Below are 288,358 nucleotides of genomic sequence, written 5' to 3' on the forward strand. Positions count from 1 at the left end.
ACCCACCTCACAGGGTGATTGTTACGAAGTAGTAACACTTTGTAAACCACTCTGAGTGTGGCATTAAGTTGTCTTGAAGGGTGGTATATAAATCAAATATTATCATTAGAAGTCACATATTCATTTTGTACACATCAGGTTTTTCTAAAGTACTTTAAAAAATCAGCAAATGCCAGCGACTGCAGTTGTCCTCAGAGTGACGCCCCTTCGGTGATATTCGATGTGCTTCTGAACCTCCGTAGAATGGCTGCCAACGAGCTGCATTGCTAATGGAAGGGCAGGATGTTGCCAGGTGTCTGTTCCACACAACTGAGGGAGAGGCTGGCTTTGGAAATGTCCCGTGCCTTTTAGAGCAAAGGAATCCGCTGCCTCAAGAGCTTTGCAGACTAGCCTTGCAGGTGATTTTTTAAAACTTTCATTTTCAGTGGAAGCTTTTTGGTGCCAGAAAAGTAGGTTTCTCTTTCTAACGGCCGGCGAATCAGAGAGAGGCTGGCTCTGCTCAGGCACGTTTACTCGGCAAGTCCCACTTGAGCCAGTGCCTAATGAGATGGAGTCCAGAGTACACAGGGAACGGAGCAGCTCTCTGCAGAGTCACTCTACTCTAAATCCCCTGAAATCGGAGAATTTGGCCTTCAAGAGCGGGCGTGGAGAAATCACTTTCCCACTTACACCTCAGGCAAGCCTACCTCCATGTATCAGCCCTGAACTGACACGGGGTGGGGGGCATTCTGCTGACTTGGTGGGCGAATCAGAAAAACGGCCTGGGAAATGTCTGGAGAAATTGCATCATTTAACTACGTAAACGTTAATGGAACTGATGAACTTGGGAGTTAGCTCTTGTAGTTACCCAGAGTTATACTATACATGTACAACGGGAGACAGAGAGACCCCCTCGCCATCAGAGCTATCGGCAGCAAAAGGACTTGACCTGGATGGAGACAGCAGAGGTTTGGGTTTGGATTCAAGTTCTCCGTGCTGCACCAAGAACAGAAAATTCACAACACAAGTGAGAAGCAAACAAAAAAGTTTTATTATTTTTAGCAAATATATGAAAAAATCCAGTAATGGACTAGGCAAGGTAATACAAAACAGCTTGTGTGAAGGAAGATAAAGTTAGTTGACATGCCAAGACGACATTTCTGACAAGATCTTAAGGCTCTTTTGTCCCCGTGTTACAAACATAAAGCAAAGAGGCGGCTCCCTGGACTTTCCTGATTTTCTTTTTGCTGAAAGAGCAGTTCAATAAGCCAGTTATTAAACCCTAGACTATTTACTCCTCAGAGTGGGATCATACTATATTCCTTATTGCTTTGCTTTTCTTCTTCTAGCCCCGTATTCTGCTAACGCTGGTCGAAAATGCTAGACCTAAGCGAGCAGGCTGGGCCCTGCTTCTTCTGCTCAAGGGCACCACGCAGGACTTCCACACCAGCCCCTCCCTTCCACCCAGGTATGCTTCCGCCCTTCTGCGGCTGATTTCTGGTGCTTCTGCAGGGCCCTGGCCCACCTCAGAGGAGGCCTGTGGCTTGCGCTCACTGACATGGGGATCCTGCCTGAGGACAAAGACTGGATTCTTTAAGGTGGGCGCAGAAGGCCTGGCACCTGGTGCAAGGGGCAGCGTGCCGGGAGGGGAACCGTGAAGCTGGAATCCTTGCCCTCTGGAGAGGGACAGAGGCAGGTCGCAACTTCAGCCTGCACCAGAATTAAGAGGCAGTTTGACCTGTGTTTCAAAAGATACCATCTGGGACTTGAAAGAGATCCCTCAGTTAGATGTCTTGGAGAAAACTGGAGATGGCACAGAAAGGCAAAGCCGACAGACTCGACTTTTACCTCCCAAGGTCTCAGCAAGGGTTCTGGAGCCTCCAAGATGCTCTTGTGGACACAGGCCGTGTTTATATTCATTTTAATGGTGAAGCAGGAAAATGCATCCTGAATGCTGTTTGTGTGCAATTAAAAGAATGAGATTTCAGTGGGGGAAAAAATCTATCTTTCATGAAGGACAACTTAAAAAACAGCGGAAGTCTCATTTAAGTTCAACTTGTAGAGAAACTCTAAGTACCAACTGTGGCAGTTAATAGGCCCACTTGTCCCAAGAACATCCCTTGGGCAGGCCACGCTGGAATGAAAGGCAGCGTCACTGGCGCCCCCCGCCCCCCCGCCCCCCCCGGAGTCTGACCCGGCTGTTCTCCGTTTCAACACAGCTTGAACAAGAGCGCTCCCCAGCTGACACAGTTTGGAAAGAACGGTCATATTATCGACTTGGGAGCAGGAGGCCTTAACTCATATACGTGTATGCATTTTCAAATGGTCAGCGCAATTCCTTGTGGAAAAGTGTGGAAGCCAGCTTTTTTAGAAGTTGACGCCCACTAGTTAATAATTTCCATAAGAAAGGACTAATTTAAATCATTCATGATATCGACTCACCAGCACAAGTTTTTGGAATCATCACTAACATTTAGGAATCCTGTCAGTCTAGGTGGTGGTGCTGAACCCAAACACAACCAAAGGCAGACCCCACCCCACAAGGAACACACACCTGCAAAGCCTTCAAATGTACTCTGTGCTACGCGCTGGGAAGAGGGTGACAGAGGGAGGCAGCCAGGAAAAGACACACTTCAGACGCTTATCTGTAGCAAGGCAGCAATCAACTCTGAATTTGGTTAATGCAATGCAACTACATACAAAAACGTGTATATTTTATAAGTATCTGGACTGGATTTACAAACTCTTTCCAAATTCACTAGATTGCAGACTTCACAAAAAGGCAATACAAAAATTCTACATGACTGACATGCATGTGTAGTGCAGCTATCTTCTACTGTGCCAGCTAGAAAAAACAAAATGCTTCCTGCATAGATGGGCTTTCCACCTGGGTATCGTCAGACACATATGCCATTAGGAAGAAACTCTTTGGTGATGTAACAGCCTGGCTACATTGTGCTTATCCCATGAGCAAAGAATCAGACACACTCCAGCGGCTTTTATGAAGACTGGTTAAGCATAGCAAAACAAAATACCACAGATATCCATCTACAGTATTTTCAGTGCAGCACTAAGAAGACACCAAACTCACACAGACAACCGGCAGCCCTCCGAATGTAGCTTTACACGAATACCCATCAGTCTTGTTTTTCTTTCCTCTTGCTCCTCCTGGTCCAAAGCTCTTCCTTCTCTTTTCTCCCATTTAACACATTCCTTTGCAGCTTATTAGCAACCCATTTTAGTAAGCAAATCTTGCCTCCTTGGCATATCCCAACTTATCTAGGTTGGGAATGCAGGCGTACTGGATCATTGGAGGAGGGCCACACATCAGGATAAGAACATCATCTGCGGGCGAAGGCATGTGGTCCTTGATCATCTCTTGATTCACAAACCCTTGGCTGTAGCTCCAATCTGCAAGAGAGGAAACGGTAATCGCCTGCGGAAAACGGCACTCTGTAAAGCACATCGCAGAAAATGGATGCACTTCTCCTGAACTCTCCCTCGATTTGGGAGGAAGAACCAAACATGATTCAAGTACCTTCTTCCACTGATGATTGCAACTTTGAGTAACTGAGTTTATTTACCCCATGGCCTCGTTTATGGAAATGTCCCTGAAATGGACTGTACTAACCTCACACTGTGTAATCTGCCTTGAATCTCGGTGAGAAAGGCAGACTATAAATAAATGAATGAATGAATGAATGAATGAATGAATGAATGAATGAATGACTAGACCCGTTTCCTCAGTGATGTTCCTGAATCTGCAGTTCCTCAACACCCTGCGGTGCTTCCATCGTAACTGAGCATGAGGGCCTTCCCTAGCTTAGATTTTAAGCTGTGCCTTCCCTTCCGTCTACTCACCTACTGAGGCCTGGAGGGCAGATTCTCTCTCTTAGGGCATTCATTCATTTCAAAGGAAGGGAAAAAATGAAACCCCCCCCCCCAAAGCCTTGATATCCCAGAGGGGGGAAAGCAGGCAGCATCCCAAAGAGGCCGAAGTTATGACTAGCCAGAGTCCTCAAAGGAAGTTCTTACCTTCAGATGCTCTATCCAATGTGTACCACAGTTTAAAGCGTCTTGAATGCTGAGCCTGGATTTCTTCTAATTCTGGGCGCAACAGGATGTCTTGTTCAGTCTGTGCAAGGAAAAAAAATCAGTAGTCCTTTCACACTGGCCTCCATCTAACCCCTTGTGTGTGTTATGAGCTGTCAAGTTGTCTCTGACCTATGGCAACCCTATGAATGAAAGACCTCCAAAACGCTCTCTCTCTAACAGACCTACTCAGACCCTGCAAACTGGAGGACGTGGTTTCTTTTATTGAGTCCAGCCATCTTGTTTTAGGTCTTCCTCTTTTCCTGCCGCCTTCCACTTTTTCTAGCGTTACTGACTTTTCCAGAGAGTCTTGTCTTCTCATGATGTGACCAAAGTATGATAGCTTTAGTCTTGTCATTTTAGCTTCTAAGGGGAATTCGGGCTTGATTTGATCTAGTACCCACTTATTTCTCTTTTTGGCTGTCCATGGTATCTGCAAAACTCTCCTCCAGCACCCCATTTCAAATGAATCGATTTTTTTCCTATCAGCTTTCTTTACCGTCCAACTTTCACATCCATACATGGCAATGGGGAATACCATAGTTTGGATTATCTTGATCTTGGTTCCCAGAGAGACATCTTTATCTTTAAGGATCTTCTTTTTTTTTTTTTAAAGATTTTTATTGGATGGGTTAACATATACAAATCATAATATTTAATATCAATCTCCACCTCATATTATTCCCACCCTTCCCCCCCTTTTTCATTGACTTCCAACAGTTTTCCATTCCCTTCCTACCCATTACATCACATTACACCTCTATCTCCTAAAATAATAATTTCTATATTATTAGTTTCTACATTATACTGTATAATATATAGCATAACATATCCATCTTCATCTACATTCCATAGCTATCTCCTAGCTTAGCAAATTACCCTTTATAATATAAACTAATTGATATATTATATATTATATATAATATAGCATATACTATAACATACCACTATCTACAACATTTAAGCCCGCTTTCTATTATTATTAAATTCTAACTTATAATATGTAATATAATACCTTATTTTAACCTCTAAATTAAGTAAAATAAAGACCTATCTTCCCCTCAACAATTATCCAAAGACCACATCTTCCCTTTCATGTCTCACTTTTTCCCCACAAAGTTCTTAAGTTTCTCCCAACTCATAATGTATTCCTCTGTATCTTGTTCTTTAAGCTTCCTTGTAAGCTTGTCCATTTCTGCCATATTTAATAGCTTAGAATCCAGTCTTCTACCGATGGTATTTCTTGTGTCTTCCACAACTGTGCATATAACATTCTAGCCGCAGTAATCATATAAAAAACCATTACTCTGTCCATTCTATCAAATTCTTCCAGTTTCATACATAATAATAGCAATTCTGGGTTTTTATCGACATTTTTCTGTAAAATCTCTGACATAACTTCCACAATTCCCCCCAGAACTGTTTAGCTTTTTCACAAGTCCACCACATATGATAGAATGAGCCTTCGTGCTTCTTACACTTCCAACATTTATCTGACATTTGATTATTACCATTAGCTAACTTTTTGGGTGTTAAATACCATCTATACATCATTTAATAAACATTTTCTCTTATAGTGGTACATGTTGATATTTTCATAGTATTTTTCCACAACCTCTCCCAAGCTTCCGTTGGTATATCTTTATTACAATTTATTGCCCATTTTACCATTTGTACTTTAACTACCTCATCTTCAGTAAACCATTTCAACAAAATCTTATATACTTTAGATATCATTTTTCCCCTCTTGAAGTAAACACTCTTCTAACTCCGAGTTTTCCGTCCTAAATCCTATTTTTCTTTGGTCTGTATCATACAAATCTTTTATCTGTCTATATTGAAACCAACCATATTGAAATAACAGCTCTTCATTGGTTTTAATAGTTATGTACATTCTGATCCACTCTAAGAATTTCTTTATATGTCAACCACTCCTCCCCTTCATATTCCGTCTTTGGGTTCACAACTTCCGCTGGAATAATCCACATAGGAGTCTTCTAGGTATCTCTTGTATTTTGTCCAAACCGCAAATACGCCGTCTCACAAAGTGGTGTAGAAACATAGCATCAGCTTTAGTCTTTCCATACCACAAGTATGCATGCCATCCAAAAAGTTTATTATATCCTTCCAAAGTCAATAGTTTATGATTTTTCAATAATATCCATTCTTTCAACCATACCAAACATATAGCCTCATGATATAATTTTAAATTTGGTAACTGTAATCCACCTTTTTCCTTGGCATCATATAATACCTTCATCTTCACTCTAGGCTTTTTCCCTGCCCACACAAAATTCAGTATCTTCCTTTGCCATTTTTCAAATTGCTTATTGTCTTTCACAATGGGTATTGTTTGCATTAAAAACATAATCCTCGGCAGCACATTCATCTTGATAACGGCAATACGTCCCAGCCATGACAAATTCATCTTATTCTAATTCAACATGTCCTTATCAATTTGTTGCCATAGCTTCTCATAATTATTCTTAAATAATCAGTATTTTTTACAATACCTAGATATTTTGTTTTGTGGACTACCTCACAGTTCATTATCTCCATTAGTTCTTGTTGTCGTCGTTTAGACATATTTTTACATAGTATTTTAGATTTGTCTTTATTAATATAAAATCCTGCCAAATCACCAAATTCTTTTATTTTCTCCATCAATCTTGGCATATTTTGAATAGGATCTTCAATTATAACCATCACATCATCTGCAAAAGCTCTAAATTTGTAGGAAAGACCCTTAATTTTCAGACCTTTTATCATATCATCTTCCCGTATTTGTCTAAGTAAAATTTCCAACACCATCACAAATAACAATGGAGATAGTGGGCTTCCTTGTCTCGTTCCTTTTCTTATCTCCAATTTTTTTGTTATATCACAATTTACAACTACAGCTGCAGATTGATTCTTATATATAGACTTCACTGCTTGAATAAACGTTTCTCCCATTTGCATCTTTTCCATCGTGGCATTCATAAATTCCCAATTTAAGTTGTCAAACGCTTTTTCTGCATCCACAAAGAAAAATCCAACTTCCTTCCCTGGATTCTTATCACAGTACTCTATAGCATTCAAAACTACTCTTAAATTGTCTTTTATTTGCCTATCCGGCAAAAAGCCCACTTGCTCTTCTGCAATAAATTCCACCAACCAGGCTTTGAGTCTTTCCGCCAAAATTTTGGCAAAAATCTTATAGTCATTGTTGGTTAACGATATTGGTCTATAATTTTTAACATTCATTAAATCCTGTGTTTCTTTTGGTATCAATGTAATGTTGGCTTCATTCCATGTTTCCGGTATCTCTTGTCCTCCCAATATTGCATTCATTACTTTTTGCATCAGCTGCTTTAATTCATCAGCCATTATTTTATAAAATTTAGCTGTAAGTCCATCTGGTCCTGGCACCTTCCCCACTTTCGTGCCTTGTATCACATCCATAATTTCCATTACTGTAATTGGGGCATTCAACTTATCTTTCAGTATCTTCGGCACTATTGGCAAACTCAATTTATGAAAATATTCCTCTATTAATCTTTTATCAACAGATTTTTTCTGATATAATCTCGCATAGTATTTGTAAAATGCTCTCTGAATTAAAAATTGATCCAGTAACTCTTTTCCATCTTCCATTATTTTACTTATTATTTTCTTCTCTCTTTTTTTCTTCAACTGCCAAGCCAAATATTTCCCTGGTTTATTGGCTCCTTCAAATGACTTTTGTTTCAGTTTTTTCAATTCTCATTCCATCTCCTTATTTTCCATCACTTTTATTTGTTCCTGTAGTATTTAAATTTCATGTTGCAATTTCTTTTTGCCTGGTCTTTTCCTTAATTGCTGTTCTTTTTGCACTATTTTTTCTTCAATTTCCTTCATTTTCATTTCTTTATTTTTCTCATCCCTTGCATTTAAATCCATAAGCACTCCTCGAATAACCGCTTTATACGTATCCCAAACTTTATGAATTGACACCCCTTGGTCCACATTATATTGTATAAAGCATTTAGTCTCTTTTTTAAGAACCTCCAAATTCACTTGACTACTCAAGAGGTCTTCATTTATTCTCCATCTTAATTTTTTACTCCTCATTCCAAATCTCCATAACATAGGATTATGATCTGAACTAATTTTGGGCAAAATGTCAGTTTCTTTTGTACAAACTACCAACTCTTTTGATGCCCAGATCATATCTATTCTCGATAATGATTGATGACTTGCCGAAAAAAAACATATATTGCTTGGCCTTAAAATTCTATTTTCTCCAAACATCCTCCAATTCTTCTTGTCTTTGCAACTCAAAAAAAGACTTTGGCAATTTTCCCACTTTGTTTTTACTCAGACATGTTTTTTTTATCTATTTGTAAGTCCACCACTCCATTAAAATCCCCTGCCACCACCACTTGATCATATGTCACTTGTCCCAGCTGAGTCATTATTTCGTTAAAAAATTGTTCTTTTGCTCCATTTGGCGCATAAATTCCCAAAATTAATGCTTTTTTTGCATTACACACAAACTCCACCGCCAAATATCTACCATCTTTATCAGTAACAATCAATTTAGGTTGCAATTCTTCTTTAATATAAATTACAATTCCCCTCTTTTTTTGCTTTGTTGCCGCTACAAATTGCTTTCCCAGTTTTTTATTTTGTAGATACTTAACATCTTGATCTCTTATGTGGGTTTCTTGCAAACAGATCATATTACATCTTTGCTTGGCAAGACAATGAAATATTACTTTTCGTTTTGAGGGTGAATTAAGTCCATTTACATTCCATGATAATAATTTGTACTCCATGATCACAGCCTAGTTGCTTTAGGTAAGTCTTTTTCTTGTTCTACCATAAACACTTCCATTGCATGCCTTGATTTGATCACTTGTCTCACAGATTGGAATTCAAAGCTCAAACCTTCTGGTATTTCCCATCTATATCTTATGTCCATAGTTTTCAGTTTTTGTGTTAAATCCCTGTATTTCTCTTGCAAAACTCTCCTTGGTAACTCCTTCATGATTCTGATCCGTGTCCCCTCAAGTACTAACGGGGATTCAAAATACTTTCTGATAATCTCCTCCTTCATTCTCTTTGTAGTCAACTGGACAATAATATCTCTTGGTAAATCCTTTTGCTGTGCATACTTTGAATTTACTCTGTAGGCTATATCCAGATTAGCTAACACCTTTCTCTTTGTTTAAAAATTCTGCAATTATTTCTGTGATTTGTTTCAAGGTTGATTCAGCCATTTTCTCTGGAACGCCTCTAAAACGAAGTTGTTTTTCTGTTGCTTTACATTCCATCACAACCAACTTATCACTCAACACTGATGTTTCTGTTTTTAAACTTTCCGTCTTCATTTCCACCTCTTGTACCTTCTGTTGTGCAACTTGAAGCTCCATTCTTATCTCATCAATACTTTTCGCCAACTCAGCAACTTCTGACCTTATAGCCTCTTTAATATCCTTCAATAGGTTTTGCTGTGACTCTTGAATTTGCTATTGTGATTCCTGCACCATTTCTTGCGTTTTTGTATGTTTTTTGTATAGTCTCATCTGTTTCTTTATTGCCCTCTGTTACTTTCTTATCCAAGTTCTCAATCACTGTCTGCCAGTCTTTGTCTTTATCTTTTTTCGCCATCGCTGGGCTTGCCTTGGCACCCCACGAATCCACTCTCTTTCTCAGCTCCGTCTTCTTATCTGTCTCTTTTTACTCTTGTGTCAAACTTTAATTCAATAATGCCCCCCCCAAAATAAAAAAAAAAATCCGTGTTCAAAATGTCAGGCATTTTTTCTCTATGGTAAAGTCTATAGTAAAATTTTCAGCTTTCCCTTACTCAAAATGGCGAATTTCACTACCTTTTCAAAATGTCCAGCGTTTTTTCTCTATGATACAGTCTATAATGAAGTCTTCCAGCTTTCCCACTTCCAAAATGGCGAACTTCCTCTTCCTCTCCAGATCCTCTGTCCCTTGTTGTTTTTCCTTCCGCTGCTCCCCGATGCGTTTCCTGCCCTTCTAGCCGCGGCTCCCTGCTATTACAGACAAACAGCTTCTCGTGATCTTTCCGCCGCTTCCCACACTCCTTCCCTTCACGTTGTTATCTCACCAACCACAGGTATGCAAAACAAAAAGTTCTTTTTCGCTCTTTTTCAGCTCTTTAATTCCAAAAGTTCACAAACTTCCACTCCCCACCGCTTTCTAAATTCTTCTGCTTTAGGTATCTGTCTCTTTAAATTAGTAAGCTTTGATCTTTGTATAGTAAACAAGCCCGTTAGGGGAGATAGCAATCTTTACTTCTTTTGTTCTTCTTGGGTTGTATTCACTGTTTCTTTTGTTCAATTCTACTTAAAGTCTGTTTCTGAGGCTTGGGTACGACGGTCCTGTGCCAATTAAATGACTCCAAAAGCTGCTGCAGAGATAGTAGCTGCCCTTCTATGAGGGGATCTCAAGGCAGGGGAGAAATCCTTGATTCAGAACCCCTCCTCTGCCGCGATCACACACTCTTGGGGCTGTAAAAGCGTTCCTGCCCGATTTCTGCCTGAAATCAGGGGGCTGCGGGTGATCAGAGCATCTCGCCAGCCAAAAAACAGCACCTCGGGTGATCCAGCTCCCTGGATCACTTCAGATCCACCGTAATCCTAAACCAGAAGTCTCCTTTAAGGATCTTCTCTAGCTCCTTCACAGCTGCTCTTCCAAGTCTCAGTCTCCTTCTGATTTCTTTGTTGCTGTCTTCTTGTTGGTTGATGTGACGGACTCAGCTTCAGAGGCTGAGATTTCCAGTCAGTGAGCTATGACTGACATGTCTCCCCCCCCCTGCCATGTGGCTAGCCTGAAATGGCAGCTGGGGGTGGAATGTTGGGGAAGCTGTCGGTGGGAGTTGGAGGGTAAAGAAGAGAGTGGAAGGGAGTGGGAGCCTGGCTTTGACCAGAGAGGGTCAGCCAGAGACTCCTCTGCGAGAGGAAATAATGTTTGTGAAACACTTTTAGTCCTAGGACTAAAGGGGCGGGGGGGGGGGACCAGCACTAACTCCTACTTAGACTCAAGAGATCTAGGAATTATAGACGGCCAAGGAAGTGGGTAGAGAGGAGAATCCCCTTCAGTGCCAGGAACAGGGATATAGCTCATCACTATAACGCCTGCCCAGTATCTAGGAAGGGCTTGTCTCAGTGGAGCACCATCAAGTCTGGAGAGGAGGGAAAGTCGGGTTGTGTTTGTGTATATAAAGTGTAATATCTGTGCAGCAGTGTCAACCTCTGAAAGAAGCCAGTAACCTAGTGTTATTCCAAGTGTTTTGTGCCTCACACCAGAGAAGTTCCTGTACAAAAAACCTTTCTGTTTCTTCAGTTCGAACACCTGCCTACCTGCCTTTTGACTTTAACCTTCTGTAAATAAACCTTCTGTTACCTTTTGAGCCTCCCCAAGCCTTGTGTGCCAGTTTCTGCTAAAGGGAAGCACAAATCCCTGATCAAATCCCTGAGCACCCATTTTAGAGAGCTGCCACCTTGCCTTCCCACTCATGACTAGCTAAGGACGCTTGTCCCACTGCAGCTACACCTGAGCCTGAGTCAGCAAGAGATCCCGTCAGCTAAGCAGTCCGACGTGTTCAGCCTTCCGAGTAGAAGTGGCTGCCAGAAACATTTCTGATGGCGATGTGTCACACCACATGGATTATGCCACGGTACAAAGAGTGCTGTTTCCGAGCCAAGAGTATGATGGGGGTCTCTATCATTTGAAAGACAAAACCACCTCCTCTTCACCCAAGAACACACAGACGCTAACACAACTGCAGGATTTCGTGAGAGCTGAAACACAGCAACGTGAAACCCCTTTCACCAGCTCCCCGCAGGCCATTTCTGGTAGCCCGTTTAGAACCTGCCGTGACCCTGACTAAGAATGCAAGGCTAGGCGAATCTACGATGCACTTCTTGTGTCATTCCCCCAAATCACTCTGAGTATATTAATTGCACCATACCTAAAAGATCGCAAGTGTTCACTCTTGCTTTATAAATTTCACACACACGGGGACAGATCAAATGAGGAGAGCGAGGCCAGCTCAGTTACACTATGCTGTAAACTTTCATTTTTGTGGGAGAGATACTTGCTCCATATTAAGAGTACTGGCAGGCTAGGCAAGAGCTAAATTGTGCGAGGAAAACATTTTAATTTTTTCATCAACCCAAATTATTTCAGTAAGAGTAGTCCACGCTGACAGCTATACACACCCAAGATGACATTGTCCTATCTAAAGCTACTTGGCATACAACAAACAGCTATATATTTAGGGCTGCGGGAGGATTTGCCACACCTGCTGCCAGGAGGCACTGATTTCTGGAGCTGCCTCCACTGTGTGTGAGCTATTTCTGGACAGGATTAACCCAAAGCAGGTGGCACAGCAGAAGGCTACGTAGACGGCATTAAGCGATCTCCGGGAGACTGAAGCAACATGTTAAGAAAAATCAGCAAAGAATATTAAAACATGGGACTGCAACCTTTCTTAGAGGCCATTTTTCACTGGTGAAGGTGCTGCAAGCCGAGGGCACACTTGGTTGTTCTGAAAGCTAGTTTTAGTTCTGGTGAGAGAGATCTGCAAAGGGGGCCCCTTCCTCAAGAAGGGGTGCTTTGGTTTGTTGTGTCAGGTGACCTGATGACCGCTTAACTAGTTCCGAAAGGCTTTTTATGCACGCACATACACTGAATTCTGACTAATGATCCTTTCAACACTTTGATGAGCAATTTTACAAAACTAGCTCTAGTAGAGCATCCCAATATACACAAACAGTACAAGTGAATCCTGGTAAACGTGGGCCAGGGAGCCAGAAACATCTGCCCAGACCACTTGAGAGGGCAGCTGGACTCCGTTTTGGTACGGGGTCAGGAAGCATTCCATGAGCTGCCTGATGTATCAGCGTTCATGACAAGACTTTTCTCTTCTAGCAAGTCTAGCATTGGTAGCAGTAGAACAGGGAAAAGTGGGGCAGGAAAAAGGAGGTCGTTGTTTCTTCCTCCCTGCCCAGAACCACAATTTGCACAGCTCTGTTATGTGGTATCATCTGTACATTCTGTGGAAGAACAAAAAGCCTCCACGGTAACCTTCATCCAATATCAAATTGGACATAATACAACTATTGTGTGTGGTGTTGCTTTTTAACCTGTTTACGTATCTTGTTCTTTAAACATGTTGCTAAAGGATGTTGCTTCAGTTCTGTTCCTCCGTATGGTCAGTGCTGACAATGAATGAATGCCTTTAAAGAAAATGACATTAAGAAGTTTAAATTGATTTTTAAAAAGCATGTTCCCAAATGCTGCCCAGAGGGCAGGCTGTCTGGGAACTAAATGGCCGCTGCTCTTCGGAGGAAGGGCACCGGGGATGGCGGCGGTAAGTTCAGTTCCCTTTTAGGCACATTGGTCAGCAGCTCACTGTAAGCTCTTGGATCAATTAAACTCAATTATTAAAAATAAATACATATTTCTACCTTGTAAAACTCCCTGTTTTAATTATTACCAGCAAGGTGTGTCATCCATTCAATTTAACATCCCCACCAGAAATGAAGTCAACTTGCATTTACCTGGTTGGCAAACAGTAAGTGACAGATGGTGGGATCGTCTTTGTCCTTCACAACCTCTCGGATGAGCTGCAGCATCGGGGTGATTCCTTTGGGGAGGCAAAAAGAGACCCAGTTAAAGAAGCTGCATCGACGCCATAAGCAAAAGTGAGACGGGAAGAAGCCGCCAAAGCGCTTGCCTACCTGTGCCACCTGCGATCATCCCAACATGCTTGGCATATTTAATGACTGGTTCAGACTTTTTGTCTGGCCGAATGGCAAATACTCCTGCAGAAGTAACAGAGAAAGGAAATGAGTGGCAGCTGTTTAACTACCAAGAGAAGCCAAATGCTGAGAAGAAACCTGGACACAAACGTATTTGCCCTCCCGCCACGTGGGTGAATACGAGAACTGGAGGAAGACCTCCTCATCTGTGGAAGCCCGACAAGGTGGGTGTCCAGCCAGAAGCGAACAGGGAAAAGGCTGAGCCTGAAAGATACCAGCAGAAGCCTGGCTGAACTCCCTCAAAGCACAACTGGCGAGGAAAGGCAGGACTACAAGAGAGAGGGGCCTGGACACCATCCTCACGTTAAGGTCCTTCCCTCTGGATGTGGTTTGCCCACTGCAAGGCAGGAAGGAATGACAGGAAAATGGTAAGCGAGACCCCCATGACGGAGCTCCCACGCTGTCCCCCCACAGACTCTGAGGGCTCCTGTGGTTCCCTGCCCTACACCTGCACATGATGTGAACAGGGCTGAAGATTTGAGGACTCCCATGAACTTCCTGTGTTCTTGGCTCAAATTTCATTTATTCGAACTATTTGTACGTGCCCCTTTCTCCCACACCAGTTGGGATTCCAAGCTGGGAAACAAGATTATGTTCGATTTTAAAATGAATTTTCCAAGGAGGCATGTATCCCACTCCTTAAAATATGACACATCATGTTCCAGATATATAGAGTAGGCAGAGCTGGCTGCATCTTCCACTGAGGTCGCTTCGATCACCCCCTCCAGGACAAGCGGCCCCTTGCAAAAATCCCTCTCCTGCACAACCCTTCGAAGATGCAAGAGCCTCATCCTCCTTTGCCTCTTGCTACCCTGTCTAAAGTTTATCGTGATACGAATTACGAGATCTCGCGTAATACGGCTTTTTGCCCTTCCTCGCCCAGACTAGAGTCTTGCTCTTGTTCTGAGGCTCACTTCTGTGGTTTGTAGAAGCAGCCCATCTTTTGAATGAGAACTGCACTTGCCTTTCCCCTTGTACACGAGTAGTCCACTAGGCCCACGGAAATCAACTGTGTCTCCTATCTTTAGATGTTCCAAGTACTGGGACATTTTCCCTCCTTCAGGGAATTTGGGGTTAACTCCTTTGAAATAAATCTGTTAAAAAAGACAGGATAATTTTAGTTCTATCATCACATTATGAATCAGATTATTAATTTATCTGCTTACGTTACCTATGTCCACCTTTCTCGCTGATGAGGTGGACTGCGCAGTTTAAGTCAATAATCTCTATATCTGCGGCATTCAATAAACAAAGCAATAGGGGTACCGGAGAGCAGAAAAACTGGAAACAAGCAGGAATCTGACACAGTGTTAAAACGATGCAGCAGCAAAGCATATAAGCAAGCAGAAATCTGATTCAGAACTAAAACTGTAACAATACAAAGCATACGGTGGAAGTGGTAATATAAACATTTCTAATGAATCACAGGGAGACAAACGTGACTTACACGACCACATGGACTGATCACCACCAAAGTGAAGGATTCCCCTTCCCCAACTCTTCCATGGGCGCAGGGTGCCCGTGAGCAGGTTACTGAGCCAGAAGAAGAGGGGGGTCTTTGGGGATATTATAGAAAGATCAGTGAAGATGAACTGTAGACGGCTAGAGCCCTACAGGGACTATCCTAAGCTGCCAAAGCTGACTTCCTTTACCTTTATGACAAGATCCACATATCCTTTGTCATCATCACTGGAGACAGGCGTGTAGGGTCTGATCACCAAATTCCCATCAATTCTTGCAGAAAGGTAAATATGCTGCCCTGCAAGTAAAAGCAAAGCGGGCAAAAGATGCTTTTATCTTTGAACAAGGCAAAGAAGCCCACCTGCTTTCTAGCATTCCTCCTGCTTCCAAAATTGATAGTCAAATCCCCTTCAAGGGCTTCTTCAAACTTGGGGAATTCCCCAAGTACGGAAAGAAGAAATTCAAATGAAGGTCTGAGGACCACTGTGAATGCTCACAGCCATCTATAAAATGCTGAGAGCAACTGAGCAGTCAATGAATAACGGGTTGGGGGGGGGGAGTCTTATTGTCCATCTCGTACCACAACAGTTAGGGTGCCAGGCCTCTGATCACTTTGAAACTGTCCTGGCAGGTGTTTATTTCCTGATCCTAATTAACTGCAACTCTCCTGCCTGCAAAGACATTTTCAACTGTGCAACAGGCAGAGCTTAGAATCATAGAGTTGGAAGGGATCTCTAGGGTCATATAGTCCAACCCCCCTGCACAATGAGGTAAATTCACAAATACCTCCCCCCCCACAACACCCAGTAACCCTTACTCCATGCCCAGAAGATGACAAAACACCGTCAGGATCCCTAGCCAAACTGGCCTTGCTACCTGACCCCAAGGCGCTGATCAGCCTTACCCTGGGTAAGTAAGAAGGGACTTCTAACTGTTTAAAAGTAGGGGTGTGCGATGCGAGTTTCCAGTTCAGGAAAAATACTCGAATCGGACTAAATTCGCAAAGATTCGGGATTTCCAAATCAGCCCCAGCATGCTGGGTCCGTTTCAGAAACCCCAAATCAAAGATTCCTGAAGCGATTTGTATCGCTTTGGGATGCTTCGGGTCAAGGGGTTAAAAATGCCCCTTTCTCTGGCGCTGCACAGAGGCATGGAAAGGGGCATTTTAACCTCTGAATCAGCTGTTTGGCAGTGAGTTCCCTGCCAGACAACTGAGTCTAGCAGGGGGGGGTGGTTAAAATGCCCCTTTCCGTGGTGCTGCGCAGCGGCACGGAAAGGGGCATTTTAACCCCCCAAATCAGCTGCTTGACGGCGAGTTCCCCACCAGGCAGCAGAGTCAAGCCGGCGGGGTTAAAAATGCCCCTTTCCGTGGCACTGGGCTGGAACTCCTTCCTCCCCCCCATCGGGTGAAGTAAGTGGCTGGACTGGAAGTTTAAAAGCTTTTTTGAATCTGTATGGAACATACCAAAGCTGCTCAATAAGCAATTTACAAAGTGGCTTGTCACTTCAGAAATTGCTTATTTCTGACCTTTTTTCCTGCTTCGGAAATTCTGAAGCGGGAAATCCGAATTTTTTTTCTTGCACACCCCAATTTAAAAGTATCCTGGAATTTTTCATTTTTCAAAATTTTGGGAGATTGAAACAATTATGAATTTAAAAAGCTTCCAAACACCTCACAGTGCTTTCTGCCAATTGTGGATCATGAGGAACAACAGATTTACAGTTTCACAATAACAAAATGAACATCAGTCTCTTTCTTGTTTGCCCAATAACAAGAGCATTTCTATTGTGTTCCAGTCAACTTCAGTACAGATATTACACAAACCTCGATGCCAACAGTGTTGCATGAAAGATGTATAAAATACTGATCATGACTTAGCAGTGGATTTGCAGAGGTCTCAGTTTTCTAGCCATGTTCCATGCCTTCTGAGAGATGGAACAGTTTCCTCAGCCAAGAGCTGTGCTGGAGTCAAGGACTGTGGCTGGCTGCCCCTCTATCCCTCTGGCATTGGGATACGGGTGGGGAGGACACTGTGAAGGCTGCAGCACTATTCGCTCACAACTATCACTTGCGGGTATGTGAAAAAGACAAAGAAACTGTTTCCCGATTTTAAAAAAACCTCTCCCAAGGCACTACTTTTAGCCAAACCTGGAGAAAGAAGCAAAAACCTGGAGGAGCAAATTAGGCCATTTCTGCATGGGTTATTTGCCCCTGTCTCGATGCCGTTGAGGAATGTGTCCCCCCGCCCCGATTCCCCACAACATTGTGGTGCATTTGTGTGCCTCTCTGGTTTTTCCCAAAGTGGCCTTGCTGTGAAGTTTTGGGAAAGATCACAGTAGAGCCTAAATGGCTACTGTGTGGGTGGGAAAGTTTGCAGCTTCCCGGTCCCTGCTCTTATTTACATTCTTCATAGTCCACCTTTCTCACTGAGACTCAAGATGGATTATGTGGTGAATATGCCAAAAATAAGCAAATCTCTAGCCCCTTTTATTGTGGAGACGTAAGGCATTTTTAAAAAATAAAAGCCGGAAGTCAGAGAAGCTCATACACAGATGGTTATAAAGTTATAATATTACTCAACTGTCAATTTTTTTAAAATGGAAAGTCTCTGGTAGTGCGAGGAGAAGGCAGCAGGCCCGCTGCCAAGGCACCGGGGCAGGGAAACTGCCAGGAAACCTGCCGCGTGGAAGGCCTGTCATAGCTGCACTGCACTGGCAGCTGCCGCAGAAACGGAGGAACAACGCAAGTTGGTCCCTGGGTGGGAAGCACTTTAAATGAAGCATAACCGGAATCCCCCAAACTTGAGAACTAGCTTGTCAGCAGGCGGAAGCAGGCCTTCCCTCCAGCAGATGTGACCAAAGAAGGGCAGTAACAGAAGGGTGCTGGGAGAGCTCTGTTGCTTCTTTCCCCTCTACCCCATCCTCCTGCGGATGGAGACACTGTACTCGGGAGGAGCGAACAGAGCTGTGGCCTTGCCCTCCCCAGCGCCCCTGTTCTGCCGCGTAACCTGCCCCCCTCGCCCCCTTCCCCCGTCAAGCTGCTATTCACAGAGGTAGGCAGTTGTTTTCTTCATGTAAAACATACCGACGGGAAGGCCTAGAATGTGTTCAGGACTTGGAAGGGCAAAACGAAACCTTCTTGTATCATGGCTAATTTCCTGAAAGGCAGAGAATGAAGAGTTACTAATGATTTTGAAAAAGGCAATCTTGAGTTTTAATACGTACTGTTTCTAAACTTAGATTTCTTCCACTGTACATACTGAAATAAGCTTGCTTGTTCATAGAAGAAAAACACACTACACAAGAATATTTTGGGGTTCTGGTAAGATATGATCCACATTCTGTTAATGAATTAACAGTGCAACCTTACACATGTTCACTCTGAAGTAAGTAAAACAGAATAATGAAGTCAGAATGCCAGCAGGGGGTTGGGGGCTTTCCAGTGTATTGCACTGAGTGTCACATGTATGACTATCTGCCTTCTGGTCAGAAGTCCTGGATGTGTGCTCGCTGCAAGGAGCTCCTGGTTCTCAGGGAACGAGTACGTACCCTTGAGGCCAAGGTGGCTGACCTGGAGAAGCGGAGACAGTTAGATAGGCACGAGGACAAGATTCTCAGGGACAGGACAGATGTGTCCCACTCTAAAAATGGCAGCGTTCTTGTTGTCGAGAATGAGGATCTTGTGGAATCAGGGCACCGTATTGAGGATAAGGGGAACATGCCCTCAAAAGGGACCTCTTCTTCAGTTGGTGAGCAGGTTTCCTTTCGCATCAAGGAACCATCCCTGGGTGGGGCGGGAGGGAGGCTCTTGGTAGTTGGTGATTCGATCCTTAGACAAGTAGATAGCTGGGTGGCACAACCGCGTTCTGACCGTATGGTGACTTGCCTGCCTGGTGCGAAGGTAGCGGACATTACGCGTGTTATAGATAGGCTGGTAGATAGTGCTGGGGAAGAGTCAGCGGTCGTGGTCCATGTTGGAACCAACGATGTTGGGAAATGCAGTCGTGAGGTCTTGGAACAAAAATTTAGGCTGTTAGGCAGGAGACTCAAGGCCAGGACCTCCAAGGTAGCCTTCTCAGAAGTGCTACCTGTTCCACGCGCAGGGCCAGAGAGACAAACGCAGATCAGGAGTCTCAATGCGTGGATGAGACGATGGTGTAGGGAGGAAGGGTTCAAGTTTGTTAGGCACTGGGATTCTTTTTGGGACAAGCGGGAGCTGTACAAGAGAGACGGTCTCCACTTGTCCCGAGAAGGAACCCGGCTGCTGGCACTTAAAATCAAAAAGGTGGCAGAGCAGTTTTTAAACTAAATGCTAGGGGAAAGCCGACAAGAGATAAAGTGTCTCTGGTTCAGGATGGTTCATCTCAGAGAGATGAAGGGCTAGGTATAACACTTCTACAGGGAGATAGATTAGAGTTGTCAACTGAGATGGAGACAAACAGTGCAGATGACCTAACTACGTCTCGAGGCAAAGTGTGCCAGGGAAGTTACAGGTGTTTATATACAAATGCTAGAAGTGTCCGAGGTAAAATTGGGGAGCTGGAATGTTTAGTGTTGGGCGAATCCATAGACATTGTGGGCATATCAGAAACTTGGTGGGATGAGGAAAATCAGTGGGACACGGTGATTCCTGGATATAAATTATATCGGAAGGATAGGGAGGGAAGGGTTGGTGGTGGGGTGGCTCTATATGTCAGAGAAGGTATACATTCCAGTAAGATTGAGAAGGTAACTGAATTAGATTCGCTTCTGGAAATGCTATGGGTTGAAATTACGGGCCCAAATGGAAACTTAACTGTGGGAGTTTGTTATCGCCCTCCAGATCAGAAAATAGAGGAGGATTATAAAATGATGACAGGATTAAAGATGGCTGCTAAACAAAAAAACTGTGTTGTAATGGGTGATTTTAACTACCCACACATTGACTGGGCCAATGGGTGTTCAAATCGGGGGAGAGAAAGTGAGTTTCTAGACTGTCTCAATGACTGTGCTATGGAACAGATGGTTACAGAACCTACTAGGGGAGAGGTGATCCTGGATTTGGTCCTCAGTAATGCTGAAGACCTGGTGAGAGATGTAAATGTGATTGCACCACTTGGGAACAGTGACCATAATGTTATTGAGTACAACATATGTATAAATAGGAAATTGCCAAATAAGACCAACACAGCCATGTTTAACTTCAAAAGGGGTAACTTTTCTGAGATGAGGGGGTACGTGAAGAAGAAACTGAAAGGGAAAGTAAAAAAGGTCAAAACACTTGGGGAATCTTGGAGACTATTTAAAACTACAATCCTGGAAGCTCAAATTAAATATATACCGCTGGTTAGGAAAGGCACAAATAGGTTTAGGAAAAGGCCAGCATGGTTAACAAGCAATGTAATAGAAGCTGTAAAAGGTAAAAAGGATTCTTTTAGGCAGTGGAAAACTAGTCGGAGTGAGGTTGATAAAAAGGAGCATAAGCTGTGGCAAAAAAAGTGCAAGTCTGTGATCAGACAGGCAAAAAGGGAATATGAGGAGCATATTGCAAAGAACATAAAGAAAAACAATAAACAATTCTTTAAATATATTAGAAGTAGGAAACCAGCTAGGGAGGCCGTGGGGCCCTTGGATGACCAAGGCGTAAAAGGATTGCTAAAGGGTGATAGGGAAATGGCCGAGAAGCTGAATGCGTTCTTTGCTTCTGTCTTCACTGTGGAAGATAAGAAGTGCATGCCCACTCCGGAAGCACTGACTTTGGGAGGGGTTTTGAAAGACCTGAGTCACATTGAGGTGACGAGAGAGGAGGTTATGCGACTGCTAGATAATTTAAAAACTGATAAATCACCGGGCCCAGATGGCATACATCCAAGAGTTCTGAAAGAACTCAAGTGTGAACTTGTAGATCTCCTCACAAAAATATGTAATCTGTCATTAAACTCTGCATCTGTTCCTGAGGACTGGAAGGTAGCTAATGTTGTCCCCATCTTTAAAAAAGGTTCCAGGGGAGATCCGGGAAATTACAGGCCAGTCAGCCTGACGTCAATACCGGGTAAGTTGGTGGAAACTATTATCAAAAATAAAATTAGTGGGCACATTGATGACCAAAAGCTGATGAGGAAAACTCAGCATGGGTTCTGTAAGGGAAGATCTTGTCTCACCAATCTGTTAGAGTTCTTTGAGGGAGTGAACAAACAAGTGGACAAGGGAGACCCGATAGATATTGTTTATCTTGACTTCCAGAAAGCTTTTGACAAAGTTCCTCATCAAAGGCTCCTAAGTAAGCTCAGTAGCTATGGGATAAAGGGCCAAGTCCTCTTGTGGATCGAAAACTGGCTAATTAATAGGAAACAGAGAGTGAGTATAAACGGGCACTTCTCACAGTGGAGGGTGGTGAGCAGTGGGGTGCCACAGGGGTCGGTATTGGGTCCAATGCTTTTTAACTTGTTTATTAATGATTTGGAATTGGGATTAAGCAGTGAAGTGGCTAAATTTGCAGATGACACGAAATTGTTCAGGGTGGTGAAAGCCAGAGAGGATTGTGAGGCACTCCAAAGGGATCTGTCGAGGCTAGAAGAGTGGGCATCCATGTGGCAAATGAGGTTCAATGTAGCCAAGTGCAAAGTAATGCACATTGGAACCAAAAATCCAAAATATAAATACAAGTTGATGGGGTCTGAACTGGCGGAGAATGACCAAGAGAGAGATCTTGGAGTCATGATAGATAACTCACTAAAAACGTCAGCACAGTGTGCGACTGCCATAAAAAAAGCTAATGCTATGCTAGGGGTTATTAGGAAAGGGATTGAAAACAAATCAGCCGGTATCATAATGCCTCTGTATAAATCGATGGTGAGGCCTCATTTGGAGTACTGTGTACAGTTCTGGTCGCCACACCTTAAAAAAGATATCATAGCACTGGAAAAAGTACAGAGAAGGGCAACTAAAATGATTAAAGGGTTGGAACACTTTCCCTATGAGGAAAGATTGAGGCGCTTGGGGCTCTTTAGCCTGGAGAAAAGACGACTGAGGGGAGACATGATAGAGGTTTACAAGATAATGCACGGGTTAGAGAAGGTAGAGAAAGATGTGTTTTTCTCCCTTTCTCACAATACAAGAACTCGTGGGCACTCTATGAAATTATTGAGCAGTCGGGTTAGAACAGATAGAAGAAAATACTACTTTACACAAAGGGTGATAAACACATGGAATTCGTTGCCACAGGAGGTGGTGGCAGCTACAAGCATTGCCAGCTTCAAGAGGGGACTGGACAAATATATGGAGCAGAGGTCCATCAGTGGCTATTAGCCACAGGAGATAGATGGTATTCTCTTTGTGGGGAGGTGGTGCTCTGTTGTCTTGGTGCTGGAAGGAAGGCAGTGGGAGGGCTTCTGGTGTCCTGGCCTCACTGACAGTCCTTTAGATGGCACTGGATTTCTAGCCACTGTGTGTGACAGAATGTTGGACTGGATGGGCCACTGGCCTGATCCAACATGGCTTTGCTTATGTTCTTATGTTCTTAAGTGCCCCTGAATTCAATGAACTCACTTCCCGGTAAATATGCTTAGGACAGCCTCCTACTCTCAGTCCTGTCCCCTAAAATAAAGCACAAACTGATTTAGTTAAGCACTTGACCATACATAATGCAGTAGAAAGAACACAAAAAACTTGGGTGAACAAACTATTTGCTGTATGGAAGCCAGAAAGACATCACCTTGTTCAATGGCTGCTTATATGCCATCTTGGTGGTTACGTCCCCTCCCGAGTCACCTGGAAACATGACCAGGGTGCCTAACTGGGTCTGTGAGGCCAAAGGCGCCACCAGAAACAGCCCTCACCATGGCACGGCAATCCTATTCAGAGTTGCTCCAGTCTCAGCCCACTGGTTTCAGAGGAAGGAGCAGACATGAAGTCCCCAACACAGCAAGGAGGCAGCGCTTCATTATCCAGAAAGCAGGTGCTGCATGCTGGGATCCTACCCTCTGTCCCAGAGTCAGCATGGTAGCACAAGGCCATTTTACACAGCCTTAGCATGATTGTTCTCAGCTGAATCAGGCAGCCTCGACCATCTGTTCTACATCTTTATGAAAATGCTAACGAACAACCTATTTGCATTTATTGACATGATCCCACAGGTAGGAAGCTTCCATTGCTCTGAAAACTTGTATGTACACCAGAATGGCAGCCGGGCTGTGTGTTGTGTATTTGGGCTTCACATTATAGAGATGACTGCAGCATAGGACCTCCTGATCATATTCTGAGACGATGACAAAATTAACTGCTTGTGGACTGCAGCCTTGCACCCTGAGAATACGTGCCTTCTCCAAAAGCAATAGGCAATTGCAAATTTTCACCAAGCCCTGTCGTTGGCAGGGAACCTATCTGACCATTCAGTGTGGTCCTCCCTGGGGAGAAAGGGGGCTTAAATTAAGTTGAAATAAATAAAAAGGTAGGGAGTGACCGCAGATTGCCCAGAGAAGGCAGAAGAGTCCTGGTGAAGGAATTGTTGGTCAGCCTGGGGAACAGCAACCTGCACCCGAGCAGGAACCGGGTTATCCTGAGGTTCCAGCAACAGCAAATATTTACTAGCTTCTTGGGTCTGACAGAACAGGGCATCATGAAGCAGCCACCCCTTATGAATTATCCAGCAGTGCAGCCCCCTCCATACCCTTCTTTGATATACATACAGAGTAGGCAAAAGCCATAAAGGACTTTTAATAAAATGCAATTTCATCACCAAGCAATGTGCACAATGGGAGGCAGATCAAAATAGGTTTCCAGGTTACTCGGGAAGCAAGATGCACACTAAGACAGTGCAAAGGTAACTGTTTAACAAGACTGTCCCCTCCATGATTCAGTACAGAAAATGGTGGTCTCTACTGGAATGTTCTTCTGCTTCCATGGGCATTCTCTATGGTACAAGTGGTAAACTAAATCAGTTTTGACTTTGCTATAGGAATCTATGACATGAACTACTTTGAACTATTCTCAAATGGTGATTTAGAACTCAAAGAGGATGCAAATCCATCTATGTGCACAATTTCTTCAAGACATCACCTGGCATGCAGTCATAAGAAGCATGAACAGGTGGCCCAGACCCCAGTTATCCCCAAAATGTCAGTTTTTACAGGAAGGAGGGGCTGGGGTTTGGGAGGGGGGAATTCGGACAAGCAACCCTTTCCCACTGCACCACCTGTATTCTGAAGGGCATACCGTGGGGCATTTCTGAATGTATAGACTGGCTCAAGAGACACAAGTCTCCATAGTAGTCTTGGTGGTGAATAATCCTACTCCATGACGGACAGAGATGTTCCACGTATTTGTTATAAACACACTACAGTCTTGTGGTTAGTTCCCATGGGAAGGAAAAAATCAAACCAACATGAGTTGCAGTACCTCTTTGTCAATTAACCTTAGGGGATATTTCACATCTGGATTCTCAAGGGTAATGGCCGGCTGAGACTTCCAGAAGAGTCTTGCAATCAAACTGTACACAAGCCATACTGGATAGACCACAATTCTTCCCAACTGTAATATACAAACAGAAGTTTGAACCCATCACTCACATGATAAGCACAAATCAACACCAGTGAATGACTATGACCAAAAAATATATTAAAATTCCAAACAGAAGCAAACATTTCATTATTAAAATGGCCAACCCCCGTTTCCAACGACGACTATACTGGCAGCTGAGCCAGTGCTCGTTTGCAAATTCCACCCCCTCCCGCTGCTCCCATCCCTTGAAAAGTGGGACCAGAAAGGCGATGGGACTCGGGACCCAGGCGCAGCACCCCAAGATCACGGAGAGGCAGCTCCTCAGAGGCGAGTGGGGGGCCGGTTCTGTAGTGACTGACGGACTGCCCATGGGAAACCACTGGAGAGACTGGGAGGACCATTGGATGTGATGGGAGCAACGAATGCCCATCAACTTGCAACAGCTCCATTGAAACATATCACCGCACCGAAAAAGTGTGAGAACGCGGGGTGGACCTCACAAGCCATGCTCCGTTCCCAGGATGACGGCCCCCAGAATGGAATGATGGCCCGTGGGAAGAGAGAGCCTGCTCCAGGAGCCACCATACCACTCCCTAGTGCAATATTCCCAAAGTCCATCCCTGTCTCCACAAGGAGCAGATGGGAGAGTTGTCTGGCCTCATGGGGGCAGAGCCCCCCAAATCCCAGGATGTCGCCCCACACACCCCCTCCCTGCAACAATCCCACTCCCTGCATGCAGGCATCTTCTGTCTGGCTTATCAGATGTCAGGCGAGTGGCTGGAGAATGAGAATCCTTCGTGGCACCCCCACCCCCGCCAGACACACCCGGGCTACACTCCAAGTCCCACCCCACTGCCTGCAGTGAATCTGAGGGGAGGGAGGGGGAGGGCAGGACATTATACTGAAGGCATTCTAATTTTTTTTAGGTAGTGGAGGGGGGGGATGATACATACCTGAGGCAAAACAAATTTTTAAGATGAAAATTGTCCCTATCCTACTTTGGAGCAGCCGCCTGGATCCAATCAGTTAAAAAATCTTTAGATCTCCCCTTACTCTGCTTCCTTTGTAAGCAGACTAACATGATAAGATCTGTAGCGGGTGTGTCCCTACGAGTGGAATTGGGTCAACTTATCTTTGGAGGCCAGAGCTTGGAACCAGCCTTTAATTTACACTTTAAAATGCTCAGCAATAACTCCGGATATCTATCCTTATTAAAAGCAGATTCTTATATTTCCTCTTGGTCCAAGATTCTAAATACAAAACTTGATCTTATTGGATGAAGTCGAGGTTACGATGGTGTAGCTCTTAGTCTGTCCCCTGAGTACTTCTGACCCCCCCCACCCCCACCCCCGCCCCGGGATTGAGCTGTTATTGTTTTAACACTAACAGATGTTATTGTTGTTTTAACACTAACAGATCAGATAATGTTTTATAATAAGCAAAAGGCAAGACTGCAATAGAAATACTTGGGATATTCAAAATTCTTTTCGCACATTCTCTCAGAATTCCTACTGATGATCCCATAAAGGCAGAACAGTCCTATTACTGCTGTATTGCTAACAGGGTGCTGAGAGAAGACTTTTATCCTCTCTAAGGCAGCAGAATTATTTCATGGGCAAGGTGAACCCAACCTCTTAATTGCTTGAAGTAGGACACCTAAAGCTCTGAGCAAGGGGATCTAGGCATCTGTAACAATTACTTCTTACACAACTGTGCAATTTAAAAGCACTGAATTAAAAAGAAAATAAAAAGGGAAGTGCACTCAGATGTCTATTTTACAGAGGCATAACTCAGTGTGGCACACGTTTGAAGGGTTGCGCATCGTGGTAAGCAAGGGTTGTGTGTTCACATGCTTGTAGCCATGAACATCTGTACTTATTGCCAGCAGGAGGTATCCAAATTCAAAAGTCAATCAGATGCCTGTTTAGGTGCAACAAGCTTATGACTCACAAGTTAGTAACTAGTTTTTTACAAGAGGACCACTCTTAGTCAATGAAGGGTTATCTATTATCCCCATCTTTTAAAGAGGACTGACAGCAAGTCCTGTTGCCATAGCCACTGCTCCCCTCTACATATATTTTATTTATTTAATTTACGTCATTTATAGTCTGCCTTTCTCACAGAGACTCAAGGCAGATTACACAGTATGAGGTTAGTACAATCAGTATCAAGTACGTACATTTCAATACAATACCATAAGGTAAACGGATACAAGTTTAAAGACATAGCATTAGCAAGGACCCAAGACATAGTAGAGATACTGAAGCAAAACATAATCAATTCTAGGACTAACATTAGACAGCATGGAGCAATGGTTGTACATGTATTTAAAGCAGCAGATAATATATGAGGCAAAAATGGTGATGAAGTCTATGATCCCCAACTTGTTAGAGAAGCACCTGAGACCTCATCCCTACAATGCAGCCCTCCCATTTGAGTAAAAAGCTTTTTTGAATAGTTCGGTTTTGCATCGTTTACGGAAAGCCAGGAAAGTGGGGGCTCTTTCGACTTCCTCAGGCAGGTCATTCCACAGGACAGGGGCCACCACAGAGAAAGCCCGTGCACGGGCTGCTGCTGACTTCACCTGTGTGCAGCCTGGTACCTGCAGGAGCCCCTGTTCAGATGAGCGAAGCTGCCGTGGAGGAACAGAGGGAGGGAGGCGGTCCCGTAGGTATGCCAGACTAAAGCCGTGAAGAACTTTGTATGTAAGAACTAATACTTTGAACTGAGCACGGTAAACGATGGGTAGCCAGTGGAGCAACTGTAGGATGGGAGTGATGTTCATGCTCCTGCTAGCTCCTGATAACAATCGAACTGCAGCATTTTGCACTAATTGGAGCCTCCTAGTTAACTTAGATGGGAGGCCAATGTATAGAGCATTACAATAGTCAAGCCTTGATGTTACCATAGCATGGATCCAAGTGGCCAGGTCAGCCGTGTCAAGATAAGAAGCCATCTTCCAGGCTAGAGTGAGGTTGTAGAAAGCATTTTTTGCCACTGCCTTAACTTGTTTTTCTAGTAATGACGCTGGATCCAGTATAACCCCTAGGATTTTAACTGAGTCTGCAAGGGTCAGACAAACTCCATCGAAAGTGGGGAGTACAATGTCCTTCAAGATCTCTGCCTTCCCAACAAGCATCACTTCAGTCTTGTCTGGGTTCAATTCCAATTTGTTGTTTTTCAACCATTTCACCACGGCTATCAAGCAGGGATCTAAGATTTCCACTGTATCCTGTGGGGACCTGGATAGCGAGATGTAGAGTTGGAGGTCATCTGCATATTGAAGACATCCCACTCCATAGCTGTGAATGAGTTCTCCTAAAGGCTTTACGTAGAGGTTGAATAACATGGTAGATAAGATTGCGCCCTGCAGAACCCCGCAAGATAGATCTTATTCTGGAGACAGCTGATCTCCGACAGCAACCCTTTGAGTCCATTCCATGAGAAACGATTTATACCAGTCCAGGGCACATACTTTGATGCCCACTTCTGTTTCTAAACACCTCAACAGGATGGCATGGTCTACTTGTGTCAAAGGCTGCAGACAGATCCAATAGAAGCAGTAAGGAGGCGTGGCCCTTGTCCATATTCAGACGGAGATCATCCACTAGTGCTACTAGTGCTGTCTCTGTCCCATGCCCTGGTCTGAATCCAGCCTGGAAAAGGTCCAGAGCGCTAGAGTTACCCAAGAAGGTCTGGAGTTGGTTGGCTACTGCTCTCTCAATCAGTTTGCCCAGAAAAGGCAGATTAGAGACTCGGCGGTAATTGGCCACATCATTTTTGTCTAGGGATGGTTTTTTAAGTAGCTGATGGATAACTGCCTGTTTGAGTTGTCGGGGAAAGCTGCCCTGAGTTAGTGATTGATTTACAATAGACCTTAGCGGCTCACTTATGTGGTCCTTACTTGAGGTTAACAGCCAGGATGGGCAAGGATCGAGCACACAAGTAGTGGTTTTCATAGACACCAAGATCTTGTTAAGATCTGTCATTGTGATCAAAGCAGTCCAAATATAAGCTGCATGATGTATTTGGCATTTCTTCTATCTCGCTTGCATTGCAGCAAGTATCCAGATCAGAGCGTATTCGTGTTATTTTATCAGCAAAAAACTTAGCAAAAGCCTCACAGTTAATTGTCTGTTCTTGGGACTGTGAAGGTTCACATTTAAGGGTTAGGAGGCATCTGGATATCTTAAACAATTGGGATGGTTGTGAACTAGCTGACGCAACGGTTGCCGAAAAATGATGTTTCTTTGCTGCTTTCATTTCCACTTCATAGGTCCTCCAGTGGGTTCTGTAGCATATTCTAACTGCTTCTGTGTGAGTTTTTCTCCAGCGCCTTTCTAAACGTCTTCCAACCCTCTTTAAGCCAGCCAGCTCCGTGGTGAACCATGGGGCTGGTGTCCCTCCCAAGGGCCGGAGTGGCCGATAAGGAGCAATGGTGCCAATGGCTTCAAGGAGCTTTGTGTCCCACATTCCTACAGCAGCCACCACAGGGCATGTGTCTGGGATTTTAAAATCCTCCACGGCATTTTGGAATCTAGAAGGGTCCATGAGCTGTAGTGGGTGAATCATTTTAACTGGACCCCCAATTTTGTGGGGAGTTGGGGCAATATTAACTTTTGCCTTCAATAAACGGTGGTCTGACCATGGTTCCGGCCGAATCTCCAATGTGGAAACAAGGTTTCCTCTTAAAGGCTCAGTGCAAAATATTAAGTCCAAGGTGTGGCCTCTTTCATGTGTAGGGCCTGTCACAATTTGCGAGAGGCCCAGGGTTGCCAGGGAAGCTATACATTCTTGGGCCTGACTTGGGACACTCAGCATGGATGTTGAAGCCCCCCAGAACAATAAGTCCAGGTGTCTCCAGCACCATGTCTGCCAGCAGCTCTGCCAACTCAGAAAGGGGGCTTATGGGGGAGCTGGGTGGTCTGTACACAAGCAGGATACCCCCAGTCTGTCTTTAATTCCCAGAGACAGGAACATGCAGTCAATACCAGCTATAGCTTGTACTGGAGATCTACGGAAGTTGAAGGACTCATGAAGAATAATAGCAACCCCTCCTCCTCAGCTACTATAGCGAGGTTGGTGTAGGACCACATAGCCAGAGGGAGTTAGTTGGGACAGACACACCTTGTCATTTTCCTGCATCCATGTCTCTGTTACGCAAGCCGCATCCATTTTCTCTTCCTGCAACATCCCTACAAGGCATGCAATCTTGTTCCTAACAGATCTGGTATTGCATAGGATTGGTGTAGCGGGTGGTGGTGGTGTAAAAGCGGCCCCATTGTCAGCAGGTGGGATACTAGAGAGGTTGAATAAGCAACGAGTATTACTGCTCAATGCAGGGCACCTTCCGTAAGTCCTGCTCCCATATCTACCAGCTCCCAACTGCACCTGAATAGTTAATTTGCCTGACATTTTCTACCAAGCAAATTAGTATGTAAGCAGCTCACGATTGTACCCTACAGCCACATATTACAGTATTAAAATTGCCTTTTTCCACAGAGAGTACTAGGTGATATTCATCCAAAGGCCAGATGTAGCCCTGAACACCACCCCCCACCATTGCTAATCACTATTTCTAATGACTTTTGTCCTTCCCCCTTTCTCCCTCATTCCAAAAGGTACCATACTCTAAATTTTCTAAATAGTGGCAGGTTACACAAACTTCTTATGCAGAAGTTGTAGAAGTATCTTTCCCCCAGGCAGGGTACAACATCGCTTGGATGAGAGAGGTTATTTGTCGACACTCGTATCTCTGTCAGACATTCCCAGACGCAAGTAAGAAAAACTGTGTTTACTTTACAACATTCTAGTAATCTTAAAGGAAATGTCGATTGACAGCAGGGTTAGGACGCCCTCTCCCTACTGCCTGGTTTGAAGGAGTGGATCCTAATAGTAATTTCCCCCATGTCTGCAATAAATATCTGAACATTCTACAAAGAGCTGCCACGTTGGGTTTTCAGAAAATTTCCAGTACTAAATGAGTAACTGCAACGTCCCTGTAAACTTCTGGTATGGCTACCAGAGCCATGAAGACCGGGACCTGCAAACACAAAAGTAGTATCAGGAATGGGAACGACACACAGAGAATGATTCTGATCAAGACAAATCAAGTCAAAGACAGTGGGGAAAGGCAGCTTTGGCGACATTAACACCTAGGGGTCAAATGAGGATTTGAATTGGGCAGCTGCAATGAGGAGGGGCTGTGTCTCAGTGGCAGAACATGTGGTTAGCAGACAGGAATTCTCAGGTTCAATTCCCAGTCTCTTCACTTAGATGGCCTGAAAGATCCCAGCCTGAGCCCTTGGGCAGGTGTAGCCGGTCTGAGTAGACAAGACTGACCTTAGTGGACCAAAGGTCTCATTCAGCATATGAGGCCCAATGTGACACCCTTGCTCTGGGTTCAGTATGTAATCTGTATTTGCCATTGAATACTTTGGTTTTGTTCTGATAGCATTCAGTTGTTGGATTTTAGTACACATTGTGATATTTAAGGCCTTCTGTGGTAACTAAGCCATTAAGTAGCGAAGTGGCTTCTTTCGGCCTTTAGGAATGAATCGAACTTTGGCACCAAAAAATGGAACTTTTGGTTCTCGAAGGCAACCGCGACGACTCCCTCAGTCTGTTGTTTCACATCAGGATGTAATGTTACTTGACTTAGCCTTGTCTGAGTTTTAAACTCTACATTAAAATCTGGGAGATTTTTTTTACCATTAACCAAATTTATAAACTTCTAATAGTTAGTGGATACTTTTTAACCCGGTACAGTTTTGTTATTATTGTCAGTCCCTGGCAGGTAGATCCCCCAAGTTCTCCACAGCAATCACACAGGTGTATTGGTTGAAGTAGCTATTAGAGATCCATCAAGTTCAAGGTGCTCAGACAACAGGATTGGCAGAAGTGACGTAAATGGGGTTGGTAGTGTTAGTTATGGGGAAGATTCCCGCCTTCAGGACAGTGACCGTTAAAGTTCTGGCACGAAGGAGCCAGGGGAGATAACAGATTTGGGCTAGACAGAGCAAAGAATAAAATCATCTCAGTTCCCAAGAAGGATACATCTCAAAACGGCTGCAGCTGGCCCTTCAAGGGCACTTGCTCGAAGCGGCAGGGAAAGAGAAAGTAAACACTTGCAAGATAACCCACTAGGTTAGCATCGATAAGAAACTTCCCATGCCCTCAGATCAACACATAACACAGAATACATACATGGCAGATATGCAGGATGGCAGATATGAGAATTACAGACAGTAGAAATGTCATGGAATTTTTAATTGACATTTTGTAGTGTGGTTTTACTAGCCAGTGTGGCGAAGTGGTCAGTGTCTTGCACTAAGATCCGGGAGGCCCAGGTTCGAATCCCCATTCTGCCATGAAAGCTGGCTGAGTGATCATGGTAGATCACACTCAGCCTGACCTACCTTACAGGGTTGTTGTGAGGATAAAATGGAGGAAACAACATAAGCTGCTTTGGGTCCCCACCGGGGAGAAAGGTGAGGTATAAATGAAGTAAACAAATAAATAAAATACTGTATTTTTAGGAAATGGCAAAGTAGTTTTGCTGAGAGATTTTACTTTTTTGGCACCTGGGAACTTCGCAAGCATTTTCACTGAAAAAATCTAGTGAACTGATTAATTGCAAGTGATTTATTTAGCTTGCTAATTAGTTTTGAAAGGAACATTGACTGGGCATGGTCCAATGAGATAATTAAAACTCTGGGGTCTGCACCTATGTTCCCCCTTCCCCAATGAACAAACAAAATTAAATCTGCCATTATAAACAATAAAGTGGGGAAAGGGTGGGGGATTTTGCTTCCCTCTTAGGCCTGATACTAGGCCTGGTTCACATCTTTTTGCAACAGATATAGAACTTCACAAAAATGTTAGCTGTGTAAAAAGTTCACAAATATATATGCCATTTTACTGTAATTTTTCTTCCAAACACCAATATCTAAATAATTACTTCTGATTCTGAATCTTGCAACACTAGCATATTCCTTGGAAACTCAGTAAAATTTACAATCTAAACCATTCTGTCGGCCTCATTCCGCTACACCAAAGCCCCTTCAAGTGTCCTGTCCTATGCTGGGCAAGTTTCCTAACCGTGGGTGTAGGAACAGTTTATACTATGACTCAGAAATCAGCATACTTAAGATTCTTCTCCAAACAGCTGATCAACAGTTATTTGGGGGTAGCTGTGCTGTACACACAACAATGTTCGTTTTATAAATGATTTACCAAAATGAGACTTAGCTTAAAACAGTAAGCATGTTATGGCACAGGCCCCAGCAAATACTGGCAGCTCTCACCCATCCCAGGGGCTGTGGGTGTTACAAGTTCTCTAGAGGACTGCAATGCTTTCTAAAAAGCTGTTGACTTAGCACCATCTTGGAGTCTAAATGGCTCACCACCACAAGGGACACGGAAGGAATTCTTCCAAATGCAGGGAAAGTGAAGCCTACCTGTAGAACCCACAGCTGGCCCTGGTAAAAGTGTTTCACAGATAGACGGATTTAAATAAGAACTCGTAATGATAGATGTAAATATGCATTATAATGATGGGGAATTGGTATGTTTTGTATTGTGCTTATAAAATTTAAAAACTTCTAAACAAAATAGCCATCAGCAAGATTTGTGCATTTTTGATTTGCTGTCTGTTGCTGCATTGTTAGCTACTTGGCATCTAAAGATAAGGCAGAATATAAACATTTTATCAACAAAATCATACTAGCAATGTTTTATTACGGAATTCGTAATAAAACAAAAACAAAATGGAAACAATGATTAGAAACAAGTACAAGAAAATCAGAAATGTATCTTCCAAAATTCAAATGACATGGACTAGCAGCGTTTCTTCACTAAGGCAAATCTTCAATGCCTAAAACTTCTTGAAAACCCACAGCCACACCGCAATGTCCAGTGTTGCAGCTGACGTCAGTTGCTGTCACCTGATCAACGTATTCCACCAGTAGATAAGCTGAGAGACGCACATGAATCCCATTTCAAGAGTGAGCGGCTTCCATTTTTTTTCCATATTACATTATGCCCTACAAACTGTTTGACCCCAATCAAATACCATAAAGCATTTCCCCTAGAACACTGAGGCCATATAAAAGCTACCAAAGCACATTTTCCTTCTTATTTATACATACTATTTTTTCATCCTAGACCCAACTTAACAGTGCTCAAGCAATCAAGAAAATCCACCTACTTTCTCCAGTCCTTTCACAGTATTATACTTCCTCTTAATATTCGTTAATCACAAACGTAGGAAGCTTTCTGTTCCTAAGCAGAACAGGCTCCCTAAATCTGAACATCCAGTCGGGAAGACCAAGGGCTGAATGCAACGGCACCAGTATCTCCATGAGCAGAACACTCACGAATCACTGCAATATTCTAACCACGTATACGACACGGTACAGGCTTGCTGCATTTGCAACAGAAACTATTTAATTTATGCATCACGACTGTAAAAGATCTCAGGCAGCGTTCAGCAGCTTCCCTGTTCACCTTTCGATTCTCCCCGAGCAAATTCCATACTGCTCCACTCTTGACCCCCCGAGCTACAACACAGTGCCAAGCTGGCACCTCACACAGTCCCCTCTGTGCCACGTGGCCCCCCACTGGAAAAATTCTGTGCATTTAAACTTTTGAACCCTCCCAGAAGAACCAATTTTTGTTCAATGTGAGATGCTTCCCTCTTCCTGGGGAGCTTAAGACTACGGCAGAACACAGGCTGGTCTGACTCACGCTACCATTGCAGCCTACACAGTACAGTGCCAAAGTGGAAGCTCTCCTAGCTCTGCCTCTGCTTTCCAGTCTTTGAGCGATAAGGCGAACCGAGAGCTGGGTCCAGCCACCACCCGAGCACAAGGATGCATCCCCATGCTGTGTCTCTGCACATGGAACAGAGAAAAAGGAAATGCTGTCAGCTACCCAAAAGCCCTAGCAGAGCTCCAGGCTCAGATGGCGAGAAAGCCAGTATGTGGCACTGCTTAGGGCTAGAGAGTCTGATAAGGACTCCACTTGGCCATGAACGTCACCAGAGGTTTGGGGGTCAGTTATGTACTCTCAGGCAAGGATATAATGAAAGGAGGCAGTCTCATGTATGTACTCTCCTGAGCTATTTGAAAAAGCGGGCAGGGATTATGCGATAGACAGCTGGGCTCTCCATTCGCTGCTGCCCAAAAGCAAGCAACGACCTTCTCGGTGGTAGGTATGGTTCTCCAAATCCAACAGAAGTCCAAACGAATGTCAGAGCTTGAAATGCTGGGAACCCAGTTCAGAGGGGTGAAGGCCTGGGTTTTTTTTCCAGCATAGAAACTGGAAGGCTGGAGAAAAACATGGGGGGGGGGGGTAGTGCAAAATATTTTCCCATTCAACATACTTTAAAAAATAATATGGTTACATCCAATTCACACAGCTGAAAGGTTCGAGTGTCATGTCAGTGCTAGGAACACTGCTACTGAATCTGTTTGGATCACTGTGGAAGTGACGCTCCAGGGAGTTGAGGCTGGAAGAGTGTTTGGAAATGCTGAAGAATACTTTCTGATATCTGGTCCCAGCTGGGAGCCTCTGTGCTACGCAGCATCTTCCTGTTTCCGACTGGTCACAAATTCCTCTCTCTTCTGCATTAAATGCAACTGCTTGGAAATGTGTATAGGCACTTACACATGTGCATACACATACAATCAATTCATAAGTGGAGAATGAACATGTCCTTTATGTAATCCACCTTGATTCAGTGAGAAAGGCGGACTATAAATGACATACATAAAAATAAATGAATTAAAAAATTATACAAGGTCAGTTAATTTAAGAGCCTCTTGGGTTTTGTTACAAGGAAACTAAATCCACTCCCCCAAGAGAAAAGTCATTTCAAAATATCAGTTGCTCCCTGCCAAGAAATGGCTGTAGTGACAGACGACCTATACAAAGCCGGACCGCCACATCTCTTCCCCCATTTTTCAGAATCTGGAAGAGCTTTAATGGAAGACCAAACATGGAGCATCTATCCTTGTCTAACAGGACAAAAATCAAGCAGGTTTTTCTCCAGCCCTCTTCAGAGCTGCAAAAATTAAAGCCTTGTTCTTAGAAAAAAAGAATACAAAGCAAAAGAAAAAGGAAATGTTTTCACTACTAAACCAGGGCATTAGTGACTACTCTAGGCTCTGGCTTTAGGGTGTGGTAGGTGGCATGCAGCCGGCACAAAATTAGAACATGGAAAGAATGCATTTCGGAGCAGGCTTAAGGGGATGGGCTCAAGGGACGGCAGCGGGAAGATGCCAAGGAACAGTCTGGGTGACACAAGAGGAGGACAAGACACTGTGGTGCCAATGTCCTAAACGAATGCAACGTGGTCCATTTGCTTCAGCCACGGATACGTTTTGCTCCTGCCAAGTCTCTACTAACAATCTATGCGTTTTGCTTTGTTTTTATGAGATTTGCATCAGCGATACGTTTGCCAGCCTTAGGGTTTTGTTTTTTTAACCCATAGCCTTCAGCAGAGTTTTGCGTGTGTGGGTGTGTCTGTGGGGCGAGTCCTAACTGAGCTTTCTAGTGCCTCAGAACACAAAGGCGCGTACAGGAGCTGCTGGATCCAGGGAGCCTCCCCAGCCGCCTGGAAACGGCCCCCAGGACCGGGCGCTAAAGCCGAGCGCCTCAGGGCCACGCGGCGAGGGCCCTGCCCGGCCCCGGCCCCCATGCCCGGCCTCCCCAGCTCCACGCGCCCCGCCAGCCAAGGAAGGGGAAACTTTCCTCTCCCGCGGAGCAGAAGGCCCCGGCCTGGCCCCGAGAGACCCGCCACCCGGCTCCGAAGGCGGCGGACCAAGGGGGAGCGCGGGGGCGGGGGCGCCGAGGTCGCCAGGGGAACCGGAAAGGCCTTCCTCGCAGGGCGGGTCTGTCCGGGCGCCACGCGCGGGCCCCGCAGACGCGCAGCCCCCCCCCCCACGAAGCACTGGGGGAGGGGGGCGAGGGGGCGGGGAGCGCCGCGGGCGGCCGGGCGGGGGGGCTCCTCCTCGGGCGGGGCTGCAGCCCCCCGCCCCTCCCCCCCGAGGCGCCGCGCCCGGGAAGGGGCCCCGCCAGGCCAGGGGAGGCGCCCCCCCCTCATGCCAGGGCCACTGCCAGGGCGGGTCGGCCGAGGCGCGGGAGGGGCTCCGCGGCGCCCCGCAAGCCAAGCCCCCGAGCGGGGCGGGGGGCGCGAGTAACGGGCGCCCCCCCCCCAGGCCGGCAGAGGCCGCTTCGGAGACGGGGGGGAGGGGCGCTGCCGGCCAGGAGCGGCGCCCCGAAGGCCGCCCGGCCCCACCCGGTCCGCGGGCGAGAGACGGCCCGGGCGGCGGGGAAGCGAAGCCCAGGTCTGCCCCGGCCCTGGCCCCGCCCTCGGCCAGCCTCACGCCGGGCCGGAGAAGCGCGCGGCCAGGGAGCCTCTGCGCCCGCCCCCCTCCCGGTTCCCGCGCCCGCCCGGCGGGAGAAGCAGGCCAAGCCGCGTGCAGACGTGCCGGCCAGACGCGCGTCGCGGCCACTCACGGTGCTCAGCTGCGCCCCCATGGCTGCCCCGCTGCCGGAACAGGAAGTGGCCGCGCCCGCCCTCTCGCCCGCCAGCAGGTCCGGCCCCGCCCCTAGCTCCGCCCAGGGTCCTCATTGCCTCCGCGCCCCGTCCGTCACCGTGACTGGCAGGCGCGCGGCCCTGCCCAGCGCAGGAGGCCGGGCGGCCCCTGGCGGCGAGGTGCGGCAGTGCAGGGGGCAGGGGGGGGCGGTTCCGCGGTGAAATTGCGGCGTTGCGAAGGAGCGATGGAACGGCTGGAACGCGCGACAACCTTTCTTGCCGAGGAAGCGCTCCGGTTCCCCCAGAGGCTTCCCAGGCGCCGGCCGGTAGGAGCGCGCGAGGCTGTCGAGCAATGATACCAATCGATATACAAGAGAAGACCCTGAAAAACTGGCAAAAACAGATAAACAATTTTATTTGGAATGGTAAAAAAAAACACCCCAGAATAAGATTTAAGGTATTGCAAAGTGGAAAAAGAAGAGGCGGTCTGGTGGTACCAAATATTAAGATATATTACCAAGCAGCTGGCCTGGTTTGGACTACAGGTTGGATTAAAAATCCAAATGATAGATTTGGAATGTGTGTATTTACCTATGACATTGTTTATAGAAATGTCCTTGAAACTGACTGTACTAATCTCACATTCCGTAATCTGCCTTGAGTCTCAGTGAGAAAGGTGGATTATAAGTGAGATAAGTAAATTAATTAAATAAATAAATAAAAGCTAACAGCATATCATTACACCCAGCTTCAGACGCATACCCCACTACATATTTAGCAATATTTCAGGCAGCCGTTTTTAAATGGGGCTTTATGAGCTCAAACCCCTTCTCAAAAGAGGGACAGCTTTTCAGAAAAGGCTCCGGGGTATACCCCCTACCCCTGCCCAATATATAACAGGAGATCTGTGGTACCCAGAGGCAGCATATCTACGTTGGTTCTTGTAGTAATGCCTGTAAACATCTGGATTGCCTTAGCTTTTTGAGATGGCCATCTTTATGTGCTTCAATGACTAGGGCTTTCTGAGGACTAAAATGCAGCTTCACAATCACCTTGCTCAGGTGAAACGGCACCTTGTATGGGTCCATCTTAATTTCAATAGAGGCAGTGTCTATGTGGTATTTGTTCACAGGCCCATTAGCAGGCTTGTCATAAGTAATGTGGATATGCTCCTTGCTTTCTCCATGTACAGGGTTACACTGGGGCCGCGCCACATAGTAGCCTTCCACTATCTGATGCTCCACAGTGTCTCTAAATGTACAAGCAGTTGAACGTCCCCCCCCATAATATCTGCAGTAAAAGGTATTTTTAACGGTTGATTCGGGGCCATCCCTAATATATAGGCCGGCTTTGCGCTTGCAGAGATAGTATTGGGGTCTGGAGCATAAATCCTCTCCTTTTGAGACATGTCGTAGTGCGACACCGCACCTGGGGGTGTAGGGCGCTCTTCTCTAACAGAGTTCATAGCACCCACCAAGCTGGGCATGTCTCTGTAATATCCTTGTCTCAGAGGGAAGACCAATTTCTCCCCATCCTTTGCAATTTCAAATGTTGTATTTTGGGAGATGGTTCTCCAGCTGTGTGGGTAGTGTATGGCCACTATCGCCACCTCCCAAGCCCCTGCAAGGTCCCATGGTGGAGCTAGACAGATAGCGAAAGCGGCAGTAGTGTTCTGTGGAAAAATACCTACACACACATTGCTAGGAAGGGTAATGTAGAACCTGGTATCCACAATTTTTTCTATATCAGATTGCAAAGGCAAGAAGCAGGAACCCAGCTGTTACATTTATCAGGCCCCCCTAACCACTTTACTAGATGGTATTTTCTCTTCCCCTGGCCTTTTGGGGCTAAAACTTTTTCCAATTCTGTACACTCTGTCTCGTTTAGTCTTAACTTCCTGTAACTCTTCAGGATAAAATGACCCTCTATGACAGGGTCGCCAGCATAATCTTTGAGCTGATAAACAGGCCCCTCTCCCTTCTATGGATAACCTGTTCCACTGTGGATATTTCATCCATGGAGCTTTGTTGTACCTGCTTCTCCAGGTATATAATATGTTCCTTAAGAGCTCCTCCTGATCTGGCATCTCCACTGACACTCCCCCTGCCCCCCACTTAACACAGGTATGACCACACAAGTTCAAAACCAAAATGCTTTTATTGTAACAAAACTAACTCTTCTTCATCTCGTCACTTGCCTTAAGGCAGGAACAAAAAGCATAGTACACCAGAGAGGTTCACATCTACCTGACCACCGATGTGCAGATTCTCAAGAGCTTGAATAATGTTAGGGTTGCCAGCTCCAAGCTGGGAAATTCCTGGAGATCGGGGGTGTGGGGGGTGAAACCTGGAGAAAGAGGGGTTTGGGGAGGGAAAGGACCTTGGCATGGCATAATTCCATAGAGTCCACCCCCAAAAGTAGCCATTTTCTCCAGGTGAACTGATCTCTCTGGCCTGGAGACCATTTGTAATTCCGGGAGATCTCCAGCCACTACCAGGAGGCTGGCAGCCCTAAATAATGTCCTAATCAGGCTGGTCAAACCAAATTTAAAAAAGGGAAAGCATGATTCAGTGAAAAGGCCCCCTCAGATGCCACCCCCTGACTTCATTAGCCACTCCATTCACAAACACAAACATTGTTTTACCTCATTACCTGTATGTCTGGGGCGACTGGGCTTTCTACTTCCATAGATTCATGTAAAGCCTCTTCCTTCCTCTGGTCCTCTAGAGTGTCTGCATCCTCTAACTCCTCAACGGGGTCTGGTAAAGACGACAGAGAGGATTGGGTATTCCCAAATCCATTTCATCTGCAGGAGCGCCAGTGAACTCCTTCTGTATTCCATGCTGACCCCTCCACGTTTGTAGCATTGGATTTTCTATGTTTGCAGGGACATTTAGGCCCAGCCCCAGAGTCTTGGACTATTCATGTGTCTCAATCTCCTCATTGCGGATCCGGTAAGTACAACGCATAGGACGCAGCCCTTCAAAGTACATCTTAGCCACTGTTGGGGTCTTAAGGTCCAGGGGCCTCACAGGAGTGAGAGCCAGTGTGGTGCTGTAGTTAAGAGCAGAAGGACTCTAATCTGGAGAGCCGGGTTTGATTCCCCCCTCCTCCACTTGAAGCCAGCTGGGTGACCTTGGGTCAGTCACAGCTCTTCAAGAGCTCTCTCAGCCCCACCCACCTCACAGGGTGATTGTTGTCGAGGGGATAATAATAACATACTTTGTAAACTGCTCAGAGTGAGTGAAGTTGTGCTGAAGGGCCATATATAAATCAAATGTTAATATTATTATGTTCTCATCAAGAGCCTGGATGCCCTAACACAAAAGGGCTTCTTTCCTAAAATCTTCATCTCTGGATGTGTCTAAGATCATCCTATTTGTTGGGTGTGAATGGCCATGTTGATAGAGGGGTCACATAACTATACTACTACTACTACTACTACTACTACTACTACTACTACTACTACTACTACTACTACTAATTATATTTATATCCTGCCTTCCCCACAAGCAGGCTCAGAGCAGGTCACAATAGTAGATAAAATATACAGAGATAAAATCACAATCATTTAACACAGCCGTCTAATAAAACACCTGCTCACCGTATAAAAAACCATATAGCATCTGATGGAGGTGGAGGTGCAACTTAACCACACATGGCCGCTCATATATAGGGGGTAGATGGTCAAATACCCTCCCCTACAGACATAGGGGAGACCGGGAGAGAGGCTCATTTGATGGAATCCCTGATGGCCTCAACCATATGCCTGGCGGAACATCTCCGTCTTACGGGCCTGCCATTTGCAGTGGTGGTTGCCCTAATTCCGGGGTGGGGTGCCAGAGGCGGAAGTTCAGTGATATTGCAGTGGCATTGGAGAAAGGAGATCCGGTGATGTAGCAGGGATGTGGTTTACTCATGTCACTTCTGCTGATGTCACAGAGGTAGGAATAGCCTTTTCCTGTCACTTCTGATGACATATGCAAATCACCTCATTAATATGTGAGAGGTACCCTTCACTTCTGGCAATGTCATGGTGTGGGGGTGGCCTGCTCATATCACTTCCAGTGACATAGCAGCAAATATGAAAATGGCCTAACTTACATATGAGGCGTACCCCATGTCACTTCCGGTGATGCAGCAGTAGGGGGAGTGGCTTGTTCACATCACTTCCAGTGATGCAGCAGGGAGCATGGCCTACTCACACCACTACCTGTGGCATCACAGGGAGGTGTAGCCTGCTCACATCTTTAGTAACACCCAGTGATGTCACGGAGGCATGGCCTAATAGGCAAATTACCTCATTAATATGCAAGATGTACTGCACCATATCACAGGAGGCCTGTTGGATGATGTGGCAGTCTTGGCTGGAAGGAGATGCTCCACCACATATGAGGAAGCCGCACTAGATCCACATGGAAAGGTAATGGGCAGGGCTTTTTTTCAGCAGGAACGTGGGGGAAGGGAGTTCCGGAACTTCTTGAAAATGGTCACATGGCTGGTGGCCCCGCCCCCTGATCTCCGGACAGAGGGGAGTTGAGATTGCCCTCATGGGCAATCTCAACTCCCCTCTGTCTGGAGATCAGGGGGCGGGGCCACCAGCCATGTGACCATTTGCTCCGAGGGCAACCCACCGAGTTCCACCACTTCTTTCCCCAGAAAAAAAGCCCTGGTAATGGGGGGAGGTGAGAGGTGAGTAGGCCTGTCTCTGAGGTTCGACTTTGAAACATTTATGGAACTTCTAATGTCCAGAGCATTCAAAAATATGACTGTTTCCTTGCAAACTGAAATGGTATCTTATTCCACAGCATGGCTCTGCATTAACTGCTGTTAACTGGTTTCTTTCCTTGCTATCATTTCCATATATATTGACATGCATCCATTGTGCGTTCATGCTGCTTAACAGGGATTGTGAATGCAGCTTTGTTTTCTGTGTACAATCCTTGTTTATTTAAGGCTTTCATGGCAGTCGGGTCGATCCGTGAAGCTGTCGTTGCAGAGAATAGCAGAAAACACCAGATATCCCATTTGCACATTGCAATTCCATCCCCTTATTTGTTCTTTAGCAAACTTGGAAAAACAAGGGAAGAAGGTAGTTGTTAGTTGTGCATGAAAAAGGCATCTTTTATCTGCCTGCTATGCAAATAAAAAAAATTAGCAACTCCCATTTCACATTACAAGCCTTTCACCTTATTCCTGACCTTTCGTGACTTTTCATGGGAGCCTCTTCACAACTTATAGTGAACACACATACAATCCGTGTGTAGTATTCACTTGATTTTTCTTTAGCAATGCACTGAGTAATTTTCAGGTTACATTCAATGCAAGTACAGCTGAAGGTGTGATTGAAACTGGTTCCCAGTTTCATTTATGTAGTGAACACACACTGGCTATTTTTACAGATATAAGCATCCGTCCACTGTAACCTGTGAACAAGACTAAGGTGTGCCAAGAAAAAGTACATTCCCACTGGAAAAAAAGATTTCCTTTGGTCATCTTCACAGCTCAAAAATCCCATGGAGGGGGGGGGGGAATCTCTTAACCATGGCCCCAGGAATTTTGTCTCCTTCAACCCGCCCTCTCAGTGGCTCAAGTTGTGATTCACCAGCATTTCCATATTATTGCTTGGTAATCTGTTTACTTGTATTATCAAGCCAAGCAGTGTGAGAATTATGGAGGGAAATCTTAAGCCTTCCAAAAACAGGAGACAAATGGGCCTAAAAGACAGGAGGGCTAAGCTCCCCTAATGCCCCCCACTCCAATAACCTGATCGCTGCTCTCAAGCCGCAAGGAGAACTGAACGAGCCACTTCAGAGTCTGAAGACGTCCCTGTTGCATCCCTCACCCCGTTCTATTTTTGGCCAACGAGTTGGTCTAGAGTTCCACTCTGGAAGTATAGAAGCCTTTCCCAGTTTCTGTCCTGGGATCTCTTGAGAAAGTTGGGGGCTCAAAGCCAGGGGGCTGAATATACACAGTTCATGCTCTGTGTCTGCTATGTAGTTACAGCATCTCCTAGTGATATGCCAAGTTCATCACCATCATTTATAAACAGTGAGAGAATGAAAAGCCAGATCTTTGCTCCAAGGAGCTTGTACTCTAGCTTTGTGAGCAACACATATGTACATGTAGAGGACTAATATCCTAAAACGCTTTGCAGAGGGCAATAGGGCCGGGTGCATCGTTCTGAAAGCAAGGATCCTTTGCTTCAACGCACTTTCTCCTCCTGTGGTTATACATCACTGAAGGCTTTTCTCCTCCATTCATGATATGCTTTATCAAGGCTGCTGATAGGTTTCCTTTGCAACCCTCTCACACAGTTACAGAAACACAAAAGTAAGAAGGAAAAGAAAAGAGGAAAAAACTGTATTGGCCGTAGTGGGATTTATTTAATTGTTCCTTCTATTTCATCTTCTGGCCATGAGTTCCACAAGTTAATACAATGTGAGAAATTGCTTCCCACCCCCCCAGCATCTTGAAACGCCTGCCTCTCAGCTTGTGTTACCCAAATGGGAGGGGTCTCCTTGTGAGTTTGGGGGAATTAGTATACAAGGGGCTGCAGTGAGAGGGAGTAACTAGCAGAATCTCCACCAATGTATACTAGGATCCTTCCCTTAGAGAACTCTCTGAAAGAACCAGGCAGGTGTTCAACAGGAATGGTTTTATTAAAAAGGCAGTAAGGGCAAACACACAGGAAAACACACACAACATGCACACAGAACTAACTTAAGAACAGAGGAGGAGAGAGAGAGACTCAGGGTAGGGCAGTATCTACCAGTTTAGGAGACAGAGGATGTCCGGAGAGAGCAGCGGCTGAGCAACCCGTGCTTCATGGCAAGGAGAAGGAGGAGAAGGCTCAGACGGGTATCTGAAGGTGAGTGGATGAGTCCTAGAACACACACACACACACACTGAGCACAAGGCCGTGCAGTCCAGTTATACTGTGGACCATACACTGGGGCAGGATCGCATCTTCTGCCCAGAAACAATAGCTTAACAGGTCTGGAGGTGAGACAATAAAATGGGGAAAGCCTGACTGAATATACCTGGGAGGAACTATAGGTAAAAATAGTGATTGATGACATGCGATTTGTGGAAGGGAAGAGTTATCAGGTCCCTAACCAACTCTGATTGGGAAGGAGGAAAGGGGGAAGGAAGATAAGGCAGGAGCTCCTGGAAGACCACTCTTGTCTTTGCATCTTTGCACATCTCTGGGGCGTGGGGCTGCCGGCCAGTCCTGCCTCATGGCTCCCATTCCAGTAATTTCCCCTGCCAGGAGGATCAGGGACTGTTCTGCCTCGCCAGGCAACATGCCATGTGGTTGGAGCACATGAGGAGAAGGCGTTTATGATATGGCCGTATTCATAGACTACCCTTTCTGTGAGAGGGAGAATTGGATGGCTAAAATGTGACCCGTGAATTCTAGTTTATAGAGAAATAGAAATTCTGTCTCCATTTTCTCCAAATACATAACTTTATAAACTGCCATCATATCCTCTACTTAGAAAATGTATAGGTTTACCCTCGGAAGAGGCTCCCTTTGCATTCTGTATTAGGCATATAACGCCATTGGACTGTTGCAAGTGACTCCAAGGAAATGTGGAAGTTTTGTCTAACACACATCAAAATCCAGTACCCTTACAAATCAAAGAAAGGGCATAGTCCTTTAATAAATTGCTAAATATGGTGGGATCATCTTTGCTTCCCCAAAGGATCTGTCAGTTTCGCCTTCCTGAAGATGAATTAACAAACCCTCTGAGGAGCGATCTCTGCCGGCTCTGTGTAGAGAGGTGAAATTTTTAAACTAGCCTTCCTGGCTAACACTGCGTCCCCCTGCACTTGCGCGTCCCCAGGTAAGAGGTCTTGTGCAGAGAGAGACTTAGAGCCAAGCTACAAGTGACGCCTGACACAGGTTGGACACTTGTCAGCTTCCCTCAAGTTTTGATGGGAAATGTAGGCGTCCTGGTCTTACAGCTTAGCTCTCCATTTAATTGAAGTTTACAGAAACTGCCCCCCACCCCACCCAGCGGAGAGGAAGGGGGGCTCCTGGAAAGAGCCCGACGCCTGCACTCCCAACCACATGTTCTCCCTCCCATAAACTGCCGCTCTGTAAACTTAAATGGAGAGCCAAGCTGCCAGACCAGGACGCCTACATTTCCCATCAAAACTTGAGGGAAGCTGATAAGTGTCCAGCCTGTGTCAGGCGTCACTTGTAGCTTGGCTCTTAGAGGCTCTGGCTGAAGGAAGGCCCGGGAAACCCCTTGGTCAGCAGCACTGGAAGTTCCCGGGGGAACAAGGTGGGGATTCTTTCCTGTTTGGCGGCTCCTTCCAGGAAGTGCAGGCGGAAGAAGGAAGAGGAGCCCATCTACAGACCTGGATGGTTAGACAAATGAAAAAAGAGTTGACTGGTTGTATTAACCTCATACTGTGTAATCCGCCTTGAGTCTCAGTGAGAAAGGCGGACTATAAATGACGTAAATAATAAATAAAAATATGCTAAAACAGAATGCTTTTCTGACTCACTTTGGACTTGTGAATTCATTGGATTTGTATCACACCCTCTGTCCAGGGAGTTCTGCTGCGACATTATCCTCACAACAGCCCTGTGAGGGAGGCAGGCAGGCAGGCCGAGCACCAGAAGCTTCAGGCCATTCAGTGAGTGTCGAGTAGATCCGCGTTTCTCAATCTTTTGGGGATGGTGACCCGCAAGGCCCATTTTACTGGGTCTGGTGATCCTTCTGGGGCTGGCCCAAGGGACGGAGGCGGTGCGGGAGGGGCCGCCTGGTTGAAGAGGGGCAGGAAGGCAGCAGATGCCGGGGAACGGGCCGGGGCGGGGGGCCGCTGGGGCGCGGCTCGGCGCGATACATCCCCCACCGCAGCAGGAAAAGGGCCGGGGGGGGGTGCTGCTGCAGGGGGCTGGGCAGGAAGCGGCGCCGAGGCGGCCCTCCCGGCAAGGGGAGAAGCTGGCGAGGAAGAGGAGGCTGCAAAGGGCAGGCGCTGCCGTGCGACTCACTGTCGGGGGCTTCGCAGCAGCCCACTTCTGGGCCCTGACCCACAGGTTGGGTAACGTGTGTGTGTGTGTGTGTGTGTGTGAGACACGGAACACACCCGCCCCTTCCCACTGCGCGCTCAGCTTGCGAGCTGCCATAGAGCCCCACGGCCCAGCGGCCCCGCTGCTCTCCCTCGGGCGGGCCTTCGGGGAGCCCCCGCCGCCCCTTTGCAGTCGGCCTGCGAGAGAGCCGGAGCCCCCCTCCCCAGAGGCAGCCCCAGCCCAGGGCGGCGGGCGCGGGGCCAGCGGCCCACCCGGCGGGGCTGTTGTGCGCGGGGCCGGGCGGCGGCGGCGGCGAGCGCGGGCTGATGTCACTGGCGGCCCGGGCGGCGCCTGCGCTCTGCCTGCGGCTGCCCAGCCCGAGAGGCGCAGGTGGACGCGGGCGGCGGCGGCGGCGAGGACGATGCTGCGGCGGGGCTGCCTGCCGGCCTGGCTGTGCGGCTGGGCGCTGCTGTGCTGCCCGCGGGGGGCTCTGCCCGGCCCGCCGCCGCCTCCGTGCCGGGAGGTAAGGCGCGGGGCGGCCGGGGCATGCGAGGCGGGGGGCGGCGGGGGCCCTTCCGGCGGGCGCGGCACCCTCTCCGCCCGCAGCCTTCGGGGGCTTCGCCGAGCGGCGCGGCGCGCACCTGGCGGGCGGCGGGGCAGGGCAGGGCAGCAGCGGCTCCCCGGCCCCTGCTGCCCGCGGCTGCCCAGAACGTGTGAATGCGCGCAGGCCCTTGCGGGTCAGGCCGGGGGCACGGGGGGGGGGGATCTCGCGCGGGCGTTTGGCTGCCTTGCCGGGCGTGGCTGTGCCGCTCCCCCAGAGCGCTGCCGGCGAGGCCGGGATCGGCGGGGCAGCCGCAGGAGCCTGGCCGGCTTCGCGGTGGGGGTGGCGGGGCTGCCCGCGGGGCTGGCGCCGGAGCGCGCGTCGTCTCGTGGCTGCGCGAAGCCAAACGGCCCGGGCGGCTGCTCGCCAGCACGTGCCGCGCAGCCCCCAAATTAGGCGCGTGCCGGGGAGGACGGAGAGCCGCCGCGTGTCCCGGGAGTCCGGAGCCCTTCCGAGCCCGTGAAAGTGGCCGTGCCCCGGTGGCGGGCGAAGGACGCCCCTCCTGCCCCCTGCGGAAGGTCTGGGGCGCCTGCTGGATGTGTGTGTGTGTGTGTGTGTTTATATATATATATATATATATATATATATATATATATAATATAAACACACACTCTCTCTCTCTCTCTCTCTCGGGGGGCTTGTGCGAGCCCGAACTCGGAGCGCCGCATGAGAAACGCCTCCCGGGTCTCTGGAAAGGGCGGGGCGGGGCAAGGGGGCGGGGGTGTTCTCATTTAACCCCCCCCCCAAATCGGTGGCGGCTGATGCCCCCAAGACCCCTCCATAGCTGACGAGGCCTCGCCCCCCCCTGGCCCCTCCGCCCCACAAAGGGGGGGGGCCTGTGCCCGCCGCTCCCTTCCTGCGGCTCGGGGCCCTTCCCTCCGCGGTGGTCTTGGCGGCAGTGCGGAGCCTTTTAGCCTTTCCTTCCCGAGGAAACCTCCTTGGGTTTAAGAGGCAGGCTGAGGGCCTGTGCATTGGACGCCGCTTTTTTTGTGGCTATTGCAGATGCCACTTTGATTAATTCTGCTGAGTTTTTAAAATGTTTAATTGGTATTTTGATTGTGAGCTACTTGAAGACATTTTTAAAAAGCCGATTCATGAGGTTCAGTTGCCCTCTTTCTGAAAACTCGTTCCTGGGATCTGTCACTCTCCAAACTGACCAAGACTGGATGGACGCGTTCGATTATTGGCGGGTTCCACTGGCGTCTCTGCCCAGGGAGCTGAGTGGCCGGGGGGAGCCCTCCAGGCCTAGGCTTGCTCCTGCCGCTGGCCATTTCACTGTCAAAGGGAGAACAAAACACTAGGCTGATGTGTATTTTCTCCCTTGCAGTCATCTTGTTGTAGTGTTGTTGTTGTTTTCCCTGCTTCTGCCAAGCTCTGCTTTGTGTTCCTTAATAGCACCTTACTTGTTCAGGAGACGCAACAAAGCTATTTGTTTCCACCCTCAATCGAGTGAAACTTGAGGCTTTGTGGTCTGGTTTGCACGCCTGCTGAAGTTAGCTCTTTCAGAAATAAAAACAGTTTGGGAAAGGTTGAGATCTACTGTCATGGCCAGGGCATTACATTTTCAAGGGCTCTTGGCCCTGCAGGAGTTTGCTAAGGATGTAAACTTGAAGTAACGGTCACAAAAGATTACAGAATCTGGATACCTGAGGTTGACAGAGAAGCAGCAACCTCTGGAGAGCGTTAGGATTTTTCTTTGCCTTTCAGTGAAATTGCCCCGGGTTGACTGAGGCCCTTTTTCCAAAGGGGTGTGGATGAGGAGATTTGGAGTAAGGAAGAGACAAAGAATAGATAGGTGCAGAGGAGTTAGCCGTGTTAGTCTGTAGTAGCAAAATTAAAAAGTCCAGTAGCACCTTTAAGAATAGATAGGAATATAGATAGTTTGCTCTTGCAAGCACCTGTGGTGAATCAGTGGTCGCGGTGGAGAAATAATGGATGGAAAAGAGATTGATGGTTTTAGTGTGGCCCTGCTCTGACTCTTCCCACATAGCTCACTAGCCCCATAGTCCATTGCACTCATTTATCTTCTGCTAAGTTACGCCTGCCGCAAACAGAGAACCTTATCTTCCATTGCAGATATCCCTGGGGGTGGGGGACATAACCTAGGCCAGGATAGTCTGATTCCTTTATCTTTGGCCTGGCAACTCCCATCATAAACCTGAGGTCACTGGCCAATTTTCAAACGCCCAGCGTTCTCTTTTTTTGATGTTTTGCCTGCCGCAGGGGGATGGGCAGAAGTGTCTTTTTATTATTATACTAGCAACAAAGCCCATTGTAGGGAAAAATATAACAGACTCTAGAAAGGGGAGGGTGGGCAGACAGGCATTCCTTCCTGCTCCGTGCCTGATTCCGTCCGGGTGAAGGGGTAGGTGGGCATTGCCACCTGCTCCACTGGGTGATGGGAGGGCAGGCATTGCCTCCTGCTCTGCGCCTGATTCCAGCCGGGTGAATGTGAAGGATGGGCATTGCCTCCTGCTCCATGCTTGATCCTGTCTGGGTGAAGGCAGGGGCAGGCATTGCCACCTGCTCCGCTCCTGATCCCTGCTGGGTGAAGGCGGGGGGCAGGCATTGCCACCTGCTCCGCTCCTGTTCCCTGCTGAGTGAAGGCAGGGGGCAGGCATTGCCGCCTGCTCCGCTCCTAATCCCTGCTGGGTGAAGGCTGGGGGCAGGCATTGCCACCTGCTCCGCTCCTGATCCCTGCTGGGTGAAGGTGGGGGGCAGGCATTGCCACCTTCTCCGCTCCTGATCCCTGCTGGGTGAAGGCGGGGGGCAGGCATTGCCACCTGCTCCGCTCCTGATCCCAGGTGGGTGAAGGCAGGGGGCAGGAATTGCCACCTGCTCTGCTCCTGATCCCTGCTGGGTGAAGGCGGGGGGCAGGCATTGCCACCTGCTCCGCTCCTGATCCCAGGTGGGTGAAGGCAGGGGGCAGGAATTGCCACCTGCTCTGCTCCTGATCCCTGCTGGGTGAAGGCGGGGGGCAGGCATTGCCACCTGCTCCGCTCCTGATCCCTGCTGGGTGAAGGCGGGGGGCAGGCATTGCTACCTTCTCCGCTCCTGATCCCTGCTGAGTGAAGGCGGGGGCATTGCCACCTGCTCCGCTCCTGATCCCTGCTGGGTGAAGGCGGGGGCATTGCCACCTGCTCCGCTCCTGATCCCTGCTGGGTGAAGGCAGGGGCAGGCATTGCCACCTGCTCAGTGCCTGATTCTGGCCTGGGCTTCCCGCCACAGCACATTTTCTGGAGGGACCGGCTGCCTTGTCTGGCCTCCCCTCCACGGCAGCGCTCCCTGGAGGCACACCAGGGTAGGAGGTGACTTGTCAGGAATACATTTTGCCTTTTATATTGTAGGATTTTATTTTTGTTTATTTTTATTTTTAATTTCACTTCAGTTATACCCTGCTTTTCCCCCCAGTGGGGACCCAAAGCACCTTACGTCCTTCTCCTCCCCTCTGTCTTTTCCTCAGAACAGGTCCTGTAAGGTAGGTCAGGCTGAGAGTTTGTGCCTGGCCCCAGGTGACCTGGGAAGCTTCCGAGGCAGGGTGGGGAATTGAACCGGGGGGGGGGGCGAGGTCCTAATGCATCACTCTGGCCCCTACACCATACTGGCTGTCTAAGGAAGATTAAACAGGCACATATTTTTGAAGGCGATGTGTGTAGCTTGGGTTGACACAGATGTTGGTTGCTGCTCCTTTCCAGGGGAGAGTGAGCGTCCTGAAGTGATGTTGATTTTCATTTGGCTCAAGCGATGGCTTCGTTGTCCTTGGGTAGGATTCCAGTTTCAAGTGTCTTGAGGAGCTGGGGCCTAGGAGAGTCACTGCCAGGCAGAGTAGACCACGGTAGCCGTGACAGAGCCGTCTCTCGTCCAAATGGCACTCCAGGCATGGAGCATCAGGTCCGGATGAGACCCTTCTTTTCATATTTCCTTTCCCTGTAACTTAACAGCCCGCAAGCCGTACGTCAAGTATTTTATAGATAATTTATGACTCCATGGATAAATATGGCTAGATCACATGAGTATTTTCTTATCTTGCCTGACAGCAAGATCTTTAATTTCTGTTGTTCAGAAATATTCTGCAGACGGTCAGTCCAGGGAGTAATATGTTGGTTGCGAAATAACTTGTGATGGGGGCAGTTAAAAAGGATATGGGTGATTGAATCAACTTGATCTGTACGATGGATACAATGGTGCTCCTCGGGGGATTTTACTAAAATGGCCCTTCATCTCAGCGGAAAGTAATGCATTGCATCTGAGTAACAGGAAAGAATGCCAATATTTTGGAACTATGAGGTAGAAAAAATATTTAGCTGGTTAAAATAAATTGGGGAGCATTTCCAGTCAGCTCTGGATTTTAATGTAACCCAGTCTTTTTAAAATTATCGGTATCTTACACCTTGCAAGGATTTTTTTAGTGAAACCCTGTGAATCAAACTTGGGTTTAATGTGGAAGGCTTTGAGTCAATTGGGCTAACCCAAGTTTTGAACCGAGAATCAGCTATTACCAGTTGCAGTAGAGATGGTAAAGCGTTAGATTCATGGAGTGACAATCTGAATTTAAGGGCATGGTACCATGCTAATGTTGAAATTTGAGGGAGTCCGAGTTCAAGCTGCACCACAGCTGAAGGTACACTAGGAGGAAGGGAAAGAATCTTACTGGAGCTTATTGAGTGGGTCCAGCGGTCCATTGACCCAAATTGGGGTAGCGTAGAGCAGTTTGGGAAGAATGATCGCTTTATGTAGCATTAACAAGAGCAGGATAAGTTGACCTCCTTTGGTGTAAGAAATTTCGTAAGAATAGTTAATTTCATTTGGTTCTTCCGTATGACAGATTTTATGTGGGAGTTCTAGGACAAATTATAATTAAACATCACGCCGAGATATTTGAACTGTCTAACTTCAATGGTTTCTCCAAAATTTGCCAGGGATACTGCTTCAAGCGTCTTGACTTAGAGAATCTCAAGATCTTTGTTTTGGCAAAATTTATTGTAAACGGCTCTTGGGCACAGAAGGTACAAAAATCATTTACAAGTTTCTTCAGGCCAATTAGAGTTTGACTGAGAAGAACTAAGTCATTGGCATATAGAAGCATTGATAGTGGTTGATTTGTTAAAAAAGGTATGTGAGTATTATTTTGCAAATTTGGAGAGAAGTTATTTATGTACAAATTAAATAAGTGTGAAGCTAAAACACACCCCTGTCGTACGCCTTTTTTATTTTTATTAATCTTGGTGATGTGTTCGTATTGGGGATTTTCAGCTGTAGAACATCCCCAGTATATAAATTCTTAATCAGGGCCAATAGCCACTTTGGAATAGAGGTGAAGTTTAACTTTTCCCTTAACCGTGTGTGCAGTACCGAATCAAACACTGATCGGAGATCTACAAAGGCTGCATACAGTGTTGTATGCAATTGCAGCCTTTTTGAAAGCCAAACTGCTCTTGCCAAGTTATATTATGTTCCTCCATCCAGTCTTTTAACTTAATCACTAAGAAGGCTGCATATATTTTGTTCAATACAGGAAGTAAACTGATTGGCCTGTAATTGGAGGGATCCAATTTTGTCCTCTTCTTAGAAATAGGAGTAATTAATGCCAATTTCCAGTTTTCAGGAATTACTCCAGTTTGGTTAATTTTTGTGAATAAGGGGGCTAATAGTTCTGCCCATCATGGTGGATCTAACTTGAGGAGTTTAACCAGAAGGAAACCATGCCCAGGGGCCTTTCCAGTCCTCAGTTGTTTAATTATGGATAGAACTTCTCTTGGACTCACTGCAAGGCCACTCAGGTGGCTGAGTAATATCAGTATTGAAGGAAGAGGTGGGATCTCTGACAGTGTATTTAAAGTTATCTTCAAAGTAGTTTTCCCAAGTGGACAGTTAGATATCTGATGTTAAGTTGTTACACCTCTGAAAAGATCTAAGTTCTTGCCAAATGACTCCCTCATTTTATTCTTTAAATAGTTTGAACAGTCTGGAGTGACCTGCTTCGGTATGTTCCCTCTCTTTTCGCTTAATTAGGTTTTTATAACAATGTTTCAAAAGAAGGAAAAGCCTTCTTTCTAAAGTTCCATACTTCCTCCAAGCAGCATAAACATTGTTTAACTCCAGCTTACGTTTGCTACAGTCATGGTCGTACCGAACGTTTTTCACTGATGTTGTTTTTCCTGATAGGCTTGGCTAGAGCAGACGAAAAAAGACCAACCAGTTGATACAACTTTCCAACAGAGTTTACAATATTGTCAGATTGGATTATTGAAGTTTGTAGTGCATTGGCTTCTTTGAATCCCAATATTTTCTGGCAGTTTCTAGCCATTTGTGAATTCAATTTTTTACAGATCATAACAGTGGTGGATTTATTTCCTTTAATCCTGTGAGAGAGATCTGAGAAGAGAGAGGGCTGTAGTGGGAAATGGTCACTGGTAAATAAATGCCCAGTCGAGAGTTTCCTTACCAGATTTACATTATGTTTGGAGATCATGAAGTCATCTATTGTACTTGCCCCTTTATTTCAATGAAATGTATATACTATCCCTTCATGTCAACAAGGGGGTTCCATTTAAGATCCTGAAACCTAAATTAGCCACTAAATTTGATGTCTTGATCCTTGAGTGATTGATACCAGCATCCTTTGAGATCCCATGGATTGAGAGAGCTAGTAAATTAGGTGCTTTAACAGCCCATAACTCAGGTTTACAGGTGGTGACTCTACTACTGTAGCCAATCCTCGCATTAAAATCTCCGGCGAGAATAAATATTGCACCAGGATAGTTTAGTTGCAGATTGAGTATATAGTAGGTCCCACCGATCATCTGTTTCTCCTTGTGTGACTCAAGGGGGGAGATATACATTAATCAAAATTATCAGATTCTTGTTAACTTTTATCTGAATAGCAATAGCAATATTATTGGGAGCAGAAGAGATTGACTTCGGTTGGGTGAACTTCTGAGAAACATACGTGGCTATGCCGCCACTAGGCCACCCTTTCATTCTCTGAGCACTTACAGGATAGGAAACAAAACCTGTTAGAGAGATGTCTTCTAAAGCCCATGTTTCCTGGATCAACAAGCAGTCAGATTTCTGAAAGTAAGGCAAAATTTATGGCTCTTGAAGGGCTCGCTTAAGCCCAGCTGCATTCTAGCTCAACACTGGGCCAAATTCCAAAGGTTTCTACAACTGATTAGTTCTAAAAAATCATAATTCTCTCTTGCAACTGCAACATTAGAGAGTCTAGCTTTAGGGGTTACTGGAGCAGGCTGGATTTGTATGGGTGGAATCTCTTTTTGATTAAATTGGGTAGCTACCAACAGTTCTATGGGTTGAGTATGAATTGTCAATGGTACGTTAATGGTACTGTTATTCGATCTTCTAAAGATGAGTGGCTCAGTTTGCTATTCTGGTTTTCTTCAGTCTCGGCCATTGATGAAGATGTTAGTTGTTCATCCCTCGTTGCTTGATCCAACTGTGATAATTTGGTTTTAAGTAACCCTAGTTTCAATAACAGGGATTCTTGTTCCCTCTGCAGATGAACATCTTTAAATCCTTGTGAGTCTCCACCCATATAAATTAAGTCCGATGTAAATAGTCCTGGAAGATCAGAGCTATTACCTTTAATAAAAATATTTCATATTTGGCCTGTTTCACTGCTTTTATGCATAATTGTCATGAGTGATTTCTTCCCCTGTCGAACCCTTGAGCGCCCTCACCCTGGGAGAGAAGTGGGGCACAGGCAGCCATCTGGATCTGCAGAGCAGCGGAGGAACAGGCAGGAGGAAGGATGGGCTCCTTAGGGAGCAAAGGCCCCTTCTGCGGTATAGGTCTCCTTTGGAGAAAGGATGTGGAGAATTCTGCTGGGAACCCATCAGAGCCTGGCGATTTTCCTGTTTAATTATTGCAGTAACTTCTTTAGTAGTGATTGAGAAAGTATCTTCAGATTTTATTTGGGGCACTTGAACAGAAGCAAGATACCCCTTGATAGAATCTGGGGAAATGCTAGTTGTGGGTGATGGAGGTCTGCAAATGTTTGGCAGAGGGGCTTCCAGTCCACTTGTTGTGCCTGGGTCTCCCAGACTGTGAGAGGAAGCTTTTCTCTGGACCTGTTTGTCTAGCAGAGCGCTCACCAATAATTTTCTATGCTTGTTTCCATATCTGAAATAATATTGGCCTGGGTAGAGGAGGAAGGCCTGTTGTGCCTTGCTAACTTCAGAAAGCTCCATCTTCTTCCTAGCAGTTGTAAATGTTTTTAGTTTCTTATTGAAACCTGTTCCTTTAAAAAAAATGGCTGGCAGATATTCCATTTATTGTGTTAAATGTGATAGTGCAGCCTGCCCCTCTCACTTGAGGCAACTGGCCTAAGAAATCAACCCCCTGTTGTACCTTTAAATGCTTCCCCAAAAGAGTATAATGAAATTCAGTTATTCGTGTTTTCTGTCCCTTACCGACTTACTCTGTCCCCGCCAAGGGGCTGTCAAGGCACGTGAGAAGCAAAGGGGGTTCCTTCCTTCCTTCCTCCCTCCCTCCCTCCCTCCCTTCCTCCCTTCCTCCCTCCCTTCCTCCTTCCTTCCTTCCTTCCTTCCTTCCTTCCTCCTTCTTCCTTCCTCCCTCCCTCCCTCCCTCCCTCCCTTCCTTCCTTCCTCCTTCCTTCCTTCCTTCCTTCCTCCTTCTTCCTTCCTTCCTTCCTTCCTCCCTCCCTTCCTTCCTCCTTCCTTCCTTCCTTCCTTCCTTCCTTCCTTCCTCCTTCTTCCTTCCTTCCTCCCTTCCTCCTTCTTCCTCCCTCCCTCCCTCCCTCCCTTCCTTCCTCCTTCTTCCTTCCTCCCTCCCTCCCTCCCTCCCTCCCTTCCTCCTTCCTTCCTTCCTCCTTCCTTCCTCCCTCCCTCCCTTCCTCCCTCCCTCCCTTCCTTCCTCCCTTCCTTCCTTCCTCCTTCTTCCTTCCTTCCTCCCTCCCTCCCTTCCTCCCTCCCTTCCTCCGTTCCTTCCTCCTTCCTTCCTTCCTTCCTTCCTTCCTTCCTTCCTTCCTCCTTCCTCCCTCCTTCCTTCCTTCCTTCCTCCTTCTTCCTTCCTCCCTCCCTTCCTCCCTCCCTCCCTCCCTTCCTCCTTCCTCCCTCCCTTCCTCCTTCCTTCCTCCCTCCCTTCCTCCCTCCCTTCCTCCCTCCCTTCCTCCTTCCTTCCTTCCTCCCTCCTTCTTCCTTCCTCCCTCCCTCCCTCCCTCCCTCCCTCCCTCCCTTCCTTCCTTCCTCCCTCCCTCCCTTCCTCCCTTCCTTCCTTCCTCCTTCCTTCCTTCCTTCCTTCCTCCTTCTTCCTTCCTTCCTTCCTTCCTCCCTCCCTTCCTTCCTCCTTCCTTCCTTCCTTCCTTCCTTCCTTCCTTCCTCCTTCTTCCTTCCTTCCTCCCTCCCTCCCTTCCTCCCTCCCTTCCTCCCTCCCTCCCTTCCTTCCTTCCTTCCTCCCTTCCTCCTTCTTCCTCCCTCCCTCCCTCCCTCCCTCCCTCCCTCCCTCCCTTCCTCCTTCCTTCCTTCCTCCTTCCTTCCTCCCTCCCTCCCTTCCTCCCTCCCTCCCTTCCTTCCTCCCTTCCTTCCTTCCTCCTTCTTCCTTCCTTCCTCCCTCCCTCCCTTCCTCCCTCCCTTCCTCCGTTCCTTCCTCCTTCCTTCCTTCCTTCCTTCCTTCCTTCCTTCCTTCCTCCTTCCTCCTTCCTTCCTTCCTTCCTCCTTCTTCCTTCCTCCCTCCCTCCCTTCCTCCCTCCCTCCCTCCCTTCCTCCTTCCTCCCTCCCTTCCTCCTTCCTTCCTCCCTCCCTTCCTCCCTCCCTTCCTCCCTTCCTCCCTCCCTTCCTCCTTCCTTCCTTCCTCCCTCCTTCTTCCTTCCTCCCTCCCTCCCTCCCTCCCTCCCTTCCTTCCTTCCTCCCTCCCTCCCTTCCTTCCTCCTCCCTCCCTCCCTCCCTTCCTCCCTTCCTCCTTCCTTCCTTCCTTCCTTCCTTCCTCCTTCTTCCTCCCTCCCTCCCTCCCTCCCTCCCTCCCTTCCTTCCTTCCTCCTTCCTTCCTTCCTCCCTCCCTTCCTCCCTCCCTCCCTCCCTCCTCCCTCCCTCCCTCCCTTCCTTCCTTCCTTCCTCCTTCTTCCTTCCTTCCTCCCTCCCTCCCTCCCTTCCTCCCTCCCTTCCTCCTTCCTTCCTTCCTTCCTCCTTCCTTCCTCCTTCCTTCCTTCCTTCCTTCCTTCCTCCTTCTTCCTTCTTCCCTCCCTCCCTCCCTTCCTCCCTCCCTTCCTCCTTCCTTCCTTCCTTCCTTCCTTCCTTCCTTCCTTCCTTCCTCCCTCCCTCCCTCCCTTCCTCCCTTCCTTCCTCCTTCCTTCCTTCCTCCCTCCTTCTTCCTTCCTTCCTCCCTCCCTCCCTTCCTCCCTCCCTCCCTTCCTTCCTCCCTTCCTCCCTTCCTCCCTCCTCCCTCCCTTCCTTCCTTCCTTCCTTCCTTCCTTCCTTCCTCCTTCTTCCTTCCTTCCTCCCTCCCTTCCTTCCTCCCTCCCTTCCTCCTTCCTTCCTTCCTCCTTCCTTCCTCCCTCCCTCCCTCCCTTCCTCCCTTCCTCCCTCCTCCCTCCCTCCCTTCCTTCCTTCCTCCTTCTTCCTTCCTTCCTCCCTCCCTCCCTCCCTTCCTCCCTCCCTTCCTCCGTTCCTTCCTTCCTTCCTTCCTCCTCCCTTCCTCCCTTCCTCCCTTCCTTCCTCCTTCCTTCCTCCTTCCTTCCTCCCTCCCTTCCTCCCTCCCTTCCTCCCTTCCTCCCTTCCTTCTTCCTTCCTTCCTCCCTCCCTCCCTCCCTTCCTCCCTTCCTCCCTTCCTTCCTTCCTTCCTTCCTCCTTCCTTCCTTCCTTCCTTCCCATGATCTATAGCCCACCTTTCTCACTGAGACTCAAGGCAGACTGTACTGAGTCACTCAATATGACAGGCAGCAGGACAGTCCCACAAACATCGCAATAGGATATGCAGGTGCAAATTTGCAGGCATTTGAAAGGAAGCAGAAGTCTGATACAGAGGCTGATACAGAGGCTGCGACAGAGCAGAAGCAATCTTAAATCTGACATATTAAAGCAATCCAGGAACTACCCAACAGGAACATTGTTACAGCAGCAGACAGTTCAGAATAGTCTACAAGTTTTACACTTGTGTAAAAAGCCCTCCTGACTCATTCCATTTTGCAAAGTTCGTGGGAAGCCAGAAGAGTTGGAATCTCCCTGCCCTCACGAGACGGGCCATTCCCTGAGGTGGGAGCCACAACACAGGACGTGCCTGTATGGACAGCTGTTGGTAGCACCTGCGGAAGGACGTGCCGTTGCCGTCCTTGGCAGATACATTCCCGGGGGTCCCTCATCCAAGTACCGACTCTGCTTAGCTTCTGAGATCTGGCCAGATAGGGCTTTCCTTTGCCACCTTCCCTCCTGGTATTCTGTAAAGTAATTTGTTCAACCGTTTGTGTCCTGAAGATGAAGAATATTAAGCTTCTAGGAACAGGCGCAATCAGAGAGTTGGTCAGTTGGTAATAACATGTAACCATGTCATGGTCAGACAAAGAACATGGAAGAATATCTGTTCCAACCCTATCACTAGACTAGGTGAAGAGAAAATGTAACCTGTGCATGAGCAGTTTTTCTGAACGGAGGAATAATGGGTGTGGTCCCTTGAAGAGAGAGAGATTTTCTCCATGTATCTACAGTATGGAGACTGCCTGCGATGTGCAAGAAGGCTTCCTTGTTTGGGGACCTGGGTGGTCTCTGGATTTAGCATTCCAGTCACCAGCAAGAATAAATTCCCCTTCTGCAGAATTTTCTATAGCTTTAGCCAGGGAATTAAAATATGAACTCTGGTTTGCATATGGGGGCGTAAATTAAGCCTAAAATAAGCTGCCGAGTATCAGTAACCACCTTAATTAAAATAAACCAGCCTTGAGCGTCAGAGCAGGGAGGAATGAAGGTGGAAGGCGGTAACTGTGGATACTCACCTTTTACAGGAAGTGCCCCGGGGGATGTTCAACAAACCACCTGTGCTTCAGCCATCTTTCCTCTGCCTTTTTTTGAGGTGGTTATCCTGTAGAAATGTTAAATCTGGGACTTGGTCTCACCAGGGTGTGTTCAATCCTCTTGCAACCATATACCCTACAAGAAAGTAACTGATAGTCTACTACTCTAGACAAGGAGAAAGATTCAGAAGGTAAGTAAAGTGGAACAAGAGCTGTAGTAGTGCCCTGAGAAATCCCCAACAAACTGCAACCAGGGGCGGATCTACATTTTTGCGGTGCTGAAGCTTGAACTATTTGCAGCCAGCATAGGGCAACACCCAACAAGGTCCAAAGGCCTTGCTGCCCTAGCAAGGACCTCAAGGCCCAAGTGGCAGAGAACGGGGTGGTGGGGTGGAGCCCTTGGAAATGAGCCACACAGTGAGCCCCTTCCCACAAGCAATGAGGTCTGGGTAACCACTGTTATCTTCTTCAATGGGGTTGTTCCATGGCAGATCACCACAATTTTTAAAAAAATGAACCACTACATCTGATATTTGAATAGGCTGTCATTTGGAGGAGGGCAAGGAGCTGTTCCAGTTGGCAGCAGAGGGTAGGACCCGAAGCAATGGGCTTAAATTACATGCACAAAGGTACCGGCTGGATATTAGGAAGAACTTTTTCACGGTCAGAGTAGTTCAGAAGTGGAATCAGCTGCCTAGGGAGGTGGTGGTGAGCTCCCCCTCACTGGCAGTTTTCAAGAAGAGGCTGGATGAATACTTGTCAGAGAAGCTTTAGGCTGATCCTGCACTGGGCAGGGGGTTGGACTAGATGGTCTGTATGGCCCCTTCCAACTCTATGATTCTATGATTCTATCTCAGATTTTAATTAAAATTGCTGTACTGGGTTATCTCACATGTCAAAGTAACTTGTGTGAATAAAAATTTCCTAGGCTATGCCTTATAATTTCTGAGTTATGGGGGATGAAAATTAGGGAAATGTCATATACATGCATGATGCATGATAGAATGATGAAATAAAACATAGCAAGGACCACAGTTAATAAAATCTTTTATTTTAGACACCTATGAGAATACATACTACACGAAGTACATTTTACAAAATACTCTTTTTTCTGTTTTTTCTAGCAACGTATTCACATGCAGTTTTGCCATTTGACAGCTTCCCTGCAATGTCACTTTCTACAGACAATATGCGTATAGAATTTAAGTGCTCTTCAGTCATGGTAGACCAACATTTGATCTTTATAAAGGAAAGCTTTGAGAAATTCCTTTCTGTTTCACAGCTTGTGATAGGCATTGTCAAGTACAGCTTAAGCACAGTCATAATATTAGGGAATGCTTCAATCAGGTGTTGCTCACCAATAAGCTGAAGAACTTCTGCGCGTTGCATTTTTGATGGCGTGTTTTCTTTGGTGTTCTGGGATTTCCTAAATTGTAAATATTCTTTGATCTGATAACACTCGTTTACTAATTTGTGGTCAATATCATCGTTGTAATGCAATATTATAAGTTTAATATTGTCCACTTCAATTTCAGAATTGTTCACCAATTCTGAGAGGAACTTGAACCTTTTCGCAATCTGCTCAGATGGGTCAATCCTCTTGCCTAACTAGATTACCAGCCCCCCCCCCCCCCAAAAGAGAGAATCACGGAAGACTCCACAGATGAAAGCAACACAAGCACCATGATAGACTAACTAAGCAGTACAACGTATCCAAATGAAGCAATACACAGAAATTGTAAAGAAAAAACAATCGTATACAGCGCAAGACATATATTGTGGCTGCCAAACTCTGAGGCTAAAGTACAGCGAGAAAGGTCAAAAGCTTATACAACTATGTACAAATACAATTATAAAGTGCAAATGCATCAAGTGCAATCAATATCAATAAATATAAGCCAGAACGTGACCAGTGCTTGCAGATGTAAAGTGACAGTGCCTCGAGTTGTACAAAAAACAAAGTTGAATGTCTTCATGAATTCTGCCTGAGATGTATTGGAAATGTTCTCTGTTTGCATTGAGAATTTGTTCGTGGTAACTGCCGGAAGAAGGGATACAGAAACGGGAAGGAAACACTAGTACCCCCCGTTGCAGTTACACCTCAACCTTGGAACGTTTCCTCCTTTAAATGTGATGGACATTTTCTTCTGAAGACATTCAACTTTCATTGTTTTTTGTATAATTCGAGGCACTGTCACTTGCAGTGCAATCCTATGGAGAATTACTCCAGTCTAAACTCTGTTAGTTGTATAAGCTTTTGACCTTTCTTGGGTCAGTCACAGCTCTTCTAGCACTCTCTCAGCCTCACCCACCTCACAAGGTGTTTGTTGTGGGGATAATAACATACTTCGTAAACTCTTCTGAATGGGTGTTAAGTTGTCCTGAAGGGCAGTATATAAATCAAATATTATTATTATTAGGCTTTCCCCCACCCTTATGGTGCTGTCGCCAGGCTGAACTCTAGAAGCATTAACAAATCGAATACTAACAGCTCTAAAAGGGTTAATAACTATAAAATTACACATTGTTCACAGTCATACGATTTCCCATTAAAAGTCTTACTAATTCTAAACCAACATTTAATAACTCTCCAAGAAGTAACTTCACCTTTGTTTTAAAAGATCTCTAACAATTGCACAGGTTACCAACATTTACCCGCAATAATCCAAAGCAGACCTTGAAACAAGAAGATCTGGGCAGGCCTCTCCCCACCCCCTGATGGCCCTGCGGTTGCTTCTTCCTGGGCCAGGCTGGGCTGCTGGGAGAAACCAGCCCACTTTAGGGGAAGCTGCAGCACTGAGCAGGCTCCATTCTGAGGTCAATATTAAGGACTTCAACCCATTGGCTTATGATTCTATCATTAAAATAGCCTTATTTTAATAACAAACACTTTAAAAAAATCTCTATTTTGTTGAAAAAATTTTGTTGAAAAAAACCAACTTGCTTCAGCTTAAGCTTCATTGGTTTCCCAGTAGATCCGCCTCCGACTGCAACCCAAGGAAAACAAATTCTGTTAGGAAGTCAACACTTTCAGTAGTCCAGAAGGGCATAACTTAGGGGACAGGAAGTAGGAAACTAAAAGAGCAAGGAAAACCCAACAACGCCCTCTCCTTCCCAGCAGGATATCTGTAAGAAGGCTATGTATCATTGAAGATCAAAATCTCAAAAAGCATAAAAAAGCTGTTGCCCACAGCAATACTTCTCGCACTCATATCTGAGTTCTGGCAGGATTGTCTAAAGTGGCTGGTTGTGTAGACCTGAGAGGTGCTGGTTGTTCTGCTGGGGTTCCTTTGACGCTTTTCTCTGCCCCTCCTGATATCTTGGGTTGGGACCTTGGTCTGCTGGAGTTGACTCTGTCCCAGGAGGTGGAAGAGTCCAAAGCCACCTGAGAGCGCAGTGGTGTTACGCAGCTTGCATTTGTGCAGTATAGGAGGCAGGTAGGGTGGTCCTGGTGGTGATAATAGATCTCAGCTGTGACTTCTTCACAGGCAGCATATTGCTTTAAGGTTTCTGGGCACAGATCCTAGAACGCTGAAATGATACTTTACATAATGGGACCCTATAACTGGCCACGAGGGTGGTATTCTACTTCTCCTTTGAAGTGCATGAATTTTACAAGCATATCTCAGGACATCTCTCCTGGGCTTGGAGGATTTTTTAACGCTCTTTCAGTTGCGATTGAATCTCATTGTGGATCTGGCCAGCATATATTCAGTCAGGAAATGGGCATTTTCTTGTATCTTTCATGTCCCATTTCTGGGATCCCATCACATTTTAAATAGGAATGATGATTTTGATTTTCCGGTATTAGTCTTTAATATGCAGTGGTCATTTTTCAGTTCTTTACGTTTTTGAGTTGGCTGAACTCCTGCGTCTAGAGCTCTCTTTCTACTGCTCTATTTCCTTTTATTTCAGAGGCAAGCTTTTTTGGTACTTTTTCTAAAGGAGCAAACTGCTCATGGAATTCAGCTCAAATCTCGTCACAGTCTTCTGATTTGATCTGCTTCATCTGAACCAAGAATTCAGCAGGTAAATCTGAATTAAGGTTACCATTTGCCTGCTTTCGGCAGGCAGCCCCTGCCGAAGCACCCCTGCTCCCCTCGGGTGCTCCAGTGAGTGGTGGGAGAGAACTGGGGGAGGGGTGCCACTTCCGTGTTACACCTGGAAACGGAAGCACTGTTGCGCTAGGCTCAAAGAGCAGTATAAATAACATTGTTTTCGCTGGCAGTGAGGCTGCACCAGCAACACCCTTTCTCCCGTGCACACCCGCCGAAGGCTCCCTGTGGTTCCGGGCTTGCACCGGGCAACCCTGCTCCAGGTGGCCCACTGGGATCTTTATCAGAGCGCGTAGGTTTTGCTGTCACATCATTTGCTCTGTGCTGCTCTCCCTGTGTTCGGCCTTATGCTTCTTTCACTCTACTTCTCGACCTTCTGGGTGGCCTACTGCCGAAAAGTTGACCTTCATATTTTTAGCCCTAGATGCCATGCCTCGGTGTTAAGTTTTATTTATTTATTTACCTCATTTATACCCCTCATTTCCCCCCAGTGGGGGCCCAAAGCGCCTTCCGTCATTCTGCTCTCCTCCACTTTATCCTCATGACAGTCTTGCGAGGAAGGTTACGTCGAGAGTCTGTGACTGGCCCAATTCACCCAGCAAGCTTCCATAGCAGAGCGGGGATTCGAACCTGGGTCTCCCGGATCCTAGTCTGGCACTCTAACCACAACACCATGCTGCCTCTTCAGGGTCTGGCTCAAAAATGATGTCATGCCGTTATGGCGCCCCCCCCCCCATGTCCTCACCTGCCGTGTCTCGCACTGGGTGCCACCACCAGTTGGCAGTCCTCTCAGTAGGAGCAATTCAGAAGGGAATGAGGTCTGAGGGTTAAGCCTGAATTCTGCTGGGGTGGCTGGAGCCGGAAATTCAAGCAGCCATTCCTGTCCGATGTCCCGCCCCCTCGAAGCTTTTACATTTTTAGCTTATGTGGAGCTTTGGCTTTTGACGACTTCTTCACACCATTATTATGAATATGAGCTGAAAGATGCACAGAACTTCCATGGACAGAGAGAACATATCTGTGAGCACCAGAGGCCGGAGAAAAACAACAGGGGGAGGCCATCTCTCTCCTGGCCGGCATGTGAGCTGCTGAGGAAGCATCTGGGGGAATCAGTTTTTATGTTCTTACATTCATCTGAGCAGTAATGAAACTTTTAATGTGCAAAATATACCCATGCGTATTTTCACTATCACTTCTTTATAGGAAGGGAACCTTGACTCGGCAAGATCATGTGCTCATAACTGAGCCAGAATTTGAACCCAGGTTCCTCTCCCGCCATTGTGTCCATTGGACCAGCTGTCTCTTATTGGACTGTTTGTTCCTTGTCTCAGTTCTTTCATTCTCTTCTTGTAATCTGTGCGCAAGCAACCATGTCGACAGTTTAGGAGCAGCTGTTACAGTTTTCTACAAACTCCCTATCATACCAAGCAAATGTCAGGGAGCTCCTTAGTAGTCTCAGAGGGCCCAGGGCTGCCATATGGCTGGTTATAAGTAAGTCACCTCCCCGCTGGGGCTTCCCACCACTACATGTGGGCTCCCCTGGCCAAAATACAGCACTCCACTCACTATACCACAGTGGTTGCGGCAGTCACAAGCTGTCACTGGAAGCGCAAATTGCTCCATGCTTGAGGTTTGGGGGCAGAAGAGACAAGCCATCCCCTCTAACCCCCTCCAGCCCCGGTATTCACTTGGACAATCTGGTATTCTGGGGGACTGTCCGGAGGGAAAATCCCCCAAATACTGGACACCTGGCCCCTCCTCTCCCCCCTCCCCTGGCGCCTCAGCATCGCCACAGGCTGGGAAAATGGCCAGCGGCTTGGGCATCCAGTCTCCTGCACAGCACTAGCGGGAATGGGCTGCCCGGCGGGCTTCCTGCAGCTGCCCAGCACTGCCTAGGAGTGGTTGGCTAGCCTGGGCACCCGGCCAGCCTCCTGTGACTGTGGGGCTCCCCGTGGGAGTGGTCGGCCAGCCAGCCAGGGGCCCTGGAAGTAGTCAGCCTGGTGACTTCACTTCCTATAGTGATGTCATTGCACAGGCCAGGAACGCACGTGCAAATATTTAAAAAGGTAAGTGCGCTCCCCCCAGGGTCTGGGATCGTTCCAGACTCCATCTGGCAACCCTACTTATAAAGAAGTGCAAGAATGCTCAGTTAGAGATCCAGTTTACTTAATGCCTTTAACAACAGCTTGACACACAGATATATGGCAGGTGAAACCTTACCCAGCATATAAACAAAGTGATATAACTGCACCTGTTGAATTTCTGTGAGTCAGGCTGCTGAGAAAGCCTCAGAGCAGCATTTGTTGCAATGCTAAGTGTGAATTGCTTGCTGTTTCTGAAATGTCCTTTAAAGATGCAAGTAAAAAAGACTAACGTAATAAAATTTGCACTATTATTCTTGACAATGTTATATACAGACAGCCCCGGTGCCAGGGTTTCTGGCGCTGGAGGCCAGCCTCTCGTGTGCACAGCGCACGTACGCGCCCTGGACTGTGTGATGGCATCATCACACAGTGCCGCTGGCAGGTGGGTGGGGCGGTGCGAGGAGGCCGCCTGTGCGCCGCATGCCGCACGCCACCCCGGCTGCCTGTCGTCCCTGGTCCGTGGCTACTGTGCTCGCCCGGGGGTGTGCGGTGGCGCTGGCGTGGGGCTGGCCGGTGGCGGCATGGGGCTGGATGGCGGTGGCACAGGATGTGCACCTCCGCCCCCGGCACCCTCTCCTATGCCCCCTCTGGCTCCACGGCGCCCGTGGCCCCTGCCTCACCACCTCAACGGTGGCGCCCGGCCCTGTATACAGACAATAGAAACTAAATGTGTTCTGAGAAACTTCTGGACAATTTGATTTATAATATTTTGAACCAAGAGATGGTGGCCCTGTGCCTGCACCAGTCCCTCTTTGAGACGACGCAACTCATTCGACTGCTTATACAAGCATCCCATTGTTAGTCCTTTCTGCCTCTAGCGCAGAGTGGGTGAATCTCTTCTAACAGCCGAACTCCCACCCGTGCCTAGGGGTACACATCTCTAAGGCAACTTAATGTACAGTAGTCAGCTCAGGTTAAATATGCAAGTTAAATAAAAGGAGATGAGCAATGTATTGTAAGGTTAAAATCAGTTAGGTTTGTAAGGAACCAGACTGAAGAGATTCTAAGATTCACCATCAATATTAGCAACCTCTGGACACTGAGATTACCCACCTTCCCAAACTCCTAAACTTTGGACATACTTTCTGGCTTGCCTTACTTTTTCTAGCCCACATAGTTTTGTCCACAAGTGAATTTAAATAGTCCAACACCCCCCTGGGTGGAGCTGAGGAGTAGTACAGCCAAGACAAGCTGGGAGGGGAGAATTGATAGACGAGGAGGGGTAGAGCCCGATGGGATCCCATGCAGAGACCTTCTTTTCATGGCTGAGGTATGGCTGGTTTGGTCTGTAGAGTTAGGAGCAAAAAAACTCCAACCCAGAAACGCGCCTGGAATTGATGGAGGAAGTACAGGTGGTGTGTGCCACTGCACAGGTGGCTTTAAAGGGTATTCGACGTGTCCATGGAGACATATTCCATCCGTGGCCACTAGTCCTAGAGGAAGCCTCCACCTCCAGAGGCAGTCAACCTCTGAATACCAGGTCCAGAAGACAATATCATGGCCATGCTGTTGTCCCGCGAGACTAGCCGGTTGGGCAGTACGTGAGAGACGATGCTGGATTACGTGGACCACAGGGGGCCCGATCCCGCAAGCTTCTTCTTGGTTCTTTGGTGGCACATCTGGAATCTGCTAGACTTCTGCATTTTCTTGTTATGAATTGCAATAATTACAAAATGGGGTGTTTCACGATTATAGCATTTAATATGAAAATGAAATAAATTCCGTACCTAAGGAGCCTATAATAAAAGACACCCATGGTTTTCTTTCACTTTGTCTAACAGCTTTTGTTATTGCAAGAAGGGGTTTCTGCTTCTCTCTTGTCTCTCCTGTGCTTTCTTAACAAGGCGTCAAGCCGTGTTCCTGAAGGGAAGTGCGGAGTGGTTCTCTTGACTGATTGCAGACGGTGGCCGTTGAGATCATCTGTAACTGTGAAGTAGTCCAGACCTGAAGCATGTGGGGTGGGACTCTGTATCAGATAAGAGTTGTTTGCACATTCTGGAGTTGCCTGTTTATAGTGAACCAACTCAGGAGGCGGGGAGAGAGAGCGCAGCAGTGCAGCGTAATATTTTAGACTACGTTATTCCTGTCCGTCTTTCTTTGCTTTCTTCTTGAATATTGTGTGCGTGTTCTTTAATTCTTTTCGAAGCATTTTATTGTTTTTCCTTGGGGCTTGCTCCTCTCCTCCTTTCCTGCCTTATTATTTGATTCGCAGCTTGTCTTCTGGCTTCCTCCTTTGGAGCCCATTTTTTAAATTTAATCCCCCCTCAGTCTTGTTTGCTTCATTAGTTCTTTGTTTCAGAGTGTGACTTGCTGTGATTTTTTTGTTGCTTCAGTGACCTTCTTCTAACAAAATCAAAAAGAGTCCACTAGCACCTTTAAGACTAACCAATTTTATTGCAGCATAAGCTTTCGAGAATCAAGTTCTCTTCGTCAGATGCATGAGAGAACTTGATTCTCGAAAGCTTATGCTGCAATAAAATTGGTTAGTCTTAAAGGTGCTACTGGACTCTTTTTGATTTTGCTACTACAGACTAACACGGCTAACTCCTCTTCTTCTACCAAACTCTTTTGATTTTTAACTGTGCCCCCCCCCCCAGCTGCTGTGGTTCTTTGGGAATTACGTTTACTTTGGGATTTGTCTGTCTTGTGTAACTCAGGGCCAAGCTACACATGACGAAGGACACTTGAACAGCAAGTGTATTTCTCCCTGTTCACTTGCCCTCCACTCAATCCACTCGCCATTCAAGTGTCATTCGTCACGTGTAGCTTGGCCCTCAGTTTGTGTTCTACGTCTGGGTGTCCCAAGTGTAACCCAAGCACAACACTTTAATTTTATCCCACACACTCCAGTAATACAATTGCACACATTTCATGCACACATCATAGTATCTTCATAGAATCATAGAGTTGGAAGGGGCCTTACAGACTATCTAGTCCAACCCCCGCCCAATATAGGAACAGCCTAAAGCATCCCTGACAAGGATTCGTCCTTGAAGACTGCTAACGAGGGGGAGCCCATCACATTCCTAGGCAGCCGATTCCACTGTTGAATCTTACCTAACGTATGTGCATAGCACATCAAGACTGGCAGGGGGTCTTCTGGCTCTAGTGGGGAAAATGGGCGGCATGTTGGGGGCCGGTCTGGCAGAGGGAGAGGGAGGGTGGTTTTGAAAAAGCAGCCGCAACCAACAGCAATAACAGTCGACCGGGCACTGGGAGCCCCGTGTCCTGCAAGCCCAAGCTGCTGTTCTTTTTTTTTTTAAATAATTTTTTAAATTAAGCTTTATAACATACAACAAATAGAAATCAACGATGAACATCAACTGTAACACAACAACTAATTTACAAGTTTTGAAGAATATGAACATTACAATAACTTTTAAACAAAGCATACATAATATTACCAAATATCAGAAAACTGAGTCAACGTCTGAGCAATTCTTATTTTGGGATGTAAATCGTGCATGTCTATAAATTCAAGAAAAGGGAACCATTTGTCATAGAAATTAGACCTGGCAGGAAAGCGTTCAGCATTGAGGATATTGTCATCAATTTTATCCAGGGTGAAACGGTCCCATGTCTTAGAGAGCCACATCTCTTTAGTTGGCACTTTCTTCAGTTTCCAGACTGAAGCTATCGCTGATTTCGCTGCAACTAAAAATATTGCTATCCCTGATAGCTTTTGGGATCTGCGGAATATTCCATTGGTCTAGAAATATCATTGAAGGCGATAAAGGAATATCGTAACTCGTAATCTGTTTTATTACTTCCAATATTTCTTTCCAAAATGTGGCTATCCGTGGACAACCCCACCAACAATGAGAGAAGGATCCTACCTCATTGCAACCCTTCCAACACAGGGGAGAGCAAGAGGATGACATTGTAGACAATCTTTTAGGCGTCAAGTGCCACCTGTGAATAATTTTAAACGATTGGAGTCTTACAGAAATTACTTTTGATGTAAATATTGAAGATGACCAGATTTCCTCCCATTTTTCCTGTGTTTTTTCAGTATTGCAATCCTGATGCCATTTGGATTGGCAAGGTAAATCAGTACTTTTTAAACAAGAGAGCAGAATAGCATATATTTTAGATACCATCCCCTTTTTCTCCCTCTGTGTATTCTTTAAAATTTGTTCAAAATCAGTCAAAGGGGTACTCATAATTTTTTTAAGATTTATACTCTCTGTCATGTTTTTAATCTGCATGTAAACATACCAATGAATTTTCTTTTGCGTTTTATTTTCCAGTTCTTGTTTTGACATAATATCTTTCCCAGAAGCTATGTCTATAAGCCTATTGAGTTGCATGTCTTTGAGGACCAAGTTATAATTACTGTTTTTTCCTGGTGGAAACCATGTTTGATTGTGAAAAGAGGAGAATCTTGAAATCTTAGGAACTATTTTATCTCTTATTAAACCCCATTCTGATAGTATTGCTGACAGAAATATGTTATTATGTAATGGAGGGCGATCCTGTCTTTGATTCCAAATCAAGTCACCAAGTGAGAGTGATTTTGGCTGCTGTTCTTCAAGCTACCGTGCCAATTCCTCAAGCTGCTTTGTGTGTTGCTGTTTCCTATCAATTCTCCCCCAGACTGTAATGTTAAATATGAGCATTGCCTCAAAAAGGAGGGCCCCTTTATTCTGCCTGTCTGATAGTGGAGTCCTGCAACGCCCCCCCCCCCAACCAGGTGTTGTCAAGTTCAGACAGAAAACCAGGAAGGCACACAGACCCAGGGAAAGGGAGGAGGATTACTTCCACAGAAACCAGTGGGGAATAACAACAAAATAGAATTATGAAAACAAAACAAGGAAAGAGACAGTAACAAAACAAAACCATATGAAACAACCCAATAAAAAAAATAAAAAAATACGAAACAAACTCCTATACACAAGTCTAGTATCTGCCTGGATTTTACCAAGGTGGGCAAAGTGACCTTTACACAAGTTATAGTGAAGTTGAACACACAAACCATTTGTGTATAAGTATACATCTGATTTTTCTTTATATGTGCATTGGGCAATTCTCGCGTTATAATCAAGCATGTACAGCTGAATGTGTGATAGAAACCCCAAATAGATCCAGATACTAGTCTCTGGCTTCAGTTCCAGACTGAATGCACACTGGGTCTCTCTCCCTTAGGAATTGGATTAAAAACGGAGTGATGTGAATGTGTGAGAGGAAGAGGACTGGAAAATGGTTTCCGGGGCATGCAGGATCCGTGCCACCTGTCATTTTTATGTAAGGGAAGGCCTGGGGGGGGGACAATGGTGATGGGATTCCTTCCCATGATTCAGCTGAGGTGAGGGTATCAGCTGGGTATGGGGAGGTTTGGTCCAACCATATTTTTGTCTTGCTGTGCGGAAAGGAGAATGTGATACAAAAAGGTTCCTCCTGTTATAAGAAGTAACCCTTCACAAAATGTAAAAGAGAGGTTTGGGTGGGATTCTCAGCCTGGCTGTAAATCAGCACAGCTCCATTATAGTCAGAAATACTACATTGATTTATATGAACCGTGACATTTTAAAGGGCAAGCAAATTATCTGTGCTATGAAGACAAATGTGATTTGAAGTAAGCTTGCAAACTGACCAGAAGAAACCCTGCTTCTCTGGGATATGTTTCTTGTAACCTGATTGCATGAAGAACAGTGGGATTCCTAAACTGTGTTGACCTCCCCCCTTCCCTGAGACATGGAGGCTTGAGTGGTGGGCTTGGTCTTGCTGTTTCTTGCCCAGCATGATGAGAATATTCCCTTCCCTAGTAGACATGGGCACAAACCACAAAACGAACCAAATTTCATCATGAAATTGGCCGTTTTCTGGTTCGTGAACCACAGTTTGTGGAAGCCCAGTTTTTCGTGAACTTCCACAAACTGTCTGCCCATTCATTTGGTTCATGGATCCCCTGCCTGGCGGGGATCTCCCCGCCAAACAGCCGATCCAAGCCGGTGGGGTTTGAATGCCCCTTTCTCTGCTGCTTTGCAGCAGCAGGGAAAATGGCATTTAAACCCCCGGATGAGCTGCTTGGCAGGATCTCCCCAACAAGCAGCCAATCCAAGCTGGTGGGGGGGGGAATGCCCCTTCCCCTGCCAATTCTCAGCAGGAGGGAAAAGGGCATTTAAACCCCCAGATCAGCTGCTTGTCGGGGATCTCCCTGACAAGCAGCTGAATCAAGCCTGTGGAGGTGAAATGCCCCTTTCCCTGCTGCTTCGCAGTGGCAGGGAAAACGACATTTAAACCCCCAGGTCAGCTGCTTGTCAGGGATCTCCCCGACAAGCAACCCATCCAAGGCGAGGTTTGAATGCCCCTTTCCCTGCCGCTTCACAGCAGCAGGGAAAAGGTCATTTAAACTCCCAGATCAGCTGCTTGTCGGGGATCTCCCTGACCAGCAGCTGATCCAAGCGGGGGGTGGGGGGATGGAATGCTCCTTTCCCTACCGCTTTGCAGCAGCAGGGGAAAAGGCATTTAAACCCCCAGATCAACTGCTTGTCAGACATCTCCCCAACAAGCAGCTGATCAAAGCCATTGGGGGTGAAATGCCCCTTTCCGTGCTGCTTCACAGCAGCACAGAAAGGGGCATTTAAATCCCACGAACCACAAACCAGTTCGCGAACTGGGGCAAGTTCATGAAATTTCATGAACTGGGGAAAAAAAAAATTCGTTTCGGTTTCCCCCCCCCCCCCCGATCCGTACCTATGTCTATTCCCTAGTCTTTTGCACATTGCAGAGAAGCCTGGGAATGTAGAGATCATTCACTCTTTGCTGGGCAAGGGCAGGAGCACATACTCACCAAAATAAAAGATGTGGTCTCCATTGGCTCCACTCTTCTTCAATTCTCCAGCATACAAAGAGGATTTTGTGGTGTTACAGTAATACAGAATACAGTACCTTATACTAAGTAATACACATGTATTCTCGCGAACTTTTTGAACTCTGCATGAACTTTGTTGTAGTTTTTCCTTACTTGTATAACCAACACAGGTGTACTTACATCTTTGACAGGTATTTAAAAATAGTGGACAGTATCTAGATTAATGTCCTCCAATCATAGAATGGACCAGTGCTGATCTACTCAACTCTTCCAGTTGTTTTTCATTGATTAATATTTTTATTTTGCAAGTTAAATATAACACCACTTTTTGGCTAATTGTAATGTTATACAGTAGAAAATGTGAATAATTAATTAAACATTAAACAAATCATAGTTTTTCTATGTTATCACATGAAAAAGATCTTAGATTTTTGCATAAGATAACCTATAAAAATTGCCAACTTAGATAGTATGTCAGAGTTTTGACTGGAAGAAATCTCACGAGGACCTAGGTAAGAATTTTTCCATTGCTATGGGAATCTTAATACATTTCATAGAAACTTTGTTTTAAACTTAGAGTTAATTAGGAAATGTTAGCAAACCTAATTCTTATTGCTTTTCTGTGTTCTATCTTTGTAGGATTTATATCAATAATTGTATAAGTTTTGATATCTTGCTTTTCGATGAGGTCCCTTCCAGCCCTATCTTTCTATGATTCTTTTAAAAGACTAGAGTGTATTTCAATAAAAAGAAACTCTAAAAGGACTCTGTGTGTCTTGATGGGGAAAAGTTTTGCAAGAAGAACCCTCTAAATAATAAGCAGCACTGTTTAAAAAGCAAGTTCTCTTTTGCAGGTCTTAACTAAGTGCTGAAAGCTGTCCAAGAGTAGAGACAGTAGAAGCCTTAGTAAGATGCCTTACAGTGGCGTCTTACTTACAATCTTTGACATTGCACTGGGTTTGTCTAAGTCGGAAATGCTAGCACAAAGTGAGAGACCCCCCCCCCCACTTCCCCCTGTATCTTCTGCAGAGAACTTGGGGAACAGAAGAATGTCTCATTTTGTCCTCAGACAGTAGCATGTTGGCACCAGAATTATAGTTGTTACTGATGTTGTAGAGGCAGCATTTCTACGCTCTAGCAGTAATGCACAGAGGGGTGGAGTGCTGAGAGTTGTGACTGAGAGAAGTTCCCTAACACATACTTTCCATGTGTCTTACCATATTTGCAACTGTCCCAGCATCCTCTGGCATTTAGGGTAAGCGGGTGCCTGTTTAACTGCTACCCAGCTTGCTAAGCTGTTTGCCCTCCAGTGGCACAGTCTGCCCCCCCTGCTCCCAGTGGGAGTGTCTCAGCAATAGAAAATTCCTTACCGACCCTAAATGTTTGTAGGAAAGGCTAGAAACCTAAGTAAATTAACGAATCATCCTTTGGTACATGGGTGATTTACTCCTCTCTTTTTCGGTGTTCGCTCCTTAAGGATCAGATTCATTATGGCCACCTACCTTTCTGCACACCACTTTTAATCGTTGTTGTCAGGTTCTGGATGACAGAATATGGCAGACAGATCTCTGGATCATTATAGCAAGACACAGGTCCTTGGTTAAATGACTTTTATTCAGAAGTCAGATCTTTTCCATATTTGGGTCCATAGGTCTACTTAGGAGCAAGGCAAGCATCTCAGCAGCTCGAGTAGAAAACTTGACAGAAATGACAACATGGGAAAAATACATCTCTTTTCTACCCCTTTTCCTTCCCCTCCCAATTCCAAACAATCTTTTGCCGCTCTTTCTTTGTGAGAACATTTTACATATTTGTGCTATCATTATGTGTTGCTAAGACGAAAGACATATCATCGTCTGAGAGGGAACACAAGGTCATAAACATTGGAGTACAACAGATAACCACCTGTGAAAGCCTGAGAAACAGTTAGAGCACTAGCAAAAGGAAACTTGAGTTACATCAGGATCATGTTTACAATAACTGGACTAAGCCCCGGAACCAGAATTAAAATTGGCGTGGACGAATGGGTACAGGACATACATGGCATTTGTGTGGGTGCCATTTTTTTTCCTCCACACCACCATGAAATAAAGAGGGTTAAAGAGGTGTCCCTCCCTTCCACCCCCCACCTTCACCTGGCAGCAGTCAGGGTGGAGAGGAGGCGACAATGCCCAACTGCCCCTCTGCCTTCACCCAGCGGTGATTGGGGTGTGGAGCGGGTGACAATTCCTGCCTTCACTCAGCCAGGATCAGGTGTGGAACAGGCAGGAATGCCCATCCCCAGTTAACTTGGCTCGGATCAGGAGCGGAGCAGGTGGCAATGCCTGTCCTCCCTTCACAAGGCTAGGATCAGGAGTGGAACAGGGTGTACTGCCTGCCCCCTCTTCACGTGGTTGGGATCAGGTGCAGAGCAAGTGGCAATGTCTGCCTCCCCCTTCACCTGGCTGGGATCACAAGCAAAGCAGGTGGCAATGCCTGCCCCCTCTTCACTGATGAGAATCAGGTACGGAGCAGGTGGTATTGCCCCCCCAATCACCTGGTCAGGATCAGGTGCAGTGCAGGTGGCAATGCTTGCCCCTCTTCACCCAGCAGGAATAAGACGCAGAGCAGGCAGCAAAGCCCACCTGCGTTTAACATGCGTTTAACATGGTGGGAATCAGGCGCGGAGCAAGTGGCAATGCCCCACTTCACCCAGCTGGGATCAGGCGGGAGCAGACAGCAATGCCTGCCCTCCTTCACCCGGTTGGGATCAGGCACAGAGCAGGTGGCAATGCCCTTCCCCCGGTGGGAATCAGACATGGAGCAGGTAGTGCTGCCCACCCCTCTTCACATGGCTGGGATCAGGAGTGGAGCAAGTGACAACATGGCTACTCACCAGAAATTATCAGGGAATAAGTGCAGACAGAAACCTGCCACAAAGTGCCACATTGAAATCTAAAGGGGAAGTTAAGTAAGGTAAAGGTAGTCCCCTGTGCAAGAGCCGAGTCATTACTGACCCATGGGGGGATGTTGCATCACGGGGAAGTTAAACATGTGGAATTCAGAAGAAACCCTGAAGTAGTATGGGGCCAGAACCAGCAAAAATTATCTGTGCAGAAAAGGGCCATCTGCACCGTTGGGGGTCCAAAAATACACTCTTGAATTTTCCCCAGAGACCAATACTCCAGGGAAACCTTTTAAAACGATCTGGAGAGATACTGCTCCTCCTGATAACAGTTAATTGGGCAGATGTTTCCAAGTAACAGCCAGGCTGTGTTAGCTACAAATGCAAGTTCCATCAAACCACTGACTTTGGGACCACAAAGCGTAGCATCCAGACAAGAATAAAAGAACATGAAAGACACTGCAAACTTGGACAACCTGAAAAATCAGCAGTGGCTGAACATAGCCTAACTCAAACAGGGCACAGTATCTTATTCCAGGACACCAAAATACTGGACAGCACTTCCAACTACTTTGTCAGATTGCACAGGGAAGCCATTGAAATTCACAGGCATAAGCAAAACTTCAACAGGAAAGAAGAAACCTTAAGAATGAATAGAGCATGGTTTCCAGTTCTGAAAAACACCAGGCTAACAAAAGACTCTATACCCAACAATAGCCCTGCAGAGAAGATTAGCATATCAAGCACCAATCCATATGCAAAAGAACCTCCTCAGAATACAGTGAAGCCTCCCTCCATTAGCATTTCACACCCTGGGAAACCCTTACAGGATGACACAACCCAACCCTCCTTTCTGAGTAGATATAAATCACCTGCAAACATCTCCTCCACAGTTTAACACTGAGAGATCCCTGTCTTTCAGTGCTACACCTCTGAAGATGCCAGTCACAGCTGCTGGCGAAACGTCAGGAACTACAATGCCAAGACCACGGCAATACAGCCCGGAAAATCCACAACAACCATCGTTCTCCGGCTGTGAAAGCCTTCGACAATATATCGAACACCTCTATGGGGAGGAAACATTCCAATAGACCCGGAGATTGGAAACACTTTGGAACGTGTTTCTCCGGCCGTGAAAGCCTTCGACAGTTATGGTGTATGCTTATGAGACCCCACAGGACACCTAGCTGACATAAATAAACCTAACAAGACCCTGACTCCAGCTGTATGAAAAGAATTACAAAGCTAGAATTAAAAATCATTCCTCCTCCATAGAAGGCAGTATGTCCACTGGTAGATACTCTGATTTTCTTGCAAGGTCGGACAGCAGAATTGGAATACCTTTGGTTGAACGTGTTGTTCATCTTAGTTCCACCTCTGCACTTTGCACCTCTGATCGGTCAGGTGTTTCTAGTGGTGAAGCCCTTGGTGTTGTATCTGCACTTGGTGTAGCAGGGATGTGTATTAGAAATGGTTCTTCCTTTGGGCAAATGGTACAGGATACGCTGTTTGACTGTTCTCTTCAGTGTTAGCCCCCTCTACAGGTGTAGCCTTCTCACTTTCATTGAAGTATCCAGCTCTGCTCACAATGGTTCTTTCGGAGGGTCACAAATATCTGTGTGGATTAAATGAAATGGCTTCTCTATCTTATGGTCACTACGCTTTGGAAAAGAAGGTTTGGTTAGTTTGGAAGAAATGCAGCATTCACGTTTGGTGAGTTAAATCACAACGTTCCAGATCAATCTCATTTGCGAGAGGCCTTGCTCCGACATCTGCAGAATGCACTCATAGCTGGCCTGGCGTAGTCTCCTGGGCCATAAATGTAAGCAGTTTCTGTCTGCACATGATTTAGTAAGATTTGCTTGCTCTTGTATAGGCCTTCTGTCTCCGTCTAGATTATAGCATCTTTGCTTAAAATAGCCAAGCATGAATTACTCCATTTAGGGAAATGGTACACTCTTTACAATTAAATTCCTAGCTCTCCAGATCTAGCTTTGATTGGGATATTAAATTGGATTTGAAATCTGGTGCATAAAGCATATCCTTTAAAACTAGGTCATGTTTTTCCCCATTTGGTAATTTGCAATGCAGCACATCATTTCCAAATGTATATACTCTGAGATTAACAACAAGAACAACATCCATTGTATATGCCGCTCTTCAGGACAACTTAACGCCCACTCAGAGCAGTTGACAAAGTGTGTTATTATTATCCCCACAACAACAATCACCCTGTGAGGTGGGTGGGGCTGAGAGCTCTGAGAGAGCTGTGATTGAGCCATGGTCACCCAGCTGGCTTCAAGCAGAGGAATGGAGAAGCAAACCTGGCTCTCCAGATTAGAGTCCCACTCTCTCAACCACTACACCAAACTGGCTCATCCATCAGCCAATTCTATATACTGTAGTTGCATACTTTTCAATTCAGTAAAGAAAGATGGATGGTTGACAAAATGTGAACTAGCTCCCGAGTCTAGTATGAAACCATGGGCTTTAATTCCGTCATCATCCAAATGATCTAGGCAAATTGGGCTTCTTTGGAAATTTGCCTCTTGGTTCCCTCACTTTCTACTAATTGTTTATAGAAGTATGGTTTTTTACACACATACACACACACAGGGCTTTTTTCTGGGAAAAGAAGTGGTGGAACTCACTGGGTACCATACACACGCATGAAGCGCACACATGCTCCTGGGACCGCATGATGATGTCACTTCTGGGACTTTATAAGTGCTTACTGAAAGTGCTAGGTGCAAAATTCACAGTATACTAATGGTTAACAGAAATAAACATATCATTCTATCCATTTTTAATATAACAGAAACACAGTACAGAACGTTTCTTCTGCATAAAACTGGTCCCCTTCAGAAAAATGAAAAGTAGTATGTTCAGAATATAGAGAGCTCAGGAATCTGGATAGTAAACCTAGAGGTCATTTTCGATGTGGGCATTATAAGATCTGCCCTTTAGCCAGTGCAGAGGATCATTTTTACACACAAGCTTGTAGCAGAACAATCAAATTGAATTTTTTCTCAACCTGCAGTACACGGGCAGTTGTGTATGTAATTGAATGTACTTGTCATAAATTGTACCTAGGATGCACTACTAGGACTGCTGGGCCACGGATTCTGGAACATTGATCTAGAATCCAACATAAGGTTATGGAAGCACCTTTAGGTCCACCTTTTTTGGAATGTCATAAGGCTGAAACAGAATTGAGATTTTCAGTCCTTTATGTTGCTGAAACGGGACATACCAGTAACACATAAAGAGATTTGTTAAGGAAGGAGGCATTTTGGTTTTATAAATTAAAAACATTGGCTCCTTTGGGTCTTAATACCTAGGTTGATTACTCATGCTGTTTGTAATTTCTGCTTGATGGAACTTGAGAGAGTATTAGATACTTCAGCTTTTATACCATGGATTTAAAGTATCTATTAATATTTAATATTTATTATCACTATTCAGGTTTTAAAATTATTTATTGCAATATTTATGTGAAGGAATGTCTATGCAAAAATGAACATAGAATGCTTAAGGCGTGTATGCCTTTAAGCAATTTGAGAACTGAGCATCTTCTGTTTAAGAAAGGAAACTGAAACAGGTGTTTACCAGATTGGTCTTAATGCATTGCTTCCTGGATGTGAATGAAAGAAGGAACGGACATCATTGTTGTCACAATAATGATGATGATGATGATGATGATGATGATGATGATGATGATGATGATGATGATGATAGTAATAATAGTAATAACCGATTTATATACCGTCCTTCAGGACAACTTAATGCCCACTCAGAGCAGTTTACAAAGTATGCCATTATTATCCCCACAACAAACCACCCTGTGAGGTGGGTGGGGCTGAGAGAGCTCCAGACAGCCGTGACTGGCCCAAGGCCACCCAGCTGGCTTCAGGCGGAGGAGTGGGGAATCAAACCCGGCTCTCCAGATTAGAGTCCCGCGCTCTTAACCACTACACCAAACTGAGTTATAATGAATGAATCTTTTATTATTTATTATTGTCATCTAGAAGGGCAGATGTTGTTCTTAATATTACTATTTTTATAGTTTATGGAATGAGTGAAGCTGACTGTATCTCTTGAGGAAGAGGACAAAACAAAGTTCAAGCCGGCACTTGGTTGAGCTGCGCGGCTTTCACAACTTGATTGGGTCTATTGACTGGCCCTTGAAGGTGTCTTTCTAAACTGTTCCAACAGCTTGTAGAGAACATCTGATAAGGAACAAGTAACAGGAACACATTACAATGATCTATGGCCTGTAATGAATTTACTTACATGTAATCATAGGGTTGAGGCTGTGGAACTGGAACACATTTAACCAGGAAACAGAGTAGTGAAAGAAATTGCTGTTATATTGAAAATGGATAGAATTACATGTTTATTTCTTTAGGATACTGTGAATTTTGTACCTAGCACTTTCAGTAAGCTCTTATAAAGTATGTTACGTGGTTATTTGACGTCAGTCTTATTGCGGTGGGATTTCCCTTTGCATTGCCTGAACATCACAGCTTGATGGTTGTTGTGGATTTTCTGGGCTGTATAGCCGTGGTCTTGGCGTTGTAGTTCCCTTTTTTTTTTTTTTTACATACAAACAACAAACACTACACTACATGTCTTGTATTCCCTTCCTGCTGCAATTTTTCTTAAAAGTTAACTTTCTAATATGCTATCAGATTGGTAGGTTTTATATAATACAGATTATATTCAGGATCAGGACTTCTTCCCCCCCCCCCCTTGCGTCTCGGTCTCAATTCTCTCTGCGCAGCTGGAGCAGCTGCGCCCGCTCTTTCCTCCCCCCCACTTTCCCCTTCAGACTTCGAACTTTCTTCTTGCTGAAACTCCTGATGGTTGAACAAAAAGTCTGTCAGCTGCGCGTCCGATGTAATCTTGTAAGTTTGATCTTTATATCTGAACCAGACGCCTTCTGGAAACAGCCACTTATATTTTATATCACATTTCCTCAAGAAAGCCGCAAGTCCTTTATACTTGAATCTTCTTTTACGAGCCAAAAATGGAACATCCTTCAACATTTTAACCTTATTGCCCAAATAATCCAAGTCCACATTATACGAATTGTCTAAGATGGTGTCCAGAGTCTTCTTAGATGAAAAGTCAATAATAATCTCGCGAGGCAGCTGCCGCTTCATTGCATACTTTGAAGATGTCCGCCGGACTTCCAAAATATCGCTTTTTAACTCTTCTTTAGTTGCCTTTGCGAATGGCACCAAAAGTCCAGACACCAAATCTTTTAAATTTTCACTTTGCTCTTCTTTTACATTTTGAAGACGCAATACCGTTTGGGCATGGTCCACTTGTAATCCTATTATTTGATTCTCCAAAAGCTTCACTTCCTTACTTGTTGCTTTCATGAATACTGTGTTCTCGTGCGCAGACTGCTCTGCTCCGGTCGCTGTTTCTTTAATGGCTTTCACTTCGCTCTCCACTGAATCAACCTTTTTTCCCATTTCATTCAATTTCGCTACAAAGGGCTGCACAGCATCGAAGACTGCTCGTCTCACCATCTCTTCCAAAGTTTCCCCCTTCCCCTGTAACGTCGCCATCACCGATTTACTCATTGCTGGGCTCTGCTTTCTCGTCGCCATCTTGGGGGGGGGGGCGCCAACTAAGTTACGAAACTCGGTGCAGGGGAAGAAGTCTGCGCCTTTTTAGCTTCAACTCCCACCGATCCTTCGCATACGCTTAAAAATCAGAAGGGATTCACTTACTTACAGGTCTTCACCTTGAATCTGCTTATTGCCGTTCTCCATGGCCCGGCAGCACACGAGGTGCTGCGCAAGTCTGCCGGCCTCCGTTGGAGCAAGCGGGCAATTTACCCCCTGCATTACTTCCAGGGGGTTCTTCCCGTGGCGCCCCGGATCCAGGCTCCCTCACTGGGAGTCCTGGGGGTTAACCCTCGCGGGTCAACCGCCTGGTCAGGCTGCTCAGACGGTTCCCCCCGGACCTGCGGAGAGGAGCATCCGACATGGCCGGGAAAACGAAACCGAATCGGCGTTGTAGTTCCTGATGTTTCGCCAGCAGCTGTGACTGGCATCTTCAGAGGTGTAGCACCAAAAGACAGAGATCTCTCAGTGTCACAGTGTGGAAAAGAAGTTGGCCAGTAATTTATATCTACTCAGGAAGGTAAGGTTGAGCTGAGTCATCCTGTAAGAGTTTCCCAGGGTGTGGAATGCTAATGGAGGGAGGCTTCACTGTATTCTGAGGAGGTTCTTTTGCATATGGATTGGTGCTTGATATGCTAATCTTCTCTGCAGGGCTATTGTTGGGTATAGAGTATTTTGTTAGCCTGGTGTTTTTCAGAACTGGAAACCATGCTCTATTCATTCTTAAGGTCTCTTCTTTCCTGTTGAAATTGTGCTTATGCTTATGAATTTCAGTGGCTTCCCTGTGCAATCTAGGGTTGCCAGGCCCCCTCGATCTCCCAGCGGGAGATTGGGGCCTGGCTCTTCCGTGCGCGCTTGCACGCACGCTCCTGCAAGCACGGTGATGTCACTTAGTGACGTCACCACGCAGCCCGTTTGGGCGCGGATAGGGCCCGTTGTGGGCCCCTGCAGAGCGCAGGAGCATTCCTGCGCTCTGCAGGGGCCCACAACGGGCCCAATCCACGGCAAAACGGGCCCAATCCACGCCCATTTTGGCACGGATTGGGTCCATTTTGGCACGGATCAGGCCCATTTAAGGCCCCTGTGGAGCATGGGAGTGTTCCTGCGCTCTGCAGGGGCCCACAACGGACCCAATCCGTGCCAAAATGGGCCCGATCCGCGCCCGTTTTGGCGTGGATCAGGCCCGTTTTGGTGTGGATTTGGTCCATTGTGGGCCCTTGCGGAGCGCAGGAACGCTCCCGTGCTCCACAGGGGCCTCGATCCAGGCCAAAACAGGCCTGATCCTGGCTGCTGCTGTGCGTGGGGGCGTGCAGGCCCGCAGGGGGGCGCGCATTGAAGATGCGCGCCCCCTTGCTGGCCAGGTAGGTGGGGGCGGGGGATCCCCCGCCCCCACCGGGGGTCTGGCAGCCCTAGTGCAATCTGACAAAGTAGTTGGAAGTGTTGTCCAGTACTTTAGTGTCCTGGAATAGGAGCCTGTGCCCTGTTTGAGTTAGGCTGTGTTCAGCCACTGCTGATTTTTCCGGATGGCCAAGTCTGCAGTGTCTTTCATGTTCTTTTATTCTTGTCTGGATGCTACGCTTTGTGGTCCCGATGTAAACTTGTCCACAGCTGCAGGGTATGCGGTATACTACTGCAGAGGTGAGGGGGTCTCTACTGTCTTTTGCTGATCGTAGCATCTGTTGTATTTTTCTGGTGGGTCTGAATACTGCTTGAAGGTTGTGCTTTTTCATAAGCTTTCCCATCTGATCAGTGATTCCTTTGATATATGGCAACAACACTTTTCCTGTGGGAGACTGTTTTTCCCTGGTTTTCCAGGGCAGTAAAGGGTGAATAGATCCCTGACCGCTCCGTCTTTCTGTCTTTCTACTTTAGTTTGTCCTCCTCTGAAACCTGAGTGAAAGGACAGCACTAGTCTTCCTCTTCTTAAGCACACAGTCCTGGGGAATCAGCAGTGAACAACTACTAGATCTTTGAATTTAGCACAAAGCTACCACGGTACAGGATTGGAGTGTAGTGGTAAAGTGCCAGTGCAAATTCACCTGTATTCTGTTGAGACAAGCCATTTTAGAGGCCCGGGAAAGAACAGGGAGGTCTCGTTCAGATTTTGTCTCTGCTATGAATTTGATGAGGCTATTAGAACAAACTTGTCTGTTGTAAGGATCTCTGAAGTGCTTTGGTTGCTTGTAAGGTTGCTGACCCTGAGTTAGGAAAGGGTGGGGGAGGGCAGGGCAAGGCTTGGAGAGGGGAGAGACCTTAATGGGACAGAGTGATGTAGAGTCTAGCCTCCAAAGCAGCTGTTTTCTCCAGGGGAATGGATTTTTATTGTCTGCAGATCTGGTGTAATTCTGTGAGAACTCCAGGCCCTGCCTGAAAGTTGGTATCTCTGGTCCCTCGAAACCTGCACTGCTATGTGAAGAAATGCCATTGACTGGCATGCAGAATTACTCCAATGACTGCATAGGTTTGCAAAGTGAAAATCACGGATTTTCTAACATAAATTTTGCAAATTGGTGTGAAACGCTGCAGCTCGACTGTTATCAGGAGCGAGCAGGAGCATGAACGTCACTCCCATCCTGCAGACATTCCATTGGCTACCCATTAGTTACCATGCTCAGTTCAAGGTATTGGTTATCACTTACAAAGCTCTTCATGGCCTTGGTCCGGCATAGCTACAGGACCGCCTCCTTCCCTATGCTCCTCCATGGCAGCTTCGTTCTTCCAAACCGGGTCTCCTGCAGGTGCCACCCTGCAGATGGGTTAAATGAACAGCAGCCCATAAACAGGCTTTCTCTGTGGTGGCCCCCACCCTGTGGAACGGCCGGCCTGATGAGGTCAGGAGAGCCCCCACGCTCCTTGCTTTCCGCAAATGAAGCAAAATAATTATTCAAAAAGGCTTTTTACTCAGATAGGTTGTATTATAGGGAGGGGATCTTAAATGATCCGCTAATGAGTTAGGGACCATAGAACTCACCACTGTGTTGAATTGGATTCCTCCATAGATTCGGAGCACACTGAAGTTTCCCTGTCGTGAGCAGAGCTTGGGCTGCAGTACTGCAGCTTACCACTCTGCGTCACAGGGCTGAACAAACCAAAATCTTTAAATATTTTGGAATAGTCTTCCACCGGAGAGCTTGGGCATCACACACCGCAGAGACTGCCCACAGGGTATCCTCTGCCATTCTATGATTCTCGTTCTCAAAAGGCTCTTCTTTTGTCCCTGCAGCAATCAAGGTCTTCCAAGGAAAGGTCTCAGCTCTAATACAGCTCCCAGCTCTGTATCTACAAAGAGAGAGAGGTGCTCACTGGAAGCAGTACAGTCCAAGTTCCTATGAAAGATCCTTGGAGCCCCACAGTGTATCCCGAATGCTCTCCTTTGATTAGAGACAGGGCTGATCCTCTTGGAGACTCACATGTGGCTACTCGCACCCACCTATTGGCTAAAACTCATCTTCGACCCAATGGGTCTAGCACCTTTGATTTTTGTCGATAGTCACCGCTCAACCTGGCAAAGAGCAATTGAGGGGAAACTCCAGGAGAATGGTCTCTCTCCTCAAGTCTTATTGCATCTTGGGAAGCAATCAAACAGCAGCTCTGGGACCATGCCCTACAGTCAGATAGGGCACAGATACAGAAATACCCAACAATTCTGTAGCATGTCAAATGCTTCCAACCAGCAGGTTATCGTAGATCCCTTGAGATCTTGAAATATTGGAGATCCTTTACCCTGGCACGCTTCAACTCTTTACCTTCAGCCTTCCTGGAAGGCAGATACCATCGTGTTCCACTCCCTCAGCGGCTCTGCCCATGACATACAGGGAAAGTAGAGTCTATCAAACATGTTCTGCTGCACTGCCCATTCTACAATAATATCCAATCTCACTATATTGCTTCAATCTTGTCAACTTTGGTTTGTAGTTTGGTGTAGTGGTTAAGAGCGCGGGACTCTGGAATCTGGAGAACCAGGTTTGATTCCCCGCTCCTCCACTTGAAGCCAGCTGGGTGACCTTGGGTCAGTCACAGCTTCTAGGATCTCTCTCAGCCCCACCCACCTCACACGGTGTTTGTTCTTGTGAGGATAATAATAACATACTTTGTAAACTGCTGTGAGTGGGCATTAAGTTGTCCTGAAGGGTGGTATATAAATCTATTACTACTACTACTACTACTACTACTACTACTACTACTTTACTTTACTAGGAAGATCTGAACAACATTATGTCTCCCTCCTTCTTGCAAACTCATCCCAGGAGATAACTAACAAAGTTGCCAAATTTTGCCTTCAGGTGTCTGGGATATGCAAGCAGTTGACTGAGCCTCAATAACTTGCTTCCTTGTTGGAGGAAAGCATCATCTCTGTCCCTCGTACAACTTGTGTCCACAGTTCTGTGCTCATCGCACTACATGTGCCTTCTCTATTCTTTTTATTATTTTTTATTCTATTCTTTTACTCTCTGGAACTGATTCTGATTGATTAAATTGAACTGAGGGTTTCATGTTACTTCTGAACCAGGCCAGACCTTCATTCTTCCAGTTTGAGAGCCAGTTTGGTGTAGTGGTTAAGAGCACAGGACTCTAATCTGGAGAGCCGGGTTTGATTCCCCACTCCTCCACGAAGCCAGCTGGGTGACTTTGGGCTAGTCATGGCTCTCTGGAGCTCTCCTAGCCCTACCCATCTCACAGGGTGTTTTGTTGTGGGGAGAATAATGGCATACTTTGTAAACCACTTTGAGTGGATGTTAAGTCATCCTAAAAGGCAATATATAAATCAAATGTTGTTGTTGTTGTTATTGTTGTTGTTGTTATTCCCTTAGGAATACTTCCTAAAATGTGTAAGTTTTACATTTGTTCATAAATTTGAAGCACAAATGTGTGCACAAAAATTAGATAGTGCGGTCTTCACAAAAAAAGCGACAGACAAACTTTGTCTATAATATTTTTTTTTTAAAAAAAAACACACCTGTTTTTGCAGATGGTTCCTGATTAGAGATGGGCAGGGAATGGGGAAAAACCCAACCTGTGTGATTTGTGGTTTGTAGCATTCCTCGGAACATCGAACCACAAACTTCCGACCTTTTCCCAGTTCGTGGTTCGTTGTTCCATGGCATTCCAATCACCCTGCACTGGCTGCTGAAGCCGGTGTGGGGTGTTTGAAACAGACAGCCCCTTCTGCCTAGCAGCAGAAGAAAGAAGCTGTCATTTCAGACCCCGCGCTGGGTTCAGCCGATGGGCTAAAAGTGGTGTGGGGTCTGTGGAACTCCAAACCCGGCCCTGGAATGGCTGGAAAAATTCCCATGGGATGCGTGTTTTGGTGTAAACGAACCAGCCGTTCCATACGGAATTTTGTTCCGTGGTTCATTTCGTGCCCATCTCTATTCCTGCTACATGAATGGTCTGAAAACATGTGAAGAGATGGTAGGAGCCTTAGGTAGATGTAGAGGTCACCTGTGAAGGGAGGGTTAGTGGAAACCATGCAATTCATTATATCTCTGCTGTGCTGTAGCTTCCAATAACAGGATCTCCAGAGATGCTGGAAAAGTGTCCCTGTTGCTCCACCCACTCCCTCTGAAACACGACCTGCTGTCTCCTAGGCAACAGAGCAGGGAGCTTATTCTCTATCGACCTGTATATGGAATGCTGTGAATTAGATCTCATCCTATTTCCTTCTTTTTCTGTGTATCGAGCATTCCTCATTTAAGATTGGTGGTTTTTGCAGGGTAGCTATATTTGAAAGAAAAAACCCCAGCAGAAAATGGCTTGTAGACTCCACTGTTCACCAGAAACTTATTGGGAGTTTGCTGTCAGTCAGAGTGTAGGGGAAAACTTATCTATCTGTCTGTCTGTCACCTATCTTCAACTTATATATACCACCCTCCCCACATCAGCAGGCTCAGGGCGGATTACAACAGAGTTTAAAATCACATTTCACAGTTTAAACAGTTTAAAAACATAAAGCACCTTAAATACCATAGATTAAAATAACATATATATATATATATAAATATAAACACATAATTTGGACAACCACCTTTTTCGCCATTTCCAGAGCATTTTAACAGGGAGATATGTGAGAGACGGAAGGTGTCACTAGAAGGGAGGGCATATGCTTTACAACCCCGGCTAGGGGGCACCGCCCGACATCAACCATATTCTTGGCGGAACAGCTCTGTCTTGCAGGCCCGGAAAAAAGCTAGCAAATCCTGCCGGGCCCTGGTCTCATTGGACAGAGCGTTCCACCAGGCTGGGGCCAGGACTGAAAAGGCCCTGGCCCTGGTCGATGCCAGGCGGGCCTCCCTAGGGCCAGGGAACTTTAGTAGATGTTTATCGCTCGCGCGAAGAGTCCTCTGGGGTTCATATGGGGAGAGGCGGTCCTGCAGATTATTATTTACATTATTTATAGTCCACCTTTCTCAGTGAGACTCAAGGTGGATTACATCATGTAAATAAATATGATCTACATCTGGCACCTCCATTAACAATGCAAATAAGTTAGTGCAACAGTCAGTACACAGTCTCTAGGAAAGTCTGGGAATCTCCCAGGATGGGAACTCTTTCTTCCCTAAGGTAGCAGCACTGAGCCGATTGAGGCGGCAGGCTGGATGATCAAGGAAACAGCAACCACTCATTCCAGACAAAAGGAACAGAAATAGGCAGGCATCGGTGGTATTTGGGAATACGTTTTGTTCTAATAGGGGGATCAGAAATCAAAGCACAGCACATTAGATTAGCTAAGCCCCCCACCCCCCATCCCCCAGCCTAATCTGTAGTTCTCTGTGGCTAGTGGTATCAACCGCCGGTCCTGCTTTCCTCCTTGTTCATTTAGTGTGTCAGGGCAGAACTAAGAGCCAATAGCTGGTAAGTTATAATTTTATCAGATAATTTGTTACAGAGAATGAAAACCAGCTGGCTAGAAACTGCCAGTCTGCCTTGTAAGGGTGGAAAAGTCAAGTTTCCCTCAGGTTTTCTAAACTGACATAAACATTACTCACCGTTTGCTGCATAGATGCAAACTACTCCCTCCACGTGCCCTTCTGGCTGACACACGAAGCCAGCTTGCTTCTCTCTGAAGTGACTGTGAGATAAGGTCTGAGGAGCCGAACCTATTCGTAGGACGCTCCGTCCCTATCTGAGGAAAAGGACACTTTGCTCGCCTTTTATTCATTCAATGCTCCCCCCACACCGTCCTTCACGCCGAGGGTTCCAGCTTGTCTCGTCTCCCAACAGAGTAAAAGGGGGAGTTGCTGGTAGAGGATAAGTCCTGTCTGTCACAGTAATAATAATAATAATATGTTTATTGCTTTGCGGCCAAAGCCATAAGCCATACAAACACCAACAAAATATGAACTGTACACTTGAACATACCCAATTCACATAGACATAACTCGTCATTATCACTTTAAACTATCTAAACTCATGAAAATCTTGTTTCTTTATCACCGTGGCTAAAAAGGAAGCCACTATAGCAGAGGTTTGATTGTCAGGAAAGTTATCAGACAATAACACTGAGATTGCCCAAGGAAGGAGGGAAAGCTTTTCTTTTAACATAATAGGAATAATAAATCTCTCTCTTTCCTTACTCCACTTAGGGCAAAAAACTATTATATGATCCAAGGTCTCTAACTTTCCTTGTCCACAGTCACAAACTCGATCAGAATAAGGGAGTCCAGAGAAACGACCAGAAAGCACTTTAGAGGGGAAGGAGTTAAGTAGTAAAGATTCAACGTTAAAAAAATAGTCAATTTCCATTATTCCATAACAGAATCAACAAATTTTAAATGTACTGAAACTCATGTCAGATATTTGTTGTTCATAATACAGTAATTTGTCACTTAAGCAATTCTCAGTTTTTTTAAAAAATAACCATTCTAAGCTAGTAGGAAGTTTTACCTTTTCCAGTGTGCAGCCAACAATAGATTTAATATCTCTAAATCTGTAAATTGAATGTACTCTTTAAGGTAACATTAAAAAATCACCGTTCGGTCTCACAGGATACCATATTCCATAGTTTCCTCAATTAATTCTTGCAAATCCATTTTTTTTTAAAAAAATCTGTGGGTAAGCCTCAAAAATGTGAAACTGGTCAGCTAATGAAGAATAGCAACGAATCTACAGGGATCTTGTATACTACTGCTATTTTTTATGAGGTATCAAATCCCAACCAAATGATATCTCTATATTTTTTCTCTGATATTGAGATTAATTTGGGGGACAGTTTTCCAGATCCAATTCCATTCTGCAGTGAGTTTTTGTGTTCCTAAGATCTTTGCTTGTTTCATTAGTTGCTTCTTATATCTTGTTGCCTGATTTAACTAAAATACTTAGCCACCTCAAAATATGATGTATTTTAACAGTTTTATACTTCCTTTTTAAATGATAGTAAAAACTCTGATCTGTAAAAACAGAAACATTCTTGGTCTCTTGCCCCCATCTTTTCTGTTATTTCATCATATCTCAACATGACTTCTGATTTCATGAAGCTCTCAAGTACACAGAGATTCTCTTCCTCCTTTTGATACATGTCACCCAAAATGGTAGAATCCCATATCTGCTCAATATAATATAGCAACATAGGATAGAAAGTAACTAATCTTCATTGATTTTTTTCAGCAGGGTGGAGTTCAGGCATCCATCGCCTAGATATGATGTCACTTCCTCTAGCAATGGGCCTTTTAAGTTGATGGTTGTGGTGGCAAAGCGGGTGAAAGCTGTTGAAAGCAGAAGGCGTTTTTCTTTCTCCGGTAATAGGGCCCGTTTCAGCTGGTGAGCTGATTCTGCACACATTGGATAATGCACTTTCCATGCACTTTATCAGTCGTTTGAGGTGGGTTTTTTGTTCCACACACACACAAAAATCCGTTCCAAATGATCTATAAAGAGGATTGGAAGTACATTATCTAACGTGTGCGGAATCACTAATAAATGAATTGTACGAACACTTGGTTTCCATTATTACTACCCATGAGCAAGACACAAGCCCTAACTGGTGAGTAATTAGGCATCCCTGGAAATGTTACATAAGAGACCCAGTCTGGTGTTGTGGTTAAGAGGGGTGGGTCTCTAATCTAGGGAACCGGGTTTGATTCCCCACTCCTCCTCTTGAAGCCAGCTGGGTGATCTTGCCTCAGTCACAGCTCTCTCAGAGCTCTCTCAGCCCCACCCACCTCACAGGGTGATTGTTGTGGGGATAATAACGGTAAACCAGTCTGAGTGAGTGTTAAGTTGTCCTGAAGGGCAGTATATAAATGAAATATTATTCTTATTTATTCATTTATATTTATTTAAATTATGCATACTCTCACTTTTCTCCTTATAATAAGGATGAAGGGGTTAGCAGTTATACCCCTTCTCCTTATTAAAAGGGCAGCTCATGAACGTGGATTATCATAAGCCCCTTTCCTCCCACATGCGTCAAGCACAAAAACGCTGCCTGGCTGGGCCAAACAGATGTCAACTCTGGCTGGAGACTAGAACGTGAGTCAGGCAGACTAACTCTCCACGCCTTGGAGATGGGCAAAGACTTAAGACAAAGGAGGGTCTTCCATGAGTTCCTGACTTTATCTCATCCACTCCCTTCTGATCTTCCCCCATCCTCCTCCCCAACTTTTGGGCTATCAGGGACCTGATAAGCCCTTCCCATCCAGCGATCGCAGGTCATCAATCACTATTTTTACCTATAGTTTCTCCCAGGTATGCACAGTCAAGACTTTCCCAATTTATTGGCTTACCTCTGGAGATAGCCATTAAGTTATTGTTTGGGGGCAGAGACACAAAATCCTGCCTCAGGGCACCGGCCATGTGACCATTTTCTCCAAGGGCAACCCACTGAGTTCCACCACCTCTTTTCCTAGAAAAAAAACCCTGCTAGTAATTATCACCCAACCCCTGAATCTCTCTCCCTATTTTCCAAATTAGCTCTGTGTGTTCTCTCTGTGTTTGCCTTGTTATTTCCCCTTTTAATAAAAACCATTCCTGTTAAACACCTGCCTGTTTCTTAGAGAGTCCTTTAAGGGAGTGATCCTAGTATACATCGGTGGTGCTAAGTTATCTCCTCTCGCTGCATCTCCTTGTATGCTAATTCCACCAACTCACAAGGAGACCTCCCATTTAGGATTACAAAAGGTGATCACTGGAAATAATTTGTATTTTTAAAATGACAGCTATATTGAGATTTTGGTAATAAACAAATTATTTGTATTTGATTACTGACAGAATTATTTTTGCTGGCATCTCTTGCCACTGGAGGATGCCAATGGGAATCCAGTTTCAGCGGAAGAAACAAGAGGCATCAAACAGCTGCAAAACTGTGCAGGAGCGATTGCTGTGTTGTTTATCTTTTCTCAATGATTTAAGCATGGACATCTGTTGTTGATAGGCACACCGTTCTGTTTCTGTGAACTGTGTCTGGAGACCTAGGGGCGTTGTGAGAGATTGGTTCTATTTGACTGTTTGTACAGTCAAGAGCATTTTCCCTTGAAAGGAAATGTCTGAGCCGGTTCTCTTTGGTGCAGGTCCCCCTGCAATCCTCTCTGCAATTTCTCCTCTCTTTGGAACTTCCCAGCTTTACTTCATCGGGGGCTCTTTTGAAAAAGGTGACGCCCAAGATATGGTGCTGCTTTATGGGTCCCATTGTTTTTTTTAGACCTACCTGCTGGTTTACCTTTATAGTGGGTAGTTTTATGTAAGCCACACCTGTCTGACTCCCATCTTAACCTTGCATCCGCCCAGAAGCTGGCAGTTCAATATTTGTACATGGATTTTTCTTCTGGATAAGTGGGTTTACTTGGTAAATATGATGGAACTGAAGTAAATGTTTAATTGTTTGCAGGCGGACTACCACTTTGAATACACGGAGTGTGACAGCAGCGGATCCCGATGGAGGGTAGCGGTCCCAAATCTGGAAGTGGAGTGTTCTGGCTTACCTGATCCCGTCAAAGGGAAGGAATGCAGTACGTTTCTCCATGTTGCTGCAGCTCTCCTATAGAATTGCTTTTGTTTTGCTTACAGAATCAAGCATGAGCTCGTATTTGTGGAGGATCCAAGTAAACATCCCTTCTCTCTCTGAAGAAACGTCTGCAGTGGATTATTCTTAGATTCTTTTTGGGAATCTAAACCTGTGAGGTCTGCAGGCCACAGAACAGATCTCCAGCCTCCCCGCCCCCACGTTCTCTATGCAGGCTGCTTTTCCAGTACTGCAAGTTGGCTAGACTGGGAAGAAAAGCTCATGTTGAAATGAATGTTGTTAGGCTTTAAGGTGCCCCTGGACTTTTATTTTGCTACAACAGAATAACACACATTTGCAGTCCTTTACATGTAAAAATGCTTTGCATGTGAATGGGGCACACCTGTGAATAAAGACCTGTGGCTGCTGCCCCCACCATATGAGAACTGCTTGACACCTGTTCTGTGTTAACAAAGCTATGTTGGTCATTCGTTAGATGCCAGCAAAGGGCATTTTCATATGTGAAGCAGAAGGTCTGGTTTTTAGACTCAGTTGTTAGTGAGAACAGAAAACATTTAGACAAAATTCATCTTTAAATGACTGCTGTCTACCTTCTACTCTCCTTAAGCATGATCAAGCAGTCATAGAGCACCAGGGGAGAATGCAATGTGCCACAAGCGTGAGCCTTTCCTCCAGTCCTCATTCCAGCTCCCTGGCTATGGATGTTTTACGCTTGCATTTCCCATTGTATACACTGAGGCTGGAGTTGCAGCCAGTGCGAGTTTTCCCTGGCAAGTGTGCATTTTTTAATCTACATTTTTTTTTGCAAACCCACATTTTGTTCCCTCCATGGTTCATTTTTTTAGGTGTACACTGAAAATATCTTAGGCATACACTGCAAGTGTCATGCGTGAGATGGCTGTGGGTATAACTGAACAACTCACAGGTTTCCAAAGAAAAGTTTGTTTCATTCACATATTTCAATTTTACATACATACATGAAGTGAAATACTCCTTTGAAAGGTCGTGGTGGATTGGTATTCTGCTGGGGGCAGAAAGAAAAGAACTGGCGTTCATGAATGTTTCGGTGCTGGGTTTGGTTTCCTTTTTGAGCCTGCAGAGGTGCTCAGCGACACTCAGCAGTGATGCTGAGGATTTTTGTGCCTGTGTCACTCAGCCCTAAATAGCAGGGTTTGAGTCCGGTGGCACCTTTGAGACCAACACGGTTTTCAGGCTGTCAGGTATCTGAAGGTACCTGAAGAAGGGAGCCCTGACTCTCAAAAGCTTCTGCTCTGAAAATATGGTTGGTCTCTAAGGTGCCACTGGACTCAAACCCCGCTGTTCTCCTGCAGACCGCTATGGCTACTCACTTGGAACTATCAGCACTAATTAGTCTGTGTTCTTCTCACCATCAACTCTTCATTCTTATGCACAGCAAGGAATCCCAGGACCCATACCTATACTTCTATTTGATCCCCAAATCCCTCATTTGACAAGACTTGTTGAATCAATCCTGCAAGCGTAAAGATTTAATTTAAAGCAGCCCATGCGTGACACTTACCGGGCTGCCCTCGCCCCTGTGTGCCTGACTAAGGACACAGGTCGTCTGCTGGGGAGGCCCTGCTCGGTGCCTCAAGAGGTCGGGTGGGGTGGGTGGGTGGAGGGGTACCCGAGAAAGGGCCTTTTCTGTCCTGTTCTGTACAGCACAGTATTTTTATTTGGGTACCTGGCTTCTCGAACTCCCAGCATTCCACGCAGGAGTCTTTGAATTAATTAACTCTATTGAAAGCATTTCACTCTTTTTGATACCCAAGAAATCAATAGCTATGATAATGTGAAAATTAGGCCAACAAAACCAGTGACTAAAAATGATATTAAGGAAATACCAGCTAACATATTATCTACATGCTAAACATGTTAAGAAATTCTTTTAATAAGAAACATTGCTAAGCAATCCGTCTCTGTGTGAATATCCAGCATATAATCAATTGCCAACGTACAAGAGTTTCACCAAGAAGGCACCTCCTGAGGTCTGTTCCATAGAATTATGACCAAAAAGTGCCAATTGACTTTATTTTAAAGGAGTTAGTAGGGGGAAAAAAGAGATGAAATCATATTATTAAAACTCACACGTGTCAAGCCCAGTAGCACCTCAGGGCCCGACAAAATTTTCCAGGATAGAAATTTTTGTGAGTCAAAGCGCAGTTCGTCGGATACAAGGTTCTGCAGATACCACCTTGCAAATGGGCAAAATCAACAGCAGCTGCACATGCGCCTTCTTGGTTGTGGCCCCCAGTTTGTGGAATGGCCTGCCTGAGGAGGTTAGGAAGGCTCCTGCTCTCCTGGCTTTCTGCAAACTATGGAAAATGGTATTATTCAGTATGGCTTTTAAATGCAGGCAGGAGGGCTATACGGCATTGAAATGGTTCAGAGAGATACTTTGGGAAAGGGATGGGACTGCAGACTATACTACTGTGTATTGACTATTGTTGTAACATATTGCATTGTTTACAAGATGTTCCAGCCATAGTTCTTATTGACTTATACTATATAATCTGTCCTCAGTCTCTCTGAGAAAGGCAGACTATAAACTAGATAGATAGATAGATAGATAGATAGATAGATAGATAGATAGATAGATAGATAGATAGATAGATAGATAGATAGATAGATAGATAGATAGATAGATAGATAGATAGATAGATAGATAGATAGATAGATAGATAGATAGATAGATAGATAGATAGATAGATAGATATCCAGGTCAAAAGATGGGAGGGGTGTTATCAGTAGGGGCCAGTTAGAGTCCGGATGCAGAGGTAGGATGTAAAATGCAATCAGCTTAAATATTGCCAGGAGATATGCATAGAGGTGATCATTTGTATCTGAAAAGTGAGCTTTGACTTACAAGAACTTACTCCCTGGACAATGTTGTGGGTCTCTAGGTTCCTAATGGACTCAAATTGTGTCCTGCTGCTACAGACTAACATGGCTGCCCACCTTAAACTACTCACAGGTGTGTAATCTCAGAATTCTTCTGATCTTGTGCGTATCTATCTCTAGAACAGAACTAGTCAAGTTAGAGCCAATTGATGGTTGTTGTGGGTTTTCCGGGCTGTATTGCCGTGATACATTTATCATTTGGAGCCATGGGGAGGAAGAATTGATGGGTTTTTTTAATCATCTCAACAACATCCACCGGAACATACAATTCACAATGGAGAAAGAAATCGAGGGAAAACTCCCATTTCTGGATACCTTGGTCATCCGCAAAGCAAACTTTCAGTTAGGTCACAAGGTCTTAAGACCACAGCAATACAGCCCGGAAAACCCACAACAACCATCATTCTCCAGCCGTGAAAGCCTTCGACAATACATTAGAGCCAATTATTTATGATTGATGATAGCTAGTAATGCCCGTTAATTCATTTACTTCTGAGGCCTGAGATAAGTTACCAAGACTATTCAAATCTCACCTATCCTCGCTAATAAGGTTGTAAAAACATAACAAGGGGAAAGGCTTGAGTTCAGCCAGAGGTTATCATTCTTTTTTTAATACCACATCTATGATATCAATAAGAATACATGAAATACCAGGATTAATAGCAAAATCAAGTGACAGCCTTCTGGTGCCCGATCCTTCAGGCACATATGAAACGTGTGCTATGAATTAACTACTGGCATAACTAAAATAAACGAGGAACATTTTGATCACACTCCTGCCTGCTGCTACCACCCTTCTGGGGACCTGTGACCCCAATAACACACCACCTCCCACTCTTGCACAATTTACAAAAAGCAGTCAAAACGCCAGCCCATGAACAGCCCTGAAATTTTAAAAAAGTCACAAAGGAGAGCAGCATGTTTGACTTGCATATACCATTATGTTTCTTAATGACTTAAATAGTGGGAATAGTGCCAGCCAGCTTGGGTAGCTGTACGAAGAGCAGAGTCCAGAGTCCAGAGTCCAGCAGCACCTTGGAGCCCAAGAGGATTGCGGCGGGGGCGGGGGGGGGGGAATACGTTTTTAAGACTCTTTGAGTGCTTATCCCCCGAAAATCTTGTTGGCCTTTACGGTGCTACTGGACCTAAACTGTGCTGTTCTACTGCAGACCAACACAGCTACTCACCTGAACCAGTCTTCATGGAAGAGCACGTTGTCACTGAACGTTGTCTTTATGTGCCTGTCTTTCCTTCTCTCTATCCAAACGTCTCCAACCAACTTTTCCTTCCTAGCCCTTTCCTAGTATTTTATTTCCCTTCCTTCTCAGGCCCTGCATTCAGTGATGTCCTAGGAATCATGCACATATATCCAACTTCTTGAGGTTCCACACTTATTCCTTCTGTTTTGTAAGGGAGCTCTGGGGATCGCAGTCAGAGTCAGGTGCTCCGTGAGGCCCCTGAGCAGCTCCCAGCAGCTGGGAGGATGTTCAAACCGTCTGGCCATAGGAATGGTTCCCAGTTGCTTGGGTCTTTTCTGTGGAACTGGCAATTGCTCTTTTTAGTAGATTTCTTTTGCTGGGAGAACCTCTAGGGGCGTGAGAATCAGAAGCATCTCACAATGTGTTTCGTAGGAGTTCCCTGTAAAGTGTGTTGCCACCCTAGTCGGAATGAAGAGACAGTCACCAAGTTTGGATATAAGGGCCACTTTATTAACTTCATACAACTAGAACAAGCCAGAACAGCGGCAAGTGCAAGGGCAAGGGCCCTCAAGCAGCGGCAAGGGCCTAAAGCGGTACAGGTCAGGCCACGGGGTCCACCCTGGACCGTCGCCTTGACCTGTCTGGGTGAGCCCCGAAGCCCCGGGTGTGACCCATTCATGGATGGCGTGGACCCAGCCAGCCAGGCAATTTGGTCACCCCCCCTTTCAAGCTCCTGAACACCTCAGCCGTACAGCAGTGAGGGAAGGACTTGCACGCTGGGGTTCCCGAAGGCAGCCTGCCCCTGCCCCTGGCAGCCGTCAAAGCAGTACCAGCCCTTCAGGCAGGACCCTCTTCCCACCAATAGGGAAGCGCCAAGGGTGCTCACTGGCCCGCACCCTGTCTCAAACTCAAACCTGCCAACGCCAGGGCCAAGCCTCTGCTTAGGCCCTAGTGACCCAACTGGTAGCCTAAGGCTAACCGGAGCACTTGCCGCAAATCCTCCATAAAAATTTTATTGCCTGCTGAGGAAGATGTCTTTGCCCTTAGTAGCCAGGTGAACCCCCATTACCTCGGTAGAGGTTGGCAAATTCAGCCTAGTATGTGGAGGTGTGGCAAATAAAGGCCCATACCATCCCCGAAAGCTTTCTCTGTGGCTCCGTTAGCCTTTCGTCTAGCCCTCTCAAGGGCTAACGAGTCCCAAGCTTCCCGCCACACTGACACGGAAGCATTATGGACCAATCATCAACAAATCAGGCCACTACTTGCCTATGCATTGCAAGTCTGTGTGAGCCTGTAAGGAAAGGGCCATGCCCTGCAGCCAAGGTCATGCCCAGCAAACCAAGGTCATTACCACGCGGTGAATGACCAGAACGTGAGGCGGAGGACTGCACCTCCCCTCAAACCATCAGGCCATTACTTGCCTGGGCGCTGCAAGCCTGTGTGAGCCTGTAAGGAAAGGGCCATGCCCTGTGAGACAAGGTCAAGTTCAAGTTCAAGTTAGCCTTTATTGGCATATAGCAGTAATTCAAGTTATCCACTTACAAAAAAGAAAGAACAAAGTTAAAAGAATACTGCATTACAAATACATAAATACATTTAGAGCTTATTTCCGTGATATCCTTTGACGCAACTTCAAAGCAGAATGGAGAAACTTAGCCACCTTCTCGGTGACATCATGAAAGGAATCGTTCAACAGTCTATAGACTTTGAGTGAGTCAGAGCAATCCATCATACTAGCTAAAACAGGTTTTAAGTATGTTCGATGTATACCAGCGTACAAATGACAGTGCAAGAGGACGTGTGTAACTGACTTGACACATTTTTGTTCACATAAACAGCATCTAGCTGAATAGTCTATCCTGTTAAATCTGCCATGTAGAACGGCCAAAGGCACAGCATTGCACCTGGCCAAAGAAAAAGCTCTACGAAGTTGGGGCACCTGCAGGGAAGATAAATATGGAGCCATCCTCCCTACAGTGAGAGGAACTTCAGAGCTCAGGGGAGAGCAGGTTTTAGTAGCCAGGCTATATAATTTCTGGTGCTCACTATCTAGCAACCTACTCTTAATTTGATGAAATGCAGCATTTGATGTTAACATAGACAGTGAGTCCACAGATATACCCATGCCTTCCATTTTTTCCATGATATACACTGACCAGTTTGACACATTGGACTCTGAAAGCATTTGATATATAAAACTCACAGGGTCAGAATTATAATGTAACCATAGCCAGTATTTAAATGTCATAAGCCATGCCCTCGTTTCTACTAAAATTAAACCAGTTTCTAAGCAAATAACTGCATATGGAACACACTTCGGTAGGCTCAAGATTTTTTGCAGAAATTTAGATTGGACACGTTCAATGACCCGGTCAAAGGCCCTAATCCAAATCGGAATACCATACAATAGTTGTGGAATCACTTTGGACTTAAAAATTGTGGAAGCAGCTGGAACAAATTGATTACCTCTGAAGTAAAAAAACGTGCTATAGCTGAAGTACTAATGTCCGCTGTCTTCGCTGCAGACTTGCGGTGGGTGGACCAAGTCGCATTATATTGAAAATAGACACCTAGGTATTTGTAATATTTAACTTGTGCTATCTCCTTCCCATCCACGGCCCATTTGTATGGTCTCCAAGTTTTAGAAAAGACTATGACTTTTGACTTGTCATAGTTCAGCTGAAGCTTGTTTTTAGCAAAAAAGTCGATACAGCGAGTCAGCAAGCGTCTTAAGCCAATTCTAGAGCAAGACAGCAAAACTGTGTCATCAGCATATAGAAGCAGAGGCACGTGGGTCACACCAAGTTTTGGGCTATGACAGTCAGCACCAGATAGGTGATCAGCAAGGTCACTGAGAAAAAGATTAAATAAAAAGGGAGCTAAAATACAACCTTGTTCGACACCCTTGTCAACGGGAATCTTTGAAGTCAGTGTGCCTGCTAATGAGCACTTAATCTGGCAGGTATTAGAAGTATATAATTTCTTAATAAGCATAAGAAGTCTTTTGTCCATATTTAACTGATCTAATTTAGTCCAAAGAAGATCCCTGTTAGCTGAGTCAAACACTCCCTTTAAGTCCAGGAAGGCCACAAATAATTTCAGATTAGTTCTCACGGTGTACTTATTAATTAAATGGGATAGGGTGATACAGTGGTCAAACGCGGTCTTCCCTTTACAGAAGCCCAGCTGTTCAGGGCCTAAAATACGCTTCTGTGTCATCCAGAAATTAAGCTTGGCCAATAAGTGTTTAGTGTATAGCTTACCCATTATGGAGAGTTGGCTAATTGGCCTATAATTGGCAGGGTTAGTATGGTCGCCCTTTTAATATAATGGAACCACTATTGTGTTCAGCCACACCGTAGGAATTATGCCTGTTCTGTCTACTATTGTAAACAGAGATGCAAGGGGGGCAGCCCACCAGTCCAGGTCTAATTTTAAAATTTCAGAGGGGATGGCATCAGGGCCAGGTGCCTTTCCCGATTTCAGTTTCGGGATTAATTCTTTGATTTCCTCTGGTGCCACCGGTGGCCAGTCAGGTAAATCAATTAAAGAAGACTCAGGGCCAAGCTACAAGTGACAAATGACACTTGAATGGCAAGTGTATTTCTCCCTGTTCACTTGCCCTCCACTCAATCCACTTGCCGTTCAAGTGTCATTCGTCACTTGTAGCTTGGCCCTCAGATGGATCAGCAACACAAATTTGCTCTTGAACGAATAAGGCTGAGAAATACTGGAACCAGGCACAGGAGGAAATGGCAGACGTAGAAGGATCATCAGCACAAAATGCCCCCGAGACTATAGCCCAGAATTTTTTTGAGTTCTTTAAGGTCGAAGCAGAATATAGTTCATCCCATTGAGTCTTAATGTATTCATACCTCTTTTTTTTTAGTAAGCTGATGCAGTTGATTCTTAAGCTTAAAATATTCAGGCGGCAGAGTTGAGGCCTTTGAGTCACGATAATGACTATAGACACTACGTAACAGAGTTTTTACTTCCCTGCATTCTCTGTCAAACCACGAGTTTACAGGATTTACGTGTTTAACCATCCCCCTGTTCAGGCTACCAGGTCTCACACATAATGATTCAGATATATGAGATATTAGGGAGTTGTAGGCTGAGACAAGGTCAATACCATGCGGCAAATGACCAGAATGTGAGATGGAGGTCTGCACCTCCCCTCAACCATCAGGCCACTACTTGCCTGGGCGCTGCAAGCCTGTGTGAGCCTGTAAGGAAAGGGCCATGCCCCGTGAGACAAGGTCATACCACCCAAGTGAATGACCCAAACATGAAACGGAGGCCGCTCCTCCTCTACAGCTCATGAGGCCACCATGCTTATGTGTGCAAATCTGCCTGAGCCCATACCGGAACGGCCATGCCCCGCAGCCAAGGTCATTACAGCCCAAGTGAATGATCAGTATGTGAGGTGGAGGACTGCTCCCCCCCTTGAGCGCACTGGGCCACCTTGCCTATGCATGCCCCTCTGTGGGGCCTGTAATGGAAGGGAGTGACCAGGGGTGAGGCAAAGGACCCCACATCCCAACAAACAGAAGCAGCAGCTCGGCCATCACTTCCCCCATGGCTAATGCGGAGTCAACCAGACCCTTCCTTAAGGGCTTGGGTCATCACTGCACTAACGCTCAGGATCTAACTCCCATGCCCACCATTAATGTCATGCAACCTCGAAAACTGCCCAGGCTTACTTCAAACTTGGAGGTTTACTGGCGAACCCAAAGGCGCCTAAGCTGTCTGATGGCAGCCGCTGGATGTGAGGCAAGCCCCTTAACTTTCTACTCACCCATAATAATAAGTTCGATCCTGGTGGAAGCTGGGTTCAGGCAGCAGGCCCAAGGCCAACTCAGCCCTCCATTCCCCCAAGGCTGGCAAAACGAGCCTCCAGCCCCCTGGGGACAAAGCGCAGACAACTGGGGAAGGCAATGGCAAACCACCCCACACAAAGTCTGCCAAGAAAACGTCGCAAAGCGATGTCCCCCCCATGGGTCAGCAATGACTCGGTGCTTGCACAGAGGACCACCCTTACCTTTTAAAATAATAATGCATGCCATTATTATCCCCACACAACAAACACCCTGTGATGTGGGTGGGGCTGAGAGAGCTCCCAAAAGCTGTGACTGACCTAAGATCACTCAGTTGGCTTCAAGTAGAGGAGTGGGGAATCAAACCCGGTTCTCCAGATTAGAGTCACACGCTCTTAACCACTACACCAAACTGGCTCTCACACCAAACTGGCTCACCGAAACTGTGGGAGAGATCTATCAGCTCAGGCAGAGCTCCTACAGACCAACTGGTACCCCAGCCTAGAGACTGCTGGCCACTTGGTCATGCTGACTGGGGGTGATCCACCCAGTTGCAAACAACAATAGCCCTCCCTGGAGGCACAGCTCAGAGGAAATCCGAGGGACAAGCTGCACCATTCCATCTGCAGGCAATGCTGGGCACTGCCTTAAAACCTAAACACCGGGACCAGTCTCCAGAACCCACCAGGACCCATCTCAAAATCCTATGCCACTCAGATGGAAGAGGGTTAGATATGGGCACCACTACCTAATTGTATACATGAAGTGGGTTGAGGGGTTATCTAGTTCCCTCCCCCACAATCCAACTGCCATGAGGACTGGAAAATTCCAGTCATATATGATTTATAGTTAGACTCCCGTACTGACTGGTAAATGGGCCACTTCTCAGCCTACCAGTTGCCTAAACTAAACCCAGAAGCCATTGGGCCCCAAGGCAGCAAAAACTCCAAGGAAATTCCTCTTCTAGGTGCCAACACCTTGGAGACAAGGCTCGGTGCCCCGCCAGCTGCTGGAGCTCCCATAAAAGCTGGACAGCAGCCGACTGGCCCAGATGCAGTAAATCTTCTTAAGTCTCATTTACTTGTCTCCCTCCTCAGGTCCACCTCATCCTTTCTCCTCCACTTCCTGAAGAGGAAAGTTAACCCCCAACATGCTGCTCCCTTTAGGACTGAGTCAAGTAACAACCCAATGGCTAAACTGTGAAACTCGAAGGCAAGACCCAAGACGATACAACTTGGAAGTCTGAACATGGGAGTCAGGAGACTGTTGCCTGACCCCCCCCCCCCCGCCCCCAGCCGAGCACTAGGGCCTAGTGGACTTACCTACCTTGTCAATCACCCACTGTCACCTAAACCTGACTGGATTACAGCAGCCCAAACCAGATCTGCTACCGGCCGTCATTTGTGCTAATCTAGTAGAAAGATCAGATCACATCTTAGACTTCAGTGCCCTGCATGACAGCACTGCAGATTTCAGCAGATGCAATAACACAGCTTGTCATTAGATGGCCTGTGTGACAAAACCTAAAAAAACAGCTCTTTAGGCCCACCAAGGCTGCCAAATTGAGCAGGGAAAAAGGAGGAGGGGGATTTAACCAGCCACCACTCTGGGACTGTCTATCCTTCCTACACCAGTAGAAATAAAGTGTGCAGCAAACCGCTCTTCAGATGATTGCAAGCCCCCCCACCCCACCCCGGCTCAGGTAGGCCTTCACTGCAGCTGCTGCTGTAAGTACACTCTCCAAATAAAGTGAAAACAGGTATGGAGGCCTAGATAGGCAGGAGGCCTGCAGGGGCTGGGCCTAACCCTGCTTCAGCCCTCCTGACTGAGGGACACTGAGAGCCCAGGATTTCCCTCCTCCCCTCGGCCACTTCATCATCCTCAGAGGAAGAGTCTGCAGGGCCGCTTTGCAGCAGGCCTATTTTCTGGCTGCTTGCCCTTAGCAGGGCTACTACCCTTTTTGGGTGGCATGATGGAAACATACAGTAAAGTAATGTAATGTACTGTAAAATAACTGCTTTTAGAGCTTCAAAGCCCAATAGGAACACCACCCCCAAAATGGCAGCCCAAACACTGTGTAGCCTGTAGAGGCCTCTATAAAATGGCCACCAGTGCAAGGAGGCTGAGCAGGCTGCCGTGAGACACACTCAAAATGGTCACTCCCAGCACAGGATAAGCTGCAAAAGCCCCACTAAAATTGCTGCTACTGCCGGTAAGCAAAAGGCAAGCCCACAAACAAAAACACAAAGCCCACAAACAAAATGGCCACCACTGGTGCTATGCCTATTATAGACGCCTTCACCACATGACGACCATTGCCAGGAAGCTAAGTAGAGGTGCCACTCTCAAAATGGCCACCCTAGCACAGGATAAGCTGCAAAAGCCCCACTCACTAAAATGGCTGCTACTGCCAGTAAGCAGGAGGCAAATCAGGCCACACAAAGCCCACAAACAAAATGGCCACCCCTGGTGCTATGCCTATTATAGATGCCTTCACAACATGGCCACCATTGCTAGGAAGCTAAGCAGAGGTGCCTCTCTCAAAATGGCCACCTTACCACATGTTAAGCTGCAAAGGCCCCACTAAAATGGCTGCTACTGCCAGTAAGCAGGTGGCAAATCAGGCCACACAAATGCCACAGTCAAAAAGGCCACCTCCCCGAGCTCTGCATATTGTAGAGGCCTTCACAACATGGCCGCCACTGCCAGGAGGCTAAGCAGGCCACCGGGTGCCACTCTCAAAATGGCCACCCTACCACATGATAAACGCAAAAGCCCCACTAAAATGGCTGCTACTGCCAGTAAGCAGCAGGTAAATCAGGCCACACAAAGCCCACATTCAAAATGGCCAACTCCCAGAGCTCTGCGTATTGTAGATGCCTTCACAACATGGCCACCACTGCCAGGCGGCTAAATAGGCCACCGAGTGCCACTCTCAAAATGGCTGCACCCAACTGAAGAAACTGCCAAGCCCTCCCCCAAAAGGGCCCCTGCTGCCTGAAGGGCTTAGGCCAAGCTATTGCCGCTGGCAATACTCTCTCCCAAGTAAGTGTAACGGCAGGGGAGGGAAAAAACCTAGATGGGGGGAGGGGGGCTACCAGCATCCACTCTGCCAGGCCAGTAGCAATGAAGTACAAATTAATCCCCCCTGCAGATGGCTGCATCTCACCCCTGTGGCCCACAGCCAAGCCTATTGCTGCTGCCTGAAGTCCTCTCTCCCAACAAAGTAAAATGGGCGGGGGGGGGGGGCTAGGTAGGCCAGAGGCCTGCAAGGGCTGGGCATGATCCTGCTTCAGCCCTGTCCTGACTGACAGACAACAGGCCCCAAAAGTAAATAAGAAAAAGTCTCTGCCAAACCCCTGAGCCTGGCGCTGGGCCTGGCTCTCCTCCTGGAGCCTGAAGGGAGCAAGCAGGGGAATAGCATCACAGCTTCTCCAAGGCAGCCGGCACTGCACAACCAGGAGGGCCTTCGGCAAAACAGCCTCAGAGGAGCTGGGCTGAGAGAGCTTGAGATGGGCTCTGCTCAGGCCTGACTCTTCCCACCTGCGGCTGGGCAGGGCGGAGCAGCCTCCTCAGGCCCTTGTCTCTGCCCTCCCAGCCAAACCCTGGACTGAAAGGCGGGGGGTGGGTGCTGCCTCCCTCCTTCCAGGGAGGCAACTCATGGCCCCCAGCTTTAGCAGCGTAGCTGCATGCCGGGAAGGGGCCATATTCTGTATAGAAAATGCATGTTTGAGTTTAGCATTGGGTATCAGTGCCATCATCCAAGCACGTCGACACAAAGTATGCGCCACTTTACTTCAGTAGAACCCACTTGGTGTAACATGTTTTAGGAGTGGGGAACAAGGTAAGAAATATATTATGATGCAGCCTTGTGAAAGCTCATTATTTTATTAATTTCTCCTCCTCATCCTAACATACGTTGCTTACGTGAGACGTGCAGGTGACCTGATAGAGGGAAAAAAGAATGAACACCTTCCTGACCGACAAACTCTTTCAGTATCTGGTCCCTTGGAGACAGTTCTTGTTCCTCATAGGTGACTAGGCATATATCCTAGTCCATCCTGCTTTGAAGCCATTTTCCTAAGCTGCCTTTCACGATGGTCTCCTTTGGCACTTAAATTGTTTTGGCAGCACTTTTTTAATATTCAGTCAAGACTATGACAGATTCAGCGTTAATAAATGGGTTAAAAGGAACATGTAACTCATTGTCTGTTACAGAGATTCCATATATGTGACTGGGCACACTGAAGAGTAATGTAAATAAATAAATAAAAGCACCAGGCTTTTCCAGTCCTGTTTCTGTTTGATACTCCTGCACCATATCAGTTCTTGTTTCATGATATTAATTTGGGTCTTTACGGTGGTGTTTAGATATGGTTTATATGACTCTGGTGATTCTATATAAAACATCACATTATGGAATTTGGTACTACATGAAATAAGCTGAGGCCTGCAAAGAACTGTGGACAGGATAAACAATTGGGCAATTTTCTGTGCTTATACGACAATGTGTAAATACTCCCATAGAAGACTGTGATCACATGAAGAGAACTTGAAAGTCAGGTTTCGTTAGTGTTTATTTCTTTTGTCACCAACAAGTGTGTTATTTTTTGAATGGGTCAATAGGTTCTTCAGCTAATATTAGATAAGCATCATGAAGGACGTTGCACAAGAGGAGTTAAGGGATGCCTGAGTGAGCTGAGAACCAAAATCATTAGCTGGAGAGTCCATTCCCACATTTTCCAAGGCATGCATGGTATTTTGACACGGTGACCTGCACGCCTAATAAAATCCAGTTACTCATGAAAAACTGCATGTTTATGGAGTTGCAAAAAGCAAGAACAATTTTTGGTCTGAAGAAGTAAATGTGTATATTTGTCAGGAAACATTCATGGGTTTTCTCACTATTAAAATTTGTGTGTTCCCTCTTCACCAGTTGTTGCATCATGTTTGTGAGATCAATGGGAACGATTTGCAGATGGTGCCCATGATATGCCCTCGTGTCGGCCTGCTGTCCGTGCTGAATGAGTTGTCCACTACTGCCTCAACAGCAGCAAAACCCTTAACACTACAGCTCCTTTTCTCGTTGGTGCGACAGGCAACTCAGCTAGTATGCAAGTGATACAGACATCGTGGTTACAACTTTCCTCATTCAAGGCTTGCTGAATGAGCTTGTTAGAAGCATATGTTGGAGACCACACCAGATTAATTCCCGGGGCCATTAATTAATTGTCACTGTTTGCCTTCTCAGCTTTTTCGTGTGCTTCTGGGGAGTATCTAGAAATGAAGACGCAGGTGTGCAGTAAGTGTCCTGAAGGGACCTTCTCCGTGGGAAGCGGGATCCAGTTTGTTGAATGGGATGATCTGCCAGCAGGATTCTCTAACGTGGCCACTTACATGGATTCTTCAGATGGATCGTCGGAGAATAAAGCAGAGAGCTGCAGCAAGTAAGACCCGTGTGGGTTTTTCTGTGGTTGAAATAAACCCATCCTCAGCCACCAAGTGCAGGTGCCCTGTTGGTTTATTTTTTGTCTTCCTTACATCCCACTCTTCCCAGAGCAGCTTACGTGACTCTTCCACCTAAGCAATGACCATGTTAATATCTGCTTATCTTGAACAAATGCAACAGCACCAGGTGCTCTCACGCCATTCACTGGGACACATTGTGTTGATGAAGGGAAAAATGGAGAGGGGGACACAATGCGGAGAAACAACAGGCGGCGCTCAGTGGACTTCAAGCAGCTTTAGCTTTAGTGCTGTTGGGCAGACTAGTCTGAGAGAGCAACTTGCTGATGGCTCCTGTGACTGGTTGAGGTGGCAGGAGTGGACAGGAAAATGTTTTTGGGCGGGAAAGCCCTCGCTCAGCCCAGTCCCATTGATCTCCCATTGGTGGTGTGAATTGGTTTGGGAGATAAATTGAGGACTGCTACCCAAACCACACTTTTCCACAAATTTGGCTCAGCTGTGAAGGAGGCCAAATAAATATTTATTTACTGGCCTTGTCAGTGCTTGGCATTATTTGCCGTTAGCCACCCCCAAGGTAGATTGCGAGGGTGCTCCTGAGGCACTGTCTCCCCACCTTTGGAAAACCCAGTTATAACATCTTCTGCCCTGAATACTAAGGCAAATAGCAGGGACTCAAGACCACAAGATACAGGTTTATTTTACAGGGAGGGGAAAGTAACATGGGGATGTTCAGGACCAACTTTAGACAAATGTAACTTTGGACAGAATGCCAGTAATTGCCAAGACTACTTTACTTGAAAAGTGGTTACTTTTCCCCACAGCTTTTCTCACCTTTTAAGTTCTTCACTGGGGCCTTTTAAAACGGGCAGAATCGACCTGCCCTGTAGCTTTCCCATCACACCAAAAGACCAACTCTCAGAGCAGCCCTCCTGAGCAAAGCCGCACCGGCCCCCACTCCAAACACCCCAGTTCCCCCTGGCGTGATGAAGACACAGCAAGATCCTTGGCCTGCCTAAGGAACCCTCTAAACCCTTTCTAACCCAAACGGCTGTTAAAGGGCCCTTTTCTCCCTTTGCTCCTCCTTGGGTTGCCAATGCCAGGTTGGAAATTCCTGGAGATTTGGAGGTGAAATTCTGTGGGGGCAGAATTTGGGGAGGGGAGGTAGCTACGTGGGGAGGGGATTCCACAGAGACTGCCTTCTGGAGCGCATTTCCTCAAGGGAAGGGATCCTGGTAGGTTGTAGATCAGTTGTAATTCCAGGAGGTGCCCAGGCCCCACCTGGAGATTGGCAACCCTCCCCTCCCCCAAGGGCCCAGACTGGCACTGCTGGCATTCTCTGCCAGGCCACCAGGCAACAAAGGAGGTTGGCAGGTGTGGATAAGGGGGCGGACTTCTCTCTGCCAAAGCTCAAGGCCATTTCTTTGGGGGTGCACTTGAGTTTTCCGTGGTGGGCGCTGAGCGGACAGCCAGGCCCTGTCCCAGGTCACCTGGTGAGTCTCAGGATGAGCAGGGAATCCGTCCTGGACCTCCAGCGTGCCAGCCTGGTAGTCCAACCACTGTACCGCACTGCTTTGCTCCCTATCCCGTGTGTGGGATTTTTGACCCTCTGAACAAGGCTCAAGAGACGCTAAGTTTTAAGTTCAGATTCTGAACGTCTGCTGTTTAAAACCTCACAGGCTGACACGTGACACCATTTAAAGAGGAATATAAACTTTGTGTGGAAAAGCGAGACATGCTGTGTGACTTGGGAATGCTGCATGGGAAATGGTTCTTCTGTAGAGCGGAGATGGAGCACCTTTGCTTTGCAGTCCCAGCCCTGCCCCCTGTTCTCCATGGCCCAGTTCAGTCATGAGAGGAAAAGAGTCCCACTGAATTTGGGAGCAATGCTGCCTTGTTCTGGAATAAAAACGTCTCTTTTATTTTTAGCCTGGCAAATTGTTGGGGGGAAAAAAATCTCCTGTCATTCTGTATGCATATTAATGAATGATTCTCTCTCATCTGTGAATATAACTCGTTGCCGGTGTGAATTGGTTGCAAAAACTAATATTTTCTAGATGGTGAGAAGCTGTTTTATGTTCTTGATTCCACCTAACTTTTTATACCCTTCTGTGCTTATTCATGCTATGGAGCTCTGCCCGTTGCTCGTCTTTTAAAACCAGGCTGGTCTTTGCTCCTGTTTCTTCAGGTCTTCCTGGAATCCCCGTGGGAATTACATCGAGTCAAACAGGGACGAGTGCACCGTCGCCTTGATCTACACCGTGCTCCTGAAGAGATCTGGTTTTGTTACCTTTGAATACCAGTATACTGACAAAAACATCATCTTTGAGTTTTTTGTAAGGGCCAATTTTGCAATGAATTGAAGATGCAGCATTTGGAAAAGCGATTTATCCGTATGCTGTGTGTCTTTCCTTCCAGGACGCTTGCCTCAGACAGAATCAGTGCATTGGTCCCGCCAGTCCAGTACCGGCAGCTGCGGCTGGTGGGGAAACTTCCAGAATTAGGTTTGGAAGGGGAAAAAACCTGATGCTGTGCCAGCTTGGGGGTCTTTGATACCTTTTATAAGTAAGGGATTCGCAAGGCACCTAGATGTTAAGGCCTCTCATCAGCAGCCCAGTTTATAAAAAAGGTCTGGGCAGAAGGTGGTTCAGAAGAGACGTGTGAGTCTTTAGCAGGCCGGAGCTGATGGCTGGGGTGCTAGCTGGTGCCCGTGCTAAACGGAGCCCCTACAGTTTCCCAAGGGCTGGAAATGGGGCTGCTCGTAGGTGTGTGCTGGAGGCCCTGGGCGAATGGCCCGGCCCTCCACCTGTGGGCTGGGTGTGCATGTGCTGCAACGTTGAAGTCGGGCACGGTGGCGGCATGAGTCGTGGAGGCTGGGTCCATTCCCCTTTCTCCCACAGTGGAAGCCTTGGTGCTCATGTCATGCATTGTTGACAAAGACAAGAGGCAACGATTGCTACGCACTTAGATGGGTCCAAATCCTTAGAGGATAGTTCTGCCAGTGACTGCTAGCTGGGATAGCTAAGTGGGGAACCGTCACATGTTGAAGTAGTGGACAGAATGTCAGATGTTAGGAAGAAACAACAGAGGAAGATTATTGCCTTCATACTCTGATCATAAACTTCTCAGCAACATCTGACTGGCTGCTTTTGGAGAAGCCGGAACTTTGGTTCAGTCCTCTGTGGCTCTTCTTCCGATGTTCTAGAACTGGACTGCCTAGTAAACTAAATCGGGCTTTCTCTTCAACTCCTTTCCCCCCACCTTTCCTTGTGCTAGGGCAGCTGACAGCCTGCACGTTTCTTGGCTGAGGTTGTAAGACACAGAAATACGAGTAAATTATTACTGTATATACATGGTACTTTACAGTGCCTCTTAAGCAATCTCCTCCCCACAAATAAATTGCAAGTCTGTGCCCTCAAAGAGCTTGCAAAAGCAGCATTTTGACTGGGGGGGGGGAATAAAACACGGAGAGGGGAGTAAAGAGAAAAGCGAGAGTAAAGGAATGAGTGTGAGAAATTACTTGGAAATATCCAGTTGAGGATATGATCTAGTCCCATGTAAATCAAATAAGAACACCGGTGGTCTGTTTTATTCATTTGCCATCTATAGGATTTCAGAGGAATCAGTGGGGAAAGTGGAGACTGAATCACAGCAAGGGGAGCACAAACTGTTTTAGGCTGGGAGTTGGGACGGGACGCTTTAAAATAAATAAATAAATGAAGCTGCAGCACAGACTTAGCGTGCTGTCGGTGGGAAGCGACTGTGCCTGAGACATGATCCCGTTACAGCTGCTGTTGTGTAAGCATATTAGTTGGTGGCAATTTGCCTAAAAGGAGTGATCGCTCTGGCAGTCTGTGGCTGTGTGTTCCAGGGAGGAACTGACCACCCACTTGCATCTATGCTTAAAGGTATAAGTGAAGCACCGGAGTGCTTGTGAACGCTTAGGGTTGCGCGGTTACTGATCCCTGAACTTGCCGTTAAGGGAAGCTGCTAAGGGCAGGACCTGGGCCAGAGTCCTGGATCCTAGCTTGGTCTGACATATTTTGAGAACAGCGTTCTGAAAACAACCCGGCAGTGTTTGCACCAGCTGCTCACTATGCTGCACGATGCACTATAGTGGCTTGACTATTATCAGGAGCGAGCAGGAGCTTGAACATCACCCCCATCCTGCAGTCACTCCATTGGCTACCCAGCAGTTACCGTGCTCAGTTCAAGGTATTGGTTATCACAGGCAAAGCTCTTCACAGCCTTGGTCCAGCATACCTACGGGACCGCCTCCCTCCCTATGTCCCTCCACGGCAGCTTTGCTCTTCTGACCAGGGTCTCTTGCAGGTGCCAGCCTGCACATGGGCGAAATCAACAGCAGCCCGTACACGGGCTTTCTCTGTGGTGGCCCCTACCCTGTGGAACGGCCTACCTGAGGAGGTCAGGAGAGCCCCCACGCTCCTAGCTTTCTGCAAACAATGCAAAACTGAATTATTCAAAAAGGACTTTTTCTCAGCTAAGAGGGCGGTATTGTAGGAAAGGGGTCCCCAGATGTTTCGCTAATGAGTTAGGAACCATAGATTTCACCATTATGTTGCCTTACATATTATCTGTTGCTTTAAATATGTACTCCTATATACTACCTGTGCTTCATGTTGTTTAATGTAAGTCCTAGAATTGATTATGTTCTGTTTCAGCAATTCCTCAACCCCATACTGGATCCTTGCTAATGCTATGTCTTTGTAAACTTATACTCATTTACCCCATGACATTGTTTATGGAAATGTATGGAAATGCCTGCCCTTGTCCTTGCCACTGATTGTACCAATCTCACGCTATGTAATCCGCCTTGAGTCTCAGTGAGAAAGGTGGACTATAAATGACATAAATAAATAAATAAAATAACAGTTGGAGCGGAGGGCGCTGCCTGCTTTCCCTCCATGGGCATTCAGCAAATCCGGGTTTGCCGTGTGAAGAGGGCTCACCTCCTCCTCCTGCGTGTCGCTTGTGTCCCTGCTTCCCACCCTCTCTTGGGTCCCTTGCGGAGTCAGGTCACTTGCTGAATGGAGTAGATGGCAGCTTAGAACAGGTGGCTCAGAATAAGCGGCGCTGGAGCCTCTCGCCCTTGCTGACTCTTCCTCTGTGAAGAATGAATCCTCTTTCCCGCAGTCTCCCCGCCTCTGCCCAGCCTGACTCAGATGTGTAGACCGAGAGGAAGAGCCAGGGGCCCGGAGCTCTGTCCTGGGCACCCAAGGCCTCTAAACGGGGGCGGAGAAATCCAGGCAGCCCGAGGGCACCGTCTTTCGCTTACGTCAACAGCAGCTCTCCCACTTTACTCTTATAAAAGATGTACTCTATCAGGAACCATGTTCCGTGTTGTTTTTAACCCTATGAGGGAGGGAGTTGGCTTAAAAGAGAGACCCCCAAGCGATTCCACTGCAGCAGCATAAATTTGCGTCCAGATGCCCTCAAGTTGTAGCATCCTGACGGGGCGGTGATTGATTTTTCTGTCACAGAAAAGTGAAAATGTTGCCAATCTGGGAATAATTTCTGGCCTCTGATTTACTGGTAGCTTTTTACCACTTCAGGCAAATAATCTTCAAAACCTGCAAAGCGGGAATGAGTGTGCCACAGTAAGTCAATGGATGGGACTTCCTTCTGAACTGTGATGAAAATTGGGATTGAGCACCCAGTTGATGTATTCCAAGACAGAGAATGGGCGTTCATGCCACGCCCCCTTGGAATGCCCGGAACGGTTCGATTCTTACGAACGAGCCTTAGGCAGGTCCTGGCTCGGCAGCCACTGTGGTGTGATGGTTCATGTGTTGGCCGAGGATCGGGGAGACTTGAGGTTCAAATCCTGCTCATCCCCAAGCTAGGGCAAGCAGGCCTCTCGCTTCAGCAGAAGGCCTCCTGGCCTCCCTCTCTGTGGGCCCCCAAGGGGTGGCTGGGAGGAAAAAGTGTTTTGAAAAGCAGCCTTGCCCCAGGGGCACAACACCATCACTTCTAGCAAATACCTGCAAGCAGGGCTTTTTTTCTGGGAAAAGAGGTGGTGGAACTCAGGACTGCACAATGACGTCACTTTGGGTCAGTTGGAACAGGGGGGGGCGGGTTTAAAGTTTAAATCGCCCTCGGTGAGAATGGTCACATGGCCGGTGGCCCCGCCCCCTGATCTCCAGACAGGGGAGCTTAGATTGCCCTCCGCACCGGTGGCACAGACAGCAATCTAAGCTCCCCTCTGTCTGGAGATCAGGGGGCGGGGCCACCGGCCATGTGACCATTTTCAACAGGTGCCAGAACTCCGTTCCACCGTGTTCCAGCTGAAAAAAAGCCCTGCCTGCAAGTGAGGTCCAAATCCTAAAGTGTTACGTCAATGTCCTACTGGGGACGTGACATCACTCCTGGGAAATTGCTGAAAGTGCCGTTGGCACAATGTTATCCCTCTCTTTCTCACCCCTTTGTCTCCCAGCCGCACTGGCAGTCCGGTCGCTCTCTCTCAGTGTACCCTACCTCCAAGGGTTGATCTGAGACTAAACTGAGGAATGGCGTAGCTGTGTATGTTGCGCTGAGATCCCTGGAGGGAGGGTGCAACAAAATCCACTAGATAAATATATTTTGTCAGTTTTGTATGTGTGTATGTGGAGATAGAGTTGCCAGCTGACACTGCCTCCCCCTGGACAAGTTCTTTGTTTTTGTGCTTGGATTCAGAAAAGCAACCCCCACCACCACCACCACCCCGATCTTTTTAAACTGCACTCAGTTTTGTGCTGGACCTTTCTAAAAATATTGGGCTCACCAAAATATTTTTCATGAGTATTTGATTGGTTGGGCATTTCTTTTAATTTTTACTCCCCCCCCCCCACCTTATTAGTATAGTTTTCACCATGGGGATTAAAATTTGGCGCTTGAGTGTTTCTAGGAGCACTGCTTCACAGAGGCCTCTTCATTACTCTAGATGAGAGCGTAAAATTAATGCTTGTCTTAAATGCTTGCTGGCACAGAATAGCCAGTCCTTTGTTATTCGTTGCTACTGGAACAGTTTTGTTTTTTTCCTGAACAGTTAGTGGCTACTGATGAATGTAAAATTGCCCTGTCCAAGCAGGACCACGGACAAACGTGTCATAAGCAAATAAGTTATCCATCACCGGGCGGATTGCTACTTACATGAGGGCAGTGTGCCAGTTCATTGGATTAAATTTCCCAGCTGTCACGAGATTTCAAAGCATTCCCTGTAACTACCCTCCAAAGCTGAGAATTTCCTTGCAGGCTCAAACAGAAGGTCCGTCCAACCCAGCATTCTTGTCTCTGGCCACAGCCAGCCCAATAGGATTGTATGAAGTTACTGTATAAAATATTAGACCGTTGGACCACTGTAGCCCCCAGACCCGTGCCTTAAGGGGGTGCGTGTTTGGGCCTCTGCTTTGGTTCTAACGTGGGCTTAGGGCTAGACAATGGCGTCTGCTCTGCTGAAGGCAAGCGAACAGCAGTGGCTCGTGATACAGCAGCCATGCCAAGCCCAAGGTGGAGAGTTCTTAAGCAGCAATGGGAATGCAGACCCGCTCCTCCCTAAAGCCCACCACAGGCTGATGAAACCAGAGGGCCATCCTCCCCGAGGACTTGGGAGCCTCCTCCCGCAGTGCTCTGGTGCTCATGAACAGCCCAGTCTCCAAGACCGTGAGCGATGGCTGCCCCCCCCCCACTTCCTCCCCTCATCTTAGTGACCGTACAAGAAGATTGCTGCTCTCTCCTTGCTCTTGTTACTCACCCAGCCTTAGAGCCGGGTTCCTCCCAACCTCCTCCAGGAAGCATTTTTAACATTTGTGCAAACCGGGAAAACTCCCTTTCCCCCATATCTGCTTCCTCCCCACTTTATTCTCAAGAATTAGGATTTCTGACGGCCTTAACGCAGCTGGCCATAGACCCATCCTCCTCCCAGAGGCAGCCATCTGTCACTCCCAGTCTTCTGCTCACTTGTCATCGCCCCACCTTGTGGCCACCACATCCCAGTCCGTGAACATCCGCAGTTTAACTACAGCCCACGGATCCCCTATACTTTGCAGCAGTTTTTCCAGCTGCTGCCCCTGTGCGGCACAGGCTCCTTGGAGACACGAGCTGGTCTCCGTCTCTACACGCTACTCTTCTGCTCTTCACACGAGGACTCGACAGGATCTCCACGCTCTATAGGACAGGTCGCGTGCTCTCATCGCCCCTCCCCCCTTTGTTTCCCCTTGTAGACCGGCAGTTGTTAGGAGCAGGTTTTGGTTTGCTGCTTTGCAATCTCTCTCTCATATTTCTTGTAACAGTTATTTGGCTTATGTTATCTCAATAAAAAAAACCTTTTCATTTTAAGAGTGCTTATTTGTTGTTCTGAGCTCTGGGCTATGTCTTGACTTTGGTATACGCAGGTTAAAGATCTCAGACTCTTGTTCTAAATACCCCGCTGTACGCATGTCTGTTCTAGGCTGGCAAGGGGATGCGTTTGCTTCTTGCAGGGCCTCCGCGTGGAGAGCGTGTAGATGTCCTACATCCACCGGGGCTCCGTATTGCTCCGTATGATGCACAATGACTATCCTCGGTCTCAGGCCAAGAGGGGTCTTTCCCAAGGATTGAGCGGCTTCTGTGTACAACAGGCATTCTGCTGGAGCTGTGGCTCTATGCGGATGGCCATCCCATGGGCGTAAAGCTGGTGGGGCACCAGGAAATGTTCTGCTGCACTGTGGCTCAAAACCAAAAGAAAATGAGATGTTGTGTGACCTGAAATTGATCCGTCTCTATCTCAGCTCTGCTTCCCCCTCCCCCCCATCGCCAGCAGTTGCTTGTTATGGCGGGAGATTTGAGGTGCGTCCTAAAGCTGGCCGTGGAAGGGCATTGCGGGACACCATTGAAGGCAGTCCAGCTGGTCACCAGAGGACCCCCACCTCTGAACACAGAAGTTCAGGTTCTAGTCCTTGTGAGTGTTGGAAATACAACATCTTGTGCGCAAAGAAGGCAGAAGACACACAATACCTGCAGGGGGCAGCAAATCTGAGAGTCAGATAGACGGCAAAGCAAGGCCCTTCTTTCCTCCTCTCCTCTGTCCGTCCGGCATGTCTCCAGATTGGTTTTCTTAGGCTACTTCCTGCTTCTTCCCGGAAGTCCCCCTCTCCCTGTTTACTGAGGTAGTTGGTGTCTATTCTGTTTCTCGGCTTTCTGCCAAAGTTGTAGTTCCTGAGCAAACGCTCTTCATTCACTCCCTAATCAGACTCAAGATCGTTCCTAAGATAAGGCGGAGCCTGCAGCGAGCAGTAGCTGTTGACTGAAGTGGCCTCTGTTAATGGGTCTGGTTTTCCACCGAGCGCTCCTTTGCATAAGAAAATGCCCCCCTGTTGCCCCCCCCCGAAGGCTGGCATCCAAGCGCTGTGCAAATTGCATCGCATCGGCCTGCAGGGACCCCCCTGGTTCCTCAGCCCCCGTCCCGTATAGTCTAGGAGCTAAGAATGAACCACGGATTCGAATTCCATCTTGCCCAAGAGCAAAACAGGTGGTGGCCCCAGGGAAGACGGCTCCCTGCCCCTCCATCTGCAGTGGCCTACTGCACCAAATGTATTTATTGAAAATATTTTTACCCAGCTTTACAGACCACCATACACTCAAATCAGTTTGGAGTATGCACTGGTGTATAGCTGACTAGGTAATACAAATTTCATCTAGTATTTATGAGTAGTAAAAATGCTGTAGAAATGTTACCCGTTTGCCGACTGCTGTATGATGCTGGTGCCTAGGCTTCGATTGACCCCAAATTAACCTGGCGTTTGATGCTTCCCCTTGTTTCCGTCCACAGGTTCAAAATGACCAGTGCCAAGAGATGGACGCCACAAGTGACAAGTGGATGAAACTGACCAACGACGGTGAATGGGCCTCCCGCTCTGTAAGTGTGGTGTGGCCTGCTTGCCTTCTCTCAAGGGCTAGACCGCAGGCCGCTAGTGCAGGGGAGCTTGGGCATCCCTAGAAGACTCAGAAAAAGAGCGTTCTTAAAAGCTTTCATTTCGTTGGATTTTCCCCTGTGTTACTTAGCTGGTAGCTTATTTTCTCCTGCTCTTCAAAGAAAAAAAACCTGGCCACAAGCTCAGAGGTGGGGAGGGAGGGGAGTAGCTCAGGATGTTTTTCATTCATCAGAAGTCGCTCTTCTTAAAGGGAAGGTTGGTGCCTCCTGCCGTGCAGCTCCCAAAGAACGCTGGTCTCCTCGTGACTGGATGCTGAGGCGCCTTACTTTGCTTTTTGCCCCACCCCGTTCTCTGAACCCTTGAGGCACTGATGGACCTCTACCTCCGCTCCAGCTGTGCAAACTGTCGAAAACCCCTCTCCCCCCTGCTTTTTATGGGATCTCAGACCTGGCTCTTTCCCTGGAAACCGCCATTGGCCTGGATATTGAGCAAGTAACTGAGATTATGCCTGCAGCTAGTAATAAACAGAGAGATGGGCTACCCTTTCAACTCACTTTGTGAAAAGCAGAGACATTTTGGAGGCAGAGACTTCTGCTGGTTCCTTCTGATGGCTGAGGAACTTGAGGGGCTTTGACATTATCTGGAAGGAGAAGCTGCTAATGGCAGGAGGGTGTGGGTAGATGGGCTTTCATCTCTAGTCCGTCTTTTTACTTGGTTATTCTCCTCAGCCGCCAGGGAAGATGAGCTGAGAAAGGGCAGTACCCCAACAGTCTCTTGCCCTTTCAGAAGGCCGTCCAGGCAAAACTTCTCACTTCCTTCAGCTGTCAGGAGGGGAGACCCTCGAGATTTTCCTGAGTTGGGCTGCTTTTCTTACAGTGTTTGTAACAGGCTTCCACATTTTTAATATCAAAATGAGCTGGTTTTGTCCATAATCTCCATTGCATGAGCAGCCTGCCGGGCGCCAAAGGCTCCTTCTGGTGGGTTTACATACAAGACAAGCCGTTGAAAACGAACAGAGTGTGGGTTTCAGATCCTCCCAGAAAAGAAGAGACAGGCCTTCCGAAGTCTGGCCTGAGGTAGATGTGTCCCTTTTATTGGCACACATCCGTCTTATTTTCCATTTTAATCTTTGGTTTAGCACATGACCTAAGTACTAAGCTTAAGGCTTTTCTTCAGAATGGCTTATATTGCATAAAATGGGGGAAAGATGTTTTGATTGCTGAACTGCTAGTCTGTTTGATTACAAGGTTGTTCAAACTAGTTCAAGAAGAGGGTGCCATTACTCAACCTCTTTGTTATCTCAGAAGGCATGGACGTATTTTCTGTTTTGGCCCTTGTAATTTACAAGAGTTAACAGATGTTTATATTTCTTGGTAGCTGCAAAAGTAAAAGAAACGACGGTTAGCGTTAGTGAGGATTCTAGCGGAGGATAGTTCCAGCGTGGTTTGCTCTGCATGTATCGGATTGAGAGGGCATTACAGGTGGCCATGTCTACCAAGGAACCCCTGCACACTGGAAATAGCTGTGGGCTTGGCTTTACGGAAATACGGCATTGTATGAATAAGCAAAATAAAATTGAAATATGCCCCCTCCCCCCACCTCCTCGTACCATCTGAAGTGTGACCCTTTCTATGCTGGACACTGTAGTGGCAGTGAAGGGAGCAAAGGGTGTGTCCTCCGTTCTTTGGGCCTGTGTCTAACCTGGTTGTGTTGTCAGGGGTGCGTCCCGCTGCAAGTCTACTCAGGCTGTCCCCCACAGAGGCCACTTTCGCACACGTCAGATAGTGCACTTTTGATACACTTTAGGGGATGCTCGCTGCTGGATTTTCCTGTTTGAAACAGAAAGATCTACTTCAAAACGATCACTAAAGTGCCTTATCCTACGTGTGTGAAAACAGCCATTGCCTCATTCGTTTCTTTTCTAAGGTGAGCCTTTTATTACTCATTCATTTTCCTTCCCAGGTAACACTGAAATCAGGTGCTAATATATTGTACTGGAGAACAACAGGGATCTTTATGAGTTCTCAAGCTGTGAAACCCATATTAGTGAAAAACATCACAATTGAAGGTATAACGTATGAACGTTTTAATTTTAATTGTATCACAGCTATTGAACTGCATACTCATATTTCTACATTTTATAGCAACTTAATACCTGTCACACTTCACTGTTCTTTCTACAACAGACTTTCTTAGTTTTGACAGAACATATAAAGTATAAAAATTATGTTCCTCCTTCTGTTTTCCATTTTGCCTTCCTCCATATCTGTAGAGAGAAATTCAGGTTTAACATGATAAATTGTTCCCAGTATTGTTTTAGCTTCTTAACAGGTGATTCAGTTGCAGGTAAGTGGTGACCTCTCCTGGGGAATTGTTAGACTTACATAGAGAGACTCTGGGCCAAGCTAGAAGTGACGAGTGACACTTGCCTGGCAAGTGAACAGACTCATGTGTATTCCTCCCTGTTCACTTGCCATTCACTTGCGCTCCTCTTGATCAAGTGGAGCGCAAGTGAATGGCAAGTGAACAGGGAGGCATACACGTGAGTCTGTTCACTTGCCAAGCAAGTGTCCTTCGTCACTTGTAGCTTGGCCCTGAGAGGGGAACTACACAAGATGCCCGATATGTGAAGAACACGTGTTGGTTTGATGGGTTTCCACAGGGGGTGCCGCTTGGCTCCCTCCGGCTGCTGCTGTGGCACCCCCTCTTTGCAGAGCGCGGAGTGCATTTAGGGGAGCAAGGGAAGTGCACCAGCTGTGGCCAGCGGGAGCCAAGCAGACAAAGCTCCAGCCCTTGGTTCTAGGGAGGTGGCAGAGCGGCATTTGCTTGGTCCCTGAGAGGAAGCTGGTGGTTGGGGCTGCTGCAAGCGATCCTGGCTGGGGTGGGAAGAAGAGGAAGCCCTTGGCACCACCACCGCATGGCAAAGCGGGCATGTGGGGGGGGGGCTGGCTGCTGGCTTCCTGGGCTGGTCTCCTCAATTTGGTCCTCGAACGGTGGGAGGGATTCTCTCCCTCTTCTTCCTGGTGGAGAATCGCAGCCAGCAGCCATTCTTTCTCACTACACTTCCTATGGAAACTTGCAGGAAACCGACATTTGTTCCTTACGGGTGTCTTGCGTAGTTTCCCTCAAAAGGGGGGAAGTATGAATTAGTATCATTTTTAGATGCATACGAATGCTTTGATTTTGAGGAACTTTTTCTGTAAGAATTTACGTCCTCTAGCCATGTTAGCTAAGGCCTTTTGCTAACTGAAAATGAAAATACTGATGTCACAAGAATGGTGCAGCTGACCAGATCTGGGGCAAGTCCATGTTGGTGGCTGTGAAGGGTGGTTGTGCAGATGTGTGGTGTGTGTGAAACCTCACACCACCACTCCCAGATGGAGCCCCACAGCGTGTTTGCACTGTCTCTCTCTTAATTCCTCCCTCAGCGTGTTTGCACTGTCTCTCTCTTAATTCCTCCCTCCCTTGGCTTTTTCATGATTTAATAGATGGCAGCCATTGTACAGATGCGCCTAATTTGCTGCCCCTGAAATTGTTTTCCACTTTGTTGCTGAAGGGCGGACTTGCAGGAAAAAAGGGCCCTTGAAAAAGGCCCTACCTCAACCTGTCCTTGGCCCACCCCTCAAGGAGGGAGGGTGGGAGAACGAGTCGGACGGGTCCCTCACAAAATACACTGTGCCAGTCCTGTGTGCACAGGGCCGCACCAGGCTGTTTCTGGCCACGAGAGTGAGGCCAGGCCAGGCCCCTCCTTCCCATTCTCGTGTGTGGCCAGAACCGCTGTCTTCTGGCAGATGGTGGTGCCTGTCCCTCGCTTGGGCAGGGAGAATGGGTAGCACTGGTGTGGGGGCGGGGGCTGCCAAGACCATCGGCCCTTTGAGATTTTTCCTCGTGGCCATAAGAGCCAGTCTGCCCTGCTGTTGCCTGAAGTGAACGCTCATTCTGCTTTATAATAAGCTCGAGTTTCTCATGGGCAGTTGCAGTCTCTTTCCACCTACTGGTAGGCAACGGATGGCCTGGGGGTCCGCCCAGCGCTGTCTGGCCCCGCAGCATTGTCTCTAATCCGCAGATTACCCACATTCGTGACGTTGTGTGTGACTTGGGGCAAGTGCAAAGGTGAGATTAGGTGCACCAGATGCTTACCTGAGAGCCCTCAGACGCTGTGCACACCATGACTTGCCCTGTACTTATTGGTATCCCTCACTGACTCATCTGTGTCGCTGCAGAAAGTGCTCCTGGCTGAATCGTTCTGACGGTGTCTGTTTTGTATTAAAGGAGTGGCCTACACCTCTGAATGCTTCCCTTGCAAACCGGGCACATTTAGCAACATAACTGGCGCGTCCACGTGCCAGGTCTGCCCTAAAAATACATACTCGGAAATGGGTGCGAAGGACTGCACTAAGTGTCGAGAAGAAACTCACTACGCAGGTATGGGATGCACCAGGTAAAGTGCAAAGGGCCAGTGCATGCCGTTGTTATTAGTGGTTGTTTCGTGCCGTATGTGTGAGCAGGGATAGCTGTTGTGCCTCATTACTTCAAAGGCATCAAAACAAAACTCATTTTAAGAACACAGTAACAAAAGAAACGTGCGGGACATCATCACAAACAAGAAGGTGTTTTCTTGCTGTGTGAGGCTAAAGAGCGCTGAGCACTTGCGGGCTTCCGTCAGGAAAGAGCGCTGCACAACTGAGCCTGTATCAAGTACAGCCATCTTTGCTGGGGAGAAGCCCGGGCTGTTTTCCTCTGAGCGCACTGGGTATTGGCTTCTGTTTTGCTTTCAGATGAAGGGGCAAGCCAGTGCGAGGAGCGACCGCCCTGCGCCAACAAGGACTTCTTCCAAATCCACACCCCATGTGATCAGGATGGAAAGGTGAGCAGCAGACACACACCCCGCCCACCCACCCCCGATCGCTCGCATGGAGCCCTTGCGGACATTCAAAGATGTGCCTGTGGGTAGCTCCTGGAAAGACATGTCATCTTGGCCCTCAATGCGAATCAATCTGACTGGAACGTGGCCCCCTTCTTCCCTCCCTCCCCCCACCCTGTGTACTGTCAGCGGGGGGGGGGGGGCGGATTGTTATGGAGAAGGACCTCCGTCTTGGGGATTTTAAATTGTATTTATGATGCAACCTGCCCTGAGCCTGTTGGCAGGGAGGGAGGGCTAGAAATTGAATATCATCATCGTCATCGAGGTATTTCTCAGTTCTCTCCCTGCTTTTACCCTAAATAGTCTGAGTGGTTTTCAGTAAACACATTCTGGGTTGTCCTTCTCTAAAAAAGCACTTCTGTGAATGGCAGAGATCCAGTCTTTCCAGTGTTATTTCTTGTTCTGCTCTTAGTGAGGCCGAGCAGCCCGCCTCAAGGGACAGGTTTGTGCAGAGAAGGCTCATCAGACAGCATAAAATGCTCATTTTATTATTACATTCTTACCACCATGCATTTGGCATATATTGGTTACCTGCTGTCCTCTTCCCAAGTCTCATTTGTATAAGATTTCATTGACGACTGTGATGTTTACTGGTGGCCCTCCTTCCTTTTCCTCCCGCTGCTCTCCTGCCTTGCTGTTACCTACCTGAGAGGTGATTGGCTCGATTAGGCCAGTCGTGGAACCTTCTTGTTTTTTGGGTTTTGTTTCAGACTCGGCTCATGTACAAGTGGGTGGAGACCAAGATCTGCAGGGAGGAGCTTCCTGGCGCAGTGGCACTGCCCCCTTCTGGGGAGAGGAAGGAGTGCCCCCCTTGCAACCCCGGCTTCCACAGCAACGGCTCCTCTTTCTGCACCCCGTGCCCTCAGGACACGTTTTCGGACGGAATGTGGGGTAGGAGAATTTGGTGCCACCAGAACTCTGTTGTGGCAGTTGGTTACAGACAACACTTTGCATTGAGTAGTTTCATGGCGGTGCGGTAGAAGGCATGTTTGCCGAGCATGTTTACAGATAGCCCCTTGCCAGACGTTTTCAAAAACCCACTCGACCGAAGACAAATGGGGAACCCAACAAGGGCAGAGCTCTATCCCGAGTGCAAAACTGCCTCTGCCGTAGCCACAGTAGCACTTTCCACTTTCTCTTTTTAAAAATGATTGGACACCTTCTTTTTCATTTTTTTTTGCAAAGCCAATCACTTTTCCCATTACCTTTATATTATTATTAGAAGTACTTTTGTAAGGTGTTTCCATTTTTTGCTCTTCAGTGCCTGACAAAATTATTACAGATGAGAATTTTGGGAGAGGTTGCAGAAGAGAGAGCATGTAAGAACACACAACCAGCTTTGGTGCCAGAGGGAATGTGGGGGTAGGCCCAGATGCTGAGACTTGAAGCTGCCTCCCTGTGTATCTTCTAGCCTTTCCTTGTAACATACAATGCATGTTGTACATGTGGTGTCCCCCCGCCCCATTAGCTTGCAGAAGGGGGCTAGTCCACAGCAGGATAACATTAGAGCCTCTGTCCATCATCTTCATGGCCTCCTGGAGGACTGGGGATGTGCCACTAGATTGGAGAAGAGCGAATGTTATCCCAATCTTTAAGAAAGGAAAGAAGGATGACCCGGGAAACTACAGGCCGGTCAGTCTGACTTCTGTTGTTGGGAAGATATTAGAGCAGATTTTAAAGGGATCGATTTGTAAGCATCTGAAGACCCACTTAGTGATCCGTGGAAGTCAACATGGTTTTGTCCCCAACAGATCTTGTCAGACCAAACTGGTTTCCTTCTTTGATTGAGTGACGGGCTTACTGGATCATGGGAACTCTGTCGACATGATTTACCTGGATTTCAGTAAAGCTTTTGATAAGGTCCCCCATGACATTCTAATGGGTAAACCGGAAAACTGAGGACTGGACTATAGGACAGTTTGGTGGATAGGGAACTGGTTAGAGGACCGCACTCCAAGAGTGGTGGTCAACGGCGTTTCACCAGATTGGCGGGAGGTGTCCAGTGGGGAACTTCAGCTGGCCTGTGGGGGGGTGGGGGTGGATCCCCTCCCCGCAGGCCAGCTGAAGCTCGGGAAGGGCCCTGGAGCTTCCTGAAGCGACCCAAACCGCTTTGGGAACCTTTGATTTGGGATTTCCGATTCAGAAATCCTGAATTTTTACAGATTGGATCTGATTCAGGCATTTTCCCCGAATCGGAAAAGCAAAGCGCACACCCCTATATTGGACAACACAGCTTCTTTTTACTAAAGGTTTAAGTACAGTGTCTAATCGTTAGCAGTGTAATTCACAAGGCGCATCTCTTAAGCATACACTTTGGTCATGTTTAGTCATTTGGCCCTTTTGGGAGGAAGTTATTAGTCATATTAATTGTGTTTTAGAAAACGCATTTATTTTGAGGATGTTCATGCACTGTTAAACGACTTGGAATCTAACCAATGGTCAACATAAATGGACCCTCCATGTCCTTACAATTGCTAAAAGACTTGAACTTCAACACTATAAAGACAAGAGTTCATCTCCTGTGAATCACTAGGTTGAAGACATCATAAACTTATCAACATTTGAACATATCACATATAGAAAGCAACTGCGCATGGACTTATGGTTAGATATTTTGAAATCCGTTATGTATAGATTTGGAAATCCTTTATATATAGACCTATGTACAGATTTGCTAATAGTGTTTTTTGTAGCCAGCATTGTATTCTTTCTTTTGTTCTCTCTCTCTCTCTCCTGTTTGCTTTTTAATTTTTTAAAATGTTTTTGCACGAATAAATAAAAATTTAAAATTCAAAAATTCAAAACATGCATACTGGATGAGGGATACACTTCTGGGTAGCCGTGTGTCAGGGTTAGAATGTTCTTCCTATATATGTAACCAAAGAGACTCCATATTAATTCTTTTAGCGTTCTCAGTGCTTTATTCACAGGTGCCAAGATGTTCCCAGCAGCTATCTCATAGAAGAGGATTGTTTTGGCTATCGCTTTTCCAGCCTTGGGAAACTTTCACTTTCTCAGCTTCAAAGAGATTGTTTTGAGAACTATGGGGGGAGGTTGGGTCTGCTGGGATCTGATACTTTGTACCTTATGCTTTGCCTGTCATTCGTAACAATACACATGTACCAACCCAGATATCGCATCTGGGCCAGTGGACTATAATGATTGCTTTTTCAGTAAATCTTTTTGGAAACAACGGACTCTTGTCTGATTGCAGAAGGTAGTCTGGATTACAATTGTTATTTAGCCACAGATCTGACATTTTGTTACGAATGACAGGCAAAGCATGAGTTACAAAGTATAAGAACCCAGCAGACCCAACCTCCCCCCATAGTTCTCAAAACAATCTCTTTGAAGCTGAGAAAGCGAAAGTTTCCCAAGGCTGGAGCAGCGGTAGCCAAAACAATCCTCTTCTGCGAGATAGCTGCTGGGAACATCTTGGCACCTGTGAATAAAGCACTGAGAACACTAAAAGAATTAATATGGAGGCTCTGTTGGTTATGGAGGTTATGGTTGGTAATATGGAGGCTCCGTGTATATGAACAAGATATTGGGATATGGGTGGATGGGAAACTAAATATGAGCACTCAGTGTGAAGCAGCAGCAAAAAGGGGCAAATACTATCTTGGGGTGTATCAGCAAAGACATAACGTCCAAATCACAGAATGTCCTTGTCCCACTATATACCGTGTTGGTCAGGCACCACCTGGAGTACTGTGTGCAGTTCTGGAGGCCTCACTTCAAAAAGGATGTGGAGAAATTGGAACGGGTGCAGAGGGGAGCAACCAGGATGCTCAGGGGCCTGGAGACCCAACCCCACGAGGAAAGGCTGAGGGACCTGGGAATGCTCAGTTTGGAGGGGAGAGATGATTTCTCTCTTTAAGTATTTTAAAAGGCTGCCACTTATAGGAGGGAAGGGAGCGGTTCCTGTGGGCAACAGAGGATAGAACTTGCAATAATAGGTTTAAACTACAGGAGGGAATGTACTGGCTTAACATGAGGAAAAAGCCTTCACGTTAAGAGTAATTCAGCAGCGGAATCAGCTGCCTAGGGATGTGGGCAAAATCAAAAGCTGCCCGCACGCAGGCATTCTCTGTGGTGGCCCCCACGCTAAGGAATGGCGTCCCTGAAAGGTCATGAAAGCTCCCACTCACCTGACTTTCTGCAGACTATACAAAGTATGGAAGAGAGCTTTTTACTCATATAGGAGGGCTGTACTTTAAGGAAGAGGTCTCAAAGCGATGCATCAGTTAAAGGGATAGGGACTATAGACTTTACTACTAGGTTCTGTCTGTTGCTGTAAGTATGACCCTGCTGGGCAGTTTCTAAGTTGTTTAATATGTCAGTCTTAGAATTGCTTATACTCTGTTTCAACATTTCTTCAATTCTGTATTGGATTCCTGCTGGTTTTAAATCTTTGCAAATTTGTATATCCTATTACATCATTTATTGAAAATGCCCTTGAATTGACTGTACTAAATAACACTCTGTAATCTGCCTCAAGTCTCAGTGAGGAAGTGAGAGTATTAAATAATTAATTAATTAATTAAATGACGTTCTTTGAGACTGGATTATTTCATGTGGTCTTTTTTTTTTGTTTCTTCTTGTAGAGTGCAAACCCTGTCCTCCTGGTACTGAACCAGCTCTGGGATTGGAGTACAAGTGGTGGAACGTGCTCCCTCACAATATGAAGACCTCATGTTTCAACGTTGGCAACTCCAAATGTGATGGAATGAATGGTAAGCTGGCCCTTCCCACTCGGGGGGGGGGCTGAGGTGGTGGGTCAAAGAAGGAGCCCCCCCCCAAGTCAGGAACTCCTCATTTCAAGTCTGTTAAATTGCTGTGGGTCCTTAGACACAAGTAGGGCCGGATCAACGGGGGGGGGGGCAGGGGGGGTAGTCTGTCCCCGGAGCCACCAAAGAGGGGGCGCCGGGCGCAGCTGCCAGCCCCAGGAGCGCACTGCCAGCCCCGGAAGCGCGCCTGGGGAAAGCCGAATGGTGCGGGCAGCCTCCCAGCCACCCGCGCTGCCTTTTGCCTTTCCCGCAGGACAAGGGGCAGCCAGCTTGCCGCGCGCCCCTTGTCCTGGGGGAAGGTGAATGGCGTGGGCAGCCTCCCAGCCACCCGCACTGCCTTTTGCCTGCCTCGGGAGGCTGCCTGCGCTGTTCGCCTTTCCCCCCTGCCCCCGCGGCAAGCCGGCTGTCCTGGCGCGCCGCGGAGCTGGCGGCGGCGGCGGCGGGTGGCGGCGGCGGCAGCACGAGTGGCTCGGAGGCTGCCCGCGCCATTCGCCTTTCCTCAGGACAAAGGGCGCGCAGCAAGCTGGCCGCCCCTTGTCCTGCGGGAAAGGCAAAAGGCAGCGCAGGTGGCTGGGAGGCCGCCCATGCCGTTCGCCTTTCCCCAGGACAAGGGGTGCGCGGCAAGCCAGCTGCCCCTTGTCCTGCGGGGCAGGTGAACGGCGCGGGCAGCCTCCGAGCCACTCATGCTGCCGCCGCCAGTTCCACAGCGTGCCAGGACAGCCGGGTTGCCACGGGGGCGGGTGCCCCAGAGTGATGACGTCATGGAAGTGACGTCGTCACGCAGCGCCAGGAGCGCGCGCATGCAACTAGCCTGACTACGGTTGCCCTGAGCTCTGGCAACCGTAGATCCGGCCCTGGAGACAAGACACTGTCAAGACACAGCTGGTGTTTTTAGCAGGTGGTTGAGGGGTCCTTGGATCATGGCTAGCCTTGCTAACTACCTGGGCTTGCCACATTGCCAAAGGGGCTTCAGATCAGTCAGTGATTTTCTCACAATCAGCAACAGTGTCTGTGACAGGGATTGCCACACCTCAGAGCCCAGTTTTGGTGTCTGTGACTAGATGGTGTCAGGAACAGAGCAGCTCAATATAAACACATACATTTTCCTTTCTAGATTGTTTTTAGAAACGTTATTTTTAAGGTCAGGAGCTACCTTGCACTTTGTAAAGCACAATGCGCATTGATGGCACTGTATAAGTAATTATAAATAAGGTCCTCGGGCCGGCAGGTGAATTCGTGGCTGCTGTTCCTCCTGTGCCAAAAATGTTCTCTTTGGTTTTAAATACATTCTTCGTGATTTAAAAAATTAGCGTGCTGGAATGTTTATATTGTAGGGTACTTGAATGGATCTAAATTGGCTCAAAACAAAAGTAATTATATTAACTAGCATTTTCCCATCATGGTTTTGTTTATTTTTTAAAAATGATACATGACCCGTTTTTTGTATGGGATTTTCTTTTTTCAGGCTGGGAAGTAGCTGACGATCACATCCAAAGTGGAGCGGGGGGTACAGATGACGACTATCTCATCTTGAACCTTCACATACCAGGATTTAAGTAAGAGGCAACTTTATTTCTGAATTTGGGGGGGGGGGGAGATTTCTGATTTTTCTTCTGCATCCCCCATGGTGTCTGTCTCACAGTGCTGTGTGGAGGTAAAATGAGGGGGGTGGGGGAGAGGGCTTGAGGCGGCAGGGTGAAGATCTGTGTGGGCAAGGTATGCAAGAAGGGGTGGGTAGGAACTCCTAAGGGTGGAAGTCCTACGGGAGCACTCCCAAATGTTGTGCAGAGCAGGAAGCCCCCCACCAAGGCGTTGATTGCATCGATGTTTCTTGAGTGGGGGACACACAGCCCGGCTGAGGCTCGGCACTGAATGAGTGGGGGATCCAAGCTTGCCTTTGCAGTGCCCCTCTGAAGAGGAGGGAGGCTGGCTGCAGGGCAAGGGCACAAGAGGAGATGGCGCTGGGTTTGGCGAGGGAAGGCTTGGTCTCTTCCATCTTGCATTCTTTTGGACTGGCAGGGAGCTTTTGGAAACCTTTGTGATGTTTTGTTCCTTCTTGGCTGAACAGGCTGCCAACTTCCATCACAGGGATGACGGGCTCGGAGCTCGGGCGGATCTCCTTCGTGTTTGACACCGTCTGCTCTGCAGATTGCTCACTGTATTTCATCGTGGTGAGTGAAGTGGTGGTCAGGGCTGACAAGGTGTTTGCAGTGTTAGGCATCTGGCGTGCTGTATTTCTACCTGGCCATTATTACTGAGTAAGCCAAGCTTGCCTTCCGCACGCACAGATTGGTGCCTGAGCCCCCTCTCCACGCTGATCCAAGTGGCAGGACTGAGTCCAGGTGCTGCTGCCTCCGGACATGCCCAGCTCCTCTCCTACTCTCTCTCCTGAATGAAGCTAGTGGGGTGGAGCCTGCCCTTATCCTACGACTCCACTGAGCAAGGTTTATTTATTTCTTAAAATATGATGTACACCCTGCCTTTCCTCTTGGCTCAAGTGTGAAGTCTTTCTCCAATCGAGAGAGCCTTCTGTTGGAGGAGGAGCCGCCTAAGTTTGAGGAAGGCTCCTCAGAGGATGGGGGGATCCTCCCCCGTGACGGCTGCTAAGACAAACAGCAGTCGTTCCCCCCCCTTGTGTTCCTGCCCTTTCTGCTCAGAGTAGTGGTGGCGGTCCTCCCGTGCCCAAAGACTGACTGTGGCTGCCCTCCCTCCAGGGTAGAGGAGCAAAGGGGCAAGTGAGCTGCGGTTGATGCCCCAAAGGGGAGGCCTCCTTGTGAGTTACGGGGAATTGGCAGCAATGAGGAGGCAATGAGAGGGGTCACTGGGGGATCCCCACTAATGAATGTGAGGAGCGTCCCAACTAGAGAACCCCTCTCAATAAACAGACAGATATTTAATAATAATAACAATAACAACAACAGTCGATTTATATACCACCTTTCAGGACAACTTAACACCCACTCAGAGCAGTTTACAAAGTATGCTATGATTATCCCCACAACAAAACGCCTTGTGAGGTGGGTGGGGCTGAGAGAGCTCTGAGAGAGCTGTGACTGGCCCAGGGTCACGCAGCTGGCTACAAGTGGAGGAGTGGGGAATCAAACCCGGCTCTCCAGATTAGAGTCCTGCTGCTCCTAAGCACTACACAAAACTTCCTTGCTTGCTTTAACTAAGAAGACTGTTCTGCTGACCAACATTATTCCTTTGCTCACCATCTTTGGCTTCTAGGATATCAATAAGAAGTACACCAATGTGGTGAAATCCTGGAGTGGTATGAAGGAGAAGCAGTCATACACATACGTTATCTCCAAAAATGCTTCTTACACGTTCACCTGGGCTTTCCAGAGAACAAATCAAGGCCATGAGGTAAGTAATGACACTTCTGCCCAATCCTAGCATGTGCCGTTCCAACGGTCAACTGGGGTGCGTCGCTGCTCGAGTCTGTTGTTCTCGGCGTCGACGGAGGAGAGGCCCTCCTCTTTAGCTGTGTGCTGAAATCTTTTCTTGGCTGCATATGCAAAGGCATCGCACGCATCCAGAGTGCTTCTAATTAGGATGGGGATGAGGAGCAGGCACACCTGAGCGGGGAGTGGGGAGAGATGGGGCCCAGGGGAAAAAGAGGGTATGCCAGGGGAAAGAAGGCAGAGAACTCTTTCCCACTTTCCCTCTTAGCTGGTGTGGTTGCTACAGTAGTTGCCACCTCCGGCGAAGCCCTAGGGAGGTGCAAGAGAGAAGGGGCGGAGACTCCCCTTCTTCTGTCCCCAGCGCTGCCAACACCAGGGCTGCATCAGCTGCAAGCGGGGTGGGGGAGAGGAGCCCTTTCCGGGCCCACCTTGCAGGCAAGTGGGATGAGCTGCCACGTTTCCTGTTCTGAGCCTAGGACTGTGGAACTTGGGCAGCACCACTGGCTGGTTGTGTGACAAGGCCCAATGGGCTGATTGCTGTGATGAGTGGAGCAAGGAATCCAATCACTGTGCTGTCCTGCAAGAATATTGCAGCAAGAGAGGAACAGCGTTTATGCTTCGGGTGTCCAATTGAGGGTGTTTTACTTTTTGCCTATTGTTATTTTTTTCCAGAGCAGGAAGCTCATCTATGACACAGCAAAGATTTACATGATAACTGTGACCAATGCGGTGGACGGCGTTGCCTCCTTCTGCCAGGCCTGCGCTCTTGGCTCTGGACAGTCCGGCTCGTCCTGCATCCCCTGCCCTGCTGGGCACTACATCGAAAAGGAAACCAGCCAGTGCAAGGAGTGCCCACCCAACACGCACCTGTCCATTCATCAGGTGCACGGCCGAGAGGCCTGTGTCCCGTGCGGACCTGGCAGCCGAAGCACCAAGGTAGCCCCGCTAAGGGTGGTCGTCGTGACTAAAATCAAGAGTCAAGGGAAGGGTAACATCAGGGTCAGATCAGGAGTCCACCCACCTTCGTTTATGTTCTGTCTGGCTTCCAGAGATTTTTACTCAGAGTTCAGCATTACTCGTCTTCGTTTACATTTTCAAAAGACTCTTTCAAGATCATAACTTCAGCTTTAACTTCTAATACGGAGAACTGTGCACAACAAAATCCAAATTCTAAAGAATTTTTCACAAACCAGAATCCATGTGATCAGATCAGAATCTTATCTTTGCAATCATGAGGACTAGAAAGCTCGCTGGATTTTTAAAAACCAGGATACTGAGAGTGCTGATTTCTGTATTGAATATCCCTTTCCATGCTGGTAAAATGTAATGATACACAATAACAAAAGTGTGTAACTTCGATTATTTGTGACTTTCCTGCAAAAATTCATTTCCCTTTTGCTTTCCTTTCCAAGGACCATTCTGCATGCTTCAGCGATTGCAAACTTTCATATGTGAAGGACAATCAGAGCTTCACCTTTGATTTTAGCAGCCTGAGCAGAGGAGGATCAGTAATGAATGGACCGAGCTTTACAGTGAGAGGGACAAAGTTCTTCCACTTCTTCAACATCAGCCTGTGTGGAAACCAAGTAAGTGTTGGCCTTCTTAAAGCAGGCCTGTATACCGTGTGTGTCATGTGGCTAGAGGTGTGCACAAAAGTACTGAATACTGAATTTAAAAAACTGGAATTCCTTGCATTCCAAATTGATTCTCTCATCCAGTTCAATTATATTGGAGAAATTCTGTAAAATCTGCCCATTATTCCATATGGGGCAGTCAATCTGGGGGTTATCCAATGGGCTGGGGGAGAGGTCCATTCCAAGCAAACTGGACCAGATTTGTAGGGAACCTAGTCCTGACTGTCATCTAAAGACCCGCGCCCCCCCCCCCAATATTTCAGGAAGATTTGGTCCCCGGGGTCCGGTTTGTGGGCCCCTCAATATGGTGCCCCCAGCCACTCCATTTGTTCCTATTGTGGGGAAAAGTCAAAGTTGACCCCCCACTGAAGAAAGGCTACCACAGCCAAGGCACAATCCCAATACAAACTCATCCCTGGGAAAGCCCAACAGAATCCAACTGATGTCCCTCCCCACAACACACAAGTGACCCCCTGAGCAAGCTGCCAAGCTACTCTCCATTGGTCCTAATGGCAGGAAGTTTTCCAAATGATTTTCCAGGGGCACAAACACATCAGTGCAAGGCTGCCAGAGCCAAGGTAGGCCCCCAAATGCAAACCCGTTCCTCGTAAAGCCCAACGGAACCAAAGTGAAGCAAGGGAACAGAATCCTCCCAGAACCAAAGTGAAGCAAGGGGAACAACATCACACCAGAGAATCACGCCCATTCCACCCAAACCAAACTGAATCAAGGAATCCTCAGCCCAACAGAACCAGGCAGGCATTGAGTTCAGCCAGTGAGGGAACACCACAGAACAAAACCCAGCAAAAGGCAATGGTAAGCAAGCACAGCTGCATAAGAGGGCTCCCGTTTGGTCTTCGGCTGAAAGTGACAGGGAGGGGCGCATTTGGGAAACCCGTGTTATCCTCTGTCTCTGCAGCCCCCCTCGCCAGCTCAGGGCCTCAAGGTACAGGCTACGTAGCCCTTCGTCCCTCCCACCCCTGCAACGAGGAAAGATAACATTAGGACAGTACATTACATGGTACACAAGGATGCCGAGTAACCCTCAAAGGCTTCACTGCAAGCCGTAAAAGCACTTCCGTGATAAGCCACCAGTGTCGTGCACTTGCTCCGTCCTTGCCAGGAATAACAGTTGCACGCAGGCATCAAGTAGACAGAGGATGCTCCAAGCGCGGGGGGGGGGGGTGGGCTTCTAAACTCCTCCCCCCCCCCAGTCTAACGGTTCTCTGATTTCAGCGGGGAAGCATCTAAGCAGGGAAACAGCAGGAATGATGTACGGCGTGTCCAAGGATATGTATCCCGAGGAGTCAGCCGTGTTAGTCTGTAGTAGCAAAATCGAAAAGAGTCCAGTAGCACCTTTACGACTAACCAACTTTACTGTAGCATAAGCTTTCGAGAATCACAGTTTTCTTCATCAGATGTGTGGAGGGTAAGAAGAAACTGGTCAGATATATATAGGTGGGGAGGGGAGGGGGGAGTAGATGCAATCAGTTACTTCTGATAATGAGATAACCATTCATAGTCTCTATTCAAGCCAAGCCTGACTGAGCCAAATTTACATACGAATTCCAATCCGGCAGCTTCCCATTGGGTTCTGTTTTTGAAGGCTATGTAGGCGCTCCTTCCCGTGTGAAGTACAGAGGGCCCCTGGTGCAGTTGGGAGAAGCACAGAGATAACAGGAGGAACAAACACTCCCCTGCATACGCGGTTTCACATCGTGGGCAACGTCTGCAGCTCTGGCAAGGAACAGCCCCCACAGTAACCAAAGCACAAGCATTAGGCTACCAGCACAACAGCAAGGGGTGGCTGGGAACGACAGGCGATGCCAAACGCCGGACACACAGCAGCATTCTACAGTTCCACTTGGGCGTTTCTGTGGGTTTGCCTCTACACGTGGCGTCGCTCACATTCTCTTCTTTTCCTGGCATCTGTCTCTGAATCTTCCTATTCTTTCCCAGTGGCAAGAACACCATTTCTGATGCCAGCTTTCTCAATTTTCCGCACAAGTTGTTGCCAGCATGGGCTGGTGTTTTGAGGGGTTGGGGGCTGGGAGAGGGGTCCAAATCGGAGCCTGCATTTTATTTATTTATTTATTTATTTTATTCAATTTATATACCGCCCATCCCCAGGGGCTCTGGGCGGTGAACAGTTAAAATTGATAAAAACAAGAACTAAAATCAATATACAAATAATAAAACAAATTAACAAGGTGCAGTGGTGGGGAGAACCACCCCAAAGGTGGGAGGCCGACATGGCACCGCCCCCTTCAATCACCAAACGCCTGGCGGAACAGCTCTGTCTTACAGGCCCGGCGGAACGATAATATGTCCCGCTGGGCCCGGGTTTCCATTGACAGAGCGTTCCACCAGGCTGGGGCCAGGACTGAAAAGGCCCTGGCCCTGGTTGAAGCGAGGCGGGCTTCCTTAGGGCCGGGGACCACAAGTAAATATTTATTCGCTGATCGAAGCGATCTCCAGGGAGCGTACAGGGAGAGGCGGTCCTGAAGATATGCCGGTCCCAAACCGCTCAGGGCTTTAAAGGTAAGAACCAACACTTTGAACCTGATTCGGAATTCAACTGGAAGCCAGTGCAGCTGGCGCAGGACAGGTGTGATGTGTGACTGGTAAGGTATACCAGTCAGGACCCGTGCCGCCGCATTCTGGACCAGTTGTAGTTTCTGGATCAGGCCCAGGGGTAGCCCAGCGTAGAGTGAGTTACAGTAATCTAGCCTGGAGGTGACCGTTGCATGGATCACTGTAGCCAGGTCCTGGGGCGTCAGGTAGGGGGCAAGTTGCCTGATCTGACGAAGATGGAAAAATGAAGACTTTGCAACCGCCGTGACCTGGGCCTCCATCGATAGGGAGGCATCCAGGAGCACACCCAGTCTCTTTACCACTGGCAAAGTTGCCAGTGGTGTCCCATCCAGGGCAGGGAGCTGGATCCCAACATCTGGCAGCCCCCATCCCAGCTGTAGGACCTCCTTCTTCACTGGGTTCAATTTCAGCCTGCTCTGTTTCAACCATGCCGTCACAGCCTCCAGAGCTCTGGCCAGATTGTCTGGGACCGTGTCTGGCTGGCCGTCCATCAACAGAAAAAGTTGGGTGTCATCCACGTATTGATGACAACCCAGCCCAAACCTCCACACCAACTGGGCGAGGGGGCGCATATAGATGTTAAATAACATCATGGAGAGTATCGCCCCTTGGGGAACCCCGCACACCAAAGGGTGACGGGGCGATAGATCTCCCCCGAGCGCCACCCTCTGTCCCCGACCCTGGAGAAAGGAGACCAGCCACTGTAAGACTGTCCCCCTAATCCCCACGTCGGCAAGGCGGCTGGCCAACAAATCATAGTCAACCGTGTCAAACGCTGCTGTGAGATCAAGTAACACAAGTAGCGCTGACCTGCCTCGATCCAGATGCCTGCGAAGGTTGTCTGTGAGGGCAACCAAGGCTGTCTCCGTCCCATGGCCAGGACGGAAGCCAGACTGGAATGGGTCCAGGACTAGAGCATCATTCAGGAATTCCTGCAGTTGTACCGCCACCACCCGCTCAATCACCTTGCCCAGGAACGGGAGGTTCGACACTGGGCGGTAACTGGACAGTTTGGTGGGGTCCAAAGATGTTTTTTTCAGGAGGGGCCGCACTACCGCCTCCTTTAACACTCCTGGAAAAACCCCAGAGATGTTAACAATGGCCTCCAAATGGTCCCGTAGCCCCTCTGAGCTGGCCTTCATCAGCCAGGATGGGCAGGGGTCCAGAGGACAGGTGGTTGGCCTCATCCCCTGCAGGATCCTGTCAACATCGTCCTGAGAGAGCAGCCTGAAATGGTCTAATACGGACCCAGAAGACGGCCAAGGGGTCTCCAGTTCCCTTACTGTATCAACAGTGGGTGGCAGGCCACGGCGAAGGGACAAGATTTTACCCGCAAAATAGCTCGCAAAAGCCTCGCAGCCAATAGTTGAATTAAGAATTTGGTGGTCTTCCTGAGAGAGGGAGACCAAGGACCGAACTGTTCGAAATAATTGAGCCGGGCGTGAGCCAGCGGACGCAATGGAAGCAGCAAAGAAATCCCTCTTTGCTGCTTTCACTGCCACCTCATAGGCTTTCATAAACGTCCTATAAGATGTTCTTGCCTCTTCGTCGCGCCCCCGCCTCCACACTCGCTCTAGTCGTCTCAGAGACCGCTTCATCTGGCGAAGCTCCTCGGTAAACCAAGGAGCTACCCGTTTGCGGGCTCGGAGAGGACGGCAGAGGGCAATAGCGTTGATGGCTTCGGAAAGACGGTCATGCCAATCATCCACCAGCTCATCTAACGTACTGCCAGGGGGCATCGGATCCCGCAGAGCCGCCTGGAAACCAATTGGATCCATAAGCCTCCACGGGCGAGCGTAAATCCGCTAACCGCCCACCCGGGAAAGGAGCGGCATGCTCAGACAAGCCTTCAGAACAAAGTGATCTGACCATGGCACTGCATCATAGGCATCCAGGACCACCATCATCCCTGCCCCAAAAATCAAATCCAGCGTGTGACCTGCTTGATGCATGGGAGCCGAAACAAACTGGGAGAGTCCTAGGGCCACCATGGAGGACACCAGGTCAATGGCCTGCATGGAGGCATCGTCGTCAGCATGGACGTTGAAATCCCTGAGAACCAAAAGTTTCGGGAATTCCAAGGCCCAGCTGGCCACCGCCTCCAAGAGACCAGACAGGGAAGATGCAGGTGCAGTAGGCGGTCGGTACACCACGCATATTGCCAACCTCTCCTCGGCGTCCAACGCTAGGCCCACACAATCAATGCCAGTAATTTTGGGGGTGGGGAGTGGTCTGAAGGAGAAAGACTCCCGAATGAGCAAAGCCACGCCTCCCCCCGACCACTTGTCCGGGACTGGTGGAGGACCGTATAACCTGGGGGGGCCAGTTCTTTCAAAGCGACCGTCTCGCCCTCCCTCACCCATGTCTCGGTCACGCAAGCCAGGTCCACATTCAATGCTGCAAGATAATCTTGCAGCGTTTTGGTCTTATTATTTATGGACCTGGCATTGCACAGCGCAATGTCCAAACTGGGTCTACTGTCTACTGTCCCTCCTACTGGTTTCCTACCTTTTAAGTCTTAGGAAGGGAGTTTGGGCCTCCCCCATACCTCAGCACGTTGCCTTGTGCTTGCGGCCGGGTATTTGCTTGGTCCTGTTATGGGGTGTTCCCACACTGGCTCTGGCTTCTGCCTGACTGCGCTGAGTGACGCCGTCTGCGCCTTCTCGTTGGCGCAGTAGCTCAGCGGATCCGTGGAAAGCAACTCACAGGGCTCCGCAAGGGTGCCCCTGACCATTGTCTCTGCCGAATCCTGGCTCTTGCTCCTCATGTTCCGAAGGGGGCCGAGGGCACACCACAGCATCTCCATCTCCGCGGACCTCCTGGCGCTGGCTACAGGGGGATCCTCCTGAGAAGGAGGCCCCTCTTGGTCTGCCCACGCCACGTCCACACGCAGCGGACCTCTCTCAGGCTGGTGAAGTTCCCGGCCTGCTCAGCAAAGATGCCCTTGATGCGCCAGTCACCAACATGTATGACTCCTTCTCGGTGAACGGCTGAAGCTGGGACGCGGTGCCTTGCTGCAGCCTTCCCATGAGCGCGCACAATCCTGGAGCTATGTCTGCACGTGTTGCGTCTGTGTCCGGGAATGAGGCCATAGCACTCTGGAGCGTGTGCACTAGAGGAATTGCCGGGCCCAGGGTTGCCACGTGAGATGAAACGGTGACAGTGAAGTCCTTGAAGGGCCTCAGGACCTCCACTGTTGGGGGGTTGGGGAGCCAATCCTCTCAACTGAACTCAGCCTCCCCTCTCCAAGCATCGCTTTCCGAGAGCCACACTGTGAGGGCGCCCTGGTGCTCCACCAAATGCTCAACCACAGCACACATGGAGTTCCAGCGAGTGACAATGGCAGTGATCAGGCAATGTCCTGGCGTTCCTGCCCTGTCCTGCTTCTGGCACAGTGCATGAGTGGATTTCACACTGTGTGAGAAGTGACTTGTGAGTCTCCAACATTTCTGGAGCAGACATTGGAGCTCACAAGGTGCCGGGTCAAAGTGTTCCTGGGAGGAACCCAGACCAAGCACATCCTCCACCAAGAGGTGAATTTTGTGGGCTGCACAGTAAATGTGCTCATGGCCCACTTGCGCCATCACTGCCCTCAGGTTTGTGCCACCATCAGTCACCATGAATCCCATGGTGACTGGGCCCTGACCCTCACCTACCCAGTCCGCTAATTCCCTCTTCAAGGTGACAGCAGTGTCCTCTGCCCTGTCCTCCTTGCTGAGAACCTCGGTGTGGAGCAAAGTCTTGCGGTAGCCGGCCTGGCAGCCTCCCATCTTTCCCTTGCTGACACTGGGGGGTTCCACCCCCACCCTGAAGGACTTTGAGTTCCCACCAGTGTGCAGTAAGCGAGGGAATCACAATCTATTATGTTTGGTCAGAGGCTGTCACAAAATAACAGAAATCCTGCTAAATAAAATACAGTACAGATTTACCAATACGCAAAAAGAGTTCAACTAAAATAAAAGTTAATTAGAACCATAATTCCGGTTCAGGTAACATCCTCTTTCTTTGCAGTGTTAGACCTTACCTTCATAGCCGCCATGTCAAAAAGTGGAACTCTGTATGCAACACGTGCATCAGTATCAGAAAGCAAAAACAGAATTTTCTCGGCATCTGTATATGAGGTTAGACCAGATAAATTCCCGCCAAAAATGTAGACCTAGGAGCAGAATATAAGGAGCCAAAAAGATATAATGAGGTAAATCCTCTGCATGATACATGAGATCCAAAAATACAGAGTCTTTGTGCTGTAGGTATTTGTGATTAGCGACTGGAGATTGTTGCTGAGGGCATGGATTGGAATCGCAATAAAGTAAAGGATTCTCTAAGATTACAATTGGAGATGTTTAACAAGATATGGAGTTCAAAGGTGGTCAAATTTTATAAATTTGAACTATGGTACTGCTTTTGAGTTTAGAATTAAAGAGTGATCAAACAGTGCATCAGAGTTAAAAATCCAGTCCCTAAGTTGGTAATAGGTAGCCCGCGATCCTATAAGATCGTCAGGGATAAAGACCCTTAAATATATCATTGATGTAAGTAGAGTGCTGTGGATCATTGGCCATCAAAATGTTAAAGGATTGTTGACTACGTGAATTGTGTCTTAAGATTTTTGTTCTTTAACCAATATTTTATAATGGTCAAATGCACCTGAACTCTAAGGGAAGGAATACTGGATTTGGCTCTCAACAAGACCGCAGGAGACCCCCTGGGGAGAGCCATCTTCTATCCTTGAAATAAAGCCCTAATTGATGTAATAATCTTCTTAGACTAATTTTGGTCTGAAAGATTAAAACCATATAGATAGAATTTTTTTGTTGACCCAGAGAAGCAGGAACAAAATGGGGGCCCCATATTGTATATCAACTATTTGTTGATATACAAATTAAATAGTAAAGGGGCCAGCGTGCATTCCTGCTTTACACCCTTACCAGGAGCGACTCTGTCTGTTTGCATGCAACAAGTTCCCGCCCTAATTTGGGTGGATGTACCACTGTGTAACTCCTGTAATGGTCGTCTCATTATCAGACGTAACTGACTTCCTTCACAGAAGCAAACTGATCTCCATATCAGAAGCTACTGTTTGCACCTACTCCTCCCTCCCCTCTCCACCTATATATCTGACCAGTTTCTTCTTGCCCTCCATGCATCTGACGAAGAGAACTGTGATTCTCGAAAGCTTATGCTACAATAAAGTTGGTTAGTCTTAAAGGTGCTACTGGACTCTTTTTGTTTTTGTAATAAGAAAGTAAATGCTGATCTATATTCAAGCCTGCCAACTTTACCCACAAACGGGATCTGTCAATAGAATCAAGTGCCGTGGCCAAATCAACAGACACTGCATATAAAGCCTTCGAGTGGCCATTTAATTTGTATATTAATAAAATATTTGAGAATTTATCTGGCCCCTGTTTTGTTCCCCCTTTTCTGGGTCAACAAAAAAATCTCTATTCTGCTTTATGCAGATGATACGGCTTTAATCTCTCAGACAAAAATTGGTCTGCGAAGGTTATTACATCAATTAGGGCTTTATTGCAAGGAAGACGCTCTTAATATCAACTTTGAAAAGACAAAAGTAATGGACTTTAGGAAAAGGGCAAAATTGTCCTCTTGGAGTATCCATGGCAATCCTATTAATCAATGCAGTTCCTTTAAAGATCTTGGTGTTACATGAGGCCTTAAGGTGAGACGTTAAGCAGGAATGCCCCCTTGGAACAGTAAAATCTTCAGCGCTAAGATTGATAGCGTCAGTTTTGAGTTTCTATTACTCAACGGACGGATGCCTTATTGACCCAGTTTTGAATTTATTTCAGAGCAAAGTCATTCCCCATTTACTTTATGGAGCTGAAGTTTGGGGATGGAGTGAAGGAAATCTATTTAGCATTGAAGTAATTCAAAATAAATGCTTAAGATGTATCCTAGCTCTCCCCAGGGGGGCTCCCACGCCCTGGTTGAGCGTGGAATCTGGTATTCCCTTCCTTACAGCATGGGCACATTTGGCCATTATAAAATATTGGTTAAAGAACAAAAATCTTAGACAACAATACACTTAGGTCCTTTTCACACTTACAGTTTAAACCACCATTTATGAGCATTCGCCTCGATCACAGTGGCTTCGTCATGGTACTCCTATGTTCTACACTGTCCGATGCAGTTTCGATTTGGCATCTTGTTTTTTCATTTTAGACTGGCTTTGAAGCCTTAGTGCTGTTTCAGGCTTTCTGGGCTTTGCCATTCACATCACACTTTTTTTTTAAACTTTGAGCATGCGTAGTAACATTGCGATGTTGGAACCCATCCCCCCCTTTTGCTAATTGGGCTGTCTTCTGCCCACTGGAGAGGCAATTGGTGGTAGAGTTCTGGGGGGAAACATGTACCACTCTCATTTATTTTTTTAAAATGCCAAGCCATGAAAGGATTAAAATGCTGGTGCTTCTTTCCCTCACTGCCGCTTTGATTTGCAAAGGGCTGTGCAAAAAGCATTTTTCTTTTATATTGGCAGAAGTCACGGGGAGGGAGGGAAAAGCAACCATTTAACCTTTACATGGCTTTTAAAGCTAGGAGAAATGAGGAGTAGCATTGCAACACTTTCTTAACTTTGAAAAAAAAAGAGTGTGCTCATACTGCTGAGGGAGGAAGGGGAAAGCAGCCATTTAATCCTTTCCTGGCTTTTAAAGCCGAGAAGGGAATAAGCAGTAACGTTTCAACACAGCAACATTACAACTCATTCCTGGCTTTAAAAAAGAGAGAGTGTGTGTGCACATACGCTAGAGGGAGAAAGGGAAAAGCAGCCATTTAACCTTTTCCTGGCTTTTAAAGCCAGCAGGGAAGAAGCATTAAGGTTAGGAATCGTTCCTGGCTTTGGAAAAAAAGAGAGCGTCTGTGTGCATACCCAAGAGGAAGGAAGCCAACAGAGAAGCAGACTTATGACCCTTACCCTGCTTTACTGAAAAAAATCTGTAGTGCAAATAGAGTAGAAACTCCCGGGAGAAAAGAAAGGCACACTCTTACAAATTATCAAAAAGTATTTTCTAAGTGCAATGTGGCTACTAGTTTGTGACAATTATACTACAATGCAAATCAACAATTCCACATATGTATGAATGACCAAACCGGGAAAGAACAGAGTCCCAACATAAAGTCTCTCTCCATGGGTATGTGAACAATATTGTATCTTCTTTTGTCCTTTTGTTCTCCTTGTTAGCAGCGAAAAGCAGAACGGATGGAAAACAGTTCCACGCCCAATTCAATTCCATGCCCTATCTGGGGCCGGCTCATAAGCTCAGATTTGGTCTGTCATTTCCTCAGGGGCATTGTTTTCTGCTGTAGTTCTGATGGAGACAATCATATTTCCAGAAACCCGGATAGTGGCGGCTGTGCATTCTCTCACGCCAGAACAGCGTGGAACTGTTTTCCGCAAACTAGTAGCACATTGCACTTAGAAAATACTTTTTGATAATTTGTAAGAGTGTGCCTTTCTTTTCTCCCGGGAGTTTCTACTCTATTTGCACTACAGAGCTGTTACGGGAGAAGCCATTGCACTTATCCCTTACTGAAAAAAATGGCAGAAAAGGAGTTCAGAGAGCTGAGGAGGGTGGAAGTGGTTAATTCCACACAGACCAATCAGCTCCCGGGGAAAAGGAGAGGGGGGAGAAGAGAAGCAGAAGGGGAATATAGTGTTTACACTGACAATCACACTGGCTGCGACTTGGCAGCAGCTTCAAAATAACATGCGATTAGGGGTGTGCAAGCCAAAAATTTTCGGCTATAGCCGAAAGTAGAAAGCCGAAAGAAGATTCTCTATCGTTAAAGCCGAAAGCCGAAACAAGAATCTCTTTCGGCTTTCGACTTTCGGGATTCTTTCGGCATTCTTTCGGCATTCTTTCGGCTTTTTTCTATGGGAAAATGCCTCCGTCTTCCAGGACGCCTGGAGGAGGCATTTTCCCACCGAATAAGCCCAAAATTGGTGGGGACCTTCCTCTAACCCTTCTCTAACAACCACCCAAGTTTCAGACAGATTGGACTTTGGGGGGCCATGTTATGGCCCCCCAAAGCAGGTCCCCCCATCCTCCCATAAGAAAGCGAAGGAGCAGCATATTGTTAGCATGCTGCTGCTCATCTTTCTTCATTATTTCCTATGGGGGAAAAATGAAGAGGCAGGCTTCCTTTGCCAGGGGTGGCATTTTGCATGCAAAATGCCCCCTTACCCTCAGGGGCCCTTCTCCCACCCCTCCTCCCACCCCCCACCAAGGCTCAGCCTGATCCCACTTGGGGGGGGCATTTCATGGCCTCCCCAAATAGGTGCTCTAATCTCTACCACTAACAGCTGGGGGAGGCTTGTGTTGCCAGGGGTGGCATTTTGCATGCAAAATGCCCCCCAACCCTCTGGGGCCCTTCTCCCACCCCTCCTCCCACCCCCCACCAAGGCTCAGCCTGCTCCCACTTGGGGGGGGCATTTCATGGCCTCCCCAAGTAGGTGCTCTGCTCTCATCTCTACCACTGACAGCTGGGGGAGGCTTGTCTTGCCAGGGGTGGCATTTTGCATGCAAAATGCCCCCCAGCCCTCTGGGGCCCTTCTCCCACCCTTCCTCCCACCCCCCACCAAGGCTCAGACTGCTCCCACTTGGGGGGGGCATTTCATGGCCTCCCCAAGTAGGTCCTCTCAGCCCCTAAAGTCCACCCCTTACAGCCCCACACAAACCCAATTCCCCCCCAGCTGCCACACACAGACCCAAATCCCCACATTAGCCCCTCACAGACCCAAATCCACCCCCACCTGCCCCACACCCATAACCCCAGGAACAGGCTGGCAAAGGCCAGCCCTCTCCCTTTGTTCCCTATGCTGGGAACTTCTAAACTCTCTTTCCCTGGGCAATTCTGCACAGCCCAGGGGTGCCACAATGGTGGGCACACTTCTGAGTGCCAGCTGGTCCCTGTGAAAGAGCACCTGAACCACAGACACCCTCCCTCAAATTCCCCCACCACCTACAGAGATGGCTGGCCAGCCAGCCCCATTGTTCCCTATGATGGGAACCAACTGCACAACAAAGAATAAAACAAGAACAACACAAAATAAAGTTTTTAAAAAATTATTTTCTCCCTTCCAAAGTACAAGTAGGCAAAGCATTATGACACATTACACCAGCAGTCCCCCACACAGAAAAATTAAAACAAAACTCACTTAACATCAGAGAATCACAAAAGCACAATTCCTGTCAAAAACACTTTATTTCTTGAACAGCTTTAGGCTGCACAGCAGGGGGGGAACACCAAAGGGCATGGAAGCAGTATCTTACACAAAAATAACACATCTCACTTCACATTAAAGAATCACCCCAAAAAATTGCTGTCAAAAGCACTTTATTTCTGTAACTGCTTTAGGTTACACAGTAGGAAGGCACCACAGAGAAGGAAAGCAGTGTACTACACAAAAATAACACAACTCACTTCACATCAGAGAATCACACAAACACAATTGCTGTCAAAAACGGTGAAGTGGGTTGTATTATTTTTTGTAGTACATTGCTATCATGTCCTGTTGTGCCCTCCTACTGTGTAACCTAAAGCTGTTCAAGAAATAAAGTGTTTTTGCCAGGAATTGTGTTTTTGTGATTCTCTGATGTTAAGTGAGTTGTGTTATTTTTTTGTAAGATAGTGCTGCCATGCCCTTTGGTGTTCCCCCCTGCTGTGTAACCTAAAGCTGTTCAAGAAATAAAGTGTTTTTGACAGGAATTGTGCTTTGTGATTCTCTGATGTTAAGTGAGTTTTGTTTTAATTTTTCTGTGTGGGGGACTGCTGGTGTAATGTGTCATAATGCTTTGCCTACTTGTACTTCGGAAGGGAGAAAAAAAAATTTAAAACTTTATTTTGTGTTCTTGTTTTATTCTTTGTTGTGCAGTTGGTTCCCATCATAGGGAACAATGGGGCTGGCTGGCCAGCCATCTCTGTAGGTGGTGGGGGAATTTGAGGGAGGGTGTCTGTGGTTCAGGTGCTCTTTCACAGGGACCAGCTGGCACTCAGAAGTGTGCCCACCATTGTGGCACCCCTGGGCTGTGCAGAATTGCCCAGGGAAAGAGAGTTTAGAAGTTCCCAGCATAGGGAACAAAGGGAGAGGGCTGGCCTTTGCCAGCCTGTTCCTGGGGTTATGGGTGTGGGGCAGGTGGGGGTGGATTTGGGTCTGTGAGGGGCTAATGTGGGGATTTGGGTCTGTGTGTGGCAGCTGGGGGGGAATTGGGTTTGTGTGGGGCTGTAAGGGGTGGACTTTAGGGGCTGAGAGGACCTACTTGGGGAGGCCATGAAATGCCCCCCCTAAGTGGGAGCAGTCTGAGCCTTGGTGGGGGGTGGGAGGAAGGGTGGGAGAAGGGCCCCAGAGGGCTGGGGGGCATTTTGCATGCAAAATGCCACCCCTGGCAAGACAAGCCTTCCCCAGCTGTCAGTGGTAGAGAAAAGAGTACCTACTTGGGGAGGCCATGAAATGGCCCCCCCAAGTGGGAGCAGTCTGAGCCTGGGTGGGGGGTGGGGGGAAGGGTGGGAGAAGGGCCCCAGAGGGTTGGGGGGCATTTTGCATGCAAAATGCCACCCCTGGCAACACAAGCCTCCCCCAGCTGTCAGTGGTAGAGATTAGAGCACCTACTTGGGGAGGCCATGAAATGGCCCCCCCAAGTGGGAGCAGGCTGAGCCTTGGTGGGGGGTGGGAGGAGGGGTGGGAGAAGGGCCCCTGAGGGTGAGGGGGCATTTTGCATGCAAAATGCCACCCCTGGCAAAGGAAGCCTGCCTCTTCATTTTTTCCCCATAGGAAATAATGAAGAAAGATGAGCAGCAGCATGCTAACAATATGCTGCTCCTTCGCTTTCTTATGGGAGGATGGGGGGACCTGCTTTGGGGGGCCATAACATGGCCCCCCAAAGTCCAATCTGTCTGAAACTTGGGTGGTTGTTAGAGAAGGGTTAGAGGAAGGTCCCCACCAATTTTGGGCTTATTCGGTGGGAAAATGCCTCCCCCAGACGTCCGGGAAGACGGAGGCATTTTCCCATTGAAAAGCCGAAAGAAAGCCGAAAGAATCCCGAAAAGTTTCGGCTTTTTTCTTTCGGCTACCCGAAACGTTTTGGCATTCCCCGAAACGTTTCGGCATTCCCCGAAAGAAGCCGAAACACTTTTGTTTCGGCATTCTTTCGGCATTCTGAATGCCGAAACGCTCATCCCTACATGCGATATATCCGCAGGGGGAAAAATCGGGGATACTACGGACAGACACCAGCAGTGTGTCCAATGACTACCTTGCAAATGTGAAACTGCTGCAAACATGGGAAGCAGAACAGAGTAGTCAACAATCGCAGAATTACAGAATCCCAGAGTTGGAAGGGGCCATACAGACTTTCTAGTCCAACCCCCTGCCCAATGCAGGATGAGCCTAAAGCATCCCTGACAAATATTCATCCAGCCTCTTCTTGAAAACTGCCAGTGAAGGGGAGCTCACCACCTCCCTAGGCAGCTGATTCCACCTTTGAACTACTCTGACTGTGAAAAAGTTTTTCCTAATATCCAGCCAGTACCTTTCTGTATGTAATTTAATCCCATTGCTTCAGATCCTACCCTCTGCTGCCAACTGGAACAGCTCCTTGCCCTCCTCCAAATGACAGCCTTTCAGATATTTAAAGAGAGCAATCATGTCCCCCCTCAATCTCCTCTTCTCCAAACTAAACATTCCCAAGGCCCTCAGCCCTTCCTCGTAGGGCTCAGTCTCCAGACACCTGATCATCCTTGTTGCTCTCCTCTGCATCCTCTTGATTTTGGCCACATCCTTTTTGAAGTGAGGCCTCCAGAACTGCACACAGCACTACAAGTGTGGCCTGACCAAGGCAGTATAGAGAGGGACTATGACCTCCTGCGATTTCAATGCAATGGCCTTTTTGATACAACCCAGGATTGAATTAGCCTTTTTTGCCACCGCATCACATTGACTGCTCATATTCAGTTTACAGTCCACTCTTACCCCAAGATCTCTTTTACATACACTACTAACCAGAAGTATATCCTCCATACTGTATTTGTGCTTATATTTTTGTGGCCCAGATGTAATACTGTGCACTTACCTATGTTGAATTGCATCCTGTTCACAACCGCCCACTTCTCCAGAGTATTCAGGTCTTGTTGAATTTAATTCTGTCTTCTTGGGTGTTTGCTACTCCCAATTTGGTATCATCAGCAAATTTAATGAGCAGCTCTTCAACTCCTTCATCCAGATCATTGATAAAAATATTGAAAAGTACTGGGCCCAAAACCGAGCCCTGCGGCACCCCACTGGACACCTCCCTCCAATCTGACGAAACGCTGTTGACCACCACTCTTTGGGTGCGGTCCTCTAACCAGTTCCCTATCCACTGAACTGTCCTATAGTCCAGTCGGCAGTCTTCCAGTTTACCTATTAGAATGTCATGGGGCACCTTATCAAAAGCTTTACTGAAATCCAGGTAAATCACGTCAACAGAGTTCCCACGATCCACTAAGCTCGTCATTCAATCAAAGAAGGAAACCAGGTTGGTCTGACAAGATCTGTTAGGGACAAAACCATGTTGACTTCTCCAGATCACTAAGCGGTTCTTCAGATGCTTACAGATCGATCCCTTTAAAATCTGTTCTAATATCTTCCCAGCAACAGAAGTCAGACTGACCGGCCTGTAGTTTCCCGGATCCTCCTTCTTCCCTTTCTTGAAGATTGGGATAACATTAGCTCTTCTCCAATCTAGTGGAACATCTTCAGTCCTCCAGGAGGCCTTGAAGATGATGGACAGGGGTTCCGCAAATTCTCTAGAAAGTTCTTTGAGCGTTCTTGGGTGCACCCCATCCGGCCCAGGGGATTTGTATTCATCCAGTGCAGCCAGGTGCCTCTCCACAACCTCTCTGTCAATGTCAACTAGCCCCCCAGTTGTCCTGTCATGTCTACTACCATCACTAGACGGGCTCAAGTTCTTCATGAAGAAAACAGAGCCAAAAAAGTCATTAAGCCTGTCTGCTTTTTCTCTGTTCTCCTTCCACTCCCAACAGCAATCTAATTGCCTCTTTCCCCCTTGCGTTTGCTTCTCACATATCTGTAGAAGTTTTTCTTATTGTAGCGAGCCCTCCTGGACAGACCCAGCTCGTACTGATAGTATGACAGGAATTGGCTGGAATGCCTAAAGGTAATAATGCAGGGTCAGTTACAGGGCACTGTCTCTGCCCCCCCCCCGATGGGAAGAAGAGGCCGTTGAAGGTTTTGGCGCGCATGGCATGGGCAGAAGGGAGGGGGAGAGAAAGGAGTCCTACTCAGTCTCTGCGTTTAGTCCAGGGTCATTTTCCCCGGCTTCAACAGGAACTCGCCTCCAAAACACCTTGCCTGAGAGATAAGCGGTTAGCAACAAAGCAGACAGAATACAGGTTTCACGTTGCACCTACTCAGAGGCACTGCAGCACAATACTATAACACATTGCAGTTGATGCATGGCAGATATGCTGACAGCAGCGTCCTTCCCGGGGCTGTTTTGGCCTTTGAGGGAGACTCATTGGGGCCAGACCCAGCACTGGGCAACTTGCTACCATGCAACTTGCATAACTCATTTAGGCTCACCTGCTTGTTACTGTTCAACAGCCGCCACCCCATGAAGGTGGGGTATGTAGTGGTTAGAATGTGGTTAGAATATCAGACTAGGATACGGGAGAACCAGGCTCGCCATGCAGTGGGCGCGCTCTGGTGATCTTGGGCCAGCTGCACACTCTGTGCCTAACCCTAACCCTCACGGAGTTTTTGCAGAGATCAAGTGGAGAACGATGCAAGCTGCTTTAGATCCCCACTGTGGAGAGAGGTGGGAGATAAAATAAATAAATAAATGAATACAGCTGAAGACAGGGAACAGGTCAAAGGTAGGTTGATTGGTGGTTTGGGGAGGAGAGAAGGCAGCGGGTAAAGGTGAGGCTATGGGCATTGCCAGGAGAGGATGAAACCGCGTAGAGGGGGGCCTGCAGGGGACTGTGAGGTCTCCCCACAAGGTCCTTGCAGGTTCCCCACTCTGCAGCTCGGCCATAGTTTTCCTGGCCCAGGGAGAGGGAAGGAGGAAAAGCTGAAGACAGGGAACAGGTAAAGGTGGATTGGCTTGTGTGGGAGGAGGAAAGGGTTAGGGTTAGGGTTAGGGTTAGGATGAGGTTATGGGGGCTGTCAGGGAAGGGGAAGGGAAAACAGTAGGGGAGGGGGAAACGGGATGCCCTCTGCAAGTCCCTGCTGGTCCCCCGTTTGCCATTATCTGAAGCCTGACCTGCATGTAATCTGCAGGGCAATTCATTATGGGGTCTTGATGAACAGAAAAGAAATCGTTTCCCGGCACTGCTTCTGATTAAATATTTGTGAAAGGGGATGGCTGTGTGAACTGGTTCTTTCATGGGAGTTCAGCTTAATGTTATGACCTCTGATTCACAAGATGTTAGAAAATCCTGCATGAAAGCAACACACTTATCCCTTCTTTTTCCATTTAACTCCTTCAGGGAGAAAAGACAGCACTTTGTGCGGACAATATAACCGATATTACTCTGAAGGACATGGTGGCAGAGTCAGAATATTACTCCAACGTTGTGACGGCTTTTGTCTGCCAGTCGACGATCATCCCCCCGGACAGCAAGGGCTTCCGAACTGCTCTGGCGCTTCAGTCCAGCAGCCTCGCCGACACGTTTCTTGGTGAGGGCGTTACTCTTCCGCTTGTCCCGTCAAGAGTGAGGGTCTCCAAAGTAGAGAGGAGGGAGGCTCGTGGTGTCACATGAGCTGATCCAGAGACTACACTTGACAGCTTTGAAAACTGCCCTTTGTGAGGATGTTGGATTTGCTTTCCTGTTGCTTCTAAACCTCAGTGTTCAACGGTGTGTGTATAACACAAGCTCTGTAATTTTGCCTAGAGACTAAAGACTTTTGGCCCCCTGTCAGTTCAGCTGTTCTCCAGTTGCAGTCAACCTGGCCAAATATTAGATGGCGGTTTCAGTGGGAACTTGTATTCCCTTTCAAAGTTCCAGTGAATCTAAGGGGTGTGCACTGCCCCCACAAGCATTCTGCACACACACAAATGCGGGATCTTCTCCTTCTGTTCTTCTGCATGGGTCCGTCGCCAGTGCCCGGCCTGACTTGTCTTCTGTCCTCCTCTTTGGTCCTGAGTCTCCCTCCTATTTTGGCTCTTCCTCTCTTAGCAGTGAGCAGAGTTTGCAAAGGCCAGGACTTTTCAAGCCCCGAGGTGCCTCCTTTTCAGAATCCCTGTCACTTTGCTGGTTGTTGTCATGTAGGGTATGCCAAGATTTTTAACATTTTTTGTTTCCTTTTTAATTGGTTGGTTCTTTGCTAAGAAGAATTCTTTGAGGTTCCCAGTTGTCACTCATAGTCACAGAGTTGGGATTCTTGTGACCCTCTTGACTACACAGGTGCAAAGAGGGGGCCAACTGCGAGTCATCAGGCCTTCCTTTAATGTCCCATCCATGACCGTGCGTTCATTAGTGACCATTGCCCCAAGTCTCAGCCTGCCCATGTGGAGCAAATTATGCCAGGAAGTCTCATAAACGGCTACTGGACAAGTGCAAATGTGTTCAGCCTGGCACCTGAAATCTGATCAAGGGTTGGGCTTGCCTGTCAACGCCTGGCAAGTTTGACGGGTGATCTTGTTTGCATCACATTTCTCAGCATCCCTGATGGACCTTGGTTGATTAATCAACTGTGGTGGATTAATTGGCTCACTTGATTGACATTGAAGTGAACAGCTGCCCTTCCATAAGGCCCACACTGGAGACATTCGGGAGTGAGCCGTGAATGGCGAATCGCGTGGCATTTAGTTCCGGGGTTAAATCTTGTTTTCCATGTATTTGGTGGATTTTCCTTGAAATCTATATTACAGTTTCTAGAAAACAGCTGCGCTGAGCACAGGACCAATTCCATTTTATCAAATCAAATTTCACAGCCAATTTTATAAATTCTATGCTGAATTTAATGTGTTTATTGTTCCATTGAATATAATTCCTTTTTTTTTCCGTCCAGGAGCTACTATAGAAACAAATCTGGGAAGTATTAATGTTAATCCAGAAATGTTTAATCAGTCCGAAAGCAGGATACCCGATGTGCATTTCTATTACAAGTAGGTATAAGTGTCTCTCTCCTACAAATGTATCAAGTTTAATATGCAAAATGTAAAAGTACATAGAAATGTAGAAGTTCAGAGAAAATAAACATTAGTAACAGTAGACCAAGCTAGGATTTATTAAAATCCAGAATTTATTACAGCCATATCCAAAGCACTATATAAAAGACAACCATATTTCTGTTTATCAGATTCAACTCCCTTGATTGACTCTTCTGTTTCTCTCACTCCCATGCAAATACTATGATGAACTTCTGTAACCTAATTTAGGAAATGAAATGTTCAGGGGACATTTCGTAGAAAAAGAGCTGCAGGAGCTCATTAGCATAAATCATTAGCATATTCCATGCCCCTTGATTGGGCCAAAATGGCTGAGATTCGGCTGCTGCCAGATGGGGGAGTATTCCCCCACCTGGCAATGGCCCGATCAGGGCCATTTTGGCCCCAATCTAGGCCAAAACGGGCCCAAAATGGCAATTTTTTTGCCATTTGGGGCCCGTTTGGCCTGGATCGGGAGCAAAACAGCCCAGATTGTGTCAGTGCTGGGCAAGGGAGGGGTCTCCCGCCAGGCACTGACCCAGTCCTGGTGATTTTCGCCCTGACCCTGGCTGAAATGGGCCTCAAATGGCCAAAAATGGCCATTTGGGGCCCGTTTGGGCCCGAATCAGGGCCAAAACAGCCCAGACCAGGTCAATGCCAGGCAGGAGAGGGTTCCCTCACCTGGCACTGACCCAATCCTGTCCATTTTGGCCCAGATCCTGGCAGAAAATGGCCCAAAATGGCTGAAAGTTGCCATTTTGGGCTCCTTTGGGCCCGGATCGTGGCCAAAACGGCCCGGATTGGGTTGGTGCCAGGCAGGGGAACCCTCCAGGGGAACAGTCAGGTGGGCTGTGCTGCCTGACTGTTGGGGGAACTGCCGGAACGGTGTTCCGGTGCATTCCCCCTGGAAATGAGCCCTGGAGATGTTACATCTCATGTGGATATTGTAGTCCATGGGAGATTCATGGATAGTGGAAATGAGCATTTCTTGGCTTTCTCCAAAATTCCAACTTGGGACTGAGCTTGAAGTGAAGGCATGAGAAGGCCTCAGTTATTGCTGGAGGAGGCAGACATGGCCAAGTCCTTGAGGAGTTGGCTGCACCAGAAGAGCTGCTTCAAAAATTGCCAAAGGAAGAAAAAAAACCTGTTCCATTGAACACCTTATTTCTTTGCAGATCTTCAGGAGTTACAGCCGCCTGTGAAATTGGACGTACTTCTGTTGTGACACTGAGGTGTGATCCTGCAAAACCCAGCCAAGGGGAAATTTCAGTTCCCAGGTACTCCTTGTGATTAATAATGTCACTGGGGCTCCGTGAGGTCTTCCTACCTTTTAATTCCTGAAATGGGTAACCTGAGGGAGATACAGCTTTGATTGTGTCTGCCTAGCCTAAGTAATGTCACTTGTTGCCTATGGAAGTTCTTTTTGTCTCCCTCTGAAGTTCAGGAACTGAATTGCTGGCCTGCTGAATTTGCACTGAGTTTTGCTTTTAATGAGGATTTGACAGCGACTCAGAGAATAAGAAAAGGAAATAAAAGAACAGCCATAGGAGCTCTTATATTAAGTATGGCTTGCATGGGTGAAACTTCGCGTGGACTGTACACCCCTGTCCCCAAATGCCCCCAGGTGTCCTCCCCTTGGAAGCAGGACTTTTGGACGGCCCGCCATCCTCTGCAGTTTAAGTCTTTCACAGTGGTGGACTAGAAGATGTATCCATATCATTGTGAGTCGGCCCTGTATGTGTGACTTGCACAACGAAACCTTTCAATGGCAGCACGTCAATGTTGTTGGTTAATCAAAAAAACCTCAGAAAATAGCTTACAAAAAGATACGATAGGCTGCCAACAGGAGGGCCTGTACCCAGCAGCCTTTTCTGATCATCGCTGGCACATCTAAGTCCGGATGTTTCTCTCCTGAGACAGGAGCAGAATCCCAGAGGCCTGTTGACAAGAAAGATGTCGTCTCTGCCTGTTGCGTCGCCATCATTTTCTTGTGGGAAGGCTTTCTTGTGCGTGGACGAGAAGAGAGACAGTTGTTTTTAGCAGTGCTCTGGCTACAATTACTTTATTTCCAGAAAATCATCAATATAGTTTTGAATGGCAAGGATCTGCACGGAACTTCCTCTGGTGCTTGGTGCCTTTCTCTAATATCAGAAGAACAGATCCCTGGCATCCAACCCACAAAGCAGATAGTGTGTGCGTGTGTGTGTACGTGCGCGCATGCGCAAGTGTAGATGCCATCCTACTTCCGGAAATTGTTAGGAGGGAACAGACCATTTCCAAATGCATATCACTCAACAGCATTTTTCTTCTACGGGAAAATGAAGGCCACTCAGGCTTCTTAATTTGTTTAAATATCGCTATGCACCCTGAGCTGAGGGTGCACCGTAGCCCCAAGGGCTATTTAACCAATACAGTTGGAGTTGCCAAGGGAGGACGCTTTCACGTATACCTTTACAACCTCCCTTCAGAATTTAATGCGGAGAGCCTGCATGTTCCCAGACTGGCGGGCCATCTAGAACCTGTCCTTATGCTGATGATACTATTTTACTTTCCCTTTGGGCTGTTGTGTATGGCAAGCTTTAAAAGTCTTTACTGTCTACTGAGTTGCTGAATCTCTTCACATAAATTATCATTCATCTAAAGTCTTATTCACATGGGGACTTTAAAGCCTTTCAGTATCTGTTCTGCTTCCCATGTTTGCAGGAGTTTCACACATGCAAGGTAGTCATGGGACTCAGTACCAATGTTTGTCTGTGGTATCCACAATTTTTCCTCCACAGACATGCCGTGATTTTATTTGTGAAGCCGCTGCTGAGTCGCGTCTGGCCCAATTAATGTCAGTGTGAACCCTATACTCCCCTTCTGCTTCTCTTCTCTCCCCCACTCTCCTTTTCCCCTGGAGCTGATTGGTCTAAATGGAATTAACCACTCCCACCCTCCTCAGCTCTCTGAACCCCTTTTCTTCCATTTTTTCAGTAAAGCGAAGTAAGGGTCATAAGGCTGCTTCTCCGTTGGCTTCCTTCCTCTCAGGCACACAGACACACACTCTTCCCCCCCCCAAAGCCACGAATGATTCCTAACCTTGATGCTTCTTCCCTGCTGGCTTTAAAAGCCAGGAAAGGGTTAAATGGCTGCTTTCCCCTTCCTCCCTCGAGGGTATGTGCACACTCTCTCTTTTTTTAAAGCCGGGAATGAGTTGTAACCTTGCTGTGTTGTAAGAATGTTACTCCTCATTTCTCCTGGCTTTAAAAGCCAGAAAAGGGTTAAATGACTGCTTTCCCCTCCCTCCCAGTGTCTTCTGCTAATGCCAGAAAAACCCCAGGTGTTTTACACAGCCGTTTGCAAAACAAAACGGCAGGGAAGCTGCTGGGAGGGATGAAGCAGCAGCATTTTAATCCTTTCTTGGCTTGGCTTAAAAAAAATAAATGGGAGTGGAACAAGCACAAAAAGTACATGTTTCCCCCCAGAACTCCACCACCAATTGCTTCACATAAGAACATAAGAAAAGCCATGTTGGATCAGGCCAATGGCCCATCCAGTCCAACACTCTGCGTCACACAGCGGCCAAAAAAACCCCCAGGTGTCATCAAGAGGTCTGCCAGTGGGGAAGGGACACCAGAAGCCCTCCCACTGATTGCCTCCCCCCCACCCCCACAAAACACCAAGAATACAGAGCATCACTGCCCTAGACAGAGAGTTCCATCTATACCTTGTGGCTAATAGCCACTGATGGACCTCTGCTACATATGTTTATCCAATCCCTTCTTGAAGCCATCTGTGCTTGAAGCTGCCACCACCTCCTGTGGCAGTGAATTCCATGTGTTAATCACTCTTCGGGTGAAGAAGTACTTCCTTTTATCCGTTCTAACTCAACTGCTCAGCAATTTCATTGAGTGCACTGCCCACGAGTTCTTGTATTGTGAGAAAGGGAGAAAAATACTTCTTTCTCTACCTTCTCTATCCCATGCATAATCTTGTAAACCTCTATCATGTCACCCCTCAGTCGTCGTCTCTCCAAGCTAAAGAGCCCCAAGCGCTTTAACCTTTCTTCATAGGGGAAGTGTTTCACCCCTTTAATCATTCTAGTTGCCCTTTTCTGCACTTTCTCCAGGGATATATCATCTTTTTTGAGGTGTGGTGACCAGAATTGTACACAGTATTCCAAATGAGGCCATACCATTGATTTATACAGGGGCATTATGATACTAGCTGATTTGTTTTCAATTCCCTTCCTAATAATCCCCAGCATAGCCTTGGCCTTTTTTAGTGCCGTCGCACACTGTATTGACATTTTCAGTGAGTTATCCATCATGACTCCAAGATGTCTCTCTTGGTCAGACTCCGCCAGTTTGGACCCCATCATGGTGTATTTATATTTGGAATTTTTGGCCCCAATGTGCATTACGTTGCACTTGGCCATGTTGAACCTCATTTGTCACATTGACGCCCACTCGCCCAGCCTTGACAGATCCCTTTGGAGTGCCTCACAATCCTCCCTGGTTCTCACCACCCCGAACAATTTAGTGTCATCTGCAAACAGCCACTTCACAGCTTACTCCCAACTCCAAATCATTAATGAACAAGTTAAAAAGCACCAGACCCACTAGTGAGCCCTCCGGTACCCCACTGCTTACCACCCTCCACTGTGAATATTGCCCATTTATACTCACTCTCTGTTTCCTATTCGTTAGCCAGTTTTTGATCCACAAGAGGACTTGTCCTTTTACCCCATGACTATTGAGCTTACTTATCAGCCTTTGATGAGGAACTTTATCAAAAGCGATGGCTGTTGTGGATTTTCCGGGCTGTATAGCCGTGGTCTTGGCATTGTAGTTCCTGACGTTTCACCAGCATCTGTGGCTGGCATCTTCAGAGGTGTAGCACCAAAAGACAGAGATCTCTCAGTGTCACAGTCTGTGAACTACAATGCTAAGACCATGGCTATACAGCCCGTGGCTATACAACCATTGTTCTCCGGCTGTGAAAGCCTTCGACAATTTATCAAAAGTTTTCTGGAAGTCCAGGTAGACAACATCTATTGGTTCCCCCTTGTCCACATGTTTGTTCTCAGCCCAATCAGCAAATACAGGGGAGGAGATGGGTTCCAACATTGCAATTTTACTATGCCTGCTCAAAGGGAAAAAAAGAAGAGGTGTGACATGCATTGCAAAGGCCCGAAAGCCCAGAACTGCTCCGAGGCTTCAAAGTGAAAAACAAGGCACCAAACTGGAACTGCCTCGGACAGTGTGGAATGTGGGGGTGCCATGCCAAAGCCATAGCGATCACGGTGAATGCTCATAAATAGCGGTTTAAACCGTAAGTGCGAAAAGGGCCTAAAATAACGTTTCCCCCTAAATCTAAACAGTGACAACTTGAGATCTGAGAGGATTTTTTTGATCTCCAGTGCTGGGCAACATATCCCCTCACCTTACCAGGTCTTTTAGGCAAAAATTATAGCCCATCTCCTGTCTGAGGTGCCCACATGGGTCCAAGCCTTTCCTCCGTTCATTGTTTGGCACCCCAGATACGTAGCCACATCCGTTCTCTGCCTAAAAGCTAGCATAGATAGCTATCCACCCTTGCCCTTCACATCCTCTCCCACCCCTCTTAGATGTGGCTGTGCTCTGACTCCTTCAACAGTACTTGGAGCCAATCTGTGTATTCCAATTAAGCTTTTCAGTGCCAGGTTTTGAGTTTGGGCTTAATAGAGCTTGTACCTTGGTTAAAAAGCAGCTTGAATTAATTCACTGGAAACATCTTATAACAGGTGTCAAAAGGAATCTGTTCCCTTCAGCACTTGGGCTTTAGGCCCACACCACCTGTTGTCAGTAAATATTTATGCTCCCTCACAGTCCCCTGATCTTCTTTTCTTTTGCTTGTTTCCATGCGGAACCAGTCATAGATTGATCTGGCAGATTTTCCAGTATTCTGTGTGGACAAAGGGGTGTGGGTCTCATGTGGAACATTTTCTTATTTTCATGAAATCTCTGGCAGTCTAAGATCTTCTTTGCTAACCTCCTTTCTTTCAATATTTCCTAACTAGATGAATAGTAATCATATACTTAATCTCCTGTCTGGAAATTCCAGTTGTACTACCTTTGTGTGTTATGTGCCATCAACTCGCCTCCGACCTATGAATGAAAGACCTCCAAAACGTCCTATCATTAACAGGCTTGCTCAGATGCTGCAAACGGGAGGACGCAGCTTCTTTTATTGAGTCCAGCCACCTTGTTTTAGGTCTTCCTCTTTTCCTGCCGCCTTCCACTTTTTCTAGCGTTACTGACTTTTCCAGAGAGTCTCGTCTTCTCATGATGTGACGGAAGTACGATAGCCTCAGCTTTGTCATTTTAGCTTCTAAGGAGAATTCAGGCTTGATTTGATCTAGCACCCACTTTGCTGTTGCTGAATGTTTCTTGATAGCACGACACGTGAACACACATGAAGCGGCTGCCTCTGACCACCAGTCCGTCGAGGTCGGCGGTGCCTCTGCTCATATGGGCAGCAGCTCTCCGGGGTCTTTCGCATCATCTGTTGTCTCGTCCTTTTAATGAGATTCCGGGGACTGAACATGGGGCCTCAAGCATGCTAGGCAGAGGCTCTTCCACTGAGCCACAGCCACAAAAATCTGAGCGAATGCAGTATTGACTCAGCCTTGGGATAACCAAGGAGTGAGCCTGATGACTGCCATGGAGTTAATTGGTGTTATCCTTTAAAATCTGCATGTTGCTTTCCCCTTTTTATTTTAAATGTTGGGTTGTTTTTTTGTTTTTCTGAATATTAATCTAATCTAGATGGTCTGAAATTTAATGTGCTGTATAAACTTTCTGAATGAACGGCTTCTCTTCTAGCTTGTGTCCCGCGGGCACCTGTGATGGTTGCTCGTTCTACTTCTTGTGGGAAAGTGCGGAAGCCTGCCCCTGGTGCACAGAGCTGGATTACCACGAGATTGAAGGCGCTTGTAAGGAAGGACACCAGGTAAGGGGCCGGTGGCTCATTCAGGCCATGGGCTTACAGAGGGACTCGTATGCTTTCAGAACCAGTGCTGGGAAATAAGTGGAAAATGAGCTCCCAAACTGCATTACAGGGAAAGTTCAGATGGGCGAGCCAGAAAAATGTAGAATCCACTAGAGGTGTACTCTTCGGGTCCTAGTACAGGGAGCAGGAGAGACCTCGGCCATGAACGAACCTGCCTTCTAGGGAGACAGGCCCTTGGTCTGTCAAGGTCGGGCTTGCCTCCTCTGGCCGGCAGGGTCTCCAGAAGTGGCCTTTCACATCAGCTGGGGATGCTGGATACCGGATCTGGGACCCTCTGCATGCAAAGCGGATGCTCAGCTTCGGAGCTGCAGCCCCTGCCCTGTGGGGTGGAATCTCCACTGCTACCAAGAAAGTAGCCACAGGCCCTGCCATCATCCCCACACCGCCTCCCTCAGCGCAACAGAGTATGTCTGTATGTGGCGCTGTATACACGACACAGCAGTGAAGGAAGGCAGTGTGCGTACAGCTGTTGCTGTGACTTCAGGCATTCTGTGTGTAGGTAGTCCAAGCAAGAACAGTCCTGCCACCCCATAGAGGCCACCCGAGACCCCGAGTTTGTATTTGGGTATTCAGAGGTCAGGCAATGATGTGGTTGCCACATTTGGCTTTCAGTGTCCTGGAATGTCAACGTTGGCATGTTAAGGTGGAGCCCTTGCCTGTTCTGCTCTGTCAATGGATCGGCTGCACCTGGAGTCCTACAACGCCATCTCTTTTCTGATTTGTATAATTAATTTTGGAATTGGAATAGGCATCGTTTGCTCTTGCTGCAGTTTTCCAGTCCTTTGAGTGACTTTTGGGGGGATGCCTGTTAAGTCGTTTCTCCCCAGCCACCTCATACTATTTATCTGAGCCTCATTTAAAATAAATGGACCTTGATTTCGGATCCTGCACACACACTCACCCAGGGAAACAAGGAGAAAGCAGAGGGACGCTCAAGTCTCTCTCAAGCAACACTGTTTACGGGAAGGGAACGCATTTATATCGGCACATTCTTTTGGGGAATGGTTTGCTTAGGACCGCGGAGACTCTGCAACTGACCAGCCTGAAACGGACTGGGACGCTGTCCGGATTCTTTTCAATCCACGGGAAAAAGAGAATAACCATCTCTTCTGTTTCGGAAAAGTACAAGCCAGATTCTTGCTTAATCTTTTTTTTTTTTTTAGAAGAGACAATAGCCCCATAGCCACTAACCAGTCGCTGACAGCCTCCCCTCTCTAGTACTGTCTGTAGGCATAAGTTCTCTGGGCCTCAGACAGTGTTTCTGTGTCTTCTGATATCTGGGACACTTAATTTTAGAGTGGGCAGGGGTAAGAATTCCACTCTTAGGGCAACTGATCCCTGTGTTTGTGTGGGAGCCATTCACCGATGGGCAGGTGCCCTCTCCTTTGAAGGATGAGCCTATGTCATTTTGTGGAGTTGCTGATCACAGAAAGAAAGGCAAAGCCAGAGCATGGATTTATGCAGGTGAACTCGGGGGGGGGGGCAGCTGTAGGCTCACAGGAGTCTTTGATTATTGTGTTAATTCATTTCTTGTGGCAAGTTATCTAATTTTTACTGACCTAAAGCCTCTGACTTCCTTCCTCCCTTCCTCCCTCCCTCCCTCCTTCCCTTAGGAGATTTTATATTTCTGGAACGAGCCAAAGCTATGTGTAAAAGGTGTACCTTTGCCTGAAAAGAAGATCGTCCAGTGTGAGATGGTGGACTTCTGGCTGAAAGTTGGAGCTGCAGTCGGGGCATTCCTGGCTGTCCTGCTGATTGCCTTAATCTGCTATTTCTGGAAGAAGAACCAGAAGTGAGTAGAGTGTACAGCCTGAGCCTTGGCGTGTAGCGCCAGATGGGCACACTGTCTCTGGGGCACCGCGGCCTCCGTGCAGAGGCTCAGATGGGCTCCCTGCAGCAAGAGTTCCACCTGTCTGCTGCTGGTCAGGTTGCCTCCTCTTCCTTTATCCTCGCCGGCACTGCACCTATCACAGCAGCCTGACATACAGGAATTTAGAGGGTGAAACATTTCCTGGTGTGGAAGTAAAATAATGGAAGAAGCTTTGTTTGCTAAATGTCTGTGTGTCAGTCTGTGGTAAAGGCTGTAGAAGGAGCAGGTACAGTAATGCTTAACACACTGTACGATCATTTTGATCCAGCCACACTGATAAATGTTGACAGAATTCTAGCATCTGTGAAGGCCACTACTTGTACTCTGGATCCATGGCCCATCCTGGCTACTGAAAACTGGTAAAGACCACATAAAGGAGCCATTGGTGTCTATCATAAATCAGTCACTAACTCAAGGTACTTTCCCTCAGCCACTCATACTTTGATTTGCTTCTCTGGTCTTCAGGGGACATCTAGGTAGGCGGGTGGGTAGGTAGGTAATGGAGAAGAAGAGGAATCCATGACTATGATGCACGTCATCACCAAAACTAGATTGCTAGGCAACAGCACAAAGTCCAGCACCAGCAAGGTAGCATTCTCAGAAAAGCTGACCATTCTGTGCTCAGGTGGAAATCAGGAGTCACAATACATGTGTGTGTGTTGGTGGTGGTGCCGGAACGGATGGATTAGATTTATTAGATGCTGGAGAACATTTTGGGACAAGTCGATCCTGCACGAAAGAGACAAGCTGCTTTTGGACCCAAATAAGAACAAGGCTGCCGGTGCTTAATGTCGAGGTACCCCAGAATTCACCCCAGTATTTCAATAATGGTGACCACTCTCAGGAGCCCAGGGGCAATCTTGTAGAGAGTAGAGGGAGAAGGAAGAAGCTGCCGAGGTCCCACCACAGATGATTAATAGCACTGGCTAAAGCAGGACAATGATTTGCAACCATTTATACCCTGCTACTTAGTCCCATCTAGAGCCATAAAGCTGGAAAGACTAAAGTGATAGAAGGAAAGACCTTCCTTTGGGACAGAAAAGGACAGTAAGGTCATCCCAAGGGGGTGGGGCGGAGGTAGAAGAAGAAGAAGAAGGGGCCATTGAGTCACAGCTGACTCATAGCGACCCCGATCCCAGGGCTTTTTAGGTAAGAGAGGAGCAGAGGTGGTTTGTCGTTGCCTTCCTCTGCACAGCAGTCCCGGACGGTCTTCCTTGGTGGTCTCATATCTTCGCTCTCTTAGCTTCCCGCTTCTGACCAGGGAGTCACAAGCTGTGAAAGACTCGACTTACACCTGGGGGCTCCATCATGTCCACCTTGTCTTCATGACAAAGAACAATGGAGAGAAGTCCCAGCCATGTGAATTAAGGGAATGCAGGACTTTAAACTATTGCAACTTCAAGTAAAGCTAGTCAGTCCTGTTTAGGATAAGTACCTAGTGTGGAGAAAGAGGAATATGTGTCTTTACCTTTTGTTTTGTTCAGCTGGAATGCTTGAACAGACTCTTTTATTAAACGTTCTTCTATTTTGAATATAAGCCTGATCTTTGAGCCTGATGTGTGGACTGAATTGAGCCTGACTCTGTAGACCCTCCCCACTATTCCATCTTGCTGTCTGAAGTGTGGTACTGGGGAGAGGCAGAGGGGAGGCTCTCAGTCCCAGGATCGCTCAAATTTGTGAGGCTGTGAGTAGATCATGCCTTGTCCTCTAGCTTGGGGAGCAAAGAGGGCAAGCACAGCAGTACCTTTGAATGGTAGGGCGAGTGCAGAGTAGACATGGGCACGAATCGGAATACGAAGCAAATTTCGTCACAAAACGGGCCATTTCATGTATCGTGAAACCGCGTTTTGTGGGGTTGCAGTTATCACGAAATTCACGACTTTCTGGCCTGTTTCGTTCGCTTCATGAACTATTCATAATTGCAGACAGGCTGGCACCGATCCATTGATTCCATAGGCAACAATGGGCCCAGACCTTTTTTTGGCATTGGAAACCCCAATCATAGCCCACTTACCCTTGATTCGCAGCTCTCCTAGCCATCGGGAGAGCGCTTCCATTCTGCCCTATACAGCCAGGAGCTGCGGGTCAATCCCCTAGGCAACCAAGGAGGTGGGCCTTCTGTAGCCATGGGCACACCAATCTCACCCCTCCAAACCCTGTTAGGCAGGTCTGTCAGCCAACCACAGACCTCCTGTTCTGTTCTATGTCAGTGTTTTTTATAAAGGGCACCTCTCTCTGCCTCGTGTTTCAGTCCCAGTAGACAGAGGGAGAGGGAGGAGGACCTGTTGCTGGGATGGGAGTGGGAGAGTGTGTGGAAGGATTTGGGATTGTGCTTTTGGCTGCTGCTGCTTTAAAGAGACTGAATGAAGCCTCTTATTTGCAGCTCTTGGCCTTGCTGTGGGAAAGTCTTTGGGTGAGGGTGCCTTTCCCCCCACCCCACCCCACCCTAGCCTCAGGCCTTAGCCTGGCTCTGGGGCCTAGGCCTCCTCTTTTTTTTATTTGCTTGTCTTTGTTTCTTCTCAGTTCTTTCTCTGTTCTTTTGAGGGCTCACACTCTTACTGTTTCCTTTGGTTCTGGTTTAGGGCCTCACCCTCCAAGCCCAGTCTCAGGGCCACTGCCTAGCTCTGGGGTGCAGCTTTGTGTGGGTTCCAGAGGGCCTCACTCTCTTCTGTTTTCTTTCTCTCTTGTTGTGCACTTGACTCTGGTGCAGCTCACTCTTGTTTTGTGCACCCACTGTGTGTATCTCATTTTTATTTTGAGCACCTCTCTCACCTGGGCAGGTGTCTTTGTAGTGTTTAGGGGCTCTCCCCCCAAGGCCAGTCTCAGGGCCACTGCTTGGCTCTGGGGCCCAGTTGGTGTGGGTTCCTCACTTGAGGTCTCACACTCTCTTCTATTTTCTTTTAAGTTGACCACCTGTGCTGCCTGGTCAGGTGTCTGTGCGGCAGATCAGGGCTCTCCCCCACCCCATTCTCAGGACCACTGCCTGACTCTGGGGCCCAGCTTGGTGTGGGTTCCTTGCCTGAGGTCCTGACTCCTTTTCTGTTTGCTTTCTCTCTCTTGCTTGCTGTGCACCTGTTTGGCTCAGCTGACTCTTGTTTTGTGCACCCACTGTGTACATCTCATTTTTACTTTGAGCACCTCTCCTGCCTGGGCAGGTGTCTCTGTTGTGTTCAGGGGCTCTCCCCCCAAGGCCAGTCCCAGGGCCACTGCCTTTCACTTGGGCACAGCCTTGTGCGGCTTCGTCACCTGAGCGCAGAAACTCCTCAAAGTTACCTTTGTAACTTTGGTCGTGGGGGGAGGAAGGGCACAGCTTGTCCTGGTTGCCCATCAGACCCCACCGATACTAGGGGGGAGGTCTTGGGGGCACCAGAGACTCCAGCTGCAGTAAATCTTCCTGCAGGGGCAGTGGAGGAGGCAGAACAGGTCTCACTGCTGGCGGGAGTGGAACTGGATCTCCTCAAAATTTTTGAGGAAGATGAGGGGGAATCTCAGTAGGAATGGTGAGGTTTGGGGGAGACATCCAGCTCCTCCAAATCCCAAATTCTTGGGACTGTCCCTGCCTGCAGTCCGCCCCTCACTCTGTCTTCCCAGCCCTGCACCGCACCGTGGCCAGTAATCCTGACTCGCCAACTCTCAGTCGCCATTTCAGTCAGGCACTGTTGCAGCACTTCCAGCCCCTTCCCAACGACCCCTGTGCAGTGCGGTGCCATTCCTGTGATATGCTGGTGTGTAGGGGCTGTTATCCCAAGCACCTGTCGTCAACTGCCCTCTGCTTGCATCTGCAGAGGCACCACCCGAGCCTGCTGCCTCCGGATCAACCTGAGTCATCTGGCGGGTGGAAGAGGACGGCTCCTGATCAGAAAGAAGGGGGAAGGTCACAGGAGTCCCCCCCGAGCAAGAAGCCTTGCTCTGAGGGTGCTGCGAGTGGAACGTCCAGGCAAGATACCTTGCAGGAGGTTGTCCCCTCAGGGTCGGGGACGATGCCTATCAAAAGAGTCAGAGGGAGGGCTCAGGAGGCAGGCACTTGTGTGCTGGTAGAGATGATTGCCCTGGAAAGACTCCCTTTGTCTATTGTGGACGGTGTGGGCTTTCAGAGGCTGCTGCATCATTCCACCCCCTGGTTTATAATGCTGTTGCGGCGGACCATTGGCCGGTGAGTCATTCCCGACCTCTACCACAGTGTGCGAGAGATGGTTGCGAGAGATGGTGAGAGATGGTGCGAGAGATGGTTGCTTGGGAGCTGTCACATGCCAAAGTTTGAACCATGCATTTCACGGCAGATATGTTGAGCAGCTGCCATCATGGCTACCTTGCCCGCACTGCCCATTGGTGGCAACTGCAGGACCTCCACTGCCCCAGGGAAACACCAGGGCCCCGGGTGAGGTGCTGCCCTTGCAGCCAGGGTATGGAGTGGTTATGCTTCAGGCACGGGGGATGGATGATGATCACACGGGGAGGAACATCGCCGCCATGATCAAGGCTGGGCTGAGGAACTAGGCACCTGGGGGTGATTTTGTCTGTGGCACCATGGGTGCCAGTCTTGGGGCCAACACCTGGCTTTGGGGCAATGCTGAGTGTGGGCACCTTCCCTGGAGGCTCACACGGAACAACCTTTTGTTTGTGTTCCTCCTTACTCTTTCTTTGAGCACCTGTCTTGAATGGCAGGGTGTCTGTGCACTCTTGAGCGTCAGTCAAGCTCTGGGGCCAAGCTTAGTGGGATCCTCACCCAAGGGCTCACAGGACTGATATTCTTTCTTGGAGCACCTGTCCTGAATTGTAAGGGGTCTGTGGGTTATGTCCCTCCTGTGCCAAAAGTAAAGTGGTCCACTGTCAGGCTCTGTTTGGGCCACTCACACATCGTTGAGGGGGAAGGCCATGTCAGTTGGTCTGTAGCACTGTCAAATATCTCCTCACTGGGAGGGTGCCTGTTTCAATTGTGTGCTGTGGTAGGTACTGCTGCAAATCAAAGAGCGGGAGGCATCTGTCAATGCCACCAACTCCAACTGGTGAGTTTTACTGGCAGGAGGCGGAGTCTTATTTTGAACACTGGTCCCTCTTGAGAGGGTGTGGAGGGCATCCGTTGGTAACGCCATGTCTGGAAGGTAGGTTCTGTGGGCGCTGGCAGCCATGACTCCTCAGCATGGGGGATGGGCATAGCTCACCTATGCTGCCCTGCTGACTCCATGCCGGGAACTGTCTCCTCCCCTCCCCGACATGGGGCAGGGGTTCTGCCGGTGCCGCCACGTCCGGCAAGTGGGTTCTGTAGGTCCATGTTGGTCCCTAGCAGGGGGTGAGGGCATAGTTCAGCTGTGCAGAGACCTTATTTTAAGAACCTGTGCCGTCTGGAAAGGTGTGACCGGCGGGCATGATTCTGTTGTGTGACTCTGCTGTCCCAGGGTGAAGGAGATGTCCCCCCCCGGGCATTTAGAATTTCCTCCCTCCAAGAGGGAGGTGTCCATCTGTCTATCTCATCCTCCCATGCATGGCCTGGGGTGAGGGAGATGATCCCTCGGGCATTTAGAATTTCCTCCCTCCCAAGGGGAGCGCCACCATGTACGGTGAGTGGGTTCTGTTGGAAGCCACCGCTCCTTTGCAGGGGCATGTGTGCTGGGGCATGTACTGCAGGCGCTGCTGTCCTTGGGACTGTCTCTTCTCCTCCCCAGGGATTTAGAATTTCCTCCCCCCAAGGGGGAGGCATCCATCCGTCTCACCCTCCCATGCATGTCCCGGGGTGAGGGAGACGCCCCCCCGGGCACGTAGAATTTCCTCCCCCAAAGGGGGAGGCATCCGTCTGTCCATCCGTCCATGCTGTCCTGCCACGTCTGGCAGGTGGGTTCTCATCAGCCACCACCAGCCCTCCTCAGAATGAAGGCTGGGCATTTTTTCTATCCTCGATGCTTCTCCCCAAATAAATGTGGGACGGTATCCATAGGTGCCACCATGTTCGTATGGTGGGTTCTGCGGACAGGCAGCAGGCAAGAGTCCATCCGTCCATCTGTTCCATCAGAGTACCGTCCCCCCCCCAACCTCTGTCCATTCAGTGCTTCCATGTCTGGCTGGTGAGTTTCATCGGCGGCCATCCCCAAGAGTGGGACTTACAAAACCCACATGCTAGAGGGGTGGCCACCAACAAAACCCACATGCCGTCTCTTGTGGACGCCCCTTAGGGCACATCTCCGAATGAATGGCAGGGTTTTGGAGAAACATCCAGCTTCTCTTCTACATCCCAAACTCTTGGGACTATCCCTGCCTGCCGTCCACCCCTCATTCCATCTTCCCAGCTCAGCTCCACAGCACGGCTGGTCCTTCGTCCTCCTCTGATCCAGCAACTCCTGGTCCCCGTTTCAGTCATGCACTCTGGCAGCGCTTCCCTTCCCACCCTTCCAGTTGACCCACCTGATCAACGTATTACAAACTTGGAGGGTGGGTAGAAGAGAGCCTGCTGAAGTCTCCGTACAAGTTTGGCATCTCCAGGTATGAAGGGGGCCGTTGAAATGCCCCGGGTTTTGACGAATCATGAAACTGATGAAACATTTCGGCAAATGTCAATTTCATGAAATTTCATGATTCGCAATTTGTGGATCATGACAAGACACAAAACTCTCGTTTTGGGTTTTTCCAATTTTGTGCCCATGTCTAGTGCAGAGTTCTAAACGTGGGACTCCGTTTAGCAGGAGATACTCTCTGAGTCACTGGAGGCAGTAAGTGATATTCAGTTTATTTGAGGTTCCAGGGGAAGGAAGGGAAGGGGCAGTGTTGCTCAGAAGAAACTTGGGGCAGCTATGGGTTTTTTTCTGACCTCCTGGAGGCCAACCAGAAGGCACAGGAGGGGCCTTCAAGTCCACTCCTTCATTAACAACAACAATTTATAGTCCATCTTTCTCACAGAGATCCAAAGCGGATTCCACACTCCAAATGAGTACAATATAATCAATAACTAGGACATTCACTATCAGAAAAGTTACAGTGCAGCTCTTAAATTAAAAGTTTAAATGAAGTGGAATAAAGTGGGGGGAAATTTGAGCTAGCAGGATTAGGGTTTTGTTTTCCTTATTGCCTTCCTTTAATTTCTCTCATCCAGACCCCTCCCCCCGCCCATTCTCTTTGAACTGATGGATCAACCATAACATCTGTTCCCTCTTCATTTTCCCCATAACGTTTTTGTCCCTTAGATCGAAAAGTCTGTGACGCCTTTGCACCACCCCCATCTGGTCACTCAGACCTTTGGAGGTGGACGGAAGGGGGGGTGGCGGCGGCACAGAGGGTGCCCATCCAGTTTCTGTATGTTAATCCACAACAGAGTGGCTGGTGCCCCCAGGTATTACAGCTCACTGGAGCAGAAATGGGGGCGGGGAGAGGTTCCAGGAAGGCAGGAACAAGTTCAGGTGTCTCACACACTCTTGCCACACACTGGAGCAGACTATCACGGCTGTGACTCTGAGCTCATCATTACCAGTGGCTTTTGATGTGGGCAGGCATGAGCCTGAAGGGGCAGGGGCCTGGAAGCAGAATATAATATAAATAAATATATATATAAATTCTACTTGCAAAATTCTAGAAGTCTAGAATATGGTCTGTTCATAGTCTGCATTACGAGCGTTCTCTTGCTGTTTGATGGTTATTAGAATGTGGCATGCAGACACAAAACAAGCACTCTCTGCATTTATACCTTCAGGCTAGAGTATAAATATTCCAAATTGGTGATGACTGCCAATTCAAAAGAATGTGAGCTTCCAGCTGCTGACAGCTGTGCTATCATGGAAGGGGAAGATATCGAAGAGGAAGTAGTTTATTCCAACAAACAGTCCTTGCTAGGAAAACTCAAATCCTTGGCAACAAAGGTGAGTGCTGCTCGTAGGGTGACTGCCCGGACAGAGTTCTTTTATAAGTGTGCAAATTGTTACTTTGTTTTGTTCTCAAAACACCACTGTTGAATTACTCACTGTTATTCCCACATTACTGATTAGAGATGGTTTACATCTTGCCTTTCCAAAGCTCAGGGTGGCTTCTGTAAAACAGCAATTTAGGCAATTAAAATCTTTAAGATAAAAAAAATGACAATGCTACACAACCTACCTGTGGCAATCTGAGATCCAGGTCTGGCACTTTATTTCTCACATCATGTTTTTAGAAAATATTATTACACTTTTGTGGCCTCTGTGCGTCTGATCACTGGTCACTGATGGACAATGTTCTCAGCTGCTGGGTCTTGCTGTCGGGCTCAGTGGTTCTGGATCAGAAGCACCTCCCTCACGATGCTGCCTACCTGGTTGAAGCAGGTGAAGGAGCCTTGGTTAAAGCCTGTGGTAGCTCCTTCAGCTAACAAGTGGGTAGAGAATCTCTACAGGCTTCAGCAGGAGGGTTGTCAATTGCTGTTTGCCCACCCTCTCCCAACAGGAATCCCTCTGTGCAAAGTGCAGAGCTCATCGGAACTCTTGAAGAACTGCCGGTACAAGCAGGCGACCTGTTTTTTTCTTTATTGGCACGGTGCTCCACATGCCCGAATCCAGAGTCTGCAAATACATGATGTCTGGGGCTTTCCCACAAAACACAGAGCAACATAGCTGGGGTTTTGCCATGAAACCTATCCTTGGTGTGCTGAGCATGTGCATAGCTAAAGCTTGTTCACACTTAATCACAGTTTACGTTTTTGAATGCATAAAGGCTTCAGAGGTATGTTGCCAGACCCGCCATCCTCCCCCAAAATGCGACTAGACTCAGAGCCAAAACACACGTTCAGCACGTGTTCTCTTACCTCAATGTTTGCCGGGATCTGTAGGTGTCCTGGAAGCTTAAAGTTTAGCATTTACAGAGCAGCAGGAAGGGGAAGGGAAATACAGGCACCTGTATTTCCCTTCCCCTTCCTACTGCTCTGTAAATGCTAAACTTTAAGCTTCCAGGACGCCTACAGATCCCGGAAAACCTTGAGGTAAGAGAACACGTGCTGAACCCGGGTGTTTCTCAATGTGTGTTTTGGCTCTCAGCCTGCAGGAGACCTGTTGCCGTCAAGTCACCTCTTGGGTTGGACTTAAACAGATGTGTGCTTCATTAGTCCTTTGGGTGGGAGAGCCCTGGCAGTTCCCCTGTATGAAAAATCCAAACAAGGCAATTACCGGTGTAAAGGAACTCAAGGTTCCAAACTTCACTTATAGAAATATGTCATTTATATTCATATAAGGTGCAAAGTGCTCTAAGTGTACATTCAATAAATAACAATGAATAACACACAGTCAATTTCACTAGTAAAGTGCACAAATATATAACAGAGTCCAACTTGTAGAATTTAGTAGTCCAGGTTCCTATGAGGAGGAGGTATATATTGCACAACTGCCAAATGTTGATATCCACCTCCCCAATATAGCCCAATGGCTGCAGGTAAGGAGTTGCTCCCGCCCCTATCCGAGATGCAGCGTAAAACACTGCCGCTGAGAGATGATTTCAGCTGGCTGAAACCCGTAGCTGAGCTGAAAGGAGGTGGAGGTGGATATCAACATTTGGCAGTTGTGCAATATATACCTCCTCCTCATAGGAACCTGGACTACTAAATTCTACAAGTTGGACTCAGTTATATATTTGTGCACTTTACTAGTGAAATTGACTGTGTGTTATTCATTGTTATTTATTGGTATTTATTGAACGTACACTTAGAGCACTTTGCACCTTATATGAATATAAATGACATATTTCTATAAGAGAAGTTTGGAACCTTGAGTTCCTTTACACCGGTAATTGCCTTGTTTGGATTTTTTGTCCCTAACTGGTGTGCCCTTACTTTAGTTCCCCTGTATGAGCAGGACAGGGGCATCGCACGTAGCCTTAGAAACAACCTTGTCTTTTTCAATGCAGGAGAAGGACAACCATTATGAATCTGTGCAAATGAAATCCTCAGGATCTCAGAATATATGAAGACTCACCTCTGCCTTTGAACCAGCAAACCAGATTTCTGTTTATATGGGATCACGGTTGAAATGCGACTGGGGGTCTCCAGTGAGAAATGCCGTGCAGCACTCTACGAGAAGAACGGAAGGACAAAGTGGCCTTATCATGGGACTGAATAACTTGCCAAAAGGAACACAAAGCAAAGCATTTGAGTCACAACAGCCAGGGGTGACTTTCAACTCAGGGAGAAAAAGAAATGTGTGCAGAGTTGGCCAAGACATTTTGCCTGAGGTAGATAACATGGAAGGTGCCTCCCGAAACTAAATTGGTGGCTTGCTTCACTTTAATGGTACCCCCTTTTTTCCACCTATGTTGGGCAGCCCTGTGAAAGAGAGACAGTTTGTACTTGGTACACATTTTACATGTGCTTCGTTTAGGCATCGTTTGTACCTCTTTGCTTCCAGCTCTTCCATCCCAGTGGTAAAGCTGGTGGAGTTTTCAAAAGGCTTGGAAGTTTCCTCAGAGTTACTACAGCTGTGTGCAGGCTGCAGCTCTGGGTCAAGCCAGATGTGCAGGTTTTTAAACAGTTCCCTGCAGCCACACAGCCGCTTTGGGGAATGGCTGCTAAAAAGTAAAGGAGAGCCCAAATGGCCTGCGTCCGCGAGGGGAGGAGGGTCTCCTCGGTGCCTCAGGCCATTTCCCCAAGTCACAGTAGCACGGGAGGGAGGTTCCCCCCCCTGTTTTTTCTGCTCCACATAGAGTATTCTGCACACATGGAACAATAAAAACAGGGGAAAACCTCCCCTCCTGCTATTGTGACAGGGAAAAAAATTTAAGGGAGGAGGGAGGAGACCCTCCTCCCCCTGCAGAGGCAGTCTGAGGCCGTTTGGGCTCAGCTTAATTTTTTTAACAGCCATTCCCCAAAGCTGCTGTGTGGGTGCAGGGAACTCAAGTTGGATCTGGGGATCTCTAGCTTGACCCTCTGAGTTGCCAAAACGGGGATCAGTGCTTGCAACAGAACAGCGGGAAGTGTCTTGGAATGGAGAGAACTTGTAATTTCTTTGTTGTTTTGCCTTCTGTTAGAGATCTAGTTTTGCTCCGGTCAAATCAGCTTCTTTACCTGTCGGCAGTGAGTGTAGGAGTGAAGCTGTATCGTAAAAGGCCAGTGCCCTGCAGTCTAGCTGATAGGGACCACCTTTGTTAACTGAGCAACGTGATCAGGCTGGGCTCAGTTGGCACAAGCGACTACCCATCTGGACAGAAGTACAACTAAGCGGGAGGAACTTGTGGTGAAATTCCAAGCGGAGTGACACTTTTCTATGCCCATTGACTGCATTCGCCTCAGGAGGGTGTGACTGTCACTTTTATACACCCTGTGTCTGAAGCAGCTCTTCACAAGTTGGCAATAATTTTAGTCACCCCCCCCCAAAATGGCATTATAAGAATTATGCCATTGTGTATCCTGGTAGTAAGAAAGACTTCATGCTGTTGCATTTCAAAGAGTAACAATACCCCTGTGACAATGCATGTGAGCAATGGCCTGAAGTTGGATGTGTTTTTAGACACCTAAAAAGGATGAAAACCCCAGAGGGACTGCCATTTTCCATGTTAGATCTGAACAATACAGCAGTGTGCTACCATGTCATCTTTATGTCTAGAAAGGAAGAATCCATGTACACTTCACACAGTGGTACAAGGGCCCACACCCTTTTTGAACCTGCGGGCACCTTTGGAATTTTGAGAAGGGGTGGTGGGTGCCACCCCAAAATGGCTTCTACAGAAGGTGGAGCCAAACTCAAAACGGCTGCCACAGGAAGACGAGCCAGACAAAATAACTCTCTCCTCACTTTGTGAAGAGTAACAGAAGAGGGAAAAAATAAATGAAGGACAGCCCAGAGGAAGGAATGGAGGAATCAAAGGGAGAATGAAGAGGAAAGCCTGAAGGGGCCATGGAACCCCATGCCTAGGCACTCACCGGTCCTCCTGATGCTCCATTGACTATGGCTGCCTTTCACTTGAATGAGCACAGCCAATAATAAGCTCTGTCTTACAATGACCTCACTCATTTTCTGAAAAGATTAGCAGGCATCCCGGGAAGTTTTGGTGGGCAGGATGGCGTCCACGGGCACCATGTTGGGGACCCCTGCGCTGATGCCTCCAAGAGAAACTGTGATGTACACCTTTATCCCTGTAGACCTTTTCATTAATCTTTTCCTCCAGATGCTTTGCAGAAGCAGGAGTTGACCTGTGGGGCACTCCTGTCTCCTCGAAAGTAGCATCAGAAGTGCCCCAGAGTTTGAGCATTTGAATCTGTGGTTCATTCTTAGCCACTAGACTATGTGGTACCGGTGCTTAGTAACTAGGAGGGTTCCTGCAGGCCAGTGCGATGCAATGTGTGCAGGCACGTCAAGTATGAAATTGAATCATTGCCACAGTATACGGCATAAAACTTCATTAGTTTAACGTGCTGTAAACACGAGTAGATTTATTTACTGGATTGATTCATATCGTTGCAGAAGACCGGGGGTTCCTCTTTTCTTCTGTCCTTTTCATGTTTCACCGTACAGAAGGGTGTGAAGTACACGCTGCAATGCATCTTCACCTCTCTGGTCGTCTGTTTTGTTCAGAGGCGCATCCCTTTGTGTTCCCTATATTTGCTGCTGTTGCTCTTTCTGTTCAGTAGACCTGAATCCCATCAGAGATGGTTTCGCTCGGTCAGCATTTTCGTGCCGAAGACGGTCTGTAAAACGATTCAAGCGGCACTGCGGTGAGCCACCAGCATAGAAAAGAACAAGCAGGAAGCAGGTTACCCCTGCAGTTGTGGAAACTGCTGCTGGGTCGAGTTAACCTTTTTGCACAGCACGTCCCCCCGCATGGTCGTGGCTTGGGTGCCCCAAGTGGTGTCTGTTTTGATCAGATGAACCTAGGCAGCTGCCTTATATTGAGACAAGCCATTGGCTATTCAGCCCCGTATTCCCCACTGCTCTAGCTGCGGTTTCCCAAGGTTTCAGGCAAAACTCTTTTCTACCCCCAGGATTTCTTTTTCAGCTGAGATGCCTGGGACTGAATGTGAGGCCTTCTGCCTGCAAAACAAGAGCTCTGCCATTGAACTATGGACCCTCCCTGCACTGTGTGAATCAGACCTTGAAACCAGAGGCCTTTTATGAAAAGGTTTATTTAAATTTTTGTGAATCTGTATTCCAAAGATATTTATCTTGTCAACAGTCCTGTTGCGATAGTGCTAATACGTGCGGTCATCTTCCCTCTACACTGTCAGTGCTGTTAATGAATGCCAGAATGGAAACAACTGTCTTCCATTGGCGTCCTCTTTGCTGTTTTCTCCAGTATATATAAAGATACATGTGCAAGTATTGGGGAAAGATGGGGGCTCTCAATGTGCTGTTCCTTTCCCAAACATCCTTGCAAGGGGTTTATTGGTAGACGGTTCTTTTCTTCCACTTCTAAACTGTCGTCTCTGTTACATCTTAACACCTTAGAACTGAATTTAAAAAAAAAATCACACATTTTTATCAGTATCTGGGGATTTTTTAAAAAAATCACTACTTTACAGTGATTCCAAATGATTTATCACGTTGTTGCGGATCCCCATCCCAGCGCTTTTGCAGTACATTGGGCAGGCACTAAGACTGCATAGTAATTTTATCAGAGCTGATTTAAGTTTGCGGTGTGCTCTACTTGTTGCAGTTAGAGTGGCCAATCCAATGCTTTCGGGGCCAACTCGGAAGATTACGGGCAGGGCGAGACGTTTGCCACCCCCTGGGCTGACTGTGCCTTCCTAAGCAGAGCTACACATCTCTAAGCCCATTGATTACCAGGGAATTAGAAGGGAGCAACCTGGTTTAGGGTGGCGCTGCCGCTGGCCCACTGGCCCACCGCGATGCCTCTCTCGTGCCTGGAGCCACTTCACAGAATCCTCAGCTGGCAGCCCTGTCTCTTCCAAGTTAAAGGGGCTCGTTCGTTTTTTGCCAGAGCAAACACTGGATGCATTGGACTCAAACAGGATATCATTGATGCTCTGGAGTTTCTTACCATATTTTCCAGCAACTAGCTTTATTCACTCCCCTTAAACTGATATTTCCAAGCTAGTGATCATTCAGATCTGTCTGGCAAATGAGTTTGAAAATAAAACTTTGGAGGCCCAAATTCTTTAGCCAGCACAGGAGATGCACTGGAAGGTCTGATTAAAAAAAAAAAAGTGAAAACCAGTCAATCAATCCACCTCAATAAGATGAAGCATTGATACAATTCATATGCTAGTCAGAAAGAAGTTTGCCTTAATCTAGCTAAGCAAAGCCATGTACATGAACAGACTTGTGATATGTGCAGGCAGGCTTATGACGCGTGCAGATGACTCGCTGGACTGGTAAACTGGACAGCTATTTAGGACAGCTAGATCTGAACTGGAACTGCAGTGCAAACACAACAACTTGCTGAGGTTGTGCAGCCTCTGACACGCACGAGTAAGCTCCTCTGCCTATTAAATAATGTTGAGCAGGAACGGGGAAGAGACACCGTTTGCAAAACATTTTGCCCCCTCGAAATTCACTCCTCTGTTTAGACAATTTTGACCCCTTACAGAAAGGTGCACAACTTTTGATGTGGTGGGGAGGCTCTTGGGAAGAGGGAACTAAGCAAATGCTCCCTCCCCAATTGAATTGCACAATTGCCCGATCTTTACAAACTTCACTCTTGTGTCTTTCAAAGCAGACTTTTTAGTATTCATTCTTTGGCAGAAGTCATCTCACACGACTGTCTTGACCATCCATTTATTAGAATGGATAGAAACACCTTTTATCCACTCCAGAGCCACGTGTGCAAGTGTGGAGCTTCAGAAGGTGCAAGCGGCCCTCTTCAGTTCAATGGAGAGCTCCACAGCAACACACATCCTGTATATGGAGCTACCCCGCCATTGAGCTGAATGGGGGAGCATTTGTAGGCGAAAGGAGTCCCGGAATCTGTCAACAGTCAATAGATAATTGGGATGGAATCCACAGCAATCTATTCTTAAGTTGTTGAAATGGACAAAATTATTTTGTTATTCCCCTCCCCTTTCCTAAAGAGCAAGGTGTGATAATTCAAAGTTTATCAGAAAGGGAACTGGTTTGCTTCCTTCGAGGATTCAATAGTTAAAGTGCGTCTCCTAAGAAAGGCCAAATTGCCAGCATTCATCATATGTTGTTTGGCTGTTGCTTTCTGGAGAATTCTTTACCAAACCATCCTAAACTCATAATTTATGGCAAGAAATGTTGCCCATTTATTCTTTGTTAGACACCATTATTTCAACCAATTTCCGTTGTGAGATTTATATTTGGATGCAAGTGATTTCATCTTTGCAAGGGGAAGAAGCATTTCACTGGCGTCTCTTGAAATATAACATACCTGAGTGAGGTTGTTGGCTCCACTGTTAAAGAATTATTTAGGTGGAAAATGTGCATGCTGTCCTAGTCATCTTTACAAGGAACATATTTTGATCTGCACAAGGGTTAAGGGGGCCCTTTGGCTCCATCCACTGACTCCCTCCCATGCAGTACACGAAGTGGGCCGCCAGAGGGCTCTCTGAGCCCGCCCCCGTGTGAGCAGTCGTGACTCGTGAGCAGTCGTGCGAAGGCATCGGCATTGATGCTGGCATGCATGTCATCAGAGGCCCTGGCAAATAGAACTGGGCAGCTGAAGAAGGGGGTGGCTTTGCCACCGTCTTGGTGGTGGTTCATTCAGTTGCTCCGAAAACCTCTTTTGCCTGTCTCGGGAGCCCTTTGCCCTGCCTCATCTTGCGTAGGAAGAAGCACCTGGGGTGCATGAATAGAACAATGTGCTTGAGCCAAGGGGTCAGGGGGGAAGCGCTGGAAAAGCAGTAAGAGGGAGGCCCCGGCCTCCGGTGCCCTACCCGTAGCATAGCATAATTAGATTTAGCTAGTTATATTGGATCAAATCCAGAGTTTCTATAAATTACAATTTCCATTGAATGATGAGTTTTATTGTTTGTTGGTTCTCTGAGTGGTTGGTGCAACTGTGGCCATGAAAGAGTAAATTCTGGGGACTTGCTTATGCTATGTATCAGCCTCCTCCTGTCTCTACAAGTGAATTTCAAGTGAATTTCAATTAAAAGCTTCTCCAAAAGTTCAGTCCCAAACTTCCTTTGAATTTCAGTTGTGCGGCAGGAACCTCTTGTTGTATCACGTGTAGCCATATTGGTTATTATGTTGCTGTTGCTCTTTTAGTTTGTCGGTGGGGGCTGTTTGCACTCTTTATTTCAACTAATAAAGGTCTTATTAAACATGAAGCGAAGCCTCTGAAATGGTGTCCGTCTTCCTCTCAGCTCCCCTTAGTCAACTGTGTACATAATTCTCATCATGATATCCAAGTCTGTGGTATACCCAAAGTTCCAAATGGCAGGGAAACTTTGATTGTGTAGCTCTTAAACGCAGCACATACTCTAAGATGCTGCTATCTTTAATAATAATTATTACATGTATTAAGCTTTTATCGTGGCCATCTCAATAGTTAGAAATGTGTCTCAGTATACAGCTTAGTCTAATCCTTCAGTCCTTGGTTACTCAAAGGTGTTTTAAAATAAAAAAAACCTTACATCACTTCTATAAGACATACAAGCACAGGCTTTGGAAGTCCTTTCCCCGAGAGATTTGTCTCACTTGCGGAAAGGAGTAGCTAGGGCTTCCACCAGTGCCAGCCCTCCTGTGTTCCTCACTTGAACTCTGCCCACCCAAGACCCTCTCTCCAGTCTTAACAGACAAGTCCAGACGGTGTGCGGCAGAAACCCTTTAACACTACGAGTCCACAAGTGTTACTTATCATATATAGCTTGGGAATTAAAACAGAGAGAAATGGGTTTAGAATCATCATCATCATCATCATTTTTATTATAGTACCAAGACCAATATACAAAAATTATGTTACCAAACCACTTATCAATAAAAAGAAAAACCATCAGTTTTTAAAAAACTTTTAAAATACATTTCATGCCATTTAAAAATTAATGTACAGAATCTGGCTCCTTGCCATGTGATCATGTGGTTTTTATCGGCTAAGAGGCAGCGGAGCTTGGCTTTATTTGTAGTTATAGGACCGGGAATCCTGTCTAATAGTGGAGTAATAATTTTTAAACGAACCTCTCCATAGAATGGGCAACTGAAGAACATGTGCTCTGCAGACTCTACCTCTCCCAAAGGGCATAGACATAGTCTTTCTGCATAGGGGATTTTGTTCTACCTACCCTCAACAACCGCTGATGGGAAAGCAGAATGCCTGGCCAAAGAAAATGCCCTTCTGAAATTATTTACTTCCACAGAGGCCAGATACTTGGCTGGCTCAACAGTACCTTTATCATTTAGCAGCACCCCCATTTTAGATGCACTGGAGATGTCAGATTGGTGCTCGATGTCTTCTACTCTTTGTTTAATTAACACTTTGGCTTGTTCAGCCCCTTGAGTTAGGAGCACCTGAGGAGAGAAACCTCTTCTTGCAATATACCTATAAACCGCCTTAAGCCAGCTGGATTTAAATTCATCATGGAGAATCAGAGGGAGCAAACCTTGAGGACAGAAAAAAGCTTTCGGCCACACATGAATGGATCGGATGCCCACCCTAGCCTCAAACCTCAGGTCTCCAGACTCCAGCCGAATCCAGGCGTTAGCTATGCCCTTGGGAACTTGTAGCACAGCTCTCAAAAATTTGGACTGTGCTCTTCCTTGTGGATTGAAACAAGAGGAGGGAGGATCTAAAAATGTTCCATATAGCATCAGTGCTAAAGATTTGGCCTTATACAGCTTTAACGCTGCAGGAACAAAATAGCCGCCCTGGGTACGAAAATGTTTTAATACGGCATTTGCCGATCTTTCCCCTTGTTCAGCGACATATTGGCTGTGCTTAACCCTTGAACCATTTGCCTGTACAATCACACCCAAGTATTTAAAGCTATCTACTTGTTCAATCTGATGGCCATTGATAGCCCAATATCTTTGTTTCGATCTACTCCTGAATGCTATGATTTTGGTCTTCTGATAATTGATACCCAGGAGCTCAGTTTCACAAAACGTAGCCATTTCCCCAAGGGCTCTCCTTAAGCCAACTGGAATCAGAGGGTTGGAAGGGGATTCCAGGGTCATCTAGTCCAACCCCCTGCACAATGCAGGAAATTCACAGTTACCTCCCTCCCACACACACCCCAGTGACCCTTATTGCATGCCCAGAAGATGGCAAAACACCTCCAGAATCTCTAGCCAAACTGGCCTGTGGAAAATTGCTACCTGACCCCAAGGTGGTGATTGGCATTACCCTGGACATGTAAGAAGGGGCCACGAGAACTAAGCACTGATGTAACCCATTTTGCCCTCCCCCTCATGATCTGCACAGGTTCGCAGAATCAGCATTGCTGTCAGGTGGCCATCTAGCCTCTGCTTAAAAACCTCCAAAGAAGGAGAGCCCACCACCTCCCGAGGAAGCCTGTTCCACTGAGGGGCCGCTCTAACGGGCAGGAACGTCTTCCTAATGTTTAGCCAAAAACTCTTTTGATTTAATTTCAACCCGTTGGTTCTGGCCCAACCTTCTGGGGCAATGGAAAACAACTCTGCACCATCCTCTATGTGACAGCCCTTCAAGTACTTGAAGATGGTTATCATATCACCTCTCAGTCGTCTCCTCTCCAGGCTAAACATTCTGAGCTCCTTCAACCTTTCCTCACAGGACTTGGTCTCCAGACCCCTCACCATCTTCGTTGCCCTCCTCTGGACACCTTCCAGCTTGTCTATATCCTTCTTAAATTGTGGTGCCCCAAACTGAACGTGATACTCTAGGTGAGGTCTAACCAGAGCAGAGTAGAGCAATACCATTCACTTCTTGCGATCTGGACGCTATTCTTCTGTTGCTACAGCCCAAAATCGCATTTGCCTTTTTAGCTACCACATCACACTGCTGACTCACGTTCAGTGTATGGTCTACTTAGACCCCTAGATCCTTTTCGCACATACTACTGGCAAGGCAAGTATCCCCCATCCTATAATTATGCATTTGATTTTTCCTACCTAAGTGCAGAACTTTACATTTATATTTGTTGAAATTCATTTTATTTGTTTTATCCCAGTTTTCCAGCCTGTCAAGATCATCCTGTATCCTGACTCTGTCTTTGACCGTATTTGCCGTCCCTCCCAACTTAGCATCATCTGCAGATTTAATAAGCATTCCCTCTATTCCTTCATCCAAATCATTTATAACAATGCTGAACAGAACAGGTCCCAGGACTGATCCCTGAGGAACTCCACTTTTCACACTTGGTTTGTAGCTGAGGAAGGGCCTTTTCCTTTAAAAGCTGAATAAAAGGGAATATTTTGGCAGGATCAGGTTTGCTTAGTGTGGAGCTGAAGGACCCACCCCGGGACTGTGGATGCCAAAGAGAATCTCTGGGCATGTGTAGAAAGTGCTTCCGTTGCTACGAAGAATCACAATCTGCGTCCATTTATTTCAGATCGTAACTTTTTTCCTACACATTGAATGGGTTGATAGCACTTAAAAATGATGTTTGGTCCCATTACTATCTGAAGTCTCACTGCGGTGGAAAAATTGCCATAAATGTGATCTGTTGGTGCATTTCCCAGTTTTTCCTCTATATGATCCCTTCCCCAAAGTCTTGGCTTTAAATGTAATTTTGCTGGTTTTACATAAACATTTAAAACATGACGTGTTTTCTTAGACCGTGTTTGTGGTTTTTTAAAAAAATAAAAATAAAATAAAACTACATCTTTGGAGATGTTGTGGGATCCAGGAGTGTTTTTTCAACGAAAGGGAATGTTTGGTTCAGCAACTCTGCCTTAATGTTGTGGTTAATAATAATATAATAACATTTGATTTATATACCACCCTTCAGGACAACTTAATGCCCACTTACAAAGTATGTTGTTATTATCTCCAGAAAAATCCCCCTGTGAGGTGGGTGGGGCTGAGAGAGCTCCAAGAGAGCTGTGACTGGCCCAAGGTCACCCAGCTGGCTTCAAGCGGAGGAGTGAGGAATCAAACCCGGCTCTCCAGATTAGAGTCCCGCACTCTTAACCACTACACCAAACTGGGTGTATATCTCAGGAACCCATATTGTGATGTTCAGGCCTTGCTGGGAATACAAGCCACCTCACCAGCAGCTGCAGCCTCCCCGCCAGGGTTCTCGAAGCTGATTCACCGGTGGTTCTCAGAGCATAGAAATCACACAAACCAGTCCTGGGGAGGTCTCTTGGCTGAACGTTTGCATTTTTGCAGCATAGTTGAGTCTTTTTTGTAGACACTCAAAATGAGTTTTCCTAAGATTTATTTGCTCTTTGGGAGAGGGCCAAAGATGCCTTGAACAGTGATAGGAAACCCCACTGCTTGTGGGACAGTCTTTTGAGAATATATAGTGAAGGGCGTGTTTCTTGTCAAGTTGGTGAAGGATAGGGGGGTGAAGGAAGACTGTTAGAACCGGATCTTGTCTACAGTTTCAACGGATGGATGGATTTCCATCTGCGGAGGCATGACTTCCCTGCCCCCACCCTCTCGTGGCAGCCTGAAATGCCACTCCTGGGATGTGGAGTCCCCCAAGAGGAGCTTGGAGGGGGGAGGTTAGAGGTTTTTTGTGCAAGGGGAATCAGCAAAAAATTTAGTCAGGATTCAATAGTAGGAGTAAAGCCACGTCATGCTCTGTAGCTCACCCCGGGGGGCTTAGGGCAGCGTGAGACGTGATCCTCTCGGTGTGAGCAGCTTCTCCTGGTCAGCTCGCCAGGCTGCCTCTTTCTGTGTTCCCATGGAGTGAACCTCCATTGCCTGCAGTTCCTGGTGCTTGACTTTATAAACTGCATCAGAGACACACTGGGCATTATTTTGAACACTGATATAATGGAACAAGCATTTGAACTGGCGGGCTTGGCATGGCATGGCAGGGGGGAGGGCTCATTGTGTGCCGAGCTGTGTTACCACATGGATGGTGGTGGAGAATGCCCTCCAGTCATAGCTGACTTATGGTGACCCGTAGTGGGGTTTTCCAGGCAAGCGACTAACAGAAGTGGCTTGCCGTTGCCTGCCTCTGCAACCCTGGTCTTCGTGGGAAGCCTCCCATCCAATGACTAACCAAGGCCGGCTCTGCTCAGCTTCTGCCATCTGATGAGATTAGGCTAATCTGGGCTATCCTGATCAGGGCTACCACATGGATGCTGAGGTCATGTTATGCAGAAGAGCAGAAAATCTCAAGTGGCACCTGATTAAAATGCAATTGGTGTGGCTGCCCCGAAACCATCTTAATAATTAAAGACCTGGCACATGCAACCTCAAAAGCTATGAACTGCAGCGGGCTGGCTCATTCTGCCTCATTGTAGAGATGGCCTCAAAAAGACCACAAAGGAGAAGAGCTACCATCCCGTCCTCTGCTGAGAAGTTAGTCCATCATCTTTGATGACTTCAAGCTAACGCCGAAGGAGAAAAAGCGAGCAAGCATGCTCGAAAACATTTCAGGTTTTATTATTGGCATCTTTACATTAATTAATACTGCGGTGAAAACCATTCATTGCACAGAATGTAACCATAATTTACAACATAGAAATGCAGTCTAAGTAAGTTACGACAAGGAATTACAAAAAATTCATTAGAAAGAAAGCCACCGAACATGGCAACTAACCATTCCCTCATCGCTGAGTCAACATGGTAGTACTAGAGCCTGTGGCTATTTACACATTCCTTGGAATTGTTAATCACAGAGAGCCAAGCCACAAGTGACGAGTGACACTTGCCTGGCAAGTGAACAGACCCACGTGTATACCTCCCTGTTCACTTGCCCTCCACTTGCCACTACGCGATCAAGTGAAGGGCAAGTGAACAGGGAGGAATACACGTGAGTCTGTTCACTTGCCAGGCAAGTGTAATTCGTCACTTGTAGCTTGGCCCAGAGAGCGCTAAAATTGTTCTCAAAGGAACACTATATACTGTACAGTCCTCAAAAATAATTTATTACGCAGTTTCTAGAAAAAACGCTAGTCCTTTTTTCCCTTCGTTCTTTTTCGTGGTTGCACAAGAACTGTGCCGTGCTTCCTAACAGCCGAAGAGTGGATCCCTCAGAGAGAAGAGGAGGTGGAATCCGCGACTTCCCGTCCGTTGCAGGCAGTGGGCACGTACACATGAGCTGAGGCTGAAAGACAGAGATCCGTGTTAACCACGACAGGATTTTTTTTTTAACCCCGTGTTTTCCCTTAGGCTTTACAATGGTGAGAAAAAATTACAATCTTTTCAAATCAATCAGATGTCGGTGGGGTTAATAGGTCTGCATGACAAGTTTAAATTAGATTCAAAGCCATACTAATTCTGCAGAAAGGAAACCTGGGAACTGCAGTTTGATGACATGGCTGGAGTTTTCCAACAGGGAACCCTCTGCCCTTTCTTCCAAGGACGCTCCCCAGGACCCTTTTGCAGAAGACATAAACGCCAAACTAGCTGGCGTGCCAGAATTTATTGAATGAAAATATGCGTCTCCTGCCTTAGCCCCTCAGGCGTAAGCTGTCTAACAAAGCAACAGCAAGTACCAGGGCACAAAACCAAACTAACAGCCAGTTAATAAGACACAACAATGCTCCTCTCTGTGTGTGGTGAGACAGACAGAGAGATCTACAGACATAAAGGTGGGGCATTTCTCATGCATTCCAGCCCTGACTTGTGAAAAGTACTGCTGAGCCGAACCAGCCGATTTTTTCCTGTATGTGGAGGGAAGAAGTGACTTCAGTTAGGGAAGATGGGTGTCTGGAGGCACCGAGGAGAGCTGCTGAAATGTGTGGAGGGGGCACCGGCATCAGCAGCACTGGAAGTGGGGCAGCTACCAGGCAGGGCCCACTACTGCCCCCCCACCCCCACTCACTTGCTCTGCTCCACCACCTCTGCTGCCAGATGCTCCCGTTGCTCGTGCCGCTGGGGAAAGAGCTGCAGGCAGTGCAGAAGCTGAGATGCATCAAAGGCAGAAGGACTTGCAGGCGGGCAGGGGGAGCAGGCACAGCCCAATGTGAGGCATGCCAACGGGTGGGAAAGAAGAAGCGTGTGAAATGAGGGCTTGGGGTGAGCAGAGAAGGTGAGGAGGCCCTGGGAACTCTCTGCTGGCCCCCCAAACCTGGTCAGGAGGTTGGCGTCCACCTTCCCCCCCCCCCCCCCGCCCAGCTGTAGTTTCTTTTCCCTTTCACGGGATGTTTAGCCGGGAGCCGACAAGTCGACTTTGAGTGCCTCGATTCTCACAGGCAGGATGTCCAACCCCCAGAAAGGGGAGCCAGTACTTTGAGGTACATGTACTAATGTTTGTTGATACTGTGTCATTCCCAGCAAAGCCTTCGTCATACCTTGAACTGGATTTTTATAATAAGTCTTCATTAAACCAACCAGTGGAGTTTTTTGTAAAATATCTTGGCAGGGTCCTGACAGGGAGGAGGCCCCGGGAAGCCTCTGCCTGGGCCCCCCACACCTGGTCTTGCTGGGATTGGCTCTGTTTAACTGGCTGCTGCAGCCACTTCCAGGGGACTGATTTGTGCTGCAGTGAGACATCGTGAGTGACACCGGCCCTCCCTGACCAGGAACAGGCGGGCAACAGAGGAGCTTCCTCCTACGCCTGCCTTCCAAGAAGTCAAAGGGGTCACACCTTGAACAGCACTACTGCATGACCCGTTCGTCCTTCTCTGGCCAAGGGAGGAGGTGGACCACACGGCAGGCAGGAGGACGCTTTGCCCTTCTTGGAGTGTTCCCTGAAAGAGCACCGAAATAGGGTGCCCCTTTTTGTGGGGTACAAATTTACTTATTTACTTGCTTCATTTTTACCCGGCCTTTCTCCAAGGGGGACCCAAAGCAGCCGACTTCATTCTCCTCTCCACCATCAAATCCTCACCACAGTCCTATGAAATCAGAGACTGGAGGCGGCTCTTTCAGCTCAACCCTGCAGCCCCCCGCCAGCCCCCTTGAAGTCTTTGCTCACCTTGGGGACAGGTGATTCCCAAGCCACTGATGCCGAATCGGCTGAGGTGCAGCCGGTGAGTGACCACGTTCTTCTGTGGCTGGAAAAGAACAATGTGCACTTTGGGAGCAAACAAACACCCCAAGACGACGAAGCCGCTCAGGCTTACGGAGATGCACATGGTTGTGGTCTGGACCTGCATGGGGAGAGCCGTTGCCAGAGAAAGAAGCAGAAAGGGAAACGTGTAAGCCTCCGTTTTAGACGTCGCCCACAAACAAAACGCGAGAGAGCAGAAACCCTCTCCCTCAGGGAAGAGGAGGACAGGAGAGCCATGCTGGCTCAGGCCATGATGCCCACGGAGCAATCATAACCTCTCCGGAAGGGGCGTTCAAAGAATGGTGGTGGTGGAGAACGCCATCAAGTCATCGCTGACTTACGGCGACCCCTGGTGGAGTTTTCAAGGCAAGAGACTAACAGAGGTGGTTTGCCGTTGCCTGCCTCTGCCACTCTCCCATCCAATTACTAACCAAGGCCGACCCTGCGAGCCCCCAAGATATGGCAACATTCGGCTTGCCTGGCCTATCCAAGTCAGGGAATTCAAAGGATACCAGGTCTGATAAACCAAATCTTTGATCTAGTTGATTTGAGCCCCCCCCCCCCGCCAACTACTATCAAACGTCAACGTTTTTTATGATGGATCTGTTTTATAACCTTTGCCAGGAATTATAGGCTAGTCTACAAGGTTTTATTAAGGTCCAGCAAGAGAGGGAAGGTTTTGGGAAGGTTTTTGGCTATGTCTGAGTAGGGTAAGAGTTGCTATTTTTTTCCCTGGCCGGGCTCCTCTACCTTCAGCTGATGCATAAGATGCAGAGGTTTGGCAGCAGCACTTCCCCCCAGGTTGCAGTTGTGGCAAACATCTTCACCTACTGAATTTTTTACTCTAGCAAGGGTGCTAAACCATGAAAAGATGGTGTGCTGCCGGTGTCGCAGCATTGGACCCTTCAGTCCGTGAGCTGGTTCCTAAAGGTATCTTCATCATTCTTGGACTGGTGCATCAGGGGGTGGCTGGCCCATGTGACTGAGGCGTCTTTCATAAATCACCACAGACGGATCTTTCACGTGTCAGTTTGAACACACTCCAATGCAGTGCAGCAGAGAGCAAAAAGTTGAAAACACTTACAGTTGTATTAGATTATGGCCAAGGCCCTTCAGTGGTTCAAGTCAGTCTCTGAACTGGCCTTATACAAAGTCAGACCATCATTCTACCTGCCCTAGCACTGTCTACTCTGCCCCCAGCTTCTCCAGATCGCCACGAGCCATTTCCCCCCTAGCGCTGGCTCCTACAACCCTTTAACCCAGAAATACTGGGGATTGAACCCATGACCCTTCTGCTGCAAGTCACCACCTTATATAACCAAGTGACAAGAGACCGCAAGTGCCTTCAGGCAGGGATTGATATCACCGAACAGAGTTAACATTAAAATGCTAAATGCCTATTGTCTGCACTACGCCAAGCAGCTGGTTCATTTTCTGTTAGGAAAATCCTTGGGGTTATGCCAACAGCAAGGAAGACATCTCAGCCTTGGATGGGAGAGGGCACCCAAAGAGCAGCCGGCCTGTACCCCACGGGAGGAGGAGGAGGAGGAGGAGGAGGACTCTTGGAACAACCAATGGGGGAGCGAGGCTTCAAAGACTTACCCTGTAGTCACTCGATGTCACATAAAAGATGGGGAGGAACGCCAGCCAGATGATGCACGTTGTGTACATTGTAAAACCAATAAATTTGGCTTCATTGAAGTTTTCTGGGCATTTCCGTGTTTTGAAGGCATACACTGTGCATAGGACTACGAGGATAACGTCGTATGTTAAAGAGATCAGCATGCTGGAGTCCTTGACGTTGCACTTCAGTATGACAGTCTGCCGCTTCTCGGGAAGGGTGAACCGCCGGGTGCCCGGGGCCTCCAAAATCAGCCACACAGACACCACCACAATCTGCACCATGATAAGGCTCAGGCAGATGAGGACCTGCGAACAGGGGCTGATGAATTTGGGCCGCTGAGCCCCGTTCTTCACCCCATTAAATATTCTGGCAATACAGTTTGTTTTGGTCAGCAGGGGAGCATAGCAAATGGCAAAGGACGTACCCAGGCCCAAGCGGCGCAAGGTGCAAATGGCCGGAGAAGGCTTGGCAATGAAAAAGAACGTCATGCTGTAGGAAAGGAAGACTCCAAAGAGGAGGATGTAGCACAGCTCCCGACCCGAAGCTTTAACCAGGGGGGTGTTGTTATGCTTGATAAAGACCCCCACAACTAGGAAGGTACAAACAAAGCCCAGGCATGCAATGGTCACCGGCCCGATTGCCCAGGCATCTTCCCACTCGATGTAATCTTCGGAGAGGTCGTAACAGCCGGTGAGATCAGCACTCGGCCACCGCCCAGGCCCGCAGTCTGCGCACGCCGATTCGTTCGCCAGGTACTCAAAGGGCTCGCAAGGGATGCAGATCCAGCAACAGACGTCTCCCGGCTGCATGCTCTTCATTTCATTGGGTGCGCAGGGGTCACTGCACTGGGAGGTGGGAGTGAGGCTCCTCGACCAGTGAATGGCGTCCACGTCGAGCGTCAGAGTCTCTGCCCACTGGCCAACTTTTAGGTAGGAGTATTTGCCTCCATTGTGTTGGAAATTGAAGACATTATATCGGCCCATCCCGTCACCATACATGTCAAACTTAACAACGTTGTCTGCAGATTTGGAAGAACTATATGGAGCTGCCAATGACAAGAAGGGGAAAGAAAATAATGTTGCTACTTCGTGCTTTTTCTTTCTTTGGGAAACACATCAGAGAACATGTACACAGTGCTGTTCAGTGAATTCAGTCTTTCAGTTATAATGTTACCAAACCTGAAAAGAGCCTAAGATCATCCGGTGGAAACATTTCTGTTCTCCGTTGGCTTCTAGAGATGTACAACCTTTTTTAAAATGATGCAGACCTTGATTTGGCCGTATCCGTGCACTACCGTTCAGTGTTAGGATATGGAGCATCAGCTCTAGCTAACAGTGCTTGGCTGCTGATAGATGCAGACGCTTGGGAAGTGGCCATTAATGCCCTTCACCCAGTTAAAACCCCACAACAGGCTGGGAAGCATAGCGGTGTTCGCTGGGAGGTCTGGGAGGGTTTGCTAATTATTCCCATAAAGCACACTGGTTATGGCATTGGCCAGTGCTGAGGTGTGTCTGCTCCCAGCACCTGCCACGGATATTTGGGGAAAGATCGCAGGAAACATCTTTTGGTCTGAGCATTTATTTGGAGAGGGATGTGGTGAGGAGGAGGTCAATCACAGCAGTTTCTTTCTTCATTGGCTAGAATAACAGATGGGAGGAAGAACGTTGGACTGAATATTACTTGAGTATTTTATCCCATATATCTGGATCTATAAGGGTTAGGGGGCTAAGGGAGGGGAGGTGGCATGGTGGAGCCCAGTCTCGTCAGATCTTGGAAACTTCTCAGGGTCAGTACTTGGAAGACCACCGAGGAAGACCCTGCAGAGGAAGGTAGGAGCAAAACTTCTCACTTGCCTTGCAAGCTCCATGCTGGGGTCACTATAACTCAATTGCAACTTGTGAGTCTGAGACTTTTTAAAAGAAGAAAATCTAGGCTCCAGTGGCATTCAAAGAATCCAATATGGACAGCCAAGCCACAGAGTAGCTCTGTGTCAGCATAAGAGGCTATGGCTAGTCTCCAGAATGGCACGGCAAGTAAGAATGAACTAGATTTCTAAATAGGTAGATCTCTTCTTATCCTCAGTAAGAACAACAACAACAACAACAACATTCGATTTATATTCCGCCCTTCAGGACAACTTAACGCCCACTCAGAGCGGTTTACAAAGTATGTTATTATTATCCCCACAACAAAAATCAGGTGGGTGGGGCTGAGAGAGCTCTGAGAGAGCTGTGACTGCCCCAAGGTCACCCGGCTGGCTTCAGGCGGAGGAGCGGGGGATCAAACCCGGTTCTCCAGATTAGAGTCCCACGCTCTTAACCACTACACCAAACTGGGTCTAATCTTTCTTAGATGTAATCTCTATCATGCAAAGAGAGAAGTTTCATTGTTTTATTGATCTCTGGCTGCAAGCTTATTGTCAACTTGAATGAAACCTGATCTCATCCATGATCATTTCCACCCTTTGCTTCTCAAAGTCCTCGCCTGTTTTTGAGTTGGCAGGGCCTGGGAAGGCCCAGTGCGGCGGCTGCCATCAGCCTCTGCCCCACCATTCCCCTGATGGCCCCGCCCGCACCCACCAATGGCTGTGCCACCCACAGGACAGGAGCATGAGTGGCAAGTGACAGCGCAGCCAATGGGTGGGCTGTGATCCCTGCAGGCTGCAAACACCTCCCACTCCCCGAGGGAGCTGGCAGCTAGGGACCAGGTGCCACAGAGCTCGCGGCACCCACACCATGGCGCCCTGCCAGGATTGGCTGCCTAGATGAGCAGCAGGGGTGTGTGTGTGTGTGTGTGTGCGCGTGCACGCGCGCACCGGGCCCAGAGGTGCATGCTGTGTTGCGGTGCTCTCAAGGTAAGTGCTCCCTCAGAGGGCTGTGTGCCAGTGGGGCAGCCCCAGCCCTGACCACGTGATTGGCCAGTAGCTGAGTTCCCCCCCAGGGGGCAGGGTGTGGGGCAGGACAGGCGAGACACCTCAATGACAGGCTGCATCCAAGTATCCGCGGCAACGCCATCAGGACCCGCCCATAGAGTCCTGCCGGGACTATTCATGGGGCAACCCAGTGGGGATGTGAGATTGAGCGGCCCTCATCAGCAAGCGAAGACACGTGCTGGGAGACGCTTGTGTTCAAAACAAACTTTATTCAGTGCAGGAAGCACACGTGTTGACAAGGCGGCAGTTGGCACAGGGCAAGGGACATCTGCACTGGGGTTGGGACCCACTGGAGGGAGGCTGGGTGTCAGCCCATGGGCTGGCGGTCTGGGAGGGATGGGGGGAGGCACCCTCAGACTCCGAGGGGATCAGGAAGGATGGCAGAACTGTCCCGGGGCCCAGGCACAGAGCCTTCAGCCCAGCCTGCACATCTCCCCTACCCTGGTGGCAATGTGGGTGACAACCAGGAGGATTGGCTGGAGGTGCTCAGAGAACTGGTGGGAGTCTGTGGCCTGGGGCCATTACTACCGGGCTGGCATGGCCGCTGCATTACTACCTGGTTGGCATGGCTGCCACAGACTCCCTCTGGAACCTGGAGCAGTGTGGAAGGTTGATGGGGGGCTCATTGTGTTGCCTCTTCCACCTTCCACACTGAGGACGAACTATTTCCCCCCAGGCCCCAACCCTCTGCTGCCCCTCATCCAGGCGGTGTACCTGGTCCACCTTCTGCCACCACTGTATGTTGGGGCCACTGGAGGAGTCACTAAGCCCACCAGTACCCGTACAAATCAGCTCTCTCCTGTTCTCAGGCAACATCTGCCTGGGTTGCTTCCACCTAGACAGGGTATCCATTCAAGCCCTGTGCGAGAAGCTCGCCCTGGTGCTGCAGGGGCAGGCCACTGGGCCCAGGGCCGTATCAGTCCTGCAGAAGATGCTGCTCTTGCTCCGCTTCCTGGAAACTGGGTCCTTCTATACTTAACTTGAGGAAGGAACTGGATTCCAGAAACGGGATTAATATCGGAAGCCCATTGTACTGTCGTCTTTTTGTAGCATTAATTGTTTACATTAGACCATTGTGAATACACTGTAATTTAATTTGTTGAACTATTGCTGACACCACATTATAACATTTAATTTAAAAGGACATTGATGTTACTTGAGTAGTTATGATTTGCTGCCACGTGGTGGCTCTGTTGTGAAGTTGGATACATTACACCGTGGTCCATTGTTTGTATTGCAGGTAACAAGTAATGCCAGACTGCCCTTGCACTGGAAGGGGAGGGAGCACTCAGTTGGAATAAGGGGTGGATGGCGTGCTGGCCAGATGCCCCCTCCCCATTTGCTCCATGTGGGGGAGCTTTGGGGTGCACTCCTGAGCCCCTCTGGCGAGGCCACCCCCCACCTTCCAACAGGGCGCAATATAGGATGGACAGAAGGGTAGAACTGGGGCGGCCCCACAGCCCCCTGCACAGCACGGGGAGGATGGCCAAGCTTGGCAAGGGCTGCGGCAGGCCACGGTTCAGCTGGGCTGTGCACACCCTGTGTTGCGGCCCTCCCAGCCAGGCGCTGCAGTAGCAGGTGTGGCAGGCTGGGGAGCCAGCCGGCCACTGCGATGGCAGGCCACTGCTCAGCTTGGGCTGGGCATGCGTCTGCTTTGCTGCTCTCCCAGGCAGGGCGGCTTTAAGAGCCGCAGCCACCATGGTGGTGGGCTACTGCTCAGCTGGGGCTAGGCGCATGCCTGCTCCTTGGCCCTCTTGGGAAGAGTCATGGCCACTGCTGCGGTGGGCTGCAGCTCAGTTGGGGCTGGGCGAGCACGTGCTCTTGGCCCTCCCAGGCAGGGCAGTGGTAGACCACCGCTCAGTGGTAGACCGCCGCTCAGCTGGGACTGGGAACATGCTACTCCTCAGCCCTCTAAGGAGGGCAGCCTGAAGAGCTGCCGCCGCTGCCGCAATGGGCCACCACTCAGCCGTGACTGGGCACGCACCCACTTTGCTGCCCTCCTAGACAGGGCGGTTTTAAGAGCCACGGCTGCAGCCTTGGTGGGCCACCGCTCAGGTGGGGCTAGGTGCACGCCTGCTCCTCAGCCCTTCAGGGTGATGTGGGTTGAAAAAGCCAGTTCAGCTGGGTCTGGGTGCCTGATCCCCAGACATTTTGGGCAGGGTGGGCTGGAGAGCTGGCTGGCCACCACGGAGCCCCCCTCTCCAAATGCTGTGCTCCCCAGCCCCCCCCCAATCTCCAGGATTTCCCAAGCCAGAGCGGGCAACTCCAGGTTGGCCTTGGCTCAATCGGGCTGTGCAAATCACCGGCCCCTTCCTCCACCTGGACTGTATGAGGGGCTGGCCAGGGCCATGGCAATGAGCTGAGGCTCAGCTAGGACATGCACGCCCCCCTGAAACCCACCCCCCCTTTCCCCCTTCCTGCCTTTTACTGTGGCATGGGGTTGACTGCCTGCTGGGTTGGGGGTTGCCATCCCTTCAGGGGGCTGCTGCAGCTGCAAGCTGGTCATGCCCCCCGCCCCCAGCTCTGAGGTGCATGGGGATGGAGGCTTGCTGGGGGCTGCTGCAGTGGGTGGCAGCTGGGGTTGCTACTCTCCAGGTGGGGTAGCATCTTTGGAAGTGGGGGCCCATGGGAGCGACCTCCTCCCTGACTCCCCTGGTGGGGTATATGACACAGAAGTCACCCAGGCCCAGACATAGCATCATGGGCGGGCCCCCTACAACCATGATGGGAGAGCAGCGGTGCGGGAATAGCAGCAGGAGCTCAGGTTAGGGCAGCAACCAAGGGGCCCGGAATGGGGCCCATGACCAGGGATGCAGCCAGGGGGCTTGTGCAGGCTGTGAGTAGAGTGGTTCATCACGCCTAGCTGGGTGAGAGCTATCCTGCCCCCCCAGCCAAGAGGCAAGCCTTTCACCAAGGCACCGGTCAAGGTTGGGGCGGGACAGCCATGCGGCACTGTTTTGCAGAATCCAGGCAAGAAGAGGTGAAGGATTACAAGGAGTCAGACACACATTCCAGTGAGGCTGACTGGGCCCAGTGCAGGAGATGAGCCATGGAGGGCAGGCGTGGTGCTCCAGCTGGTGTGGAAAATCACCTCCCCCTGGAAGGGTGGGGGAGGCACCGGTGGGGTTCCACCTGACACAACTGGTCAAGGAAAACATGGCAAACAGGCACCATGTGGACTGGTTCACTTCTCTGTGTGCCAGATGGCAGGGGATTGTGGAGGCTGGTCAGGGAGAACGTAGCAAAAGGGCATCATGTTGACTGGTTGGGGATTGTGGAGGCTCCAAGCAGCGCAAAAAACTTGAGCAGGACAGCCAGCAAAGGACACCACCTGCGACTGGGTGACAGTATACAAGGTGCAAGGAGGTGGTCACAGCAGCATACCCTGGGGGGCCTGCACCTGTGTGGCCTCACGCGGCAGGTAGCATAGGCGAAGATAACAGAAGGTGACAAGGTGGCTGCTGAGTGCCATCAGTAATTCATAAAAGGGTATTCAGCAGCGAGCAACCAGGTGGGGCCAGAAGAACAACTTTGTCGGGATTGGTACAGTCGGGCTACCTGACTGGGGCGGGGTGGAACGGGCCTTGGACAACAAGGGTGGCATGCAGCATTACTCATCCAGGAGGCCACACCGGGAGTTCAAAGCTGGCAGACATCAGTGGCCGTGGCATGGGTACAATCACGTGCGCGAAGGATGCAGTGAGTGATCCCCCCCAGCATGCATGACCCCAGGCCACCAGGAGGTTACCAGACATGGAAGCAGTCAAGAACTGGAATAAATTGGCCGCCAGGTGGATAGCGGGACCATCTATCCCCCCCCATCTCTAACCTCAGAGTGTTTCATCTGGGGGTAGTAGCCAAGAAACAACTGGCAAGAACCTCCTGATTCATCAGAGTACCACCTGATTCACCAGTCGTCTTACCCAAAAGGTTGCCAGTTAATGACACAACTCCACCCGAGCCATGTTTAGGGCACTGTGCCTCCTTCAACCCAGTGGGGAACCCAGAGCACGGCACACAACCAACCTTCCGGCCCCCAACAATGCAGCTTGACGATCCATACCTCATGGGCTGCAGATCCACTGCAGCATGCATGCCCTTCACAATGTGCAGCACTTTTCAGGATGTCCTATGCCTCGCAGGCTGCAGATCCAAGGGCAGTGGTAAGTGGACAAGGCCACACCCAAAGGGATGTGCTGTAGCATGCCTGACCTTCAGAATGTTCGGCACTTTTCAGGAATGGATGGCGAAAAGACGGTGGGGGCAATCCACACACCACGCTTTACCCAGATGAGTTCCTGATGGTAGGTCCAGCGGGCAGCACAGCTTGTCAAGGGCTGGTGCTGTTGTTATAGGGGGTCGCAATAGAGCTTGGTGTCCCACTGGCACAAGAGGAGATGGACGGCTTGCGCTAACCACATGCATAATTGGGATACTGGTAGACACCAGGCGAGGCACGTGCAGCCTCCACAAGACAAACTCGGAGTGCTACGGAACAAGGGTATGTTGGGGCAACCTAGGGCATCATGAGAGAAGCCCAATCAGTGAGGAGGAGCCAGAAACCTGCCCTGGAGGGCGGTGGGCACATGGGAGTGCCTTCTGCTCTTGCTTGGCCACAGCTGTGGTGGGAGTGACCGTGGTGGACTGCCAGATTTGTGTCAAGAAAACCACAAGGGCATCCAGGTGGCAACAGCCCAGGGAGACCAGTGTGTCCTTGCAGAGGCACTCAGACGCTGTGGGGAGCCTGGTGTTTTGGAGTGGATGGGAAAGGGCTCTGGCATGCTCAGAGGTGGCCTGATGCTGGGTGGGGAACGGGTAGTCTTGGGGACCTGATGCTCCTGGAGTCTTTCTGATCCTGGTGGCAGTCATGCTATGGAGCGACTGGTTTTGGAACAAGAGGGCCTTCTTATGGTGGACAATTGGGCGGTGGAGAGAATGGCACCAAAAGATCTGCTGCCCACATGCCTGGCCAACGCTCCCGTCTGGCTGTAATCAATGAAGTTGTGGCCATTCCAACCAAATGGAGGTGTCTGTGGGTCCGGGGTCTGGGTCCCAGCCCCCAGACTTGCCAGGAGGGAGCAGTGGGAGGCAACCAGGAGGCAGTGGCCCTACCACCCCAGCCAGCAACCAGGTCCAGAACCTGCCCACTCCAGGGGGAAGAGGCGAAAGGCCCAAGACTCAGAGGGCTGGGGGGAGCAGGGGGAGACCAGCCAGTCCCACCCTCCAGGGGGAAGAGAGGGAGCTAAGCAGGACAGAGGCAAAGGGCCAGGACAGGGGGAATAGGGACCCAGCAACAGCCCAAACAGAGCCCTTACCTGCCAAGGATGAGAAGCAGCCACTACAGCCCAGAGCCACACCCTGGCTAGAGGACAGCAGCCTGGCTCAGGAGGTGCTAGGAGCCAAGCTCCTCCAGGTGGAGCTGCCACAGGCATTCTGGGGGAGGAGATGGGTAGCCCCACCCGGCATCAATGAGCAGGCAGCCCAGAAGCTGGCCCCAGGGCAGCTCCTTGCAAGCAAGGCCAGGCATGCTCAGCAGCACAGCAGCCGGCTGGGGCAGCTCCTCATGAGCAAGGCCAAGGAGGCCTCAGCTGGGGATGGCTCGCATTCAACCCCACCCTGCCAGCAAGGCAAGGAAGCCAAGAAGGGATTAGTGGTAGGAGGGAAACACCTGAGGGAAGGCACAGCTGGGCCAAGTCAGGAGAGGGAACAAGCCTAGAAGGAGGGTGGGGCAGGGAAAGGAAACCCTATATAAGGTGGCTAGGAAGAGCTCTGAGGTGGTGGGTGTGAGTAAGGAGTGATGGTGTGGAGTGAGAGCGGAGCAGTGTGAGAGTGGAGGCTTGGAGGAGAGTTCTGGGAGAAGGAGATGATGGAGGACACAGAGGGTAAGCAGGCCAGGTTGAGCAGGCCAGCGAGTGGACTGAGAGGGAGTCTGGGTGATGTATACCGCCCCTCCTTCCACAGAGCAGGGTCCTGCAGTATCCCTGGTGCCCCTCTGACGCCAGGGCCAGCCCAGCTGGGGCCCCACCCAGCGGCGGCAGCAACAAGCCCTGACACTGTGGATCACTTGCTGGAACCCAGGCTCTCTGGCTTGCTCTGCTCTGCTTATTTATTTATTTAACCAACATTTCATAGACATAGTAGGTGAAATTCATGCTGCCCAAGGTCATGGATAGTGAGGGGGGAAATACACCTCCCATAAGGCTGTGGACATGTGCAAGTAATATTCATAAAATGGACTTAAATAAACACCAGATGGTCAGACTTTTTGAAAAATGAAGTTTGCTCATAATCACCGGCTGACTGATTTGCTCCCGGTTTCTATAAACTGTTGGTTATTGAGCATGGAGCAGCCACCACACAGCAGGTCTGTGGCAGAGGGCCTGAAGGAGGACTGCCCCTGGGCTCTGGGTGAACGCATCTGTGCCAAACATCACCGAGGGCCCTGCCTGCCTGCTCCGCTTGAAGACTTGCACAATGACCTGGTTAGCAGGCTGTTCAGGGACAATGTTGGAGAATCGGCCCCCTTTTTGCAAACTGGAAAATAGCTGATGATCCAACTGGCAGGAGTTTGAGCATCTGTGGCCCTTGCTTTAAATTAACATTATTCCTGGCTATCTTTTTCTAGGCTACCTGGGTCCAAACACTGCTATTTTTCTGTATGGACATTTATTCTCGCTGTCTTTTCATTACAATTCCTAAAATCAGTGAGACGTGATGACTTCTGCTCTGCTCTAATCCCAGCTTGACCAGCTTGGTCACAAATTGCAGCGTCCTTGGACACAAACCTGTTCCTCTGTGGTGCCAGAGGTGAGATGAGAGGCCATCACAAGCAAGGAAAGTGAACTTTTAGAACATTTTTCTTTCAAAAATTGAACAGTCCCTACCTGTAAGCAACCATTTTGTGATTAACCTAACTTTACAATTTAGAAATGGCCCATAGTTGCTCAAAAGCAGTTGTTAAGAACATCCCCTTGGTACACAATTTTGCTTAACCCCATTGATTCTAGAGGTGTATAGAAAGATTTCAGGCTATCTTGTGAAGTGGGAGGCACGTGAAATATTTCCCACTAGTTTTATCTCCAGTTTAGCACGGTTTTGCCTCTCCATCTGTGTTCTGAATCTGATCACAGTACCTGTGTAGGTAAGGAGGTTTAACTCTTTTCTCTGAGCTGTTTTTTTCTCTTAAAGCACCCCCTTCTAGATTTTTTCTTCAGTAGGTAAAATGTAAGCAGAGTCAATATATTTTACTCTGCAGGCTTGTGTGGCACCTTCAGGAAAACGGCCCGCGGAGAAAGGGGCTAAGAACTCAGCCTTTTAGCCTTCTGTCAGCCTCCGCCTCCGCCCCTCCCTCTCTTATGCTTTGAGGCTGAGCAGGGTGGGGTGGGGTGGGGGGGGTCCTTCTGGCTGGCCATGAGGGGAATCCTTCTTCACCTGCTATACGCTTGTTGTGTCAGAAGAGATTTAATTTGAATAGGTCTGCTCCTGAGGAATTGGTTAGACCTCGTCTAGGGTTGGCAGGATTTGTGCAGGATGATACTTGTTATTGGTGAGCTATCTGAGACCTCCAAGAAGGGAGGAAGACCCCCACATTCAAATCAAATCAAGCATTACAGTCAAGAGGTCAGCATTGACCCCCATATGCATGGCTGAATGAGCCCAGGGGGCTGATGTGCGTGTGAGTCCCTCAGTGCTGTTTGTGATCATGCGATCCTTTTTACGGCTCGGTTTGAGGCGACTGGGTTATTATGGGCATTTCTCTGGTGCCGACAAGTTGAAACAAGGTGCAGTCGGAAGCCATGCTGAACTATTATAACTTTGACCTTTGAAACCGCCAACTGCAGGCAGATCTACGTAGCTGGGCAGCATTTTAGAGCACTCACATGGAAGGGGAGGGGGAGTGAGTTCAGTACGTGCACGGTTCACAGTGGCCCGTTTCTTTTGTCTGTGGTCTTTATTCTGCGGGGGGGGGGGACAACTCTCACTTTCATCCTTTGATGTTTCACTGAACTTTATTAACCCCCCACTCACAAAGCCCTGCAAGCCAGAACACTCGCCTAGAAGACAGTAGCCTCATTGGCCTCACAAGATCTTCGTTATTAAGGAGTATATGAGGAATTACTCATATTTATCACAATTATAATAGCTGATAAAGGAGCACTTCTTAAAAAATGACTGTTAATAGCCACACAGAAAACCTTTATGGGACCATCTGGTGTCATCTTGTACCAGCAGTGAATCTCGCTGTTCTTTATTACAGCCTCATTTGCCGCTGTTTAGATATATTTACGGACAAATAGCAAACCAACAGGGTCTAATTTAGAACTCTTAATTTGGACCTGATTTAGATTTAGATTCTAATGTTTCAGACCAGTGCGGGAGACCTGCAGGCAGAAGCATCGTCAATGCAGATCCACATACGGAGGCCCCTCTGCAGCCGCACTGAGCTGCTCCCTGACTGCACATGGCTGTTTGCTCAGAGGTCCATTGGATTTGGGCTTAAATTTTAGTACGTCCAGGTGATTATAATGCACTTCTTTTGTTCTTATAGGCTACGTTTAGAAGACTTAGAAAACGTTGTTAGTTCTCTGCTATTCAGTGGAGTAGATAATGAGATGTTTGCAGGCCAACCTCTTTCAGCGTTTCTTTGTCTGCAAAAGCACTCACCTTCCATACTGGGTTGTTATAAGGATTATTGGGAGTAATTTGTGGATGTACATTGAAAGCACTACAGGAATGCTGAGTATTATTTTTATTATTAATTTAGGGTTATCACAGTTCTGAGTACCAACAAGAAGGACTTACAGACAATGAATTCACGTGTTTATATAGCTTTTCGTGGGCTAAAAGATCAACAATACATCAGTTGTCTGTTGATTTCCCTTCTATATTCTATGAGAATCCATTTGATAATGGCCCCTTTATCAATCTTAAACAGGAGGACTCTGAAGAAAAAAACTTCTATTGTTTAAACTTGACTATGGCTGATTCCGCACACGTTGGATAATGCCCTTTCAATGCACTTTATCAATCGTTTGAGGTGGATTTTTTCTTCCGCACATGACAAAATCCATTCCAAATGATCTATAAAGAGGATTGGAAGTGCATTATCCAACGTGTGCAGAATCAGCCTCAATCAAACTAAATGAGAGGCTAGAGGACTAGGCGAAATTAGTCAGTAATCTGTTTCATGTGCACAGTTACTGTAAACTTGTGGATTAAAACATACAAATTTTAAGTTACAACACCAACAATTGGACATTGTACTTAATCTTTTACTAAAAAGACACTATGGTGTCCAATATACCTTAAACATAACTTTTTGCTTAATAAGTCACAGCTTAAGATCCATTGAAGCAACAGGTATAAAGCTTAAAACCGTATCCCATTGCTTTGGCAGAATTAGACAATCCTTCCTTTCCTTTCCATAGCTCCTATGATCAAATGATCTTGAGCAATGACTAATATAATAATAAATTGATTTCTAAAGGAAAAGATGGTAAACAGAAATTTAGCATCCAACAAGGTTATATTTGGATCACTAACTAGCATTAGATAGGGAAAAATCTCCCCCTGAAAATTATTAATCTGAGCGCAAGTTAAAAGAGGTAAATCCAGCAATTTCTAAAAACAGTAAAAAGAGGACATTTCAACATTTTATGAGACAATGTGTTAATTTTACCCTGACCACATACACAAAGGCAATCTGAATACGGAATAGGATGGAAGCTACCATTCAGTATTTCAGAGGAGTTGGCATTCAAGCAAGGGAGGGCAAATGCTCAAACAGCCATTAAACATCTCAGGTAAGATGGCAAGGACTGTGGACCTAAGATGCCGAAAAATTGTGTCATGCAAACTCTACGAGCCCGTATGACCGTCCTGTTGTAAGCAAGGCCAATAAGATGATGTTCGACAATAGACTGGGTCCCTGCCTTACCCAGCACAGAAAGGTCTTCAGTTGTAAGCTCCAACTGTCATAAACTAGTGTCAGCAATCTTCATCCAAACAGTATAGTAAAATCTTGTTTAAGAAAAGAAAAAATAACCCTTCTGTTTCTGTGGCAAAGATGGTCTTTATTCTGAACTTAGTTTCCAGCTACTTTTGGCTAGACATGGGCACGATCTGAATTACGATTTCAAAAAGTCCCCGATTTTGGCGTTTGCTCCATCATGACTCAGCTAATCGGTTCTGTCCACGGCAACCGATCCAGCAGTCAGGAGTTTGCTTGTTCGGGACTTGATCGGATATATCGGTTTCTGTTCGGAATTGCAGACACTCTGGCACCAGTAATTAATTCCCGGGGCAAGGAGTCAGGGGGGAAATGAGCTGTCTTTGCCCTCCTTCTGTCACCCTCGCAACACGAATGGCAGCCCAGCTTTCCTTGATTAGCAGGCTTCCTTCCAACCATGGAGCAGCAACCCAGGGGAGGGAGGGGGAAGGGGGTGGGCACAAAGGAAATGCAAAAGGCAGCGCGGGAGGCTGGGAGGCCACCTGCACCATTCGCCTTTCCCCAGGACAAGGGGCGTGTGGGCAAGCCAGCCGCCCCTTGTCCGGGGGAAAGGCAAAAGGCAGCGCGGGAGGCCACCCGCGCCGTTCGACTTTCCCCAGGACAAGGGGGGGATGTACTAAAACGAATGACAGGATTGCCCATTGAAAATAATGGGAGAGGCTTGAATGCCCGTTGGAAATAATGGGAGCCTGGAATGCCCATTGACTTGCATGGGCTCCATTGAAACACATTAGAGCAAAAAAAGAGGTGCAACGAAAACACGGAATGGATTTTGAAGGAAAGTCTCTGGGCCCAGATAGACTGTTCTGGGACAAAGTCTCTGGGCCCAGATAGACTGTTCTGGGACTGGATTGACAGGCCCCTGAGTGCAATGACGGCCCCTGGGTGTGACAGAAGGGCTCTGGGACTGGAATGACAGGCCCCATGCTGGAATGACGGCCCCTGGGTGTGCCAGAAGGGCTCTGAGACTGGAATGACAGGCCCCATGCTGGAATGACGGCCCCTGGGTGTGCCAGAAGGGCTCTGAGACTGGAATGACAGGCCCCATGCTGGAATGACGGCCCCTGGGTGTGCCGGAAGGGCTCTGAGACTGTCATTCCAGTCCCAGAGCCCTTCTGTCACACTTAGGAGTCGTCATTCCTGTCAGCGGCCTGTCATTCCAGTCCCAGACCCCTTCTGTCACACTTAGGGGAGCGACTCAGGAGCGTGCGCGTGCACGCGCAACAGCCTGACTACGGTTGCTCTGGGCGCTGGCCTCCCCGATTTCAGATTTTGGATCCGATTTTGGACTGAAAATGAGACTTGATTGGTTAGAATCGGGCACTTGTGTTTGGCGGTGCCACGGAATCACGATCAGCTAAATTGGGATTATTTTTGGATCGTGCCCATGTCTACTTTTGGCCTAACTCAGCCCTGAGAAATACATTTGAAACACACTGAAGAATGCCTATTATCCTACATATAAATTGGCAAAGAGGATGATCAAAAGGCTCTGTAATCCACCAAGATCCAAATAGCAACACCATAAAGTAGCGTTGGTGTTATTTTTGAATTAAACACCTGGATTGCACCTGGAATATACCTCTCCTTCTAGTCGTAAAAAAGAAACGAGATATCAGTTCAACCTTAGGCTTCATCTTATTCAGTGCAAACTTACACCAGGGGAGCCAAGACGAGTTTGAGGAGATAACAATCCTGAAATAATAAAACAACTTACTCAATACCGAAATTTGCTACAGTTCATTTGGAGAGGCTTAAGTTGTTATTTTTGGAGAAAACCAAGATTTTAGATTTGTTGTAATTTATTTGCAAGTTCCCATCTAGGCAGTGATTTGAAAAAAAACATTTCAATAGTCTCTTCAGGCCAGTCTTCATTCGGGATATAAGCACTGAATCATCAGCCTACAGCAATAGTGGTAATTCCTTCGATGCCAGCCTGGGGGCATGAAATTCTGGAGGTGAAGAGTGCAACATCCGATCATTTAGATATAGGTTGAAAAGAAGTGGAACAAGAAAACAACCTTGCCTAACACCCCTGTCAGAGCTAAAACTTTCTGAAAGTTGCTCTTCAACACAAGAGCGAACCTAAACAGTGGTATGAATATCTTAACCAGAGTAGCTGAGCCCTCATGTTTCTCCCATAGCTTTGGCCTGCTAACTGAGTCAAAAGTGCCCTTGAGGTCCATAAAGGTAACAAACAGCTTTCCACGGGAGGCTCTATACCTTTCTGCTGAATGAACAAGAATTAAATAGTGATTAAGGGGTTGAAAATCCTCTTCTAAGGCCAATTTGTTCCCAACCTAAGATCTTGTTGGTCTTGATCCATTCCACTAATCTTTGGTATAAAAGAGAAGAGTATCATATCCCAACTGATGACGAAAGGCTAATTGCGTGATAATTAGCAGGATCAAGCCTGTTGCCCTTTTTAAAGATAGGGAGTCATTACAGAATGCTTCCAAACGGGAGGAATATCACCTGTCTGGTTAATTTGGGAGAAGATGGGTGCTAATATACTACACCACCAAACAGTATTTATCTTGAATAGATCAATCAGAACTTGATTATCAAGAGGCATTTGCTGGATCTTAATACATACATCATTCTCCAATACTGGAGTCCAACTAGGGAGATCGTCAAGCATTATATCCTCTACCATGTATTACAGAAGGAACAAAATAGTTCCTTAAACTGTATCATCCGCTGAGCAGCAGAAGTACACAAAGGTAAATTAGATCACAAATTCATAGCAATTGTACCAGTTTTCCAGAAACTTGATAAATCATTATTGTTAAATGACTTTATCAGAAGACATCATCCCTTATGCTTTTCTTCCCTCTCTTTCTCCTGAATTAGTTGTTTGTATTTTTTTTTTAAAAACTCGAGTAGTTCTCCTAAGCTATTTAGGTATCTCTTTTAAACTCCCGGTAGAGTTGCTGAATCCTTTTTTCTTTGTCGTTTTACTTTATTACTTTATTATTGAAGCTCAAGACTCTACTTGTAAGAGCAGAGAATAAAAGTAAAGGTTTTACTTTATTTCTGTTAGTTGATTCAGACATATTCATATGCTTTTATAGATTTAGGTAAAAAGGCTCAAACACTGTAAAAAGGTCATATAATAACTCGATAGAAGACTTGTCTGAATAAGATCTTGAAAGTTCATCCTTGATAAAACCAACTTATCTCGAATACAACATGCAGCTGACATTTTCTTCTATTTACTGAGACCAATAAGAATAAGCAAATTTCATTATCCTGTTGCAGCAGTTGCTCTTGTTCACTAACTGGGAGGTGACCTTTGATAGGTAGCATCATCGAATGAGAGACAGGTAAAGGATCACCAAAATCTTGGAACAGCTAAGTTTCCTGCGGGCCTAGCATCAATAACAACAACAACAACAACAACAACAACAACAACAACAACAACAACAACAACAACAACAACAACAACATTCGATTTATATATCGCCCTTCAGGACAACTTAATGCCCACTCAGAGCGGTTTACAAAGTATGCTATTATTACCCCACAACAATCACCCTGTGAGGTGGGTGGGGCTGAGAGAGCTCCAGAGAACTGTGACTCGCCCAAGGTCACCCAGCTGGCTTCAAGTGGAGGAGTGGGGAATCAAACCCGGCTCTCCAGATTAGAGTCCCGTGCTCTTAACCACTACACCAAACTGGCTCAAGGGGGGAAGAGGGGCACGGGCAAGGCAACAGAAGTCACAGACAACTGGATGGAATTTAAAAAGCTTCTACTTTGCTTAGATCAGCTGACAAACCTCTACTGGTGGTCCCTAGCCCCAGGGAGGCTCACCTGGCCTCAACCAGAGCCAGGGCTTTTTGGGTCCTGGCTCCAACCTGGTGGAACTCTCCGTCTGCAGATACTTGGGCCCGCCAAGATCTTTTATCCTTTCAGCGGGCCTGTAAGATGGAGATGTTTTGCCAGGCATATGGTTTAGTCCAGTCTTGAATCCTCCTTACCGGTCTCCTGTCAGTGGGGCTGTATAGACACCTCGCGCCCCCCCCCCATGAATCATAATCTGATCAAGCTGACCATTCTTCCTTCTTCCCTTCCCCCATGCATCATTGCAGGATGGGAAAGGCCTGTCAAGTGCTGTCAGCATCTGCCCTGCTCATGCCTGGAGGCTGGGGCCAGATGTTATGGCTACGCCGTACCTTAACTGTACGTCTGTCTGTTCCTGGAGTTATCTCTGCTAGTCGGGGCTCTCGCATCTGGGCTATGGGAAAGGAGGCGTACCTACCCTTGAACCCCTGTGTGTCACCTCTCCCTGTGTCTCATCCCCTGCATAGATAGCACCCAGTGGAATTCGCCAGCCTTTAGGAATTTTGTGTGCAAAACATATATAATTTAAGGTACAATATTCATTGTATTTGTTTTCCCCCTAATGACAGGTTTCAGTTTACCCATCTGTCCAAATCCAAGGATATATCAGCAACTTATTAAAATTCAACATAATCATGTACTTAATACTTCTTAGAATTAATATTCCAAGATAACATCTGGGCACCACTGAAAATATTCATCATGCTGTCACATGATGTTGGTTCCCAGAGCTCCCCCACTCCTGTGCCATGCTCCTGAGTGTTAGGTAATAAATAGTATTGTCTCAGTCTGTATATGGGGCAAAGATGGCCTATAGGTTTGTTGCGCGGGCTTTCCTCACTATATGTATTGTCGAAGGCTTTCACAGCCGGAGAACGATGGTTGTTGTGGGTTTTCCGGGCTGTATTGCCGTGGTCTTGGCATTGTAGTTCCTGACGTTTCGCCAGCAGCTGTGGCTGGCATCTTCAGAGGTGTAGCACCAAAAGACAGAGATCTCTCAGTGTCACAGTGAGACTGAGAGATCTCTGTCTTTTGGTGCTACACCTCTGAAGATGCCAGCCACAGCTGCTGGCGAAATGTCAGGAACTACAATGCCAAGACCACGGCAATACAGCCCGGAAAACCCACAACAACCATCGATTTCCTCACTATAGTTGCTAACAATCTGAAATGTTTGAGTTCTACATAACCAATGCTTGTAGGGAGAGTGTTAGAAAAGCTAAAGCTCAGTATGAGCTTAGGCTAGCAAGAGATGCTAAAAACAACAAAAAAGGGTTATTTGCTTATGTTCAAAGTTAAGAAAAAGAGCAAGGACATGGTAGGCCCATTGCAGGGACAGGGAAGTGAAATTGTAGCAGGCGATGAAGAGAGGGCAAAACTGCTCAATTCCTACTTTTCCTGAGTCTTCTCTTGTGAGGGAAATGGTGCTCAACATGGCAACAACAGAAGACATGATGGGGGAAAGGAGTTATAGCCTAGGATCACCATAGACATACTACATAAACACCTAGTTTCTTTAAATGAAATGAAGTCCTCAGGGCCCAATGAATTGCACCCAAGGGTACTAAAAGAACTCTCAAAGTATTAGGGGCTATACAAAAACTAAAAGCCAATAAGAAACCAGGAAGGGATGGTATGCCTATTGAATTTTATAAAAAATTTAAAAATCAAAGATCTCCCCAATTGGTAACTGTGTTCAGCCATTTAAGGCTGGGAGGGAAAATACCACCTTCAAGGGAGGATGAAAGAATAATAGTCATCCCAAAGGAAGGAAAAGACTACACGAAAAACGAGTCATACCGACCAGTATCCATCTTAAACCGTGATCTAAACATTTTCTCAATCATAATAGCACAGAGAATGAACAAAATTATCCCCAACTGCATTCACAGAGACCAATCTGGTTTTATACCAGGCAGATTCCTTTCAGACAACACCAGGAGGCCACTGAACATGATCCACTATTGCCAAAATTCTAAAACTGAATCCTTAATCCTGCCTATTGATGCTGAAAAAGCTTTTTGATAAAATGGAAATCCCCTTTTTGAATGTCATTTTGGCAATTATGGGATTTGGAGCACACTTTCTTAGAATTATAGACACATTGTATAATCTGCCAAAAGTACAACTTTACATTAAGAGCTACGGATCAGATGGCATAATACTAACCTGAGGCACCAGGGTTAGGGTTGTCCACTATCGCCCATCCTATTTGCCCTTTCTGTTGAACCATTAGTGCACACCATCCGTCTGGACTCAGGTATCAAGGGGATCATGATTAATTTTACTACTCACAAATCGAGCCTTTTTGCTGATGTTTTGGTTCTATACATCAGCAACCCCAAACAGAAAACCTGATAAGGAATATTTGCTCATTTACTGTACTGTCAGGCTTTACCATAAACTATACTAAATCGGAAATATACCCTATATGCATCAATATAACAACGAAAGAACAAATATTGGACTCCTGCAAATTGAAATGGGTAGGCAAATCTTAGAAACACCTGGGAATAAACATCCCTCTTAATTTGACAGCATTGTTTAATGTCCACTTTAAACCTCTTAGTTCATGTGCACAGAACACACTGAAAGACTGGTCAAAGATACAATTGAATTGGCTAGAAAAAATAGAGCTAATCAAATCAATAATAATACTCAAATTTCTTTTTTTATTTCAAAATCTTCCATACAAACTAAACCAGAAAGATTTGAAAGCCTGGCAAGTTAAATTGAGTTTGTTTCTTTGGTCAAATAAGAGACCAATGAATGAATACATTTTTATCCTTTAGCCAGAGCTGCAACACTTGGGGGACTAGGCCTTTCAAATCGAACTGAACAGCATGAGATGGCCCAGCTTAAAAATTCATCCAACACCAACATGGTGTGGTTCCAAATAGGACAATCTTCTGCAAAGTCCCCTTGCCTACAAGAGGTAATTTGGAACAAACCTAGAGAAAGACCTTCGTCGTGACTAGGGATGTGCACTTTGGGTTTCTGGTTCGTGTTTTTAACCTGAATTGGGTCCAATTTGGAAAGATCTGAGATTCCTGAAGCAAAGCTTTCCGAAGTGATTCAAGCTTTGAGCAAAGCGGCAGCAGCCACACCCAATGGGAGGGAGAAAAAGGCAGCGGGGCGGGAAGTTTGAAAGCCACTCTTTTCGTGCTGCTTGCAATCGGCAAGAAAATGGTGGTTTTCAAACGCCCCGATGCTTTCTTCACCCGATGGGATGGGGAGCCTCCCCCCACTCCTATTGAGTGAAGAAAGCAGTGGGTTGTTTGAAACTTAAAGCCACCCTTTCTGTGCCACTTGCAAGCGGTAAGAAGAGGATGGCTTCAAGCAATTTAAACACCTGAATCCTGAAGAGGCATCCATTTGCTCAAATCTAATAGGCTCTGTTAATTTCACCAGGTCTAGTTCCAGACCTGTAACGAGGGCAGGAGTAATTAGATCCCTGCTGCACCCTGAACCAATCTAAGCTCTCTCTCCGATATGCGTCCCCCTTCTAGGGAGTACTGTTGTAATGGGGAGGAAATACAAGGTTCCCTTTTCTGTCACCATGCTTAGCGCCTGCTCTCCTTTGGCCTGCTGACGGGTGCCTGTCACAGCAGGTCCGCGCAGTTTCCCGCTGGCTCTCCCTCCTCACTGCTGGAAGGAGATCCCTCTCCCGGCCCCTCAAGTGCTTCTCCCTACCCGGCTGCTGCTGCTGCCTTCTTGCGCTTCTGGGATGCAGCTCCTCACTGTCTCAGGCGAGGTGGGGATGCTGCTCCTCCCTGCCCTGGCCTCCTGGCCAGGCTGCTCCGCGGTCCTGGCTCTCTTTTTTGGGGGGGGGGCATTTCTTCTCACCCTCTGGCATTCTGCGGTGAAGTGACCCGCCCTGCTGCACTTTAGGCACAAGCCTTGATTCCTCCTCCTCTCCATCTCGCCCAACAGGATCAGTCCTCTCGTGCGAGGGCTCGTCTCCTCTTCTGCTCTCGCCAGCTAGCTCTCCTCTGTTGGCTGGCTTGGTGTTGTAAGCAAAGCAGCTTTACAACCTCCTCTCTGTTTTTAATCTCACGTGCCAGTTGCATCCACCCCAGCAGGGTATGTGGGTTATCTTGCAGCGTGGCTTTGGCCACCAAGTCTGGGTTCAAGCCAGCACGGAAAAACTCCCCCTTCACTGTCTCAGTCCAGTCTTGTACTTTGGCAGTGCATGCTCTGAACTTGGCTGCAAACTCGCACACCGGCCGCTTCCCTTGCCACGTGCACTTCAGTTTAGTTCTCGCTCTCTCCTCATCGAGAGGATCTTTGTACTGCGCCCGCATTGCACGCAGGAAGGCTCTCACACTATGCAGCTCTGGGGCCCGAGCTGTGTAGAGAGTCACATGCCGTTTGGTCGCTTCTCCTCCCATCCGGCAGCCCAGGTAGCTCCCCCAGCTGGCTTCATCAGGGCAGGTGTGGCCCCACTCTCTCAAGAATTCTGCTGCTTGCACTAGGAAGCACCCCAACTCCTCTGGGTCCCCCTCAAAGCGCTCTTCTAGTTTCTGTAACTCCCACAGTGGCTGAGGCGGGCCGCTTGGTCCGGTGAGCCGAGTTGGAAGGCCGCCTGCATCACCTGCTGGATATTCTCCGGGAAGGCATACACGCCACACCTCATCTCCCCCGTCTCGGCTCGGATCTCTTGCACCTCGTCAGTGGGGAGCACTTCCAGCGTTCCTCTCCCTCCGTAATCTTCATCACCTTCCCCTCCTTCTTTGGGGAACTCATCCCATCGGAGCAGACTCTTGTCTGTGGAGCTGAGTCCGATCTCTTGTTTCCAGCTCCATCCTGGCTGATGCCACTCACGGGGTCCATTGCACCAGGGTCCCCTCCATCCAGGAGCCGTCGTCCAGGGGCAGCCAAGAAACACTGGTGCAGGGCCTTGCACCCGCTCCAGCTCCAGCCGACGCTCTCATGCTGGGCCCACACTCTTTGGCGGGGTCTCCGAGACTTCTCTCGGGTGGCTCTGCTGCACCGGTCAGCCATGGCTCAGAGGTGGGAGTCTTTGGTGATTCAGGTCCGAGGGTTAAAAGGCAGTCTTAGCAGTCTGTAGAGATGCCAGGGAACTCTTAAAAGAGTTGAAGTTCTTTATTGCTAAGATGCCAGTTCCATGCTCTTGCGCCATCCTTGCTAGGACTGGGGGCTGCAGACAAGCCCAAAGCAGATGAAGGTTCCCCACAATTCCTCCTAATTCCCCCCTCTCCTTCTAACAGTCCTGAACTCTGCAGGCAGGAAAACAGGCTGTGGGACTCAGAGACTTCTCAGGGCCAGGCAGGCTCCCAGGCTAGGGAGAGAGATCAGAGCAGGAATCCACCACCGCTTCCCGTTCGCAGTTTCCAATCCCTGTGACAGAATCACAGGCAGAATCACTTACAACAGCCTCAGCCTCAGCTGCAGGGGCATGACGGGGCATCCTGAGCGCCAGGCAGGATAGCCCGCACGAAGATGACAGGCAGGACAGGCAGCCGAGTTCTGGGCTGGGTTGTCTCTATTGAGGGGGTGAGGGAGAGATGGCTGCTGCGGCCAGCCACACACACACACACACACACACACTCACACTCACACTCACACTCACACACACACACTCACACTCACACTCACACACACACACACACACACACACTCCATCCTTGAGGCGAGCAAAAAAGTGAGGCACAGAGATGGCAGCAGGACTAGCTAGGCAGTACCACCATTTGGGGGATTAAGAGGCAGGATGAGACCCAGCCTTGCTCTGATCCACCAAGCCTCTCCTCATACAGGCCAAGAGCAAAACTGGAACGTCCCAAGAGACAGGAACGGACGAGCCGTCTATGGTATGTCTGTTTCTAGCATGAATGAAACACGCAGCATGTCCAAGCAGCTAACATGCCAGTAGATGGCGGCAAAGAACACACACAGCGCGGCATCTATACTGGGTCAGAGATACAATAAAAATAAACAGATAAAATTCATGGCGCTGGGAACTGGAAATTGCTTTGATGAATTAATCAGATTTCATGGTCAGTGTCTCATCTCACCCCCTCTTGGAAAGATTTGGGAGCTTTGTGGGTAGGATTTGCCCAGTAAAAAAGGAGGGGGAATGCCCTAGTCTTTTAAAAAGCTCTGTCAAGTTTGCTTTTTTAATAACATTGACTGCTAACATTAAACATGCTCACATGTTCCAAAAGTTAAAGCACTTCACATCTCACTTCACATCTCTTAGGTTGGTAATCATAAAACAAAGCCTTAGAGTAGGTTCATTTGAGGGATAAGAGAATATTCCTTGTTTTGAGTATGACTTTTGAGCTCTGCCCCCCCCTCCCCCTTGACGTTGGATTTGCAGATTTGTTGGCACTGTGAAGGCACGTAAAACACCTTGTTTGTATGGTGCACGCAATGCACAATGTGCATCGTTTATATGTATGATATGAGTGATGCCACTTTATTGATGGAGCGATTCCATTGCACTTTATGAGGAAAATGCAGTACAAGGATTCCGAGAATGTAGTGACAGCAAAGCATTATGGGTCCCATTCCCACAAGGAAGAAGCAAAATTGAAATGGGGAGCCAGGGATCAAAACGGGTAGAGAGACCCTCGAAAGCAAGGTCATCTAGTACAGCGAGGCAGGAGCCGGTGGCGACTCTCTCCTCCAGGACACCCCCCCCCTCCGCTCCTTTTTCACCACCTTCACCTTCTTGGATCTGCTCCCCAGATGCACTTTGCAGAGGTGTCTGCAAATGCGACGTTCTCATGGATGAGATGCCCAATTACCTCTTCACACGAATAGCTTTCTGGGGTGACTTGTGAAAATGAAAGCATGCTTGTTATTTATCTTAATTGGTATGGCCCCTTTGCTAGCATCTTGCACCAGAAGGGATGAAGAACAAAACGAAACACAATTGGTGGACTCTTGTCAAGGTCACCTGTTGGCTAGTTTATCATATGTTCCCCTCATTCCAAGAACAATATTTCACATCTGGTGAATGCTGCTGAGATGGCTGGGGGGGGGGGGGCTGTCATTGCATGAGTGTCAAGGACCCCTTTTATATAGAAATATAGCAATGGTCCCAAGGGTCATCTAGTCCAACCCCCTGCACAATGCAGGACATTCACAGCTCTCTCCCCACCACTCCCCCATCTACCCCGGCCAATCCGGCTTGTAGTAAAAATCGTTCCTGACCCCAAAAGTGGCAATTGGCATTACCCTGGGCATATAAGAAAAGGCCACAAGAGCCCAGCACCGGCCCATCCCTTCTTGCCCTCCCTCTCAGGATCTGCCTAAATTCATACTGGCTCTGGATTGGTGACACAACGCCCCTTCTCCCATACCCACCCCATTCTGTGAAACTGTCAAGAGCATAATCCAGACCCAGGTGGGGCAGCTGGCAAGGTGCACGTGGGGAGCTCTCCTTTCTCTTCCCTCGTTGCTGCCCTTTGAGGGCATGCTCACTGGGGGCCTCGTCTCCCTTCCACGTACCCCCCCCCACTCCTCCCCATACCCCTCAGCAAGCAAGTGCCTTGGAAGTGCCCGGAGCACTATGCTGGTCAGTTATGGCTGCACATAACCTGAGGGGGAGGTAGGAAGGGAATGTGGTGAAGGAAATGATGTAACAGAAGATCATGTGAGCAGCAGAGTTGCTGGGGGGAGGACTAAGGATCGCAAAGACTTCACTGGATTTGGCCCCACTGCATTCATACGGGTGCCTATACATTCTTACCAGAAGGGCAAACAGTAGTTATGTGGGCCAATAAGACAACAGCATGGGGAAAGGCTCTTCCCTGCACTGAGGTTCAAGCCATGAAGAAGAGCCGTTCATAGATTTTTGAGGCTCTTGTCAAAACTGACAGGCCTGAGTGGCGGGTGTTTTCCGATACGCACAAGCAAATCCTTTGTACGGTAAAGCATCCTTGTGTTCTAAGAGGAAGGCTCTGTTTTAAAATTCAAAGCCAAACTAGACCTATTGGGGGCGTTGAAAAAGTGCGGTGAGATAAGAAGAGGCTATGGGAGCAGAAGGGGCAGGAGGCGAAGGGCGCCCCAGCCAGCCCCTCCCCCAGCCCTGCCTCGGCCAGCGCCCCTGCTGCAACCAGAGGCCATCTGGGGAGATCAAGAGGGAGGCGAGGCGGGGAGGCCAACCGCCGGTGGAGGCCAGGTTCTGTGCCCCTCACCTGAAGGCACCTTGGGAACTAAAACTGGACCTCCTTTTTATGCAATCTCTGTTTAAACACATGGAACTTCCCATCTACATATTTTGTAATCCAACTCGAGTCTCAGTGAGAAAAGAGGGGCACAAATGATGTGCTGTTGTTGAGAGAAATTCTCTTTACCCATTTTCTCCCTGAAACCCGACAGTCCATTTCTCTTCTTCTTTTTAGGAATTTGGAGTTCGTTTCTAATCAGTTTCATTTTGATCAAGAAAAAAATTGAAGAAGTGGCCGGAAGGGAGGGCCTGAGGAGACTTTGCAACCGCTCCGAGGCGGGCTCTGACTTCCTCTCCTCTTAGAGCACCCCACCGTGGCGTGTCACATAAAACAACTGCGAGGGCTGAAGTTACAAAAGGAAACGACTGAGAAACTCCTCTCTTCAAAGGGAAAAATGAGACTAGGAGGAATCAATGGCCGTATTTAAAAAAGCGAATTTTGGAAAAAGGAATGCCCCTCCCCCTAATAAGGCTAAAATGAAGTTCATTATAATAATAAACTCATTTGAGAACCGACATGGTATAGTGTCAGACTAGGCTCTGGGAGACACAGATTCAAATCCCACTCTGCCAGGGAAGCTCTGTGTGACCTTGGGCTAGTAGCCACACACTTCCAGCCTAACCTACCTTGCAGGGTTGCGGTGGGGATAAAATGGAGGAGAGGAGAATGAGGTAAGCAACCTTGGGTCCCCATTGAGGAGAAAGATGGGGTAGAAATGCAGAGAGTCCGTGGAGTCAGAATGTGTGACAGCGTGTAACAATTGTGTCCTGCACGTTCTTGAGGACTGTTCAGTCCCTTGAAGCTCAGACACCGACACGCAGCAAGAAGGGCCAGAGAGAAAAGATTCTGGGGCAGAATCTGGTGAGTCGGGCAGAAACCCAGTGGAGGATGGTTCCTGGGGCCTGAGGGTGTGTGTGTGTGAATATTCAGGCGGAGCTTATAGCAAAAGCTAAGGGGGAAATCACTGGATCCCTTTGCCCTGCCTCCTTGCTTCTGTCCTCACGCTGATTTTTCCCTGGAGACCTTGAGAATAGGAAGGCCTGGAATAGGAAGTATGCCAGCAGTCTACCACATACAAATTCAACCACGTGCAACTGACACCCCCCCCTTTCCTATTTGCAAATCCCTCAACCCAAAGACAGAGGTCAGGGTTCATTGCTCCACATTATTTCACTTCCCAATACTCCACTGAATCAGGTCTGGGGGTGGAGGGGGGGAGAAACAGAAACGGCCACTGTTGTATTATTCCTTTTTACAAAGGTGGGAGAACATACTCAAGGAGAGATGGAAGGTGCCGAACGGCTGCAGAAAGCTTTTCAAAAGTGCATTAGAAATGTCAGCTGCAAATGGATTACAATTCTTGCCCTTGCCCTTCAGCCCTGCGGATTTGTCAAGTATCCCTGAGTGTACGGTTCTGTTCAATCCCAGGTGAAGTGCCTGGAAGATCAAGTGCTATGCCAGAAAACCTTTTTTCATCAGCTGAGGCTGACATTTGCCAGTGAAACAGAAAGATGATATAATGACGGTCATTACTGTAGCAATAAAGCAAGCTCTGTCAGGAAGGTGCAGGGACCAGGCAGCTCAGAAATTTCTTATTGAGGACTCGAGAAGTGGGATCATTGTTGAGCTCTCAAAGACATTCATGGTGTTAAGAAAACAGATGGCGGCGTGCAAATCACTTAAACGGAGCTCCTTGAGCTCACCCCTGGCTTCAGCCCCTTGTGCCTGGCAGCTGCTCCACGCACAGTAGCTCCTCCCTGTGCCGCCCAAGTTGCATTGGAAGGACTCCTCACCGCAGCTCTTCCTTGGCTTGGGGCTGCCTGGGGAGGCAGTTGGCTTCTGCTCTCCACCTCTCCAGGCTGCTGCTGTTATATGCAGAAGCATCCCTGCCTGCTTCCATTTGTGTGTGTGTGTGTTTTTAAAGAAAGCTGGTTCAAGTGGGGGGAATTTGGGGCAAAGTGGGGGTGAGTAAAGTGTGTGTGTGTGTGTGAGGTGCTGTCAGGCAGCAGTTGACTTATGGCTACAACCACAGGGTTTTCAAGGCAAGACCCAAGCAGAGGTGGCACCCCATTGTCTGCATCCACATAACAGATGATTTGCAGCAGCGGAGCTAGAGGCTGTTTAACCCTTTCTCTGCCGTCCCTTCAGAAGGAGACTCCCCTAAGATACAAGGTTTTGTATTTAGATTGGCTCCATGTAAACAAATTAGTAGAAAATATAAATATTCACGGCACAAGGAATGGAGATCGAAAGGTACCACAGTGTTCCCAGAACTTCCAAGTTCACCCATTGAAAAAATGGTGTTATTTAGGCCCGGCGTGGCTTCATTTTGGCATGCTTTTTAGGAATGGCTGGTGGCTGAATACAAGCCAGATTCAACACGCACCTTCAGTTCCTTGGAACAAGAACTTTAAAACAGCACAAAAATGGAAATGCTTTTAGCCATTCCACGGTCTGCAGGAAGAATGCTTGCCCAAGGCAAGAGACGGCTGTCCCCTGGGGACAATGACTTCAGGAGACGGCACAATTGTATTCCTAAAAGCTGGGAGTCAAGCCAGCAAAGAGTCTGGTTCCATTCTGATTAGTTCTTGTTCAAGCTGATAAAAGTTTGTTAACTGGTTCAGGACACCACTAGCACCACTTTCCTTTCCAGTTCATAGGTGATTCACTGCATTGTCCTGGTTTCAAAAGCGGCACGCAGCAAGTTAATGGGCCTCAAGGAAATAAAAAGAGCTGGAACCTTTAACACGAGCATACACTTACTTTGTTCTGTATCTGTCTGTTCCTCCAAGGAACTCAAGGCAGTTTGGCCTGTTCCACTGGCTCCTCCTAACAGCCCTGGGAGGTAGGCCAGGGAGAGAGTGGGTTGCCCCCTTTGCCTCTGATGCCACCCTGGATGGCATTTCTGCAGCCTGCTGGACATATTAGCGACACGCACTGCAAGACCGTCTCTCTGCTCTAGATGGTCTGGAAATGGCCTCTTGCTCTCCAAGAGACTCAGACTTTGGCGGTGAGGCTCAGTGCTGCTCTGACCGGGGACTGGCCCTTCTTCAGCCCATGGCCCCCAGGCCTTCCCAGCTCTTCAGAAAGCTGTAAGTGAAGACAAGCACCAGATATTACCCCGCCCCCACATATTAGTTTTACATTTCCATAATTCATTTTGGTTGGGGCCATTAAATGTAAATTTTTTGGCTGAACTCTGAACCAGTTATCTGATATATGGGGGGGGGCAATCCAGTCAAGTTCAAAGTTTCAAATAAAGCTGAAAGCACATCAAATTCAATTCCTATTAAAAACTATTAAAACAGTGCTGATTCTGGTTCAAGTCAGGATGGATGCCCAGCCTAAAGCAGCGGGTGAGGGCATTGCTGTGAAACATTTGGTGTTGCAGTGCAATTTGGAAAACAACGCACACTTACAACTGCGCTGCAGTTACTGCAAAGCTACTCCTAACTAAGATCTGGGTCAGGTCCTGGAGATCTACAGGCCATTTTCAGTCCAAAGAACCATCCAGAGTTGAAAGATTACGCTGCTCACTGTGGCGCAAATTCACCCACAAAATTATAATTTAAGACCATAATTTTAAAATGTTCGCTTGGTAACCCTCCAAGGAACTAAACTGCAACTCTGTAGAAGTAACATCCAGCTCCTAAATCCCCAGATGCGAATATGCTGGCCTGGCACACTAGTAAAAATCCACAATGCAGAAGAGTTTGCTTTGGCTATGGCAGGATCAAATAATGTGCTCACTTCCTTCAGAGGGGGAAGAATTCTCCTGTGGACCTTTTCTTCTGACTGTGTACTAGAATTAGTGTTGTTTACCCAAACCCTAACTGGAACAATTTTATTAAAATGCTGAATATGCCCAGGGCCCGTTCATAAGGCAAAATCCAGGCACAGATTCCGTTTTGTTCAGGATTCCAAAGACATTTCCATGGATAAATCCAGGGCTTGTTTTCAGCAGGAACACGGTGGAACGGCATTCTGGAACCTCTTGAAAATGGTCACATGGCTGGTGGCCCCGCCCCCTGATCTCCAGACAGAGGGGAGTTGAGATTGCTCTCCGCGCCGCCGAGCAGCGCAGAGGGCAATCTCAACTCCCCTCTGCCTGGAGATCAGGGGGCGGGGCCACCAGCCATGTGACCATTTTCTCCAAGGGCAACCCACTGAGTTCCACCACCTCTTTCCCCAGAAAAAAGGCCCTGGATAAATCCTTCCTGGCACTACACTTAACAGAAGTAGGGGTGCCATCTGTGGGTTGTCAACCTCCAAGTGGGGCTTGTTGATCTTCCAGAGTTACAGTTGATCTCCAGGCAAAAGCATCAGTTCCCCTGGAGAAAGTGGCGGCTTTGGAAGGTGGACTTTATGACATTATACCATGCTAAGGTCCCTCCCGCTTTTAAACCCTCCACCCCCCCCCCCGAAATCTCCAGGAATTTTCCAGCTTGAAGTTGGCAACCCTATGCCAACCTGCAGATGGGACCTGGAGATCTGCCAGAATTACAAATGATCTCCAGACGAGAGATCCGTTCCCTGGAGAAAACGGCTGCTTTGGAAGTAGGGCTGTGAAGCTCAGAAGCATGCCCATTGGCCAGCACAATGATGTCACTTCAGGAAGTGACATCATCTCACACCCACAAGAGTGTGTGTGCCGCGCATGTTCCCAGGGTGCCTGTCACTGGCAGGTGATCTCCGGGTGGCTTGCCACCTCCTGTTGATCACAGGTGGATTGGCGGGCCAAGGGGCAAACCCTCGGGAGTTTGCCCGCCACTGGTGGGCACCTGGGAACCCTAAATGGAAGGTGGACTCTATGGCCAATGAGTTCCAGATCATCCTCAAACCCCACCTTCCCCAGGCTCCACCCCCAAATCTCCAAGAATTTCCCAACCCAGAGTGGCAGCCCCACTTGGAAGAGTCTGTATTTACTAGTACGGACTATAACAAATCTACCTTTATATTTATTCAGCCTGCGCTGCATGTTTGCAAACTTGATTTCCAGGTCAGATTTGTATATTCTCCAGGGAAGATTTCTTGGGCACTCAGTAATATTCTTGGAATTCTCCAGAAAACACTAAAGGGCTCTTTTTAAAGACAGGTCACACAGTCCAAGTATAGTATTCTTAGATATACTGAAGGGCATTGCCTACTGGGAAATATAGTGGGGGGACTCCTGAACCTGGAAACTGAGCCTGGAGCAGTGTTTTACATCTCAGACTTGGGTGAAAAATAACAATTAAAGGGCACTGCTCAAAACATGTAGAAAAATAATGGCTTTTTTGATAAGAAACATGGAACTACGTGAATAAATCTTTTCTTTCTTTCTTTCTTTCTTTCTTTCTTTCTTTCTTTCTTTCTTTCTTTCTTTCTTTCTTTCTTTCTTTCTTTCTTTCTTTTTCTTTCTTTCTCTCTCTCTCTCTCTCTCTCACACACACACACACAAACACAAACATATGAGATGTGAGTTACCCTTCTTACATAACTTCAGTTGATGTGACAGCTGTGGCCCCTATTAAAAGAAATTCTTTTGCCACTGTTTATGCATGCTCTGGTAACTTCTGGGCTTGCTTATTAAACGCAGCATGTATTGTGCTGCCTTAACTGGGCTGGCCATAGTAAGTGTATTTCACCAGTTTTGAAAGAACTTCCTGATACCAAACAGCCTGGGACTGGGATACCGTAAGGGCCACTGGTTTGGAATTTGTCCTCCAATTAAAATCTCAGACAGTGGTACGCAAGCTGCTCAGGAAGAGTCACATTTGAAATTATCACCAACCAAAAGAGCCACGTTCACTGCCATCTCTGGCATGATGCCTGCACCAAGGGAGGCTCACAGATTACCTGTTCCTTCAGTGGCAGATGTTTCACAGTAGAAATCAACTGCCAAGCAGAAGCCACACTGGGCAAGGGTCTTGCCTGCTTTCCTGGAACATGGGACAGGTACCATGCTGGGGAACTGGGATCAGAAGAACCCCAGGTGGCTCATGAGCCCTGAGTGAGTACCACTGATCTAGGCCGTACACCCTCCTCTGCGAGTCACCACTTTCAGATGTGAGGCAAGTGGCTACTAGGGATACTGAGCACTTGGTGAAGAACATGTTCAGCAGGTAAGCATACTGTTTTACTGATGTGCTTCACCACTGTCTGAGTCGAAGACTCGAGCAGTGTGCCAAATGGCTTTGCAGTTATGCAGTAGCTGTGGGGTGTGTGTGTGTAGGGGTGGGGAGTTTCATTTCCTTCTACTTTGCTGCTTTGCAGTCTTTTGTACCTCCACAAGGTCATGCATGGTCAGGTCAGATCACTAAATAATGCTATGACACCCATAAAGCTGTGAAAAAATGGGAACATAAGAAATAATGTTCATAACAGGGACTTAGATGAATGCCAAATATATATTTTTTAAAAGTCCAGTGTTTATCACTGGATGACTGACTGGTTTTTATTTAAACAAATCACTGATGAGAAGCATACAGCATAGAGATGGGCACAAATTGCAAAAAACCCGAACCACATGGTTCATCACATTTAACGAACCCAGAACAACGAATTTTGTCAAATTTGCCCTGATTCACAAACCAGTTCGTGATTCGTTGGAGCCCAGAATGGCCCCCTTCACACTCAGAGAGGCCAAACTTGCAGGGAGTCTTCAGAAGGCTCTCCTCTAGCCACCCTCCAAGTTTGGTGAAGATTGCAATATGGATCTCTGAGTTACAGACCTCCAAAGTTGGCACCCCCAGGAAAGTCCCTGTCAGGCTATGGATGACAGGATCTGGCAGACAGGTCCCTGTAAGCATGGCAACAAGAAGTCCAAGCTCTTGCTTAAATGATTTTATTCAGAAATCCAGTTCTTTCCATATATATATATATATCCATAGGTTTACTCAGAGGCAAGAAAGCATCCAAGCCGTACACGCTTCCTTGATAGGAATAGAGACGTGAGGAAAATACAGTTCTAAATACTGAAACATTCCCCTCCGCTCCCACCTAGGCCGTCGTCACACGGACATCTCTTCCGTTAAATTTACAGCATATAGCGTCCTACCTGCTATCGGCACAGTAACGTTTCTTTGGGTCACCTAACGGCTCTTCACGCCACCAGCTGTCCACACCGAAGCACTCTGTTCTGTTCTCTCTAACCGCGCAGAAGTAGCTCCCCCCCCCCTTTTTAAATTATTCTGGCGTTTAATTCCGCTATAACGTAATAACAGCATATAAACATTCCGTTAGAGCAAAACATCACGATCCTTTTGTTTTTCCAACTTTGAAATTATATAAATAGCCCTTTGCCGGCAGAAAACTCCCTGTCTGACGTGATCCCCATCGCTGAAGACTCTGCCATGGTGATTGAGTCATTTTTACTTCAGCAGAAAGTTTGCATTGTGTTATGGCGTTATGGCGTTATAAGGACATAATAAAATAAAAAAAGGGGAGTCGCAGGAAGAAATGGATTCTGGGATTGAAGGGAGGGCATAGGACGTTGCGAGGCGAAATACATCGATGTGAGGCATTCACACTGAGGCACAAAATAGCGCGACTATCAAGCACAAAGCAGAAGAGAGAAAATCGCTACAGTGTTGGAATAAGGTGGGTGTTTGCCGGGAAACAGCGCTATTTTAGCGCTAAATAAAAGCCCGTGTGACGACGGCCCTGAACCATAGAATCGCGCGGGAAGGAGTCTGGGAACTTCTTCTGGAGTTTAGCTAGACAAGACAAAAAAGGCATACAGAGAAACGGCAACATTTCAGACAGTGTAAGGTCATTTCAGTGAACTTCAAAGAAAGAGAAAACACAACTGTGTTCTCAGGCTGGTAGAGGGAGAGAAACGAAAGGGAAGATTAGAGCATTTGTAACCTGAAATAAAGGCACAGTATTAGCAATGGTTTAACACTTAAAACAATGACATGGATGCAGGGATGCAGACATGACAGTCCCATTCGATAGAATTGGAGCCATCAATGCCCATTGACTTATGGCTCCATTTGAAGTGAGGGACCCCCAGATGTGGGTTATGTTGGTGGTCAACTACCTCCCTTCTTTCCCCCCCCCCCCGATGGCAGAGCCATCCCCACGTGCCCTCCCGCATGCCCCATGCCCCAATGGATGGCCAACGCATCTGAACAGTGGATTTTGTTGGGAGCCTGGGGAGGTGGCCAGCCACTTCCCTTCTTCGCAGTCACAGTACCACCCCCAAGTGCCTGTCCGCACATCTGGACCCATGGGTTTTGTCGGTGGGCAACCCCTCCTCTCGGGCCTGGGGAGGCAGCCAGCCACCTCCCTTCTCGGGGGTGGGGGGTGGACCACAGTCACAGTGCCACCCCCCCATGTGCCCACCCGCATGTCCGGATCCATGGGGTTTGTTGGTGGGCACCCCCTCCTTGTGGGTCTGGGGAGGCAGCCAGCTGCATCCCTTCTCGGGGCCGGGGGTGGTGGACCACAGTCACAGTGCCACCCCCATGTGTCTGCCCTCACGTCTGGACTCATGGGTTATGTGGGTGGCCACCACCTCCTTGCAGGCCCAGGGAGGGCAATCTTTCTTGGGGTTCTTGCAAGGAAATCAAGAGAGAATGATGTAATATGCTGTTAGATCCCACTGCAATTCTGCCAGAGCAGAACTATCCCCATCCCTGTGCCAGGGAAGAATAGTACCCATCTCCCAGACGTGGGGGCATCTCATTTATTGGGGGGGCACCTCCCCTGCCCCCGGACAGCAGACTAATGCAACGGAATCATGCCCGCCAGTTGCGGAACTGATGGAAGCCCTCCACACCTTTCCGAGTAGGACAGGTTCACAAAATTAGGCCCCCACATGGAGACCAACAGGGACCTACATAATCCGCCTTCCAGACGTGGCGGGTGGGACACATCAACAAAATAAGGCCTCCTCAGGAAGAACACAGAGCAACACAGCTGAACTATGCCCTCCCCCCTGGCAGATACAAACAGGGACCTACAAAACCCACCTTCTGGGGAAGGGAAGGACAGACGGATGCCTCCCCCATAACCCATGGGCCAGCTGTGGTGGGCAGCAGGAGTGAGTGGTGGATGGCCTCCAACAAAACCTATGGGACAGACGTGGCAAGCAGCAGGAGTGAGTGGAGGATCGTGTCCCATGCTGAGGGATCATGGGCCATATTTCACACAGCTGCTGAAACACCCTGGGAGGAGTGGCTGCCAGCAAAACTCATGGTCTGGCTGTGGCGGACTTTTCTGTGGCCAGAGCAAGAGCAGCTGCTGAAACACCCCAGGGGGAGTGGCCGCCGGCAAAACCCATGGTCCAGCCATGGACAGCAGACGGCACGGACGCAACCCCTTCCCCCAGGGGTTAGATTGATGCTGCTCAAAACAGCGTCAGGCCCTCCACTGCCCTAGAAGACATGGCCTCCGACAAAACCCATGGGCTGGTCGTGGCAGCAGTGATGGATGCCCTCCCCAGCCAACCAGGAGGGACAGGATTCAGCATCAGGACGGGGTGGGGGTGGGGAATTCTAAATGTTGCGTGCAACAGCGGAACATATGGGCTGGCTGTGGCGGTGGAGGAGGACCATTCTAAGTCCCACAGATAGGGGGCCCTCCCACCATCCTGGACAGCTTCATGTGCAAACTGTCCCTCATGCTGAGGAGTGGCTGCCACCAACATAACTCATGGGCCCCATGCCTACTGCTAGACTCTTTGGCCAAGCTTGATGTGTTCCTCAGCTGAGGGCTTACAGCACTCCTTTATATTTTGTTTCTTAATTCTTCTTTCTTTGAGCACCTAGGGAGTGGGACCGTGGAAGGATGCAGCCATAGACATCACCCACCCACCGGCCGTGGCATTCTCTTATACTTGGTACTACCTTTCCTAACCTGGGGAATGCATTCTTCCTGGGCTTAGAATCATAGGTTTGGAAGGTACCTCTAGGGTCATCTATTCCAACCCCCTGCACAATGCAGGAAATTCACAACTGCCTCCTCTTCCCCCCACCCCCACCCCCACCCCCAGCTTCAATTAGTATGGTTTTATATAGCTTCTAATTGCCCTATAAGGGTTTGACTCTCTTGTGTTCCCCTTTCTGCTTTCTTTTAACTATTCCCCTTATTTATTTATTTTTTTTTGCAAAGTTCCCTCTTTTCAAATCAAGTGTTACTGTTTTGGACTTTAGGGATAACTTTCCATTCACGCGGATGCTGAACTTAATAGCATCGTGGTCACCATGTATTGTCGAAGGCTTTCACGGCCGGAGAACGATGGTTGTTGGGGGTTTTCCGGGCTGTATTGCCGTGGTCTTGGCATTGTAGTTCCTGACGTTTCGCCAGCAGCTGTGGCTGGCATCTTCAGAGGTGTAGCACCAAAAGACAGAGATCTCTCAGTGTCACAGTGTGGAAAAGATGTAGGTCATTTGTATCTACTCAGGAGGGGTGGGGTTGAGCTGAGTCATTCTGTAAGAGTTTCCCAGGGTGTGGAATGCTAATGGCGGGAGGCTTCACTGAATCCTGAGGAGGTTCTTTTGCATATGGATTGGTGCTTGATGTGCTAATCTTCTCTGCAGGGCTATTGTCGGGTGTGGAGTGTTTTGTTGGCCTGGTGTTTTTCAGAACTGGAGCCCATGCTCTGTTCATTCTTAAGGTTTCTTCTTTCCTGTTGAAATTTTGCTTATGCTTGTGAATTTCAATGGCTTCCCTGTGCAGTCTGACAAAGTAGTTGGAAGTGTTGTCCAGTATTTTGGTGTCCTGGAATAAGATACTGTGCCCTGTTTGAGTTAGGCTATGTTCAGCCACTGCTGATTTTTCAGGCTGTCCAAGTCTGCAGTGTCTTTCATGTTCTTTTATTCTTGTCTGGATGCTACGCTTTGTGGTCCCGATGTAAACTTGTCCACAGCTGCAGGGTATACGGTATACTCCTGCAGAGGTGAGGGGGTCTGCTGCTGTTTCAGTTAGGTCACAAGGTCTACAGGAAACCAACTCACACTGATCGGTACTTACACAAAAACTCCAATCACCACCCCCGACAGAAAAGAGGCATAATGAAAACATTAGTGGATCGTGCAAGACGGATATGTGAGCCGCGCTTTCTCAATGAGGAAATTAATCATCTAAACCACGCACTTCAGGCAAATGGCTACTCCAGAAATGAAATCCGAAGAGCAATCAAACCCAGGATGAATCAAACAACCAAGGAAAAACAGTCACCTACAGGAAAAGTGTTTTTGCCATATATCAAAGGAATTACTGATCAGATGGGAAAGCTTATGGAAAAGCATAACCTTCAAGCAGTATTCAGACCCACCCGAAAAATACAACAGATGCTACGATCAGCAAAAGACAGCAGAGACCCCCTCACCTCTGCAGGAGTATACCGTATACCCTGCAGCTGTGGACAAGTTTACATCGGGACCACAAAGCGTAGCATCCAGACAAGAATAAAAGAACATGAAAGACACTGCAGACTTGGACAGCCTGAAAAATCAGCAGTGGCTGAACATAGCCTAACTCAAACAGGGCACAGTATCTTATTCCAGGACACCAAAATACTGGACAACACTTCCAACTACTTTGTCAGACTGCACAGGGAAGCCATTGAAATTCACAAGCATAAGCAAAATTTCAACAGGAAAGAAGAAACCTTAAGAATGAACAGAGCATGGGCTCCAGTTCTGAAAAACACCAGGCCAACAAAACACTCCACACCCGACAATAGCCCTGCAGAGAAGATTAGCACATCAAGCACCAATCCATATGCAAAAGAACCTCCTCAGGATTCAGTGAAGCCTCCCGCCATTAGCATTCCACACCCTGGGAAACTCTTACAGAATGACTCAGCTCAACCCCACCCCTCCTGAGTAGATACAAATGACCTACATCTTTTCCACACTGTGACACTGAGAGATCTCTGTCTTTTGGTGCTACACCTCTGAAGATGCCAGCCACAGCTGCTGGCGAAACGTCAGGAACTACAATGCCAAGACCACGGCAATACAGCCCGGAAAACCCCCAACAACCATCGTGGACACCGTTCCCAACTGGCACAACTTGTATCTCAGTCTCTCCCAAGGTCTTGAGCCCTGCTCAGAACTAACTCCAAGATAACTTCCCCTCTCATTGGCTCTGTGACCGGCTCTTCAATGCACAATCATTTATGATGTGTAAGAATCTCATTTCTGTATCATGACTTTAGCACGTTTACCTAGTCAATGTGAAGAAGTTGAAATCAGTGCCGGATCCAGGGTTGCCCATGCCCGGGGCAACCCTTGGCTTACTGCCTCATGAGCTCGCACTCCCCGCGCTGCGTGATGATGTCACTTTGGTGACGTCATCATGCAGGGTGGATGGAGGCAGCGTGTGGGGCTGAGAAGCCACCTGCCCCATTCGCCTCCTCGCAGGCGAATGGCGCGGGCGGCCTTGCAGCCCCCCGCGCTGCTTTCACCTGCTTCACAGGACAGAGGGCAGCCAGCTTGCCATGCACCCCCTGCCCTGCAGGGCAGGCGAAAGCAGCGCGGGGGCTGCGAGGTCACCCGCGCCATTCGCCTCCTCGCATGCGAATGGCGTGGGTGGCCTCGCAGCCCCTCGCGCTGCTTTCGCCTGCCCCGCAGGACAGGGGGTGGCCAGCTTGCCAGGCACCCCCTGCGCTCCAGGGCAGGCAAAAGCAGCGTGGGGGCTGCGAGGCTGCCCACGGCATTGCCTCCCCGCAGGACAGGGGGCGGCCGGCTTGCCACGCACCCCCTGCCCTGCAGGGCAGGCAAAAGGCAGCACGGGGGTTGTGAGGCTGCCCGCACTGCTGCCTGTGTGCTCCGGCATCTGGGAGCTGCTCCCGGCCCCCCCTCTCTGGCGGTGCCGGGGGCAGACTACCCCCCGCCCCCCCCCGTAGATCCGGCCCTGGTTGAAATCGGCCATTATCGCAACATTATCTGCTTCTAGTTATCTCCGTATTTCCTTTTCTGCCTCAAGATCAGCCTCAAGGCTTTGATCAGGTGGATGATAGCAGAGGTCTCAATATGCTAGGGATCAGTGGGAACGGATGATAAAGGCAGTCAGGTCAAATGGAAGCGGAAAATTTGGGGGCTTAATTTCTGGCATTTTGCAGGCAAAAATAATTCCATCACCATCAATTTCTTCTCAAACTTTCTAAAGCTTTTCAGTGATGATGGCGCTAGTTTTCCTAATGTTATCGAGCCTAATACCTCTATGATGCCTGAATGGCCTCCCGTGTCTCCTAAGGACGTCGTTATTTTGATTTCACATCTTAAACCAAAAAAGGCCCCCAGAACTATTGAAATCTAACCCCGAATGGTGGGCTCATCCCTTGGCAGTTCTGTTTCCCATGATAAATAACACTGGAATAATGCCAAAGACATGGACAAATGCAATCATTGTACCTATTTTCAAAAAGGGTGATCCGTCTTCACCTGATAACTATAGGCCAATCAACCGACTGTCAGTAGTTGGTAAACTTTATGCTAAATATCTTTTAACCCAACTAGAAGGCCGGATGTGGGACCATAATATTCTAGGCCCAGAACAAACAGGGTTTCGTCAAGGAAAATCTTAGATCACTGTATAGTATTGTCCAACCTAATTGCCAAATATAGTGGGAAACCCGGCAACAAGCTCTTCGCTGCCTTTCTAGATCTCAAAGCAGCGTTTGACTCAATCCCAAGAGACCTTTTGTGGGATAAGTTGGCCAGAATGAACACGGAGCCCAGACTACTCTTTGTAGATAAAAAACTTTACACAGTCTCTAGTTGTCAGGCAAAATAGGCATCGAGCCTTTCTGCCTCTTCTCTGTCCTCTGTCAGAATTTTTACATTTTCACCCATCAGTGGGGATATCACCTCCTTCACCTTCCATTTGCTCCTTGCAGATCTGAAGAACATTTCTTTATGGTGGCAAGCCCCCTTGGCCAGTCTCAGCCCATTCTGAGCTTTGGTCTCTCTGATGGCTGCCCTACAGTGCCTAGCTACCCTTAGATACCCTTTATGGAATGCATTTCCTTCCCTCCATTTCTTGAGCATCTCTTCTTTCTTCCTTAAGCTCATCACAGAGTTCTCTGATTATCCACATTAGCTTCTTAGATCTGCTATCACATTTCCATACAGCTGGAATGCTGATAGCTCAGCCCTGCACCTGCTCCTCTTTTAAGAGAGCCCACCCTTCACTCACTCTTTTCCTTTTCAGCATTCTTGTTCATGGAATAACTCCCATTGTATCTCTAATTTTAATCTAACTTGTGTTTTTGGCTGTAAACTCCTTTGATACCCCACAGCAAAAGGAATTCTAGGAGGACACGATCACTTCTCCCTAAGGTTTCTACCACTTTACCCCCATCAACCAACTCTTTCTTGTTTGTTATTGTTAGTATCAAGTCTTGTTACTCCTTATTGTAAGCTTCTTGGAGTTTTTTTTTTAAATATAAAAGTTGGGTTTAATTGCGCAATCCTAAGAAGAGTTATACCCTTCCAAGTCCATTGAAGTTAATAGAATTAGGGGTAACTCTGCTTAGGATTGCATGATCAATATCTTCAGTATTTAATAGTGCAAAGCAGGTGGCTGGTATACAATCAAAGTAAGTGGCTGCAACACACCCTGGTCCACCAAATCAAAAATGTGGGAAAGAGGGCAAAAGAATTGTGATGATGGAATGCAAAGCAATGGACAGACAGATTTGTATGAGGGCAGTTCCGGAAAAAATGGATGGATCTGCTCTTAAACAAGTAGCTGAAATACTGGCAAAATTTTGGGGGCAAACAGAGGAGGAAATGATGATTCATTTGGATATTGTGTATAGAGTCAATTCAAAATATGCAGAACAAAAGAACTTACCAAGAGATTTTATTGTCCAATTGACCACAAGGAGAATGAAGGAAGAAATTATTAGAAGACACTTTGAAACTCCACTGGAAATAGCCGGGACACGGATTCGAATCATAAAAGAAGTACCACGTAAAGTACTCCAGGATCAGAAAAAGTATAGAGATTTAACACAAAAGCTGAGGGCAGCAGAAATTAGATATAGATGGGAGCTACCGGAAGGAGTGACTTTTGAATTTCAATCAGGGAGACAAGTGATTAAATCGAAATATGCAATGGATGTCTTTCTGATGGGGAATGGAAAAGACTTTCCTAGCTCATCCAGATTATAATTATGGAGTACAAATTAATCTCATGGAATGTTAATGGACTTAATTCACCCTCTAAACGCAAAGCTGTGTTACATTGGTTATCTAAACAAAGAAGTAACTTGATTTGTCTACAAGAGACTCACATCAGGGATCAAGATGTTAAATATTTAATTAACAAAAAGTTAGGAAAACAATTTGTTTCGGCAACAAAGCAAAAAAAGAGGGGAATTGCTATATATATAAAGGAAGAATTGCAACCTAAATTAATAGTGTCTGATAAAAATGGAAGATACCTGGCTGTGGAATGTTTATGTAATGCAAAGAAAACTTTGGTACTCGGACTATATGCGCCAAATGGTTCCAAGGATATATTTTTTAAAGATTTACAAGAACAAATGGCGCAATGGACTTATGATCAGGTAATTATAGCTGGAGATTTTAATGGAGTGGTAGATTTGCAATTGGATAAAAGTTCATCAACAAGTAAAGTAAGGATGGGGAAATTACCAGTCTTTTTTTGAAATTCAGGAACAAGAAAATTTAGAAGATGTTTGGAGAAAATATAATTCTAAAGTGAAGCAGTATACTTTTTTTTCAACTAGTCACCAATCTTTCTCTAGAATAGATATGATCTGGGCGTCTAAAAAACTGGTAGTGTTTACAAAAGAGACTGACATACTACCGAAAGTTAGCTCGGATCATAATCCTGTGATGTGGAGATTTGGAATGAAATATAAGAAACGGAGATGGAGAATTAATGAGGATCTTTTGAGTGACCCAGAATGCGTTGAGGTGCTGAGAAAAGAAACGAAGTTTTTTATTCAGTGTAATGTGGATAAAGAGGTGCCAATGCACATGGTCTGGGACACATATAAAGCTGTAATTAGAGGTGTGTTGATGGACTTAAATGGCAGAGAGAAGAGGAAAAAAGAAGCAAAGTTAAAAGAGATTCAGGGGGAAATTATTCAAGTAGAACAACAACTGAAAAAGAGGCCAGGTAAAAAGAAATTGTTGTATGAAATAAAGTTATTGCAAGAACAAATTAGGGTTATGGAAAATAAAGAAGTGGAGTGGGAGTTGAAGAAAATGAAGCAAAAATCATTCGAAGGAGCTAATAAACCAGGGAGATATTTGGCGTGGCAATTAAAGAAAAAGAGAGAGAAAAGAACAATAAGTAGAATTATAGAAGAGGGGAAGGAATTATATGATCAAGGATCAATTGAGAGAGCATTCTATAAATACTACACCAAGTTATATCAGAAAAAAATAGTGGACTATGAAAAGATAAGAGTTTACTTTGACAGGATTGATTTACCAAAGGTGCCGGAGAAGTTGAGAGAGAAGCTTAGTGCTGAGATAACAATAATGGAAGTGTTACAAGCAATACAAGCTACTACAGCTGGCAAAGCTCCGGGACCAGATAGAATTACAGCAAAATTTTATAAAGTGATGGCAGAGGATTTGAAACAGCTGATGCAAAAAGTGATGAATGAGATATTGGAAGGGGCTGAGATACCAGGTACATGGAATGAGGCTACTATTACACTGATACCGAAGGAGACATTAGACTTAAGTAATGTTAAGAACTACAGACCAATATCTCTAACTAATAATGACTATAAAATATATGCAAAGATATTAGCGGAAAGACTCAAGGCATGGCTAGTGGAATTCATAGATGAAGACCAAGCTGGCTTTTTACCGGAAAGGCAAATAAAAGATAATTTACGAGTGTTGCTGAATGCCATTGAGTATTATGACAAAAATCCAGGGAAGCAGGTTGGTTTTTTCTTTGTGGATGCGGAGAAAGCGTTTGACAACTTGAACTGGGATTTTATGTTTGCAACAATGGAGAAGATGCAGTTGGGAGTGAAATTTATGCAAGCAATAAAGGCAATATACAATAACCAATCTGCAAATATAACTGTTAACTCGGATGTAACAAAAAATCTGGACATAAGAAAAGGAACAAGACAAGGGTGTCCGCTTTCCCCACTTCTGTTTGTAATGGTACTGGAAATTTTACTTAGGCAAATAAGAGAAGATAATTCAATAAGAGGACTGAGGACAAAAGGATTTGAATATAAAGTGAGAGCTTTTGCTGATGACATAATGGTGATAGTGGAGGATCCAATAGAGTGCATGCCTAAATTGATGAAGAAAATGAAAGACTTGGGAGATTTAGAGGGATTTGTAATAAATAAGGTGAAGTCCAAAATACTGTGTAAAAATATGACTAAACAACAACAAAAGGAGTTGATGGATAAGGTGGAATGTGAAGTAGTGAACAAAGTTAAATACTTGGGAGTGGAAGTGACAGTGAAAAATATTGACTTACATAAGAATAACTATGACAAGTTATGGCAACAAATAGATAAAGATATGATTAGATGGAATAAAATGAACTTGTCATGGTTAGGTCGTATTGCAGTAATCAAGATGAATGTTCTTCCAAGAATGATGTTTCTACTACAGACAATACCTATTGTTAAAGATAGTAAACAATTTGAAAAGTGGCAGAGAACGATGTTAAACTTTGTTTGGGCTGGAAAGAAACCCAGAGTTAAAATGAAAGTATTGTACGATGCAAAAGAAAGAGGAGGTTTGCAATTACCAAATTTTAAACTATACCATGATGCGGTATGTTTGGACTGGTTAAGGGAATGGTTGTCATTGAAGCATTTGAAGCTATTAGCACTGGAAGGATACAATAAATTATTTGGATGGCATGCATATCTATGGTATGACAAAGTGAAAGCAGACTCTATGTTTTTACACCATTATGTAAGAAGAAGTTTGTTTGTTGTATGGAACAAATACAATAAATACATGGAAGAGTCTATACCAATGTGGATTATCCCTGCGGAAGTAGTAAACCCAAGAACAGAATATGCAGGGGAAGACTGGTTGACATATAAAGAGATTCTTGAGATAAAGCAGAACAATTATTTGCTTAAAGGTAATGATGAATTGCCATTCCAATATGGATGGTTTCAATATATGCAGATAAAAGACTTATATGAGAAGGACAAAAGGAAAAATGGTTTTAGATTACAAAATTCTGAGTTTGAGAACTGTTTGCTTCAGGGGGGAAGAAAATAATTTCTAAAATATATAAGATATTGCTGAAATGGTTTACAGAGGAGGAAGTTGTTAAAGTTCAGATGGTCAAATGGGCAATAAACTGTAATAAGGACATTTCAGTGGAAGCTTGGGAAAAGGTATGGAAAAATGTAGTTAAGATTTCAGCATGTATCACTGTGCGTGAAAATGTATACAAAATGTTGTATAGATGGTATTTAACACCGAAGAAGTTGGCCAATAGTAATAGCCAGATGTCTGATAAATGTTGGAAATGTAAACAGCATGAAGGTTCATTCTATCATATGTGGTGGACTTGTGATAAGGCTAAGCAATTCTGGGGGGATATAGTTAAAGTTATGTCAGATATTTTACAAAGGAATATAAATAAAACCCCAGAATTGCTGTTATTATGTATGAACCTAGAAGATTTTGATAAAATGGACAGAGTTATGGTGTTTTATATGATTACGGCGGCCAGAATGTGTTATGCACAGATGTGGAAGACTCAGGAGATACCATCTATGGAAGATTGGATTTTGAAAGTTTTGAACATGGCAGAAATGGACAAACTAACAGGGAAATTGAAAGAACAAGAAGAATTGGACTATACATTAAGATGGGAAAAATTCAAGATATATGTGGAGAAAAAGTGGGACATGAAGGGGAAATTGTGGTCTTTGGAGAATTAGGGGAGATAGAAACTTACTTAAGTTTAAAAAGGGGTATATTTTACTGTATTTTTATATTTACAGGGGAGTATAAGTATGAGTAATAAGGTTATAGGGAGTATATGTGAAATATAGACAATATAGTTAATTGGTATGTAGGGAATAGTAGGTTATATATATATATATATATATGTAGTTTTGTTTTAGTTAGTATATGTACTTATTATTACTTATATAATTTTATATTTTCAATTAAGATAAGCAATATAGTTAGTGTAGATAGTTAAGATAAGAGATTTGATTAGTATGTATAATATAGATATATATTATAGATTTTAAGAATTTTTATAATATACTTTTTAGATTAAGTTGGGTATGGAAAACTGCGGGGAGTCACCAGAAAAGGGGGGGGGGGGAGAAAGGATGGGGGGAAATGTAATGGGGTGGATAATGATAATGATTTTTATGTTTATGTTTGTAAACCCATCCAATAAAAATTCTTTAAAAAAAAAACAAAAATGTGGGAAAGAAGGGCATGTCTCTAGCAGTGTGTGCTGCCTTTTACTGAAGTTCTGGATGGTGCTTTAGAACATTGGTCTTCAGCGGGTGGGCCACGCCCTGGCCTAAGGTGGGTTGAGACAGCATCACCATCAGAAAGAGGGCAACAGAGGGAGAGAAGGCGAAAGATGCAGTAAAACCCGAAGCACGGGGCTTGTGCGGTGGAATGCGTCCGAGTAGGGGAGTGCATCTGGCTTAGAGCCAATCAACCTTACTGCGTGACATCCTTGTAAACAGCATAAAGTGGTGGCACGTCAGGCCCATAGCCATTGTTTGAGTTTGAGCAGTGGATGCTATTTCACATTTGCTTTCCTTTTTTTCTGGCTTTTTATTTTTAAAAATACAGTTAAAAATTCAGCTCAAGAACTCAGCCAGGATATGTGGCATATTTTTTTGTTGTTGTTGCTGCTGAAAAGTAAGGGAAGGATGTGAGTGGCAGACCAAAGAGTCCCGTTTTCTCTCTTACCTGAATGATGCCGTTGCCATGGAAACGGGCGCTCCAGGCATGTTTTTTCACATCTTGAAATTCAGCAAACCTCACAGGTTAAAGGGAAGACAGATTTTTTTTCAAAAAACTGGAAGGGCTCAAGGAAAATGTGGCCATAAAGCAAGTTCAGACTGCTGAGATTAGATGTGCAAATGAGCTTTATGAAGTGAATTTAGCTCCATGAAGCGGCTTCTCAAATCCATTTAGTCAGACAGAAATGTGTATTTTCCTAAAAGGATTTCACATGGGCTGAGTTAGAAATGCACAACACCAGATATTTTAAATAAATAAAATTAGATTAAAAAGCACCCAGCTGCTTCTGCCACGGAACTGCCGCATGTACCACTTCAAGCCCACTCCGCAGGGCAGACTGTCGGGGGGGGGCACCACTTCATCAGGGACCAGCACTGAAGCTGAGAAGATCTCTCTCTCCTCCACCCCCGCCCCCCCCGCCATTCCCCAGCAGCACAATATGATAAAGAGGGTACTCAAAACTGACATTGCTATTTCAAGATATTTTCACCTCCACTGAGACACACTGTTGCTACTTCTCTCCCACTCCAGTTAGCTCCGACATACACTGAGTACATGAAAAAAAAATCAGCTTTCTGAGATACAGGAAATCATCATTATCCCCCATATTGACAATATGAAGTCAAGAAATGATGGCTCTTCTCATAAGACCATCTAGTGAGAAAAAATAAACTACAAACAGCTGCAAGTTGGTGACTTTGACTGACCTTCTATTTCCTCCCAGGATGCGTGACCGCAAGAAATGATAACTGGGCTAGTATCTCAGGAGGGAAACAGCGCTTCCAACTTTCAGACCACAGCCCTGTGACTACGATTTATAAAAGAAAAGCTGGTACCTTAGATGGAGATTAAATGAAGTATTGTTACAATTTTTAAAGACTCTAAAAGGAAATTAAAAGACTTTTTTGAAAATAATTTAAATAGGGCTTCCATCTATGGCGATAGTCTCAGCCATTTTCCATGTGATCCACTTCATTTCCTCCTAGATCCTCCCCTTGTGCCACCCCCACCAAACATCTCCATCAGAGATGCTTGATGCTCCCTCTCCAGAGGAGACCTGGAGCGGAGGGCACCAGAGGATGAACCCCTGATGGCTTGTTGGCAACTGTGCAGCACTAGCCTCTCCCTCCCCCTGAAGAAGAACAGCCTGGTAGTGCTTTCCCAAGTGGTTCCTGAAGCTGGTGGTCAAGAGATGATGGAGGTCTTCCCTCGATTGACCCGGCCCTAAAGTGCTGGCATTGTGCGTAACGGAGGTCTTCCTTCCTTTGGAAGTGCTCCCAGACACCAGAGGAGTAGGGATACCCATGTTGCCCCAGAAGCCTCCTCCAGAGAGGTGCTCTGGCAGACAACACTGTGTCGGGGGATGGGGGGAGTGGTAGAAAGAGATGGCTGAGGATGAAGGAGTAGAGATGTAGGGGGCACATCCTCCATCCCTTCCTCTTCTTCCACCATCTCCTCCTCCTCCTCCTCCCTAAAAGGCCTGATGCTGGCCTCTGATGAAACTGGGGAAAGCTCACACCACAATTCCTTCAGCATCCTCTGGTTCCCTGGGGTGAGCTCAAGGAAACCTCTCATCTCTCAAATCCCCTTCCAAAAACACCGTCTTGTTGCTTCTGGGTCTCAGCAGCTGAAGGAAGGGGAGCCTCAGCAGCAGCAGCAGCAGCCGGCCTCTGCCCAGCGCCAGCTCCTGCCTCAGGCACCTGTGGGGCTGGTGCTCCTGCAGCCACCTCCCTGAGGAGCCCCTTGCGAGCCCCCCTTGCTGTCACCAGCCAAGCCAGAAGCTGGGCTTACGAAGGGTGGCTGTGCCGGGACAAGCCTCCTCCTCCCAGGTGCAGGGACAGCCATGGCCCTCTCCCTCCTCTCTCCCTCTCTAGTTTTCACACTCGCCTTCCCCACAGAGCCTCTCTGTACTCCCCTTTCACTTACTCAGTCTCTTTGCACTACACTCACAAAAATTAACCAACCAACCCCCAAACACCTAGCCAAAAAACCAGAAGTTTTTCTTAAAAGCTACTCTCTAGCTAGTACCTACTCTAAAAGCTTGCTAATGTGTCTGTATCTAACATGGAGATGGAGAAATCTCTTTTAAAAATATCTTTTTAAATTTAGATTAGTGCTATTAACAATCTACACTTCAGAAATCACGCAACTCCCCTGAACCCAGACTTCAGGCCAGCCTCTACAACAGGGCCAGATCTATTCTTGCTGGCGCTTCCGTGACATCATCACGCAGGGCGGTGCATGCCACCCCACGGCGAGCCAGCTGTCCCAGTGTGCCACATAGCTAGCGGTGGCAGCTGCCCATGCCATTTGCCTGCCCCGCAGGACAGGGGGTGGCTGGCTTGCCACGTGCCCCCTGTCCTGCGGAGCAGGCAAATGGTGCGGGTGACCTCCCAGCCACCTGTGCTGCCTTTCACCTGCCCCACAGGACAGGGGGTGTGCGGCAAGCACGTCCCCTGTCCTGCCACCCGCGCACTCCCGGGGCTGGCAGCTGCGCCCGGTGCTCCCTCTTTGGTGGCGCTGGGGGCAGACTAACCCCCCCTGCCCCCCCATCAATCCGGCCCTGCTCTACAAACACTGGATCAAAAGCACTCGGCCTGCCTGTCTTCACTGAAGCCATGAGACCCAGAGCACCCGAGTGAAATGTTTTACTAACAGGGGCCTATTTATCTACTTGACTAGAACAAAACACCCGAACCTTTCTTAATTCCTACACAAACCTATTAAAGGGAAAACTCTGTTAGTCCCTATAAACTAAAGAGTAATTTGTACTTGTTTGTTAACAAGGCCTGCAGCGCAGAACATAAGACACTTCTTAGTGAAAAGCAACCCCCCACACACATAAAACCAGAACAGGAACTAACAATAAATAGCAAGCAGCAAGTCTTGATAACCAGACGAGGAAGGAGAACCAGCAGCAAGAGAAACGCCTTTTCCCCACATACTAGGATAGCAAGTCTCTCAAAATTGCAAGCAGCAGCTAACTCACACATTAAACCAGCATGCAAGGCAACACAACAGGAAAAAAATATTCTACCCAAGAAGAACTGAGCAAGAGTCCAGTAGCACCTATAAGACTAACAAAATTTGTGGTAGGGTATTGTCAGGTGTTCAGGATCGCCTCTCATATTCGATACCCCCCTGCAGCTGAAGGTGATGCTGTTGGGATGTTTCTATTATTTGAATCTGGGCTAAGAAACTGAGAACAAAAGGTGTTTGTTCCTGTTGCAATCTCTCCCAAGCCTGTAATCTCCCCCGAGCCTGGGCGCCTGCTTGACCTTGAGCAGTCCATGAATCACACAGCCTGTTTTCCTGAATGCAGAGTTGGAGAACTGTTAGGAGAAAGGGGGGATTAGGAGTAGCCTTGGGGGACCTATATCTGCGTGATACTTGTCTGTAGTCGCCAGTCCTAGCAAAGATGGTGCAAGTGTACGATACTGGCATCTTATCAATAAAGAACTTTTACTCATGAAGTGAAGTCTCTTGAGAGCTGCCTGGCACCCTTACAGATTGCTAGGACTGGCGACGACTACAGAGAAGTATCAAGCAGAAATAGGTTCTCCAAGGCTACCCCTAATTTTCCCCTTCTCCTAATAGTCCTCTACAGGGCTTTTTTTCTGGGAAAAGAGGTGGTGGAACTCAGTGGGTTGCCCTCAGAGAAAATGGTCACATGGTTGGTGGCCCCGCCCCCTGATCTCCAGACAGAGGGGAGCTGAGATTGCCTTCCATGCTGCTGAGTGGCGCGGAGGGCAATCTCAACTCCCCTCTGTCTGGAGATCAGGGGGCGGGGCCACCAGCCATGTGACCATTTTGAAGAGGTTCCGGAACTCCGTTCTCCCATGTTCCCCCTGAAAAAAAGCCCTGGTCCTCTAACTCTGCAAGCAGAAAAACAGGCTGTGTGATTCATGGACTTCTCAAGGTCAGGCAGGCTCCCAGGCTAGGGAGAGATTACAGGCTTGGGAGAGATTGCAACAGGAACAAACACCTCCCGTTCTCGGTTTCTCACGCCAGATTCAAATAACAGAAACACCCCAACTGCATCCACTTCAGCTGCAGGGGGGTATCAAATATGACAGGTGATCCTGAGAGCCTGACATCCCATCGGGCACGATGGAGAGAGAGGAGGAGCAAATGGATGGCTCTCCTATAAAAGGGGCTCCCTTCATTTGTTTGTTGGTTTGTTTATATTCCGCCTTTCTCACTGAGAGCCGAAACAGACGTGACGCATTTCACGTGCCGTCCACGCGATTGCACTTACACGTGTCTCCAGCGGGTTTTGCTGTTCACGTGCTGCCAGTGTGTTTCGGAACCCCCCCTACACGCGTTCGCGGTCGACCGTCCACGGGTTCTCGGCTGTACTTCTGTGACGCGCTTCCCTTGGCGCATGCTCACAGGAAAATGGCCGAGAAATAGGCCATCAGTTGCTGCACCTGAAGTGGCCGGCAGGTGGCGTCATGCATTGATCGTCACTATAAGTTGGCATCGCGTCATAGCACTCTATGCGCGCTGTCCGGGTTTGCCGACGCTTGTTGGGGTTTGCTGAAAGGGCTGTTCGAAGTGACGCGGGGTGCCAGCCCCAAGAGCAGCGGGCAGGTCCTGCACCCGGCATGACCGTTGCCTATATTTTCCCTTAACCTTTGTTGCATGCAGAATGCACACTACACAGTTTGTTTAAAAAGCTTTATTGTTTTCTCTTAAAAGATTGCATTCATTTTAAAAAACTCCAAACTTTTTGTGTGCCACTCTGGGCCTTGCAAGGGTCAACCCAGCTTCTTCGCAGGCCTTGTCTTGTTAGATTGTCTCTGGTAGAGCCCGCCACACGCTGACTGGCCGCATGTGTGCAGGACCCACGGCTGTGCAGACACCTGTCGGCGTCTCTGGCCTGAAGCACTGGGCTCCCCGGTCCTGTGCCCGCCGATTCTGTTACGTCTTGAGGGCCGGCTCCCCGCCTGCATGTCCGCCCAATGAACATTTTGCTGACATTCAATTCCCTGGATGGTCCAATCCACCTTTCTTTGTGGTGGGGGCGGATCTTGGGGTTGCCGAATCGGGGCGCCTCGTGATGATTGACGTGTTCCGCATCCCCTCGGGGTGCGTGGAGTGTGGCTGTGGACCGTTCGCCGAGGGGATATAACAGTCCTTCCAGACGCGAGCGCGCCGCACAGCGTGGAGCGATGCCGCCTCGTGTCCGAGCGCGCAGCCCCTGGCGTCGGTTCGAGGTCCACATGCTGCTCTCAGCGATCCTGCGCATGGGCTACGCGGGGGAGCTAATGCGCGGGGCGCGGGCACGTGCACCGCACGCCTGGGAGGCGCTCTCCCGCGGCCTGGCGGTGTCGGGCATCGCACGCTCGCCACAGGAATGCCGTGGGAAGTTCCACCAGCTCCGGGACCGCTTCCTGCGCTGGCGCCAGGGGGGTCAGCTCCGACCACCGCCACACCACCGCGCAATGGAGCGCCTTCAGGAGGAGTCTGAACGGTTGGCGGCGGCGGGCCAGCAGCCGAGAGGTGAGCAGCTTTTCCGCTTTGCGCGCTTTGCGCCGGCCCTGACTTTATTCGCACGCCCCCTTTGCCGGTGGGGGACAAAAAAGAGCGCGGTGCGCCGGCTTGGCGGGCCAGGGGAGCGCGGCGCTGGAGCTCTGTGTCTTGACTGTTTGCTCTTCTGCAGGGGAGGAGCACGGGGCAGAGATCATATCCGTGACCAGTGGAGAGGAGGCGGAGGAGGTGCCGGGCGCGGTTGTCCTCCGTGCGCCGCCATCATCGCCCACCGGAGTGGTGGCGGATACCCCGATCCGCCCTGAGTCCGCCACAACCATGGAGCCAGGTGGGTCTGCAGGTGTGACACGGATGTGCGGATGAGGGCGGGGGAGGGCTCCCCCCTGCCGCGGCCCGGGCGCTTGATGGGCCTGGCGTTGGCAGAAGTGAATTTTTTGCCCGCCCTTGAAATCCCTGAACACATAACGTTTTGTAACGGCACAGACTCATCCGGTTCCAGCGCGGGGACTTCGCGGGATGAGGGGCGCAGGGCAGAGCTGGAGCGGGAGGATGTGCCCATAACAGTGCGTGGGCAGGTCGCGGTGGAGGCCTGCCTCAGAGTGTGTAAGTGGGGTGCCATTTCTGCTTCGAGAGGCGGGTGGGCCATCAGGGTTTTGAGCCACTGGCGACGGCGAAGATCTGTGGCTATGTGGTGGCCGCGGTATTGATCGCCGTGCCGGCAAGATCCATTGTCCTATGTTTCCCCAATGGAGACAGGTGGGGGGGAAGGGAACCCATTACTGGAGATGGGGTGAGATGGCGGGTGCGTGGCTCTCATTGTGCTCTCTCCTGCAGTGAACCGAACCGAGGCGGCGGTGACCAGGATGGCGGAGGAGATCACGACGATTGGTCAAGCGGTCCAGGACATGCGCCGGGACATGGCCACACTGCTGGGGAGGGGGGGGGCGGGTGACGGTGCACACTCATAAAGAGAGCCTGCTGTGATTGGGGTTTGTTCAAGGTTGTTTTGTAAATAAATGTTTCTTGTTTCCCTGTTTACAGTCGTTTCGTGAGGAGACACCCCCCACCCCCCACCTCCAGGGGCCACACTACCCTGCGCGTGCCTGGACATGTCCCAAGCTGAGAGGGACAAGGGGCTGGGGAAGCCTTCAGGTGGCTCTTGCCAGGCAGAGGGGGCACACATAGCACCCATCTTTGGCATGCAGGCTTGCAAAACTTCTCCTTTGAGGCCTACTGGGTGGGTGCCTGGCGTGGGACGGGCGAGAAGCGTGCCTGGACATGTCCCAAGCTGAGAGGGACAAGGGGCTGGGGAAGCCTTCAGGTGGCTCTTGCCAGGCAGAGGGGGCACACATAGCACCCATCTTTGGCATGCAGGCTTGCAAAACTTCTCCTTTGAGGCCTACTGGCTCTTGCCAGGCAGAGGGGGCACACATAGCACCCATCTTTGGCATGCAGGCTTGCAAAACTTCTCCTTTGAGGCCTACTGGGTGGGTGCTTGGCGTAGGACGGGCGAGAAGCGTGCCTGGACATGTCCCAAGCTGAGAGGGACAAGGGGCTGGGGAAGCCTTCAGGTGGCTCTTGCCAGGCAGAGGGGGCACACATAGCACCCATCTTTGGCATGCAGGCTTGCAAAACTTCTCCTTTGAGGCCTACTGGCTCTTGCCAGGCAGAGGGGGCACACATAGCACCCATCTTTGGCATGCAGGCTTGCAAAACTTCTCCTTTGAGGCCTACTGGGTGGGTGCCTGGCGTAGGACGGGCGAGAAGCGTGCCTGGACATGTCCCAAGCTGAGAGGGACAAGGGGCTGGGGAAGCCTTCAGGTGGCTCTTGCCAGGCAGAGGGGGCACACATAGCACCCATCTTTGGCATGCAGGCTTGCAAAACTTCTCCTTTGAGGCCTACTGGGTGGGTGCCTGGCGTGGGACGGGCGAGAAGCGTGCCTGGACATGTCCCAAGCTGAGAGGGACAAGGGGCTGGGGAAGCCTTCAGGTGGCTCTTGCCAGGCAGAGGGGGCACACATAGCACCCATCTTTGGCATGCAGGCTTGCAAAACTTCTCCTTTGAGGCCTACTGGCTCTTGCCAGGCAGAGGGGGCACACATAGCACCCATCTTTGGCATGCAGGCTTGCAAAACTTCTCCTTTGAGGCCTACTGGGTGGGTGCCTGGCGTAGGACGGGCGAGAAGCGTGCCTGGACATGTCCCAAGCTGAGAGGGACAAGGGGCTGGGGAAGCCTTCAGGTGGCTCTTGCCAGGCAGAGGGGGCACACATAGCACCCATCTTTGGCATGCAGGCTTGCAAAACTTCTCCTTTGAGGCCTACTGGCTCTTGCCAGGCAGAGGGGGCACACATAGCACCCATCTTTGGCATGCAGGCTTGCAAAACTTCTCCTTTGAGGCCTACTGGGTGGGTGCCTGGCGTAGGACGGGCGAGAAGCGTGCCTGGACATGTCCCAAGCTGAGAGGGACAAGGGGCTGGGGAAGCCTTCAGGTGGCTCTTGCCAGGCAGAGGGGGCACACATAGCACCCATCTTTGGCATGCAGGCTTGCAAAACTTCTCCTTTGAGGCCTACTGGCTCTTGCCAGGCAGAGGGGGCACACATAGCACCCATCTTTGGCATGCAGGCTTGCAAAACTTCTCCTTTGAGGCCTACTGGGTGGGTGCCTGGCGTGGGACGGGCGAGAAGCGTGCCTGGACATGTCCCAAGCTGAGAGGGACAAGGGGCTGGGGAAGCCTTCAGGTGGCTCTTGCCAGGCAGAGGGGGCACACATAGCACCCATCTTTGGCATGCAGGCTTGCAAAACTTCTCCTTTGAGGCCTACTGGCTCTTGCCAGGCAGAGGGGGCACACATAGCACCCATCTTTGGCATGCAGGCTTGCAAAACTTCTCCTTTGAGGCCTACTGGGTGGGTGCCTGGCGTAGGACGGGCGAGAAGCGTGCCTGGACATGTCCCAAGCTGAGAGGGACAAGGGGCTGGGGAAGCCTTCAGGTGGCTCTTGCCAGGCAGAGGGGGCACACATAGCACCCATCTTTGGCATGCAGGCTTGCAAAACTTCTCCTTTGAGGCCTACTGGGTGGGTGCCTGGCGTGGGACGGGCGAGAAGCGTGCCTGGACATGTCCCAAGCTGAGAGGGACAAGGGGCTGGGGAAGCCTTCAGGTGGCTCTTGCCAGGCAGAGGGGGCACACATAGCACCCATCTTTGGCATGCAGGCTTGCAAAACTTCTCCTTTGAGGCCTACTGGCTCTTGCCAGGCAGAGGGGGCACACATAGCACCCATCTTTGGCATGCAGGCTTGCAAAACTTCTCCTTTGAGGCCTACTGGGTGGGTGCCTGGCGTGGGACGGGCGAGAAGCGTGCCTGGACATGTCCCAAGCTGAGAGGGACAAGGGGCTGGGGAAGCCTTCAGGTGGCTCTTGCCAGGCAGAGGGGGCACACATAGCACCCATCTTTGGCATGCAGGCTTGCAAAACTTCTCCTTTGAGGCCTACTGGCTCTTGCCAGGCAGAGGGGGCACACATAGCACCCATCTTTGGCATGCAGGCTTGCAAAACTTCTCCTTTGAGGCCTACTGGCTCTTGCCAGGCTGGGGAAGCCTCCTACTGGCTCTTGCCAGGCAGAGGGGGCACACATAGCACCCATCTTTGGCATGCAGGCTTGCAAAACTTCTCCTTTGAGGCCTACTGGCTCTTGCCAGGCTGGGGAAGCCTTCAGGTGGCTCTTGCCAGGCAGAGGGGGCACACATAGCACCCATCTTTGGCATGCAGGCTTGCAAAACTTCTCCTTTGAGGCCTACTGGGTGGGTGCCTGGCGTGGGACGGGCGAGAAGCGTGCCTGGACATGTCCCAAGCTGAGAGGGACAAGGGGCTGGGGAAGCCTTCAGGTGGCTCTTGCCAGGCAGAGGGGGCACACATAGCACCCATCTTTGGCATGCAGGCTTGCAAAACTTCTCCTTTGAGGCCTACTGGCTCTTGCCAGGCAGAGGGGGCACACATAGCACCCATCTTTGGCATGCAGGCTTGCAAAACTTCTCCTTTGAGGCCTACTGGGTGGGTGCCTGGCGTAGGACGGGCGAGAAGCGTGCCTGGACATGTCCCAAGCTGAGAGGGACAAGGGGCTGGGGAAGCCTTCAGGTGGCTCTTGCCAGGCAGAGGGGGCACACATAGCACCCATCTTTGGCATGCAGGCTTGCAAAACTTCTCCTTTGGGGCCTACTGGCTCTTGCCAGGCAGAGGGGGCACACATAGCTTACAAGCTTGCTCTTTTCTCCCCTAGGGCCAAGCTGGGCACCAGGGGGGGGCCTGGGTGGACCTCCGTCAGGAAAGGAGGGGCTCGTGGGACGCCTGTCGCCATGGGCGGGAGCATCGTGCGGAAAAGGACAAAATGCGCATGCGCGGTCGGTTGATCAGTACTCCAATCGCCCACGTATGCGCACACCGGGTTCGAACGCGGGGCGCCATAGGCAGTGGGCGAGCGCCGTGCGCACTGCCCGTGGGGCCCCGCTAAGGGTAGCTGGTGCTATTCGGGCTTATCTCTCGCCCTGTAAGGGGGGGCCGGCCTCGGCCAACAGAGACCCCGGGGAATGGGGGGGCGTGCCCTGGGGGGGAAAGGTCCAATCGGTTAGGGGGGGGAGGGTCTGCAAATCATTTGTTTGGATTGGCGGGAATTTGGGGGCGGGAATGAAGTGAACCAAAAATGTTTCCTGCAGCTTAAAAGTGGCAACCATTGGGCAATTAAACGGGAAAGGAGCCAATGGGCAATGAGCCCGAGGAAGCCATCACATCACCCCGTGATGGGGCTTTGGGGGGTCGGTGTGTGTGCTTGCTCTTTATTCTCCCAACCGCGTTCCCTCACTGGCCCGGGGGGGGGGGCCGTCACGGTGCAGGGTGGCGACTGATAAAAGTGCACACGCGTGGATGACTGCTTGAATGTTGCGATCATCCACGTGTGTGCACTGCGGATTCGAACGCGGAGCACCGATGACAGTGAGCGGGCTACTTGTTCACTGGCCGCGGTGCCCCGCCAAGGGCAACGGGTCTATTCGGGCTTATGTCATGGCCGGGAAGGGGGGCGTTCCCTCGGCGAAGTAGGAAACATAACTTTACATGTATTGTTCTCTGATAAAATGGGCAGGGAATGGGGGGGGAGGGCGCGCTTCCTTGCAGAAGGAGGTGAGGCAGCGTAGTTTGGGGTGGGGCGAAGTGAATGTAAAAGGGAGGAAAGACTTTTTCCCCTTTACCAATCCCCAGAGTTTGCTAGAAAGACAAGCAAAGCGGTCGTGAAAGTTTCTTTATTCAGGAAAAAAAACATGGTGCGCTCAATTCAAGCAAACATTAGAAGTGCTGGAGCACAAGTCAACGAGGGTGGTGCTGGATAACAAGCAACCGCCCCACAGCCGCCACCGGTTAGAAACAAAAAGTAACCCCCTCAACATTGGGAAAACACATTAATAGGAATGCCCGATAAGACGATTAGACCCCGGTGCAGAGGGGCCTCATACACCCTACAGCCGGTAGCGTCGTGGTGGGCAGCGCTGCCTTTTTGCAAACAGGTAGCCCCTAGGAAGGGGTTCGGGGTCGGCCCGGACACGGAACCTCTTTGCACGTGGAGCGGGCGGCTCCGGCGGCCGGTTCTCATCTGCGGCGGGATCCGCCGTGGGAGCGTGGTCGGGAGCGTCGGCTGTGGGGGCGTCACCGTCTGCGGAGTCCCTGGGGCCGGCAGTGCTTGATGGTGGGGCAGCGGGGGCCTCAACCGCGGAGACCATCCTCTCCAGGAGGCGCACCATGTCGCGCATGCAGCTTTCTGCCGTGGCTGCTTGGCGCTCTGCCGCTTCGACCGCCCGGCTAAACAGTTCTTTTTGCTCGCCTCGGTCAGCAGCCTCACTCTGCCGCGCCTCCTTCTCCATTGCGCAGGAGTCGGTCAGCTCCGACGATATTTTCTCCACCGCACGCCGAGTCGCCTCCATGCACACGATCGCCTCGTTGCGCGGGCGCTCCCGGCGCCGAAGTCGGAGGTTCGACATTCGCTCCGCCGGAGACAGACGGCGTGTCCCGGCGGCCGTGGTGTCGGCTGGGTAGCGTGTAAAGAACGAGGGAGACGGTGTTAGATGGGGGCCTCCCTCCCGCGGGCACCCCGCATTCCCGACCGCACAACTGCCCACGGGACATTACTCACCGATGGTCTCTGCCGCGGAGTGGTCGCCGGCCGCTGCTGCCACAGATCGATCTGGGAGGCAATCGCCGGCGGGCTCCTCGAAGGTGTCCTCGGTGTCCTCCGTTCCAACGCCGGCCACATTGTCAGTACCCCCCTCCGGTTCCCCCTCAGTGGCTCTGGCCGAACGTCGACGCCGGTCAACGACGGTTGGGGGGACGCCAGTGCCCATCACCCGTGGCACCACCAGATCCTGCTCCAGACGCAGGAACCGGTTCAGTTCCTCAAAGAAGGGCCAAACCCTCCGCCCGTGTCCCGAACGACTGTTCCCGTCCACACACTCCTTGTAGCCCCTTCTCAGAGTCTTCGCCCGCTCACGACACTGCTCCCAGTCCCTGGGGAAACCCCTGGCCGCCATCTCGTTCGCGATCCACTGGAACTGGCTCACATTCCTGTAGCTTGCGGAAAGCCTGCTCTGCACAGCGTCGTCCCCCCAAATCTGGATGAGGGCTCTCGTTTCCTCGTCAGACCAGGGGGCGGCCTTTGCCTTCTTGCCTCGGGCCGCCGGGACCACCGAGAGTCCGGCACCGGTGCAGGACGTGGGGCTGGTGCTGAGGGTGATCAAGAGAGGCAGACTGCTTGCGGGTTCGGGAGGCGTGGTGGAGTCCATGTTGCGGTTGGCCGTTCTGGGTGTCCTTTGCTGGGCTCGGGAGCAACAAACGATCGTCAACGGCGGTCTTCGCGGTCAGTTTCGGGCTGCCTTTACAGTAAGTTGGAGGGGGGCGCGACGCTGACGTGGCCGGCAGGGGACCAATCGCCTGTCCACTCGCTGCAAGAGACGGCTGCTCGAGAGCGTCTGGGCGTCACACTCGCGCGGCATTGGACAGTGTCGGCCACGTCACGAGGGGGCGGGGGGCGGACGTCTAAGGAGAAGGGGCCGTTGTGGGGCGGGAACCGTTGCGGTCGCCGTCACGCCATGGCGCCCGCTCACGGGAAGAGGAGCAGCAGGGGCCAGCCGCCGAGAGAAACACTCCGTGCCTTTGCGGTCGCGCTCTCCTTGTTCGCGCGGACGGTCATCCGCTCTACGGCTGCCACAGCTGACACTGTGGCCCTGCTCGGGAGGCAGCTGGGAGAGGAAGTTAACGGCCGCCGCGCGCGACATAGAAGAAGACTGCGGCAGTTGGTGGCAACACTTGCGTCCGTGGAGGAGATGGCGCAGTGCTTCATTGTTGCTTTCCCGCCGAGGAAGGCATGGGTGCTTCCCCGGGCATGCCCTCACTGGTGGCCGTGGTGGGAGCGCTACGAGTTCAGTGACGGGCAGTGGCTGCAGCAGTTCAGAATGCGACGTGCCACGTTCGAGTACATTGTTGGGGAGCTTCGCGAAGACCTCGTCCGCGAGACGACCCACATGCGCGACCCAGTCCCTCCCGAGGAGATGATCGCCATCACCATCTGGAAGCTTGCCACGGGAACCACAAACTCCGCGACACTGCCCGCATTTGGCCGTGGCGTCTCTACCGTCTGCGGGATATTCGACGAGGTCTGCGAGCTCATCGCTGCAAAGCTGACCGAGAAGTGGATCTGCATCGATTACCTCGAGGACATTATCTCCGGGTTCGAGGAGAGGGGATTCCCCAATGCCTGGGGCGCCGTGGACGGGACACACATCGAGATCCGTTCTCCGCCTTTCTCTGGGGACAAGTACATCAACCGCAAGGGATACTGCTCCATGATTCTCCAGGCGGTGGTGGACAGCGATGCACGATTCCTGGACATTTTTGTGGGCTTCCCGGGAAGGGCGCACGACGCGCGTGTGCTCCGTAACTCGCCCCTGTTCAAGAGACTCGAGGATGGCGCCCGTCGCCCGAAGCGGCCGGTCACTCTGGAGGGGGTCACATTCGACCCGGTAATCATCGGGGACCCCGCCTATCCTCTTCGGCCCTGGCTCATGAAGCCCTATCCGGCGCCATCAACGCGCGCCCAGGAGCGCTTCAACTACAGACTGAGCCGGGCGCGCATGAGTGTGGAACGCTCGTTCGGAATTCTGAAAAATCGCTGGCTTTATTTACAGCGGCCCCTACTTGTCAGCGAGCGCCTCATGGTCGCGGTAATCACCACCTGCTGCATCCTTCACAACATTTGCCTCTCGCGCGGGGACATCGTTTACGGGCCGTTCCCGCGCGAGCCGCTGATGGAGCCCGGGGATGAGCGGCCGCAGATTCCCTGGTCCGAGGCCGCTCTTACCGCGCGGGCAGTATCGATTCGTGCCGCCATAAGTGCGCACTTCCAGCAATACCGATAATTCAATAAAGCTGTGACCGGTACAGCCGGTTTCAGACTGTGTGTCTCTATCCGGGGCGGGGGGTGGGATGGTGGTGAGGCGGGCGGAGGGACAGCATCTGTGTGTTTGGGCGAGCACGGGGGAGGGGGGCCGCGTCGAAGGTGGTGGTGGGCGGGGGGCGGGCGGGCGGAGGAACAGCATCTGTGTGTTTGGGCGAGCACGGGGGAGGGTGGCCGGGTCGAAGGACTGCTCTTTGGTGCCGTTCGGTGCCGTTTTAGGCAGAGGACCCCATGGGCATGAGGATAGAACGACGGTTTTGTGCTCATGGGGATCCTCGCTCGATCCTGGGCGACCCATCACGGTCGCGGTTTTTTGGTTTATTGCCGGGGAGAGGCCTCTAGAGGCTTGGCTGGTGCTTGGACCGCCCGCCTGACCGGAGTTAGGGCAACCCTCTACATGCTCTGACTTTTATTTTTCAAGAGATCGTGCTGTTGCAGCCTGGCGGTTGCTCTGGCCTGGGGGCGGGAACCGCTTCGAGTTGGGGTTCACACGGCATACCACGGGGTTGGTTTGCTGTGTGTTCCCTATCCCCAGGTCCCATTCCGACCGGAGCATACAAATGGATAGAGACACACACAAAAAAAACCCATCATGGAAGACTTCACCCCAAAATGTGTCTCAACCTATAATGATGTTTAAAATCGTCTCTTGCTAAGCAAAGTCCAGCTCCCGGGTAGCCGTTCTTAAAATAACCCCACCCCAAAATTGCTTCTAGTCTGGCTTTCACTAGATTCCAACAATTTCCTGAAACTTTATATACCATTGATAAATATCTAGCAGTCACTCTTTATAACACCTAATGAGTTCATTGCGCTGTTTGGTCACCTGAATTAAACATGACCCCCTCATAGGGTTGCGGCAAACTGTTGTGTGTGTGTGTGTGTGTGTGTGTGTGTGTGTGTGTGTGCGCTTGCATGTGACATTTTGGTTTAATAAAACAACTATAAAGAATTGGCTCAACTGCATGAGGAAATCATATTTTCTTTGGGCAGAATCTCCCACATTTGGTGACATGGAAAACCAGCAGACTCCTCACTAAAGGCAAATCTGGAAGCTGCTTGCAGGGAGAGTTCTCACAGGAAGGGCCCGGGGGGAGCCTTGACTGTGCTCTGGGCCAGGAGCGGGAGCACACGCCTGGGATATTTTCCGGGAAATAATACAGAGGGGAGCCTGGTTGGCAGGCCTGGGAGCAGGGACACAGAGCTGGGATTACTGGGGGTGGCACATACAGCCTACTGGGCTTCGCTTTGTGTGCGCCTTTCAGGATGCCTGGTGCTCTGCTAATGTCCTTTACCAAGAGATCGGGAGGGTTGCGTGAGGGCCCTCCCTTATTCAGAGCCAAATTCGAAGGCCAGGCTGTTGGATCTTTAGTCTAATCCGGCCTGGTCCGGGCATTGCTGCACGAAATTTACCCACAAAGGAGTGCAATGGTGAGAGTCCCGGTTCCACGTGGAATCGGGGCCCTCCACCACCCTGCCGGCCACAGTGCAGCAGCAGGGCCATGTGGGATTTCGGCGGCGCCCATGGAGATGTGGCGACTACGCCGCCTGCACACCACGCAGCGATCGTGACGTTTCAGTCATGGTGGGCGCCAAGGCAAACCGCAATCCAGCCTCTCCGCAGCCTTGTGAAAGCCCAGGTGTGCTTGCAGCGGGGAAAGAATGTGCTGACTGTGCCTGCTCCTGCCCGGCGCCCGCCCAACCATTGCAGCTACTCTGCTCCCATGTTCTCTGCTCTCAATTTACATACGAATAAGCGGGTTGGCCAGCCAGTCATCCAGGCTCCGCTCCACCCACAGGACTTCCCCACCCAGGCCTACTCATGGTGATGGCTTGCCCATTGTCTGCGCCCTTCCTTTTGTGACTGTTTTGTCGGGCCCCCGCGGGGGCCCTAAGCGTTGTTTCGTCTCAGCAGAAGCTGAGTTCATGGGTGGGCATATGACCGCAAGCATTTTTCGAGCTCGCGAGAAAGCCTTCTCCACGTGGAAACGGGGCTCTCACCAAACCGCCACATAGCGCGGCGGTCGAATTTGGCTCTGAATAAAGAAGTCGCCCTCATATTCCCCGTTTTAACGCCCACAGGCTCCATCCCAGCCCTCTTGCGGTCAGGTCACAGGTGCTCGAGGCTGCGTGGCGGATGCCAAGTTTCAGCATCGGGCGAAGACGAGGGGATGGTGCTTGGTCGGTTATGGGCTGAAAAGCCTTACTTTTCGGGGCGCACACCGGTTAAATACCGGCAGTACCGGGCGGATAGGCGTGCGCTATAGGAAAAATCTGCATATTCCTTCCCAGCCTGCCGTTTCTCGGGGGAGGGGGAGGACTCTCCCCACCACTGTTCCAACGGAGCAGGTTTCGTTCGGGGGATCAGATGGGCGCGCGGCAAGAGGGATGGCTTTGAGTCCATTGTGATCCCCGTTCGATTCTTGCCTGGCCCGCATCGCCTACTTCTTTTTTTCTGGGGCCCAAGTTGCTGTGCAGGCAGTGTGATTTGCACATGTTTCCACGACAGGCATGCCCTGGCCGCGCCCCGGGGACCTCTCTTTTGTCCTTCAGATCACTCCTGCGAGAAAACACTAGCCTCTCATTGAATTTGAACGACTGGCCAGCCGCGGCCTCTGCTCTCCAAATCTTCCTTGTGTCCTGTCCTGCTTCTCCCTCCCTGCCCCCCCCCGATCACAACATGGAGGACACAGGCCACTTCGGGGAGACTTGGCGAAGGACTCCCCAAACCCCCCTGCCGTTTCTTTTCTCCTGACTTTGTGTTTGAGGCACAATTATAGGACTTGTAGGAGAGATTTGCCTTGTGCCAAGAGTGGCGGAGGGTTTCCGGTGAGGCCTGCCGCGGGGCTCTACCCTGAATAAGCGACCTGGCACCTGGTTCCAACAGAGCAGGAACAGGTTTTGGGGGGCAGATTTTGCATGTTTTCCTCTCAGGGCCGCAAGTTGGTTTGCGGGCCGTTTCATTTGCACATGTTTGCGCGACAGGCATGTATTCGACGCGCCCCAAGCGCCACTCCTTTGTCCTTCATATTTCCCTTTTGTGCGATGCAAGGCTGAAGTCATCCGATGTTAACATGCGCTCTGCCTCTCCCCCCCTGAATTCCCTCCCCGACGGTCGCAGCCGAAATATGCATGCTATCAGAAGGGACTGCCGCACAGGAGTCCCGTAGAGCAACAAGCAGGAAGGCCTGCTTAGTGCCCTGGGACTCCTTGTTCGAGCCCCGCATCGCCGCCCGCCCGGCCCGCCTCCCTTTTTCGCGTCTGCTGAGACCGCCGGTGTCCCCATGAATTTTTCACCGACCAGGGGGGGGGGCGCGATTCTCCAAATCTTCATTGTGTCCAGGCCCTTTGGCAAGATTTGCACATGTTTCCGCGACAGGCATGCCCTGGCCGCGCCCCGGGGGCCTCTCTTTTGTCCTTCAGATCACTCCTGCGAGAAAACACTAGCCTCTCATTGAATTTGAACGACTGGCCAGCCGCGGCCTCTGCTCTCCAAATCTCCCTTGTGTCCTGTCCTGCTTCTCCCTCCCCGCCCCCCCCCCGATCTCAACATGGAGGACACAGGCCACTTCGGGGAGACTTGGCTAAGGAGTCCCCAAACCCCCCTGCCCCCCCTCTTGTGTCAATATTGAGCCAGAAAAGGGTTTGCTCCAGGCCTTCCCATGCCTGGGGAGACAGGGCAGGGCCTTGCATGGCTCTTCCCAGCCATGGGCCGTTGGAGAAAGGAGCAACCCTGCCAGATCTGTGTTCCTTCACCCCCCCCCCGCCCAAATCCAGGGTGCTGCTTCCAGGCCCTTGGGCCAGATCACCCCCCAGGTGTGCCCTGGACCTCATGTGCCAATATTGAGCCAGAAAAGGTTTTGCTCCAGGCCTCCCCTGCCTGTGGAGACACGGCAGGGCCGTGCATGGCTCTTCCCAGCCATGGCCCGGCGGAGAAAGGAGCAGCCCTGCCAGATCTGTGTTCCTTCCCACCCCCCGCCCAAATCCAGGGTGCCGGTTCCAGGCCCTTGGGCCAGATCACCCCCCAGGTGTGCCCTGGACCTCATGTGCCAATATTGAGCCAGAAAAGGGTTTGCTCCAGGCCTTCCCATGCCTGGGGAGACAGGGCAGGGCCTTGCATGGCTCTTCCCAGCCATGGGCCGGCGGAGAAAGGAGCAGCCCTGCCAGATCTGTGTTCCTTCCCACCCCCCGCCCAAATCCAGGGTGCTGCTTCCAGGCCCTTGGGCCAGATCACCCCCCAGGTGTGCCCTGGACCTCATGTGTCAATATTGAACCAGAAAACGTTATACCTCAGCGTCCCTTTCCCCCAAATCCAAGTTGTGTGTGTGTTCCAGCCCCCCGGCAAGAGCACCCTCCAGGCTTCCCCAGCACCTTCTGTTTAAAGATTATCGCAGAAAATGGGTTCCCAAAACATGCAGACATGCTCAAAGCGCAACCCGTTTCCGGATCCAGGACATGTGTATTCAGTGTGCGGAGCCTGTTAAGTTTAAACATAGCTTTATTTTGCCGACAGACAGGGCTCACCATGGCAGGCGGGAACCCCAGGCCCCCTGTGTCCATTCACTCAACTGTCCATCGAGCCAGACGGCCCCCCCCTTCGACGGCCAAGCACCTGGGCAAAGCTCGGGACACGCGAGAATGCCCTAACTCTTTTTGGCGATGGTGGACGCGGGGTCGAAGTCCCAGGCTCTTCGCGGAGTTGCTCGGGTGCGTGCGGTCTTCCACGCTGAGTTGCCGCGAGAAAGGCGGCAGGAGACATCCCACCATCCAGCAGGTCAATCTCCTCCTCCTCCTCCTCTTCCTTCCCCGCAGTGGGGCCTGCTGTCGGGAAACCAATTGGAAAGCAATAAGCAGTCTTTGCCCCGACCAACCATACTACTGAGCATTGTGGAAACACCGACCAAAGCCCCCATCTAGGCGCCCTCTGTCGACCCAACAGTGACCTCGCAGCGCCCAGTGGGCCGCCATTAGCCACTTACTCCAAAACTGGTCCCGGCGTGCCTGGATTCTCTCATGGGCCAACCCCACAGCCTCCATCCGTCGCTCGGTGTCACTGGCTGAAAGAAAGGCGGTGTAACGATTAAGGAATTTCAATCGGTTGGTGATGCCCATCCCCAAACCTGCAAGCCGTGTGTCCCTTCTCCCTGGCAATCGCCACCCCCAGCCTTCCCCAGCACCGCTTCTGTCATATTGGGGGATGACCGGGCCCGCTTCTCTACCGACCGTAAAATTGTCTGGACACGCTTCTCGCCCGACCTATGCCGAGTGCAAAAGTGGAACTTGCCCGGGCATGCTGCCGGCCCAGACCATGCTCCGCTTTAGCCAGCTAGGCCTAGAGAGGAGAAAGGAGCAAGCCTGCAAGCTATGTGGACCCTCCCCAAACATGAGTGCTATGTGCGTCCCATCTCCCTGTCAGTTCCACGCTCCAGGCTGCACCAGGACACACAGCGTGCATATCCGCTGGACTCTTGTTGGTCATATTGGGACGTGTCCGCGCACGCTGCCGGCCCAGCCCATGCTCCCCTTTAGCCAGCTAGGCCTCAAAGGAGAAGGGAGCAAGCCCGCAAACTGTGCGGCCCCTCCCCAAACATGCGAGCTGTGTGTCCCTTCTCCCTGGCAAGAGCCACCAGTAGCCTTCGCCAGCACCTTTTGTTGACCTATCCCCAGCACCCAGAGTATAAAAGTGGAACTTGCCCGGGCACGCTGCGAGGCCGCAGGCCAATGTCCCCCTTTGGCCAGCTAGGCCTCAGTGGAGAAAAGAGCAAGCCTTCCAGCTGTGCGTCCCATCCTCAAACATGAGCGCTGTGTTTCCCAGCTGTCTGGCAGCTCGGCCTGCGCCTGGCGCCACACAATCGGCTGTACAGTCGGTTTGTTGATGTAATATTGCCTCTGACAAGCAGAGCTTCAGCCTTTTGTTTATGCTCACTTCTGTATCACCATCAATTGCTGACCATAATCATTATAACCATTAGATATCATTTTAATATTTCACAGTTTATTCAATCCTGTTAAGAGCAAGCACAAAAGAAATCAGCTCTTTAAAAGTTCTCCTTTTGTAGGTTGGGTGTATAAAAAAGCATATAAAACCTGCATTGGTACTGCTGCATAGTCCTTTACCTAACCTCTTTCCAAAGTGCAGAATCTTGTGATCTCAATCACATTCTTCAGATGGTAGATGCTAAAATAGCATGCCACACCCCAGAACTTCCTATATAGTAAAACGCACACAAAAGTTTTAACACTGGAAGCTCTCTATCTTGCTTCAGGAGGTAGAACCATGCAGGCAATGTACTGTGCACTGAGCCCGGCTTCTACTGAAATCAATAGAAATGCTTTTCTAGGTTGTGGGACACTTGGGTGCAGACAGGATTTCTGGAACTCAGCGGAGAACCTAACTTTGGAGTGCTGACCAGCCAAATACCAGCTGGTAGAGCTGTGACTGACCCAAGGCCATGCAGCTGGCTTCAAGTGGAGGGGTGGGGATTCAAACCTGGTTCTAATAAAAATAACCGCGCTGTGCGGCCGCAGGCCAATGTCCCCCTTTGGCCAGCTAGGTGTCAGAGGAGAACAGAGCCGGCTTGCAAGCCGCTAGGCTAGGCCTCAGAGGAGAATAGAGCAATGGAGCTTGGGCCGCCCAACAGAGAATATAGTTTGGGCTGCCCAAGCACCTGGAGATCAAAGGTGTAACATTCCTTGGCCCGCTGCAGAACACTGCACCCATCGAGGAACAGCTTCCGGGGGCCGCCGCCCACTTGTTTCTTGACCAGACTTACTTCGTGGTCGCTCGCCCAGAAACTCCTTCTCCACCATGTCGACCTCGATGTCCTCCACCACAGCGGTCAAGTTCCTGCGGACCGTGTGGGCGAGATCGACATGGTCAGGGAACAGCGACTCCAGGCGGAACGGCACCATGGTCTCCTCCGCCGCCTCCCGCTCGTGCTCCGTCAGCCCCTTTTCCTCCATGGCCGCGGCCGCCTGCTCCGCCCACTCCTCACGCCAGTTGCTTGGCACCCACTCTGCCATGCTTTGCGACGATGGCGGAGGCACGTCTGGTCGGCAGGGGAAGCCTCACGAGTTTGCGGGGGTTTGCGCGGGCAAACCAACCGCACAGCCAATTGCGTTGCACCACGCGGAGGCCGAAAGCTGGTTGGTCGTAGCCGAAAAAGCGGGAATCGGTGACACCGACCGGGTCAATGCGGCAGGTCAAGAGCTGATCAAGCCCCCCCCCCCCAATTCCTGGGGCCTCTGAACGGAAAACCAGACGCAGCCGTGATGGGGTCCCCCCGGAGGCACCAGGGGCAGTGCGCCCCTGGATTTTGGGCAAGAAAATTTTTTTTGACAGACATGTCTTAGACCTCGCCCGTGCACTCCCCCCAAGCCCTGGGCGGGCCCTGGGATTTCGGACAGTCCCGTGTGTGTTTCTCACAAACATGTTCCACCCTCCCCAAGTGAAGACATGTCTGTGTTTGCCTGTGTTTGTCAAAGGCATGCCCCCCCCAGTGGACAAGCACCAACCAACGGACAGGGCCCCCCGCCCCGCTTCGAAGCCCTCAGGCAGCCGGGCAAGATCCCGGAGTGCGGGGGGGAGCCAGGGGGGCCATCTCTGACAGGAAGCCAAACAGTCATCCAATCTTTTGAGGCCCGCGTTGGAGGCCCCCGGACCAGTCCATTGCGCGTCACCTGCTCGCTCGCAAGCTGCAGGCAATAGCGCCATCTAGCAGTCATTGAGAGGTCCACAGCCCTCGGGATGGTAAAAATAGCCGCTCTGTTCTGGGAACTCGCTGGTCGTCAGGAGGGGCACGTGCAGACGCGGACACACAATCACAGGTCTGGTGCGGGCAGGACACGCGCCGAAATTCTGAAACAGCCACGGGCGGGCCGAAACAGACGGGAGCGCGGACACGTGCGCAACCACGTGTAGTTCTTAACGTCTGTTTCGGCTCTGAGACTCAAGCGGATTACATAGTGTGAGATTAGTACAATCAGTGGCAAGGACAAGGGCAGGCATTTCCATACAGTGTCAAGGACATTCCCATAAACAATGTCATGGGGTAAATGGATTCAAGCTTACAAAGACACAACATTAGCAAGGATTCAATACGGGGTTGAAGAATTGCTGAAACAGAACACAATCCATTCTAGGACTTACATTAAACCACATGGAGCACAGGTACTATAGTATAGGAACACACATTTAAAGCAACAGATAATATGAGACTGAACTGACCCAAGTTGGAATAGGCAGTCACTGGGAGGAAAGACATTTCTCAATATGTGTCCAGTTGTCCTGTTTGTTTGTCCTTCTTGGCTCGGACCGCTGCCAGACCTACTGTGGGCTTGACTCACAGATACTAGAATTTTTGATCTCCAGCACCGGCGAGAACTCTGTGCACACAATGACTTTCCCGCCCCCCTCCTAAGTTGCAGTAACCCGTCCTCGCACTAGTACGCTGAAAAAGCAGGGCTTCTCTCCAGCAGGGCTCCATGATGGGTTTGAACCCTGGCGACCTCCCTCTTAAGCCCTAATCTCCACTTAAACATAGTCCACCTACCTGGGAGGAGATTTATGGAACATTCATGGAAGAATTCCTGTTCCACAGCCACGCCTTAGGTTGGCGCTCCTTCTTTGCGGATGTCTTCAGATTTTCAGCACAGTGCAAAAAATGTGGAAGGAAACCTTGTGGGCACAAACCGCCTCTGATTGAAATCGGTGGCTGAACATCCGATTGCATTTTACTTCCCACTCTGGTCCTGAGGATCTATTTTTATTTATTTATTTACATTATTTATAGTCCATCTTTCTCACTGAGACACAAGTCGGATCACACAGTGTGAGTCAGTATAGTCAAGATCAAAATGCCAAGATTTTAAAAACCCGCAGAAATCCAATACAGAGCAGAAGAAATGCTGAAACACAGCACAAGCAATTCTGTGATTGTCATATTAAACAACATAGGAACTACTCAACAGGATCACAGAATCACAGGAACAACAGTACGCTGTATGAACCTTTCACTGCACCAACAGAGATGCAACATCCAACTTCTGAACAGAAATGTATGTGCTCACCTTCTTGAGTTTAAAAACATCACTAGAGGTGGGACCCCTCTTTCAGAAGAGTAGCCTTTTATATAGTTGGTACTACTAACTTACCCGCAGAATTGCCCGAGTCTGGTTTTAGAGCAATAACTAGGTCAGGGATGTCTATACAGCACCTTGGTTTCTACCACTTACTCGATTAGAGGACCTACATGAAAGAAGAACAGTCTTAAGGCAGGTGACCATCCGGGCAAACCACCTCTGTAGATGAAATGCTATTTTTAAATCTAAGCAGGAGATAGGCCGTTCTGCTGGAATTCAAAGCAACTTCGGGGAAACTAACATAGGCATCGGACAGGACTGAAACAGCCCAGTTGAGAAAGTACAGGTTGTTCAGTGAACTGGCAAAGGGATGAGCGTGGGTTGGGTTCCTCCCTGTGTTGGGGAAACCCTTTTAGGATAGAGGGGAAGTGAGGTACAGTCAAGAGAACCCCACTTTAACCACATAGGATACTCTTCCCACCCAGGAACAGGTGTTACTCTGCCCAATGTGGAGGGTAGGTTTTGCCATGTTGCATCGGTGACCCCAAATGTAGCCATTTATTTTTTCTGATGGGAATTAGTGACCATTTTCTCTCATATGAGGGGAAATGAGGGCACTGCTCAGGCGTGCCGTTGGTGGATGTGCTGCTTGTGTTGTGTTGATGCAGCGACAGAGAAACAGCCCTTCTTCTGTCCATGTATCTTGGGTTCGGGTTCTATTTTTTGGGCTCTTGCTAGAGAGTGGTAAAATATCTGGAACTAGCTTTTCTATCAATAAATAGATAAGAGATTCATCATAGTCTGATAGTAAAAGACAGAATAATTAAACTGCATGCTACTTTTTATTTCCAGGGAGGTGCATTTTATGAGCAGGCATGAAATAGAAGCCAAGAGCTTAACTACATCTTCATAAATTGATGGTCAAAGACTTGATTTTGATGGCTATTATCAGATCCTTAGGGTATCTCATCTCTCATTGAGAAAAAGCAATTGTTGATAGGATTAACATGATCCATTCTTCTATTTTAGGCCATGGAAACTGCTGTATTAAACTTGCTAGGCAAATTGCATGCTTTTACTTTCAGCTACTACAGGCATCTACAAAATATGAGCCTTACAACTTGGTCGTAAAAGTTATTCACTCACATGCCTACACAGATGTGCATGGACTATATTTGACAAGACCAGAATATGGTTATGTCAGTGGTATAAACTCTGGTGAACCACAACCCCTATTTTATCACCATCTTTATAAGAGCCCTGTGGTGCAGAGTGGTAAGCGGCAGTACTGCAGCCCAAGCTCTGCTCACAACCTGAGTTTGATCGTGGTGGAAGCCGGGTTCAGATAGCTGGCTCAAGGCTGACTCAGCCTTCCATCCTTCCGAGGTCAGTAAAATGAGTACCCAGTTTCCTGGGGGTAAAGTGTAGATGACTGGGGAAGGCAATGGCAAACCACCCCATAACAAAAAGTTTGCCAAGAAAACGTCGTGATGCAACATCCCCCCATGGGTCAGTAATGACAAGGTGCTTGCACAGGGGACTACCTTTACCTATGCAACAGTATGGTGATATAAATCTGCCCTCCAGGGTTGCTGGCTAGTAGTTGGTTACTCACGCATAAGCTTTTTTTCAGATCTGGGGGGTTTGTGTATGCATGCTAGCAGGCAGGATTGTCACAGCTATCAGCAACCAGATAACGTCAAACATTGTCAGCATCCTGGATCCATAGAGCTCATCATCGCTGGCCGCCCTGCTGGTTGCCCTGCATGGTGAAGTACTGGTTAGCTAGCAAGACCAAATCAAAGAGCAAAAATGAGCCATAATGCAACGACGCAGCTAGTTGATCTAACACCTAAATCCCTCCTAGTATGCAGGCTTATCAGGGTCCATTTTGTTGAATAATTTATATTCTCATTTGCCAGGACAAAAAATGGCTGCCTGGTGAGATGCTCAATTGCAACAGGTGAGATTTGTGGGCAGAATAATAAAAACAAGCCACAATTAACACACATGGACCGGGAAGGGTCGGGATACTAACATTCTCAGAGGTTTCTCTTCCACCTGCCGGTTGCTCTGAGAGTCACCGTCGGAGGCCCCAAGATGCTGGCTGGACGTAGCAGCCAGCCCAAACTTGCTTTGGAAGAGTCTGAGATTCAGCTGATCTGGGGAGGCCTGCTGCTGTTTCCCACAAGCCTCAGCTGGGCAAGGGGAGAAGTTTTGTCCCCACTGTAGTGAACTGGGGACACGGGGTTCCCAATCTCCAGGTGGGACCTGCAGACTGATCTCTGTACCATAGAGATCAACCCCTGGAGAAAACGGCTGCTTTGGAGGGTAGACTCTGTGGCATTATAACCAGCTGAGATTCCTCCCTTCCCCAAGCCCACCCTCTCCAAGCTCCATTCCCAAATCTCGAGGAATTTCCCAACCTGGAGGTGACAACCCTACTTGGGAGACAGTTTTGCTCCTTTACCTCTGAGGTTCAAGGTGATGTCAGAGGAAAGGGCAGAAGAGAAACTTGGAAATGAAAGGTAAATGGTCAGTTGAATTACTAGACATCTGATAAGATGAAACCTTTCCTCTGGGCGAATATAATCATTTCTGTGCTTTGCACCTCTATAGACCTCAGAAGCTTTGCAACCTATCTATCTATCTATCTATCTATCTATCTATCTATCTATCTATCTATCTATCTATCTATCTATCTATCTATCTATCTATCTATCTATCTATCTATCTATCTATCTATCTATCTATCTATCTATCTATCTATCTATCTATCTATCTATCTATCTATCTATCTATCTATCTATCTATCTATGGGGGATGACTGCCGAGAGGAGAGGCACTCTCTCCAAACAAACTGCCTGTATTACGATATCAGTCTTTGGCTTTGGTGGTAATGAAACCTGGGGATGGTTTTTGTTGCCATGAGAACAATACATTTGGGGCTTCTGGGCTTTCGGAGCCTTTTTGACAGAAGTAAAAGGGGAGTTTGTTGCAGGGAAGCTGGTTCTGGGTAGCTAGCCCCTCTGCAGGTAGGTGGCGTCCGGCACCAAGGGCCCTGGACTGCTGGGAACTTCAAGCCACCGGGACGCTTGTCACCTGAATGGAGCCAGGCACCTGAATGCTCTTTTCTTCTGTGGCTCCTGGGGAATCGAGGTCTCTCCCTCTGCAGTGAGATCTTGCCCCTCCCCTCCCTTCATCTTCCTTTGACAGGAGGAGTCCACAGCATGCCAAGGTAGGAGATGGAGTTGAAAACACTTTCTCAGTTTTAGGGAGGGCCTATTTTATGCTCCGGTGGCAAGTGGTCCCCATTCTCCTCGCAGTGCAGAATTACTTACCATGTAACCCACAGGAATGTGAAATGGGGTTGCTGAGAGCCATCTCGCGGTGGTGGGGCTCAACCACGCAAGCATCACCGCCTGTTCCTAATGACTGCTTCTGTCTGGCACGTGCATTCTGGTGCTCAGGTCCTTCTTCTGAACTGGGCGGCACTTTCTAAGGATTGCTGTTAGGCATCGCCCCCCCCCACACACACACTATTTTGTGCCTGCTTCCTGCCCCAAGTGCGGCTCATGCTCCTTTGAGCTAACCCTTTAAGTGTGAACTTTGTCTGTTTCCCATTTTAGGAATTTGTCACCCTCTTTGGCTTGCTCTTTTCTGGAGTTTCTGATCTCTACCACACTCATTGGTCAGGGATGCAAATGTCGAAGGGGCTGCTAAGCATGCCCTCTCCCCTTCAAAACATTTGAGACTGCAGTAAGCCTGCAGGAGCTTCGTGGGAACCTGGGCGGGGAGAGCCCTTCTGGCTCTGGATTCGGTCAGCGGCTCTGGTTCGGAGCAGCTAAGGGCATGCAGCACTTTGGGGGCTTAGTAGGGTTTATTTGTATAGATGCTCCCAGGATTGAAACAGTCCACTTTTTTCAAGGCCCCTCAGCTATAAAAAAGGGGTTGAGTGGCTTGGTACTGTAAGTTGCTAGTGGAAAAAATGGAGCTAAAACCCAAAACAGACCCATAGATATGGGAACCAATCTTATGTAACTGCACTAAGAGACCTGGCATTGAATATTTTTTCCCATTAGCAGTGCAGGTATATCAATAGAGACTTGCTGAGCTTTTACCTGTGAAGTTGACTTTCAGCAGGTAGTCTTTGTAGACCTTCTTGCCATCCAGATTCTTCATCGCATCACAGAGCTTGGTGGTGTTAGGACACAAAGTCCGTTGCATTTTATGCACAGCGTGGGCCATCGCATATACTGCGTTCACCACAAACATGATCTTGGATTCTTGCTCATAGTTGGCGCTGTTAATAGAGAAGTGTTTGTCACATGGTTTTTGGTGAGGGTTTTTGTGCTGAAGGCTGCACTGAAATTTCTGCTCCCAAAAATCCTTGAACCAGGGATTACGATGGTTGTTGGCTGGACTGAGGCTTTGGAAATATCGGTCAAATTCTTTCACTGGATGGGAAGCGAGCTCCAGGGTTATTGCCCCATAAGCAACGTGTTCATTGCCCTTCACGACGCTTTCCTGTGCTCCCCACCCATCGCTGGCAACCCATGTAAAGGACACATTGAATCGGTTGGCGGCAGCAATGAGCTCCCGAGAGTCATCACTGCGCATGAAAAGGACGACAACTTTTGCGTTGGGTTTCTGGAGCAGCTCCTGGATGACACTGTCATAAGATTTTCGAATGTTGGAGCGTCCAACCTTCTCTGAGGTGGCGATGCATATGTTGTGCAGCCGTGCCTCTTGTTCAAATGCCTCGATCCCCGTTTCTCCATAGTCACCTTCAGAAGCGACGGTTGACACATAGGTCCAGTTAAAGAATCTCAGGATCTCTGCCATGGCTTTTGCTTGGTAGAAGTCGGGGGGCACCGTGCGTGCAAAATAGTCGTAGCGGGACTTGTCACTCAGCTTGGCACTGGTGGAGGCATAGCTTACCTGAGGGATCTGGAAAAGCCTTAGCAGGTTTGCTACCTGGAAAGGAGAAAATACAGAGTTGCTTATCCAAACAAACGGCTACCTTGAACCAAATGGTAGGTTCCGGCTCTTTTACAGAGATTTCCCCTGGAAGTTTTAATGTACAGCAAGCAGCACTGTTGGTGACAGGAATACATTGCAAGCGCACATCACACCACTGCAAGCTCACATGGTAAGTTAGAGATGAGCCACAAATGCTTCTTTATCACTCAGTCACAGCCGCATCAAGTGGTGATTTACAGGCATGAATATACCATGACACGTTAACCTTCACCCCCCGCACTGGTATCACTTGAACAAATGCCTTTCATGGGGATTCACTGACACTTTCAGCTGCAGGTCATCAACTATCATAGACCTGTTGGTGGGAACCAGACTTTCGTATCTGAAGGTGTCTGAAGAACATATCTTAATCCCCCAGTATAGGGGCATGTAGTTGTAGACACAGCGGCCTTAGAAGGACTGGGTTGCATCTGCGCACCAGTGCGATCTTCAGGAATAGATGTTCCCATAATACATAATCAAGGCTTGACCCACATCACATATGGCATGAGACAATGCAACACAATGCCGTGCAATGCAATGCAATACGATATCTTACTACTACAGAAGCTTTTCATGTTTGGTTACAATCAGAAACGTTATTCTGATACCCCGCTGTCCGATATGAGAAGGAGGTTCTATTTTCCTGAAAACGGAGAGGGGGGAGTACAATATAGTCCCTGCGAATGTCGTCTGAATTAGATGGAAAGCGGCTCACAGGCAGAACGGAGTTAACCTCCTGCTGAAACCAAATGAAATGAGGAGGGAACAGGGAGAAAATCCCAGCTGGTATAACAAGAATAATATAGAGAGCAAAAGGAACCAAACATCACTGAAACAAAATTGCTGGAGATCTCGGGTGAGCTCCCCATTCAGAGTGGTGTACAATTGTACTTGCATATATGACTGTGGCATTTATAACCTTAATGGAAGGCATGTGAGAAAAGACCACAAAGACATAATCTTGTGCCCACTGTCTGATAGGCCAACCCCCAGCAAAGCCAGCCCTGTCTCTTGTGTAGCTGAGGCTGAGGGTGACCCGTAGCCAGCGCAGTCAGCTTTCCTAGTAGCGTATCTTTGTGAGCAGGGCCAGCCCAACCCTGATCGCCTACGGTGCCGGGTTCTGAGGGGCTCCAAAAGGCGAGGGAGGCCTCTTCTACTCCCCTAAAAGTTTGGCTTTAAGTAGCTTGCCATGGTGAAATGTTGGGGGGGCTTGTGAAGAACTTCTCTATTTTTATTTTTATAGTGTTCATTTTGAACGCCTTTCAGTCTAGACTTCTCAATTCCTCTCTATTGAACGGTGGCGGCGGCGGCGGCGGGACTTTGACATCGGTTGCCTAGGGCTCCAAAAAACCTTGGGCCAGCCCTGCCAGTGAAGAAACCTGCTTGTGATCTTTTTAGGGATCACAGAGGATCACTTGGTCTGCTCTGGCCTAGTGGTATAAGGAAGCTTCCTGGGCCGGAGTGGCTCGTCTCCCTGCAGTTCTCTCCCTTGCCCAGAACTGGTCAGTGGTTTGCAAGACGAACAGCTCATTTCCCACCCATCCTTCCAGTCATTAGTTCAAACTCTGTTGCAGGCTGTTGTTCTCATATTGTGTCATTTTAACAGAAACATGTTTGAATATTCCTGATCGTGCTAAGGAGGTAAATATTCCAGAATTCTTTTCACTTGATTACATTTTCCAAATTGGTTGATTTTTGAATTTAGATTTACTGGATAGTATCTTGTATGTGCTTTTCAGATTCATGGGCAAATGAACATACCATCTGTCATGTATGACTGTACCCATTCATCCATGCCAATGTTTATTCTGATGCTTATTGTTTATTGTCAATAATAATCCTGATATGCCAATTCTGACGTTTATTGTTAACATCATCCTGATGTAACTCACTATAGTAGCTGGTCTAGTATTGTAACTGCTAAGTACATTTCTGGTTGCTTTCATAGACTGTGTGTGTCACTTTCGTTTTCTCCCTCTCACGGCTTGGCAATGCAGCTGGCAGAGCTGCGGACAATCTTCTCCTTTGATGTTCCTGGAAATGACCTTGCATGTCTGAAATGTTACAGTTCCCTATATCTCTTCTAACGAATGTATAAACTCCAGAAAGGTTTCCCAGACTACTGCTGAACTTGTGGTTTAGGAGGGAGGGGGATGTTTGAGTATTTAGACCTGTACTTGCTTTAAGCCTTTATTCCTTTCAAAGAGAGGTTGAACTGCTCAGACGCGTTCTTGCTTCCATGTAAACCTGTGGACCTGTGCATGTGGGAAAAGGCTGATTTTCTGAATGAAAGTCATTTAATCAAGGACCCGCGTCTTGCTGAAATGATCCAGGGATCTACCTGCCATATCCTGTCATCTGTAGCCTGACACCATCTCTGAGTTGCTCACATTGGATTCAAAGGGATTTTTTGGATTGGATTGGAATGTATTCATTCCATGATTGTTTGTAACATTTTTATGCACGTAACATAATGAAAATTTTTAAATAAGCTTTATACTAAAAATTAGTTTGGTTTTCCATGAAATAATATATACACAATACTTTAACAGATTTATTTTCATCTTTCCAGGTTAACTTGTGCACGGTCGGGAGGTGCGTTGTATGAAGGAGTTACGTTCATGAGGTGCATTGCCTGAGATTATACCACTAAGGAAGGCCGTGGGCCCAAACGCATTTGGTTCTATACATACAATGATAACGTACGATAATACCTGTATATTTGGAAACTGTTCATTTTTATATACAACAGCATGGTACTAATATGTTGAACCACAATCTTATTGTTTTTAACTGCATGTTTGTGTTATTTATTTTTTTCAGTAAATTTTTATCGGTTCCTTATTGATTTGTACTATCTGTAGAGCAACACTTTATACTGTTCTTTGTCTCAACTTTTTTAGTTTCTATTCTTTTGTTGGGTTGCATTTTCCGCCTTTCACTTTCCCCCCTCATAATGTGTTATCCTCACACTGGAGGCAGAGGAGGAAGAACGGAAGAGCTCTCTTCCCAAAGCCTTGCCAGGGAGGGGAGGCAGCGGTGGGCATTCCTCCTGTGCACTGTACAGGTAAAGCACACACATTAACGTCATGGTGGCAGGTCTCCCATGGCACACACTACAGTTGCCAAGCTCCAGGTGGGGCCTGGAGATCTCCCAGAATTACAACCCATCTCCAGACTGCAGAGGTCAGTTCCCCTGGAGAAAATGGCAGCTCCAGAGGGTGGAGTCTATGGCATTATGCCCTTCAGAAGTCCCTCCCCTCCCCGAACTCCACCTTCCCCAGGCTCTGCCCCAAATCTCCAGGAATTTCTCAACCCATCGTTGGCAACGCTATGATACACACAACTGAGCAGGGAAGAGGCACAAAGTGGTTGAATGGACTGTGTCACTGCAGGTGGGGTTTTGCATTTTTAAAGGCTTTTGGAAAGGAAGGAAGGAAGGAAGGAAGGAAGGAAGGAAGGAAGGAAGACCCACAAGTAGAGAAACAACACAATTAGATGTAGATGTAGGTGGAGCTAAAACATTTCACCCTGATATGCCGGATTTGCTGTTCCGGTATTTAGAAGAAAAAACGGCACCCCCCTCGTCTCCACCTGCAGGAGAACATCCCATTTGTCCGTCTCAGGATTCTAACGAGAAAGAGTATTGTGTCCGAGGAACTATTTATTTGTTTGTTTTATAACAACAGTAAGATAAGAACAGTAAACAAAAACTGTAAATTGTAGGAGATGTCTCAGCAAAAAGGATACATCAACAACCTACAGAGCAGCAGACAAAGCCAGCACAAACGTATCAAAAACTAGAGATAAAATCCCAGGTGCTCCATGGCCAGGGGAAGCAGCAAAATGATCCCAACAACTTCACTAAAAGCCGACTTTGCTAGATGTAAAAATCACAGCAAAAAAGCGCCTGATAAATGCCTTGGGGGAGGCTCGGCGAATGAGGTGCCACCATGGAAAAGATCCTTTCATCTGTCACCGGCCATGGAAGGGGCACTCAGATTAGAAGCTTAGAAGATGATCTTCACACCAGGACACGGCTTCATGGGTGCAGACCACCCTCCAGGAACCCTGGAAGTTTCACTTGTGGTATCTGATACGGGGTGGCTGGTCCTTCTGTGCAAGTCTTCCCTTGTGAACCTCTCCTCGTAGGATTCCAGCCTCCAGATGGGACCTGGAGATGTCCCGGAATTACAACTGATCTCCAGACCACAGAGATGGTTTCCCCTGGAGGGAATGGCACTGTTGGAGGAGGGACTGTAGGGTGTCCCATCCCTGGTGAGGTCCCCCCCCTCCCCAGGTTGTGCCCCTAATGTGTGTCTGAACTACCCAAACTGTTGCTTTCATTTTTTTAATCTTTGCCGCTGCAGACTGTGAAGTGGCTGACTATGTAAGCTGACTTCATTCGACAGATATTCAAATAAATATATAGTTCAGTCCTGGAAATTTGGGAGCAAAACTGTGTAAGTGCATCACTGTGATTTTACAAGAAAAGCTTATTGTGTTCCATTAAAGCAGCTTCTAATGACATTTATGCCTGCGGGGAAAATAATTAAGAAAAAAATAACCCTGAGAAATGAAAAAATGTCTGTTTGGAGCCATCACCTGCTGGCCGTCCTGGAAATTAAACTGCAAAACCCAGCTAAATATTCATTATTTGTTATTAGAACATGCTGGGAAGACTATACCTTGCAGAGACTTATGCCTTCCTTAGCAAACCAGAACTGTGGGAGTGGAGGCACTTTCTTACAAAGGAAATGGGGCAAATGAGAAGCCTCTTCTTTGATAAATATATGAGATTGTCTGCTTCTAATGGCCTTCTGCTGTAGAGGTAGCCTAGGAATGTCCAAACTGTGCACCACCAGGCAAGTGCGAGTGAGCCATTAAATAAGTACAGGTGCCTGGGTGGTGTCCCAAATATTCCACTCCCTGAGGATGCTGCCTGCCGTGCCTCTGCTCCAGCCCTGTCTCCTCCCATGCGGGGGATATCTGGAAGGCCTCTGAATCTGTGCTGATCAGATTCTCCAGTTATTCCTGATGTAAAGAGGCAGCAAAATGACCCCTCTCCGGATGAGGCTGCCCGATGTGTCTCCATGTGATTCGTTACTCTCTCCTCTGCTCAGAGCTAATTCTACACAGCACAATGTGCAGGGTGCTCTGCTGATATGCTGCAGGAAGGGTTGCCAGCAGAAGGCTGGCGATTAGGGAAAATGAGAAAAGGAGGGCGGGTTACCAGGGACATAATTGCATCCTTGGCGGTGTGCTGATGTCACTTCCAGTTACACAGGGACTGATGTCAGCTCATCAGGACACTGGCCGTTGCCCTCATTTCCTTCCTTCCTTTTTTTCCAGCTGAGCAGTGTTGGCAGGAGCCCACTGAGGGTGGGGGATCCCCTGCCCCAAGTGGGGACCTGGCAACCCTAGCTGTGGGTGACTGGCTCACTAGCAGCCATTGGTGGCATCTCCTTACAGGCTGTGCCACTGCTAGCCAGGTCCAAGAAAACCAAGGCCAGTGTCTCACGTAGTCCACTGTGCCACGGGGCCCCCAAGCCTGCCTTTTTAGGGGTCATGGAGGTCTACCGAGGGAAGGAGAAGCTGAAGGAAGATCCATTTGTTGTTTGGGGAAGACGGCCCCAACTGAACTGGCATTGCCAATATACATTTTATTATCCATAGGACAAAATCTTGAGTTACTTGAAAAGCAGGTGGCTATAGGAAACGGCCAACGTTGTTCATCTTTATTCCTGAACTGAAGTCCTCTGACTAAACCTCACTAGGCTTTGCCTCTAACTCTGTAACATTTTTGTATTTATTAATGTAAAATATTTCTATCCCGCCTTTCCACCCAAATGGGATCTCCAAGGCAGCAAATGTCAAAACATTAAAATATTATTTCATTAAAACAGTATTTTAAAATAAAGTTTATATGAAATGATCACTGATTTCGCATCACTAAATGAAAGAACATAGAGCCGCAGAGTCATTCCAGCTAACGAGCAGTCGGGAAGGAAGGAATAAAGGTGGAGAAAGGATCACCCGGCAGCAAGACTTCAGGTCTACATTTCAACTTCAACTTTCTTCCCTCGCTTCCACGTAGAGGAAATAATGTTGATGTACTTTGCAAGGTTGCTAAGACGATGAAATATTTTGAACCTGAAACCCCATAGCAGTGGTAAGAATAATTAATGAAAAAATATTTAACGTACTTGCCTTGCAGTCTTAAGCAGAGTTACTCTACTCTAAGCCCATTAAAATCAATGGGCTTAGAGTGGAGTAACTCTGTTTAGGATTGCACTGTTAATTTTGTTAAAAATATTTAACTCTGACTTGATACATATTGTTTGCTTTATAATAGGGAATTTATAGGAATTATTAAAATGTTTTCATCTCTGGACTGAAGACGGTCAGTCGACAATGAACATTTCTGCAAGTCATAAGTCCGCATAGAATCATACGGTTGGAAGGGACCTCTACTCCAACCTCCTGCACAATGCAGGAAACTCACAACTACCTCCCTTCCCTACACCTCCAGCGACACCTGGGGGTGTTGGGGGGGGGGAGGTAATTGTGACTAATAGCGCAAGCCTAAGTGTGTGTGGGGTGGTGGTGGAAAGTACATAGAAAGAGGACTAAGGCTTACGTGGGCACAACTTACATAACCCTCCCTTCCGTTGGCGGGCGGGGAGGCACACTGCTGCAGGCGGGCCACCACCCGTAGCCATATCGGATGGCTGTACAAACACGTGAGGCATAAGTCCCTCTGCCGGCACTGGAGGGGGTGGGGCAGGGGGCAGTTCACAAGTTAGTCAGCTTGCTAAGCTTCCCAGGCCTGGAAATACCCCCTGCAGTGGCAGAAAGTTATGCCACGAGAAAAGCAGGCATGGCCCATAGGCGCCCATTGAATGGGAAGACTCAGGCCTCTCTCCCAGTGCCCAGACCCGCCCCATGGCCCAAACTGGGCATAGGATGGTGACTACCCGACAGACCAATCTGCATGCACTTCCAGGGTGGGCGAGCCCCCCTCCCCATGCCCAATCATCTGCCCATGCACCCTACAAAACCTCCGGCTGTGCCACTCACAAACTCAGGTGAGTGGGCGGTGGCCGAAGGCTCTGGCTGACAGCCTCCTTCCGTGGGGATTTTGTGCACGAGGCGGGAGAGTGGGTCCTCACGGTGGTGGGCAATGAGTGCACTGGAGGGATGTAGTGGGGAAACTGGGAGAACTTTGCACTTGCTCAAGGGAAGAAGGGCAAAGTCCAGAATGTCTGACTAACTAACAATAACCACCCGAGTCCCCTTGCAGGGGGAGTCCCCTTGACTCTGGAGTTCCAGCTTGGTAAGAAGCGAGGGAGCACTGAGAGGCAAGAAGGAGCTTGTCATGTCTGTACCCCTACATCTGTGCCATTGTTCTATGTAGAGAACCATTGTTAATGCTGTGCCCTAATATCACATTATTCATACCATAAGTGCTTTGTTGCCACAGACATTCCTCAGGTGTCTTCTCTCTCCTCTCTCTCTCCTCCTCGACAGCTCCCAGTGCCTCGGTCCTGTAACTGACTCGTAACTGACTATTTCATGTTGCAGCTTAACGTCTAGACACTTCCGTAGTGCCTGGAATGATACGTAAACTGTGCGCAAGGTCCCCAGCCTTTTCACGCTCCAAATGATGTTCTCTGTTCACAGGTGGGGGTGGGGGTGGGGGTGGGGGAGGATTTGTGCTGAAGAAGAAAGGGCTTTTCTCCGTTCCTTATTCCTATCACATTATTGCCGGCTGCTTAGTTGCTTACCTTGCTGCTGAGTAATCCTATGGGCCTTCTATGGAAATGATTTGATTCCTGAATAAAACCTTTTAACCAAGAACCTGGATTTCTTGCTGTATGGGCACAGGGGTCAGCCTACCGTAGCCTGCCATCCATAGACTGACAGAGCTGGGGCAGCGGCTAACCCGACTCGCTGATTGTGCCAGCTGTCGCGCCCACCTGAACTCACCTGACCGCCAGCCTTTTCAGGTGAGGCTCAGTGGGGGAGGGGGTGGGGGGGGCAACCCCTGCCTGCCTCAGAGGCAGAAAACTACTCTTGACACAGCCAATTGAGGGTGCTCTGTTCAGATTCCCTCAGCTGGGGCCTCTCTGGACAGAGGAGCAAGTGTGGCCAGTTGTCGGGTTGACTGGGTGTTCGTAAGACCTTGTTGCTGGAGGGTGCTCAGCCACTTGACTTTCTTCCTCACGGGATAAGATCACCCCAAGGCAGAGTGCTGTCTCACCAGAGGGTCATGCATCATGTGGTTTTGAACTGCACCTGTGGAGCTGCTGCCACAGCTCTCAACCAATGGACACCTTCCCAGACGTTGCAGATTGAGCTTGGCATCAGCTGCTCACCAGCCTGGGTCACTTGCAACACCTGTGCCTGTTTCCCTGGCAGGCAGATCGCCACTCGTCCGGGAGACCAAGGAGCATGGCTGTCTGCCCCCCCCCCCACCGTAGGCCTCCGCGAGTGCCATTCAGGTCCTGCCCAGGGAGCAACTGACCAAGGCAGCCCACGGCTTGGCCACATGGGCAGGAAATCCAGAGAACCTCGGCAGCTTTTCCAGTTTAATAAAATATGTGCTGAAAAATAAGGAATTGCTGCCTGTTCACTTGCTCCCCTGATATTGCCCCCAACTCCCTGCCAGGAGGGTGTCTTCTCACACATCCCCGCAGACTTTTCCTGGCTCGGGGCTGGGGTCGATGGGGTGGTCTCTGCTGCTGGGAGGAGCAGGGGTCCAAGTGGCGCCCTGTCCAGCTTCCCTGCCCCCTCCCCTCCCCTCAAGGTAACTTCAGGCAGTGGGGTGGGAATTGAAGGGAGGCCCATGAATGTCTGGCAGGGCGGCTGTGGGGTGGGGGGTGGGGAGAGGCTCCACTGAGGACGTTCGTTCTCTGACAGACTGAGCTGCTGGCAGAGGGGAAGGCCAGGAGGTGGGGTGTGTGGAGAGACATCTTAGGATCTCCAGGGCTCCTCCTCCAGGAGGATGGACCACCCTCCATTTTGCTGTTTGCGGAAGCAGGGATGGACTTGGGAAATATGGCACGGAGAGGAGGTGAATGGTGCCCCCCCGAGCAGTTTCTCTGCTCCTGTGGGCTGTCAGTCCACTGGGGGGTGTCACCCCCAGACCGGGGTGTGGCTCTTGAGGTCCAGCCCACATTCTCACATAGTTGTGATGCTGTGATGTGTTCAAATGGCACTGTTGCAGGTCTCTGGGTGCTTTGCACTCCCTTCTGGCCTCTTGCGTGGTCTCCAATGGGCATTCCTGTCACTCATTAAAGAACCTCCCCCCCACCTGCCTCTCTGGATCCTGGGAGATGCTCCCAAGTGCTTCAGGCTTTCTGGTCCCACTTTTCAGGAGGGGGAACCTGTTTCTCGTGGTAGCAGTGGCAGCGGGGCTCGGGGAGGGGAGGATATTTGCAGGCACATTGAGCTGCGGCCACCTGCCTAGCCCTCATCGGAAATGGCGGCTGGACGGGCAAGAGGGTGGGTGTTCAATTCAGACCTTCACTGTCACCTCTATCTCCCTCCCTGGCAGGTATGCCTGCTCCTTGATGGGGGGGGGCTCTTGGTGGGCAGCGGGGATCACATCATCCCCATTGGCTGCGCCACCGCTTGCCCCTCACCTCCTGTCAGGGGAGCGCTGTGGCCATTGGCTGGTGTGAGTGGGGTTGTCAGGGGAACAGTGGGTGGGTGCTCCTGGCGGCAGCCGCGCCTCACTTTGCTGCGCTCGGGCACTGGTGGTGGGACTCTCCTGCACAAGTCCATAGGGCGCGGCAGAGTGGCGCCGCATCTACAACAACGCACGAGCGGAGGCGTTGGCTTGGGGCTTAGGACTGAGCTGCCCACTTTCAATATAAAACCCGTAAGGAGCAGTGATTCAAGTGTCAGGATCTGGGAGACCCAGGGCTAAATCCCCCCTCTGCCATAGTTCCTCATGAAAGAGACTCAAAGGGTGGCTGTTGGAGACCAGCTATTGTCAGGGTGGGGAACATCTTGCACGATTCCACAAGGCTGTCTTGTCCCCCATGTCGTTCAGTCTCTCTGTCACACTCCAGTCACACACTCTCAGCCTAACCTACCTCACAGCTTGTGAAAATAAAACAGAGGAAAACGTTGTGAGCTGTTTTGGGTCCCTACTGGGGAGAAAGGCAGGGTATTACCAATGTATTTTTACATCTCTAACTGAGACTGAAAACATAATGCCAACTTTTAAGGAATCGCCTCATTTCTGTCTTTTTAAAAATGAAATCCTGCAAGAATGCTTGGCTGATATCCTCCCTCTCCTTGCCCTTTCTTGCCCTCTTCTGCCCAATGCCGCCTCTGCTCTTCTTCGGCACATCACACGTTTCACCCTCTGTTCTCAACTGCCCCCTTTCTCCGTGGGGCTTACTGGAATGAAGAATATGACATTTGGAAGTTCCTTTTCCACCATTAAAATATAGAAGGAATGTTAGTAAAGATTAATCACTAAAGTAAATGAAAACAGCAAAATATTGTTATCCTTCTGTACCTCCTAGAGGACTGTGTGAATTTGAGGGCAGCCCATGTAGCTTTTCTGGCCAAATTGCAGGTTTTATTTTTTTTAATTTTTTTTTACTGCTACTCAATCATGGGATTTTAATTGGCTCTGTAGACCAAATTACACTCTGTGAATTCTTAGATTGACTTACGATGTGAGTGTTGTGCTGGCTGGAGGAGTCATGTTTGTTTGTTTGTTTGTTTGTTTGTTTGTTTGTTTGTTTTATTCTGCCCTCCCCATGAGTGGGCTCAGGGTGGATCACATCATTTAAAACCATAATAAATACCACATCTTCCATAAAACCAATGAAACATTTAAAATTCAATCAGCATTCAGCATTTCATTCAGTCCGCCTAACCTCAACCAGAGCCAGGACTTTTTCAGTCCTGGCTCCAACCAGGTGGACCTCTCTGTCTATTGACACCAGGGCCCGGCAGGATTTGCTATTGTTTCACCTGGCCTGTAAGACAGAGATGTTCCACCAGGCATATGGTTGATGCTGGGCCAGGTCTCTGCCGGCCTGGTAAAAGGGGAAGAGAAACAATCTAAACCTTCCCAATTAGGTTTGTCCACCATCTGCAGTCATAATTTTGACTGCTGCCATCTGTTGCCGGTTATATTGTATGAAATTTACTGCTTATTTTTTTCTTCATGGTGTGTGTGTATGGGGAATTATGAGGAAAACAAGAACCTGACAGAAGGAGCTCTAGGAAATGATCAGCCAGTCAGCTGTCCAGATGGAAATCAAAAGACATTATAAATTACAACCCAGGGAAAGCAGAAATGTTCTTTCATTGAATAATGTTAATTATTTTGAGGTTTTTGCAGTGTGTGCAACAAAACCAGAAATCCTCAATGCAATGAGTATCAGCTCTGACATGTTCTCTAGAGTATACCTATTGGGCTTCATAGAAATACTCTGGTATGCATCAAGATGAGTAACTGAGTTAGTCTGTATGAAGCAGTAGAAAAGAGCAAGAGTCTAGTAGCACCTATAAAACTAACAACATGTGTGTTAGGGTATGAGCTTTTGTGAGCCACAGCTCACTTCTTCAGATACTGCTAGAGTGATTACAGAAGCTGAATGACAATAGCTGGCGAATGACAATAACAGGTATGATTGGATAAGGCGGGGTATGCAGAGGCGTAGTGGGTGTGGAGAAATTAGCATGGGTAATGAGACAGGAAGCCAATGTCTCGATTTAGTCCAGGTGGATGCATTGTATTGAGCTTTGTTATCAGCTGTGATTCAGCCATCTCTCTTTCTAATCTTCCTTTGAAATACCTCAGGAAACTACAGTCCATCAACTGTCTCCTAGAAAACAGCATTGTGAGTCAGATTTGAGGAGCCAGCTACAGCGCAGTGAAGTCAGCGGCTCTGAGGAGCTTGTCTCCAAAGGAGAGCTGAAACCCAGAGGTCTGGGGGCTTGGGATTCCTAAGTTCTGGAGAGACCCTGCGGAGAGGGGACTCTGAAGCAAGAGGCTTAACCAGGGATTCACTCCAGGCATTGGAGTTGGAATTCTGTGAGTTTGCCTCATCGCACAGACCGCTGTGCGGCAACAGGCAAGCTGTACAGGCAACAAGCTGCGAGCACCGAGACGGACAGATTACAAAGAGAGATATTCTTATAACCAAGATAGCTCACTGAGAAACAAGCTGCAAGTCTACAAAATAAAAGGGAGCTGTGCCTGATAATAGAAAGGAAACAAAGACTTGGCCCTTCGGAGAGGATTAAAAGAGAGGGACGGTGCGGTGGATTCCCTCCGCCACCCCTCCTGAAGAAACAGCTTCCGAAGGGAGTTTCAAGCATGGGAGAGGCTTGTAAAGAGGAAGAGTAACGACCTGCTTGGAATGACAAAACTAGAGGCGAAAGGAAAATTCCTGCTGAGTGAATAAAGAAAATAAAGTCACTAAAAGTATAAAGTTCACCAAAGTCATAAGGGAAGGGGAATCGAGTGGAGGGAAAGACTCACGGTGTGAAGCAACAGGAGAGACCCGACCGAGAGCTGTAATTGAAAGTAGCTGAGGATAAAGTGAGTTTACTAGGCAGTTTGGGGCGGAATTTGGGCAAAGTCTCTCCCCTCCTTTGGAGTTAAGTAAAGGCAGAGACCACCAACTGGATTAAAAAGGGAAGAATGGCTGGACATTCATCTCACCTCTGAAGGAAAAAAGGGAGAGAAACTGGTTGGTGTGGGAGGAAGAAGCCACAGCTGTAAAGCTGGCACTCTCTACCTGGAGGCATTTGCTGGAGGGGGCAAAAGTACTATTCGAGGTATGGTCAGATCATAAAAATTTGGAAACTCTTCGTACACCCAGAAAATTGAGAGCAAAGCAGCTTAGGCGGGCAGAGTTTTTCTCTAAGTTTCGATTCACCCTTAAGCATCTTCCTGGGACCTTATCCAGAAGTCCCCCCCCGCTCCGTGGGGTCTTTTTACCAGAGCAAACTGGCACTTTTCTCCATGTTCTGCTTGGGACACGAGCCCCATACAGCTTCAGGGCGCCATGTTGGATCAGGAAGCCCAAATTCCTTTTGGCTGACGCACTATCTCACCTTCCCCAACGTGACAGTCGGAGGGAGGAGCTCATTGACTCTATGTTTACACCCAGTCAGCGGGGAGGAGTTGTAACATGGTCTCAGGCTCGCCACTCCCCTCCATCCCAGCCTGATTCCTGGTTAGACAGAGTGAGGACGGAAACTGACAAGGAGGAGGAGGAGGAGCTACAGTTACAGGAACTTTTGGTGAAAGGGGAAAATGGATGCTGGTATCGTCAAAGGCATTTATATAGTCCAGAAACCCTGTGGGGGAAATATTAAAATGGCAATGACAAAACAGCTGGCCACTTTGGGTTCATTAAAATGCTCCACTTAACACAACAATTCTGGTGACCAGGAATGAGAAGAGATGTTTCTCACTATGTGTCCACATGTCAACTATTTGTAATGGGAAAGAAAAGAGGGGGGAAAGCCGCCTGGACTTCTGCAGTCTTTAGAGACTCCTTCCAGACCTTGGGCTACCATTTCCATGGATTTCATCACAGACTTTCCCCTTTCCAAGGAGAAGACAATAATTCTGGTAACCATGGATCTGTTTTCTAAGCAAGCCCATTTTGTTGCCTGCTCTAAAATCCCCACTGCAAAGAAACTAGCCAACTTGTTTATGCAACATGTAGTGCGCTTGCATTCTTTTCCAAGCAAGGTGATCTCTGACAGGGCCCCCAGTTCGTTGCTACCTTCTGGCAAGAGCTGCTGAAAGTAACTGGAATCGAACAGGGTCTAAGCTCCTCTCATCATCCAGAGTCCAATGGACAGAGTGAAAGATTAAATCAGATTTTAGAACAATTTTTGAGATGTTATATCAATTACCAACAGGATAACTGGGTAGACTTTCTTCCATTTGCAGAGTACTATTACAACAACAACAGTGTACACAGTTCTATTGGAGCCACTCCCCTTAAAGTTACGCAGGGGTTTGAAGAGAAACCCATGCCCTTATTAGAGCTTGACTCAGCTGGGAAAGGGGGATGACCTACAATAATGGTGGACTGACATCATAAATCAATGGGACATTATAAAGCACACCTTGGAGCAAGCTAAACTGGACTATAAACATCAAGCAGATAAGAGCAGATTTCCCTCTTGGGAATTGAAGGTGGGGGATAGTGTGTATGCATCTACCAAGAATCTAAGAAGCACTTAACCAAGCAAAAAATTAGGCTGGAAGTTTGCAGGGCCATTCAAAGTGATCCGTCTAATTAATGATGTTACCGTGGAGCTGGAACTGCCTAAAAATCTGAAACAGGTACAACCAGTGTTCCATTTCAGCCTGCTGAAAAAGGTCCCAGGGCCCAGGAAGCGGCACCCAGAAGCAGCAGCTTCTCCCTGAAGTGACTGTTTTCACTAGAGTGTTCCTGGTGCTGGGAAAGGGGCCTATGTGACCTTGGAGGCTTTATCCCGTGCCTGAGAATGATGTATGTATCTGTGCTTTTGTGGTGCTTTATTCCTGACCATCGTAAGATCACATGATACTAGACTCTTTCAATAAAGCTTTACAAACCCCGTGGAGACTTTTGAAAGGTGTCTTGGCAGATCATTACACATCCCTGCCTAAATCATACACATCCCGCCCACATAAGCATCCCCATCCAACATCTTTGCTTTCTTCTCCTGAACCTGCATCTCTGCTCATTTGCAACCGGTTTGCATCTACTCCCCCCTCCCCTCACTGCCTATATACCTCTGGCCAGTTTCTTCATACCTTCCATGCATCTGACGAAGAGAGCTATGGCTCTCGAAAGCTTATGCTACAATAAAGTTGGTTAGTCTTAAAGGCGCTACTGGACTCTTTACTATTCTGTTCATTTGCTAACTCCACGGCTGGGAAGGCTTGTCCCACAGTTCTATCTTTTCCCTGACAACAACAGAGTCCCTTGTGAGTTTCCCCCTTGGATTCCCTCCAGTATGTAAAGAACGAGAGATTATTCTTCAAAGTTGGATGTCTTACCTGTATGGAGACGCTGCTGTAAGATCCGCCGATGACACCTGCAATGTGTAATGGAATATTTTCTTGAACTGCATATGACCCATCGGGGCACATATACTCTGCTTCGTCCACTTTAGTCAACGATGCTCTGACAAACTCCAGTGACTGTTCTAATGCGTACGTGTCCCTGGAGCAGGTGTCCAAAATGTGAACCCCAAGCTTAATTCCTGGCAGCAAATAGCTGTCCCTGTTGATGGCATCAATAGCAAATAACATGGCTTCCAAGCGCTGGATTCCTCGGTCTTCATTGATTCTCCCACATTCTTCAGCCCCAGTGCCTTTTTCTTTAATTGGGAACAAACCACCAAAAACCAGATCTCCTTCAATCTTAATTTCTTTCCTTACAAAGTTGTGGTCACCTAGTGAAAGGAAGGATCCTTTGGAAAACAAGGTCAGTGCAACCACATGCAGCTTGGCAAACATCTTCAGTGACGGTCTTTTGTCAGCTCTAAGAACCATCTGTCTGCCTGCTAGAGACCTTCATGCCTCCTGGCACATTGCCCTGACGTATGAAGTGCCATCCCATCAGCAAGTGAAACGTGAGCCCGCCGGGTCTTCCATCAAGTTTCTAAAGAGGGGAAAGGAATTAGAATAGGCTGAAGTAAGAAACATGATGACCTCCCCCCACTAAAGACATAGTGAGTGGGTCTGTAAGGTCTCATGAGACCCTGTGACCCGGTTCATATCACCAGACCGTCAAGAGGAGGAACAAGTGTGCACCCTCCTCACCTCCACCAGAAATGCAAGGGCTGTGCACATGTAGACCAGTCTGTGTGCTTTCTTTCCCTATGGTTCTCATATTCATGTGACACTCTTGCATGGGACCTCTGTCCCTTCATAGACCTCTGCTACGATGGCTACTCTGCCAACAGTTCTGCTTGTGGATCAAATGTACCAGCAGAGCAAGAGGGAACTGCAGAAGAGCGGTGGAATGCTACAGAGCACCAGCCTAGGAAGCACACGTCATCCATCCTCCACCTGATCAAAGCTGCCAGAACTTTGCCGCTCTCCAAATGATCAAAGCTGCCAGTTTCGATCATGCCAGAGTGGAGCATCTCTGGACAGCTCTGGCCCCTGAGATGGAAGCCAGCCCCATGGTTTACCATGGGGCTGGCTGACCTAAAGAGGGTTGGGAGACATCTAGAAAGACGCTGGTGAAAAACTCATGTGGAAGCTGATAGAGCGTGCAGCAGAGCCCACGGGAGGACCTAGGAAGCGGAAATGAAGATGGCAAAGAAACGATATTTCTTGGCAAATTTGTGTCGGGTAGTTCACGACCGTCCCAATTGTTTATGATATCCAGACACCTTCTAACTCCTAAATCTGAACCTTTACAGTCCCAGGAACAGTCAATTCGCTGTGAGGCCTTTGCTAAGTTTTTCGCTGATAAAATAGCACAGATACACACTGATCTAGATGCAAGCTGCAATGCAGATGAGAGAGAAGAAATGCTTGACGCACCATCTGGTTTACATTTGGACTGCCTTGAACCAATTACAATGACAGATCTTAACAGGATTCTGACATCTATGAAAGCCACTACTTGTGTGCTTGACCCTTGCCCATCTTGGCTGCTAAAATCAAGAAAAGGACAACATAAGTGAACCTCTGAGGTCTACTGAAAATCAATCGCTAACTTAGAGCCCCCACTCTCCTGGTTTTCCGCAAACAATGCAAAACCCGAATGATCAAAAAAGGCCTTTTACTTAGATAGGAGGGTGGTATTGGAGGGATCAGGTGATCCGCTAAGGAGTTAGACCTCAACACTACATTGTATTGGATTCCTGCTAATGCCGTGTCTTTGTGGCCTTGTATCTATTTACCCTCTGGCATTGTTTCTGGAAACGTTCCTGATATTGACTGTACTAATTTCACACTGTGTAATACGCCTTGAGTCTCAGTGAGAAAGGTGAACTATAAATGACATGAATGAATGAATGAATGAATGAATGAATGAATGAATGAATGAATGAATGAATGAATAAGTGGAAAGCCACCAATTGTAGGGAAGTGCATGACAATTTCTTTTGTTTTCCGTTTCATTTTCATCTTCCGGCCGTTGTGTTTTTTCTTTATTTTAGTTTTTTCATACATTGTTTTTTGTCATATATTTTGTTTTCATTGATTCCAATGGGAAGCACAATGCCCACTGTAATCCCCCCTCCCCCGCATCTAGATGTAACCTTCATCCAATGGCCATTATTAATCGGCCATACTGTCTCTCAGTATGAGGCACTGGGGACAAATGCCCTGCTTGATGGGATCTGACTAACGATGCATGGAAACACAATGCTCAGCTAGACGGGTCTTGTGTTCTGATGTTCTCTGGCTGCCCCTGGACCAAGGGCTGGTTCTACCCCAGAGGTGATGGAGGTCCACTCCCGGGCCGCTGCTGAGACCTTCCCGGGCACAAGCACCCTCATCAGTGTGCCACCCCAGCCAGACTCAGCTGGCCTGCTGGCCCCCCCTGGCTCCTGTCTTACTTCCAGGGCAGCTGACAGGGACTCCTAGCCCGGTAGCCCCGCACTAATGCCTGGTAGACTTTGACTCGTCTTGATCATATTAAACACCCAAATCTTTCCATGTACAGAAACAGCTTATCTGTATTTCAACTCATATTCAGGTTCTTATTGTTGGTTGTCACTGACCTTGATCCTATTTCTTTAAAGTATATCTTTGGAGCACAAACCCTCAAGTATGGTGATATTTATATAGAACATTTTAATAATATATGCTTGTACTTACTTTTTCCTTAAAGTTGAATTTATAATGATTAAGCATGCAGGTCTATGTATAATTGAGAAACACTTAACGTTATTTAAAATAGAGTGCTAAGATATTTAAAGGACAGTAAATTAAAATTTAACACTAAAACAGAGGAGAAACAAAATTGTTTGCTTCTGGAGTCTCCCCCGGCTGCCCCCAATCTGATTGGGCAATCTTTAAGTTTTAAATTATTAGAATGCCCCGCTAAGTGATCAGATGATTTATTTTATTTATTTATTTATTTAACATAATTTATATCTTGCCTTTCTGTGCTCACAGAAGCGATGAAGGAGTTAACAAATTAAAACAAACAAACAAAAATCACATTTTAAAACCATTAAAAATCAACCTAAGCACATCATTAAAACAGTTAAAACCAGAGTTTACAAACATACAAAGACATAAAAACAACAATTAAAACATTTAAAACAGTTGGCATGAAGGAGGGATCACTGAGGCTACACCAAACGAAATGAAAGTCTTCACTTGCTGGTGGAAGATGGCATCAGAAGGGGACAGTTTAATCTCCCTGGGCAATACGGGATCATGCCCTCGTTTTCAGCACTGGGTTCTGGGTGGAAGACCTCTCCTTGCCTAAATACAGCCCCTCAACCTTAAACAACTTTTCACTAACAACCATGAACTAGCTAACAGAGTCACCAACACGGGTACCAGACCCTGCAACAGACCCAGATGCCAACTCTGCCCTCCTATCTACCCAGAAAATACAATTACAGGACCCAATGGCATCAACTACACTACCTCTGGCTCTTACAGCTGCTCATCCTCCAACGTGATATATGCCCTCCTGTGCCAACAATGTTCATCCACTCTGTACATTGGACAAACCAGCCAACCTCTGCGGAAAAGAATAAATGGACACAAATCTGACATTAAAAATGGCAACATCCAGAAACCAGTGGGAGAACACTTCAATCTACCAGGACATTCCATCAAGGACTTAAAGGTCACTGTAGTTCAACAGAAACCTTTCAAAAACAGAATCCAATGGGAAGCTGCTGAATTGGAATTCATATGTAAATTTGGCTCAGTCAGACTTGGATTGATTAGAGACTATGAATGGTTATCTCACTACCAAAAGTAACTGCCTTCAGTTACTTTTCATTCTGTATTAATTCTGCCATGGAGGGGAAGGATCACACCCAGCCTGGATTGTGCACTCCACCTCTTTCATGACTTTTGCAACGGATTTGCATCTACTCCCCTTTCCCCTCACCACCTATATATATATATATATGGCCAGTTTCTTCATACCCTCCATGCATCTGACGAAAAGAACTGTGGTTCTCGAAAGCTTATGCTACAGTAAAGTTGGTTAGTCTGAAAGGTGCTACTGGACTCTGCTATTTTAATGCTGGGTTCTGAATCTGATCCTTTAGAGCAGTACTGATGCACAACCTGGTATACAGGTATATCTGGATGATGCCTCTATCTTGGACTCATTCCAGTCCGGCTTCAAGCCTGTCCATGGTACAGAGATAGCTCTGGTTGCTCTCACAGATGATCTACAGTGGCACCTCGATTGGGGCGGGGCGGCACTGCTGATACTTTACAGCAGCCTTTGACACAGTCGATCATGATCTCTTGACCCACCACCTTGCCGACGTGGGGATTTGTGGGACAGCTGTGCAATGGTTTAGCTCCTTCCTCTGTGGTCAGGGACAGAGGGTGGCACTTGGGGAACAGATGTCCGCCCACCATTCTTTGGTATGTGGCGTCCCTCAGGGGGCAATTATTTCTCTGATGCTATTTAACATCTATATGCACCCCCTCACCCAGGTAGTCTGTAATTTTGGGTTGGGATGTCACCAGTATGCAGATGACACCCAACTCTATCTGTTGACAGATGACACCAGTCTGACTGTGCTCCAGATTCCTTGGCCAAGGGTCTTGAGGCTGTGACGGTATGGTTACATCAGAGTCGCCTAAAATTGAATGCCCTGAAGATGGAGGTTCTGTGTCTGGGTTGTGGAGCAATGGGGTTGGGTACGCAGTTCTCAACCCTTGACGGGGTACAACTGAAGCCTTCATTGACAGTGAGAAGCCTGGGTGTGACTTTGAATGCCACACTTTCAATGGAGGCCATGGTCATGGCCGTTGCCAGGTCTGCCTTTTTTCATCTCCGACAGGCCAGGCAACTGGCACCCTATCTCTCATCCCAGGACCTGGCCACAGTAATCCATGCAACGGTCACCTCCAGGCTAGATTACTGCAGCTCACTCTATGCTGGGTTGCCCTTGGGCCTGACCCGGAAGTTACAGCTGGTCCAGAATGCAGCGACACACGTTCTTACAGGGACGCCTACTCGAGCGCATATCCATCCTGTGCTGTGCCAGCTGCACTGGCTTCCAGTGGAGTTCCGGATCCAGTTCAAGGTGTTAACTTTGGTGTTTAAAGCCCTTCACGGACTGGGACCGGCATACCTGCAGGACCGCCTCTCCCATTACATCCCCTGCAGGGTGTTGCGCTCTGCAGACAAGCAACTCCTGGTGGTCCCCGGCCTGAAGGACATCCGTCTGGCCTCAACCGGGGCCAGGGCTTTTTCTGCCCTGGCCCCGGCCTGGTGGAACGCTCTCCCGCTGGAGATCCGGGCCCTGCGGGACCTATCACAGTTCCGCAGGGCCTGTAAAACGGAGATGTTCTGCCGGGCTTTTGGCTGAGGACCAGGGGGTGTCCCCCCTTATTCTATCTAAGATTTCTACCTCTTCTATGACTGCCCTCAGCTATGCATTTTACCCACAGTAATGCCCTATGCAGGTTTTTTATTAGTATCTAAAGTAGCCTATGTATAATGGCGCCGGAGTATTTTAATATAAGTTTTTAAGTCTGTTTTTAAAGTTGACTATTCATTTATTGTGTTTTAATGATGATGTGAGCCACTCTGAGCCCATTCATGGGGAGGGCGGGATATAAGTCAAATAAATAAATAAATAAAAACCCTCAGCTGTAGCCCATCCGAGCAGCCCAGACACTGCCTGCACGGACTGTGTCACTTCACCACTACCCATGAGACACTTCATCTTTTGCTACAGACAATCTCTTTTGCTGATCCCACGTCTTTCGATCCCACTGGTGCAAGAGCACAGCCTTCAAGGCTAACAAGAAAGCCTCCTCCTAAAGATGGAGAACTACTGAGCACATCTTCGAGAGTTAAAGCTGGGAGTCTGCTACTAGTTGGCCAGCCCTGGCTGTGCACCTACATAGTGAAGCATGCAGGGTGAATTGTGAAGCATGCAGTGTGAATAATGAGGCAAGCAGTGTGAATAGTGAAGTATACAGGGTGAATAGTGAAGCAAGCAGTGTGAATAGTGAAGCATGCAGGTGAATAGTGAAGCAAGCAGTGTGAATAGTGTAGCATGCAGGTGAATAGTGAAGGAAGCAGTGTGAATAGTGAAGCAAGCAGGTGAATAGTGAAGCATGCAGTGTGAATAGTGAAGCATGCAGTGTGAATAGTGAAGCAAGCAGGGTGAATAGTGTAGCATGCAGGTGAATAGTGTAGCATGCAGGTGAATAGTGAAGCAAGCAGTGTGAATAGTGAAGCAAGCAGGTGAATAGTGAAGCATGCAGGATGAATAGTGAAGCAAGCAGTGTGATTAGTGAAGCAAGCAGTGTGAATAGTGAAGCAAGCAGTGTGAATAGTGTAGCATGCAGGATGAATAGTGAAGCATGCAGTGTGAATAGTGAAGCATGCAGGTGAATAGTGAAGCATGCAGGATGAATAGTGAAGCAAGCAGTGTGAATAGTGTAGCATGCAGGTGAATAGTGAAGCAAGCAGTGTGAAGAGTGAAGCAAGCAGGTGAATAGTGAAGCATGCAGGGTGAATAGTGAAGCATGCAGGATGATTGGTGAAGCAAGCAGTGTGAATAGTGAAGCAAGCAGTGTGAATAGTGAAGCATGCAGGGTGAATAGTGAAGCATGCAGGATCCAGCAGAAATGGTTTTAGGAGCAAAGCCTTCCCTGCTGTCACTGTGCATGCAGAGGTGAGTCTAGAGGGTAAGTGAGAGAAGGGAGGGCGAGCTCTTCTTTCTCTGCTATTCCTCCTGGGGTGCTTAACTGGGAAACACAACTCAGAATTCCTCCTGAGTCCAAGGTTGGAGGTGAAAGAGCCACCCTTCCTCGGCCCCACCTGCTCTCTCCCCATTCTGCTTTACCAATAGAAGGCTCGTAACTCCTCCGGCCTAACTCCTCATGAATCAGAACCCAGGTTTAAAAGCTAGGGCATGATCCAGCCATGGTTAAACATTGTTAAGTCCTGTTGATTTCCATGAGAGAGTTAAGCATGTGCTTAAATATCTCCCACTGATGTGCTGAACGCCCTGGTTAAATCAATGGGGTCTAGACTCCATGTGCAGTGTGATTTTAAGCATATTTTCTCAGAAGAAATCCCACTGAGTTCAATAGCTGTTACTCCTCTAGTAAATATGTATTCTAGGCAGAACTATGTGCATCCAGGAAATAAGAAAATGTTTCATGCTTAAGAAACCAAATCCTGTGGCCAGATTTATGTACATTAAATACGTTTACATATATTTTGCACTAAATTCTTCCCAGCCTGTGTTCTTCCCACAGGGACATAACTCCAGCATTTTAGATATACTTTTAACTAACACTTTTTTCTAAAACTTGGAATGGAAATTTGTGACTTTTCCACAGTTGCTTTTCTTGCATTGCTGTTGGGTTAGCCCAGCTGGTATTGGAAATGGATTTCAGAGTTGACCTAAAGACAGTCTGTCTATTAGCAACGTGAGTTTTCTCTTAGGATCTAATTATTAGCGATATGCCAGACTTTGAAGTATAGAAGCCCAAAGAAAAATCATACAAATGTAGCAACAGGAGCAAAGAACTTCCTGATAATTTCTGAGAAGAGCCATATGCCTCAGCTGGAGTCCATGAACCAAGTAGCCTGGGGCTGTTCTGGCTCCACTACAGAGCAGAGCCTCTGCCTTTACCATGGAGCTGATCATGTACAGGGGACAGAAACAAAAGTAGGACCTGCTCTCAAGATCCTTTGCTCTGCTTGTCTCTGGAGTTCGAAGTCTCCCCTCCTGCTGTGGATGGGTTTAGGGAAGCATCTAAGGTTGGTTATGGAGCAGAGTTGCCCGGCCAGGACTCAAAGAGGTTTTGTCTTAGAGAGGCCAGATTCAGCTAACCCTGTGGCCCATTCACCACATTTAGGCCTACAAGTTATTGCCGTGTAAATGACTTGCTACCAATATTCACATTTGGACATCGTTACGGTTGGCTGTCAATTGCTACCAAGAATGGGTGCTGGTGGAGAGTGCCATTAAGTCATAGCTGACTTTTGGCAACCCTTGGTGGTAGCAAACCACAGAGGTGGTTTGCTATTGCCTGCCTCCACAACCCTGGTCTTTGTTGGCGGTCTCCCATCCACTTGCTTAGTTTTGAGATCTGACAAGACCTGATCTATCCAGGTCAGGATGCTGCCAATAACTGAGTTGTTATAAACACAGACTGCAAAACTCTGAGGATCTTCCAGCCTCCACTAAATCAGCAGCCCAAGAGCGCTGTTGGTCAAGACGGAACAAAACTTGTGGACGTGGAATTGAGCAAATTAGGTCCATGGGCCCCAAGAGCTTCAGCTGGGAAAAGATGAGAGCTACTTATAGAGAAGCTGCTTAAGCAGGACTGGGACTCCCTTTGTACTGTAACCTTAGCTTCTTCCAGAATACCCTTCAAAAGGACATGGCACAAAAATGCTCCCTGCTCTACATGGGAATTAAATATCCTACCCAGTTCGACCCACCTCATTACCTCAGTATGCTGGTAGTCCCAAAACTGAGGCGGTCATACACGGTCGCCCGCTGCAACGCATTGCCGACAGCCCAGAAGAAGGGCTGCCTCCTCAGGATACCATTGGATCAACACTTCTGTGGCTGCCCTTTGGCCAAAGTTGACTCGCTATCCCATATCTTCTTTCACTGTCCCAAGTATGAACTAGCCAGAGAGAGATTCTTTAAAAACTGGCTACTGAGGCATTTGAACATTCTCAACTCCTCAAAATTAAGACTATTACTGAGTAGCCTTTGCAAAAGCTGTACTGCAGACATGGCGACCTCTTCTTTAACTAGTAAAAAGTCCAGTAGCACCTTTAAGTCTAACCAACTTTATTGAGGCATAAGCTTTCGAGAACCACAGCTCTATAATAATCATTTCGCTAATTCCCCCACTCCTTTAACAAAAAAGCAAGTCCCATACGAGGGCAGTGGGACCCCACTGAACGGAGCGGAGCCCTGCTCCCTCCCCCACATGGCGTTTACAGCGAACCACCATAGAACCAGGAAGACTGTTCCTCCAGCATTCCTCTCTTGTTTCCACTTGATCGAGAAATGTGAGCATGGAACGGCTTGGGTGCCCTCTGAGGGAGGGAGGGGAGGGCTTCCCCTCAGCCAGGGATATATTGACGAATCTCATACGTGGCTCCCCCATCTGAGGTGCCCCATCTGAGCCACATGTGATGGCCTTCGAAGTTGCCAGATCTGGCCAATTTTAAACCAAACTGAAATGATTCGTTAAATGGGGAGCAGATAGTGCTTCAGACAACTCTACTGCCTACTCTAGTTTCCAAACTGGTGTCCAGATTGTTGGAAGAGGAGGATCCAGCGCTGTCCCTCTCCTCAGGTTTCAGAGGGGGACAAACCAAAGAGTTAGAAAGATGGAGAGGTCAGAGCACCCTGCTTACTGTTTACTATGCTCTGAATGTCCTTTAATATGCAGATTGCTGTTCTTAGGATTTCCTCCTCTTGATTTCCTTCCTCTCGCTCCTTCTCTTCCTGGCTTTGTTCCAGGAGAATACCTTTCTCCTTCTCCTCCCTCCATCTTGGCAGCATGGATGCAGGCCTTGCCCTGCCATCCATGTCCATCCTTAGACTAGATAGGTAGTTAGGATCCGTCTCTCCTCCTTTCCTATCACAGTATGGAGTTCCTGCAATAAAGAACTCTCATTTCTTTTCTAAATATAAACCAAGTGTATGCTTTTATTATTTTCATTCCTGCACACACACCAGCCAGCAGAATGAGCTCACAACCACCTACAATCACGCTTCCTATGCCAAATGATAAACTCTGCTAATGGCCCAAACATGGAATCTTTTAATTAGGTTTCTGGGGCCTACATAACGATTTATTTATCACAGATGAGCCTATGAGAAGTGTGGTCAGCAAAAAATTGCACAAAAACATCACAGCTCTCATTTTGGGACATAAATAAATGGGCCAGATGGAATTCAGCCGATGAAATGGGAGCAGAAAAGTGTCACCCCTTTGCTACAACCACCATCCCCTTCCCAATGCAAAGCTGGATTCAACCTGAGCTTTCTTCCAACGATGCCCAAGACACCTTCTGGCTTCCTTAAATTCTCCCAAACCAGATTCCTTCAAAGTGGTAGAGGAGGCTGCTGGGAGCAAACTTCTTTCCATTGGCCCAAGCCCCTCCTCGGTAGGGCTCCAGCTGAGCTGCCGTGCCACGATGGTCCCTCCCCCCTTCATCCTGGGCATTGATAAAAATGTGGAAGACTGTTGGGACCAGGACAGAGCTCTGTATTTGAAACCTCCCTCCTCCAGACTGACGATCTGCCAGTGGCAGTGACTTTTGGAGTAGAGTTCTCCACCACTGCTTTCCAGATGCTGACAGATATGATCGCGTCTAGTATCTGTTCTAGTATGTTTCTTTGGGATAAGATTTGCCTGATTCCAGTCTGGCTGCACCTCCAGGATTTCTCCAAGATAACAGAGCTTTAAAAAGCACATCACCAAGTTCCTTTAATACCCTGGCAAACAACTCATGCAGCTTTTAAGACTTGGTCTTTATTTATGGAAGGTAGCTCCTTATGCATCTGTCGGGACTTGCCAAGTAGTTCCCCAAAACACTTCACTGCATCCCTTGGTTGAAGTAGTTAAAATGTTTATTAAGGATTAATACCAGAATCAAGCAGCTCAGACAACGGAATTGGCTGGAATGCCCAAAGGTGATAGAGCAGAGACAGTTAGAGGGGGAAGTGTCCCCACCCCCCAACATAGAAACGGCTCAGGAAGATTTTTGGCGGGTGAGGTCTGAGGAAGGCCTGGGAAGAAGGGGAGAGGGAAAGGGGCGTTCAGCTTCTCCAAGGTCAAGTTCCCAGCGTGGCAGGAACTCGAAAGAAAACACCTCTCCTGTAAGATAAGCAGTTAGTCATAGCACATTAGAAACCAGCTTCACTCTGCACTTATTCAGGGACCCATTACCACAGCAGAACAATTCAAATGCCAACGCAGCTACTGGGCAGATATGTGGGGTGTCTCTGACAGCATCTTGGGCTGAAAACCTGTCTGCTCACCATTCATGTTACCATGGGGAGGTTCACAGAGTTCTCCTTTTGGGAGAAGATGGAGGCCAAGCAGGAGTTAAGAAGTTCATCATTTTCACTTATCCCCAGGCTTCTTGCTCCTCTTTCTTTATTGTTCTTAGCCTAATTTACAAAGAAAGTACAGATAACTTCCTAACGCTTGTCTCTTCAAGTATGGGCTGCTCTCCTGTAGATGCCTCTAGTAGCCTGGGGCCTGGGCTAACAAGGTTAGTTCTGCATTCCCCATGGCAAAGTAGAACTGCCTCACCAACATCTGGTAAAAAAGAGGCAACCAGGCTTGTTTGGCAGCATCCAGTAGGTAGAAAGAACGAAGCGGGCAAACCTGAGCTCTCCCTCCTGCATGGGAGATGGCACTGAAAAGCGGCGCTCCTGACTTTTTGTCCTGCGTTTACAGAACCAGTTGGAAAAGGAGGAGCCTCTCTAGTCATCAGGAAAGAAAGTGTTTTTCACCCTACTGTGTTTTTTTCTTATCTGCAAGGCTTAAGACAATTGACTTCTGTAGCCTATTTGAAAGTTAACACACATACATGTACGTGACAGAAGGGGGAAGCGTTCCATCCCGTGGATATTCCCCTCCAGGCCACAGCAGTCAGTGGCGCGTGAAATCACAATTAACATAGCAAGTGTTTTGCAAGTGAGCAGAAGCCGCCGCAAATTACATGGCTTCATAAGCTTGATTGTTTCAACAGCTCTATTCAGCAACTGCCTTTCGATGGCTGGACTGTTGTAGATGTTTTTAAAAAGCATCAATAAAGCAGAATTGATCGCAAATCATTATTGTTATGTTTATGTTTTAAGAGTTTGTGTCACCAAGCTGGCTACAAAATGTCAAAAACGTTTGCTGCTGTAACGTGGCACCTGATCTTTCTCACTTCTTGGCGTACGCTTTCCTCGCCAAGGCGGCCTCTGAGTGGACCTGTGCACAGCTGCCGTAGGTCCAGATCTAATTTTTTTTTTTTTTTTAAACTCCAGAGCGGGGATGAAGGGCGACTTCTGACGCTTGGTCCACACATTTGCCAGGCAACTAATCAAGGCTTTCCATTCCACGGAGCATCATATTTTCAAAATTTGGCTTTAGTGACCAGTAACTTCAAAGTTTCTCCAGAGAGTTTATGATATATGACAGATTTCCCAAAGTGGGCACGAGTGCTTCCCGTGATTATAGACATACTGATGCTTTAATTCGAATGCGCTTAGCTGGCATGAAGGTTGTTTAGAATCTCTAGAATTCCAAAGCTCTGTGGCCAGTGAGTAGATTCGTGGTGGGAAAGAAACCGGAATATGACTTCTTAAACACTGCAAATAATGCCTCCGCCTAGCAGGGGGTGTTGGGAATTAGAGGAAACTTAGAAGGTGAAAGTATTACCAAACTATACACAATGACCTTTCCTATTCATACACCACATCATGCAGCATTAAGAGTGCTGAGCTAGGACCAGGAAGACCCAGGTTCAAATCCCCACTTTCTGGGTGACCTCATTCTATTTCAGCCTGACCTACCTCAAAGGACTGTTGTGACGATAAACTGGAGGATGGAAGAACATGCATACTGCCTTGAGCTCTTTGGCAGAAGGCAGGATAGAAATGCACTGAATAAATAAGTTTCCTTGTCCGACTATTTGAGTTAATGTGTATTATTTAAATTGCTGTACCCAGTTCTATCACACAAGAACATAAAAGCCAGAACTGACCAAAAGCTTTCCACAGTAGCCAGCCAGCCGCCTCCCAGTAGCCCACAAAGGCAACAACCCTCCCCCTTGCAACGTACAGGGCATCCGAACTTGACTGTTAATGAAGAAAATGCAAAAATAATGACTAATAGCCGTTGATAGAGCAGAACTCCATGTGAGATTGTCAACCAGCTCAAAGGTCAGGCATGATAGTAAGAGAATCATACATTCACAAATGATCAAGTGAAAGAAATCTCTGTAAACTCTGGAAATGAATGAGATTCACAAATAAATAATATTTGAGATCTTAACAGAACAGTTGCTCTGCTTGTAATAAAACCCATTGAAAACGGAAGAGTAAAACCAAACAAAAATGATATCCTTTCAGGATTTGTCATGGGTTACACCTTATGGAGAAGCTCCACATGCCTAAGGGGGTGGAGGTGTGATTTTTGCTGCTTTCCCCCCTCCACGGCAGCCCTCCCACTCATGCCTCATGCTGCTTCTGGGCTTCTCCTGGCCTCCAAGCAAAGCAATTTAGGGAGAATTTTGGCTGCAGTGAGAGAGAGAAGGCAGAAGCCGCACTTCTGTGCACGCCGTTTAGAGGGGATCCACCCCTCTGTGGGTCAGCAAATGAATGCATGCACGTGTACACGCACCCACACACACACTTCTTTGGAACAGAAACCTCTAATTCTGAGAGAAATTCTCATTCGTTCTTGTCTGTGTTTACAAAAAGAACAGTTGCTCTTTTCTGTACTGTAGACATCACCATAATAACAAAATTAGCCCTGTATGTGCCGAAACCTTTACACTCTTAGCTTTTTTTCCACAAAGAACTCGTTTGATGGTGCTTTTAAAAAAACACTAGAACACATGGATGCATTTATTTCAAGATTTCTGGTCCTTTGGGCTCCAGAGGAGTGTGCCCTTGGCAATTAACCCCTTCCCTTTGTCTGTAGCCCCCACATATACCAGGAAAAAATGGAGAGGGGAGATGGGTTTGTCGGCTCTTCAGATGAAACTCTGGAAGATCCTCCGAGTGAAACCCCTAGATTAGAAACAGAATAAATCCTAGTCTGGAGGGAGCTGAAGGAATTCTGTCATCCTTGTTTTTGACTACGTAAAACCCTGCAGTGAGCAAGGAAAGGAAGGGGCAACACGCAGATACCACCAAGAAGACTTATACACAGGTAAATTAGCATGACAGACAAGCCCCTTGCTGGATAATTTCTGAACTATGACTCGTATAAGAGTTGCCACAAAGTTCAGAAATAATGGCCTCACCATATGAATTTCCCCTGCTCATAACACTCACTTTTTTATGAATAGATCCCTCTTTGCCACGAAACTATTATTTCTTTTGCAATTAAAAAAGGGCCCACTTTCAACATTACAGGCCATTTTGGCACCTGTGCAGCAGGCCTTCCCTAGACGATAGCACCAAGCCAGTCACCGTTCCTGGGACATTTGCTGAAGGGGATTCATGTGGCCCCTTGCCTGGTCTCTGGGATGCTGTTCTGACTGCTGGTGCTGACGTGAGCTTTTGATATATGGGCAGGGACAGAGCAGTGGTGAGGATGGGATGAGCGGGGGGGGGAGGTCTCCTCTAGTGTTGCACCTCCAGGGTCTCTCTCCTCTGCAAAAGGCAGACTCAATACAAACAAGACAAGCTTGAGGAAAGAGTTTCAACCCCTCCCGTTTACCCTCTTTCTGGCTCTCCTGGTCAGTGCCTCTTGGCTGTCAGAGACTATCCGGCCACTCACTTTGTCCTTGGCCGTCTGAGCTTCCTTTTACGACCTCTGCCCTGGAACGGCGTAGGCCAAGAAGAGTCGGCTCCCAACTCATGCAGGAAACAACATCACCTGAGAAACTCCTTGGGAGGGAGAGCCCTGCCCTCCCCACCTCTCAGGGCAACAATATGTTCCACGGATGCCTTGTGGTTGTCTGTGCAACCCCTATGAGATAACTGGTTTAGCCCAGTAGGGTGGAATCAGTAGCTAAAACCAGGCAGCTGAGGAAGAAGCAGGTGGCTGGGGAGCGAGCTAACAACGAACGTGCTCTTATCACCTTGAATAAAGTAATCAGAAATGTTGTCTATGAACAATAATGACTAAAAGCGGAGTATGCGTGTTGTGTTTGGTTGGTGTTATTACTGGGATTGTATTGTTCTTGCAAGGCTGTAATTCCCCAAGAAGAGGACAGAAGGCTGGGCTCCAGTTGCTTCGTAACTGGAAGGATTATGGCAAAGGACTCCAACACTCCAACACTTGGTCGTGGCGGGATTCAACAAACTGATCTTGCTTACTTTGAGTGATTTTCAAAGACATTTTTGACTAAACGTTTCTGTTTTTGCAGCACTTACGAGTTTGGTTAAAGAAAAGACAAAAGTCGTTGTATTATTCTATTTATTTATTTATTTACTTAAATTTATAGTCCGCCCTCCCCAACCAAGTGGGCTCAGGGCGGATCACAATAATTTAAAACACACTACACAATTCATCATCAGTAGCTATTAAAAATATAAATAATACATATCATTCATTTAAAACATATATTAGCACCATATAAATACAGCTATCAACAATAAAAACATAGCAGCACGTTATACATTCACCTGTCACCGTCTATAGAGCAGATTACAGCGATCATATAAAGATGTGAGATGACTTTGGGCGGGAGGGCACAGAATCTCACCCCCACACACACACACACTAGGGGGAGGGGCACCGCCCAGCACCACCCACATGCCTGGCGGAACAGCTCCGTCTTGCAGGCCCAGCGGAAGGATAACAAGTCCTGCCGGGCCCTGGTCTCGCTAGGCAGAGCGTTCCACCAGGTTAGGGCCAGGGCCGAAAACACCCTGGCCCTAGTCGATGCTAGGCAGGCATTATTATTATTTCTAATTGTTAAAAGGTTTAGGGGAAAAGAATTTTTCCTTAATTTAAAATTGTGTGAAAGTTTCCTTTCCTCAATTAGCCCCATAGAACCCATACAACAGAGATTACATCTGCAGCTTAAACATCTGCTTTTGAGATAATTCAATATTATGTTGAAAGAAATTTGACAATATCTTATGACAGATGCTATCTGGAATTTAATGAAGGACCTCAGCTGGCTTGGGAGGTGTGCATGTGGCCTAAGGAAAAAACTGCTTATCGCCCATCTTGAGCAGCAGTGCCAGAACAAGAAGCAGTAGCGGGGTCAACCCATTTGCGATATCTCCTCCCACATAGCTGTCCTCTAGGAGTGTGCAAAATGCAAAAACAAGTCAGAAATACACCCAGAAAACGCTGATTTGTTTCATTAAAGTGACTTCTAGAATGGAGAACCAAATCTGAGGAACCAAGTTATAATGGCACCCTTCCACTGAAAATCTTGTGTGTTTCATTTGGGCTCTTACTGTGCAGTGGTGCAGGCAGGCAGGCAAGCGCTGGACCCACAGCATCTTATTTTCCTTAACAGCATTCTACCTACCAATCGAACCCCAAGGGGATCATATTGCCTCTTACATTATACTGCCTAATTAACACAGTTGGAGGGAAGGGGGGATGTATGCACGGGTGCCTCTTTCTTGCAGCACTATCAGGGCACTGGTCTGTCCCCCCCACCTCCATCAGGGCACGTGGATTGTCAATTGCTGTGAGGAGATGCACCGCAGGTGTGTGCGTGTGCAAGTGGTCTGTTCA

General features: G+C 48.1%; 3 protein-coding genes across 3 annotated transcripts; 1 reads left to right on the plus strand and 2 right to left on the minus strand.

Annotated features, from left to right (window-relative positions):
- Positions 1-1,007: 1,007 nt before the first annotated feature.
- On the minus strand, positions 1,008-37,414 carry LOC129335470 (NADH-cytochrome b5 reductase 3-like). The gene is made up of 9 exons (XM_054988029.1): positions 37,353-37,414; positions 24,729-24,860; positions 18,439-18,511; positions 15,545-15,651; positions 14,857-14,986; positions 13,812-13,895; positions 13,632-13,717; positions 4,015-4,114; positions 1,008-3,390 (listed from the first exon to the last, which is right to left on the minus strand). Exons 1-9 carry the CDS (start codon positions 37,371-37,373, stop codon positions 3,218-3,220), a joined length of 906 nt encoding a protein of 301 aa, XP_054844004.1. The 5' UTR covers positions 37,374-37,414; the 3' UTR covers positions 1,008-3,217.
- Positions 37,415-46,840: 9,426 nt separating this feature from the next.
- On the plus strand, positions 46,841-168,109 carry ELAPOR2 (endosome-lysosome associated apoptosis and autophagy regulator family member 2). Its single transcript, XM_054988728.1, has 22 exons — positions 46,841-46,922; positions 91,336-91,456; positions 105,660-105,855; positions 108,060-108,207; positions 115,677-115,763; positions 117,742-117,847; positions 120,052-120,204; positions 120,558-120,646; positions 121,414-121,594; positions 125,311-125,439; positions 126,959-127,049; positions 127,562-127,664; positions 128,722-128,859; positions 129,570-129,833; positions 130,310-130,483; positions 147,635-147,824; positions 149,160-149,256; positions 150,474-150,575; positions 156,147-156,273; positions 157,947-158,125; positions 165,879-166,044; positions 168,050-168,109. Exons 3-22 carry the CDS (start codon positions 105,692-105,694, stop codon positions 168,107-168,109), a joined length of 2,748 nt encoding a protein of 915 aa, XP_054844703.1. The 5' UTR covers positions 46,841-46,922; positions 91,336-91,456; positions 105,660-105,691.
- A 12,074-nt stretch (positions 168,110-180,183) lies between these two features.
- Positions 180,184-281,836, minus strand: GRM3 (glutamate metabotropic receptor 3). Its single transcript, XM_054988609.1, has 6 exons — positions 281,829-281,836; positions 271,811-272,312; positions 255,861-256,716; positions 183,750-184,816; positions 182,073-182,247; positions 180,184-180,257 (listed from the first exon to the last, which is right to left on the minus strand). The coding sequence occupies exons 1-6, from the start codon at positions 281,834-281,836 to the stop codon at positions 180,184-180,186; spliced, it is 2,682 nt and encodes an 893-aa protein (XP_054844584.1).
- Between the last annotated feature and the right edge of the window lie 6,522 nt (positions 281,837-288,358).

This window comes from Eublepharis macularius, chromosome 9 (assembly GCF_028583425.1).
Source record: "Eublepharis macularius isolate TG4126 chromosome 9, MPM_Emac_v1.0, whole genome shotgun sequence".
Lineage (NCBI taxonomy): Eukaryota > Metazoa > Chordata > Lepidosauria > Squamata > Eublepharidae > Eublepharis > Eublepharis macularius.

What these genes read in the sequence shown, in the direction of transcription:
- ELAPOR2 (XM_054988728.1), top strand. Translation starts at nt 105,692, where the DNA reads ATGAAGACGCAGGTGTGCAGTAAGTGTCCTGAAGGGACCTTCTCCGTG. An exon ending in GTGAATGGGCCTCCCGCTCT is followed by an intron (nt 115,764 to 117,741) that starts GTAAGTGTGGTG and finishes TTTCCTTCCCAG; the next exon opens with GTAACACTGAAATCAGGTGC. An exon ending in GTTTTCGGACGGAATGTGGG is followed by an intron (nt 121,595 to 125,310) that starts GTAGGAGAATTT and finishes TTCTTCTTGTAG; the next exon opens with AGTGCAAACCCTGTCCTCCT.
- LOC129335470 (XM_054988029.1), bottom strand. Translation starts at nt 37,373, where the DNA reads ATGGGGGCGCAGCTGAGCACC. An exon ending in ATGTGGATCTTGTCATAAAG is followed by an intron (nt 14,987 to 15,544) that starts GTAAAGGAAGTC and finishes CTTTTTTAACAG; the next exon opens with ATTTATTTCAAAGGAGTTAA. An exon ending in ATTGGATAGAGCATCTGAAG is followed by an intron (nt 3,391 to 4,014) that starts GTAAGAACTTCC and finishes CCTCTCTTGCAG; the next exon opens with ATTGGAGCTACAGCCAAGGG.
- GRM3 (XM_054988609.1), bottom strand. An exon ending in ACAGCAGCGTCTCCATACAG is followed by an intron (nt 256,717 to 271,810) that starts GTAAGACATCCA and finishes TCTCCTTTCCAG; the next exon opens with GTAGCAAACCTGCTAAGGCT. An exon ending in GGGAATCACCTGTCCCCAAG is followed by an intron (nt 180,258 to 182,072) that starts GTGAGCAAAGAC and finishes TCTGTCTTTCAG; the next exon opens with CCTCAGCTCATGTGTACGTG.